At 37.9% G+C, this 288358-nt stretch overlaps 1 protein-coding gene across 1 annotated transcript; it reads left to right on the plus strand.

Moving 5' to 3' along the window:
- The first annotated feature begins 58569 nt into the window (after positions 1–58569).
- Positions 58570–170577, plus strand: ZBBX (zinc finger B-box domain containing). Its single transcript, XM_052647281.1, has 19 exons — positions 58570–58637; positions 63771–63884; positions 67258–67348; positions 74048–74096; positions 74980–75089; positions 81214–81309; positions 111711–111869; positions 117901–118075; positions 126724–126844; positions 133697–133806; positions 134170–134270; positions 135681–135763; positions 138047–138186; positions 145774–146081; positions 150084–150237; positions 150963–151079; positions 156856–157113; positions 168539–168677; positions 170451–170577. The coding sequence occupies exons 1-19, from the start codon at positions 58570–58572 to the stop codon at positions 170575–170577; spliced, it is 2520 nt and encodes an 839-aa protein (XP_052503241.1).
- Positions 170578–288358: the final 117781 nt, after the last annotated feature.

A 288358-nucleotide genomic window follows, 5' to 3' on the forward strand; every position in this document is an offset into this window, starting at 1 on the left:
AATAAAGTCTGATACTGTTTCCACTGTTTTCCCATCTATTTCCCATGAAGTGATGGGACCGGAGGCCATGATCTTCGTTTTCTGAATGTTGAGCTTTAAGCCAACTTTTTCACTTTTCACTCTTCACTTTCACTTTCATCAAGAGGCTTTTTAGTTCCTCTTCACTTTCTGCCATAAGGGTGGTGTCATCTGCATATCTGAGGTTATTGATATTTCTTCTGACAATCTTGATTCTAGCTTGTGCTTCTTCCAGTCCAGCATTTCTCATGATGTACTCTGCATAGAAGTTAAATAAGCAGGGTGACAATATACCGTCTTGATATACTGTTTTTCCTATTTGGAACCAGTCTGTTGTTCCATGTCCAGTTCTAACTGTTGCTTCCTGACCTTCATATACGTTTCTCAAGAGGCAGGTCAGGTGGTTAGAGTCACCAATTCAGGTATATATTTGCCTTATCAGACTGTATGAGGGCCCCCAAATTATAGATAATTGTATAAAGTAGAATTTTTTGACTATGAATAATATTGTTTCCAAAAAAGTAACTTAAAATGACAAAAATTTATTTCTGTATCAGATCAAAGCAGGCTGGAGGTTGTCAGTCCCCAGCTGATATAGAGCTCTCATGACTGTACGAGACTCAGCCTCTTTAGTAACTCCATCTCTGTGGTGGTGTATCTTAGCTCAGGCCGCATCAATGAAACGCCGTAGACTGGGTAGGTTAAACACAGACATTTAATTCTCACAGTTAGTGTGGTTGAGAAATCCACAATTAAAGAGTTCCCTTTACGTGATATGACCTTGTTTTCTACTTGCTTTTCAGCTATTTAATTACAATGGGCTGTGATATTATCTTCACTGGATTCCTTCTGCTTGGGGTTGTTGTCCTTATTGGATTCATGGATTAACATCAAATTTGGACTTTTTGACCACTATTTTTCCAAGCATTTTTTTTTCTCTCCCCACATCTTCTGGACTTCCACTGCCTGTAGGTTAACTGCATTACATCACTCCACAAGACACTGTGGCTTTATGTTTTTCTTTATAAATTAGCGTGCATAGATTCTATTTTAATGTCTTTAAAGTTCAATAAATTTTTGTTCGGCAGAATCTAATCTTCATTGAATTCCATCCAGTGAATTTTTTACTACAATTTTTAGCTCTAAAAGTTTCATTTAAAAAAATATTTTCCGGGCTTCCCTGGTGGCTCAGTGGTAAAGAGTCTGCTTGCCAATGCAGGTGACATGGGTTTGATTCCTGATCTGGGAGGATCCCACATGCCTCAGAGCAACTAAGCTTGTCCACTGCAACTACTGAGGCTGTGCTCTAGAGCCCCAGAGCTGCAGCTACTGAGTCTACACGCTGTAGACCCTGTACTCCAAAAGAGAAGCCATCACAATGAGAAGCTCACACACCACAACAGAGAAGACCCACTTACTGCAACTAGAGAAAAATCCACACAGCAACAAAGACCCAGCACAGCCATAAATAAATAAAATTATGCTTGAAAGTCTTCAATTTTTCTCCAGTTTTTATTTAGGATTCCCTTTAAATCTTTAAATATGTTTATAAAAGCTATTTTGAGTCCTTGTCAGTCCTATTCACTATTATTTTAGGGTCTACTTTTCCATTGGTTGATTTTCTTTTAATTGACAGAGGACATTTTCTGCTTCTTTGCACATGTAGTGATTCTGATTAGATGCTGGGCATTGTTAATATTGTTATTATATTTTGCTGCCTGCCTTTAAAGAGATTTGAGTTTCATTCTAGCAGCTCTAAAATTACTTGCAGATCAGCTTGATATTTTCAAAGCCAAAGACAGGAAATTCAGTTAAGATTCAGAAAATAATAACATGAAAGGGAAGAATGTGATTTACGTGTGAAAGGGTTAAGTCTTCAAAGAACTGGAAACTTCTTACACTGTTTTCCCTGCTGATAGTTAAAGTCAATATAAATAGTTATTTATTTAGTTTTATATCCATATTTTCTCATCTTGTCTCCACTTTGGAAAAAAAAGTCTAGAATTCAACAGAGAATATGTAGATACATATTTTTCCTCCATATCTCCTGCAATTTCACTGCAATCCAGATAGGCTACTTCTCAGGCTATTTCCTGACCTTTAACATCACCTTGAAGAGTGTGCATGCCCAGAGTGGAGAAACGAACAAGAAGGGAACTTTAGATACCTTTGTAAATATCAAATTTAGTGTGGAACTAATCACCTAAGAACAGACAGAATATGATTAAGTGAGTTTGACTCTGGTGCATTTTCAAGAGATTGTTAACAGATGAAATTGAGTTTGATCAGATTATCTAGAGATTATTGAAGAAAGATAATTTGGAAGTTGGGATATTTGAATTTTCTCAAATACACTAAATCACAGAATATATTCTCCTTTTAGAGATGTATCAGTTCAGTTCAGTTCAGTTCAGTCGCTCAGTCGTGTCCGACTCTTTGCGACCCCATGAATCGCAGCATGCCAGGGCTCCCTGTCCATCACCAACTCCCGGAGTTCACTCAGACTCATGTCCATCGAGTCAGTGATGCCATCCAGCCATCTCATCCTCTGTCATCTCCTTCTCCTCCTGCCCCCAATCCCTCCCAGCATCAGGGTCTTTTCCAATGAGTCAACTCTTCGCATGAGGTGGCCAAAGTACTGGAGTTTCAGCTTTAGCATCATTCCTTCCAAAGAAATCCCAGGGCTGATCTCCTTCAGAATGGACTGATTGAATCTCCTTGCAGTCCAAGGGACTCTCAAGAGTCTTATCCAACACCACAGTTCAAAAGCATCAATTCTTTGGCGCTCAGCCTTCTTCACAGTCCAACTCTTACATCCATACATAGAATTCTGCAATTCAATTTTGATTAGTATATTTATTTATGTACTTCTTGTACCAGGAGTGTGTGTATATATATAAATATATATATAAATAATATATACTTATATATGGTAAAAAAATCAGAGAAGGCAATGGCACCCCACTCCAGTACTCTTGCCTGGAAAATCCCATGGATGGAGGAGCCCAGTCTATGGGGTCACGAAGAGTCGGACACAACTGCGCGACTTCCGTTTCACTTTTCACTTTCCACTTTCCTGCATTGCAACCCACTCCACTGTTCTTGCCTGGAGAATCCCAGGGACGGGGGAGCCTGGTGGCTGCCATCTGTGGGGTCACACAGAGTCGGACATGACTGAAGTGACTTAGCAGTAGCATGGTAAAAAATATATCAAACTGAAAAATGCTAGAATAGTCCAGTTCTATATGGGAATATTCAAAAGAAAAAGTGATGCTAATCTTTGAAGAGATTTAATAAAGTAAGTTGCTAATTTATTCATTCTGTCTACCTGATAATGAAAAGTTAACAAACCAGCCCACTATATGAATAGATTATGTAAGCTTTCTCAGATTCAATTTAAATTTCACCAAAGTATATTATGCATTGGCAAATTTAAAGTAAGAAAGTAATTTCCCTTTCAGAAATTAGTAGTGTAAGATGCCACAAATATGTGAATTTGTTCAGATTAGTTAAAAGCCACAGCAAAATCTTGGTTTTGAAAAACTGTTTTATATTTTATGTTTTGACTCTTAATATTGTAATTTTTTAGTGTTTGGCTGTACTTTTCAAAGTATGGTCTGGGAATCCTTGGGAGCAACTGAGACTACATGAGTTCAAGCTATTTTCATAACAACATTATGAAGTTATTTGCCCATTTCACCCTCAGTCTCTCATGCATGTACAGTGAAAATTCCGTGGGATGTGGACAAATGATATAATACTGCAACAGACTGAACCAGACAGATGCAAAACTATAGCTGTCTTCTATTAGATGAGATATAAAAGAGGTATGAATAATGTAATGATATGCTTCTCTTTCCTGTAGTTTTAAAATTTGGAGAACAGTTTTTTAAAATAAAAATATACTATGTAACACATCGTAGATGTTTATTGTCATTTTACTTATTTTGTAAAAACATTTATTTATTTAGTTGGTTGACCTGGGTCTCAGTTTCTGCACATGGAGTGCTTGATCTTTGTTGCAGCATGTGGGATCTTTAGTTTCAGCATATGGGATTCAGCTCCCTATACCAGGGATGGAACTGAGGCCCCCAGCATCAGGAGCATGGAGTTCCAACCACTGGACTACCAGGAAATTCCCATATTATTGCCATTTTAAACTGAATTAATACAATTATTTTTAAAATTGTTCTTTTTTTCCTCTAGTATGAAAAAAACCTTTAAATATTTAAAATTATCTTAAAAGTGTGATTTTTTACATGTAGATAACTTAAAGCCAAAATGCTTACAGACCCCTAGCATACATGTACATAAGCCACATTGACATGAGATAGTTAAAGATTGTGCCATATGTTCAGTTATGTCTGACTCTTTGTGACCTCATGGACTGTAACCCACCAGGCTCCTCTGTCCTTGGAATTTTCTCAGGCAAGAATACTGGATTGGGTTGCCATTTCCTCCTCCAGAGGACCTTCCCAACCCAGGGATCGAAACCATGTCTCCTGTGTCACCTGTGCTGCAGGCAGATTCTTTCCCCGCTGAGCCATTAGTGAAGCCCCTAGTTAAAGATTACAAAAACAAAAACAAATAAATGAGATGAAAAACCAAGAGTATATGACACTGTGGAATAGGTACATCGCAGAGATATGTGTATAACGTGGATAACTATTTCAAGTACTGTCGCATCTCAGTCCCGTGTTTTGTTTTTTTTTTTTTGTCCTACCAGAAAAGGAAACAGAATAGCTATACAATCCTATATGTAATTACAGGATAGACTGACTGCAGAGCATGACTCCAGAGCAGATACTGATCTAGGAAGGGCAACAGAGAATTAATACAATTAAAAAATACATGAGAGTGAATAAGATGGCTGAGGAGTAGGTGTACGTGGAGTACATCTCTCTCCACGGATACATCAGGAATACACCTTCAGACACAGAAGTTCATGCAGAACACCAGCTGAGAGTGGACAGGAGTACCTGACCAGTGGAAAATAATATATAGAACCACACAAAACTCGGTAGGATGAAGGAACTCGGGAGAGAAACAGGAGTGTTACTAGAACTGGACCTGCCCTCAGTGGGTGAAGGAACTAAAGCAGGGATCTGATCCCCACATCAGGGCAGTTGTCTGAATCAGAGGAGAAACATTTAAGGCTGAGAGTGAAACAGCTGATCTGTGGCAGCCTAAATGGAATGAGAATCAGACAGTCCTTGCCGCAGCCATACATACCCTGGACTGGGATGCAGGTCCCCTAGAAGGCAAAGTGGCTGGGAACTGGAGCTTAGGGATGGGAAGAGATTGAGGTGGGAAATGCCTGTGGAGGAAAGCCAGGCAGTCATGGAAGCAAGGCAGTACTTGCTGAGTCATGCATAAGGGGTGGAGCCATCACCATAGCCTCTCTCTCCCCACACACCTTCAAGGGCAGCTGAACAATAGAGAGCCTGGCCCATCAAGAGCCTGAGGCATGGAACTACAGAGTAGGACTCCACCCATGGTGCCCCTTTAAGGGCCTGATGTGTTGATCTACAGAGTAAGACCTTAGCCTCGGGGAGCCCTCTATGTGCCTGACATGATGAACAAAAGGGACCCCAGGCAAGGGAGCCCTCTAAATGCCTGAATGGGTGGAGCTATGGAGAAAGAGTAGCAAAAGAGTCCTTCTGATTGCCAGCTACCAGAGGTTCAAAAAAGACTCTAATAGGGCCATAACTCCAGCAGCTGAGGCAGTCCGTGTTCCTGCACACTTAGTGACACTACAGTCCCCGTGACCCAAGCAGCTGTGCCAAATTCATGCTCAACCCTCACTGGGGCAGAGCTGCCACAGGGGGAAAAAAAAAAAAGTCTTGCATTGGTCTTGTCCAACACTCTGTGACCCTGTGGATTGTGGCCTGCCAGGCTTCTCTGTCAGGGGGGTTCTCCAGGAAAGAATACTGGAGTGTATTGGCCAATATTGGTTGCCATACCCTTCCAGGGCACTATATTTCCTGCTTCCCTAGCCACCAACACCCCTGAGTACCTGTACCTGGTGCTGCCAGAATCCCTGCAACCCAAGCAGCTGTACTACCTCCACACCTGGCCTTCACTGGGGCAGACCCAAGTCCTTCAGGGCAGCCTCAGGAGAAACCCCAGTGGACAACCCACATGCAGAGGTGGAAATAAAACCACAATTGAAACCCAGGGGCAGTGCGGCTAAGGAAGAAGATCCAAAACCTTCCCACCAGCTGTATAAGCTGCAGATTAAAGTCACATCATCAACTAGGCAGACTGTTTACAGAATATATAGAAGGACATTGAGAGTTCCCACAAAAGAAAGCACACTAGTTCTGACAGCTGTGGACAGGGCATTGGAGGCAAGAATACACAGGAGTAGGACCAGATTAGAATCTGAGCTGCCCCCACATCAGGTCCAGAGACTAGCACAGTGTTGGAGGGCATCCTAGGGAGGTGAGGTGGGCTGTGACTCCCAACAAGGGAAAGGATCCTGACAGCAGTGACTCAAGAAAAACATTTATTATTCTTATATTTTGACTTGTTCTATAGTTTCTTTCAGATTTTTCTTTTCTTTTTTCCTTTTCCACCCCGTGTTGTAGTTGTTGATTTTATTGGCACTATGAAATCTAATTAAGCTTTTGAGTTTGTTTGTTTTTCAATCACGCTTTTTATTGTTGTTATAAACTTCTGCCTCTACTTTGGTCTTTTGCAGTTCTGTGGAGTTTTCTTTTTTTTTCTTTCCTCTTCCTTTTTTCTTTTCTTTTTTAATTTTAAATTTTTAAACCTATTATTATTTTTTCTACATTTATTCTTTTGTTTGCTTTTCTTCCTGTTCTTCTCCCCTTCATTAATGCATATGAATCTTCTTTATCTACCTCTATTTAGCTTTACATATCTATTCTTTCTTTCTTTCTTTCCTTTCCTCTCAACATATTTGTTACTTTTGTTTTCATAGCTTTATCCCCCAGTTGGCACCTTGCTTTAGTTTTGTTTTCCAGTTTGTGTTTTCCAGTTAGTTTTGTTCTTAACTGGTAGATATAAGTTTTTGTTTCCTTTGTTCACTGGGTCAATCTATTGTACTTTATTTTTGTTGAACTGTTTTGATTTTGCTTATGGATGTATATGTATATATTTCATTATTTTAATTATTATGTGCATGCTTTTGTAACTGCCATTTGTCTGGAGTTCATCTTTGGTTTCTCATTTTTGGGTATGTGTTTTAATCTCATTTAATGCCATAATACACCACTTGTGGAATCATCGTTCCTGACCAGAAATCAAGCCCTGAGCCTATGAAGTGGGAGCACTGGCTCCAAGACCCTAGATTACCAGAGAACTAACCCTTGGAAGTATCAAATAATAAGAACTCCCACAAAGGAAACCACTTGTATACAAGACCTGGCATCACCAACCACCAGTAACAACCTGTGCAGGATGCCTCATCCAAACAACAAACAAAGCAAAAATACAAACACAATCATCAACCGACCAGATTACTATCTCACTCAGCCTTGCCCATCAGAGGAAGAACAAAACAACAACAACAACAAAAACTCAGCATAAGTCTCATCTGATCCGAAGCTTAAACAAACCACTGCACCAACCTTAGTGGGGTCAGAAACCAAAAGGAAGAAAGGATTCAACCTTGAAGACTGCAAAAAGGAGACCTCAAACACAATAAGTTTAAAAAAAAATAAAGACAGAGAAATACTGCACAAATGAAGGAACAAACTAGAAATATAGAAGTCCAAATAAACGAAGAGGAAATAGCAAACTACCTGAAAAAGAATTCAGAATAAGGATAGTAAAGATGATAAAAAACCTTGAAAACAAAATGGAGAAAATGTGAGAATCAATTAACAAAGACCTAGAAGAATTAAAGAATAAATACACAGAGACAACACAATTACTGAAACTAAAAATACTCTATAAGGAGTCAATACTGGAATATCTGAAGCAGAAGAACGAATCAGTGAGCTGGAAGATAGAATGGTGGAAATAACTTTTGAAGAGCAGAATAAAGTAAAAAGAATAAAAAGAACTAAGGATAGTCTCAGAGACCTCTGGGACAAAATCAAACAAACCCGCATTCGAATTATACCAGGAGAAGAAGAGAAAAACAAAGGGTATGAGAAAAATTTTGAAGGGATTATAGTTGAAAATTTCCCCAGTATGGAAAAGGAAATAGTCAATCAAGTCCAAGAGGTGCAAAGAGTCCAATATGGGATAAACCCAATGAGAAACACGCCAAGACACATACTAATCAAACTAACAAAGATTAAACACAAAGAAAGAAAATTAAAAGAAACAAGGGAAAAGCAACAAGCAACATACAAGGGAAACCCCATACGTTTAACAGCTGATCTTTCAGCAGAAACTCTGCAGGCCAGAAGGGAATGGCAGGATATATTTAAAGTACTGAAAGGGAAAAATCTACAACCAAGATTACTCTACCTGGTAAGGCTCTCATTCAGAATTGATGGAGAAATTAAAAACGTTTCAGACAAGCAGAAGTTAACAATTCAGTACCACCAAACCAGCTTTACAACAATTATTAAAGGGACTTGTATAGTCAAGAAATACAAGAGAAGAAAATGATCTACAAAATCAAACCCCAAACGATTAAGAAAATTGCAATAGGAACATATATATCTATAATTACTTTAAATGTAAATGGATTAAATGCTCCAACCAAAATACACAGATTGGCTGGATGGATAAAAAAACAAGACCCATATATATTCTGTCTAAAAGAAACCTACTTCAGACCTAAAGACACCTACAGACTGAAAGTGAGAGGATGAAAAAATATATTCCATGCAAATGGAAAGCAAAAGAAAGTTGGAGTAGCAATCCTCATATCAGACACAATAAACCTTAAAATAAAAAATATAACAAGAGATAAGGAAGGATACTACATAATGATCAAGGCATCAGTCCAAGAGAAAGTCATAACAAATGTAAATATCGTTGCAATCAACATAGGAGCACCCCAATACATAAGACAAACACTAACAGACATAAAAAGAGAAATTGACAGTAACACAATAATAGTAGGAGACTTTAAGACCCCACTCACACCAATGGAAAGATCATCAAAACAGAAAATTAATAGGGAAACACAAGCCTTAAATGATACATTAGATGAGATGGATCTCATTGATATCTTCAGGACATTCCTTCCAAATGCAGAAGAACACACAGTCTTCTTTAGTGCACATGGAACATTCTCCTGGATATACCACATCTTGAGTCACAAATCAAACCTCAGTAAATTTAAGACAATTGAAATCATATCAAGCTTCTTCTCCAACCACAATGCTTTGAGACTAGATATCAATTACAAGAAAAAAAAAAGCTATAAAAAATGCAAACACATAAAGATTAAACAATACATTTCTAAATAACTAGCAGGTTACTGAAGAAATCAAAAGGGAAATCAAAAAAATTTCTAGAAATAAGTGACAATGAAAACACAACAACTCAAAACCTATGACATGCAGCAAAAGCAGTTCTAAGAGGGAAATTTGTAGCAATACAATCCTACCTCAAGAAACAAGCAAAATAGACAACTTAACTTTACCCCTAAAACAACTGGAAAAAGAAGAACAACCCCCCCCCCCCCCCAAATTAGCAGTAGGAAATAAATCATAAAGATCAGAGCAGAAATAAATGAAAAAGAAATGAAAGAAACAATCGTACAGATGAACAAAACTAAAAGTTGGTTCTTTGAGAAGATAAACAAAATTGACAAAGCTTTAGCCAGACTCAAGAAAAAAAGAGAGAATAATCAAATCAAAATTTGAAATGAAAAAGGAGTGGTTACGACAGACGATGGAGAAATACAAAGGTGTACACTAATATGAACAACTGTATGGCAACAGAATGGGTAACTTGGAAGAAATGGACAGATTCTCAGAAAAGTTCAATCTTCCAAGACTGAACCAGGGAAAAATAGAAATTATGAACAACCCAATTACAAAGCACTGAAAATAAAGCTGTGATCAAATATCTTCCAAAAAATACAAGCCCAGGACCAGATGGCTTCACAGGAGAATTCTGTGAAACATTTAGAGAAGAGCTCAGTTCAGTTCAGTTCAGTTGCTCAGTCATGTCTGACTCTTTGCGACCCCATGAATTGCAGCATGCCAGGCTTCCTTGTCCATCAGCAACTCCCGGAGTTCACTCAGACTCACACCCATTGAGTCAGTGATGTCATCCAGCCATCTCATCCTCTTTCATCCCCTTCTCCTCCTGCCCTCAATCCCTACCAGCATCAGAGTCTTTTCCAATGAGTCAACTCTTTGCATCAGGTGGCCAAAGTACTGGAGTTTCAGCTTTAGCATCATTCCCTCCAAAGAACACCTAGGACTGACCTCCTTTAGAATGGACTGGTTGGATCTCCTTGCAGTCCAAGGGACTCTCAAGAGTCTTCTCCAACACCACAGTTCAAAAGCATCAATTCTTCGGCGCTCAGCTTTCTTCACAGTCCAACTCTCACATCCATACATGACCACTGGAAAAACCATAGCCTTGACTAGACGGACCTTAGTCGGCAAAGTAATGTCTCTGCTTTTGAATACGCTATCTAGGTTGGTCATAACTTTTCTTCCAAGGAGTAAGCGTCTTTTAATTTCATGGCTGCAATCACCATCTGCAGTGATTTTGGAGCCCCCCCAAAATAAAGTCTGACACTGTTTCCACTGTTTCCCCATCCATTTCCCATGAAGTGATGGGACCGGATGCCATGATCTTCGTTTTCTGAATGTTGAGCTTTAAGCCAACTTTTTCACTCTCCTTTTTCACTATCAAGAGGCTTTTTAGTTCCTCTTCACTTTCTGTCATAAGGGTGGTGTCATCTGCATATCTGAGGTTATTGATATTTCTCCTGGCAATTTTAATTCCAGCTTGTGCTTCTTCCAGCCCAGCGTTTCTCATGATGTACTCTGTATATAAGATAAATAAGCAGGGTGACAATATACAGCCTTGACGTACTCCTTTTCTTATTTGGAACCAGTCTGTTGTTCCATGTCCAGTTCTAACTCTTGCTTCCTGACCTGCATATAGGTTTCTCAAGAGGTAGGTTAGGTGGTCTGGTATCCCCATCTCTTTCAGAATTTTCCAGTTTATTGTGATCCACCCAGTCAAAGGCTTTGGCATAGTCAATAAAGCAGAAATAGATGTTTTTTTTTTTTTTTTTTCTGTAACTCTCTTGCTTTTTCAATGATCCAGCCGATGTTGACAATTTGATCTCTGGTTCCTCTGCCTTTTCTAAAATCAGCTTGAACATCAGGAAACTCATGGTTCACATATGGCTGAAGCCTGGCTTGGAGAATTTTGAGCATTACTTTATTAGTGTGGGAAGTGGTCAAACAGGAGATGGCAAGTTGAACGCCAACATTCTAGGAATCAGCAAACTGAAATGGACTGGAATGGGTGAATTTAACTCAGATGACCACTGTATCTACTACTGCAGGCAGGAATCCCTTAGAAGAAATGGAGTAGCCATCATGGTCAACAAAAGAGTCCAAAATGCAGTACTTGGACGCAATGTCAAAAACGACAGAATGATCTCTGTTCATTTCCAAGGCAAACCATTCAATATCACAGTAATCTAAGTCTATGCCCCAACCAGTAACGCTGAAGAAACTGGAGTTGAACAGTTCTATGAAGACATACAAGACCTTTTAGAACTAACACCCAAAAAAGATGTCCTTTTCATTATAGGGCACTGGAATGCAAAAGTAGGAAGTCAAGAAACACCTGGAGTAACAGGCAAATTTGGCCTTGGAATATGGAATGAAGCAGAGCAAAGACTAATAGAGTTTTGCCAAGAAAATGCACTGGTCATAGCAAACACCCTCTTCCAACAACACAAGAGAAGACTCTACACATGGACATCACCAGATGATGAACACCAAAATCAGACTGATTATATTCTTTGTAGCCAAAGATGGAGAAGCTCTATACAGTCAACAAAAACAAGACCAGGAGCTGACTGTGGCTCAGATCATGAATTCCTTATTGCCAAATTCAGACTTCAATTGAAGAAAGTAGGGAAAACCACTAGACCATTCAGGTATGACCTAAATTAAATCCCTTATGATTATACAGTGGAAGTGAGAAATAGATTGAAGGGACTAGATTTGATAGACAGAGTGCCTGATGAACTATGGGTGGAGGTTCATGACATTGTACAGGAGACAGGGATCAAGAGCATCCCCATGGAAAAGAAATGCAAAAAAGCAAAATGTCTGTCTGAGGAGGCCTTACAAATAGCTGTGAAAAGAAGAGAAGTGAAAAACAAAGGAGAAAAGGAAAGATATAAGCATCTGAATGCAGAGTTCCAAAGAATAGCAAGAAGAGATAAGAAAGCCTTCCTCAGCGATCAATGCAAAGAAATATAGGAAAACAACAGAATGGGAAAGACTAGAGATCTCTTCAAGAAAATTAGAGATACCAAGGGAACATTTCATGCAAAGATGGGCTTGATAAAGGACAGAAAATGGATGGACCTAACAGAAGAAGAAGATATTAAGAAGAGGTGGCAAAAATACACAGAAGAACTGTACAAAAAAGAGCTTCATGACCCACGTAATCAGGATGGTGTGATCACTTACCTAGAGCCAGATATCCTGGAATGTGAAGTCAAGTGGGCCTTAGAAAGCATCACTATGAACAAAGATAGTGGAGGTGATGGAGTTCCCGTGGAGATATTTCAAATCCTGAAAGATGCTGCTGTGAAAGTGCTGCATTCAATATGCCAGCTGCCGGGGTCCAGCCCTGGTGGATCCAGGGTGATTTGAAAGTGGGGACGTAGTCGACGTCCTTGGAATAATACATATTTAGAGATTAGAAACGGATACTGTAGTAGGAAATATTAGTGGAGAAAAAGGGAAAAATGGGGAGCAAGAAAGAAGCGACATGGGGGAATCAGTCTTTCTGGAAACTGATCCCATTTCTTTATTTTTGGGTTTGCTTATATACCTTTTGTTACACATAGGGATGAATACAGAGTCACGCGGGGGTCAGCAGTCCTGACCTTTATCAAAATCAGGTGCTTCACATAAAAAGGTCTTAGGGATTTTACATCATCTTCTGGCGATGAGGCCTGCTGACATTTTATGATCCTTTCTTTCTGATAACCAAAAAACTTATTTCTTCCAAGGGTGTTTTTTCTTAAACCAGGCACCACCCTCCAAATAAAGTTACATTCCTATAGGGTGAGGGTGAAGTGAGTTACAATCAAGAAAGGAATTTATTTAACCCAAGGTTAACATGATTAATCTTAAAGGTTAATACTTATTTCTCCTATATGCTTAAAGGTTAATACTTATTTCTCCTATATGCTAGTTATATTCATTATAAGGGCAGGGAATATGGAGATTTAACAGCAAACATCAGCCCAACAAATGAAAATCCTTTCACCAATGCTCCCCTTAAGATCTATTTAGTCTTAAGATAGTGATAAAGTTACATTTTTACATAGCAAGGACACAGTGATTTATAACAAAGTACAGTGATCTATTACAAAAGAGAAAATTCATTAACTCAAAAAGTCTAGTATTGCTCACCTTAAAACTACTATATTTCCTTTTCTGTATTCCAAATACATTGATTAATATATTCCCAGGTGCCTAAGGATATGGAGGCCTGGTGGCAATCACTGACTCAACAATGAGAAAAGCCCTATGCTAATTAAGACTCTCAAAATACTCCAAAACTCTCTGTGCTGTTTATGGTTGAGAGGTAGTAAACAATCATGTGTGTAGTGGCAGGAGTATGGATAATCCTGTCACACAAACTACTCTGTCAGCAGAGAGGTTTGACCTGAGACAACCTTGTCACACCCAGGGCAGGGAATTAGCAGCAATTATTGGCACAACAAATGAAAAAAACCTTCATCAATATAATTCCTAGCCAACCCACTATACTGACAATTTCCCAAAAGAATTTGCCTTTTAGTAAGTCTAAAACATCTCGTGTCTCTTAGGTTGGGAGGCTGTAAACAATCACTTGTGGCCGGAGGAACCTATACAGGTGGGCTAGATAACCTTCAGAGGAGTCCGTAAGCTGAAACACTCTTGTCATGCCCAGGAATTTTTATTGCCTTGGAGCTGCACGTTTACCCCTTCTCCAAGAGAAATGGTGATGGGAGAGAGTGCCCCGTAAAGTCAGAGGTGTAGGTGAGAGCATAAAACAGACTCTGGTTTGGGGGGTAGATGCTTGGGAACAGGGGGTTTCCTGAGGTTTGATCATGTCTTTGCGTATGCCAAGCCTCCTTCCTCATGACCTTTGCCATCAGCAGAGTTCCTCACGCTGGCCCCCGGCAGCCAGCAAATTTGGAAAACTCAGCAGCGGCCACAAGACTGGAAAAGGTCAGTTTTCATTCCAATCCCAAAGAAAGGCAATGTCAAAGAATGCTCAAACTATTGCTCATTATTAGAGAAATACAAATCAAAACTACAATGAGATATTACCTCACACCAGTCAGAATGGCCTTTATCAAAAAGTCCACAAACAAAAAATGCTGGAGAGGAAATGGAGAAAAGAGAAAGAGAATGTTCTTGTACTGGTGGTGGGGATGTAAATTGATACAGCCACTATGGACGACAGTATGGAGATTCCTTAACAAACTAGGAATAAAAGCACCATATGACTCACAATCCCACTCCTAGGCATATACCCTGAGGAAACCAAAATTGAAAAAGACACATGTATCCCATTATTCATTGCAGCACTGTTTACAATAGCTAGAACAGGGAAGCAACCTAGATGTCCCTTGACAGATGAATGGATAAAGAAGTTGTGGTACATATGCAATATTACTCAGCCATAAAAAGCAATGCATTTGAGTCAGTTCTAATGGATGAACCTAGCGCTTATGAAGTAATTCAGAAAGAGAAAGATAAATATTGCATCAGTCAGTCAGTTCAGTCACTCAGTCATGTCCGACTCTTTGCGACCCCATGAATCGCAGCACGCCAGGCCTCCCTGACCATCACCAACTCCCGGAGTTCACTCAGATTCACATCCATTGAGTAGTGGTGTCATCCAGCCATCTCATCCTCTGTCGTCCCCTTCTTCCCCTGCCCCCAATCCCTCCCAGCATCAAAGTCTTTTCCAATGAGTCAACTCTTTGCATCAGGTGGCCAAAATACTGGAGTTTCAGCTTTAGCATCATTCCTTCCAAAGAAATCCCAGGGCTGATCTCCTTCAGAATGGACTAGTTGGATCACCTTGTAGTCCAAGGGACTCTCAAGAGTCTTCTCCAACACCACAGTTCAAAAGCATCAATTCTTCGGTGCTCAGCCTTCTTCACAGTCCAACTCTCACATCCATACATGACTACTGGAAAAACCATAGCCTTGACTAGATGGACTTTGTTGGCAAAGTAATGTCTCTGCTTTTGAATATGTTATCTAGGTTGGTCATAACTTTCCTTCCAGGGAGTAAGTGTCTTTTAATTTCATGGCTGCAATCACCATCTGCAGTGATTTTGGAGCCCCCCAAAAATAAAGTCTGACACCGTTTCCACTGTTTCCCCATCTATTTCCCATGAAGTGATGGGACCAGATGCCATGATCTTTGTTTTCTGAATGTTGAGCTTTAAGCCAACTTTTTCACTCTTCTCTTTCACTTTCATCAAGAGGCTTTTTAGTTCCTCTTCACTTTCTGCCGTAAGGGTGGTGTCATCTGCATATCTGAGGTTCTTGATATTTCTCCCGGAAATCTTGATTTCAGCTTGTGCTTCTTCCAGCCCAGGGTTTCTCATGATGTACTCTGCATAGAAGTTAAATAAGGAGGGTGACAATATATATATAGCCTTGATGTACTCCTTTTCCTATTTGGAACCAGTCTATTGTTCCATGTTCAGTTCTAACTGTTGCTTCCTGACCTGCATACAGGTTTCTCAAGAGGCAGGTCAGGTGGTCTGGTATTCTCATCTCTCTCAGAAATTTCCACAGTTTATTGGGATCCACACAGTCAAAAGCTTTGGCATAGTCAATAACGCAGAAATAGATGTTTTTCTGGAACTCTCTTGCTTTTTCCATGATCCAGCAGATGTTGGCAATTTTATCACTGGTTCCTCTGCCTTTTCTAAAACCAGCCTGAATATCAGGAAGCTCACGGTTCACATATTGCTGAAGCCTGGCTTGGAGAATTTTAAGCATTATTTTACTAGCATGTGAGATGAGTGCAATTGTGTGGTAGTTTGAGCATTCTTTGGCATTGCCTTTCTTTGGGATTGGAATGAAAACTGAACTTTTCCAGTCCTGTGGCCACTGCTGAGTTTTCCAAATTTGCTGGCATATTGAATGCAGCACTTTCACAGCATCATCTTTCAGGATTTGAAATAGCTCCACGGGAATTCCATCACCTCCACTATCTTTGTTCGTAGTGATGCTTTCTAAGGCCCACTTGACTTCACATTCCAGGATGTCTGGCTCTACATGAGTGATCACACCATCGTGATTATCTTGGTCATGAAGATATTTTTTGTACAGTTGTTCTGTGTATTCTTGCCACCTCTTCCTAATATCTTCTGCTTCTATTAGGTCAATACCATTTCTTTCCTTTATCAAGCCCATCTTTGCATGAAATGTTATAGATAGATAGAGTACCTGATGCACTATGGAATGAGGTTCATGACATTGTAGAGGAGACAGGGATCAAGACCATTCCCATGGAAAAGAAATGCAAAAAAGCAGAATGGCTGTCTGGGGAGGCCTTACAAATAGCTATGAAAAGAAGAGAAGTTAAAAGCAAAGAAGAAAAGGAAAGATATAAGCATCTGAATGCAGAGTTCCAAAGAATAGCAAGAAGAGATAAGAAAGCCTTCTTCAGTGATCAGTGCAAAGAAACAGAGGAAAAGAACAGAATGGGAAAGACTAGAGATCTCTTCAAGAAAATTAGAGATACCAAGGGAACATTTCATACAAAATGGGCTCCATAAAGGACAGAAATATTGCATACTAACACATATATATGGAATCTGGAAAAGTGGTACTGAAGAATTTATCTGCAGGGCTTCACTTCATGAGAAATAGATGGGAAAACAGTGGAAACAGTGTCAGACTTTATTTTTTGGTGCTCCAAAATCACTGCAGATGGTGACTGCAGCCATGAAATTAAAAGATGTTTACTCCTTGGAAGGGAAGTTATGACCAACCTAGATAGCATATTCAAAAGCAGAGACATTACTTTGCCTACTAAGGTCCATCTAGTCAAGGCTATGGTTTTTCCAGTGGTCACGTATGGATGTGAGAGTTGGACTGTGAAGAAAGCTGAGCACTGAGGAATTGATGATTTGGAACTGTGGTTTTGAAGACTCTTGAGAGTCCGTTGGACTGCAAGGAGCTCCAACCGGGGAGATCAGCCCTGGGATTTCTTTGGAAGGACTGATGCTAAAGCTGAAACTCCAGTACTTTGGCCACCTCATGCGAAGAGTTGACTCATTGGAAAAGACTCTGATGCTGGGAAAGATTGAGGGCAGGAGGAGAAGGGGACGACAGACGATAAGATGGCTTGATGGCATCACTGACTCAATGGACGTGAGTTTGAGCGAACTCCAGGAGTTGGTGATGGACAGGGAGGCCTGGTGTGCTGCAATTCATGGGGTTGCCCAGAGTCAGACATGACTGAGCAACTGAACTAAACTGAACTGAATGGAGAAACAGCAATAATAGAGAATAGGCTTATGGACATGGGGAAAGGGGAGGAGAGGGTGAGGTGTATGGAGAGAGTAACATGGAAACTTATATTAGCATATGTAAAATAGCTTGTCAATGGGAATTTTCTGTATGTCTCAGAAGACCCAGACAGGGTCTCTGTATCAACCTAGAGTGGTGGGATGTGGAGGGAGATGGGAGGGAGGTTCAAAAAGGAGGGGGTATACGTATACCTATGGCTGATTCATGTTGAGGTCTGAGAGAAAACAACAAAATTCTGTAAAGCAATTATCCTTCAATTAAAACATAAAGTAATTAAAAAATAAAACATAACAAAATACATGGATGTGTATTTCTTCCCCTGAGGAAATATAAAATCATTAAAATGTTTTGTAGAGAACACATATTAAGAGAAAAGCAAGACTAATCTTTGTCTATTCAGTGTTTGCAGAGTTCTTTACAGGGTAAATTAGAAATTCAAGTAATATTTAGTCAAGGCTCCTTGGCTACAGAAACTCACCATATTGAAACAGGAAAAAGGATTTAGGAATAGTTTGATTACCAAGGGAGAAACTGTAACCAACTCTCAGGAAGGATGAGTACTCAGGCGTAACCAACATCTTGTTCAGAGTGTTATTAAATTATCATCCTTCTTTTTGAAACACTGTTTTCTCATCTTTGCTTTTCTTTGGGATCCTGATAAATTCATTTGTCTCTGTAAGTCAGCTTTTTTGCTGCTTCATGCATACAGTTAAGTATATAGTAAGTTCCCACATAAGTTTCCATATTCACAAGCCAACCTACCAGCAGAGGCTGGTTAACATCATTAAATTTCAGTTCCAGATTATTCCAGTTTGTAATAATCTGATTAGCCCTATTTGGGTTATATGTTCAGTCCCGATTAAGCTAGTTATTGTCTACAGATATTTAGGGGCTAATATTCCTAAAGGAACATAAATTAGGTCTCAGAGAAGAGACTTGAGAGCTGGACAAACACTGCCTTTCACTAAAAGTAAGAGAGATGTAATTATATTTTACAGATTTCTACTTATATCTAAGTAACTTAATTACCTTACTCAGAGTCTCAGCCAATCATGAAACCAACCCATAGACACTGCAGCTTCAGTAACTAGCATAATCACTTTTTTTTAAAACATATAATTGTAGGTAACTGTTTTGGTGTAAGGCCCCAGACAGTTCTCTTTATGAAGCTGGGGCTCCCTAAGCAATTGCTATATTATAATGAACTTTCCCTCTTTAGGCACCCGACTCTCACCTAAACTAATCAAAATCTATGTATAAATGGGGGCTGATGCAACCTGAGAAAATAACTGTGGATATCTGTAAGTCTGAAATGGACTCCTGGAGTTGACTTTAAGCATTGGGATCCATGTTTAAAGTATTCCGTTCAGAATGTTCTTTTCCAGAATGCCTCATCAGTGTTGGTGATGTTAGAACTACACCCAACTGCAGTCATAAAATGGAAGGTCTAAATGCCACTCCTTCCTTACAGCCTGACTCAATGGGACATGCCCCATTTGATCTGACAGACAACTGTGGATTCCTTCTAGAATAGCCAAAAAAGCTATAAAGAATGTGGTCCATTCCCTTTCAATCCTGCCTAGAGTATGCTGAAAAAATCCATCTCTCTTCCTTGACTATGCACTTTTATTCCTCTAGTTAAAGGGAGCAATTGGGAGTGGTATTCAAGGTTGCCTGTCTTATCAGTACTGTCTTATGTGTCTCTATGTAAGTACACACTGAATTAAAGGGGAAAAAAACACATTTCTATAGCTCTACACTTGGGACTAGAAAGTCAGATCTTAATTAGACTAATTTAGTAATGAGGGCAATATGACATATGCTGCAGTGATAGTTCTTTTTATAAACAATTCTTTTAAAATTCTCATTTCCAATGCATATCATAGGTAAGCCTGAAATTATTTCTTCCTAGTTTTTCACCAGTCTTGGGGATCTGATTTGATGTGATCAATCCCCATGCCAATGCATAATGTAGCTCACAATATACATGCTCAAGAGGGTCCTTTTCCATATGTTAAGATCAGGTGGTTGTATTAGGAAAGAGGACCAGAACCCAACTTACAAATCTCCTGGTTGCTTACTGCTGCCTTAGATTGGGTATCACAATTAGATCCAGACAAGAGAGTTAGTGTCCCATGATATAAACCTCCTCAGACCAAGGAGTTAAAAGTCTGCAAAACTAAGAGAATGAATCCATCCAGAGGTTGGAACCCTCTCATTTAGATCTTTTAGACCATGCTTTAGATACTCAAAGTCCTAGAATTCACTTCCCAAACAGTCCCAAGCCTTCTTTCCAGGCGAGCGTAGGGCACTGCTGAGAATCTATTTTCTCCAGGAACGGTTGCACAGCTAGAGAGACCATCTTGAGACACAGGAATGGGCCAAAAGACTGGTGTTCACAGGGTGGCAGATGGAGACTGGCTTTACAGGGTGGGATGGGTATGCAACCAGGCTCCCCGCAGAGTGAGGCAGAGGCAGAGTGGAAGAGAAGAGAGTGGGTTACCTCGTTGGGGATGAGGGTCTGGCTCTCTTTTTACCACCATGTTTTGCTAAAGGAACCCAATTAATTCAAGAATTCAAATCTCCTTCCAGGTTACTATGAAAGTTTATTTATTAAGGTAAGAGAATAGATGCTTTTGAACTGTGGTTGTTGGAGAAGACTCTTGAGAGTGCCTTGGACTGCAAGGAGATCCAACCAGTCCATTCTGAAGGAGATCAGCCCTGGGATTTCTTTGGAAGGAATGATGCTAAAGATGAAACTCCAATACTTTGGCCACCTCATGCGAAGAGTTGACTCATTGGAAAAGACTTTGATGCTGGGAGGGATTGGGGGCAGGAGGAGAAGGGGATGACAGAGGATGAGATGGCTGGATGGCATCACCGACTCGGTGGACATGAGTTTGGGTGAACTCCGGGAGTTGGTGATGGACAGGGAGGCCTGGTGTACTGTGATTCATGGGGTCACAAAGAGTCGGACATGACTGAGTGACTGAACTGAACTCAATGAAGAGAATAGATTTGCTTCCCTTAAAATTTTGGCTGGATTTACAACTTTTATTTAAAAGTTGTCAATATTAGACATATTTGTATGTAGGCCTCCATTTGACTCTTCACAGGCACCTGCAAATATTTGCAGTCAGCTTGCTCAGATTCTTGAGAGCTTCCAGACCAAGAAAATGCAAATACTTTATTAATATTTAAGCACTTCTATTTTGCCCTAACTGCATAGTATCCTTCTTACAGGCTGAGCTGGACAGAAAGAGACAAAAATGAAATCCTCTATGATAGGGCAGCTTCAACCAGACTCAGATCAGGCAGCTTGTTTACATCTCTACCCACCCCATAGCTATGTATCAGCCCTTTAAATTCAATCTTCAAAAGCAAGAGAAGGTGAACCTACACTCAGACGGTCAGAGCGTCTGCCTACAATGCGGGCGACCCGGGTTCAGTCTCTGGGTTGGGAAGATTCCCTAGAGAAGGAAATGGCAACCCACTCCAGTACTCTTGCCTTGAAAATCCCATGGACGGAGGAGCCGTGGATGGATGCTACAGTCCATGGGGTCGCAAAGAGTTGGACACGACTGAGCCACTTCACTTTCAGAGAAGGTTGAAAGAGAAAGGGATCAGTATAAGATTCAGAGAACAGCAGACTAAAACCATTCTGTATCTTGAAATATATTTTCTCTATCTACACCTCTCTCTGATTTCTTTGTGAAAAGGCACTGAAATTTGCCATCAAGGTATTATTTGTCTCTCTTGGGCATATATTAAGTCAAGAAACCGCAGGTTGAGTATATTCTTCTATGACTGATTTTGCTGTTATGATCAAGCCCAGAACAAAAATCACTTTCAAGAGTTGTTATAGATGGGTGCCTAGACTTGGCAGACCAAATATACAACTGAAGCTAAGATCATTGTGTGGAGCAAAGAAATACTCTCATGTGGTATCCTTTAGAGAATAATGCTGAAATGAGGTCCATATCTGCCCAGGTGTGCCCTAACTCATTCAAACACAGACTTCCATGAGGGACCAAGGAGAGCCAGGATTGCTTTAATACAGCATCCAAACAGCAGCCTGAATGCTAAAGATTCAAATTTCCTATTATTTTTTATCTGGTAAATTTCACAGTTTTTTTCCTCAATTTAATTTTACAGTATTTTTTATTAAGCCTATAGATATCTCACCATTCATGTGATTTTATGACACCCAATATTAAAGCACAGTTCAGAGGTCAATAAAGTTAGCAATGTCAATATTACTCACTGATGATCTCCTGATGAACTGCCACATTTTCTGGCAGATCAGAGTGTGGATATATTAGCCATATGGTTTGTTTTCCGGCTTGATAGTATATACATCAATGCAGCAATATTAGTGCTCATAAAGCCTAACCTTTGCAGGGCTCACTCTGTGTGTAAGCAGGTTAGGTGGCTGCAAACCTTTCCTACTCCTAATATTGTAAAACACCGACTCCCATACATGTCATTGCACTGAAACCAGTGCTAAATGCTAGAGCTAGATAGACATGGTTTTTCCCTTTGAATCATTAGCACTAGGAGAGTAACAGATGTGTCTGACTTGCTACTGTGTGGGGAATTCTTGTAACAGAGCTGCTCCTTGTCATTAAGTAACTAGGTCTCTGGACCACCTGTGTTAAAAATGCAAATGCAAATGAAACTCACTGGTCTATTAACATCTGTATTAGTTAGGTAAAGGCTTAATAGCTATAAAATATAGTAGGTACCAAATACAAGGACTTTAAAAGATCTGCCATTTCCTAGGAAAAGTCTTCATCTCCACAATACAGGCTGAATTGCAGACAAGTCCATATTCTGGCTGGGGGCAAGGGAAAAGAACAGATGTCTAGGGCAGGCAATTTTCCTTTAAACTAATGAGGTAGAAATTGCACTTATCACTTCCATAAATATTCCATTGATGCTAAGTAAGTCACATCCCAGCTGCAAAAGAGTCTGTTAAAGCAGTGGTCTAGCTAGGTAACCATACACTCAGTTTGAATCATGTTACTGTGGAACTGACTTTTTGCTGCCCCATAGACTGTAGCCCAACAGGCTCCTCTGTCCACCGGATTTTGCAGGCAAGAATACTAGAGTGGGTTGCCACGCCCTCCTCCAGGGTATCTTTCCAACACAGGGATTGAACCCACGTCTCTTGCGTCTCCTGTATTGGCAGGTGGACTCTTTACCAGAATAGGAGTGTAGATTTTGATAGAGCAGCAGCAGTATCCACCACAGAATCCTTCGGAACATTTTTGGTATAGTTAATTCAATAAAGCAGCTACTGCTTTAGTGAAATCTTGAAAGTATGGGACATACAGCCAGAATATTCGTAATGGGAAGACAGTGAGTAAGCCCTCCGCAGGCTAGTTGGGGCTGATTGTGAGTTGGGTATGAGGAGGCAATTGCAGTTGCCTGAAATAAGTTTAGGGGAGAATACAGTAGCAAAGATAAATTCGGAGGCACTAGGAGGGATCACCTTGGGGCACAATGGAGATGTTACACTGAGCTGGTAGGACCAGGTCCGGATCTTTCCAGAGCTGTCTGAAAGCATTTCAGTAGTTATAGCACATGGATAGGGGCTTCCCTGCTTGTCCAGTGGCTAAGACTCCCCGCTCCCAATGTAGGAGGCCCAGATTCAAGCACGGGTCAGGAAACTAGATCCGGCATGCCACAACTAAGGCCTGGTGCAGCTGAATAAATATTTTTAAAAAGCATGGATAAAAATAATAAAAAGCTTGTATATTATTTTCACAAATCTTGTTGAATCTGTATTTGCCTCAATGATTGGAAAATTTATATAGGTACAGACATCACCTTTGGGCATTTCTTCTATATGAAAATGTTTTAGCATTAATTTGAAGATCCTCTGGAGAAGGAATACTCCAATATGCTTGCCTGGAGAATTCCATGGACAAAGGAGCCTGGCAGGCTACAGTCCAAGGTTTGCAGAGAGTAGGACATGACTGAGAGACTATCACTTTCACTTGCCTTAGAAAAATTCATTTTAAAATAATGCATTACACTTGGAGAGATTTAATATTCTTTCTTTCTGCTATCATTATTTGCATTATGTTAGAGAAATTTAAAAAATAGAGGGTTGTGTATTTATACTTATACACTTTTGAAGTTTTTGAAATGCTGGATGCTGCTGGGATTCTGTGGTTATGTGATGATCTGGCGCCACCCAGCAGACCAGTTGAACATTGATTCAGTGGACACTTAGGGCACAGAGCGGAGTGAGCAGGCACAAGGCACTCCTAGTGGTGGACTGGCTGGCAGAACTTTGAGCTTCAAAAGCGACAGCCTGTCTGTCCTTCACGTTCTTGTTCCTGTCAGTGGGCAGAGAGGCCATTCAGGAATTCCTAGGAGAAAAGTGATCTCTTGAGTTAGATTATTATTTTTCAAATACTGTCTTACCCACAAAATTAAAACTTTTCCAACTTGCATAATTCTTTACCCTCTTTGCAGAAATAATGTTAGTATTTAGGTCTTGGTTGCCACTCCTCAAAGTCCTTTCTTCTCTCTTCTTCCTTTCCTGGAGATCAAAGTAGAAAAACTGAGAGAGCTCCTTGATTTGCAGTGAAATCTGAAATGTAAGACCTTTCCTAGATATATCCCTGGTGCTCATATCAAGGGTTATTTTAAGGAGAAACATATGAAAAGGTTTATAATTTAGATTTTTTCTAACGTTTACATCTTTTCTACATACCCTTTCAATCTCATGAGCTCCCTGGAAAGTGTTTCCATTGTATGAAGGTGTGTTAAACCTGTCCACTGTTGGGAAGAATGCAAGTTGGCTTTTGCCCAAATTGCCTTTGAGTGTTTATTGATATTCTTCCTATAAATGTAAGCTTTTCCTCAATGCTTCACACAGAGGAGCTGCTTATTAAAGCCTGTTATCAAGGGCTAATTATATCTGAAGATGTCACTTAGGTTGAAAATCAACATAACATAAAGGGAGATATGATAAGCTCTTTTCCAGTTGGGAAGACTCTATTGGTTGCTTAAGTGGGAGAAAGTGACTACGACATCTTTCTCACCATATACTTTTTAATTGTTGGTGACAATGATTCACTTCTTCAATTACTACTTTCAGGTCAGGAGTTCCCATTCTGTTTAAAAGTCAAGCTCCCAAAAAGAACAGATACTAACTCTTTCTTCACCTTATCTCTCATTCAGTCTGCAATTCAGTGCCATGAGGTTTCCGTCTCACCACTTCATGAAAGTATTCGATTACAGTTCAGGAGTGATCTCTATTCCCCAAATGATTGAATGTGCTTTAGTTTTCATTCTCTTGCAACATTTAGTTCCCTTGGACACTATCCTCATCTCAAATTAATCTCTCTTTTTTATGTGTGTGACAAACTTTATCATTTCATTCTTTCCTTGTTTTTTTGTTTGTTTTTTTTTGCTTTTTAAAAAATTCAACAGGAACATAGAATGCCAAAGAGATTGTGTCAAGTGGCTTCCTAATTAGTGTATTATTATTGTTGTTGTTATTTTGGTCACACCATGCAGCAAGTGGGGCATGGGAGCTTAGTTCCCTGACTAGGGACTGAGCCCAGGCCCCTTGCAATGGAAATGCAGAGTCTTAACTATTGGAACACCATGTAAGTCCTTCTTTGTTTCCTTCTTAGTCTCCATCTCAGGATGGTTATCTTCTGTCTACCTTTTTTAATGACAGAAATCAAGAGTTCTGCCACTTCTTTTTCTCATTGAGCTTTTTTGACAATTCCAATGAATTCAGTCGCTGCAATTGTATCTAACTGGACCTCTTCCCTGTTCTCCAAACACATAATTGGAACTCTGTAAATGACAATTACTGTCATTTATAGTATTAACAAAATATTTGTTAAGAAATATTCACAAGATACTTACTAAATGAGTGACTAAATGAATGAGTGAATGAATGAACAATAGCTGTCGCGCTTCAGTTAAGTTTTCAACAGCTTTAGCTTTTACTTGGATTATCTCTATAAATTACCTTTTCTTGTATCTGAGATTTGCTCATTCTCATCAGTTTAACAATGACTCTTAATACAAGGTTTTGAATGTAGCCACATTGACCTATGACAATACCCTGAATATTTAAGAACAATATATTTCTGGTGTCTCACTTCTTCTCAATTTTTTCTAAAAGGTTGTAAATATCAGATATCTAAATCTAAACTTTGATGTGCTATCATAACTATTTAGATTAAAAAGGGAAGGATTTACAGTAAATACTAACCAGCAGCGACTATAAGCATTCATTAAATTTTTATATAATTGATGTAAACATATTATATAATAAATTCACTAGATATAGAAAAATATTTCTTAGCTAATACAACATACATAGCACTATTTATGGCCTGTAATTTTCAAGTTTGTAAAAACCCAGACAATATTTTTCTGAAGAACTGGGGATTTTTATTTTCCACAGTAAAAGCGTGTTACTGACTATGTTATCGTGTCCTTCAGAGAATCTTATCCTTTTTATGTTTGTCTTAGACTGACTATAGTCTATCTGACATTTCGAGATAAAATCAGTTTGCATTTCACAGTTATAGTCAAGTTATCCCTTTTTGCTATGATAAAATATTGAAAAGAAAAAAAAAAAAAACCCAAAACCTCGTAAGGCATCCTGACACATCTACACATTTCTAAAAAATAAACAAAATGAGAATTTGAGAGCCTACAAATCAATTTTCTATTGTAGAGATTCATTATTTGTTATCTCGCTTGACTGAACAGCTCTATGGCTGAACAAGAATTAGATCTCATTCATTTTTTCATCTTCTTAGAGCACATTCATGCAACACGGTGCCAGGATGAAATGGGCCCACTCTCAACCATGTGGATTTTTCTCTTATACAACAGGACGCCACTGTTGCAGGAAGGGGGACCTCTTCCAGGGCCTGAAACTGGGCTCTTGTCTAACACTCAGAAATGAACTGTCCAAGGAGACACATGTGCTGACAAAGCAAGAGATTTTACTGGGAAAGGGCACCTGGGTGGAGAGCAGTAGGGTAAGGGAACCCAGAAGAACAGCTCTGCCTCGTGGCTCGCAGTCTCGGGTTTTATGGGATTAGTTTCTGGGTTGTCTTCGGCCAATCATCCTGACTCAGAGTCCTTCCTGGTGGCGCGTGCATCACTCAGCCAAGATGTTATTGAGAGGGATTCTGGGAGGTGGATGGACATATGGTATCTCCTTTTGACTTTTCCCAAATTCTTCTGGTTAGTGGTGGCTTATTAGTTTCGTATTCCTAATTAGGATCTCCTGTCATAAAACAACTCATGCGAATGGTTACTAGAGAGCCTGGCCAGGGTGGGCGGTTTCAGACAGTGTGCTTCCCCTAACACCACCAGTCCAAATGTGCTTTGTTTCTTTTCTCCCTAACCTCGTTTCTTGATTGTCCTCATCTGAAATTTGCAATTTGCTGAGTTTAAATTCATTCTCATTTTACATGCAAACACAACCTTCTTTTTTTGCCAGTGAGTTTCGGTTTAGTATTTAGAAAACCACATAAGATTTTTCCTCCCAAATGCTGCTGATTCAGCAGGGCATTTTTCCTTTTGAAAGGCAAAACCATTTCGAGTGAAAGTTCTCCTAAAGATGATTTGTTTTTTCTTAGCCTTATAAGTTTTGTCATGGTCTGCATTTCTCTTGGAATAAAAGGCTCCCTCCTGCCTTTCCCCTTTATTTATTGTCTGCTGTACTAACAATAGTTTTCTTGGAAGCAGAGAAATTTCTTACCTTCTGACTTCTTGCTGGTCAACACAACTCTTTACTTTGACATGTTACATTGGGGAATGAAATATTAATATATGAGACTAGGTACTGTTTCAAGGAAGACAAAGTTAGGAAATAACACATATCTAATAATTTTCTCTTGACCTGGGAAAGGAAAAGTGTGTGTGTGTGTGTGTGTGTGTGTGTATGATGTGTGTGTGTCTGTGTGCGTGTGCGTATGTTAGAATGGGAAAGGGAGTAGTTTAACATTTCCATGAGTCATCCATACAGTATACAAGAGGTGACTGGTGTATCTTTGCAGACCTAGGGCATAGCTCTTCCTCAGTCAAATGAAACTTGGCAATTTAATTGGTGGCTTGAAGGGAAAAAAATGAAAAATGCCAAGAAATTGAAATGAGGGAAGACCAGTGAGATGTAGAAGTTTGTGGAAAGGGGCCAGATTTCTACCAGCAAGAATCTCTGTGCTTAAAAAATATCTCATCAGTTTTGCAGGCAAGTAACTGAGTTTCTCATGTTTATAAATGAGATACTCAAGAATTTAATGAGTAAAAAAAAAAGGTAAGCAGAGTCATGCTTTCCATATGAGACTACAGCACATCGCCTTCCTCCCGGTCTTTCCTCTTCAGTAACAACAACCAAATCTGACACTGTGATATTTTATTTAAGTCTTGCAAAAAGCAGAGACAATTGGTGATAGTTGAAATTCTTTGAGGTCATTTTGCTATATTTCAGTCTTCTTTACGCTTTGCTCTTTGAAAAAAAAAAAAAAACGACAACAAAGATTGCTAATGTTATTTTTCCAATTAAAGCGTTCATTTGCAAAACCCTAATGACTTTAGTGTATCATCATCATTGTGTTCATTTTAAAAGGACTTTGCCATTGGCACACTCTCAATCATAAATCATAAATATTTATAACATGCCCAGGCATTCATGACTAGGTTCAACAAGATGTGCGTGTGTGCATGCTAAGTCGCTTCAATCCTGTCTGAATCTTTGTGACCCTCTGAACTGTAGCTCACCAGGCTCCTCTGTTGATGGAATTCTCCAGGCAAGAATACTGGAGTGGGTTGCTGTCCTCCAGGGGATCTTCCTGACTCAGGACAGAACCCACGTCTTTTATGTCTTTTGCATCAGCAAGCAGGTTCTTTATCACTAGAGCCACCTGAGAAGCCCCTTCAACAAGGCAAAGCAAAACAAAATAAGCTGCTAATTCTTAAAATAGGTCAAATCTGTGCATAAAATATAACAAGAATCTCTAGGTTTGTGAATCTCAATTTTGCCTACTTATTTGAAATTGTGTATGGGTCCATTTGGATATCACTTTGACATATAAATAAATAAACACACATACATATGAATGTGTATACACATATATAAAATATTTCTTTGTATACAAATAAAATACATTTCAAATGTGATCGAATTAAGATATTTATGGAACTTTTTTTTGTTAGTCGTGAAGCCTTGTCTGACTTTTTGTGACGCCACAGACTTTAGCCCACCAGGCTCCACTGTCCATGGGATTTCCCAGGCAAAAGTACTGGAGTGGGTAGCCGTTTTCCTTCTCCAGGGTATTATCCTGGCCCAGGGATAGAATCCTCATCTCTTGCGTTGGCAGGCGGATTCTTACAACTGAGCCACCAGGGAAGCCCATGGATAGCATATCTTTTCAAATGTTGATGAATGGTCCATCGGCCTCAGAATTATCTAAGGCTTCCACTAGATAATTGGCTTCTTAAGCTTTGTGCCATGGGATCTTTTTCCCCTTAATCCGTAGAGGACTGGCATTTTTGTTCTATGATCTGCACAATGAAACAAGTCCTCTAACCATGGAGATTAGGTGTTGCAGCAATGTCAAATGGTTCAGAAAATTTCTAGTCTCTTTCTCTCGTTACCTTCTTTCTCCCAGGACTGAACAAACATTTTTTCTAGTTCACACTGGTTCTTTGAGTCACACTGAATAAGCAGGCTTGTGAAGGTCCTAATTAGTCAGGACTTCATGGGATGAGCTTAAAGGATTGACATTGTTAACAAGTCCCCGGGTGATATAAATGCGCTCTAAAATTTAAGTATTATTGCCTTCAGATAAATCTAAATATTGTCATTTCTTTTAATCACAAACTCAGGGAACCTAATAGCAATTATAGTACTTCATAGAGCAAAAGAATTTGTATGTAGTAGGGAATTTGCTCCACAATCAAGCACATGTTCTCTCAACCACAGTCATATTAGCTCTCTGATAGTCAGTGTCCAAGCACTGCACTTATCTTGTACCATCTGAAGACCCCCATTCTTTTCATTAGACACATTTGGTCTTCTTTTTTTTTTTTTTTTAACTTCCTTGGATTTCAAAGTATTGCATCAGATGATTCATCTCTCCATCTGCATTTCTTTTACTTATTTTTCCATGCTAATTATGTGCATTATTCTGGCTCTAAGTTTCCCTGGTGGCTCAGTGGTAAAGAATTCACCTGTCAATGCAGGAGACATGAGTTCAGTTCTTATGTCAGGAAGATCCCCTAGAGAAGGAAATGCAACCTACTCCAGTATTCTTGCCTGGAGAATTCCATGAACTGAGGAGCCTGGTGGGCTACAGTTCATGGGGTGAAAAAAAGTCAGCCATGATTTTCAACCTTATCTCTGTTGTATATTTTGACACATACTTTATCCCTCAGTGATTTTATCCGTTGTGGTGACTTCCTTCTATCCCCTCTATATGAACAATCCCAGTTTCTCCAATTATAATTCTGTGTATATTCTTTCCATTACTCCACTATAAGATAAGCATTCTTCAAGCTCTTTTTTCTTTCTCATATGTCCACATTACTTTGAACAAAGGTGTCCAGCACATAGCATAAGTGTGTATCATTAAAACACTCACCGAATACAGTGCTTGCTACTATTTTATGTATACGACCTTGTCTTCCCGACTCTTTGTTGACTGAAAGACCAATAATAGAATATATTACACTTTGAAATGGTAAAGGATGTTGTCTTAGTGATACTTAACATTGTCTAGGAGTTTGGAAAAAAGTCACTTTGAAACAGTTTCCCAGGGTTCATTTTTTTCTGATCATAACAATTAACAATATCCTTGTATTTATTACAGAATATAGATCCTGTAGTCTATAGGTCTCCAGGAGATTCTGATTCAGTAGATCTGATGTGGGACCAGGAAACTTTAACAAACACCCCAAGAAACACACATGTAAGGTGTCTTTCATTCAAATAGTCTAGAATTCTATTGTAGACACCTGGACCATGAGGAATATATCTTTAATGGCTGTATCAGAGTTAACATTTTACTGAGAATAGAAAGGATATTCAATGTTGATTTAATTATTCATTGGTGAGCATTCTGAAAGATCCCCAGCCTTCAATTCATGTGCATAGTTTACATGCATAGTTTACACAGTTTATGCCAGTGTTCTTTTAGATGTATTGCCAAAAAAAATTATTGTGATTTTCCAAACATTTCACAGTTTACAAAGTATTTTTATTATTTGCTCTGTTGAGAACTTCATCCCAACCAGATGAAGTTGTTAAAGCACTATTACTGATATTTTACAAATGTGAAACTTAGGGATGTCAAGCGGAGAAGGCAATGGGACCCCACTCCAGGACTCTTGCCTGGAAAATCCCATGGACGGAGGAGCCTGGAAGGCTGCAGTCCATGGGGTCGCTGAGGGTTGGGCACGACTGAGTAACTTCACTTTCACTTTTCACTTTCCTGCATTGGAGAAGGAAATGGCAACCCACTCTAGTTTTCTTGCCTGGAGAATCCCAGGGACAAGGGAGCCTGGTGAGCTGCCGGCTATGGGGTTGCACAGAGTCAGACACGACTGAAGTGACTTAGCAGTAGCAGTAGCAGGGATGTCAAGAACCAGCCCTTTGTACACTCAGCTACTATATCCAGAATCCAAATTTGAATTCAGATCTTAGGATTCTTAACTCTATGATCTTTCTGTGGTGTCAGGCTGTTAACACTAGTAATCCTGTCTATACTTACTGTACACCAAGCAAAAGAAAATTCATAGCCTTATTCCTGCATAAAAAGATCAGTATTATGGGTGAAACCAGCTAGGACCAAAATCGATAACAATTACATACAAAATGTGAGAACAAAAGAGGAATAATATTCAAGAACTTTTTTTTTCCTAAGAAAAAATTTTAGCAATTCCTAATTAACCAAAGAAAATACCTATCCAGAATAATCTGCAAATTCCTGTATCTCATCATTTTTCCATTATAGTTTTTGCCTTCATTCTTCTAAATGGCAAGGGAAGGTTGGGGAAGTGAATACTAGGGAGTAAGTGAGAAAATCTTAGGTCTTCTTAAAGAGGGTGAATCAATCGGAATTGAAAGGATAATTGAATCAGAAGCTAGTTTTAATATGTCTTTATTTCCTCCTGTGGCTCAAGACTGAAATTAACTGATGGCTGGGTCCCCATCTTCTTTGACCTTCCCTCAGGGCGATGCTTTCTCATGTGGTCCCTGGACCATTGCAGGTACTTGTAAAATTCTTGAGGTCCACCTCTTATCCATTAAATCAGAATTTCCAGGACTGGGTCCTTGATATTTATGCACACTTGAGTCTGAAATTCTGCCAGAGAGAGATTAACCTGCTTTTGTATGCAGGTACAAACCTTCTTGAGAGCTAGTTCCCCATGGAGAAATCAAATTGTGGCAACTTTTTGTAGCATGTATTAGAATGGATGAGCATTAATGAAGACTTGTTTGTTTAATGCACGTAGCATTTTGTCTCAGAGGAGTTGAAGTATCAGACGTTTATCTGGCTTTTTTGATGGCAGAAAAAACGAGTTTGAGAGGTGAAAAGACAGAGCAGCATTTTTTTTTCACTAAGCCAACTGTTATTTTCTATTTAATCTCATTAATCTGCATATTTCTTGGAAGATAAGCAACTATATTCTTTGACAAGATTATTAAATTCTAAATTGTATGCTACTTGTATTAGATACAATCAGAAAAGAGAATAGCGCCTAAACAAATACTTTCCAAAAAATTTCCAGTGGGAATAAAATATTTTTGTCTTCAAATAGTAAATATTGCTTAGTCACAAGCTATATAAAACTGGAGAAAATGTAAAAAAGATAAAGTTGAGAAATGTTTTAAAATGTTAAGCTATGGTACAACTCCACCCAATGGATTTCTGTTGAATTTCACTTGGGCTGAGAAATTCAATATATATTACATGCCATTTGAATTTATATTTGATCACAAACATTTGATCATTAATTATGTGAAAATTAAATGATTAGTGATATGGATAGAGAAAGGGCTGGAAAAAATACATCCGGATATAAATAGGTTGTGATAAATGTGGAAAATTTGGAGTGAATATATTTTCTATTTAAAAATAATGTTTCTACATTTTTCACCTATCTGCCTATATCTATGTACCTATATGTAAACCTAATGGTAAAAACTGTTGATAACATTAAGTAGAAGAAAGAAACATTTTACAAAGTGCTAACGGGCAGGTTTTAGGACCCATCGTCTACATGATAAAAAGGTTATACTGTTTAGATCTTACACCATGTTTTTAATTGGTTGTGACTTGTAATCTAATAGTTCAATAAAAATAGAAGTGAGATAATTGCATTTTACTTCCACCTTTTCCATTAATTTGGTTGGCTCTTATAGGCCAATAATTTAATATCTCTACTTCGGTTTCCTCTTCAGTGAAATGAGGACAACCACATTAGATTTTCTTTTTCTTTTAACTTTAGCATGAAGAATTAATTGAGGCAATGGCTGGAGAGAATTGGAAGTATATGAAGAAAATATTCATTAATATTCTGCAAGGTAGTAACATTACTTTTTTTCTTGGACCATTATGGAAATACTCTCAATCTGATATTCTTGAAAACTAAGCCCAAATAAATAATGCTAAAAAACCCAAGATTGTGATAAAATCAATAAAAATGAATAAAATGAGTGGCAATGGAGATTTGTTTAACTGGGCATGAGAAATAATTGCATGAATTAACTTCATGAATCAGTTAAGACTTAAGCTGCTAAAAATAAATTCAAATGTAGTGGCTTAAATAAGAAATAAGTTAAATAATTTTTCCTTTTTATGTAAGAGTCTGTTTGGAGATGAGTATTCAGATTGGTGACTCACTTACATTCCATTGGTAAGAATTTAGTCAGACAGCCATACCTAGCTTTTGGAGAGGCTGGGAAATGTAATTTCTAAGTAGTTTACTGTATTTCCAGGGAAAAAAGGGTAAAAGAATTTTTTGTTTTGCTTTAGGTTAACATGCGTTATGCTAGTGATGATATATTTAGCATAGGCTCTGAAAGTAGTTTGTGAAATCGCTGTATCACCAGATAGAAACCACATCTTAAATTTACTCTCTAGGGTATCTCATCTCATCCCTTGCTTTAAATTCCATCCATATGTTGATGATTCCCAAAATTTATATTTCCAGCTTTGATTATTGCTGAAAATATACTAGAGAGTTACAGTGAATAGTTTGCTCATCCATCCACTTGAATGTCAAATCAGATAATGGCACCAATATCCATCCAAAATCTAGAAGCCAGATTAGATTTTTCCCCATTTACGTGAAAACAATCTCTGAGTTTCCACCCTCACTTTCTTCCATTTGTAACAAAACTCTGGGTTTTAGATGGACACCTGGTCTCCCAGCTACAGAGTATATTTCCAGCTTCCCTTTGCAGTCAGATGTGGTCACATGACCAAGTGCTGTTTAAAGGGATATAGACTGAAGCCAAGCAATTTCAAGGTCATGTCCACAAAACAAGTGGTGGTAAACTGAATTGTCATACTTGTACATAAATATTTATAGAAACTTTATTGTAAGAGATAAAAATCTAGATACAATCAAATGTTCTTTAAAAGGTGAGTGAATAAAAAATTGTGGTATATCTATCAAGCGAAATGATTCTCAGCAGCAAAAGGGAACAAACTGCTGATAAACACATCAACACACAAAAGTGTCAAAAACATGCTGAGTGAAAGAAGTTTTACACAGAAACATACAAACTTTATATTTACACTTTTAGTAAATTCAAGAATAGAAAAAATTATTCCACAGTGGAAGAGAACAGATCACTGACTGAAAGTATTAACTTCAGAGGCAAACAGGAGCTTTGGGGAAATGATATATATTTTCTGTACAATGATTTTAGTGATAGTTATGTGCATATATTTATCAAAACTCATTGGATGTAAACTTAAAATATGTGTATTTTATTGTACTGTGTGTGTGTGTGTGTGTGTGTGCGCGCGCGCTCGGTTGCTTAATCATGTCTGATTCTTTTTGACCCTATAGACTGTAGCCCACCAGGCTCTTCTGTCCATGGAATTTTTCAGACAAGAATACTGGAATGGGTTACCGTTTCCTATTCTAGGGGATCTTCCTGACCCAGAGATTGAACCCACTTTTCTGGTATCTCCTATATTAGCAGGCAGATCCTTTACCACTGGGAAGACCACTATATATATCAGTTCAGTTATATATATATATATATATATATATATATATATATATATATATGTATATATATAGTGGTAGCTCAACTGGTAAAGAATCCATCTGCAATGCAGGAAACCCTGGTTCATTTCTTGGGTTGGGAAGATCTCCTGGAGAACAGATAGACTACCCACTCTAGTATTCCTGGGCTTCCCTGATGGCTCAAATGGTAAAGAATCCACCTGCAATGTGGGAGACCTGGCTTTGATCCCTGGGTTGGGAAGATTCCCTGGGGGAGGGTATGGCAACTTGTTCCAGTATTCTTGCCTGCAGAATCCCCATGGACAGAGAAGTCTGGTGGGCTACAGTGCATGGGGTCACAAAGAATTGGACATGACTGGGAAACTAAGCCAGATATATGCATGCATGTATGTATGTATGTGTATATATATATATATATATATATATATATATATATATGGACACAGCACTATATGTGTATATACATGTATATATATTGATAAATTTGGGTGAAAGAAAAATGACCTTGTTTAGAGACCAAATGGTAAAAATTAAAAATCAATCATGTTGAAAAGAAGTACTTCACAGAACTAGAAATACAAATGGCCATTAGAAAATGTTTAAACTCACTATGAAGTAAACGAAAATTTAAGATTTGCAAATTTATGATTTTCTCATATCAACTGCTACAAAAACAAACAGAAGATTCTGATATCTGGTCTGATGAGCTTCTTCTGGCAAGAAGTTTGGAAGTCACCATTCAGTCCTAACAACAATTAAAAAGCTGAGAAAGTGAAAAATCAACAGTGTTTTTTAGATCCATAAGAGAAATGAGGTCACAGGGCAAGCCACTGCTCCCCAGATTACAGAGACCTATCAGCAAATACAGAGAATCACAACTTTCTGGACCAGAAACATCCTGGGGAACCAGTGCCAGGGTCAGGAAATCAGAACTGTGATTGAAGAATTGCAAGAGGTACAGTGTAGACAACTCAGAAAAGTAAAAAACTCCAGAGGGACCCAGTCATTGGAGGGACCCCACACTTTTGTGTGTTTTAACTTCTGAAATGTTACCAGGTTCTCATAGTGAATATTGGAGGAAAACCCCTCAAGCTTTTGGCAAGGGGAGGGGAAAAGTTATTTTAAAATATACCAGAGCTTTTAGTTCTTCAGAAGATCTACCCTTAGGGACAGTTATTTAGTCAGAGTCTAACCTGCTGGGATTTTTGCGGAGTCTAACTCACCTGGGGGAAGGGAAATAGCTCCAGATGACGGGTCATTCTGTCCTAGCTGAAGGGGAGGTAGGGCGACTGAGAAGCGTATGGGACGTTCACAGTCCAGAGTGTTAAAGTATGTGAGGCAAAACTGGAAAAACTGAAAGCAGAAATATATAAGTTGATTATTATGGTTGGAGACTTCAACACTTCTCTATCTGAAGTAGATAAGTTCAGGAGGCAAAAAATCAGTAAGGACAGACTGAACTCATCAACATTATCAGTCAGCTGGATATAAAGGACATCAATAGACTGCTTCATACAACAAGGGCAGAATGCACATTCTTCTAAAGCACACATGGATTTTCACCAAGATAGACCACATTCTAGGCCATAAAATACACATTAATACATTTAAAACAATAGAAATCATACAGTGTCTGCTCTCAAACCATAAAGAAGCTAAACTAGAAATCAATAATGGGATGATTGCTGGAAAATCTTCAAATACTTAAAGATTAAACAACACACTCTAAATAACACATAGGTCAAAGAAGGAATATAAGCAAAATGAAAACATATATTTTGAGCCAAATGAAAAATTAGACACAATTTATCAATAATTGTGGGATGCAGTGAATGCAGTGTTTAGGAGGGAAATTTCCAGCATTCAATGTATACATTGGGAGAATGTAATACTTATGGGATCTAAAATCAATTATCTAAGTTTCTACCTTAGGAATCTAAAGAAAAAAATAAGGCAAAATTAAATCCAAAGTAAAAAGAAGAAAAGAAATGATAAGAATTAAAGCAGAAATCAATAAAATTGAAAATGGAAATCAACAGAGAAAATAAGTGGAACAAATAGCTGGTTCTTTGAAATGATCAATAAAACCAAAGTCTCTATCTAAGCTACCTAAGGAAAAATGAGAGAACAACTCTATGTCCACAGATTTGATAACCTAGATGAAATGGACCAGTTTCTTGAAAGACAAAATTTGGCAACACACAGAGCAGACTATCTGATAGGCCTGCTGCTAAGTCATTTCAGTCGTGTCCGACTCTGTGCGACCCCATAGACAGCAGCCCACCAGGCTCCCCCGTCCCTGGGATTCTCCAGGCAAGAACACCGGAGTGGGTTGCCATTTCCTCCTCCAATGCATGAAAGTGAAAAGTGAAAGTGAAGTCACTCAGTTGTGTCTGACTCTTGGGGACCCCATGGACTGCAGCCTACCAGGCTCCTTCATCCATGGGATTTTCCAGGCAAGAGTACTGGAGTGGGGTGCCATTGCCTTCTCCTATTAAACAAATGAGTCAATAATTAATAAACTTTCAAAACTGAAAGCAACACATTTCACTGGTGAATTCCACTATACATTTAAGGAAGAAATTATACCACTCTTGTACAATTTCTTTCAGAAGGGCAGCACAGGCACTACTTTAATTCATTCTGTGAGGCTAGCATTACCCTAATAACAAAAACCAGAAAAGGACATTATAGGAAAAGAAAACTATCAACTAATATCTCGCATGATATAAATGTAAAAATTCCATCTTTGGATCCATAAATATTGGAGATCATCCCTTTTCCTCAACTTTTACTCTAATTCCAAGTCCACTAATGAATTTGTCATATAGATATTTGATCCTTATTTTCATTTTAATTCTGCTAGGCCAGTATTATCTGCCTGAACCAGGGTCTGCTGCATTGCAGGACTATTCTTTACCAACTGAGCTACCAGTGAAGCCTCACTATGGCTATTGCCCCTTAATTAGTCTCTCCTTTGCCAGAGTTGTATGACTGTCATTTCTTTTATCCCATTTCTACTTCTCCTAAGTTCCTTTCAAGTTTCACTAATGCTGGCATTTTCAGATTCTCGAAACTTACCACGGGCTTCCCCGATGGCTCAGTGGGTAAAGAATTCACTCTTCAAGGCAGGAGACTCAGGAGATGTGGGCTCAATCCCTGGGTCAGGAAGATCCCCTGGAGGAGGAAATGGCAACCCACTCCAGTATTCGTGCATGAAAAATCCCATGGATAGAGGAGCCTGGTGGGCTGCAGTCCAAAGAGTTGCAAAGAGTCAAACACAACTGAACAGCAGAACAGCAAACTTAGCATATTCTGACTCCTCACGGGGAAGTTTGCATGTTTTTTTTTTTCCCTACCCACAACATGCCCTAATTTTCTGCACTCCCCTGATCAAATCTGGAGTTCCTACTCAACATCTGAGTCAAATCAAAATCATTTAGGCTAAGAAATTTTTCTTGAACTTTCAACTGTTGTGTTAATTTCCTTCCTCTGTGCTTCTATAGTATTATGTTCTCACACAGTTTTAGTAATTAATATTCTGAGTTTCTTGTCTGTATCTCCTGTCTTTTCTGCAATAGCAGAATACAAATTTATCCTGCTCATCCTTGTAGCCATTATTTATCCAGGTAACTGGGACAAAATATGTTCTCAAGAAGTATTTGGTTGATGTCTACACCTTCATGAAAGCTAGCTACATTATATACATATGGTTTTTTGAATCATTGCAAAGATGGATAATACATAGGTCATGTTAACTCACAGTAAGCATAAGAATGGTAAGTCTAGTTTGTTCTACAGTGGAGAGAGTTGCGACAATTCCTTCAGGATGTTTTGGGAGCAACTTCTGTAAAAGGTAAGGCTGTTATAAAATGTTTCACAAAATCCAATGAAAAATCTGCCCTTGGGGATCAGAGCCATAGGATAAAGTTGATGAAAGAAAATTATTGTTAGACATCTCATGTCAAACAAACCTAATAACTCTTGTTTTGTTCCTCCCAGCTTGAGCGCATAAGAGAAAAAATGCAAATTTTCCAAATGAAGTAGAACTAACAGTGCATAAATCTCAAGAAGACAGTAGATACACTTATTAAAACTTGGCAAAGATCAAAATGAATGTCGTTTTCTCAGAAATGTCAGCTTTTTTTCTTTTTAAGATTAGCTTTTTCCTAAAGCTACATCAATTATAAATAATTGCTACAAAACTAGCACTGCTAATCTTAAAGAAAATAAACTAAGAAATTAAACTAATTAAAAAATAAACAAAAGGTTTTTATCCTTTTTTGATAGAATGGCTTCAAAATATGCCAAATGACCTTCCTACCTTTGTATATGTAGGAATATTAATTTAAAATTATGAGAGACATGGATTAATGTTCAACCATTGTTTAAAATAATTCCCTGGAAATCTAACTTTGGACTTATAAAAGAAGTAGGGGTTTCCCTGGTGGCTCAGGTGGTAAAGAATCTGCCTGCAATGTAGGAGACCGTGGTTCAATCCCTGGGTTGGAAAGATCCCTTGGAGAAGGGAAAGGCTACCCATTCCAGTATTCTTGCCTGGAGAATTCCATGGATAGTGGAGATTGGTGGGCTACAGTCCACAGGATCACAAAGAGTCAGACACGATTGAGTGCCTAGTTACTTTAGTACTACAATTCTAACAGTCATTGTAGTCAAGATTTTTTTTTTCTGTGCAACTGAAACTAAGCTATGCCAGTTTAAGTGATAAAGGGGAATTTAAGATTATTAGAGTATATCATGGAACCCAAAGGCTAGAATGTCGCTAGTTCTCAGGAAAGGGAACACTTCTATAAAATTCACTCCTTTCTGTCTTTTTAAAATTCCTTTTGTCTTTTCTTCCATTTTTTTTTCTTTCATTTTTTTCCTTTCATTTGTCCACATGGCAGAATATTGCTAACCCAAGAATCGCTTTCTCAGTCTGAAATCTACATTATCACAAGAAAGAATCTTGTTTGAATTTATTTATTTATGGACTCAGTCCATTAAATCATTACCAGCATGGCCCAGGATTGTGCAGGAAAACTCAAAAGCTCACAAATTGTTGGCTTCAAAAGCTCACAAATGGTTGCCAGGCAAAGGGAGGGAAATGAGGGGCAGATTATGGGTATCAGTCAGTCAGTCAGTCAGTTCATTCTCTCAGTTGTGTCCGACTCTTTGCGACCCCATGAACCGCAGCATGCCAGGCCTCCCTGTTCATCACCAACTCCCGGAGTTCACTCAGACTCACATCCATCGAGTCGGTGATGCCAACCAGCCATCTCATCCTCTGTCATCCCATTCTTCTCCTGCCCCCAATCCCTCCCAGTATCAGAGTCTTTTCCAGTGAGCCAACTCTTCACATGAGGTGGCCAAAGTACTGGAGTTTCAGCTTTAGCATCATTCCTTCCAAAGAAATCCCAGGGCTGATCTCCCTCAGAATGGACTGGTTGGATCTCCTTGCAGTCCAAGGGACTCTCAAGAGTCTTCTCCAACACCACAGTTCAAAAGCATCAATTCTTCAGTGCTCAGCTTTCTTCACAGTCCAAATCTCACATCCATACATGACCACTGGAAAAACCATAGCCTTGACTAGATGGACCTTTGTTGGCAAAGTAATGTCTCTGCTTTTGAATATGCTATGTAGGTTGGTCATAACTTTTCTTCCAAGGAGTAAGTGTCTTTAAATTTCATGGCTGCAATCACCATCTGCAGTGATTTTGGAGCCCCCCAAAATGAAGTCTGACACTGTTTTCACTGGCTCCTCATTTATTTCCCATGAAGTGATAGGACCAGATGCCATGATTTTAGTTTTCTAAGTGTTGAGCTTTAAGCCAACTTTTTCACTTTCCTCTTTCACTTTCATCAAGAGGTTCTTTAGTTCCTCTTCACTTTCTGTCATAAGGGTGGTGTCATCTGCATATCTGAGGTTATCGATATTTCTCCCGGCAATCTTGATTCCAGCTTGTGCTTCTTCCAGCCCAGCGTTTCTCATGATGTACTCTGCATAGAAGTTAAATAAGGAGGGTGACAATATACAGCCTTGGAGTACTCCTTTTCCTATTTGGAATCAGTCTATTGTTCCATGTCCAGTTTTAACTGTTGCCTCCTGACCTGCATATAGGTTTCTCAAGAGGCAGGTCAGGTGGTCTTGTTATTCGCATCTCTTTCAGAATTTTCCACAGTTTATTGGGATCCACACAGTCAAAGGCTTTGCATAGTCAATAAAGCAGAAATAGATGTTTTTCTGGAATTCTCTTGCTTTTTCCATGATCCTGCGGATATTGGCAATTTGATCTCTGGTTCCTCTGCCTTTTCTAAAACCAGCTTGAACATCTGGAAGTTCATGGTTCATGTATTGCTGAAGCCTGGCTTGGAGAATATTGAACATTACTTTACTAGCGTGGGAGACGAGTACAATTGTATGGTAGTTTGAGCATTCTTTGGCATTGCTTTTCTTTGGGATTGGAAAGAAAACCGACATTTTCCAGTCCTGTGGCCACTGCTGAGTCTTCCAAATTTGCTGGCATATTGAATGCAGCACTTTCACAGCATCATCTTTCAGGATTTGAAACAGCTCACCTGGAATTCCATCACCTCCACCAGCTTTGTTTGTAGTGATGCTTTCTAAGGCCCACTTGACTTCACATTCTAGGATGTCTGGCTCTAGGTGAGTGATCATACCATCATGATTATCTTGGTCGTGAAGATCTTTTTTTGTATAGTTCTTATGTGTATTCTTGCTACCTCTTCTTAATATCTTTTGCTGCTGTTAGGCCCATAGCATTTCTGTCCTTTATCGAGCCCATCTTTGCATGAAATGTTCCCTTGGTATCTCTAATTTTCTTGAAAAGATCTGTGGTCTTTCCCATTCTGTTGTTTTCCTCTGTTTCTTTGCCTTGATCGCTGAGAAAGGCTTTCTTATCTCTCCTTGCTATTCTTTGGAACTCTGCATTCAGATGCTTATACATTTCCTTTTCTCCTTTGCTTTTCGCTTCTTTTCTTATACTTTATTGTTATTGTTTTTCAGTAGCTAAGTAGTGTCTGACTCTTTGTGACCCCATGGACTGTGGCATGCCGGGCTTCCCTGTCCTTCCCTATTTCCTGGAGTATGATCAAACTCATGTTGATAAAGTGGTGATGCCAGCCAACCATCTCATGCTGTGTCTTCCCCTTCTCCTCTTGTCCTCAGTCTTTCCCAGTATCAGGGTCATTTCCAATGATTTGGCTCTTCACATCAGGTGGCCAAACTGTGGGAGCTTCAGCTTTCCTATCAGTCCTTCCAATGTATATTCAGGGTTGATTTCCTTTAGGATTAACTGGCTTTTCTCCTTGCAGGCAAGGGACTCTCAAGAGTCTTCTCTAACACGATAGTTCAAAAGCATCAATTCTTTGGCATTCAGCCTTCTTTATGATCTAACTCTTACATCCATACACTACTACTGGAAAAACCACAGCTTTGACTATTATCGACGTTTGCTGGCAGCAAAGAGATGTCTCTGTTTTTCAATATACTGTTTAGGTTTGTCATAGCTTTTCTTCCAAGGAGTGAGCATCAGTCTTTAGATGAAACCAAAAAATACTAACCTCATATTAAATTGGAAAGTGTAGAGAAAAACAAAATAAAATAATTTTTTGTTCAAATAGAGTTTTTTTTTCTAAAAACCTCATCACCTGAATTCTCTCTTTGCCTGCTCTGAACTTCTTCACCTAAGCTGAGTGTAGGTTTATTTATATTGGTAACATGTTTCAGAGACCAATGGCAATTCTTCTTTTTTTTTTTTTTTAACAATTACTTTAGTGCATGCTTCTCAATGGTAAAATATGAATGACACTGAGAATAACTGAGAATCACATTAATACATTCATGCATGGTGCCATGTTCATTTGTGAGGACCTTGCAATGAACACTGCAAGATAAAAAGGCCAAGTATTGGTTTCATATCCATCTATTTTAGGTATGGTGGATGAATAGCTCTATCAAATCCAGCTCCTCCATAGTTTTTTGAATGCTCCTGGGACATTTTTAACTCCTCCTTTAGCTGTGGTTACTCTCTATATGTTGATGGCATGACCAGACACTCTAATATACATGACCCATCACTTTCCCTGCAACTCGACCTAATTTTACTTTTGAGATAACAATTGGACACAATAAAAATATTTCTGATCGCTATCTCAAGATTATAAACTTGAAAAGTGAACTCATTTCTGTGCCATCTCTGTGGTCCTCATTCTGTGAACTGTTCCCTGTTTGACATTCACGTTTCTTCAGTCTTCAGATCCTGCTGGAGTTTATGAAATCCCCTTGAATCTCTTTCCTTTGACCTGTGCCCTCTGCATCGATTTATTCCAGACTCATCATTTCTATGTTAGACTAATATAACCATACTTTAAATATGTCTTTTTCTCTCCATTTTATCCTTTGGCTCTATTTGCATTTCAGCATGCTGAGATGACTACTTTGTTTTTAAAAAATTTTTTGTTGTTTCCACTGTGAACAGTGTAATGTCTGAGGTGCTTTTAAATTTGACTCTAGCACAGCTTTTTATCTTATCTCCCTGCCATGTATATTATGTCTGGACCAACCAGAACTTCTGGCTATGCCACACATGTCTCTCTCCCATACTTTGTGAATATAGTACTTGCTACATTACATATTAATTATTTGTGATGTCTTACTTTCCTCAATAGACAATGGGTTCCTCAAAGGCAGAGATACAGCCTTTGTTCCTGTTTGTATCCACTTTTAGGCAGTGTCAACAATAGAGCACGTGTTGAATAAATACTGGTTGAAAACGACATGCCCATTGAAAAAGCTTATATATTTATTTTTCAACTGGGAAAGGACTATACATTGAAGGAAGCAAGAATTTATCATATGCCCTGATGATTTTCCTCCACTTGTGAAACATCAGTAATCGTTGCCTTGTGTTATGGAAATTCATTTGCTGAAGAATTTTATGCCATGGGTGACTGCCAGAAGTTACAATGCTGAGAAAAATTACAAAAAGGACAATGTCACACCTTAACTATAAGTTTCTTCTTTTTCCTTTTTAGTCCTTAAGATATGTCTAAATACATTTATACCATACTAATTTATGTTTTTAAAAATCTTTTTGTAATTTTATGTTGTCTTTAAAGCTTGGCTATCCTTGACAATTTGAAAAATCCCATACATATGTAATAGGATGTTATAGCCTCTGTCTGCCTGGGCATGAGGAAAGTAGATGTTCCATTTCAAAGTAAGGCTAAATTTCAGGACTTGCAAAAAGGAGATGATAGAAAATCTGTTTTATAATCCTGATTTGATTATCAGCTTCTGCCTGTAATAAACTTTGGGGAACCAAGAGTGGAGTGGATATTGAAAGAGGACTTTTGATAAGTTTCTGCTCTGTCATGTGCCCCATCTCCCTTCAGAAGAGGAAAGCTTGGTACCCACTATCAAAATATAACTTCAGAAATTAAGACCATGATGTTCTATAAATATATTAATAGAATTTACATGTTTATTTAATTCATAAGGGAAGGAACCACCAGGATGGTTAAACTGGTTCAAAACCCTAAATGCAAATGATGTGAAAATTGTAGATGGAAAAAAACCTACCAGTTAATATATTACTTTACAGAATGAGCTTTATGACTAGTAAATAATACTCACACAAAGGAATATTTTCCTAAAGGATAAGATAACCTTTGAGTGGGCTTTTAGAGTGTATCTGAAATGACATGTAGTTATTCCTTTAAATGATTTCCAAGTTTCAGACAAGTTTAAATGATGTCCCTGACCATCATTTAAAGCCTGGCAAGATGTACATCAGTGGGTCCGTGCAGTTGGGGACACAGTGGGCTGGTTTTATATTCCATCTGAGGAGTCAGAAGTACAATTGCTAAGCTGGAAGTTTGCTGGTGTTTGAGGCAAAGAGAGATGACCATGCTGGCTGTCCTGCATTCCCACAGTGTGGCAGGGAAAGTATGAGAGAGCATTTTCTGTAGGTCTGACATGGAACATGCAAAAATGTAAGAGAAAGTAGGTCATTTAAAATTCTCTCCAGGAGAACCACTGAGATCCTGCAGAGAGAAACAGAATGATCAGTTGATGCCTAGGCGTTCAGTAAGCAAAGGTCTAAGAGTGCATGGCGTGCATCCATAGCAAGGCAGATAAGAGGTCCTCAGTGGATGTGGGGGGTGTGTGTGGATGTGGTCTCTGGGGAATGATATACTTTCAACACCTATGAGGCTCACACCAGGCAAGGCAGGACTTTTTTGTTTTAACCCTTACCCTTTCCTGTGATCCTAAGGTAGGCAATCAGTAACACTAAAACATGAATGGATGATGCAAAATGGAAATTCAAGCTCTTCTTAAGGGTTCTGTGACTCCAGGCTTTCCTGCATTCAGGAGGCCCAACCACTGTGGAAAAGAAAAGCCTTAGTGCTAAGTCACATGTGGAGTTTTGACAATTATGTGGGGCTGAACCTTGTTATTACTCATCGAAGAGCTTTCATTACCTGTGAGGGACTAGGAAGTCCTGAGAACCGCCACAGTTTCCCTCCAGATAGTGCCAACCAAGTGCAAAATAATGTTACTTGATGAGTTGGGCTTGCTTAACGGAAGTTATGTGTTTGTGGGGTGTGTGTGTGTGTGTGTGTGTGTGTGTGTGTGAGAGAGAGAGAGAGAGAGAGAGAGAAAATGAATGTATCTTTTCAAGCATGACCTTGCAGTTATTTTTTGAAATCAGTTAGGTCTGTGCTCTCAATTTCTTCACAGTTAATTTTTATCTTTTTAAATTGACTATCTCCAGTTCAGAAAACTTGCATTCAGATCTTGTCTTCAGATCAACACAATAAAGCATGGATTTGCCAAAATCCTCAGGAATCCCATTCCCTCCTTTGATATAGACGTGGCAAACTATTTGCAGAATAGTGTGTCAGTTTTGCTGGTATGTCAGTTAAATGTACTCTGCTTCAGCAGAAAGGATATTCTCTCTCTAGAGGTGTTACTCCTTTTACATGTTCAGTTTGTCACGAATCATGTTTTGAAAGACAAGCACATCCTGTTTTCCACTTTACGATGTAACTTGGCATGGGATTGTTTTCTGGCTCTGTTTTGCTTTGCATAAGCGTGCATGAACTAAGATATTTTCCTAAATATAAGTATGATAATGTCCATCTAAAGTTTTTGAAAAGTGCCAGAATAATTTATACTATATTTTTATGAGTTTAATTTTCTATTGCTCCATCAATATGTTGTAAAACTCATTTTTGAAGTAAAATCAGTGCTGTACAGAAGTGAGTAGGGTTTTTACACAACAGACTGCTCTAGATTGAGTTGGAATTGAAGTTTGTTTACTGCCCCCTCTGTCTGGAATGCTTCTTGCCTTGACTGCTGCATGTCTTCCTCTATTATTCAGAGACTTCTCTGATAATCTAACCTAATTTGAACTCTTAATTATTTCCTATTTCTTGATCCTGCTTATTCTTCAAAGCCCCTGACCACTAATTATATGTTTGTTTATTGTCAAATAAAATGTACATTTGACAACAGGAGGGACTATGTTTTCTTCACAGCAGTATTTTCAGAACCTGGAACAATGTTTTCAGGACCTGGAACTCAAGAAATATTTGTTGAATAAATAAATAAATGAATGGATGAATGAATGAAGAGAAGAATGCTAGAAATAACTTTCCAGGGAATTCAAAGAGCACAGCTGCCTGAAAAATACAGTCTTGCACAAGAAACTTCTAGTAGTATTACACATTCACTTGAAATTTGTCATTGCACTAGATTTAAAGGAAGGACTTGGTAAATTTATACCATGAGCACTAAGATAACCACCATAGCTGCAAAATTACCACTATTTTTCAACCATTTAGCATCTACTGTGGTTTAATGCTAAAAACTTAAATACATTGTTTCATTTAATCTTTCATGTTACAACATATGTGGGCTAAACCAATGGTTACCTTATGTAACCAGTTAAACTGGGCCTTACAACTGACTCAAGATCCCACAGCAGGTGAATTGTGGCAGGACCAGGATTCAAGCTTAACTCTCTCCTCATTTCTAAGCCCAGTCATAGCTGCATAGCTATCATTGTCTTTTCTCATCTATGCTGGTTATAATCTTATACTGTTGAATCTACCAAGTGAAAACATTTGATGTGTTCTTAAATAGATATTGACAGGCACATTAATGTGGAAAGCAGTGTTGCAAGAGTTAGTATTTCAGCTATTGCTGAGGAGTTGAGATTATTAGTCCAGTAATAAGATACAGTGTGGATAAACAGACATTTTTTAGACTGACTGCAGAACAAACCCCTGATGGCTCAGACGGTAAAGAGTTTGCCTGCAATGCAGGAGACCTGGGTTCAATCCCTGGTTTGGGAAGATCCCTGGAGGAGGGCATGTCAACTCACTCCAGTATTCTTGCCTGGAGAATCCCCATGGACAGAGGAGCCTGGGGAGCTATATTGTCCATGGGGTCACAAAGAGTTGGACATGAATGAGAGACTAAGCCCAGCTCAGCAGAACAAACCAGACATCCTACTTGCAGCGTAAGTAAAACCAGAGATTAGAAACTACAGCATATTTCCTGCTGCTGCTGCTGTAAAAACAGAGATTAAAAACTACAGCATATTTAGGAAGCCAAAAATAAGTTCACCACCGGTGACTCTCTGGAAGGAAAAGTTGAGAAGTGTGTTGATTCTCTCTCTCTCTCTCTCTCTCTCAACTATTACACCCCCGCCCCCATGTGTTGTATATTTGATGTAAGGAAAAGAGCGTTTTAGGCTTGTCCAAGACTTAGATTCTAGTCCTGACTTTGCCAATAAGCAACTGAACAGAATGTATGTGAGTGTTCTAAACTGCTTGGGTTAATTCTTCGTGAGTCTGCCATTTGCTAGCTCTGTAATTTTGTGCTGTTACTCAAACTTTCTAGAATATAGCAGGGGCTCAGTGTTAGCCAACTGTTACCCACTCGGGCACAAGGGCACAAAGCTTACAGTACCTGCCCTTTCCCTTTTCTCTTTCTCTTCCGCTCTCCCCTTCTTCCTCCTATTCTAAAGGGCTCTCTTGCTCCCTCTGCGGGCCGACGGCCACAGTACCAAGCCTTTTGGTTGCTATGGGTACCGAGGTAACGCGGTAACCAAGGAGACCAAGGCGGAAGCTTTGGGCTGCTGGCTGCGGCTTGCTAGGGTGACGCCGACGTCTGGGGGCTCCAGGTGGGTCGGCTGCTTGCGGTGGCGGCGGGCGGTGGGCTTCGCAGTCGGCTTAGCGGGCAGCGCGCTGGGTCTGGGTGGTGCAGGAGCGGGCGGGACCGCAGGAAAGGAGACTGGACTCCGGGGAAGCCGGGGGAGGGGGGATGGTGCAGGCCCAGCAGGTGTTAGTTGAGCACCTGCCGTGTGTCTTACACTGGGCCAAGCACGCGGGCTGCAGGAAGTGGCCTGACTTCCGCAGTTGAGCATCTTTTCTCCAAACAAAAGACTTTTCAGGCAGTGATGCTATTGGATTCATGAATGAGGGTGAACCCCAGATAGTGAAACTTGGGGCTTCTTCACATCACTTGTACCCTTTCTATAATGCAGACTGAAGAATGAAGTCTTTTGAATGAAGTCTTGAATCTTGAAAAATTTAGTTCCCTGACAAATCATTTTCACGCCCCTTTTGTAACCTTCCTTCTGCCTGGGCAGCCACATGCAGGCACTTCATTCTTAGAAGTCAACTCTTCCCAAGTAAAGATCTCGGTGAGCGGTGACAGATTCCTGAGAAATCTGAAGCTGTGGAAGTTTTTTCTTCCTCCAGTCAGCGTTAGAGGAGCTCAGATATATACGTTCACTTACATGTGTTTATATATGCAGAGGTTGCAAGACGTTGAAAAAGTATAAAGTTGGCTACCCAGGATTAGAACTATGCTAACTATGTTTATGGAAGACGAAACACATACACACCCAAACATACGCACACACACCCAAACATACACACACACACCCAAACATACACACAAACCTACCTCTGCTTCCCTCTAGCACCTTGTCTAGAGTGCTAGAGGTCTGTCCTGACCTCCCATAATATTGCCAGCTGTGTCACAAATCAATTATTTGAAAGAATCTCGGTCCTTTATTTTCTTCAAATCGCTTAATACTTCCCACATTTACTTGCTTTTAAATTTTTTCCTACCTCCATCAGAGTATAAGTTTAATGAGGGTTAGTACTATCCTTGCCTGGTTCACTTTGTTCCTCAGTGCTTTACCTGGTATATGACACATGGAAAAAAAACAAAATGATCTGTTGAAGTAGAAAAGAGGGTGTGTTTGTTTTAAATTTTTTTTCCATTGGGTAGATTATTCATTGAATTTAAAGCAGTGGGAAAGAATTAAATACTAAAAACTAGCACATTGTTGGAGAAGGCAATGGCACCCCACTCCAGTACTCTTGCCTGGAAAATCCATGGACGGAGGAGCCTGGTAGGCTGCAGTCCATGGTGTTGCTAAGAGTCGGACACGACTGAGCGACTTCACTTTCACTTTTCACTTTCTTGCATTGGAGAAGGAAATGGCAACCCACTCCAGTGTTCTTGCCTGGAGAATCCCAGGGACGGGTTTAGCCTGGTGGGCTGCCGTCTGTGGGGTCACACAGTCGGACACGACTGAAGTGACTTAGCAGCAGCAGCACATTATTACTGATAGTACACTGTGGGCACTCTACTAATTGCTGGGGATTCAAAGTTCAGTGGTAGGTCTGCCTTCAAATATTTGGGATACTTGGGGAAATAACCTTTATATAAGCAAAGCAGCAAAAAAATAAATAAATAACATAAGATAGCATATAGTAGCAAATGAGTGTAATACACATTATTACACATGTTCTTACAGGACAGAATCTCACTTCTAATGGAAGAAACCTTCATGATAGAGGTGGCCTTTGAACTGGGCACTGACAAATAAGGGTGATGGGCTGAAAAAGTGGAAAATAATGCATAAGGCTTAGGAAGGTTGGAATGTATAATGGAGGATCTTAACTACTAAGCAGAGTAGCTAGGTATTTTTTCCTTGTGTTTGGGGGGAACTATTTAGAGACTAAATACATGGGAGCAATTTGACATGCACTAGGGTTTCAGTGGTGTCTAAATAAATTGCTGTAGAATTTAGAAAATAGTTGTGGTTAAACAGTTCTTTTTATGACAGGTTAAGTTACAATAGTGGGAAAAATTTGAATGATATAGATTAGTGATTTTAAGTTGTAGATTTTAAGTCCAAAGAGGATCTAACAGGACTGAGAATAAAATCATAATTTCTGGTTTGTCACCAATCTTTGATGGGTGCCTTAATTTTTCTAGGCCTGAAAGATATTCACAAGAGAACACCTTGGATAACAGCGGCATGTATGAGAATGGATGGGAGAAAGAGACTATCAATATATAAAAGGACTTAAGTTTCTGAAAGGTATGGTTTATAAAGTTATAACATTATATGTAATCATATAAAGTTTTTGTTGCTATAGAGGTAATAATAATTACCTAGTACTTTATTATTGTGCCTTTCAAATGACTTTTTAAGCTCCAGAAGAGTTTAAGTCTGCCCCAGAGGCTCATTATGTTAAAAACAGACTTGAAATCAGAGCAGCTATGAATAAAGCCGAGCCTTGCTGCTCCCCTCACTCACTTCTCAAGGTAGTTTCTAAGACTACCCCTTTCCCTGAACCCTGAGCTCTCTGAAGCCCTTTAGGAGCTCACAGCTTTATAGCCACGAATCAGAGACTTTTGTTCTATATTCTGCAAATTAGGGAGGAGGAGGCCCACAGCATCTTACACTGGATAAACAAAGAGGCTCAGACCCCTCTTACACAAAGGTCTCTTGAGTGTAAACTCGGTATCTTTTAATATTATCATTTTTATTTTATATAAGAAATATATTAAAATGTAGTTCATTTACAGTGTTGTGTTGATTTTCAGGTGTACAGCAAAATAATTCACACATATATATATATATATATGCTCTTTTTTAGATCCTTTCCATTATAGGTTATTACAAGATATTGAGTATAGTTTTCTGCGCTATGCAGTAGGTCCTTGTTGGTAATCTATTTTGTATATAGTAGTCTGTATATTTTATCCTTTCTCTTACCCTTTCCCTTTTGGTAACCATAAGTTTGTTTTCTATGTCTGTGGGTCTCTTTCTGTTTTGTAAGCAAGTTCATTTGTATCATTTTTTTAGATTCCACATATAAGTGATATCATATGATGTTTGTCTTTTTTTCTCCCTGGAGACTCAGACAGTAAAATTTCTGCCTGCGAAGAGATGCAGGTTCGTTCCCTGGGTCAGGAAGATTACCCTGGAGAAGGGAATTGCTACCCACTCCAGTATTCTTGCCTGAAGAATTCTATGGACAAAGGAGCCTGGTGGGCTACAGTCCACGGGGTCGCAAAGAGCTACACACTGCTGAGCGACTAACACTTTCACTACTTCACTTACCATTATAACCTCTAGGTCCACTTCATTCCTTTTTTATGGCTAGTAACATCCCATTGTCATTTTCACAGAACTTCTTTTCAGTTTTAGAAATTATTTTAAAAGGATATCTTACCCCTTGATGTAAAGCCGAACTTTTTCACATAGAAGGTAAAAAAAGGGTGACTTGGGTACCATTTAGTGCTGTGAGGGAGTGCTTAATTATCTTAATTGGCTGAAATATTGAATGCAGCCATGGTATTAATCCCTGATTTGCTTTCAGAGCCCATGGTAGGAGAAAATGACATGTACTTATTTAGTAGGCCACTCAAGCACAAGATATTATGGTATGGATGTGCGTTTATAGTCCTTTCTTTAGCTTTTAAAAAAGATGTTAATTTTAAAATATTATATATAACATAATATTATATTTTAATATTAAAATATATTGCATATGTAATACATATGTATTTAAAATAAGGATCATATCAGACAGATAAAATATTACCATTTTTTATTAATTTAAGCAGTTTTAATTAAATTCATTTTCATTTAATATTTCTTGCTTAGGTCTGTAATTCTTAGTACTATGGTAAGCATTTTAATCTATTCAAAACAGCTTGCTTATTAGACCCCTTTAGTGTGTGCTAGAGTGAGGAAAAATCCTTATTTATTGACTTTTAAATCTTCAGGTCTAAGATTATCTGGATGGTTAGAAGAATCAACTAACCTTAGAAAAGATAAGTTTTCTATTACATGAAAACAGTGGTTTCCCAAATAGCCCATTCTGCCAATGGTGTGATGGTAAATTGTCTTTGCCAAGGGCAACTTTTGAATACTTTGAGTTTCCATTAGTAAATTTCTTGGTTCCATTTTGTGGTGGCAGGCCTAGACCTTTGGATTACTTTCCCAAAGTGGGAACTTATGAAAAAGGATCATTTAGAACATCATAGGCTGGAGGGTTCCCTTTTCTCCACTTCCTCTCCAGAATACATTGTTTGTAGATTATTTTGATGATGGCCATTCTGACTGGTGTAGGTGATACCTTTACTGTTGTAGCTTTGATTTGCAGTGCTGCACTCAATATGCCAGCAAATTTGGAAAACTCAGCAGTGGCCACAGGACTGGAAAAGGTCAGTTTTCTTTCCGATCCCAAAGAAAGGCAATGTTAAAGAATGCTCAAACTACCACACATTTGTACTCATCTCATACGCTAGTAAAGTAATGCTCTAAATTCTCCAAGCCAGGCTTCAGCAGTATGTGAACCGTGAACTTCCAGATGTTCAAGCTGGTTTTAGAAAAGGCAGAGGAACCAGAGATCAAATTGCCAACATCTACTGGATCATGGAAAAAGCAAGAGAGTTTCAGAAAAACATTTATTTCTGCTTTATTGACTATGCCAAACCCTTTGACTATGTGGATCACAATAACCTGTGGAAAATTCTGAAAGAGATGGGAGTATCAGACCACCTGACCTGCCTCTTGAGAAACCTGTATGCAGGTCAGGAAGCCACAGTTAGAACTGGACATGGAACAACAGACTGGTTCCAAATAGGAAAAGGAGTACGTCAAGGCTGTATATTGTCACCCTGCTTATTTAACTTCTATGCAGAGTACATAATGAGAAATGCTGGGCTGGAAGAAACACAAGCTGGAATGAAGATTGCCAGGAGAAATATCAATAACCTCAGATATGCAGATGACACCACCCTTATGGCAGAAAGTGAAGAGGAACTAAAGAACCTCTTGATGAAAGTGAAAGAGGAGAGTGAAAACATTGGCTTAAAGCTCAACATTCAGAAAACGAAGATCATGGCATCTGGTCCCATCACTTCATGGGAAATAGATGAGGAAACAGTGGAAACAGTGTCAGACTTTATTTTTGGGGGGGCTCCAAAATCACTGCAGATGGTGATTGCAGCCATGAAATTAAAAGACACTTACTCCTTGGAAGGAAAGCTATGACCAACCTAGATAGTATATTGAAAAGCAGAGATATTACTTTGCCAACAAAGGTCCATCTAGTCAAGGCTATGGATTTTCCAGTGGTTATGTATGGATGTGAGAGTTGGACTGTCAAGAAAGCTGAGCACCGAAAAATTGATGGTTTTAAACTGTGGTGTTGGAGAAGACTCTTGAGAGTCCCTTGGACTGCAAGGAGATCCAACCAGTCCATCCTAAAGGAGATCAGTCCTGGGTGTTCATTGGAAGGACTGATGCTGAAGCTGAAACTCCAGTACTTTGGCCACCTCATGTGAAGAGGTCTTGACTCATTGGAAAAGACTTTGATGCTGGGAGGGATTGGGGGCAGGAGGAGAAGGGGACAACAGCGGATGAGATTGCTGGATGGCATCACCAACTCGATGGACATGAGTTTGAGCGAACTCTGGGAGTTGGTAATGGACAGGGAAGCCTGGTGTGCTGTGATTCATGGGATCATAAAGAGTCGGATACAACTGAGCGACTGAACTGGACTGAACTGAACTGAACTGAATAATGAGCAATATTGATAATCTTTTCATGTATTTTTTGGCCATCTGTCTATTGGTGGGAATGCAAACTGATGTAGTCATTATGGAAAACTGTATGGAGATTCCATAAAAAACTAGGAATAAATCTACCATGACCCAGGAATTCCTCTACTGGGCATATACCCTGAGAAAACCACAATTGTAAAGGACACATGTACCCCAGTGTTCACTGGAGCAATATTTACAATAGTCAGCACATAGAAGCAACCTAGATGTCCATGAGAGATGAATGGATAAAGAAGTGATGATGCTTTTATACAATGGAAAGTTAGCTATAAAAAAGGAAAGCATTTGAGTCAATGTAGTGAGGTAGATGAACCTAGAGCCTCTTATACAGAGTGAAGTCAGAAAAACAAGTATCATACGATAACACATATATATGGAATCTAGAAAAATGGTACTGATGAACCTAGCAGAGAACAGACTTGTGGACACAACAGGGGAAGGTGAGGGTGGGATGAACTAAGAAAGTAGTATTGAGATGCATACACTATCATGTGTAAAATACTGGGAAGGTGCTGAATAACACAGGGAGCCCAGCCTGGTGATCTGTGATGACCTAGAGGCGCAGAATGGGGAGAGGGAAGGGAGGCTCAGGAGGGAAGGGACATATACATATAATTATGATTAATTTGCATTGTTGGATGACCAAAATCACCACAACACTGTAAATTGATTTTTTACCAATTAAAAAATAAATAAAAAGAGAAACAAAAACAAACAAAATACATGAGCCATTCTGGGTCATATTGTATATATGTATCTGGGGGAGAACAAAGTTGAGGACAGAAAAATGATGCAGTCTAATAAATCAGGTAACGAGAAAACTTTCCAAGCAACTACTGAAATTTTGCTATTAAGTTATAAGAAAAAAATATTGATCAAAGGACATATGGAATTATGAGGTTTGCATAATAGTTTATCTGTATTCCCTGGTTCCGTTAGGAGACTAAAGTTTTGTGCTTTGCTATTCTTCCTGCTCGCGTTGTTATATCCTTGTTGTCCCAGGAAAGGTAACTAATTCTCTGTTGGTTTTAGGAAAGGAAATAGGCAGAACAGCATGACTCACAATTATATTTTTCCTTTTTTCTTCATGTGAGAAAATTGACTCATGTGTGTGACTTGATAAAACCTTTAATTGAGAAGAAGCCTTACTAATTGCATTCAGTGAAGTGAAATGCCCACTGAATAAGCCTATTTATTGGTTAAGTAACATTATCAGCAGAGCTCTAAATCTGAATTATCTTACCCTAATGAAATTTACAGATTTTTCTTTCATTTATTTCTGTCTTCATGTATCCGTTCAGCTTTATGCCTAATGTGCATACACATATAAAATTGCATTGCATATATCAATGCATAAATGAAACTAAGGCAATTTAAGTTATTGTAATTAATCAGACATATTAATTTGGGGGATTCTTTTTTTTAATGGTAATGATAATGATTACATTATGGAACTTTTCATGGAAAACTTACTGACAGCAGATTGAGGATCTGGCAGTTGGATTTCTGATAAAAACCAAAAAAGGATATATAGAATATGTTACTCTATGTTCTAGAATTTTTTAAAAGATATCTTTTGTAGCCTCTGTTTGATAGAAATGAGACGAAAGTTTTACCTACACAGAAAGGATAGGAGCAAACCAAACTTGGTTTTTCATTCCTGTGATTTCTTTAGTTCTCTTTGACACTGATTTCAGCTTTGAAATACAGGATCGGGTGGTGGATAAATGAGTCTGAGTTTGATGTCTCTCCTAGTACTTTCTCCTTTCAGAATGTCCCACGGTATTGTCTTTATTTGTGTGATTTTTCCCTTTGATTGTGAGCTCTTTGAGGGAAGAAACCATGTCTTATTTACCATTGTGACTTCAGGACTCGCAATATGCCTCAGAAAGGAGCAGCTGAATTACTGTTGATTGAAGGCGCAAATAAACCTAGTCTTATGATAGAGGCATTACATTACTTACAATGTAAAATTATGTTGTATAATTCCATTTTGGAATTCTCTTCAAAGAATAAATTCCTTCAGAATTTTCCCAAAGTAGTAAAAATCTACCCTTCCAGGCTCGATTTGATTTCTGGAGGCAGAGTAATTTGAAACTAGATTTGAGTGAACAGAATAGTTGCTCCTGCTGGACAGTATCATTTTTAGTTTTGAAGGAGGAATAGCAAAGTAGATTTGTTTGTTTGTGAACTCAGCAGACAGTCTCAAAACAGACATTCCAAAAATGTTTTGATCAGTGGTTGCATCATTGAAATTATAAAATAATCCCCCAGAGATTTGATTCATTCGATTGTGTGGACTTTAACGTTACAATAGATTTACATTTGATTACTCCTATTTTATTACACTTGATACTCTATTTACTCAGGGTTGGGAAGATCCCCTCGAGAAGGGAAAGGCTACCCACTCCAGTATTCTGGCTTGGGAAATTCCATGGACTGTATAGTCCACGGGGTCACAAAGAGTCAGACATGACTGAGCGACTTTCACTTCACTCACTGCTACTCTGATGCCGTCTCTCCTGAGTCTTTGAGCAAAGCTTCCAGATTTATTTCCTGTTCTTCCTTATAAAATTTTCACACTGAATTAAGTAAGTCAGACAAAGAAGGAGAAATATCATATAACATCCTTTATACGTGGAATCTAAAAAGAAGTGATACAAATGAACTTACTTACAAAACAGAAAGAGACCTACAGACTTGAAGAACTAACTTATGGTTTCAGGGGTGGAGAACGGATGGGAGAAAGGGATAGTTGGGGAGTTTGAGGTGGATATATACACACTGCTGTGTTTAAAATGGATAACCAACAAGGACCTACTGTATAGCACATGGAGCTCTGTTCAATGCTGTGTGGTGGCCTGGATGGGATGGAGTTTGGGGGAGAATGGTTACACGTATATATGTGGCTCGGTCCCTTCGCTGTTCACCTGAGAGTGTCACAACATTGTTCGTTAATCCACTATACTTCAGTGCAAAATAGAAGGTTAAAAAAAAAAAAAGTTTTATCAGGGACTCTCATTAGCTACATTCTGTATTCTGCATTCCAAATGCTTTAACTAGGCACTTAAGTCACCCATATTGGGCCTCAGCCTATGTTTCCAAATTTACCACCTACTTTCCCCTCTGCATTCAAGAGCTGCTTTCCCCCCCGCAGTGAGCAAAGTTCATCCAATCCACATGTGCATATATTAGCCTCCTTTCACATTAAAGCCCCAGGTTAAATGCTAGCCAGCTTGATCTCTGCTTTGGCTCCCTTCTTATATCTGTACATTTCATAGCCTTTTGTAATTCCTACCTTGTTTTATGGTGTTTATATATAGATCTTTTGTGCCCTGTTTGACTCTACACTATGTGAGCCAGAAAGCAGATCTTCTCCTTGAGTCCTTCATATCTCTCAGTTTAGTGCTGTGCGTATAATAGAGCCTGAATAAATATTTGTAGGGGTTATGAGCACATATATAAAATGATGGTATCAGATAGTTTAAGCATTTATACTATGGACTCTATGATATTGCCTCTTATATTTAAGAGTGTCTGAACTTTGAAAGTTTTTATTCATGTAAAAATCTAATAATTGTGCATATTCTGTGCTTAGTTGCTCAGTTGTGTCCAACTCTTTTGTGACCCCATGGACTGCAGCCTGCCAGGTGCCTCTGTCCTTGGGGATTCTCCAGGCAAGAATAGTGGAGTGGATTGCCATGCCCTCTTCCAAGGGATCTTCCCAACCCGGGAATTGAACCCAGGTCTCCCACATTGTGGGCGGATTCTTTACCAACTGAGCCACCACGGAAGCTCAGTAGTTGTGCATGCGATTCAGTAATTCAGCGTTACAGAGTAAATGATTCTAGAACCCCGAATAACTAGGATACTCAGGAAATAGGGTGTTCTGAATAATTTAATTTTCTGGTTAACTTGGAGTTAGGCAAAAAATCTTTTTTTGTTTCATTTCTTGTTGAAAAATTCTTTCTAAATATGCTAATTTCTGATTGTAGGCAGAGTATTGTTACAGTTTTTTGATAAATGAGATTATTAGACTGCCTTAGGGTAATTACTGCATACCTTAATTCTTATTTTACATTATCTCATATATATATATATATATACACACACACAAAGTTTTTGATCTTGAATTGTGTTTCTAAGGTTCTTTTCACTATATTTAGCTCTGGATTTTATTTTTGGCTGGGAACAAATATCTGATATGTATATTTTTGTAATCTTAATCATAGAAAGAGTCAGAATATGTGCTCTTTTTTGTTTTAATGAATTTATTCTTCACTTTCAGTTGAATGTTTCCACAGTCTTGTGCTTTGTAATTTTTGGTAAAATTTTTGTTCCATCAGATATGTTATAGCTATAGCTATATTAGTATGTAAATATTTGTATAACTTATATTTAGCATATATAATAATTTCTTGTTGCTTAACCTTTGATTTGACCTCTTCTCTCAAAATTATTTCTGGTTTAAAAGTTTTCCTGAATTATATGTAGTTTCAAATTTGTAATGTAATCGTTTTACCTCTGAAGTAATTCTTTTGCCTTTATTACTTTTTCAGAAGTTTTCAAAAATCACAATAATCTTTAGGTAATACTAAGAAAATCATGAACACCAAAGATTTTGTGGTTCTTCCACGGGGAAAACCTGGAAATTCTGTAAAGCTAAAATATAAGTAAGTACATATATGTTTATTACTTAAGTAGAAGCAGTTGCTAAAGTTTCTATATATTATAATTTAAATACTTTTGATGTGAAACTGTTAGAGTTGAAGTTAAAATTTGTCAATTCTCATCTTCATTTTCTTCACATTGTTCTATTTTTATAAGAGAGTAGGTTTGAAATATTATAAATCTATCATGGTTTAAAATGAGGACTAAAAATATTTATGTCACAAGAATCTATGCGAATTGGGATCATCAACTATTGAAGCAATTTAACAGACAGTTACTAATTTTACTAACACTTATTCAAAATTATAAAAGAATCACCCTGAAGAACTGAAAGAAGTTGAATTTGAGAGAGACTGTCAAGGTGAGAAACCTTTAAACAGGGAAAAGAAATCACTAACTACACTGAGCCTTGACTAGACGGATCTTTGTTGGCAAAGTAATGTCTCTGCTTTTGAACATGCTATCTAGGGTGATCATAACTTTCCTTCTAAGGAGTAAGCATCTTTTAATTTCATGGCTGCAGTCACCATCTGCAGTGATTTCGGATCCCCCCAAAATAAAGTCTGATACTGTTTCCACTGTTTTCTCATCTATTTCCCATGAAGTGATGGGACCGGATGCCATGATCTTCATTTTCTGAATGTTGAGCTTTAAGCCAATGTTTTCACTCTCCTCTTTCACTTTGATCAAGAGGCTTTTTAGTTCCTCCTCACTTTCTGCCATAAGGGTGGTGTCATCTGCATATCTGAGGTTATTGATATTTCTCCCAGCAATCTTGATTCCAGCTTGTGCTTCTTCCAGCCCAGTGTTTCTCATGATGTACTCTGCATAGAAGTTAAATAAGCAGGGTGACAATATACAGCCTTGGAGTACTCCTTTTCCTATTTGGAACCAGTCTGTTGTTCCATGTCCAGTTCTAACTGTTGCTTGCTGATCTGCATACAGGTTTCTCAAGAGGCAGGTCAGGTAATGTAATGTATCTATTTCAGTGCTACTCTCTCAGTGTGTATACCAATGGCTGATTCATGCTGATATATGGCAGAAACCAACATAACATTGTAAAGCAATTATCCTCTCATTAAAAAGTTCTAATGAGGTGGATGAAACTGGAGCCTATTATACAGAGTGAAGTAAGCCAGAAAGAAAAACACCAATACAGTATACTAATGCATATATATGGGATTTAGAAAGATGGTAACAATAACCATGTATGCAAGACAGCAAAAGAGACACAGATGTATAGAACAGTCTTTTGGACTCTGTGGGAGAGGGAGAGGGTGGGATGACTTGGGAGAATGGCATTGAAACATGTACAATATCATATATGAAACGAATCGCCAGTCCAGGTTCAATGCGATACTGGATGCTGGGGGCTGGTGCACTGGGATGACCCAGAGGGATGGTACGGGGAGGGAGGAGGGAGGGGGGTTCAGGATGGGGAACACGTGTATATCTGTGGTGGATTCATGTTGATGTATGGCAAAACCAATACAATATTGTAAAGTAATTAACCTTCAATTAAAATAAATAAATTTATATTAAAAAAAGAAAGACATTTAAAAAAAATATAAAAAAGTATATCAATGACTACCTTTGCACTTTGCAATGTTAAAGGACATTATGTTGAATCAGTTCTCCTAGGAAGGGTACCTTCTGTCCTAAATTGACTGGAAGATGCATTCAGCCTGAACCAAGCAATTCTGGGTATTGTGGGAATTTCAGGACTTGTAGGGGTACCAAAGGGTTCAATGTACTCTTCCCCTTTGAGGTTATCTAGAGTCACTGGAAATTTCCAAGGCCTTCCTCTCAAATATTATTCAGGACCAGCCAGCATGGGCTATGGGCGGAGTATTGATTTTTTAATTTTAGTTTCTGAGTTCCTTGATCCAGATCAATAGTACTGTGGTTACTTCGTGTCTTTAGAGCTTTTCTAACTCTCACTTCACCTTTGAGATATTGTGTGTAAAAGCGTTGTGTCAACTGCAAGATGTTATATGGCATTATCGTTATTAGGTTTATTAGCTTTTGGTAGGGAATGGAGCTATCTAATTGCTAGTATTGCCAATTTTCCTTTTTTTAATGCAAAAGAAATGGGCCATGCATTTTGGCGATCTGTTTTAAGTCTGTGTGTATTTACCTTTAAACATTCATTCAGCATTTGTTAAGTACATATATTCTACACACTGTGCTAAGGAATGACAGATACGAAAGGAGGAAGTCACAGTCTTTGCCCTCAGGTAGCTTGTGGAGGAGGTGAATATATAAAATTGTATCTTCAAAGTCATGTGAAATGTGGTGTGATATTAAAACACAGGCAATTATGAGAACATAGCCCAAACTGCTAGGGCAGAGGTGAGGAGGTCTTCAAATTTTGCCTGAAAGATGCAGTTACTTGGGTGGTTACTGGGTGAAATGTGTGCAAAGGCACACAGACACGTAGTCTGGGGTCTTTCAGGCATAGCCAGTTCGCTAAGATGTATAGAACAAAATTGGAGAGAATTGCAAGTCGCCTAGTTAATAAATTAACTTGTATGCCACACTAAGGAGTTTTGGATTTGTCTTGGAGATGAGGGGGCGTCCCTGTTCCCTGGCCTGTATGTCTCCTAGGTTTACCCATGATTCACAACCTATAGAGACTAGGCTTGGATCCCCCATTCTAAGGTCATTGCTCTGGAGTTTCTTTTCTTGCCCTTTTCTTGTTCCAAGTTTTTTTTTGTTTGTTTGTTTGACATTGTCTTCAGAAGTGTCTTAATGTTGTCTGACATGTTAGAGTTCTCCAACTCCTCTCTCTGTTTCCCAGCCTCCACACAGTTTTAGTGGCTTGTTTCTGCCTCTCAGATTTGCTGCGTTGACATGGTCTCTGTAGGATCAACTTCAGCTGCCCTTCTGGGTCTGCTGTCTCCAGGAGGAATCTTCTATCTTGTTCCAGACCCACAGAATCCCACAGAATCAATATGACCACTTGGTCAGGAGGCCAGTTCCTTTTTTTAACCACAGTGAGAACTTCCAAAACATTAAAATTTTGTAAGCAAATAAGTGACACAGTCACATTTGTGCTTTTGAACTCTTCCTCTGGAGGCCATGTAGAAAGTGTTGTAAGCCACTGAGACGTTGGGCCAGTTAATTCTGAACTGTGCCCACAGCCCACCCCAGAGTGACCTCTATCAGGAAACAGCTCCTAGGATTAGCTCAGGTTCCTTCCTTTTCCCTTCCCTGATCAATCTTTAAGTCCAGTTAATTTTGTTTCCTTATAGTTCTCGAATGTTGCCATTTTTGTCCCCACTGTCTCCATCTAGTCAGAGCAGCACAATATTAGGTTTATGGAAATAGTCTCCTAACTGACTTCCTTACTCTCAGCTTTGCACCCTCTAATTAATGTTCCATTATACAGCCAGAGTGATGGTTCTTAAATGCAAGTCTGATCAATCCTCAATTCTCTTAAAACTTTTTAAAGATTCTTACTGCTCATGGAGTACAAATCCCAGTTTCTCATCACAGCCACAGCTCCTCATGATGCGGCCACTGTCCACCTTAGCAGTTCCATTTCTTGTCACTTTCCCCTTCATTTGCTTAATGTCTGGGGATGTGGAACTCCTAGTTCCTGGACCCATACCACTCTTTTCTATTTGTGCCTGCACTTTTCTTTCTTCCTGGAATACTGCTCTCACCACCTCCCTTTGACCGGCTAGGTCCTTTCATCCCTTAGGGCTCAGCTTAGTCTTCACTCCCTTCAGGAGCAGTTCCGATCCCCCCAGGGGCTAGGAATGTGCCCTTACATGCTCAGGTATCTCCCTGTACTTTTTCAATGAAAGCACCGTTACACTATACTTCAGTTACCGTCATGCTTGTCTGTGTTCCTTTCTATAATGGAAGCTCCATTGGGTCCCACATCCTGTCACTTACAAGTGCTTGTTTGTAGTTAGGGCTGAGTTACTCCTTGTGGAACAAATATAATGAAAATAATGCCTCTCTTTCTCAGTTTCTTCATCCACTTCTCTGAACCCTCTGTATAGCTTTTGCCTCCTCTTACTTTCCATTTATCTCCCTGGACTTGGGGTCATATCTTTGACTCACTTGCTCTTTGGTGACTGCTCGCTACCTCTGAATTATTTCCCTTTCTTATCTTCTTTATTTTTATTTTGGTTCCTTGCCATAGCACACATATCCAAGTAGCCCACATTGCTTAATTATAGTAAAGCACCAATGAAATAATGAAGAGATTTAAACTCATGATGGATAATGAAAGCTAGAGAACTAGGTTGGTTTACTTCTAAAAAACAGAGAGAGTGAGTGACTAATGCTGACAAGGGACCAGAGTTGTAAGACAAAGGAAATCAAGCTGTCAAAAGCCTGATGAGATTAAGACAGTATTACAGAATCTTTTGTACAGGAATCTGTTAGAAGGCTCTGCTCTATCCTCAGGAAGTTTTCTTTTTGTTGCTTTCCTTTGTGGAAACAGTCAGTGGTGCTTGCCTCAGTTTCCATTTATCCCTTTGATGGCTTATCAACCAAAACTCTTAACAGGTGCTTTTATTCTAATAGGCTCTTCTCTCTTTCTCTCAAGCAAGCTCTTCTCTCTTTCTTTCTTTTGTATTGTACATACATGGCATAAAGGTAGAAATTTATTGAAGTTTTCCAAGATGATTTATTTAGCAAAAATATGTATTCTGCTTATACAGAATAGTTATTTTAAACACTGTGATTCAAACTACTTGAATCCTTTGAAGGCAGTATGAAAATTAGAAAATGATTTTCAATTTATTTTCTATTTATGTGTCATGGGTATTTGTGCATATATAAAGACATAGCTCATGCATAAAGTGAATATGTGATGTGAAACTTCTAGCAATGTAATATGAAAAATAAAAGTCCAAAGTCTGAAGTTATACCTTGCTTGAGGAGAATATTAATTGATGGCAAATGCTAGCTTTAGAAACTGTATTTCAAAGACAAAAAAGGAAATAGTTAAAATATGCTATCATATATTTATTACTCCTAATTTTAATTAATTTTTTTAATTAAGGAAAAATAGGACTATAAAATTATTTTGCCTTTTTTCTTTTTTGGGAAGGGTTTGTTTGTTTACCTCAAATGGAATTTTACATTTAAATCATCTGCACTTAAATCTTGTTCAGAAATGCTCAAGAATTGAGAATGGAGAAAGTACAACTAGAGCTGGAGAACCAAGAGATGGAAAAGAAACTACAAGAGTTCCAATCAACAAAGAACAAAGAAAAGGAAGAACGAAGGTGGGTGACATTTTTAAAGAATTTTAGATAAATAAACTGATTTCCTTACTATAAGCTGAGGTCCTTCTGTCAAGAACTGTTTTATGTTTATGTCAGGAACTTCCAATTCTTCACTGGTGACTCAGACAGTAAAGAATCTACCTGTAATGCAGGAAAGCCGGTTTCGATCCCTGGGTCAGGAAGATCCCCTGGAGAGGGGAATGGCAACCAACTCCAGTATTCTTGCCTGGAGAATTCCATGGAGAGGAGCCTGGCAAGCTACAGTCCCTGGGGTAGCAAAGAGTCAAACATGACTGAGCGACTAACATGTTCACTTTTTTTTTCCTTCCAGTGATGATCTGTCCTGAATGAATCCTTTTTGGATTTTACTGATGAACAAGCAATATTAATTTGCCCCTCATTTTTCTAATTGTGTTCCCTTCCTCCAAACCTTATTTGGTCTTGGACACGTGTCTGCTAAGTCGCTTCAGTTGTGTCTGACTCTTTGCAACTCTATGGACTATAGCCCATCAGGCTCCTCTGTCCGTAGGATTCTCCAGGCAAGAATGCTGGAGTGGGTTTGCCATGCCTTCCTCCAGGGACCTTTCTGACCAAGGGATCAAACCCACCTCTTTCATGTCTCCTGCATTGACAGGAGTTTTCTTTACCACGAATGCCGCCTAGGAAGCCCACACTTTCTTATTTCTCTTTTTACAGTACTCTTCTTAACCAGTTATAGTTTGGAATGTTGGGGCTTCCCAGATGGCTCAAAGAATCTGTCTGCCAATGCAGGAGACATAAAAGACGTAGGTTTGACCCCTGGGTTGGGAAGATCCCCTGGAGTAGGAAATGGCAACCTGCTCCAGTATTCTTTCTTAGAAAATTCCATGGACAGAGTAGCCTGGTGGGCAGGCTACAGTCCATGGGGCCACAAAGAGTTGGGAACAACTGAATGACTGAGCACCCACATATTGAGAACAGCAGTGCAGAGTTTCTCTTTGCTCCCATAAAAGTGTCATCAACAGGTGACTGCCGGTTTATGAGCAGCATATTTTTATGTATTAAAAGACTTTGGGGATAGGGATTTACGTGCACACAGATAAGAGTTTTCAGACCCTCAAGTATGTTTGAAATATTGTTAGCAAATATGCTTTAGCTGAAATTTTATTAGTGAGAACTCTCTAATAATTATGCTTGCATACTTATACTAACTTTATGGAGAATTTTGCTGTGTTGTAAGAATAATAAATATAATTAAAATCAAGTATAACTGATAGTTATATAATGGAAATGATCTCTTCTCTCCAGGCTGACCCCCAGCCCATTTTGCAGTACCTCTTTTAACAATTAAAATGTTTGTCCCCACAAATATCTTTGTACAAGCCTGTATATATGTGTGTGTGTGTGTGTGTGTATGTGTATGTATGTGTGTAGGTTTGTATTTGACATGTCTGTTACACTTTTACAAGTGAGGTCATCTATAAAACTATGTGAATGGATTCACATGCTACTTTTCTCCTTGCTATTTTTGCCACTCTTGCCACATCAGCACACGGTGATCTCATTGTTTTAATTAGTGCATAATATTTCTTTGTGTGGATACAATAGCACTTATTTTTCAGATCTTTATTAAATTTTTAGTATTTTGTGATTATATATGCTGTCATGAATATGCTTCTGCATATATTTTTGCTTATACATGTAAAAGTATCTATGGGATAAATTCCTACACTTGTAATTTTAGATCAGAGTATATGGCAGCTTACCTTTTGGTGGATACTGGAGAACTTTTCTTTCCAATAGACTGTGAAAGTGTCTAACTTTTTTCCTGTGGAAAATGAGGGTGCATTCATATACTTTTGGTGTTGTTAAAAGTCTGGTAGCCAGACCCTGTGTATTCAATTTGCTTTGTTTAGTACTCAGGTGATGATCATCAAATATCTGTGAAGGACCTTCTGAACTATTAAAGAAAATTCAGAAGTTTATTATAGTTTCAGTAGTATTTATCTTTAGAGAATAAGTCTTTGCAAAAATGTTTATGACAGAGCTAAGTCGCTTGAGCTGTGTCTGACTTTTTGCAACTCTATGGACTGTAGCACCCACTAAGCTCCTCTGTCCATGGGGATTCTCCAGGCAAGAATACAGGAGTGGGTTGTCATACCCTCCTCCAGGGGATCTTTCCAACCCAGGTATCAAAGCAACGCCTCTTATGTCTCTTGCATTGGCAGGCAGGTTCTTTACCACTAGTGCCACCTGGAAGCCTTCATGATATACACACATCTAATAAGCAGAGCACTGGCTTTTTTTTTTTTTTTTTTTTAAGAAAAACTAATTTTATATTGGAGAGCATTGGTTTAATCAAAGATATTTCAATGAGGTACATCATCCCAGGTGACAAAGTTTATTGTGTGTCTTGGTGTTCTTATCCTAATGATCCAACGGCCAGTTCTCTCATTTTTATTGTTATTTTTGGGTTTTTGTTTTCTTTTTATTTTTTTGTAAACTTCATTGCTTTGGACATTGTTTGGGCTCCTCAGCGGACCGCGAATATATCTGTAAAATGGAGTTCCTGAAATTAGCTCCCAGGAGTAAGTTTCCATTAGTGGAGGAACCTTTTCTAGATGTTTTCAAAAGTGTTCTAAAGCTTGGCTGAGTTTTCAGAATACTAAAATGCTTTTCTAAGGTCACATAGATAGTAAATGTCATAGCCCAAATGAGAACCTGCCACTCACTGGTCAGGAAGATGGAAGTTTGGTTTTCCAGTCTTGGTTTTATTATTTATTATCTCTGTGACCTTGGGCAACTTTTTTTCTCATTATTGTTTAAAATGGGACTTGGGCTACCTGCTCTGTTGACTTCAGAGGATTTTGTGAGGCTCAAATGAAAGTGCTTTGAAACTATAAAATGAAACCTTTTGCCTTCTTAGCAATCTCTGTTACCTTTCACTGTGGGAACTAATTTGAAGTCTTAATAAGGCATTCATCACATAGTCGATCTGCTGAATTTGGGGGCATATTGCTTTGCTTCCTTTTTCTCTTTACATTTGTGAACACTTAGCTTTTAAAACTACATGGCAATCTTTAAAATTTCTTATAAATCAGTAAAACTATCTTTAGTCATTGTAAATGTCTTTAAAAATGAAATTCTTCATCTGTGTTTGGACATTTCACTTTTATTCATTTCTTTTCAAAACTTCCAAATATAGTAGAGTTATATTTTAGAATTACTGAGGCTATTGTGGCATTATTGATATTTCATTTTCATTTTATGGTGGTCTGTTACATGTTAACAACTGAATTTCCATTTCCTGAAACAGGGAAAATATATTTATTTTCATTAAAAGGAGAAATGTATTTAGTAATTACATTTTGTCTTCCATTGATATATATTGAAGGTCAAGTGGATATCATTGGAAATCTGGACAAGTGGGCAAATTGGGTAATCAATCATACACAATGTCACAAAATAAAGGAAATGTTATTAAGGTAAGAGAACACTATTTGATTCTCAAGCAGTTTGCTAAGAATATATAAATTATTTTTTCAGAATTTGCCTTCCCTTCCATACTTAAGAACCAACAATTCTTATTTTTAAAAGCTTTGCATATTATTGGATTTTGATTAAATTTTATGAGCTAATATGCAACTTTCACTGTTCAGATATGTTTTTGTTTTTCATCTGCATGTTGAATTTTAAAAATTCACCTTCAGTTGAATTTTTCTAAATTCAGTTTCTCCTTTCAGTTCAGTTCTGGTTTTCAAGTTTGGGAAGTAGAACTACATAGTTCTGTATTAAAGTGAAAGTGAGGTTATTTGATATAACAAGTGACAGACTTTTTCTGCCTTTTTATTGTATCACATTTATTCAATATGTTCATGTTCTGCTTGAATAATAATTATTCTTAAGTTGCTGATTCCCTGTGTGAAGATACCCGAGGGAAAACTGCTTTAAAATTTCCCAGCTATAGAATTTCTTTATCTTTACTGTGTATTTTAAAAATGACATTACGTTATATTTAAGGTTAAAAGCCAAGGAGTATCCTTATGTAATGAAAACTGTTTTGCTTCTGTATTCTTTAGTACAAGATCCGTGACTTTGTAAGTTTTAACTTATATAGCTTTTTCCTTTTTATATACCTATCATTAAACTTTCATTGGACCAGTTGGCATCTACAGATATCTTATTCGGCACTTCTAGCCTTTTTGGCTTTGGAAAGGCATTTTATTCTTTACTGTTTTTCTCTTACAGAGATATGTGACTTTAATTTTTGAGTTAAAAGTTTTATAATCCACTTTGCATTTTTCATTATCTTTCTGAGACATTGTTCCAGGCTTTAGATGTTGTTGTAAATACATTAAAAGTGCTGACTCTTTGTGATTATTGATTTATTTATTCAATAGCATTTATAAGTTCCTTCTTTGTCTCATAGTGAATTGTCCTTGTTCTCAAGGAGATCCTTATGTAATGTAGAAGACAAGGCACATATGAAAATATCTATAGGAAAAGTCACTATGTAATTTTTGCCATTTAGTGTATGAATCGTTTATGCTTGGGAAATGATAGTTTACCTCTAAAATATTTGAGAGTGTGCTAGATATATTTGTTAGGAAAATTGATGAATAAGTCATAATGCCAGTTCCCATAAACCTCATAATTGAGTAGGAGGGTGAAAGCATGGGGTAGGGTGGGGAGGCACAGAAGGTGGGAGATAAAGGAAGATTGGACAGGATGGGAGGAGGACTGAAAACCAGACTCCGAGTCTTGACTTTTTTCACTGGGTGAATGGAATTCCCTAAGAGTTTTGAAGCCAAGTTTAAGGTAATGATGTGTATTGGCTGATCTTCTCAACATCCAGTGCATTTGGACTTTGTAAGTAGAGTATAGAGCAAGTGATATTCACATTCTTTTGATCATGTACCATATCAATAAAGAATTCATTTTGAGAATGAACTTTCTATCCACAATTTTTTATTTGCTTGTAGATATCATTTATTTATATGCATACTAATTTACTAATATGTCATATGCATTGTAACACAAAATATGGAAATTAATCAAGGATGATGTAAATATGAAGAGATGTTTCTTTTTCTCTCTTTGGTCTTCTCCTGAGCTCCCTCAGGCATGCATGTATGCTACTTTTGAGGCCACTGGTACAGAAACAGAGGGACTACTTATAAGACTATCAAAAGGTCAGATGAGAAAAGTTTGAATTAGAATGTAGCAGAAGAAATATAAAGGAAACATGGAACCAAACACAATGAGAAAGGAAAGGAGGAAGTAAAATATATAAGTGATATTCCAGAATGAATTGCCTAGGAGATGGAGCTGGAGAAAATTGCCTAAATAATGGAGCTGGAGAAAATTTTCTGGTGTTTAAGATTTAGGCTTCTTCCCTCTCTTTCTTTACCCAGACCTATTGAAGTATGGTTGGCTAATAAAATTATATTTAAAGAGTACAACATGATGGTTTGATATACATATACATTGTGAATGGATTTCCCCCATTGAGTTAACTACCATATCCACATTTGCTTTATTTTTTATAAGAATATTTAAGTTCTACTCGTGACAAATATCAAAGACTTGGAGTTTTGTTTGCACTCTAATGTGCTGGCTGAAGCTGAGAGAGTAACTGTGGCCCCTAAGAATTTATAAAAAAGGAGAAGAAAGGTGTGAAGGATAGAGGGCAGGTATGAAGCATAAAGCTCAGAAAATATGGAGGCAAAGAAAACTTTAATATTTGCTCATTACCTGTTTTTTTTACGAACCAACTGTGCTTTTCTTGTTTTATCTCTTTGAGTCCTTGTATCACTCTTAAGAGACAGTTGCTCTTTTTCACAGTTCCACAGATGAAGTCATTTAACACTAAAAAAGTTGAATAACTTGCTTATGTCGAAGGTCAGGGCCAAGGTTTGGAATGCAGGTTTTCAGGCTAGTTCTAAGATAATTTGCCAGCCCTCTAGTGAAAGGAGCCTGAGAAGAGAAAGAATGGGAGAAATAGAGTCAAAATAATGTAATTTCAAACGAGATAAAAGTCAAAGAGAACATCTTTAGAAAAAAATAGAGAAGTCAACCTTGACGGATGTATTTGTAATGAAAAAAGTTGAGTATAGTTTTATTTGGATGTTTTTCAGCTGGGGGCAGTTTTGTCCCCCAGGAGACACTTGGCAATGTCGGGGCATATATTTTGCTATCACCACCGAGAGGGATATTTTTGACTAATGGTGTGTAATGGCTACAAGTCAGGAGTACTGCTGAACATTAAACAATGAGTTGGGCAGCCCTCATAACAGAGAATTATTTGGCCTAAAATAGTGGTACCAAGGTCACAGAATCCTGTGCTAGACAATATAGATTAAAGTCCTGACTCATCTAATTAATTTTGTGATTTTAGACAAAAATGTAACCTTTTTAGACAAAAATCTAACCTGTAACCTTTCTTGGTCTTATGTTACCATGTTTGTAAACATGCATAACAGTACTTGCTGACTACTGCACAGAGTTTCGAGCAGTGCATGAGATAATATGTATGAGACCAATTGTAACATGAACTGAAAATCATGTTAAAATGGTTATTTACAGAGAATGAGAATTTTTAAAAATGATACATTTGATTTGATGGTTGGGTTGTCATCAGATGTAAGAATTTATTTCAAGTTGTTGAAAAAGAAAGACAGGTGGCAACGAGTAAAGGCTAAAGTTTCAGTGAACATGAGAGCAAAGGGCGACCTGTCAAGGATTTAAGAGGCTCAAGGAAATACTTTATTATGTGGGAGACGATGTGAGCCATTTTGTAGCTGAGGGATAGGTTGACTAGTGGAGGAAACACTGAAGATGAAATAAGAGAGGTGCCAGTTGCTTGGGGTTTTGAAGAGGTGGCTCCTTGAGGAGGGCTTGACCAAGGGAAAGAAGGCACGTTTCCTTGAGACAGGAAAGATGGAAAACAGGTTACAGTAATGGTACATTTTTAGAGGTTACTTTTGACAGGCAGTGAGGCAGAAAGCTGCAGAAAAATCTTTTATAGGAAAACCTCAACCTTCTTAGTAAATTTGAAGGCAAGATCAACTGTTCATATTAAGGAAGGGAAATGGGGGTGAATTTGAGTTATTGGGAATGGAGAAGATCTGGAGTTGCCACTGTGGGAATTACATTTGAAGTTTAGTAGCAAATGAGCAAATAGGTTGCTGAAGAGCCATAGGAGCCCAGTAGGCTTGTTTAGCCTGGATTTGTAGAGGACCCAGTAACTAATGGGGCTTCCCTGGTGGCTAACATAGTTAAGAATCTGCCACTTGTGTGGGAGATCCAGGTTCAATCCCTGGGTCAGGAAGATCCCCTGGAGAAGTGAATGGCAACCTACTCCAGTATTCTTGCCTAGAGAATTTCATGGACAGAGGAACCTGACAGGCTACACAGTCTAAGGTGTCACAAAGAGTTGTATACAACTGAGCAACTAACACTTTCAGTTGCTATTATTTCATCTCAGTGATAGGTAGTTATGGGATGTCTAAAAGGAAGGAGGTAAGGAGATTGTGGTTAGCACTCAGAGAAACTCTGAGTTTGGGATTTTGAAGGTGTGGCCATTCAGCTTGCTGCTTAGGTCCAAGGTCTGGTCATAATGGTCAGGGGGCTGAAGAGGCACTTTAGATATGCACAGCAGTCAGTGTGTAGGAGGGTTTTCAGCATCAGGATGTCAGGTGAACACAGGCATTGAGTCTCCAAGACCATCACCTGAGAGAAGTGATGGAGAGAAATACTGAGCAGACTGCTGAGGTTCAGGTGGAAGAGGATTCAGGGTACTGGTGAAGGCAGTGAGTGGATGGTGGGAACTTCAGTAGAGGCAACTTGGCTGAATGATGAGAGCAGAACAGTGTTCTGGAAGCAGCACTGAGGAGCAAACAGAGAGAACATTTTCCTTCTCTCTGGGTGAGAGCAAGGGAATAGAAATGTAGCTAGTCCCTCTGGAGAGTCCTGTGGAGAAGGTTGTGTGTGAGAAAGGTGTGTCCAGTTACTGTGAACTTTTGGAAGAGATATGTTAAGGAAAGGTTTAATGCAGTTAAGTGACTATTTAATAAGGGTTTCATGGAAGCGTGGGGCAGCCTGGATGGAAGGAAAAGTAGTGGAGAATGGCAAAGGTTAAGTAGCTAATTGGACTAAGAATGAGACTGTTGGAAAAAGTGGCTTGTGGAAGGAGCGTGGACCCAGCATGGCAGTTTAGGACATTAGTGGCAGTTTGCAGGCATTTGTGAATGCTAGGGAGGCCGATGAAGACAGCAGAGTCTGACCCCAATGGCCCAGAGGATATGTCTGAACCTCTAAGCTGTCCTGGACCCTGATGGGACCCCTTTAGCATCTCCTGGTGGAGGCATCAGTTGGCTAATGAGGTATATAGCTTCAGTATATTGAATTCCTGATGTTTTATGTATACACACATAGGCATATCCATATATATATATATGGATGTATGTATATGCATGTGTATGTGTTCTCAGCCATGTGAGCATTGAGTCCTGTGAGCATATTGTCCATGGGGATCACTGTTTGTGATCCCACTAGGCTCCTTTCTCCATGGAATTTTCCAGGCAAGAATACTGAAATGGGTTGCCATTTGCTACTCCAGAGGATCTTCCTGACCTGGGGACTGAACCCATGTCTCTTGTACCTCCTGCATTGGCAGGCAGATTTCCACTTTGCTACCTGGTAAGCTTTTGGAGTAGGATTGGACCAGGGATACACACATATGCACGAACACCTGTGTTTGGGTGTGTGTGTGTGTGTGTGTGTGTGTGTGTGTGTGTATCCCTGGTCCAACCCTACTTCACACTCATCTTTTTTCCCAATAGATAAAAATCAGACTTGGGAGGCAATTCTATTTACCTAAAAATAACAAGCTAGTAGTTTGTTCACTGAAATATTGTATGCAGTTTGATTCATTTGAAGTAAATATGGCTGTACTCACAGAGCTGAAAAATATTCACCAGAACAAGAACAAGCTACAATACGTCCCTAATAATGGGTTCATTCTGCTTTAGTATGTCCATTCTGCCCAGGTAGCCTATAACCACATGTTTCAATGTATCCTTAAGGTAATAATATTGGAGAATTTGGTTATGAAAACTGGGATTAAATTATCTGTAACTTGCATAACACTGCCAGTTTACAAATAAAAGTGTTATTCACGTTAAAAATGATTATTTCAATTCTATTTTCTAGTCTGCTGTGTTTGGTACATAGCATCTGAGCAGCTCTTTAAAGAATGTGAGAAAACAAATGCTCTTTTGAAGCAAAACCACTGGATTTACTGAGAATAATTAGGCCTAAATTTTCAAAGATGACTGCAGTGGTACAAGCTGTAGACATAGAGGCGACCATTGTTCTCATACTCTCATGTGCGAATTGGGCAATTGAGCATGGAAATTGAAAATTGAAAATAAGGCGTGAATTGACAGTGTGTGTGTAAGTGTGCACCATGCTCTGTGAATGTCTTTGTACTTCAGATCTTGGATTTAATAAGACCGAAGCAGGTACTTGCAATCAGCAAGTCTGTTTCATTTCTTAAAATTTGAAGATCCGAGGATTTTAGGCAATTATTTATTTGAAATACCTAGCCATAATTCTGTGTACTCAATTTTTTTGGCTACACCTTGGGAAAGTCCGGGACAACAAATAATATATTTGAAAAAGGCTATGTCTATGATGCTTAAATGCGTAGTTTTCTAAATTGGGCAAATACAGATAATAATGTTAGCTTTTTACAGTTTTGTGAGCAGAATAGCTCAGTCAGAATTCAGTTTAGATTCAGTCTACACAAATATTAGACTTTGTGTGTTTCAGAAAGATCAGAGATGGAAAAGGCATACTGAGCCTTTATAATATTTAAAAGCTAGTGCTTTCCTAAAATCATTTCATAGAGATGTGTAACTTTTGTTTAAAGATAACTTATGACATTTTCTTCTGAAAATTGGCCAATATATGTTTCGAAAATATATTTTCTTTTTGTGAATTTTCTCTTGATTTAATTGAAAGCTCTATATTTGCAGTAAAGATGATCTCCTATTATATTATTCTTTGAAAATGTTTGTTTTGTTCAAGATGCAGGAAAATGTTATGGTTTTATAGTACTTTTGTTAGTCACTTAAACTTTGAATTATACCTGAAAAATAGTATCTATTTTGTTAACACAGTTTTCTGCTGGAAAAGTGAAATTAAAATTACTGAAGGAGCAACTTCAAGGTAAACAGTTTACACTGTATTATTAGGTATTATAGATATAATTATTTTTTTAACCTTTGAATTACATAGAAAGTTGAAGTTATAAGACTATTCATGTAGCATAATGACTCTAAACCCCAAAATGTTGACTCTTTATCTGTGATATTCAAAATATATTTTATCTGTGTTTTGGGGGAGGGCACTTATTTTATATCAAAAATCAATTTAGGATATGACTATAATAATAGCATTTTTGAAAGATGAGGACTTACATAACATTGTTCCTTAAACTTTATTAATATAATATCTTAAACAGGATGAAAATTCTAGCAGTATAAAATTATAAATTGAAATTTTACTCTAGGAAATTGAAAGAACATTGAAAATTGCTTTTTAAAAAGAATTTAAAAATGGCAAAAACAAATTTTGAATTTATGGTAATTCTAAAAGAAATGAGATTTTTTAATATAGGATAAACATTTAATTTGAGTAATTAAGATGATTTGATAGAATATGTTCTAGAAATACATATAACATTTATTGTAGAAGTTGTTCTGTATTGGCTTCAGTTTCATCCAGAAATGGGACAGAACGCTATAGGAATTCTATCCAAAGCACAGTCTTTAAAATTTTGTAATTTTATGTGTCTGGTTCGATTGAGCTTACAGCAGAATGTATATGGGTGGATGTTTGTGGCCCCGTGGTCACAGGGGGTGGGAGGGAGATTGTGGGCTCCCCAGTCTATTGGGGAGATTAGACTTGGCTACATGCCATTCTTATTGGGCACCTGATATGTATACACTATTTGAGAATATAGAAATGTGCATAATTTCCTTACTTTATCAATCAGAAAACTGAACATTGTATTTTAATGTGATTGGTCTTTGTTTATTTTTCCTTTCAGGACCGGTGAAACAACCACTAAATTATAAAATGGCAAATTCCTCTGAAAGTGACAAACCCAAGATAAAAGGGAAGGTTTGCGGGCAGTGTGAGAACAAAGCTGCTCTGCTAGTACGTACACTGGGATAAAATCTTGGAGCAGAACTCTCACATGGGCTCATACACTTGTCCCGACTTAAGCTGCTTTGGTAGCCACGCACTTTTCCTTCATGACCCTTGCTAAGAGTGAATTGTGCAGGCTGCTGGGAAAGGCCAGTGCTAAACGATGCACTGAATCTCAGCTTCTCATTCCTGTTTAAGAACATGACCTAACTCTTGTCCTCTCTCCCTTGAATCATGCCTATCAGCACGCAAATATGCTGCATTATTTCCCAAACCAAAGAAGAAATTCTTCTTTGATCCCCAGATCTCCTCTTGCATCCCTTTCAGTAACACTTCTGAAGAGTTGTCTGCACTTAATATCATTGTATTCTCTCCTCCCATTCTTTTTTTAAAAATTGAGTTATAATTTACCTACTGTGAAATGGGCAGATCTTAAATGTATATGTCCCCATCATAATACCCCAGAAGTTTCCTCTGTACCTTTTCCAATTAATTCCCTTTACAAAGCCAACTACAATTTTGATTTTTAGCAGCATACCTTATTCGTGCTAAACTTATTCTTGGAATTTATATAAATGGAATGATATGGTATATTTTTTCTGTGTAAGGCTTTCTTGTTTTTTTTTTTTTTTGTATTCTTGCCCCTGAGTTTTGGATTTCCACAGGGCTTAGTCCTCAACCTCTTCTGTAGTCTATGTGGTTCTTTAGTCATTAAGTCATGTCTGACTCTTTAGTGACCTAGTCCATGGGACTTTCCAAGCTAGAATATTACAGTGGGTTGCCATTTCCTTCTCCAGGGGATCTTCCTGACCCAGAGATCAAACTTGTGTCTCCTGCATTGACAGCCAGATTCTTTACTACTGAGCCAGCAGGGAAGCCAGTCTATCTGTACTTACTGTTTGAATAGTTTCATCTACTCTCTTGGCTTTAGAGACCATCGCTATTTTGATGGTTCCCAAACTTATTACCACATCTCTAATTAATATTTCCCCCCTGAACTTTCAACTCAGATACTTGGATGGCTAACAAAAATCACTAATTTAACATGTTAAAAGCTCAACTCTTCAGATCTCCCCAACAAATTTTTTCCTTACCAAGTTCTCATATCAATAAAGGTCGATTCGAACTACAGCCTTTTATAAAACAGAAACAGCTGAGTTGTACTGTCTAGTTCTGTGAAGCTGCCTCATTCATCAGTGCAACATTTATCGCTCTTTAGTGTTTTTATTTTCTGTTTACCTACGATGTAAACTTCATGAGCGTATGGACTTTAGTTTTCTTCATTGCTCTGTGCCCACCACCTAGAATTATGCCTGCAATTTACTAGGTACTCAGCCCCCACTTGTTGAATGTGTCTATTTCTTTAGGGTTTCCCCAGTGGCTCAAAGGGTAAAGAATCCGCTTTAATTCGGAAGACATAGGAGGTGTGGGCTCAGTCCCTGGTTTGGAAAGATCCCCTGGAGGAGGAAATGGCAATACATTCCAGTATTTTTGCTTGAAAAATTCCATGGACAGAGGAGCCTGGAAGGCTATAGTCCATGGGCCCACAAAGAGTTGGACACGACTGAGTGACTAAGCACAAGACACGAGCACACACATTTCTTTAGAGCGTTTCTGTTATTGAAAACGTTATCATTGAAGCTAACTGAAAGAAAGATATCCAATATCTTTTGCAATTAAAATATCACACACACTTTGGAAGCAGTTTTTTCTCCAAAGAATGCAATGGTTATAACTAATATTTGTGGGTTACTATAACTAATATTTATTATAATTTCAGAGAATTTAGCTGTAATCACTTCTGATTTAAGATTGTATTACTGGCCTTATTTCATGGGAATTTTAACTGAACTCAGAGATTTAGAATTCTTTCTAGTAAAGAGTTAATAATACTAAATGTAAAACCCTGGCTCTTGGTATAATGCTGTTACTATTATACAATACTTCTTTTCGTCTTACTGATGTAATGGTGGACAATAATTTGAGGAAGTTTAGAAAGTTATACCTACCCAGAAATGTTTCGAAAATATAAGCCAGTGCTAATATTCCTGAAGCTTGAAATATGAAAGCTAAAAGGGACTTAAGGGCAGAACTGAATTGTTTGAATCCACTGTTCATGATCTGAAAATCATTTGGCTTAGGAGCTATGAGTCAATATTTCTTATGACTTCTTTTCTATGTTGAACACTGTATAAAGACCATGGAATCTGAAAAAAATGGCACATGTAGATAAGACTTGACTTGGAAATAAAAAATCTGTTTTTCCAGGGAGAAGGAAAAGCAAGCAAAGGACATTCCGGACAGTATACATGGCACCTGCTTTGGCTGGGAAGCAGATGAGGGTGACAGTGTACAGTGATTACAAAACTGATCTGCCTGAAAACTGCTGTAAATAGAAGCCAGGATTTAGGCTCTAACTTAAGAAAGGATATTGTTTGATTTTAAATGAAAATAACATCCCATCATACTTTTTAAAGCACAATATTATTATTATTATTTTAATTTCAAGCTTGGCAAATGTAATGAACTCTGTAGTGTTGAATTCTAAGGTTACCTTATGTTCTTAGCTTCCATCATTCTAGATGGTCATGCTGATTGGATAATCAGAGTCAATCTCTCTCTATCTTATGGCATGACCTTCATCAGGGAAGATCATATAGGGATGGGAGGTAGGGATTAAGAGCTTGCCTTTTGGAGGTTGGCATTCAACTTTACCTGTTGTTAGCTCTGTGACCTTTAGCAAATGACTTAATTCTTTTATATTTCTGTTTTCTCATTTGTAAAATGGGATAAAATGGATAACAGTAGTCTAGACCTCAGAGTTATTGAAGATAATGGTTAATGCATGTGAAGTATTTAGCATTGTGCCTAGCACATTAAGAGAAGGTAGTAAATTGTATGCCTTTTTTGTTGGCACATTATATATATATTGTCTTCATATATATTAGTGGTAAAAATAAACCCCTCAATTTGCAGATTCCTTATTTTGAAAAGAAATTCCAGAGGCTTTTGGCTGTTTTTTTATGGCAAAAGGGAAATGGATAGTTGAAAATTACTTATTAATTTGACAAATGTGGATAATTTAATTAAACTCAGATGGACTCTGAAGTCATAGCATAACTGACCCAGCCTTGATCAAATTAAAAAGTGATATGCTAGAACTGCACTTGGGTATTCCATCACTGATGAATCATCTGTGGTGGAATGAAGTCCTTATCTGTGTTTTTGCCAGCTATACCAACTGCCTAAAAAGATTTTCCAGTTGTTGGTCATTTTCCCCCATTTTTAAATCCATTATGGATTTAAATCCATTATTTTAAATCCATTAAACCCATTTTTTAAAATCCAAATATGCTTTTATAACAAAATATATAAGCTTGCTCTGTGACTCCAGCTTTGATCTTCCACTACAATATCCCTTTGGTTACTTTCATGAAAAATCTATTGTTAGCAAATATTTGGCCTAGAATTATATGCTCAAGGCTTCCCTTGTGGCTCAGATGGTAAAGAGTCTGCTTGCAATGCAGGAGACCCAGGTTTGATCCCTGAGTTGGGAAGATCCCCGGAGAAGGAAATGGCAACTCAGTCAAGTACTCTTGCCTGGAAAATCCCATGGGTGGAGGAGCCTGGCAGGCTACAGTCCATGGGGTCGCAAAGAGCTGGACATGATGGAGCAACTTCACTTTCACTGTATGCTCAGACTGACACTCAGTCGTCTATATTACATTGCAAAAATGGTGCCCAATATTTATGAGACAGTCATTAAAATATCAGCTGGTATGTTGTAGAATACATTTTGAAACCATTAATACAATACTACTTCCATATGTGTATGTGAAATTATAGCTTTTAATTTTGTACTTAAAAATTATGTATTTAGTTGTTTGTATCTTCATTTATTTGAGACTATAGCTATTGAAACAAGAGTTGACAAGCTATAACCATTTCCTATACCGGGGATAGTACTTATTTTTCTTCCACTAAAATTATAAATCCAATTTTGTGTAGCTATAATCACACTTTTGACAAATGCACTTGAATTTTGATAAATACTAGACCATGCCATCATTTTACATATTGGATTTATTTTATTGCATTTTATCAAGGTTTTCCCATAAATGATTAGTACTGCAATCAATGGTCAATGATGAATCATTAGTAATGTGGATATGGGTAAGAGTTTAAGTTTTAAGTCAGACCCTGGGGTTGAAATCCTGGCCCCATTAGCTGTATGATCGGACAAATTCTCAATCATTATATTCCTTTGTTGCCTCATCTTCACAATGGAGGTACAATGGTCATGCCAACCTTATGGGGTTCTTGTTAGAATTAAATGAGATGGAACACATGAAGCCCTTAGAACAATGAGTAAGTGCTCCCCGAATGCTGTGAATATTGTTATTTGATTGGACTCTTCCTTTTTAGTTTCATTTTAGTTACATAAAATTAGTCACACTTTTAACACTTTTTGGGTAGTTTCCCTAACCAGTTCATGTTTAATAAACATGGCTACATTATTGTAGGTAACTGCATCATCATATGGGAATTTGCAATACAATTTTAAAAAATTAATGGACTCCTTTTGAGTTTTATTTTATTTATTTTTCATTGAGGTATAGTTGATTTACAATGTTGTGTTAGTTTCAGGTATACAGCAAAATGATTTAGTTATATACATATATATATATTTAGTTATATATGTGTATATATATATTTTTCAGATTTTTTCCCTTTATAGGTTATTAAAAATACTGAGTATAATTCTCTGTCTATACAGTAGGTCTTTGTTGGTTATCTATTTTATACCTGGCAGTGTGTATCTGTTAGTACCAAGCTCCTAATTTAACCTCTCACCTTCCCCTAAGTTTAGTCTACTTTTTTTCATCCATACACTCTAACCCCTTTTTACTCACTGTGTGGTCTGCATCCAACAGCTGGTGGACATCACCTGGGAGCTTGTTAGAATGCAGGATCTCAATCCCGTTCAGACTTCCCAAACCAGAGTGTGCACTGTAGCTAATTCCCAGGAGATTCATACACATGGTTTGAGAAGCGTCACCGCTGAACTGCACGTCAGGCTCCCACTGAGCCGAACGAGGCAGAAGACGCTGACGTGTCGCTCCCCAGGCTGCTCCAGCTGCTTTATGCTTATTGTACCCTGATACAATGAGAGAAGAATGAGGGGAGCAGATTGGTGGGCATCCTAAAGGCGGAGGCAATGAGAGAAAGCTGAAGGGAGTGTGAGCTTCTTGACACAGGCTTCCTGACTGTCTCCAACTCTCGCGCTTTCTTATTTGTGCTGTCAGTTATTCTCAACCTAGGCCAAACTCAAGGAAACAAGGGCTATTAGCCATTTGCACTATTTTTATCACACTGTAAGAGGTGTTGGGGTGCCTGTACATCTACACAGTAGTAATTACTCTTGCAGTAAAAATTTCATTTCCTTTCTTCACTTTCACTCTTGCTCAGCACCATCATAGGTAGAAGTATATCACATTTTCCAACTTGTCCACAAATAAAAAAATTACATTTTAACAGCATATAGCATTTGCTAGACAAATACACATTTGTGCATAATCATTCCGTCAGGCATAAGCATTGCTGACATGTTTTTTCTTGTACTTTTTTTTTCCTTTGAGGAATCTTCTAAGTATGTTTTTAAAAATCACATTTTGAGAATCACCAGTGAAGCAGTGCCATTCAAAGAAGTCTTTGGGGATTTTTGGAGACAAATAATATATGCATCCTTTGAAACAAATTATGTCATGTAAATCCGTAAAGAAAGATAAAAGAACTCATAATGAAGTAGTTTTGACACAGAGATAACACTTAATTTTTACCAGGTTAAGAAATTTGATCTGAGGTTGCTGGGTTTTAAAAATTGTACATACGTACATGCAACTAGCACTGAAGCCTACTTGCAGCTGTTATATTTATTTTGTCATGAGAATAGTTAAAGTTTTCAAGTTAATTTTTCTCAGTTACATCTTAACTGGCACAAATGTTGTCCTATTTTCTTGGGCTTCTCAATTTCTTGGTGTGTAACTGGATAAATAAGCAATGAGTTCTTTATGCATATGTTTTCTCAAAGTCACATTTTATGAGACTGTATGATTTTTCAATATCTTTTAAGGTATGCCTTGAATGTGGAGAAGATTATTGTTCAGGATGCTTTGCTAAAATCCACCAGAAGGGGGCACTAAAACTCCATAGAACAACTCTTTTGCAGGTATGCCATCTTAAAACGCTCTACTTGTAGTGTGTTTATAAAATGTTTCAACAGGAAGACATTTAAGACCTGTTTAATTATCTAGAATTTAGGATGATTTGCATTAATTTCTAAAATTCTATTATGTACAATCTTTACATGTAACTTAAAATTACTTGACAATGGTAATCTGGATTTTATTTTGCTGTTTAAACTGTTCTTTAATATAGCTCCTGAAACACTTAGCTTGATTAGAATTTTTACATTAGGCATTCTAACTGTGAACTTGACATTTAAAACTTAGACAATATTTTTTTCTATTGTGGTTTCCAATGAACACATGATTTGTTTTAAGTATTATTTCTATCTAGTTTATAAATAGAAATCTCTTGCTTTCTTCTCATGTTTATTTAAAAAAATAGTCTTTTATTTGTCTTCCTTCATTGTTGTTTAAATAAGCTTATTTCTCATGTTTTTACTTTTCCTCCTACATATCACCAGCATTTATTATCCTCTTGTAATCATTTTTTTTTAAATGCTTAAACTCAAACCCTGTCAGATGGCTTTAAGTTTCTAATACTTAAACAATAAATATGGCTAAATATAGACTTAACATTTTATGCCAGATACATTTGATGATGCACTGGTTTGTCATAAATTTCACTTATTGTACAGAGTCAGTGCTAAGCAGTGACCCTACACAGATGAATACTACTAGGATCCTGCTCCTAATGACCTGGAGATAAAAGTGAGAACCCAGCACCTTGGGGTGAAGGGATTTAATATTATCTTGTATATTTTATGACTGTGTCTATATTTGGAAAGGTCACTGGTAGACTTCAATCATTACATGTTGTTCAACATATATCAATATCAGTAGCTCTCACAGATGCTGAAGACCCGAGTCATAACGGGCACAAAGCATAACACTGACCTTCCTTTTATCAGTATTTACCAAAGTCAGTTACTCATTTACTTTTGAGTTTAGAGCCTTCTGGTGGAAGTGATAGAGGGAAAACAAAAATCCACTGTCTATTCCCCTGCCTCAGGAAGTATCGTACACCTGGACAGTTACAGGAAATTAAAATGAATGTACATAAAAGTGAGTGTAATAGTTAATCATACATAATTTAACTAAAGGCACTCCACTGTGAGGGTAAGGAGTATAATCACCCCACTGTGAATTCACATTAGAATTTTCCATTCAGCGATTTATTCAGCATATTTCCCTAATTGTCGGTCAGTAAATTTAGGCGCTGTGCTATCTGTACTGAGTATCAGTTCACTTCAGTTCAGTCCTCAGTCATGTCCAACTCTTTGTGACCCTATGGACTAAAAGCCGCCAGGCTCCTCTGTCCATGGGATTTTTCAGGCAAGAATACTGGGCTGCGTTGCATTTCTCTCCTCCAGGGAATCTTCCTGACCCAGGAATCAACCCCCCATCTTGTCTCTTGTGTCTCCTGCGTCGGCAGGCAGATTCTTTACCACTAGCGCCACCCGGGAAGCCCTTCTTGCCTTTAATCAATCGTTCCATTGACTATCTGTCATTTTCTTACTATTTCTGTACATTGTTTAGTCCTTCGATTTTTTTTTCTGTCATCTTGCTTTATTTTCTCCTTGTTTCCATCATTCTTCCCTGTGCGTTAAGGTAATGTTCTTGATGCTGTTATATGTTGACCTGATGGTCAGTGTTAAGCAGTGTGTATATATCTCTTTCTGCTTGGTGGTTTAGTCATATTGATCGCCATAGTATTTTTAGTTCTTCACCATTTTTGGTAAAAGTCATGAGACTCTTTTTGGTCAGCTGTAATTCACATACTATTGCACATCAACTGTATCTTAATAAAAAAATATACATATTGTGGACACAAAGAAAAAGAAGTAATGATATTTTTTTCATTAATGTTGAATTCATACCTAATCTGAGAATATATCTGAATATTAAGCAATACTATATAAAAAGCGAGCATTCTAGGCTAATGGCCCCTGTACTTTATATTATTTAACCTATGCTGGCATTTAAGAATGACCTGTTTTGAGTGTTGTAAACCATTTCAACCCCATCCTACAGATCAGTGAGTCTTTACAAAGTTCACAGTCAGTAGGGTCCATTTTGTTCTGGCATATCTTGTTTCATTTAAGAGATAAATCCCTAAAAAATATCGAAGGCAAACTACTACCATTTCCATGTTGAATAAAATAATTTCAAAGGGTCTGTCTTTTGATTTACGATTGATTTATCCTTAGAAGTGATTTCAGCACAAGTTTATTTATTTTTTACCTTCTCCAAACCTCTGTGAAATAGTTAATTATCTGCAAAATAATGTGTAAATGCATAGAGTTACTGAGGATGAAAATTCTACTTCTATATTTAGAATAAATTTTCAACAATAAAGGTTGAAATGAAAGATTTTTTTTCTACTGGGAAAGCCTCACATGGTGAAAAGTAAGGTCTTAATATATCAGGAATTTGTATTTCCTTTTAACAACAAAAGATCAAGCAGAAGAGAACAAGGTTAATTAGAAATAAAGGAAAATAGGGGGCAAAACAGATGAAAGGCATTCCGTTTTGAAGTATGACATGCACAAAGGGAGGCTGGATTGAGTAAATCATTACTATACTCTGGTATGTATATTTAAAAAATTGGAATGGAGATTTTCTTAACCGGAGGAGAAACCTTGGGAAGAGACTTGGTTAGTAATGAGACAAGAGATAATTAAAGTAGAATTTCCATGTTTTCTAGTATGAAGCATTTATGTTCATCCTTTTTATCTGCAAGATAAGGTATGCCTATATAAATATGGATTATAAGTGGGAATATTTGTTCATTTGAACATACTTACAGGAGAATAATTACCAGGCAGAACCTCACTTATCATCAGAATGCTATATGTTTTCTGACTTAGTGGTAGAGTGTTTTCTTTCGTTTGACAGTGACCAGTATCAGCTTTTAGATTCACCCTATCATTATTTGTTAACGTTTAGAATAATACAGTATTTTTCGACCATAGCTAGTCATTTAGATAATAACATGGTTACTTGCTTGATGATCTTAAGGTACCGATTTTTAAATGCTATGTGCAGACATACTGTAGATGCTATGTTGTGACACCCAGATCCTCCTCTTTAGAACCGAGAAACTCACTTCCCTAACCTCCTGGAATGCTGTCTACAGGTAGATCATAGCAGAGTTTCTTCCCAGGAATTGCCTATGCCCAAAGAGAACTGCTGAGCTTCTCTTGTGGTTCAGCTTGTAAAGAATCCACCTTCAGTGAGGGAGACCTGGGTTTGATCCTTGGGTTGGGAAGATCCTCTGGAGAAGGGAAAGGCTACCCACGCCAGTATTCTGGCCTGGAGAATTCCATAGACTGTATAGTCCTTGGGGTCTCCAAGAGTTGGACACGACTGAGCGACTTTCACACAAAGAAAACTGCCACCTCCAAGTTTACGCTCCATTTCTGGAGGCAGCCCATCCTCTGGTCAAATATCTGATTTTGGTTAGGGCACAAATTCTCAGAAACCCATTGCCTCAATTGAGGACAACTCAGATGGACTATTATAGCTCCTCTTTGGGAGTTGACAGTTGCATCAAATTCAGCTTTCCTCTTTGCCCAGTTCTGTTATCTCTACTCTCCCACAGCCCACAGACATCATTCTCAGAGCACACCCCATTAGAAATCAGGCAGGTAAATCTCAGAATTTGTTTCTTGGTGAACCTGATCTGTGACACTATGTAATGTAGAGTCAGATTACAGATGCTTGTTGGCCAATTTTAGAATGTATTGAAATTTTTGAAGAGCAATATATCACATCTCTTTCTTCACTTTCCAGATTTTAAACCAGTTGAGAAATAGGTGCTAGAGTCAGAAGGTATAAATCAAAATATCAGTTCTGTTATTGATACAACCAGAATTAGTGGTTGTAGCATAGGTGTTTGGATAAATTCAGCTTACTGATGCTTCCTGAATTTCACTTTTTGTCCCTTCTCCCAGCCCTCATATGGTAGACATTTCCCTTGGGCAGGGCAGGCTCAGTCTCTAAGTCCTACTCTTTGTGACCCCATGGACTGTAGCCCACCTGGCTCTTGTGTCCATGGGATTCTTCAGGCAACGTTACTGGAGTGTGTTGCCATTTCCTCCTCCAGGGGATCGTCTCCACCCCGGGATCGAACCTAGGTCTCTATTGGCAGGCGGATTCTCTACCACTGTGCCACCAGGGAAGGTGGCACAGCAGGATTCACCCAGTAAAAACCTGTAGTGAAAATCTAGATTGGAAAACATCTTTCTCAGGGCAGGCAGCCCTTGGAGAAATCAGGATAGGCAAAGGTGAGCATGCTCTCTTTTTCTTCCCAAAGTCTCACAGACAAGAATAGAAATAGAAGGATGGGGAGTACATGTTCCCTCAAATTAAAGTTCAGGTTATGTCAATATCTTGACATTATATAGCAATATATAAATTTGCTATTTATAACTAGTGTGAGCACTATACAAAAGAAAAAAATAAAATATTTAGAATATATATATATATAAACAACTGAGTATTAGCTCAGTTTTTCTTTTCCTTCTTAAATATGAATAATTCCATATAATTTTGAACTTCTGTCAAAGGATTTTTAAAACTTTTCTTATTGACCATTTTCTCCTCTATATCTTCTGATGAATTTCAGATCTTCTAAGGAGAGGAACTATTTCTGTCTTGTTCCTCACTGTATTCTTAGTGCTTAACATCATAGCTGGCATGTAAAAATCACATTTTTGAATGAATGAAATAAAACATGAATAAATCCTGATGGATACAATCAAGCTCATGAAATAATTTAAGACTACATTTTAAGACAGTCTGTTTTTCTCTGAATTTTGAAAACCAAAAATTGCATAATTAATTACATGGTACATTAGTAAGTTATATTGGTGAAGGGTTAAGCAAAGCCTTTCCTCTTGTGTTTGAGATTTGACCTTTAGTTACCTTTCTAGCCCTCCCCCTGCCCCCCGCCCTGGGAAACAGATAAAAGTCTTAATATCAACAATGTTTCTAGACCATATATTCATAAAATGACTCTGGGTTGGCAGAGTGCCCCTAACAGGAGGGCCGTAGTTATTAATACCTGAGGTAAGCCACAGCTGTCCCAGTGCAGTGTGGGGAGCTATGTAACAGAAGGCTTCAGAACCGTCAGGATGGGAGGTCTGTCCCTCACCTCTCTGAGTGGTACTTCTGCGTGAGCTGTTGCAAGACTCCCACCAAAAAATAACAGCTGATGCCATCTCATGGGCAAACTGTTGTTCCTGTCCTTCACCTTCTGAGCAGACTGTTGCCAAGAGTGGTTTGATGACAACCTGGTGAGTCTGAAAGTTTAATTTACTGAGGTAGACTCCAGGAAGGGTGGTCAATTAAGTATTTGATTAACTGAAATTTCAGAAAACGGAATGCTGTTATACCCAAAAGATAAATAAAGGACACATATATAGAAATCACTGACAAGAATTTTTTAAAAAAGTTTTTATTAAGAAGTACTTGCATACTCTACAACTCCATGTGAAGTTTGCAATTCAATGGATTTTAGTATATTCATGGATGTGTGGTCTTTGATGACTAGCTGCTTTTCAGGTTCTATGTATGTTGTGGCATGTATTAGTGCTTCACTTATTTATGGCCAAATAACATTCCATTGTATGGATATACCACATTTTGTTTATCCATTCATCATTTGGTGGACATGTAGCTATTTCCACCGGCCATTATGAATAGTGCTGCTGTGAATATTTATGTACAGGTTTTTGTGGGGATATGTTTTAATTTCTCATTGCTATATCTCTGGTATGGAATTTCGGGGTTGTAAGATAACTCTAACCTTTAATTGAGGAATGGCCAGAGAGTGACTGCTCCATTTTATACTCCTGTCAACAGAGTATGGAAGTTCTGATTTCTCTATGCCCTAGCCAACACTTACATCTGACTTTTTGATTCTAGTAGCCTAGTGGGCCTGAAGTAGTAACTCACTGTGGTTTTCATTTGCATTTCCCCCAATTACTAATTATATTGAACATCTTTTCATGTGCGATGGCACCCCACTCCAGTACTCTTGCCTGCAAAACCCTATGGACGGAGGAGCCTGATGGGCTGCAGTCCATGGGGTCGCGAAGAGTTGGACACGACTAAGCGACTTCACTTTCACTTTTCACTTTCATGCTTTGGAGAAGGAAATGGCAACCCACTCCAGTGTTCTTGCCTGGAGAATCCCAGGGACGGGGGAGCCTGGTGGGCTGCCATCTATGGGGTCGCACAGAGTCGGACATGACTGAAGCAACAGCAGCAGCAACAGCAGCATGGCCATTTTATATCTTCCTTGGAGAAATGTTGATAAAGATTTTTGTGAAGACAGTTTCAGAATACAGGGCATGTTTTAAATATGGGCACATTTTAATACCCTCTACCTCAGTGAAGTTGTATCTGTGATGATGATAGTTTTAGATGCCATACTAAGAAAAGCTAGGGAAAGGGAAGAGACTAAATTTGAAAGGGGTGTGAAAAGTGAGAGTAGGACTTCTGCTATCACTAGCGAAGAACTGGAAGAACATGAGTGGTTTAGAGAGTATATTACAGAATAAAGTGACAGAGTAACAGATGCAGTGGAGGAGAAAGAAGCAGTGTGAGGGTTTAGTGCAGTGATGGCCCAAAGCCATCTCGGGAAAGGAGAGCGTTTCTGTAATATTTAGGCTAAAAGAATCTGTAAGATAAAACTCATATATGCAAGCTCAGGAACTTACAAAAATATTGGGAGGATCAGATTAATGACAACAAATATGAAAGTATCCTGTTCATAGGAGGTGCTCCACACATTCGGTTTTATTAGTCAGGATATAGTATTTAAAGAAATTCAATGTTAATTGTTAGACCATCCAAATTTAGAATCTAGGAAACAAGGCATATTAATGCTAATGAGTCAAAAGAGGGATAGTTTGAGGGGCATTTTCAAAAGTATTAGAGTAATATATATCTTGGAAGACTTTTGTGGAAATACAGTGAGGTAAAATTTTAGAGAAACACAGACTTCCTCCATATCCAAACAGAGAATAATTAATCTCAATACTTAGAGGGGGCAGTAAAGATCATTGATCTGAGAACCCATGATTTACCAATAGAATATGACAAAGGTGCAGGGATTTTGCAAACATAATTATGGTTTCAGATAAGTTTATTTTGAGTTACGAAAAGAGAGCTGATTTTAGATGGACCTGACTTGGTCGGATGAAAGCTCTTAAAAGGGAAACTAAGGCCCTTCCTAAGTCAGAGAGATCCTCTTGTTGTCCTTGAAGAGTAAGTTGCCCTGGAGTGAGAGGGTCTGGGAGAGGCCTCTCCCAGTGACAAAGTGTGGGCAGCCTCTAGGAGCCGACAGTAGCCAGCCAGAAAATGGAACCTCAGTCCTGTAGCCTCAGGAACTGAATTCTGCCAACATTGTAAGCTCAGAAGAGAACCCTAGACTCAGGAATGAATGTGTCCTGGCCCACACCTTGACTGCTGTCTTTTGAGACCCTGAGCAGAGCATCCAGTTAAGCTGGACTTAGACTCTGACCCATGGAACCCATGAGATAATAAATGTGTGTTGTTTTAAAAAAAATCATTAGTCTAATCATATGTCTGAACCTTTAGTCAATCACAGTGATGCTGATTATTTGAAAAGTCTTTATAATTTGCAAGTACTACTTATATTGTCTTAGTTTTTTCATGAAGTCTGATAAATTTTATAGTAATTTTTAAATTTTTACTCTATTTTATGTTCATTTGTATTTATGAGATGAAAATAATCAGTTGTGAGGTAACAGTATTACTATGTATAATAAAACAAGTGGACAATTATTGATTGTTATTTATTGGTGAGTTTATTCTGATATGCCTAAGTGTGTTAGTCACTCAGTCATGTCTGACTCCTTGCGACCCCATGGACTGTAGTATGCCTAAAAACCTGTTTTTCAAAGTATTGCATATTAAATCACTTTTTCTTCATGTATCTCAAATATGCATAATTGCTGAAAGCAGCTAACTCATCTGGATGCATTGTACACATAATATTAGTTGAAAACAATAGTACTTGCTAAGATAATTAATATAGTGCATAATTATATGGCATTGAAACTGCAAATAGAAAGCAGATTGCAGGTGTGAATTTCCTACGTTGTTTTCTTGTTGCTATTCTGGCTCTTTTAAGATTGCTCTCTAAATAGAATTTTTAATGTTGCAATAAAATTTGAAAGGCTGAGATCACATTTTGTTATTTTTTTTTAAGTGTCAAGTGATTTTAAATTTTTGAAAATATATTATCTTTTGTGCTATTAATTACATTTAGATGCTATATTGTCTTATTTTAAATAGTTTAACTGCATTTAGTATTTTATTTCATGTTACTTTATTACAGTACTAAATATTGAGTCCAGATTACTTTTATTTGACATTTACTGTCTATTGAATAGTAAATTGCATTTATAATCAGAGGCATGTATCCAGGTGCTTGCTTATTTTTTATTATGTCTTTATGTGTCAAGGAGGAATAATAATACATAAATCTTTGATTAATAAAACCGATGGTTTCCATTAGACCTTTAGAGGAAAGGAAAATCTAAGGGTTCTTTAAGTTCTACTTAAAGTTATACTGAAAGAGTGCTAGAATAAGCAATAAACTTCAGTCACATGAATGTCACACTTTCAGGATTTGATTCCTATCTAGCTTGCACTAAGTAGTTCTTTATACCACTGACATTTTTGTACTGCTCATGCAAATTCCATATCTGTTTTTAGAAATATGATGAGCAGTGGATTTGAAACATGATTCTGTTGTGAGTCCCTCTGCTGCAGTTTTCTTTCATCCTGCAAATAATTTAGTTTTCTCCTATTTCTACATACATTTATATGGGGACTTTTATTCAAACTCTGTTCTTCTTTCTGGTGTCTGCTAAATGGAAATTCCTTTCCTTGTTTCTTTACCTTTTAGCTGGCCTGAAGTTGACCTTTTTCTCTCTTTCTTTTGATCCTAACAGTAGATGAAAACTTTGCTCAAGCCATTTATTTGAGGTATCTTTTATTTCAAGTTTCATAGAAAATTCGGAATTGACCCTATGGCAAAGCCTATTTTTAGGGAATAAATTTGTACTAAGACTACCTGTAAAGACGGATTCATTAAAAGTAAAATAACAGTTTTCCTTAAGAAAAGAGTATATATTTTAATAATGTGAAAAAACTGGGAGATAAATTTCATCTTGATCTTGGAAAAAGAGCAACAGGGTCTTTGTTCCCTGCCCAGGAATTGAATCTGGGTAACCTGAATGAAAACTCGGAATCTTGGCTACTAGACCACGATGGGCTAGAGGCTAGAAGCAAAGTTCCCCTGGCTCTTCTTGCCCTGTTTGAAAAACAAATTTCTCAAGGAGGCAAAAAGTGTAAAAACAGGCACAAAGTTTATTACTAGAGACACAGCACAACATGGGGGGAGCTCACAGAGAAAGACTGTTTATTTAGGACAGAAGCAAGGCAGAAATACACCTCAGGAGAGAAAGGGTGTGGGCGTCTTTCCTAATGAGGAGTGTAGTGAAGAGGAAGTTAAATCATTGATACAGGGCAGGTCTTCCGGCTCTTTGTTTACCTTTGGCCAGTTATCTGGATTCTCTTCTCACATCTGACCTGCTCTAGGACATGCCCCAACATGAAAAAGTGAAAGTGAAAATGTTAGTCACTCAGTTGTGTCTAACTCTTCATGATCCCATGGACTGTAACCTACCAGGCTCCTCTGTCCCACAGGATTCTCCAGGCAAGAATACTGGAATGGGTTGCCATACCCTTCTTCAGGGATCTTCCCAACTCAGGGATCAAACCCAGGTCTCCCGCATTGCAGAAAGATTCTTAGGACACTCCCCAACATGAGTGCGTGTCTTTTTGCCAACATGGATTCCAGCATAGAGGGTAGTGGGAGGTTTGACTACCTATTATGGGTTGATGCCTCCTCACTTTTGACCCTCAAGGAACCCTTCTGCACAGACGCAGTCCAGGAGGTCTCTTTGACCTCAGGAGTTGTCGTCTTTTCTCTTTACTTCAGCAGCGCTCAGCTCCTGTCAGTAACTTGGTCCTTTAAGTGTCTAGCAAAATCAAAGCTCCAATTTTACTCTGCTTGACAAGCAGCAGCTCTCCTGCCCAGGGGCCCATTTACCATCTACCTCAAACTTTTTCATTTCTGTTTAATGGTGAGGATGTTCATAATTATGCATTTTTTATAAATAACTTTTACTTTGCAAAGATATTTTTACTAGGTGGAAATTTAATGGGCTTGTTGCATCTTATTATTGATACATGATAATTTGAGAAAGTTTATCTGCTTGATGTGGTTAGTAGTCCTTTTTTATGTAGCTCCGGACTCAGAGAGGTTTAGTCTGGTTTGATAGTGTTGATTTTAGATAACAGGATCCTTATACTATCATCAGGCACTGTATTTAATGCAATATATAAATAGAAATATGCTAGCCACATTAATCTGTGGAGGAGATTTCTTTGGGTAAATAGACCTTGAGCAAATATTTTGATGATTTTTAACAAAAAGTATATTTTACTCTAAAGCATAATTCTTCGGTGTACATGTATTACTGCCATAACACAATATATGATTTCTAAAAACTTGCCATTCTGGATAATCCCCTACCTACCTAACAGGGCTCCACATATAATTAGAGTTAGGGAAAGGCCATTCAAATCCTATGAGACTTTGTAATCAAAGCCCTAACGAAAACAGTAAACTCTCCGTATAAAACCACTGATGCATGGACCTTGAGGACTTTTGCTTCTTTTTCTGTGATACAGGTCCTGGTAACAATTCACATCTAATGTCATCATTTTGCTTAAATGAAAACTCTGAATCAAACTGCTGTCTCCTGTATTAATCCATTATTTAAAACCAGAGAGAGTATCTTTATAACATCTTAACCTGATTAATTGTGTCTGACTCTTTGCTACCCCATGGACTGTAGCCTGCATGGAATTCTCCAGGCAAGAATACTAGAGTGGGTTGCCATTCCCTTCTCCAGGGGATCTTCCCGACCCAGGGATCAAACCTGCATTGATCAAACCTGGTCTTCCTGCATTGTGGGCAGATTTTTTACTGTCTGAAAGTGAGAGTGAAATGAAAGTCGCTCAGTCTTGTCCAACTCTTTGTGACCCCATGGTCCATACAGTCCATGGAATTCTCCAGGCCAGAATACTAGAGTGGGGAGCCTTTCCCTTCTCCAGAGGATCTTCCCAACCCAACGATCAAACCCAGGTCTCCCGATTGCAGGTGGATTCTTTGCCAGTTGAGCCACAAGGGAAGCTCATTTCAGAAGATACTGTCTGAAAGTATCTTTATAAATTCTTCATCTGCACTCACATTCTTTCTAGATAGCTTCACTTAGCGGAATGCATGGTCATTAAAGTCATTAAAATAGTCTGTATTCCCACTGTGGGGAGGTATTTTTATAGATTTTCAGCTTTTTTCCTAAGGTCTTTATATATTGCTAAGATTTTGGCTTTAATTGTGAGACAGTTTGCCCCTAATTACTTCAAAACAGTAATGTTGCTGGAAAGGAAAACTTAAGAATCAATACAACTCCACAGTTATATTGACATCATTCCCCTAGTTACCAATTGCATATGAGGTAATTCACATCAAAGAAAGCAGAACAAACTGTAGTTTCAAAAAATATTCTCGATGTGGGAGAAATGTGTTTTCTCAAAAAGTAAGGCCAATAAAACCTGTATGCATACACATATCCCCTTTAAAAATTCCATTAGTGCGTAATTGGATCTTCCTGAAGTGATTTTTATAATTAAAAGCTATCTGAATTCCAACTGTGTTCAACAATCCTTGTAACCAGTGAATCCATGATGTTTTCTTGGGTTCTGTGCATTTGGAACACATTTTTTCCCCCTGTGTTTCTGCATATGTGTATACCTCTATCTCTCCCTCTATTATTTGCCTCTATTGCACTGTACTCAGTTGCTCATTCGTGTCTTGACTCTTCTGACCCCCTGGACTGTAGCCTGCCAGACTCTTCTGTCCATGGGATTTTCCAGGCAAGAATACTGGAGTGGGTTGCCACGCCCTCCTCCAGGGGATCTTTCTGATGCAGGGATCGAACCCGCCTCTCTTGCATCTCCTGCATTGGCAGGCAGATTCTTTACCTCTGCACCACCTAGAATACAAATGACATAACATCTGTTCTGCCAGTATTAGAATTTTCATTTTTTAATACAGGGCTGTGGTTGCAGTAAATCTCTTCTAAAATTTTGGAACTGGAAAATCAATGAAAGTTAGCACCATGAAAAGAGAAATTTGAACATTTTTTTTCAAACTTAGAAAGTAACATAGGTCTAAACCATGTGTGAAATTCATTGACCTGGAACTTCTGGATCATATAAAGAGGCCTGGCTATGTCAACAGGATCATTAATATTTATTGCTGGAGAGCCAGTGTTTGGGATGATGCTGGTAGTTAGAGTTCTGAAGCACTGACACTGCATAACGTATATCATTTTTCTAACTAAACTAAAACTTTTACTCTTGTACCTTAACTTCTATAAGGTGCCATCCATTCTAAAATGCTATAAAATATCAGCCCTCTTTACTTTGATTAATGATACATTGTCAGAGTGATGAATTCTTCTAGAGTGTAATTTGAAAGATAATATCATTCTCAGGAGAAAAAAAAGTTCAAGTAAGAATTTAGAACAGTTACCAGATGAAATCCTTACCATCATGGAGTGTAGCAAAGGATGTGGGGGAATCTGGAAATGCTGGCAGTAAATCACATTCTTTGGCTTTAGTTTAAGCTTCTGTCTTACGGTGAGATATATGATTTGCTATGTGTCCTGAAGGCTGTTTTAGTTTGATTTTTTAAACATTTTTAGTATGTGGAGAAGTTGCACAGGTAAATTTATTCGATTTCAGTCTCCTCTGCCTCCTGTTGCTACCTATTAGTACTACTATAGGTAAATTTTCATATTTAAAAGATGGAAATGAAATTATCTTTGAATTTTAAAATTTGAAAAGATCTTAATAGATATCTGATAGCATTATGACACGATATTATAGTTATCTATTTTAAATATTTTACAACAGTAACCTTTGCATTCTTGTTCATTGGTTACTTATTATGTAAAATGATAGTTGTCATCTTGTTAATGGAAGATAATGTGTTTTGTGTTGCAAATCTAGATATGTCCTTGTGAGCAGAGACAAAAGGCTGCAGGATATACTTGTGTTCTCAGTTGCTCAGTTGTGTCCGACTCTTTGAGGCCCTATGGGTTGTAGCTCGCCAGGTTCCTCTGACCATAGGTTTCTCCAGCCAAAAATACTGGAGTGGGTTGTCATTTCTTTCTCTAGCAGATCTTCTCAACACAGGGATCAAACCCAGGTCTCCTACGTTGCAGGTGGATTCTTTACCACTGAGGCACTCAGTGATGTTCTCAATGATGCAAAAACCCAGAACACCTCCCATATTTTCAAGTCTCCTTGCCTCAGTTGGGAAGCACTGGTCCTTGAATTAATTAGGTCTCTTTACACTAGCTTGGGCAGAAAAGAATTTTTTCTTGTTGTTAATGACCTCACAGATGTCTTATATGAGAGTAGGGGTGATGTAGCTCAGTCATGATAAGAACCGGAGCTGGATATTTTAAATTGCTGAACGCTCAGGCAAACTCCTTCTTTCACCTTTATTATTTTTTCTTGTGTGTCTTCTCTAACTTTTTCTTGTAATTAACAAATTACGAAGATACATAATTGAGGATCAGTGACGGAGAACAATGTGGCTTTCTTTATTTTTAAATCTAAATCTTTGGGTAGATATATTCCTAAGTATTTTATTCTTTTCGTTGCAATGGTGAATGGAATTGTTTCCTTAATTTCTTTTTCTACTTTCTCATTATTAGTGTATAGGAATGCAAGGGATTTCTGTGTGTTGATTTTATATCCTGCAACTTTATTATATTCATTGATGAGCTCTAGTAATTTTCTGGTGGAGTCTTTAGGGTTTTCCATGTAGAGGATCATGTCATCTGCAAACAGTGAGAGTTTTACTTCTTCTTTTCCAATTTGGATTCCTTTTATTTCTTTTTCTGCTCTGATTGCTGTGGCCAAAACTTCCAGAACTATGTTGAATAGTAGCGGTGAAAGTGGACACCCTTGTCTTGTTCCTGACTTTAGGGGAAATGCTTTCAATTTTTCACCATTGAGGATAATGTTTGCTGTGGGTTTGTCATATATAGCTTTTATTATGTTGAGGTATGTTCCTTCTATTCCTGCTTTCTGGAGAGTTTTTATCATAAATGGATGTTGAATTTTGTCAAAGGCCTTCTCTGCATCTATTGAGATAATCATGGTTTTTATTTTTCAATGTGTTAATGTGGTGAATTACATTGATTGATTTGCGGATATTGAAGAATCCTTGCGTCCCTGGGATAAAGCCCACTTGGTCATGGTGTATGATCTTTTTAATGTGTTGTTGGATTCTGATTGCTAGAATTTTGTTGAGGATTTTTGCATCTATGTTCATCAGTGATACTGGCCTGTAGTTTTCTTTTTTTGTGACATCTTTTTCAGGTTTTGGTATTAGGGTGATGGTGGCCTCATAGAATGAGTTTGGAAGTTTACCTTCCTCTGCAATTTTCTGGAAGAGTTTGAGTAGGATAGGTGTTAGCTCTTCTCGAAATTTTTGGTAGAATTCAGCTGTGAAGCCGTCTGGACCTGGGCTTTTGTTTGCTGGAAGATTTCTGATTACAGTTTCAATTTCCGTGCTTGTGATGGGTCTGTTAAGATTTTCTATTTCTTCCTGGTTCAGTTTTGGAAAATTGTACTTTTCTAAGAATATGTCCATTTCTTCCACGTTGTCCATTTTATTGGCATACAACTGCTGATAGTAGTCTCTTATGATCCTTTGTATTTCTGTGTTGTCTGTTGTGATCTCTCCATTTTCATTTCTAATTTTATTGATTTGATTTTTCTCTCTTTGCTTCTTGATGAGTCTGGCTAGTGGTTTGTCAATTTTATTTATCCTTTCAAAGAACCAGCTTTTGGCCTTGTTGATTTTTGCTATGGTCTCTTTTGTTTCTTTAGCATTTATTTCTGCCCTAATTTTTAAGATTTCTTTCCTTCTACTAACTCTGGGGTTCTCCAATTCTTCCTTTTCTAGTTGCTTTAGTTGTAGAGTTAGGTTATTTATTTGACTTTTTTCTTGTTTCTTGAGGTATGCCTGTATTGCTATGAACTTACCTCTTAGCACTGCTTTTATAGTGTCCCACAGGTTTTGGGTTGTTGTGTTTTCATTTTCATTAGTTTCTATGCATATTTTGATTTCTTTTTTGATTTCTTCTGTGATTTGTTGGTTATTCAGAAGTGTGTTGTTCAACCTCCATATGTTGGAATTTTTAGCAGTTTTTCTCCTGTATATATCTACCCAAAGAAACTAAAGACCTATATATAGAAAACTATAAAACACTGATGAAAGAAATCAAAGAGGACACTAATAGATGGAGAAATATACCATGTTCATGGATCGGAAGAATCAATATAGTGAAAATGAGTATACTACCCAAAGCAATTTACAAATTCAATGCAATCCCTATCAAGCTACCAGCCATATTTTTCACAGAACTAGAACAAATAATTTCAAGATTTGTATGGAAATACAAAAAACCTCGAATTGCCAAAGCAATCTTGAGAAAGAAGAATGGAACTGGAGGAATCAACTTGCCTGACTTCAGGCTCTACTACAAAGCCACAGTCATCAAAACAGTATGGTACTGGCACAAAGACAGAAATATAGATCAATGGAACAAAATAGAAAGCCCAGAGATAAATCCACACACCTATGGACACCTTATCTTTGACAAAGGAGGCAAGAATATACAATGGAGTAAAGACAATCTCTTTAACAAGTGGTGCTGGGAAAACTGGTCAACCACTTGTAAAAGAATGACACTAGATCACTTTCTAACACTGCACACAAAAATAAACTCAAAATGGATTAAAGATCTAAATGTAAGACCAGAAACTATAAAACTCCTAGAGGAGAACATAGGCAAAACACTCTCAGACATAAATCACAGCAGGATCCTCTATGATCCACCTCCCAGAATTCTGGAAATAAAAGCAAAAATAAACAAATGGGATCTAATTAAAATTAAAAGCTTCTGCACAACAAAGGAAAATATCAGCAAGGTGAAAAGACAGCCTTCTGAATGGGAGAAAATAATAGCAAATGAAGCAACTGACAAACAACTAATCTCAAAAATGTACAAGCAACTTATGCAGCTCAATTCCAGAAAAATAAACGACCCAATCAAAAAATGGGCCAAAGAACTAAATAGACATTTCTCCAAAGAAGACATACGGATGGCTAACAAACACATGAAAAGATGCTCAACATCACTCATTATTAGAGAAATGCAAATCAAAACCACAATGAGGTACCACTTCACACCAGTCAGAATGGCTGCGATCCAAAAATCTGCAAGCAATAAATGCTGGAGAGGGTGTGGCGAAAAGGGAACCCTCCTACACTGTTGGTGGGAATGCAAACTAGTACAGCCACTATGGAGAACAGTGTGGAGATTCCTTAAAAAATTGCAAATAGAGCTACCTTATGACCCAGCAATCCCACTGCTGGGCATACACACCGAGGAAACCAGAATTGAAAGAGACACATGTACCCCAATGTTCATCGCAGCACTGTTTATAATAGCCAGGACATGGAAGCAACCTAGATGTCCATCAGCAGATGAATGGATAAGGAAGCTGTGGTACATATACACAATGGATTATTACTCAGCCGTTAAAAAGAATTCATTTGATTCAGTTCTGATGAGATGGATGAAACTGGAGCCGATTATACAGAGTGAAGTAAGCCAGAAAGAAAACCACCAATACAGTATACTAACACATATATATGGAATTTAGAAAGATGGCAATGACGACCCTGTATGCAAGACAGGAAAAAAGACACAGCTGTGTATAACGGACTTTTGGACTCAGAGGGAGAGGGAGAGGGTGGGATGATTTGGGAGAATGGCATTCTATCATGTATACTATCATGTAAGAATTGAATCGCCAGTCTATGTCTGACGCAGGATACAGCATGCTTGGGGCTGGTGCATGGGGATGACCCACAGAGATGTTATGGGGAGGGAGGTGGGAGGGGGGGTTCATGTTTGGGAACACATGTAAGAATTAAAGATTTTAAAATTAAAAAAAATAAAATACAATAAAATTTAAAAAAAAAAAGAAAAAAAATAAATCTAAATCTTTTATGATATTATACAAGTTTCAATGCCATTCTCCCAAATCATCCCACCTTCTCCCTCTTCCACAGAGTCCAAAAGACTGTTCTATACATCTATGTCTCTTTTGCTGTCTTGCATACAGGGTTATGATGCTTGGGGCTGGTGCACTGGGATGACCCAGAGGGATGGTATGGGGAGGGAGGTGGGAGGGGGGTTCAGGATTGGGAACACGTGTACACCCATGGCAGATTCATGTTGATGCATGGCAAAACCAATACAATATTGTGAAGTAATTAGCCTCCAATTAAAATAAATAAATTTAAATTAAAAAAAAATCTAAATCTTGATGAGCTCAACCTGGTGCTCATTTCTTGTCCAATGAACTGTGGCCCAGAGGGCAGAAATGTGTTGAGTAATTGTAACCTCCTTGCTGTGACAGGTGATGATGAGCACTGCTATTGGTCAGGAAGAAATTCTGATAGAAGGGGACATGACAAGAGATTGAGCATTCACCCTAATGCTAATCTCTGCTATAGTCAGCCTAGTGAAGAAAGAAGCTTCCTGTCTGTTGATTTATTTTTTAGTTCAAATTCCTTTTATTGAAATTTAATTTATATGCTATGAAATTCACATTGTAATGTACAGTTTAATGATTTTTAAAGTAAATTTACAGGTCTGTGTAATAATCACCACAATTGAGTTTTAGAAAATTTCCATCACACCAAAAATTTCCTGGTCTTTTTATTGCAACCAACTCTTGCTACCACTTCTTGTCCCTGGAAACCACTGGTCTGTTTTTTGTTGCTTTAGATTTGTCTTTTCTAGAAATTTCATATAAATGGAATCATTCCTATGCAGTCTTTTGTGTCTGATTTCTTTCACTTAGCATAAGATTTCTGAGGTTCTTTTGCAGGGTAACATGTTCATTGTAGTGGTTATTGCATTCTGACTCTGAATAATATTCCATTGTATTGATGTATCATATTTTCTTACTCCAGTCATCAATTGATGGGCACAGATATTTTAAAGACTTTTGGCTGTTAGAGTAATGATGCTAGGGATATTTGTGTACAGGTCTTTGCAGAGACTTATATTTTTATTGCTCTTGTATAGATACCTAGGAGTGGAATAGTTGAGTTCTAAGGTTAGTATTTGTTAACTTTTCAAGAAACCACCAAAAGAACAGAATACAGGTATTTCCTTCTCTGTTTTCTAAAAGTGTTTTTATTGGATTGGTTTAATTTCTTCCTTAACTGTTGGATAGAATTTGCAGGTGAAGCAACCTGAGTCTGGGCTTTTTTTAATGGGAAAATTTAAATTGCTAATTCAATTTCTTTACCATATTATTCTATTCTATTTTTTTTTCTCGAGTCGGTTTTGGTAATTTATTTCTTTCATTGAATTTGTCCATTCAATCTAAGTTGTCCATTTGTTGGCATAAATATTTCAAATTCTACTATAATCTGGAAATTAGGGTAAGTCTATAGGGATGTTTCTTATATCATTATAGATTTGTTAATTGGTATTTCACTCTGTCCTCACCCCACCCCTTGGTCAGTTTAATAAAGGTTTACAAATTTTTATAAATTTATATCCAACATTGGTGTTGGAGAAGATAAATTTATCTCCAACTGTGATGTTGGAGAAGACCCTTGAGAGTCCCTTGGACTGCAAGGAGATCCAACTAGTCAATCCTAAAAGAAATCAGTCCTGAATATTCATGGGAAGGACTGATGCTGAAGCTGAAGCTTCAGTACTTTGGCCACCTGATGTGAAGAACTGACTCATTGGAAAAAAACCCTGATGCTAGGAAAGACTGAAGGCAGGAAGAGAAGGGTATGACAGAGGATGAAATGGTTGGATGGTATCACCGACTTGATGGACATGAGTTTGAGCAAACTCCGAGAGTTGGCGATGGACAGGAAAGCCTGGCATGCTGCAGTCTATGGGATTGCAAAGAGTTGGACACGACTGAGTGACTGAATTTAACTGATAAAATTTTAAGTCTTTCCAATTTTAGTTGCATTGATTTTTTGCAATTGTTCTTATTTCTTCGATTCTGCTCTGATCCTTATTTTCTGAATTCTACCTCCTTTTGGACTTTTTTCTTTTCTTTTTCAACCTTCTTGAAGTGAAGCTTAGATTGTTGATTTTAGATCTTTCTTGTTTTCCCAAAATAGCACTGAAAGCTGTAACTTTCACTCTAAGCACTGCTTTTCCATACATTCTGATATGTTGTGCTTTTATTTCCAGTCAGTTTTCTAATTTTCCTTGTGATTTGCTTTTCATCCAAAGGTTATTTAGAAACAGGTTGTTCAACTTCTAAATATTTTATGGTTTTCCCATTATTTATTCATGATTTATATTTTTTTGTTAAGATCAGTGAACATACTTTCTATTTCAATTCTTAATGAATTTCTTAATACTTATTTTATGTGGAGCATATGTCTGTCTTGGAAAATATGTCACATGATCTTGAAAAGAATTTGTGATCTGATGTTTCTTTAAAAGTCACTTAGGTCAGGTTACTTGAGATTATTAAAGTTTTCTAAGTAATGATTTTCTGCCTAGCTGTTTCATAAATTTCTGAAAAGGAGGTATTGAAATTTCTAATGAAACAGGTCGGCAGAAAATCAGTAAGTCCATAGTGTTAATTACAGTGTTAATAATGTTGCTATATATGATTTTATGCTTTCAAAAGAAAGACAATAAAAGACAAACAAATAAATTTAAATTTAAAAAATTAATACATCTTTTCCATTTACTCATATATTTATGCTTCTGGGTTGCGGTCTTTCTTCTGGTAGATTTAATACCTTTCAGTCTTAAAACCTTTCTTTAGTATTTCTTGTAAGGCTGATATGCTAGAGATGAATGATTCTCTTACTTTATCTATTGAGGAATGTCTTTATTTTTGCCTTCATTTTTAAAGGACAGTTTTCTGAATGTAAAATTATCTTTGGCAGTTTTTCCTTTCAGGACTTCACATCATTTTACTACCTTCTGTGTCTCCATTTTTTTCAGATGTGAAATCAGCTTGTTATTCATATTGATGCACCCTTGTATGTAATGAGTCCTTTTTCTCTTGTTCCTTTCAAGTTTTTCTGTTTGTCCTTGGCTTTCATAATTTGATCATGGTATGTCTTGGTGTAGATCTCTTTATGTTTGCCTTTCTTGAAGCTTGTTGAGCTTTGTAGATTTTTTGCAGTAATAGTTTTTCATCAAATAAGAGAAGTTTGGGGCCCTCATTTCTTCTTATTTTTTAATGTTCATTTCTTTCCCTCTGATGTTTCCACTAAATGTAATGTTGGATGCTTGATGCTGTCCCATAAGTCTCAAAAACTGTGTTCATTTTCTTTTCAATTTAGCTGATTGATCTTGGTTGGTCTTCAATTTAATTGAATTTTTCATTTCAAATCTATTGTTAGTTTATATAGGTCATACTCAAGAATCTTCTTTTTGTGTGTGATTTCCATTTTTAAATCAGCCCTTGTATAGCTCTCATTTCCAGATTTATCCCATTTAATGTTTACCTGGTCCACTTCTCATCCCAACTGGGACCAAAACCTCAGGTTGTTTAAGCCATAGGTTTTCCTCATTCATTTATAACCAAATTTTCTAGTTCACTGATAATGCCAATGTAACTTTAAGACTCTCTCCTCCACTGGTATCAGGCACACTCCCTATTCGCAAGGCCAGTCTTGAGTTAGGAATTGACAAACCTGGGAAGGGTCATTTAAGATAGGAGCAACCCCTTGCAAGTAAGCCTTACACTTCAGAAAATTCAGAGTAGTTTTTTTTTTTTTTTAATAAATATTTATCAGTTTGTTCACTTTTGGTTGATTTCAAGAGTTCTGAAATAGTTTTTTTTTAAACAAATTTATCCAGTTTAGTATTTGTTTTATGGTTGTAGAATTATGTACTGACCTATTCTTTATTCCATAGCCAGAGATCTATTGAATTTGGCAGGAATTCTATTTTCTGGATATTTAAACTATAGTTCTTATTTACAGAAAAATAATTTGCTATTGTGATCTATAAAAAGACAGCAGTCATTTGAAAGTCCTGTTTTATGCCATCACTCTGCTAAGTGTTTTTCATATAAAAGATAAGTATTCACAACAGCTATCCTAGGTAGACTGTCTTCATTTTACAGGTGCAAACATTTAGGCTTAGAGAGGTAAATGATTTGTCCTTTTCTGTTGTTATTAAAAGTGTCATTGATTTTACCTGTATTGACTTTGACTTAGGTAGCTTGGGTATAGAAATGAATGTTCAAGTGGAATTTTTAGTCATTTTTATCTCAGTAAGTCAGTTAAATTAGACTCAACCACCATTTCTCAAGTACTTGTCAGCATCAAATGATGTTCTAGTTGCAAAGCATGAAGGACAGGGCAGCAGAGATATTACATGGTCCCCTCTCTCAAGGAATCAAGGGATTCATCATCACAAAAGAGAAGATAGATATTTTCAAACAACTGTAACACAGTTGACTGATAAGTGTTCTGACACAGTGATTCTCAAACCTAATGTATGTTCAAATTATAGATTAAACTGTAGATTTTGATTCAGTGAGTCTGAGTAGGGCCTGAGATTTCATATTTTTAGCAGGTTTTCAGATGATAATGATACTACTGATACATAGATCACACAGTAAAAAGCAAAACTCTAGCATAGATGTAAGCTGGGAATGATTAGAGCACACAGAATTCATGGTTGCTGTTTTTTTGTTTGTTTGTTTGTTTTTTAATTTGCTGTGGTTAGTTGAGGAAGAAAACTTCATCTCTGAATGATAAATAGTCTGCTCTTGGAGTGATGTCAGCATCATGGTAGCATATGATGCTCTGTTTGTCTCTCTCATTCAAAGTACTACTAATAAAACATCCATAACACAACAAAGCTTCCTCTGTCCAACATGCCAGGATGCCAGAGAGTTCCACACATCTGTCCATCTAAGGGTGAGTGGATTGGAACAACAGAGGAAGCAGAACTGATGAAACAGCAGAGGTCGTACTCATGATGCCAGCCCTCTGGCCATGGCAAATGATCCTGCAGCCCCAGAGAGCCCACCTGCAGCAGGAGAGGCAAAATGCATGACTTCAGAATTCCAACTGCTGTGGCACCCCCAGGGAACCAGGCAATGGTGGAGGCAAGGGTCCTTCCAGTCATGGTGGTGCCTGCGATTCTGGCCTTCCCCCATGTGTGGCAGTGGCACACTTGAGCCTGACAACCCCAGATGCAGTGGGGCTGCTCATGACCCATGCTTTTCCCCCTGGCCATGGTGGTAGTGCCCACAATCCAGGTGACCTTGAATACAGTGGAGGCCCTGTATACTGGTGGCCCTGGTGGTGATGCTAGTAACAGCAGTGACAGTGACAGCCGCAAGGCAACAGCAGGCCCTGAGGCAGAGGCTGGGAAGGTTGAGAAGTGCCCACCCTCAAATGTAGCCAGAGGCCGCTCAGGTAAGAGAAACTAAAAACCTGTGCTATACTGGACTCTGTATCAGACCAATCACTAGTAAGGGGATTGAAACAGTAATCAAACATCTCAAAAACAGAAGTCCAGGCCTAGACAGCTTCGCAAGTGAAATTCTACCAAACATTTAAAGAAGATGTGATAACTCTCCTTCTCAAACTCATCCAAAAATTTTATGAGAAGGGAATGCTTATTTTACAAGGCCAACATTACCTTGATGCCAAAGACTAAGCAAGAACAACACACAAAAAATAAAATTACAGGCCAATATCTCTGATGAGAGAGATGAACATAGATGAAAAAATCTACAACAAAGTATTCAGTTCAGTTCAGTTCAGTTCAGTTGCTCAGTAGTGTCCGACTCTGCAACCCTATGAATTGCAGCATGCCAGACATCCCTGTCCATCACCAACTCCCGGAGTTCACTCAGACTCACATCCATCGAGTCCGTGATGCCATCCAGCCATCTCATCCTCTGTCCCCTTCTCCTCCTACCCCCAATCCCTCCCAGCATCAGAGTCTTTTCAAATGAGTCAACTCTTCTCATGAGGTGGCCAAAGTACTGGAGTTTCAGCTTTAGCATCATTCCTTCCAAAGAACACCCAGGACTGATCTCCTTTAGAATGGACTGATTGGATCTCCTTGCAGTCCAAGGGACTCTCAAGAGTCTTCTCCAACACCACAATTCAAAAGCATCAATTCTTCGGCACTCAGCTTTCTTCACAGTCCAACTCTCACATCCATACATGACCACTGGGAAAACCATAGCCTTGGCTAGATGGACCTTTGTTGGCAAAGTAATGTCTCTGCTTTTGAATATGCTATCTAGGTTGGTCATAACTTTTCTTCCAAGGAGTAAGTGTCTTTTAATTTCATGGCAGCAATCACCATCTGCAGTGATTTTGGAGCCCCAAAAATAAAGTCTGACACTTTCCACTGTTTCCCCATCTATTTGCCATGAAGTGATGAGACCAGATGCCATGATCTTCATTTTCTGAATGTTGAGCTTCAAGCCTACTTTTTCACTCTCCTCTCTCACTTTCATCAAGAGGCTTTTGAGTTCCTCTTCACTTTCTGCCATAAAGGAGGAGTCATCTGCATATCTGAGGTTATTGATATTTCTCCCAGCAATCTTGATTCTAGCTTGTGCTTCTTCCAGCCCAGCTTTTCTCATGAGGTACTCTGCATATAAGTTAAATAAGCAGGGTGACAATATACAGCCTTGACGTACTCCTTTTCCTATTTGGAACCAGTCTGTTGTTCCATGTCCAGTTCTAGCTGTTGCTTCCTGACCTGCATATAGGTTTCTCAAGAGGCAGGTCAGGTGGCTGGGTATTCCCATCTCTTTTGGAATTTTCCACAGTTTATTGGGATCCACACAGTCAAAGGCTTTGGCATAGTCAATAAAGCAGAAATAGATGTTTTTCTGGAACTCTCTTCCTTTTTTGATGATCCAGCAGATGTTGGCAATTTGATCTCTGGTTCCTCTGCCTTTTCTAAAACCAGCTTGAACATCTGGAAGTTCACGGTTCACGTATTGCTGAAGCCTTGCTCGGAGACTTTTGAGCATTACTTTACTAGCATGTGAGATGAGTGCAATTGTGCGATAGTTTGAGCACTCTTTGGCATTGCCTTTCTTTGGGATTGGAATGAAAATTGACCTCTTCCAGTCCTGTGGCCACTGCTGAGTTTTCCAAATTTGCTGGCATATTGAGTGCAGCACTTTAACAGCATCATCTTTCAGGATTTATTAGCAAACCAAATATAATGCATTAAAAAGATCATGTAAAATGATGAATGGGGTTTATTCCAGGCTTGCAAAAATGATTCAACATTTTCAAATCAATCAACATGATACAACACAGTAACAAAATGAAGGATAAAAATCAAATAATCATCTCAGCAGATGCAGGAAAAGCACCCAACAATATTTAATGTCCGTCTATGTTAAAAAATATTTAATAAAATCGTGAAGTGGGAAATGGCTATCCACTCCATTATTCTTGCCTGGGAAAATTCCATGGACAGAGGAAACTGGCGGGCTATAGTCCACGGAGTCTCAAAGAGTCGGACGTGTTTTAGTGACTAAACAACAACAGCAAGTAGTATACTTCAGCATAATAAAGGCCATATAGGACACATCCACAGCCAACACATACTCAATGTTGTTGTTGTTTGATCACTCACTTGTGTCCAACTCTTTGCGACCCCATGGACTGTGGCATGCCAGGCTTCCCTGTCCTTCACCATCTGAAGCTACCTCGAACTCATGTGCATTGAGTCAGTGATGCCATCCAGCCATTTCATCCTCTGTTGTCCCCTTCTCCTTTTGCCTTCAGTCTTTTCCAGCATCAGGGTCTTTTGCAGTGAGTCGGCTCTTAACATCAGGGGTGTGTGTGTGTGTGTGTGTGTGTGTGTGTGTGTGAAATTGCTTCAGTCATGCCAGACTGTTTGTGACTCTATGGACTATAAGTCCCCCTGTGGGGCTCCTCAGTCCATGAGATTCTTCAGGGAAGAATACTGAAATGGGTTGCCTTCCTCTCCTCCGGGGGATCTCCCTGACCCAAGGATTGAACTCGGGTCTCTGAACATCTCCTAAATTGGCAGGCGGGTTCTTTACCACTACTGCCACCTGTAAAGCCCCTTTCACATCAGGTAGCCAAAGTATTGGAGCTTCAGCTTCAGCAGCAATCCTTCCAAAGATATTTAGTGTTGATTTCCTTTAGGATTGACTGGTTTGATTTCCTTGCCACCAAGGGACTCTCAAGAGTCTTCTCCAACACCACATTTTGAAAGCATCAATTCTTTGGTGCTCAGCCAAAGAATTTCATACTCAATGATGAAAACCTGAAAGCTACTCCTCTAAAATCAGAAACAAGACAAGGATGGCCACTCTTACTACTCTTATTTAATATAGTATTGAAAGTCCTAGTCAGAGCAATTAGATAAGAAGAAGAAATAAAAGACATCTAAATTGTAAAGAGAGACATTAAGCTGTTACTATTTGAGGATGACATAATTTTATTCAGAGAAAATCTAAAGACCTCACTGAAAAGCTATTAGAATAGTAAACAGAAAACATAAATTTGCAGTAAATTTGCTATCAGTATAAAAAAGTTGTGTTTCTATACACTAACAACAAAAGTGAAGAGAGAAATTAAGGAAACAATTCATTTACCATTGCAAAAACAGCAAGAAATACTTGTTGCTGTGAAGTTGCTCAGTCGTGTCCGACTCCTTGTGACCCCATGGACTGTAGCCTGCCAAATTCCTCCTTCCATGGCATTTTCCAGGCAAGAATACTGGGGTGGGTTGCCATTTCCTTCTCCAATTTAACCAAGGAAATGAAAAACCTGTGCATGAAAATTATGAAGATCTTGAAAAAAATTGAAGAAGATGCACAAAAAAATGGAAAGGTATTCTGCACTCATTGGAAGAATTAACATTGTTAAAAATAACATAACGTATGATATATTTTTCACATATCTAGGAACTTTGAAGTATTATGGTGAATTTTTAATCTTAAGGATTCTGTTAAATTTTTCACCTCTTAGGAGATAGATAGTTTAAGTTTGTTCTATAATTCTGCTTTTATAGAATATTTTTAACTTTGTTGCTAAAAATCTTGTGCTTTTTTCCGAAGTCCACATTACCTTTCAACTGTCCTCTCCTCTGCAATATGTAGGTGAAATGAGTGAAAGGAGTATGTCTGTTCCTCTCTTCATTATGCTTGTGCTTGGTCAAACATGGAAATAAATAAGTGAAAACAAAAACTCAATCTCTCACCTCCCACTCCATCCCACCCCTCTAGTTTGTCACAGAGCACCAGTTTGAGCTCTCTGAGTCAATTATCCAAAAAAAAAAAACAAAAACCGAACTACGCACATTGAGTTCTAACCACTGAGATGCTAGGGGATTCATCAGTTTTTGTAAATAAAGATTTATTGTAACATAGCCACAAGATTAAAAAAAAAAAGCCCAAACTCAACCTAATCTCCACACAAGTGATTGTATATATGTATATTATATATGAAAGTTGTTAAGAGAGTAAATCCTAAGAGTTTTTATCATAAAGAAAATTTTTTTCCTATTTCTTTAATTTTATATCTGCATGACATGATGGATGTCATGTTTGCTCACCAAACTTATTGTGGTAATCGTTTGATGATGTGTGTAGTTTTGTTTAATGGAAGGAACAATGTTCATATCTATTATTAGAGATACAATTTAATAATTTAAGTTTCAGGAAACCAAAAATAAAGCACATTTTCTGTGTAAGGTGGTCTCCCCGATAGCTCAGCTGATAAAAGAATCCTCCTGCAATGCAGGAGACCCTGGTTCGATTCCTGGGTCGAGAAGATCTGCTGGAGAAGGGATAGGCTACCCACTCCAGTATTCCTGGGCTTCTCTGGTGGCTCAGCTGGTAAAGAATCTGTCTGCGATGTGGGCAGACCTGGGTTCAATCCCTGGGTTGGGAGGATCCCTGGATTGGGAAGATCCCCTGGAGAAAGGAAGGGCCCCATGTATAGTCCATGGGGTTGGAAAGAGTAGGACACTGACTAAGCAACTTTCACTTTCACTATTTTTTTTCCTTTGTAAGGTAAGACATTGTGGGAAAGAAAATTCACATTGGCATTTTATTTATATTGAATTAACAGAATTTTAAGATGTTTAGATATAAGGTTCCAATGTTTCAGCTATTCATGACATTTACTTTATCTTTTAGCAGTAAATTAAACTGAAAAATAAAATTATTTTTTGGCCATTTTGATATCTCTTAATATGTTACCTAAAATGTTATAAGGATTGTTGAATTATTGTTAGCAAGATTCATTTTAAGACAGGAATAATCTTTGTTCTGTGTTACTTAAATATATATACCTGAATGATAATTTTATATAAAATTAATACTATTGCTTTCTGATATTTTTCAAAATATAAGGTATAAACTATAAATTTGAACCACTTTTGAAATAAATAATATTTTGTTGTAGGGAATTTAAAATTAGGTTAAATTGGATTACTTTACTTAAAAAGATATTTGTTAAAGTACAGGTATTTCTGGAAAAATGAAACATCACCATTGGCTTAATTTCCTTTTTCTTTTTCTTGATAAATCAATTTTATTCAGGTTTAATTTATGAAACACAAAATGCACCCATTACTTCTGTGTTCACATTGTTTAAAAATTTTAACATACAAACAATATAAAATGTTACCATCTTAACCATTTTTAAGTGTACAGTTCAACAGTGATAAGTATGTTCATATCATTATGTAAAATGCACTCCTTTGAAGTATGGAGTTTAATTAGTTCTGAAAATATGTTTGTCAATACACTTGTGTAACCTCCAGTATAAATTAATACACAGTATTTCTATCACTCCCCCCAAATTTTCCTTTGTGCCTGTTTATGATCTTCACTAACTGCAAATCAAGTAATAACACAAGAAGGCAACAGATCCTGGCAAGGATTTGGTGTAAATGGAACCTTCGTACACTGTGGGAAAGTAAATTGGTTCAACCACTATGGAAAATAATATGAAGTTTTCTCAAAATATTAAAAATAGATCTACCATTCAATTAGACAGTTCTACCCCTGCATATATACCCAAAGAAAATTAAAGAGGGTTTTGAAGAAGTAGGTACAATCCTATGTGGCATCACTCACAATATGGAAACAACCTAAATGCCAGTCAATGGGTGAATGGATAAAAATGTTGTGGTTTTTATACACAATGAAGTATCATGCAGCCATGAGAAAGGGGGATATCCTTTGGCCATTGTGACAATATGGATGGACCATGAACACTTTACTTGAGATATGTCAGACAGAGACAGAAAAATACTGTGTGATATCCTCTATATGTAGAATCACAAAAGTCAAACTCATAAAAAAAGTGAGTAAGGTGGTGTTTACCAGGGTATAGCGGAGTGGGAGGATAAGAGTGTTGTTGTTTAAGGATACAAGCTCATAACAAGTGGTGAATAAGCCATGGAGATCTAATGCACAGTATAGTGAATATAGACAACAATTGTGTATTATAAATATTAATTTCTTTTTAAAAATGAGGACTGCTTAAGTCTATAAAGGCTTTTTGATGATCCTTGGGAAAATTTGGAGCTGATGCCATAGGTCTATGTATGGACAGTAATATGTGTGCATAGGTCATATTAGTCATTTTTCATACATAAATTTATTAATTCAGTGTAAAATAACACTGGCTAATTTGATGTTCACTGATTTATTCCAAAGCCAGATTGCAATGAATCTTAATAGATTTACAAAAGGTCATAACTGGAAAGTGTCAATGTAGTCTTAGCTATTTAAATAGGTAACTAGATGAAAATTTTAAAATAGGGATATTTCCATGGGAGAGTATAAAATAACCATTTCTGATCCCTGCTGAAGTTTGCTTCTGTCTTGAGAACATTCGTTTAAGAAGCAAGACCTATTCCTTGTGTACCTAATACCAGGTTTTCTGCAAGTCTCTGAAGGGTTTGCATCTTCCCTCGAGGATTTATCTGGTTCAAGCTCAGATGGGATCCATACTCCTGCAGTTTTAGGCAAATCAAGGTTATTGCAGCTAAGAAGCCCTTCAGAAAATAGGACCTTCCTGGGACTTGCCTGTTTTGTTCTTCCAGCCACGTGAAGGCATTTGACAAGGTCTTTGAATTCTTTTTTTTCCCTTATTATTTATTTTAATTCTGTAGCTCTCTCTGTCCCCCGAAACATCTTATTTTTGTGTTATTTTTCTATATTACTATTTGCCAGGCACTGTAGTAACTGGACAGAGACTTAAGAAGACATGATGTTTTTTCTTCTGTGAACTTTATGGTATAGATAGACATCAAAAAATGATTCAAAATCAATATTTGTGTGGGCTTGTAAAGATCTCAGAATAAGAGGATGCAAAGAATGGACACCTCATGCAGCTAGGGGAGGAAGGCAAAGAGGGGTTCCTGAACCTGCGGGAGTAACTTGGGGTGAATCTAGAAGGGGAGAAAGGGGTCTGCCAGGCAAAGGAGGTAACAGAGGAGGGAGGGCCTTCCTGGTATCTCATGAGCAAAGTCATGACCAAAAGAACTCGGAGTTTGATAGGGCGCTTCCTGATGTGCACTTTGAGTACTGAATACTTTCTAAAGATGTTTTATCACCAAGGAAATACTCATTACTGCTTTTTCAGGCTCCCTCGGCATCAACTATATTTAGTTCTTTAGCCATGATGTGGACAAAATAGCTCATCTATCTACTTGGGGTCGATATAGTGGAAAGGCTATGAGTTATTAGAATTATACACACCTGGGGTCACTTCCCAGCTCTGCCACCCACTCACCATGTAACCACGATCAAGTTATTTAAACCCTCAAAACTTTATCACTAAAACAATGATAAAAATAGTTAACACTTTAGAGTTGACTTGAGGATTACATGATATGTTTTTAAGATGCTTAGATAATGGGAGCTCAAACTAGTCATTCAGTAGATGGCAACTGTCACTATTATATGGCTGATATAAAATGGCAATTTATATTTTAAAATATTGAACAAAATGCATTGAATTTTGCTAGTCATAGAATAATGAAAACATGATTTAATATATATAAATTACTTAGGCTGACGTTGAGCTTTTTATTCCTATCTTCTTTTTTTTTTATAGACAAAATCACAGTTATTATCCAATGTGTTGGATGCTGCCCATCGGTTTATAAAGGAAGTTAATCCAGATGAACCCAAAGGAGAGAATTGTTCTACAAAAGAGACTGGTAAAAGCCAGCAGAAAATTGAGTCTCCTGTTCTGCAGGGGAGCAGCTCTCAGGTAAATGGAGAAAAATACAGTAGACATTTTCTGTCATACATGATCATGGAGACTGTCATTCACATACTAGAGGTTTAGAGTTTTAAAGATTTGATCACATTCTTGTTTAATATGAATTTGTTTTCTTATTAATCAAAAACATTTTTACTGTAAAAATACTTTTGAGGAGATTGCTTTCATTTCACTGGCTGCTGGTTTTTTGAGGAATGATCTTTTGACTATATTGCTTTCCAGGCATTTTCACCACATCAGGAAATGAATATTTGAGAGAAACATAAGAAAATAACACAATGCAATATAGCAATTTTATTTTAATCAGAATCTCAGGGATACTAAAAGTACAAAACCTTTCCAAGTGTTTTAAGTGACAGGCAATTTCACAGTTATTTAAAATCAGATTTATAACAAATTTTGTGGTTATTCAAATTGATTACTGATCCTAGATAAGCTTACATCTACTCATGTCGGTATTTTAATAATAGACTTGTATTGATTCTTTAGCAGGAAACAAATTTCCTCCAATTTTGATCCTTGTAATAATCCTCATCCTTTGAGATGTCACTCACCTTTTCACATGGGCTTTCCTGATATCTCAGATGGTAAGGAGTCTGCCTGCCGTGCGGGAGACCCAGGGTTCAATCCCTGGGTCAGGAAGATGCCCAGGGGAAGGTAATGGCAACCCACTCCAGTATTCTTGCCTGGAAAATTCCATGGACAGAGAAGCCTGGTGGCCCAGAGTCCATGGGAATACAGAGTCAGACATGACTGAGCGAATACACTTTCACTTTCACCTTTTCAGTGTAGTTCAGAAATAGTGACTTGGCAAAAGTCGCACACACACAGCTTGTTACTTTATGACAGAGTCTGAACTTTAGTCTGTTGAGTTTCAAACCCTCGCTGAACTTTAGTCTGTTGAGTTTCAAACCCTCGCTCGGAGAACATAAAAGAAAATGTTCTGTGTTAGTAAGGTCTCTTTACAGCAGAGAAACTATACTTGAGTTGTCTAGAAAGAGTAGCATTCTGGTGGGGATTTCACTAGTAGACCTGCCAAGGGTGCTTGTGAAGAATCATTGAGTGAGTTACAGCTTTATGATTAGGATAATAATATGTTAAGGACCAACCATGTGCCAAACACTGTTCTATGTATTTTATGTGTATTATCTCTTTTTTATCCTTTTTTAATTTTTTATGTTTACAAATGAGAAAATTATGTCAAAATATAGTTTTTTAATTGCCCAAGATATCATTGATTGTGGAACTTCAGTTTCAACTCAGGCCTTATAATTCCAAATTACCTGTTTTTAATCACTACCCAGAGGCTGAGATTTTAAGGATTTCACATTCATGCCTGTCATTTTATCTAACTTATCCTACCAATAAAAATAATAATAAATCAATAGCCTCACATTTATTAAATATCATATGCTAGGCATTGAGCTTAATCCTTTAGTTGCTTTATCTTACCCTATAAGTTTTGCATTATTATTATCTCATTTAACAGATGAGAAAATCAGAGAGGATTTAAGTTACTAGCTGTACTAAAAAGCTATAGGGCTTACTCCTTTGCCTGAACTTTTAATCCCTAAATTAAATGCTGCCTCTTGTCCCCATCAGTAACTGTGTCTGCTCTATAGACCCTCCACCTCTGGTCTTAACCTAGAAACTATTAATTCAGTGGTTTTATCCAGGAGTGCACAGTAGAATCAACCGGGAAACATTAGGGAAGCACATGTGACTGAGTTCAGCATCTCTGTGGGTGGTCCAGTCACGAGCTTTTAACACCTGCTCATTCTGTTGAGTACTCCTGGTTGGGCATTATTACTGCTGTCAACCTGGATACAGTGCACACATTAAAGAAGTACCCCTGTCTTATGCTTGGTACGCCTCTGTGCTGAAGAGCAGAGTTTTTCCAACTGCAATAAACGTCAGAAGTACTGCATGAGCTTTTTGAAAATGTGTATTCTTGGCTTGCCACTCAAATTTGGATTTTTTTACATTTAGGTTAGGGCCCAGGAATCTGATTTTTATTTATTTACTTTTTAGGACTAAATGTTTTATTTATTTTGTTTTAAACTTTAAACTTTTAATTTTGTATTGAGATATAGCCTGTTAATAATGTTGTGGTAGTTTCTGGTGAACAGTGAAGGGACTCAGCCATCCATATACACGTATCCATTCTCCCCCAAACTCCCCTGACATCCAGGCCAGCACATAAAATTGAGCAGTTCCATGTGCTATAAATAAAGGTCCTTGTTGGTTAACCATCTTGAATATAAGTGTATACATGACCTTCCCAAAGTCCCTAAGTATCCCATCCCCCTGCCCTGGGCAACCATAAGTTCATTTCCTAAGTCTGTGAGTCTCTTTCTGTTTTGTAAGCAAGTTCATTTGTATCACTTCTTTTTAGATTCCACATATGATGGATGTCATATGATATTTTTCCTCTCTGTCTGACTTATTTCACTCAGTATGACACTCTCTAGGTCCATCCATGTTGTTGCAAATGGCATTATTTCACTCTTTGTCATGGCTAATAAGGAATTTGATTTTTAATTGGCTTACCCAGCAACTTGAATGCCTGGAAGAATCAAAATGGTGGATTCAGGCCAGTGGATATCTTTGGAAGGGAGTGCAGTTCCTGAAAACTTTCATTTTAGAGACCGAAACCTGAGCTTGAAATACTGCCTCTGGTTTTCTTGCAGCTTATAGTTTTGTAACATTGGGCGATTTACTTAGCTTTCCTTTCCTTTCCTTTTCTGGAAAGTGGGGATATTAAAACATATTTTGCAGGGGTATTGGCCTAGAGGGGTCACATATGACAGCTGAAACATTCAAGAGTGAATATACCATCCTCTGGCTTTTTCCTGTCCTGTCACTGCTGTGTGGAAACCAAGTATTCCATAGGCATAGCTGTAAAATGCAAATGTCTTGTATCTCTTATTCACTGCTCGAAAGGGAGCTGCCCTGGAGAGCTTCTGTGATCTTGGAACACTCAACTCATTTTGTATAAAGCACTGAGTTTTTAGTGCTTCTTCATGAGTGTAGTGCACGTGTGTGTGCGCGTGCGTGCACACACACACACACACACACACACACACCCTGCTTACTACTGAATACCTGTAAATACCGTCTCACATACTCAAGACTCAGTATTTCCAAGCTAAATTCATCACCTCTTCTCCCAACCTATAGGTATTACTGTTGGTGACAGCTCTCTTCAAGCTTTTCAAACTAGCAAAAGCAGTTATTTTCTATAATCATTTATCTTCTTCCTTTGTACTTCCAGTCAGTTACCATATCTTAAAACCATCTGAAAACCCTTGAGTTTTTGGTCACTTCTATTCTTACTGCTCTTCCAGATACTAAAATTAACGATTTCTTAGAGAGCAAAAGGTTATAAAGTGAAAAGGGCATTTAATTCTCTCCCCTTCTGGAAGTTAATAATTATTTCAATTTTGTAGGTATGCATTAACACAAATACTAATATGTTGTATGCTGCTATGCAAACAGACTTTTTACTTTTAACAATATACTATTGTTATTCATATAAGTATATCCCACAGCCTTCGCATTCTATATGAAAGTGAAAGTTGCTCAGTCCTGTCCGACTCTTTGTGAGACTCTTTACAAAGCCCTGGATTGTGGTCCTCCAGGCTCCTCTGTTCATGGAATTCTCCAGGCAAGAATATTGGAGTAGGTAGCCATTCCCTTCTCCAGGGAATCTTCCCAACCCAGGGATTGAACCCAGGTCTCCTGCATTGCAGGCAGATTCTTTACTGTCTGAGCCACCACGGAAGCCCAGAAATACTGGAGTGAGTAGCCTATCCCTTCTCGAGGGGATCTTCCCGACCCAGGTGTAGAACTGGGGTCTCCTGCATTGCAGGTGGATTGTTTACCAGCTGAAATACTTCATTTATTAGATATGAAATAACTTTTTAAGCTATGTTTTCTGTTGCTCAGTATTTATACTGTTTCAATCTTTTGCAAGTATGAACTATAGTACAAAGAATAATTTTGAAAAATATTGTTTTGTATATGTATGTGTGTGTGTGATAAAATCCTAAAATTCCTAGGTGAAGAGGGTTTTATATGTTTGTAATATTGATATTGACAAATGGATGTGGATTTTAATTAGTTTCCTTGCATTTGAACTCACTATTCTCCAATTTCTTTCTCTCCCACACTATTGTGTGGGATTCTACAGTAGCTTTGCATTTCCAATATACTTAAGTGTAATTTTCTCTGGATGGTGGGGGGGATCCTTCACAATCTGCCTCTGTTCATCTTTCTACCCTTAATATTTTCTTGTATCCCACTTTTTGCTCTGTGAATTTCCCTGGTGGCCCAGATGGTAAAGAATCTGCCTGCAATGCAGGAGACCCAAGTTCAATCTCTGGGTTGGGAAGATCCCCTGGAGAAGAGAATGGCCACACACTCTAACAGTCTACCCACTCTATCATTCTTTTGCTCTGGAATACTGCCTTTGCCACTTTTTGCCCATGGGACTCTTGTTTCTCTGAGTTAAATTTTTGTTCTTTGCTTCTGTTTCTGTTGTGGACTTAGTAACCTGTGTTTCATGGCAATGACTGGCATAGTGTTTGTAGGTTCCAGATGCTTTTTGTTTGTGTTGAATTTTATATATGCACATATTTAACAATCTTCCCCCAATTGTTCTCTAACAATGTGCATATTTATTTTGCAATTAAGGGCTGAACATAGTGGATTCTACTGTTGTATCTAGAAGGTACACAATGGAGCCTTAGCAATTTGATCAGTGTAGGTAATCCACACTGTATAATTCAGAACTGTTGTGGAACTTGTTTTGCTTTAGTTGCCCAATTTTGCTGTTTTCTCTGATTCACTGGATAACTGCCAAGTCGTACCTTCATTTTCTTTTATGTATTCACAGTAAATCTATATTTTGTACTGAATTCTCCTTTCTCTCCAGCATTACACTGAAAAGCAGGCAATGTTTTCTATACATGAATTGATATGTCCATTCATTCAACTGACTTTTAATGAGCATCTGCTTTGTGGCAGTTACTGCTCTTGGCCCTGAGGAAGCAGTCAACATTCTTGATCCCATTACATTCTAATGGGGAGAGATCAGCAGTAAACACATGTAGAGTAAATTCACATGGATGTAAGTTACTGGGGGAAAAATAAAATAGATAAGGGATCTGAAAGTGGGGGAAATGACTTTGTTTTTATGTCATCAGTAAGATCATTGCTTATTCTCTGATCAGGTGACATTTGAGCCACCTGATGCGAAGAGCCAACTCATTAGAAAAGACCCTGATGCTGGGAAAGATTGAAGGCAGGAGGAGAAGGGGATGACAGAGGGACAAGATGGTTAGATAAGTAGGGTTAGATGCAAGGCCACCTGATGCAAAGATGAAATGAGTGGAATGACTGTATGAAAATATGGAGAAGGATCATTTCAGGCATTAACTACAGCTAGTATGAGGCCCTCAAGTGGAATATGCTTGATGGGCTCCTAGAATTATAAGAAGAGAAGTTTGGCTGGAACAGGGTGAATGAAGGGGAGTACTGGAGAAAGTGGAGTGAAAGGCAGGGGAAAACAGGCTTGTGTACAACCTTGTAAGTCCTGGTAGGAACTGAGGTTTTCACAGTCTTGGAGGGTTTGGAGCAGAGGAACCACCTCAGATTTACATGGTAATGAAACTGCTCTTTCTGCTGTGGGGAGGTTGCAGGGAGCAGGAGATTGGAGAAGTAGGGTTAGATGCAAGGCTGTCACTGCTTTCCAGAGAAAACCCTCATGAATAACATAGTGACAGATCTTCAGTCCTGTAGGCTTTGGCTTTAATATCTTCTAAAGATACCATCTATAACTGTCTATAGAGTTTTAAAGAAATCAGAAAGGCACATAAATAAGTACAAATAAAAAACATTTGAAGTAAAAAAAAAAAAAAGGTGTGATTTCACAGTGCTCAGTAATCAATACTACCTGTACTTTAAGATACAGAACATTTGGTAAAGCACACTTAAGACACACTGTTAATTGGTTTAGGTAGAAGATCCAACAACAAAAAGAGAAGAATGTGCAAATCCAAGAGACAAGCCCTTGTGTGAAGTGCCTTTCAGTGAAGAAGCTTCTGCCCAGTCCTTTCAGAAAGTTTTCAGTCAGTGGAGAACTGGACATCATGATGACAATGAGACACAGAACTTTTATGCAGCAAAATCAGGTATCGTTTTTTTTTTTTTTAATAAAGTGAATGCTTTAAAATAAAGCTGATTTTATCTCCATTCTCTGTGACTATAAATGCAGTGTTCAGAAGCTATTAACATCGATATAGTAGTTTGATACAACTCTTCAAATGTGTAGTCACTGTGTGACCATGGGTTTAGTGGTTTATTATTTATAGAACCCTGAATGGGCCTCTTTGCCTTTTCATAAGTCTTTTTGCCTTATGGCAGAAAGCAAAGAATAACAAAAGAGCCTCTTGATGAAAGTGAAGGAGGAGAGTGAAAAAGTTGGCTTAAAACTCAACATTCAGAAAACTAAGATCATGGCATCTGGTCCCATCACTTCATGGAAAATAGATAGGGAAACAATGGAAACAGTGGCAGACTTTATTTTTCTGGGCTCCAAAATCACTGCAGATGGTGAATGCAGCCATGAAATTAAAAGACGCTTACTCCTTGGAAAAAAAGCTATGACCAACCTAGACAGCAAATTAAAAAGCAGAGACATTACTTTGCCTACAAAGTTCCATCTAGTCAAAGCTTTGGTCTTTCCAGTAGTCATGTATGGATGTGAGAGCTGGACTATAAAGAAAGCTGAGTGCCAAAGAATTGATGTTTTTGAACTGTGGTGTTGGAGTAGACTCTTGAGAGTCCCTTGGACTGCAGGGAGATCCAATCAGTCAATCCCAAAGGAAATTAGTCCTGAATATTCATTGGAAAGACTGATGCTGAAGCTGAAACTTCAATACTTTGGCCACCTGATGCGAAGAACTGACTCACTGGAAAAGACCCTGATGCTGGGAAAGATTGAAGGCAGGAGCAGAAGGGGAGGACAGAGGATGAAATGGTTGGATGGCATCACCAACTCGATGGACATGAGTCTGAGTAAGCTCTGGTAGTTGGTGATAGGCAGGGAAGCCTGGCGTACTGCATGGGGTCTCCAGAAGTCAGACACGACTGAGTGACTGAACTGAACTGAACTGAATAGGCCTTGGGGATATATTTGCCTTTGTTTCCTGTATAAATTCAGACTGTCAAATGAATAGAGTTGGATTCTTTCAGTTCCTCCTCTTCTAGCAGAAAGTTTTTGTTAGAACAACTGTTCCTTTATTGAACTGTGATTACAACATATAAAACAGGAGGATCTATGAGACAGCAAAGTAAATAATTTTTTTTTACGTGTGTCCTGAGAAATATATTTCAAGGACTGCTGTGAAGTTCAGGGGGATAATTAATTTGTCTTTTGTTTTTCTTTCTTTTTGAAGAAATATTTCTTGTTTTTAGTTTTCCTTGGTGATTTTTATAACCATATGCTAGACATTGAAGATCTGGATGACTGAAGTGTACAGAGTCTTTGCTTTGTTTCCCAGGATCTTTTGAGGGAAATTATACTTTTAGAAGTATTCAATTTATTAATTTTATTACTCAAAGTCTTTTTTGAGGTTTCTGATTGCTTTTCATTAAAGATAAAATGCTAGATAATAAATTTAAATCCTGTAGCTTAGTTGAAAGTGTTCAATTTTGTGGTTTCTATTTTCACTCTTTTTTCCAATGAGGGAACTCTCCTGTTTACTGCTCTTTTGAAACATAGTTTAATTCTTAACGTCAAATATCATACACCTTCTTCACAATTAGAATTGAATTTTCTTCTTAATGATGTTCTTTCTTTCAAATATATTCCTTACATTTGTTCATGATACATCAATTTTGTTAATATTTCCAAGATTTTGTTTGTATACCCTGTTTTAGTATGTACCCCAGTATTATTCTCAATGACTCTTATTTTATATGCTCTTTCTCTGTGTTTTCACATTTTTATTTACTTTTTTACTTTTCTACTTTGAAAGGGACTGTCTTCTATAGAAATACTTTTATGATTGGTGCACTTTGAAGACATAGAACTTAAAAATGATAGAAGAACTGATGTGTTGTAGCTTTCCTCTATAGGCTAAAGATTGTGGATGGAGATGCTTAGATGGAATTGACTGCCTAATTTCAAAGGAATCATAGCAACCTGAAATGGTAGAGGCCAGAAGTTGGTATTTAATTATCGAAATTTTAGTGAAAAAATTACCAAAATAAGGGATAAGAAAGACTAGTAATTGATTGTTTCCATTCACAGTGATCTGTGATACTAATTGGAGCACGTAAGAATGAAAAAAATTGTACATTCTCCTGTTTTTTTCTGAGTAGAAAATTTCTATCTGATGCAGAGACCCATCTTAAGTTACTGTATTGGGAATTCAGAGTTTTTATAAAGTTCCCAGCCCTAAGCCAGGCCACAGATCTGAGGCCCCTTGAGATAGATGCTGGGTCCTTTTGCAAGGTTGTTTGTAGTGTGGCCACAGGGTATACTATGCATCTTCCTCTATAACTTCACTACAGAATTTACAGCTATTTACCAGGAAAGTAAAAGTGTGAAAGTGAAAGTGTTAGTTGCTCAGTTATGTTCAACTCTTTGGACTATAGCCCGCCAGGCTCCTCTATCCATGGGATTTCGCAGACAAGAACACTGGAATGAGTGCCATTTCCTTCTTCATGGGATCTTCCCAACACAGGGATTGAACCTCAGTCTCCTGCATTGCAGGTTGATTCTTTACAACTGAGCCAAAACCAGCTACAAAATGAAGAGTGATGGCAGCTATGTTTTATGTTGAGTAATTATTTTTTCTCCTGTTTTTCCTCCATACTAATATGACACATACTGCTGGTATCTAACATTTAAATTTGGAATTTAAACATTTAAAGTTGGGATTATCACTATATTGAAATCTGGTGGCTCAGCTGGTAAAGAATCCACCTGCATTGTGGTAGACCTGGGTTTGATCCCTGCATTGGGAAGATCCCCTGGACAAGGGAACAGCTACCCACTTCAGTATTCTGCCGTGGAGAAGTCCATGAACCGTATAGTCCATGGGGTCACAAGGAGTCAGACACGACTAAGTGGCTTTCACTATGATACCCAGTGAAAACTTTGTATTTTCTATGTGCTTCATACTCTGGAACTTTGTGTTTTCTGTGTGCTTCAGACAGGAGTCAGGTTTTTTGTTGTTTTGTTTACTTTTTTTTTTTTGCTGGTGGTAAAGAGTCCGCCTACTAATGTTGGAGACACAAAAGACATGAGTTCTATCCCTGGAGTAAGAGGTGGAACCCACTCCAGTATTCTTGACTGAAAAATCCCATGGACAGAGGAGGCTGGTGGGCTACAGTCCATGGGGTCTCAAAGAGTGGGACATGACTGAGCACACTACTACTGCTGCTGCTTTTTGCAGAGAAATAGACAGACATATAAATGGAGGTTTAGATGCAAACTAAGTAGACTGTCTCTCTGGATTCATTTTCTCCTATTTTTACCCGATTCTATGCCTCTTTCACCTTTCACTTTCATGCACTGGAGAAAGAAATGGCAACCTACTCCAGTGTTCTTGCCTGGGGAATCCCAGGGATGGCAGAGCCTGGTGGGCTGCTGTCTATCGGGTCGCACAGAGTCGGACACGACTGAAGCGACTTAGTAGCAGCAGCAGCAGCAGCAGCAGCAGCAGAGGCTGACTCTAGAGGCTGCATCACATAGCTCCCTTGTTCTCTGGCTTCTAGTTGGGTTTGGCTAACTGGAGACACTAGCAAAACACTGAAGGGTGAGAAGAAAAGGGAGAGTATCACTCTTCCCTCTATTTGTTGATGTGCTCGGATTTTGCAGTCACTGCATTGTCTGCCTATGTTATTAGCAACACTCAGATTACCTTTTGTTCACAGTTATTGCTTTCCATACCTACTTACAACACTTGGTCCTCTCGAGCCTAAGGTTGGTAGCAGCTTTCCACTATTTTTAGTCTGTTAGTGCTTCAACTTCACGTGTTCCCTCAGCTTTACTACCTGATTACAAGTTAGTCCCTTCATTTGACCTTCTTTGAATTACCCCTTTGAGTTTTCTCTTTCCTGTTAGGACCTTGACTTATACTAATGATCAAAAAAAAGGATTTCTAAGAAGCCAAGGTTCAAGCTGAGGTCTAGAAAATGAGTTGAAACGTCGAGATAGATCAACATGTGCAAAGCGCTCCATGATGGAGAGTTCCATATTGTGTTAATGGAACTGAAGGGAGATGTGTGTGGCTGGATCTTAGAGAACAAGGGAGACTGTTGCAGCACAATAGGCTAGAGAGGATTCACAGTGTGGTGGTTGTGGAGAAATCATCAAGATGAGGACTTCTGTTGATAAAAAATGTGATTATTTTGCCGCAAAGTATTATAAATATTACTGTTTTTGTGTATGTATATTGTATGTCTATGTTTATAAATATTTTCCTTTTTCTAAGATAGTAGATAAAAAGAACATTTATAAAGTTTATATCCTTTATGGAGAAAAACAATGCAGTAAGAACCTCTTCTTACCCTCTTTCCTCCCTCTAAGAGATTATCACTAGCTTGGATTTTGTGTTTTCTCAGTCCCTTAATTTCCTGTGGTTTATTGCATGTATGCTTCTCCAAACAATATATTGTTAAACTAGCATGTATTTAAACATAGTGGCACAAAGTGAAGAGGAACTAAAAAGCCCTTTGATGAAAGTGAAAGAGGAGAGTGAAAAAGTCAGCTTAAAGCTCAACATTCAGAAAACGAAGATCATGGCATCTGGTCCCATCACTTCATGGCAAATAGATGGGGAAACAGTGGAAACAGTGTCAGACTTTATTTTTGGGGGTTCCAAAATCACTGAAGATGGTGACTGCTGCCATGAAATTAAAAGATGCTTACTCCTTGGAAGGAAAGTTATGACGAACCTAGATAGCATATCGAAAAGCAGAGACATTACTTTGCCAACAAAGGTCCATCTAGTCAAGGCTATGGTTTTTCCAGTGGTCATGTATGGATGTGAGAGTTGGACTGTGAAGAAGGCTGAGCACTGAAGAATTGATGCTTTTAAACCGCGATGTTGAAGAAGACTCTTGAGAATCCCTTGGACTGCAAGGAGATCCAACCAGTCCATTCTGAAGGAGATCAGTCCTGGGTGTTCATTGGAAGGACTGATGCTGAAGCTGAAACTCCAGTACTTTGGCCACCTCATGCAAAGAGTTGACTCATTGGAAAAGACTCTGATGCTGGGAGGGATTGGGGGCAGGAGAAGAAGGGGATGACAGAGGTGAGATGGCTGGGTGGCATCACTGACTTGCACAGGAGTTTGGGTGAACTCCGGGAGTTGGTGATGGACAGGGAGGCCTGGCGTGCTGCGATTCATGGGGTCGCACAGAGTCTGACACGACTGAGCGACTGAACGGAACTGAACTGATGGGCTTCCCTAGTGACTCAGCGGGAAAGAATCTGCTTGCGATGCAGGAGACAGAGGAGATACGGGTTCAGTTCCTGGGTCTGGAAGATACTGATGAGGAGGAAATGGCAACCCACTCCAGTATTCCTGCCTGAAAAATTCCATGGACAGAGGAGCCTGGTGGGCTACAGTACAAAAGGATGCAAAGAGCCGGACACGGCCGAGTGACTGAGCACACACACAAACACTGCGTAAATGGAAACCTAGTATATTATTCTTTTACAACTGGTTTAGTATTTTCAAGATTATTTACTGAGATTTACCCATAAAGATGTGCATAGCTGTATTTCATTCATGTCACTGCTTAACAGTTCTCTGCTTAAACCACTGTTTACCCGTTTAAACATTGACGATTGTCTGGGTTGATCCCCATTTGGGGGAGGAAAGAGGTTGAAGTATTTACTCTCCCTCTTGTTCATGTGCTGAGATTTCTGCAGGACTGCATTCTCCACTTAATGTTACAAAGCAGCACTCAGATGACCTTTCATCCACAGCCATTGCTTTCAGTGATTCTTACAAAGTTTTCCTACATTGTCCTCTCAAGTCTAGGGTTGGTAACAGCTTTTCATAATTTTTACTTTCTGAGTGTTTCAACGTCACTTGTTCCCTTAACCCTACCCAGCAAACACTGCTGTTAAGAATATTCTTGCCCAGGTCTCCTTGCACTCATATGTACACTTTTCTGGGTTCTATTCCTATAAGTAAAATAGCTGGGTTATGGGGGTATCCATGTCTTCAACTCTACTAGGTAAACTTGAATTATTTACCAATGTATTAGTTTATACTCCCTCTTGCAGTGTATAAATAGTCTGGCTGCTTCCCAATATCACCAACACAAATTGGCAGCTTAAAAAAAAAGACTGCTGGCCTGATACAGATGAAATTGTATATATAAAATTGTGTACCTCATTATCATGGCATTATGTTTTCCTATGTATCTTGGCCATTAGCTTTGAATTTTTTTAGTTTGCTAGTTATTTGTGTTATTGATTATGTTTTAGCGAACTTCAAAATCTCATTTCCTTCAGTGTGAAAGGCAACTATTTACAATGACCTAGAAGGTTCACTAATATTACAGTTTCCCTGATGATTCAGTGGTTACAGAGTCTGTCTGCAGTGCAGACAGGGTTTGATCCTTGAGTCGGGAAGATCCCCTGGAGAAGGGAATAGCTACCCACTCAAGTATTCTTGCCCAAAGAAGTCCATGAACAGAGATGTCTAGCAGGCTACAGTCCAAAGGGTTTCAAAGAGTCGGACACAACCGAACAAATAAACACACTCACAACTGGCCTCTTGGTTGTTCCTTAAACACTTTGGGCAAATTTGTATCTTGAGGCTTTTAAAAGTATTGTCTATTAAGGAAAATACCTATCATTCCTTCAGTATAAACAATGGAATATCTTACACTAAAGGTAGCCAGGGAACCATTAAACAAGGGAGCAAACCCAAACCTAAGTTATAGAGCTTGCATGGCATTGTTCAGGGAGGCTTGCCTCACAAATCCATGTGTTCTAGATTTGTTTTCTACAAGCAACTTCAAACAAAGATGATCTTGCTTAATGCATTGCATAGCTAAAGACTCCTAGAAAATATCATTAATCCATTTGCCAGAAGGTCTAGTTAGTAGCATATTCACAATCAAGTTAACCCTGCCATTTTATTTCCTGGGAATGTGCCATTGGTGATGGGAGGAGAGTGAGGCACAAGCCAGCTGCTTCATCTGCTTCCTTCTCATCACCCTCCTAAACTTGGGGATTATCACTCAGGTCAATGGCTTGACTTAGCCAGAAAAAAATTAAAAAAGTCCTCATTGTTTTACTTTCAGCTTCCCTGTTGGGATTTTTCTTTTTTTCCTCATGAAAAGGGGGACTCACAGTGGAGGGCTTTTCTTTCTCCTATGATTTGTTCTCCTTGACTCCTGCTCTTTTAGTTCATGCATCCTGGTGGTGGTTCTCAGTTGTTGTTCAGTTGTGTCCGACTGGTTTTGACTCCATGGACTGCAGTATGCCAGGCTCCCCTGTCTTTCACTGTCTCCTGGAGTTTGCTCACATTCATGTCTGTTGAATCAGTGATGCCATCCAATCATCTTATCCTCTGTCATCCCCTTCTCCTCCTGCCTTCAATGTTTCCCAGCATCTGAGTCTTTTCCAATGAGTTGTCTCTTTGTATGAGGTAGTCTAAGTACTGGAGCTTTAGCTTCAGCATCAATCCTTCCAATGAATATTCAGGACTCCAATGAATATTTCCTTTAGCATTGGCTGGTTTGATCTTGCAGTCCAAGGGACTCTTGCATCTTCAACACCACAGTTCAAAAGCATCAATTCTTTGGCGCTCAGCCTTCTTTATCAGACAGGACTGAGTGACTTTCACTTTCACTTTTCAGTGACTTTCACTTTCATTCTTTCAGCCTTTATGGTCCAACTCTCACATCTGTACATAACTACTGCAAAATCCATAGCATTGACTATACAGAGCTTTGCTGGCAAAGTACACCTTCTAATTGCTTTATTCAGCACTCTTCTATACTGTGTGAAGAACGGGAGCGAATGACACATTCTTCTGGTTTATTTTCATTGTTGGCATTTGGCCACTTCTAAAAGCTATTTATTAAAACCTGCAGTATGCACTTGAGATTATTCTCTAGTTTCAGTCTATAAAAAGTAATTGTTTCTCTCTTTACTGCTTCCCTATTTTCTCCAAGATTTTTCCTGCTATTATGGTCAGTTTGGAGAAAGGTCTAATATTTAGGAAGGTGGAGAGACGAGAAAATCTGGATTTACACTGCTCTTGTTTTTTTTTTTTTTTCCCTAGAAATCTCCATCAGTTTTAAATATGTCTGAATGGTGGTTTTAATTTAGTAGTGCTTCAGAAACATCTTAAGCATCTGGAAGTAAATTGCCATGTAGATATAAATTCAAGAGGACAGTTGTCTCCTCCAGGTGCCATTCTGAGTTATTTATTTTCTATTTCCCATAATGTGTAAATATTATTGTCAGTGGCTGTAATACATGCCTTTCTGTGTATATGCCTTTATAGAATATATAATGAATCTATGTTTTTTATCTTTATTGTGTAAAATAATTAGCTGCTTTAAAAACATTCTGAATCATAATATTTCTTTCCTAAGAAATGGTTGAAGAAAACTATAAAAATATAATACATCACCAATATTTGGCATTTTTGCAGCATTTAAACCTAGATCTGTTGATTGTATAGACAAATATCAAGGCACCTTTGCCTCAAAAATGGTGAGCTCTGTATCTTGAGAGATATGGTAACTTGTATCCTAGATTATATTAATTATACATATTATGTTTTTTTTTTAGATTCATTGGAAGAATGTGAAGTACAAACTAATCTGAAAATTTGGACAGAACCACTTACTATTGAATTTAAAGAAGATAGTCTATCCTACTTGGAAAAATTATGGCTTAAAAAACATAGAAGGTATTTTCTGATTTTTTTTGCATTATCAATTAGAAATGTAAAAGCTATTTCTGTTTCTTTCTTGTGTGACATGCTTTTTTTCATAGCAGTGTTATTTATGTACTTCACATCTGTGTGAATAATTTTAAAGCAATATTAAGTCCCTGTGAAGCTTCTACCATACTGATAAGAATTTTAATTCAATTTATGTATGTAATGCATGATTGATTTAGGGTCTGTCTAAATGAAAATATGTATGTGGGGAAAAAAAAGGCACAACTATGGTATATAATTTTTTAAAATTAGCAAAAATAATGCAATAAATGAAAGCTTACTTTGAAAGGTGATTTTTGAGGCTATACTCTTCAAAAACTTTGAAACTACTTTTAAGTTAACCAGACTTTTAATTTTATAGTTTTATTAATAGTATTCAAATGTATTTTATTCAAAAACTGTATCATTAACTTCACCATTTCATAAATTGTTCAAAAGTTAAACTATTAAATATCAAACCAAAATTATTGGGTACATGTTGGAGTTGTTCATAATTTTACCATGATATAAGAACCATAGGGGGAGGTACCTTTAAAGGCCAGGAGCTTGGTTTGCCCTGTAACAGTGAGACTCACACTTGCCTGTGAGTCAGCTAGAGACTATGGCAAAATACAGATTCTTCTTCAGTAGGTATGGGCCAAGCCTGAGATCTTGCATTTCTGAATTTCTACAGCTCCAATGTGATATTGTTATGGATAATGCTAGTCTCTGAACCACATTTTGGCATGTAAAGTGTTAGAAAACATGTCTAGAATATATCAGAAGAGTGGTTTTCAAACTCTTGTTTCACTTCCAGTAATGCAAAACCATCTCCTGAGATGGCTCACTCTATCTTTGGAACATTCTGCCTGCTATAATATCTCCTAGTGAACTGTCATTTTTTTCTGATTAGTTGCTAAGCTTGGTCCCGATTCTACCAGTTAAACCAGTTCAGTTCAGTTCAATTCAGTTGCTCAGTTGTGTCCGACTCTTTGCGACCCCATGAATTGGAGCACGCCAGGCCTTCCTGTTCATCACCAACTCCCGGAGTTCACTCAAACTCACGTCCATCGAGTCGGTGATGCCATCCAGCCATCTCATCCTCTGTCGTCCCCTTCTTCTCCTGCCCCCAATCCCTCCCAGCATCAGAGTCTTTTCCAATGAGTCAACTCTTCGCATGAGGTGGCCAAAGTACTGGAGTTTCAGCTTTAACATCAGTCCTCCCAAAGAACACCCAGGACTGATCTCCTTTAGGATGGACTGGTTGGATCTCCTTTCAGTCCAAGGGACTCTCAAGAGTCTTCTCCAACACCACAGCTCAAAAGCATCAGTTCTTTGGCACTCAGCTTTGTTCACAGTCCAATTCTCACATCCACACATGACCACTGGAAAAACCATAGCCTTGATTAGACGGACCTTTGTTGGCAAAGTAATGTCTCTGCTTTTGAATATGCTGTATAGGTTGGTCATAACTTTCCTTCCAGGGAGTAAGTGTCTTTTAATTTCATGGCTGCAGTCACCATCTTCAGTGATTTTGGAGCCCCCAAAAATAAAGTCTGACACTGTTTCCACTGTTTCCCCATCTATTTGCCATGAAGTAATGGGACCAGATGCCATGATCTTTGTTTTCTGAATGTTGAGCTTTAAGGCAACTTTTTCACTCTCCTCTTTCACTTTCATCAAAGGGCTTTTGAGTTCCTCTTCACTTTCTGCCATAACGGTTGTGTCATCTGCATACCTGAGGTTATTGAGATTTCCCCTGGCAATCTTGATTCCAGCTTGTGCTTCTTCCAGCCCAGCATTTCTCTTGATGTACTCTGCATATAAATTAAATAAGCAGGGTGACAATATACAGTACAGACCAAACTGACTTTCTCCTCTTCATGATAGCCTTTCCTATTTTAAAATCATATTTAAAATTCAAATCATATTTCAAATCATATTTAAATTCATATTTTAAAAATCAGTCTTCATGACTTTCTTGAAGCTTTTATTTGACAAATTATCATATACCTTCAACTGTTTTTCATGGATGTATTCCTTTTTTTTCAATTTTCTTATTTTGAAATAAGGCATGCAATTAAGAGTTACAAAGCAGTATGAAGAATTTCTACATATCATTTATTCAGCATTCCCTAATGGCAACATCTTATATAATCACAGCATATATCAACACCAAAAAATTAACACTGGTACAATATGAATCACTAAACTACACACTTTATTTGAATTTCAACTGTTTTTCACTAACATCTTTATTCTGTTTCAGGAGTCAATTTAGGGTCTCACAGTGCAGTTTTGTCCTGTCTCCTTCTCCATTGCAACTCCTTGCTCTTTCCTTGTCTTGCGTGACATGGACATGAGTACTTGCCAGGTGTTTCATAGAATATACTCAGTGTGGGTCTAGCTCTTGTTTTTTTTGTAATAAGACTGAGGTTATATATTTTGAGGAAGAATGCCACAGAGAGGAGGTGCCTTTCTTAGTGCATGATATCACATGATTGTACTGTCAGTAGATCTCATCACCAGGTTGTTAACCTTGAACACATAGTTGATGTGGTGCTCACCAAGATTCTCTGCTATAAAATCACTCTTGCCTTAATAATGAATGTCATGGTCTGTTTGTGCTATTAGAATACCATAGACTGGGTGGCTTATGAAGATGTTTGTTTTTCACAGTTCTTAAGGCTGGGAAGTCCAAGATCAAGTGCCAGCAGACTTGGTGACTGGGTTATCTTCTCATTGTGTCCTCAAAGAGCAGAAGGGGCGAGAGGTCTCTTTTGGTTTCTTTTATAAGGGCAGTAGTCCCATTCATGAGGTGTCTACTGTCATGAACAAATCACCTCCCAAATGCTCGCCACCTAATACCATCACCTTGGAGGTTAGAGTTTCAATATACAAATTTTGTGGGGACACAGATATTCAGAACAGAGCTTTCTGCTCCTGGTCTTCCACAGTTATCCCACCTTTGTATCGCACAGAACATATTTGATTCCACAGATTCACAGTTAGAGAGAAATCTGTCTCAGAATGAATCATGCATTGAATCTCACCCACATCTGATTTAGATGATATTTAGATAAGATTTTAGAATTAAGACTAGAATTTTGAGGTGACAGTGGTACGACTTAAGACGTTGGGGTCTATTGGGACAGAATGAACATATTCTTTACATGCTGTTAAGTCGCTCCAGTCGTGGCTGACTCTGTGCGACCCCACTGATGAAAACCCGCCAGGCTCCCCTGTCCCTGGGATTCTCCAGGCAAGAACAGTGGAGCGACTGAAGCGACTTAACAGTATGTAAAGAATATGTTCATTCTGTCCCAATAGACCCCAACGTCTTAAGTCGTACCACTGTCACCTCAAAATTCTAGTCTTAATTCTAAAATCTTATCTAAATATCATCTAAATCAGATGTGGGTGAGATTCAATGCATGATTCATTCTGAGACAGATTTCTCTCTAACTGTGAATCTGTGGAATCAAATATGTTTTGTGCTTCCAAGATACAAAGGTGGGACAAGCATAGAATAGATATTCCTATTCCAAAAGGGAGAAATTGGAAAAAAAAAGGAACAAGTCCTGAGCAAGTCTGAAGCCTAACAGGACAACGCTGTTAGACCTTAACTCTTGAGAATTTTCCTTTGTTAACGCTCTGCTGTCCAGGCCCACTGGGGTGGAAAGTCCTCTTCTGGACACACTGAGGCAGTAGTGCTGCCCTGAGCCCTGCCTGGCAAGGGCTGGGCCCCCAAGGCTCTGGGTAGCTCTTCCTGTTTCGCCATCCCCATGACTTTGGTGGCCCCATTCCTCTGATGACTCTGAGATGGGTCACATGGTTGGGATTCTCCTGACCTGAAATTGTGACTGTTCTAGTCTAGGATCATAAGGGCAGTCTTACCCTCAGGGTTTTACTGGACATTACTGTATTGGTGATTCTCTGTTATGGGAAGGATTTTTTATTATTTAGTTACTAAGTTGTGTCTAATTCTGTTGTGACCCCATGGACTGTAGCCCACCAGGCTCCTCTGTTCATGGGATTTCCCAGGCAAGAACACTGGAGTGAGTTGCCATTCCTTCTCCAGGGGATTTTCCTGACCCAAGGATTGGATTGAGCCCACATCTCCTGCATTGGTAGTTGGATTATCTACTGCTGAGCCACCTGGGAAACCCAATGGGAGGGATAGCCTTGATAATTTCTGAAATAACTTCAGGACCACTCTTCCATTTTCTTGGGTAGTAGCTCAAGTCTTCTGTTTAGATGAATGAGTGATCTCCCTGTTAGATGATCCTTTGGACATATACTGGTACTTCTTGTTATACCTTTTCAAATTAATATTTTTATTTTCTCCAAATAAATACCCAGAAGTGGAATAAGTAAATCATATGGTAGTTCTATTCTGTTTTCCATAGCAGGTGCACCATTTTTCATTCCCACCAACAGGGTATAAGGTTCTTATTTCTCCATACCTTCTCCAGCATTTGTTGTTTTTTATTCTTAATGACAATAGCCATTCTAGCAGGTTTCAGGTGATATCTCATTGTGGTTTCAATTTGTGTTTCCCTGATCATCAGTGATGCTGAGCAACTTTTCATATACCTGTTGGCCATCAGTGTGTCTTGTTTGGAAAAAATGTCTATTCAGATTCTCTGCCTATTTTTATTTGGGTTGTTTGTTTTTTTTGTTGTTGTTAAGTTGTATGAGTCATTTGTGTACTTTCAATGTCAATTCCTTATTAAATATATGACTTACACATATCTTTTTTCATTTCATCTTTTCATTTTCATTTTGTCAATGTTTCCTTTGCTGTGCAGAAACTTTTTAGTTTGATGAAGTTCCAGTTGGTGTAGTTTTCCTTTTTCTTTAGTGGATCTTTTAAATGCTAGGAAAGTTTCACGAAAGGGATCACACAATTTGTATTTGCAGTATTTTAAAGATGGATATTATCAATTAGTTGGTATTTCTACTCCAATCCCCCTATTGTAATTATATCTGCTTCTCAGTTCTAGCTGATCATCAGAAGTATGGGGGCAAGTGAAAATGCTGATTTCTCTACCCAACCTCAGACAAATCAGTGTTTTTAAGGATCATCTGAGGCAAGCCTAAAAATTAATGTTTTTAAGGATTGTCTGAGGCTTTGCATTTAAAAAAAGATTTTCTCTGGTGATTCTGAGGCTAACAGGCCTGTACTGATTCACAAAATAAATTTAGACCACTCATTTCAAGAATGATTTGGTCAGTTTAGTTCCCCAAGTGAACTGGTCAATGCTGGGTATATATTTGTTTACATTTAAAAAAAAAAGGAAAATCTGGTGAGGTAATCCTATTCTAAAGCATATGTCATCTTTTATTTATGTGGCATGATCTTTTAACAAAGCAATGGTGCTGATGCAGACTTGGTTTGTTCACTAGCTAGTTGTTTGTTCATGGGCAAATCACTTTAATTCTCTTGGTCCATATTTTCTCACCTGCAAAACATGAAATTTGAAATAGATCTAAGGGGCCCCTTCAGCTCCAACACTCTATTATCTGGACTCTACAAGGCTTTGGTTCAGAGTTTTGCCCCTAAAATTAGATGTTTTCACTTCATGAAGGAGTATATAGATATTAGAACATGTATGTGTATCAATAATTGAATTTTTATAAAGTATTTTCACGTCAAACTGGAAAGAGGTTCCACTGGCCAGATGCCAGTTTGTCTTTGATCTTTACTCTCTAATATTTTCCATCACTTAATTAAATTGTGGATGTAACATGACATGCTCTTCCAAGCTGGATAATATATAAATATTTTGGAGTGTACTGACATATACATTGCATATACTGGGAAAATTCACAGTCACAATTTGCCAGGAGATCATTAAATTTTTGGTGTCTTTGCAAATTGTGAGAGAGGCAATATAGCAAAATGATTAAGAACATGGGCTTGGGGAGGCAGACTTCTTGGATTCAAATTCTCTTTGCTGTATTTACTCACTGAATGACTTTGAACAAATTGGTTAACTTCTTTGTGCTTCAGTTTTCTCACCAAATTAAGATAATACTAATGTCTATTTAGTATTCCTATTAGGATTCAGTACCCCAAATGGTTTAGAACATAGCTTGGAACATTTTTTTTTAAAGATATTGATGTTACCTGTATATATGATTAAGAAAGCCCTGACTTTTACATGTGGAACTCCACAAGCATATATAATCTAGAAGGGATGTGCAGCTACTTACTTTCTTAGTTAAAACATGACTCCCTTCCCCATTGCTTTGGAATATCCTTTGGGATCAAATGCGCAAGATCTCTGAAGATTCCCATGCTTCATTGCCTTGTATGTGAGACAGGCCACATCAGACCTCATTGTTAATTAGGTGAAAGATGCTTCAGCCACAGCACCTCATGTTAATATAGTAGAAACCTGTTTTATCACCCTGTTGGCTTGGTGGAAGTTTAGAAAAATATCTTCAGTTCCCTTAGAACTTTTCAACATATTTCCAAGGCTGAGAGATGCAACATAGTTTTGTAAATTAGCTTTTTAAACAGCGTGATGTTTCATGGACTCCATGTGTTTTTTGCAAGAACGCTGAATTCTATCATAACTTTGATTTTCATCCTAAACAGAAAAACAGTAGGATATGCAATTAAAAATCTTGTGTGTTGTTAATTTGATTTACAAAATTGTTTTAGTAGATTAAGATTATGTTTTGCAGTTGTACATTTCTTCTGTAAATTAGAGGTATAGCTATGATTTTCCTTATTAATTTTGTAGACTCATTTGTGAAATGAATTAAAATCTCATCCAAAGAAATTTTAGATAATGTACTTTAGTCTTTTAATTGCTTCTTGTTTTGTAGAACTCCACTGGAGCAACTTCAAAACATGCTACCGGACACCTTCATACCTCAGTGTGAAACCACTAGTGAGGCACAATGTTCTCAGAACGAAAATGATGAAGATAGTGATGGTTAGTTCAGTCCTGATTAGATATTTTTGAATTTACTATTTCAACTGATATATACTGAGCATTAATCAGCATCTGCTTTCGGTTTCCTTTACTGTATCATTCTCACTACGCTGTACACTATTTCTAGATCAGAATGACGCACACTCTCCTTCCTATTCTCTAGATGTAGCTTGTTTTATTTTAAATAGCTTCATTAAAAAATTGAATGTTAAATAATTTACTTGAGCTGGGAAAATTGAGAGTATTTATACCTTTGAGAGGCTGCACAGAAGAACATTCTTCCATTGTTGCCTATGTTATCTGAAGATGAATTATCAGGTAAGGTATACTCTGGATGATATTATTTTTAATCTTATTTTCTAGTGGAGGATATCAAGATACAACCCCCAGCTCTTTTTCTGCCAACAGAAGAATTAAACATAGAGAGACCTGAACCATCTCTAAAAATAGTTGAACTGGATGATGTAAGTGCATAATGACCACTCATATTACTTAACAGAGAGGAAATTCATAACACGTAAATAATATGTACTTAACAACTACATGCTGTTTTCAGCAAGAGAATTCTATCATAATTAAGCATAGTTTAATAGTATAAATTTACAAGTGTTTTAATTTAAATATGCTGGTAGGAATACAACAGACTGCTATTTTAATGTAGACAGTAAATTTGTGAGCTACATTGATACTGTGTCATAGTATGGGAGATGAGAAGATATTTCAATCTTTTAACTTGTAGAGATGGTGTTTAGTGTTTATTTTATTGAGTGGCCAAAAGGTTCGTTCCCAGATGAACTTTTTGACCAACCCAGTATTTAGTTTTCTATGTTATCATGCTTTTAAACAAAGATTATTCTCATTATATGATATTTATTTAATAAAATTTTTATGCATTTAGTTTGTTGAATGTCATTTAATACTTCTTATTTAAAGGAAAAATAGTTTTAAGATTTAATGGATTTAGTATAATAATAACTTGAATATAAGCCTCTGGAAAACACCAAGTGTAATCAGCTGGAGCTAGAGTAAGTCAGAGCTACAGCTCCAGGATGAATGCATTTCTGACTTTCTCATCCTCTAGTAACTGAATATACCCACTGTCCTCAGTATTGCTCTTTCTATGGTTGTCATAGTGAAGGAATACAATAGAGGAAGTACTTTTTGACATCCTACATTCTTTTTTAGGTTAATAGCTTCTGCAGTGTGTGTGTGTATGTGTGTGTGTGTATTTCTGCTTTGGATAAATTGAAGATTCTGAAAAAATTAGCACATACATGCATGTATATTTGTGGCTGCTCTTCATTAAATTGTTGCAGCTCTTCATTAAATTGTTGCAGCATAGAGTAAGCTTATGACATGCTGATCAGAAAACTAAAAACATCTACTTGGCACTGAGGGCTTCCCTGGTGGCTCAGTGGTAAAGAATCTGCCTGCAGTGCAGGAGACCTGTGTTTGATCCCTGGTTGGAAAGATCCCCTGGAGAAGGAGATGGCAACTCACTCCAGTATTCTTGCCTGGGAAATCCCATGGACAGAGGAGCCTTAACTCCATGAGGTTGCAAAGAGTCGGACACAACTGAGTGACTAACACTTGCACTTCACTTGGCACTTTGTAGTTACAAAATAAAATCTAAGTTGTTATGTTTGGCTCTGGGTGTGATAGTGGTGATAAGATGAACTATACAGCAAAAGCCCTCAACAATTATCTGTTGAATTTGTTTAGTTCTCTTGGAATTCATGTTCTATGGCATATAGTCAGTGAGTTTATGACATTTTTTGTGAGAAGAAAAATTCTCTAAATGCTGTGAATAAGTTAGCTGGTTAATGTGTCATAAATTAGCTGAACATACTAATATTATACAACATTCGTTTAAGAAGACGTATGAAGTAGAATTTGAAGAATCAGGAAATGCTGTGCCTTATAAAGTTGAGTTAGCAGATGCAGACAGTCAACAAAGGTAAGATCTTTCTAATTCACTTTTGATGCTTGTTAAACAGTCACAAAAAATTTCCTATCTTTTGAGAAGTCCACAACATAAAAAGCGTATGAATTTAATGTTAAAACATACTTTACTTAAGCCATCTTTAAATTTGGGTACAGTATTACTGGGCTTTCCTGGTGGCTCAGTGATAAAGAATCTGCCTGCAGTGCAGGAGATGCAGGAGACACAGGTTCAAGCCCTGGGCCGGGAAGATCTCCTGTAGAAGGAAATGGCAACCCACTTCACTATTGTTGCTTGGGAAATTCCATGGACAGAAGAGCCTGGAGGGCTGTAGTTCATGGGGTTGCAGAGAGTCAGACGTGACTGAGCATAGCACACAATATTATTAATATTTATCAGCATTCAATAATTAGAAAATTATCTATATTATATGTTTATGCTTTACCTAACATCTGGATTATTTAATAGATGCCTCATTTAGGAATTGTCATTATTTGAAGTGACTGACCAAGTCTTATATATTTCATATAAACTTTCTTATTTTCTGCAAAGATACTCTTTGGATTTTGCTTACTTCAGTTTGTTATGAATCCTAAATAAAAATGTATACTAATGATTAGATTGAGAGACCAAAAAAAAAAAAAAAAGCCTCCAAACTATAGATTACTTCTTAGGTAGATTTTACTGTGTGATAAATAGATGAATTATAATGATTCAGGTTGTAACTTTTAAAAAAATTTTGTCATTTCTGAATGAAAAATAACATCTTGCTGTATCTACTAGTAATATATAAATTATTCCAAGTCCTCTCTGATGTTGAAACCTTGGCTAGGATTTCAGGTGTTTTGACTGCAAAATATTAAGTTGGGTAAACAGCAGAATGAAGCTTCTATTAGGTAGCCTCTACACCGATTCTTTGTTTATATGTTCAGATCACCTTAGGCCCCTGTCAGTATTTTGGAACAGCAGTGGGCCTAAGTGATGCCCTTGGACCTGAAATTATTCTGGCCTGGAGAATTTCATGGACAGAGGAGCCTGGGAGGCTACAGTCCATGGGGTCACAAAGAGTTGAACAGGACTGAGCAACTTTCACTTTCACTTTGGACACATAGACCCAGATATCTAGCAGCAAATGTGCTTTTGGCAGGAGACAACCAGATTCTGGTCAGTAGGTAAGAGGTTTATACTTATACGCACTACTACAAACCTAAGGAAGTATAGCATTTCTACTCTCTAATTTGATTCTTTTATATATTTTATCACAAGCCTTTCCCTTGACCTCCATATTAGACAGGCAGAGAGAGTTATTGATTATGGTTTGGCAATAGTTTTGCATATTGGGTTTGGAGGTGCCCATGGAGCTTCTTTTCTAGAAAAGTCATAAAGGATCATATGTGACACAAAAGAACCTTTCTGGTCAAGAATAATCCATGAGTTTTTATGGTGGTACTATGTAGAGCTTGCAGCTTCCCTGGTGGGCTCAGCAGTAATGAATCAGGCTGCAATGCAGGAGATCACCTGCAAAATAGGAAATGCAGGTTCCCTCTCTGGGTAGGGTAGATCCCCTCATGAAGGAAATGGCAACCCACTCCAGTATTCTCACCTGGAAAATCCAGTGGACAGAGGAGCCTGGCAGTTACATTCCACGGGGTCACAAAGAGTCAGACACGAATTAGTGACTAACTCACCCACTACCATGTAGAGCTTACATAATATCAAGTATTATTAAATTCAACTCATAGAGAGTGTTATTCAGTTTTAACTATGCTTGTATATGGTAATCATCATTAAAATTGAGATATAAATACCACATAAGGCTTTTGAACCTGAATAGTCATGATGAACAAACAAAAAGTTTATTTAAGCAATAAAATCTTGTTTTCATCAGCTTGATGAGATTGAGAGATATCTATTCATTTTTAGAAGAAAGACATAAGAAATTAAACTTACTTTAGACTATTTTTTAAAAAAGAAACTTTCAATGAAAAATTTGCAGTTAAATCAGGTTTGTTCCAGTTGCCTATTTCTTTTAAATTCATAATACTATTAAGGTACTTGCAATTTTATAATATGTCTACAGTATGTTGATACAAGTATTAAATTAATGTGAAAAAGCCTATTTCCTTAAGGTTTTACTGTATTTAGTTTAATAAGCTGAGTTTTAAAATTTATTTTTATTTATTTATAATTTAATTTATTAATTTATAATAATAAGTAAATTACTATAATTATTTCAATAATCTGAGTGTTTTAACATTTTTATGTATAATTTCTTTTGTTTGTCCCTAAACATGAAAGTCACACGTTTCGTGATTATCAGAATGCTTTTCTGTATGCAAATGATATCCATCAACATCATGCATTTACCAAGAGAAAATCTGACCTCTTCCACCTTCATCTGAGTAACAACTCTTTTCTTTGTAAAGATAACTCAGAAGGTAACTTTTTTCATTTTTGCTTATATTATTAACAGTGAATATTAGTAATTTAATAAAATCAATAGGTATTGCAGGTTATATAAACCTAGACTATTTTGCTGTTCATTTTAAACCCAGCAAATTTGATACTTAGAACATTGGTTGAAAATATGTAATTTTCTATCAAATATTCTTTTTAGTTAATGGATAATGGTATTTGTTTTCAGAGGAAATAACAGCCAATATAAAACTACTCTGAAAGTTATACCCGAGCTATCATTTAAAAGTTTACATGGTTGGGCTCTTAGGGACAGAAGTCTGATTGGCATGCTTTACTTTGTTCTCCCTTGCACTATTTCTTTTCCTAAAATATTTGAGTTGTAAAGTTTTACAGAAGTGATAAAACCAAACCAATACAAATCATCTCTTTATATAGCTACATTGTTATTACTAGTTGTACCCTGGGGATCTATGGATTAGACTACTGTGTACTAATGTCTGGTTTTAATTTCCAGATGCTGAGATCATTTTAAAGACAATCATAGCAAAGTATCCTGGCCTGGGGGTCAGATTTTGTTTTCATTTCTGCCTTAAATCACTGTGTGACCTTGAACATATCACTTCCTTTCTTGGTCTCATTTACTAAAACTAAAATATGGGAATTAGATGATTTCTAATCTGCTTTTATCTATTTAGGATTTTATTTTATCTACTTAGATTTTTAGAAAAACCAATAAATATTACTTATGTGAAGAGTTTGAGAGAGATCAGAGATCATTACTTAAAATAACTCATAGTAAAAACTGATGATTACCTTTTCACTGGGTAGCAGATGGTAGAGAACAGTGATTTAAGGTAATCCTACTGATTTTAACATATTCGGCTACTAAGCTTCTAAATCATATGACCATGAACTATATCCATATGGGAATTTAGGCCTTTGCAGGGCTCCGAGTCTAGGCCATAAGCTATTTTTAACCTTCCTGGGGCATGGTGTTACAACTGTGTTTGGGAAAATGCTAAATACAAATGCCCATTAAGTGTTACTTTAAAGATTCTTGATTTATTTAAATAGACTTGATTTTTTAAAGCTGTTTCAGGTTCATAGAAAAATTTAGCAGGAAGTAAAGAGTCCCCATATACTCTCAGACCTCCACAAATTCATAGCTTCTTCCACTATCAGCATCCCAAACCAGAGTAGTACATTTGTTATGTATCATTTTTACTGAGAGTCCCCAGGTTACATTAAGTTTCTCTCTTGGTGGTGTACATTCTCAGGGTTTGGACAAATGTATGATGACTTGAATAATTCAAAGTATTTTCACTGCCATAAAAATCCTCTGTGCTCTGCCTTTTCACACCACACTCCTTCCTAACCCTTGGCAACCACAGATCTCTTTGCTCTCCAGTTTTGCCTTTTCCAGATGGTTATAGCTGAAATCATACAAGTCTTTTCAGACTGACTTCTTTTACTTAATAAAATGCATTTAAAGGTGTCACCATGTGTTTTTGTGGCTTGGCGGCTCACTTATTTTTATTGCTGAGTAGGATTCCATTGTCTGGATGTACAACAACTTATTTATATGTTAACTTATTAAAGGACATCTTGGTTGTGTTCAAGTTTTGGTGATTGTGAATAAAGCTGCTACAAAAATCCATATGTGAGTTTTTGTTTACACATAAGTTTTTAACTTATTCAGGTAAATAACAAGGAGCGCAGTTGTTGGATCATATGGTAAGAAATATATTTAATTTTGTAGGAAACCACCAAACTGTCCTTCAAATTGACTTTACCACTTATCATTATCACCAACAATTAATGAGTCTTACTGTTCTTCACATTCTTGCCAGTATTTGGAATGCTCAGAGTTTTGGATTTTTGTGATCCTAATAATTATATTGTTCTTTTCAGTCTGTCTGCCCTCTGATGCAGAAGGATAAGAGGCGAAAGCCTCCTGATGGGAGAGACTGACTGAGGGGGAAACGGTCTTGTTCTAATGGGCAGGGCTATGCTCAGTTCAGTTGCTCAGTCATGTCCGACTCTTTGCGGCCCCATGGACTGAAGCACGCCAGGCCTCCGTGTCTGTCAACAACTCCTGGAGTTTACTCAAACTCATGTCCATTGAGTCGGTGATGCCATCCAACATCTCAGCTTCTGTGGTCCTCTTCTCCTCCTGCCTTCAAATCTTTCCCAGCATCAGGGTCTCTTCAAATGAGTCAGTTGTTCACATCAGGTGGCAAAAGTATTGAAGTTTCAGCATCAGCATCAGTACTTCCAATGAATATTCAGGACTGATCTCCTTTAGAATGGACTGGTTGGATCTCCCTGCAGTCCAAGGGACTCTCAAGAGTCTTCCCCAACACCACAGTTCAAATGCATCAATTCTTCAGCACTCAGCTTTCTTTATACTCCAACTATCATATCAACACATGACTACTGGGAAAACCATGGCTTTGACTAGATAGATCTTTGTTGGCAAAGTAATGTCTCTGCTTTTTAATATGCTGTCTAGGTTGGTCATAACTTTTCTTCCAAGGAGTAGGTGTCTTTTAATGTTTTGGGAGCCCCCCAAAATAAAGTCTGACACTGTTTCCACTGTTTCCTAATCTATTTGCCATGAAGTGATGGGACCAGATGCCATGATCTTAGTTTTCTGAATGTTGAGCTTTAAGCCAACTTTGTCACTCTCCTCTTTCACTTTCATCAGGAGGCTCTTTAGTTCTTCTTCACTGTCTGCCATAAGGGTGGTGTCATCTGCATATCTGAGGTTATTGGTATTTTTCCTGGCAATCTTGATTCCAGCTTGTGCTTCATCTAGCCCAGGGTTTCTCATGATGTACTCTGCATAGAAGTTAAATAAGCAGGGTTACAATATACAGCCTTGATGTACTCCTTTCCCTATTTGGAACCAGTCTGTTGTTCCATGTCCAGTTCTAACTGTTGCTTCCTGACCTGTATACAGACTTCTCAAGAGGCAAGTCAGGTGGTCTGGTATTCCCATCTCTTTCATAATTTTCCACAGTTTGTTGTGATCCACACATTCAAAGGCTTTGGCATAGTCAATAAAGCAGAAATAGATGTTTTTCTGGAACTCTTTTGCTTTTTTGATGATCCAACAGATGTTGGCAATTTGATCTCTTGTTCCTCTGCCTTTTCTAAATCTAGCTTGAACATCTGGAAATTCATGGTTTGTGTATTATTGAAGCCTGCCTGGAGAATTTTGAGCATTACTTTAGTGGTGTGAGAGATGAGTGCAATTGTGCGGTAGTTTGAGCATTCTTTGGCATTACATTTCGTTGGGATTGGAATGAAAACTGACCCTGTGGCCACTGCTGAGTTTTCCAAATTTGCTAGCATATTGAGTGTAACACTTTCACAGCATCATCTTTTAGGATTTGAAATAGCTCAACTGGAATTCCATCATCTCCACTAGCTTTGTTCATAGTGGTGATACCTAAGGCCCACTTGACTTCACATTACAGGGTGTCTGGCTCTAGGTGAGTGAGATGATACCACTCTTACGTCAGAAAGTGAAGAAGAACTAAAGTGCCTCTTGATGAAAGTGAAAGAGGAAAGTGAAAAAGTTGCCTTAAAACTCAACATTCAGAAAACTAAGATCATGGCATCTGGTTCCATCACTTCATGGCAAATAGATGAGGAAACAGTGAAAACAGTAACAGACTTTATTTTGGGGGGCTCTAAAATTGCTGCAGATGGTGATTGCTGCCATGAAATTAAAAGACTTCTTGGAAGAAAAGTCATGACCAAACTAGACAACATATTAAAAAGCAGAGACATTACTTTGCCAATAATGGTCCATCTAGTCAATGCTATATTTTTCCAGTAGTCATGTATGGATGTGAGAGTTGGACTATAAAGAAAGCTGAGCACTGATGAATTGTTGCTTTTGAACTGTGGTGTTAGAGAAGACTCGTGAGAGTCCCTTGGACTCCAAGGAGGTCCAACCAGTTTATCCTAAAGGAAATCAGTTCTGAATATTCATTGGAAGTACTGATGCTGATGCTGAAACTTCAATACTTTTGCCACCTGATGCAAAGAACTGACTCATTTGAAAAGACCCTGTTGCTGGGAAAGATTGAAGGCAGAAGAAGGGGATGACCAAGGCTGAGATGTTGAATGGCATCACCGACCTATTGGACATGAATTTGAGTAAACTCCGGGAGTTGTTGATGGACAGGGAGGCCTGGCATGCCGCAGTCCATGGGGTCACAAAGAGTCGGACACGACTGAGCCACTGAACAGAACTGAATTGAATAACTGTGTAGTGGTATCTCATTTTAATTTGAAATTCTCTAGTGACATATATTGTTGAACATCTTTTCATATGCTTATTTGCCAAATATGTCATCTTTGTTGAGTTATCTTTTAAGGTTTTTGGCCCGTTTTGTAATTGGATTGTCTATTCTGTTACTTTGAAATTTTAGAGTTCTTTTGCATATTTTAGATTGCAGTATTTTATGTATGTGTTTTGCAAAAATTTTCTCCAAATATGTGGATTATCTCCTCACTCTCATAGCAGTCTCTTTCATAGAATAGAAAATTTTCATTTTAATGAAATTGAGCTTATCAATTATTTCTTTCATGCATCCCGTCTTTTGTGTTGTATCTTAAAATGTCATTAGAATAACCAAGATCATCTGAATTTCCCCATATCACCTTGGAGTTTTATAGTTTTGCATTCTACATTTAGTTTTATTATTTCTTTGTGTTAACTTTTATGAAGGGTATGGTCTGTGTCCGGATTTATTTTGGGGCATGTGCATATTCACATGTTCCAACCCCACTTGTTGGAAAGACTATCTTTTCTCCATTATATTGCCTTTACTCTTTTGTTAAAGATCAGTTGATTATATTTATGTGGATCTATTTATGGATTCTCCTTTCTGTTCCACTAATCTGTTTCTATACTTTTGCTCATATCACTTTGTCTTGATTACTGTGTTATTTATTTGCTAAGTCCTGTCTGACTCTTTTGTAACCCCGTGGACTGTAGCCTGCCAGGCTCCTCTGTCCACGAGATTTCCCAGGCAAGAATACTTTAGTAGGCTGCCACTTCCTTTCCAGAGTATCATCCTGATCCAGATATCAAACTAGCATCTCCTGCATTGGCAGGCAGATTCTTTACCACTGAGTCACTGGTGAAGCCCCTTGCTTACTATAACCCTATGATAATTTTCTAAGTTGTATAGTGTCAGACCTTTGACTTTGTTCTTTTCCTATATTTTGTTGCCTGTTCTGGGTCTTTTGCCTCTGCATGTAAACTTTAAAACCAATTTATCAATATATACAAAATAGCTTGTTGAGACTTTGATTGGGATTATATTGAATCTGTAGATGAAATTGGGAAGAAGTGACATCTTGACAAATTGAGTTTTCTTATCTATGAATGTGAACTAGTGTGAAAAAAAACACTTATTTAGTTTTTTTTTTTTAAATTTCTTTCATCCAGTCTATTTTTTTCATCCAGTTTTCCTTATAGAGGTTTTGTTTGTATTTTTTTTTAGATTTATACCTGAGTATTTCAATTTCATGTGCTAATATAAATGGTGCTATGTTATTAATTTTTAATTTCACTTGTTCATGTTAGTGTGTAGGAAAGCAAATGACTTTTGTAAGCTCAACTTGTATCCTCAACCTTTAAATAAACACTTATTAATTCCAGGAATTTTTGTTGTTGTTGTTGTTAGTTCTTTTGGAGTTAGTACCTAGACATTCTTGTAATCTGTGAACAAGATCAGGTTTATTTCTTCCTTTTCAGTCTGAATACCTTTTATTTCCTTTTCTTGTCCTATTGAATTAGCTATGACTTCCAGTACAGTGTTGAAAAGGAGTGGTAAGAATGGACATCTTTGTTTTGTTTCTGATATTTGAGATAAAGTGTTTAGTTTCTTATTATTAAGTATTTTGTTAACTAGTTTTTTTTGTAGGTAGGCTTTATTAAGTTGAGAAAGTTTCCCTTTATTTCTAGTTCGCTGAGGATTTTTTATCATGAATGAGTGTTGGATTTTGTTGAATGCTTTTTCTGCATCTGTTGATATGATCCTGTGATTTTTCTTCTTTAGCCTCTTGATATGACAGGTTAGAATAATTGATTTTTGAATGTTGAACCCAGACAACTATTTTTTATGACTTAACAGGGCTTTTAGTGAATAGAATAAATTAAATCATATCTGTACTTTCTGCATCACATAGTATGCATTATTAAAATGTTGTGCTCTCACTTTTTCAGCAGCAATAAATCCCTATAATGGAATTTTACAATCTAGCAAAAATACTGTAGAGGTTAGTTGTAGACATTTACACTTAGGAAATGACATCTCCTTCCACAAAAACAAACAAACAAATAAACAACCTAGATTCAGATAATTTATTTCAAGCTTATTAGGAAAGTACAGCATTTTCATAACAGTTTTATTACATTGAATAGCTTTCATAAAGGTTTTCTATAAAATTTTTTTTTTGACGTACAACTTATTACATTTCTCACAGTACTTATGCAATTTAGAGGTGATAACTGAAAATGGAAGTTCTAAATAGTATGTGCAATTGCTCAGTTACATAAACATTTGATTGCAGCAATGGGCTGTAAGACAGAATTTATTTCATGGAAGACTATTTTAGTTTATAGCTTCTACTATTTTACAGAGTCTATTTATACAGATAAGATATGCATATTGGAAAGAGAATATGGGCTAATCAGATGAAGCTATATTTAGTTTGGATAAATATGTATATGTGGTAATGAAAGCAATATGGTGTAAATTTTTTTTAAGAATTTTATTCTTAAGAAAATTTAGACCAAAGTTTCATAATCCTAGTTTCACATTATAATCACCTGGAGAGCTTGGTGGGGGAGAGGGGGAAAGAAACAAACAAACAAAATGCTTGATTCCCACAGTCAGTGTTTGATTTAATTGGTTTGGGGTCAGGCCCATACACTGACAGTTTTAAAGAATAACTTCAGACAATTCTATTGTGCATCCAGGTTGAAAACCAGTGATCTACCCCAAGTGATTTATTTAAAGCAGACATAATGAGGTGGGTGATTAATATAATCTAGTTCATTTTGTAGCTTTCCAGAAGCAGGTGTCTTAGCTCAAACATTTTCTGTGCCCCTAACTCCTGCAGTTCTTTCATCTGGCAGACTTCTCATGGCCCTCTCCTCATCACTAGTTATGCTAAGCAAAAGAGGTAAAATGTGGAAAGTAAGGTTTTTTCTTGCATTATTTCTCATAAATTACTGATATAAAACTTGAGTGGGAGAGAGGGTAGAAAAGTAGAAATTGAACCTCAGGCTGAAATAGAAACGTGTCAATTTCAAGACTGCATCGTAAAATAAAACCTTGTCTCCCTCCGTTAGTCTAAATCATTTAAGTCTGAATATATAGGTAAATTAGGATTGTCATTTATGAACATAAGCTGTATAAAAGTTTTTAAAACTGAGGACTCAGTAAAGAAAATTGATTTTAAAAATAGTGTTTAATGATAAATATTTATACCACAGAAGTTTTGGTGAATGAACAGTTTAATCCATTTATTTATTTATAATTATTTACTTAACTTTTGTAAATATGTGTTTTCAACAGCAGAAACTTCACATGCAGGTTTTGATACCTTTGTGCATCCTGATGCATACTCTCCTGCTATTGAAAAATTAGAGGAAAACAATTTTTTTGAGAGAAATTCGAAAGAGGAAAGCATAGATATAGAAAGTAATAAAAAGCATGAAGATTCCCATATACCTCTTGAGAACAAGGATTCTTTGCCAGGTAAAGATTTAGAAAAACCCTGCATTAAGGAGAAATTATCTCAAGAGGACAAGAAATCCTTGGAATTCAGCAACCTGCATGAGAGGCCAAACTTTGAAGATTCTAGAACTACAGAGTCACCACTGGTAAATATCTATTATCTTTATTGTATTAAAATTTTATAATTATCATCATAAAAAATTTATATTGACACAGAATATTCTTAAATGTTACTTCCTATTGAATTTAAAATGTACAGCCTTATAGTCGAAGAGTAACTCTTATGGGAAAGAATGTAAATGATTTACAGAAGAAATTCTAATATGGTAAATGCCATTATAACAAATGACTTTCTATGACAAATAATTTAAGGCCCACCTCATGCACCATAGTAAGAGTGCTGTTACTTTCCTAAATGAAATTCATTATTATGAATAATTTAGTATAATAAATTCCCTCTAGCTTTCTACTCTATAGTCAGTGGTTAAAATGGAAAAAAAAAATTGCAGTTTTGTAGATAAAACCAGTTTTGTGGCTTAATGTAAACATAACATTTAAAAGGTAATTCTTCAGGAATATAGCTAATAAAGAAATAGGGTATAGTTTTGTTTCTTCTTAGAGGAAAAAGATAAAGTAGCTCATTATTGCATTACTGCCAAATTTAAAAACTATATTTGAATCTCTGTTCTATGTACTAAAATCTTAAGGGATTATAATTATTAATAATAAGTTATTTAGAATGTGGACGAATTAAATGTTAAGTTCTTTGGAAACTGGGCAAGTCAAATATTTTAACAAGATTTTAAAGTCATTTGCAATGAATTGCCATGGTACTTAAACTGAAGATAGGATCAAACAGTTACAGAATGAGTATTGAGCTGCTACTTTTGCTCAGGGAATTGAATTTCTATACCTACTTAGTGATAGGCCTTGTTCCTTTTCAAAGTGAGAAATTAGAACTGAGACCTCTGCAGAAACCTTAGATCCCTAAAAGTATGCTCTGTCTCTGAAGGAATACACAAGGAGACACACAGGTGCAGGATGAAAGGAGACTACTTTCTGCAGGGGATCAGGCCTAAGTCAATAAATATATTATCTGAAAAATGGAAATCTTGGGCTTTCATCTAGTTTTGGTTTAGAGTTTGATTATACATTTCTTGGAATCTGCAAGTTCCAAGTAAGAAATATTGGAATCAGCAACACTAATGTTGACCTGTGTCTACTGATGCCCTGATATATCTGACAAAAGTAAACCTCAGCCCCTCGTAGAAAGACTTTCCCACAGTTTAGCCAATAATAAAGAAAAAAAAGAGAGTGAAGTCGCTCAGTCGTGCCCGACTCTTTGCGACCCCATGGATAGTAGCCTGCACCAAGCTCCTCTGTCCATGGGATTTTCAAGGCAAGAGTACTGGAGTGGGTTGCCATTTCCTTCTCCAGGGAATCTTCCAAACCCGGATCTCTCACGTTGTAGACAGTCGCTTTACCGTCTGAGCCACCAGGAAAGTCATAGATGCCCCCAAATCAACCTCCACTTCAGCTGAACTTCTCCCCTTTCCAACAAAGAAAACAATCGATCATGGAATGAATTTCAGCAAATAGAACAAACAAGAACTCTGATTTTCCAGTTTCCAAAGGGCATCGTGCCTAGAGCTAAGTGACACACACACCGTGTGCTGTTTTATCCAGAGGAATTCTGGATACACTCAGACGTAATTATAGTAAATAACTTACATTGTAATAGTGTATGTCAACTTCAACACAATAATACAATTAATTCATTGAAGGCAAAAGGAGAAGGGTGGTGGCAGAGGATAAGATGGTTAGATAACATCCCTGACTCAATGGACATGAATTTGAGCAGATGCCAGGAGATGGTGAAGGACAGGGAAGACTGGCATGCTGTAGTCCATGGGGTCACAAAGAGCCAAACACTACTTAGTGACTGAACAACAACAGCAATTAATGTTACATATAAAGTCTAACATATATATTGTAGTATAGATACCTGAAGCAAGTCTTTTAAATTACTATCGTGTGATAAAGTTATATTATATGTTGTACACATCTATATAAAACATTTCATTATTAAAATTGAAATGTTAAAAAACTACTAATAATTTTGATCCCTTATACTACTATTGTAAAAAGAGAAGTGGTAAATGATTGCATCATAGAGCACAGTGCTTTATGCTTAGTTGTAGAACCTACTTTCCTTTCATCCCAAATGACTACACATGAACTTTTGATTTTCCTCCTGCCCTAGTAGAAACAATTCCTTGAGCAGGAACTATTTAGAAATCTGCTGTGATCCTGTAGAAAATTCACTGGTGAGCAGTAGGGGCAGATTTTAGTAGTGGCATTCCTTCGGAGTTTGAGACAGTACATTTTGCACTTCCGCCTCCAGAAATTGAGTTCTTCATAAAGGTATGGAATTGTAGTTAGTTGTAGAGCAGCAGCAGTGAGGTGGAGGCACGTGCAAGGAAGAGTATGAGCTAGTCAGGACCTCTTGGTTTTAAAAGTGGAACTATCAGTTGTTAACTAGATGAGATTGGGCAAACAAACAAGTTCACTCTCGTTGTTCTCTGTTAACCTAAGCTTTAAGAAAAATTTCCATATCTTCAAATGTCTGATCCAGATATGAGCTCCACCAGAACGGCTTCTGTGGATTGGCGATCAGTGTCTGGGAGAGCCGGTGAAGATGTCATGAGTAGGGACTTGGACTTACCTTTGAAGGAAGTGCTTTATTGTTCTCTAGCTTCAATTTGTAATGGTTTATCATTTATATGACTTATCCATTTGAATGGAGTTATAATAATTTTAATTGTGTGATTAGCACCTTGAAACAGACTGCGTTTGGGCATTAATTAGATACATTAAGGAACTGTTAATACTGATGGCCACTCTAATGGTATTTTAAGCCCATCTAGAGCTCTCACTCGGAGAAGGCAATGGCACCCCACTCCAGTACTCTTGCCTGGAAAATCACATGGACGGAGGAGCCTGGTTGGCTGCAGTCCATGGGGTCGCTGAGTCGGACACAGCTGAGCGACTTCACTTTCATTTTTCCCTGTCATGCATTGGAGAAGGAAATGGCAACCCACTCCAGTGTTCTTGCCTGGAGAATCCCAGGGATGGGGGAGCCTGGTGGGCTGCTGTCTATGGGGTCACACAGAGTCAGACACGACTGAAGCGACTTAGCAGCCTCAGCAGCAGCAGAGCTCTCATTGGGCTTCCCAAGTTGCTTAGTGGTGGAGTCTACCTGCAATACAGGAGATGCAGGAACACAGGTTCAATTCCTGGGTCTGGAAGATCCTCTGGAGGAGGCCGTGGCAACCCACTCCAATATTCTTGCTGGGAAAATCCTACAGTCTGTGGGATTGCAAAGCATAGGACACAACTTACTAACTGAGTACAGCACAGCAGCACAGCCTTCTCACTGGCACATCTCTAATGTTTTCTATCAGACTCATGTACTTTATAAATCTCATTTATATTCTTCCCTAGGATGAAAGCATATCAAAGTAAGAGTTCACACAGTAGTAGGGGAAGCCTAGGCCTCAAATCAGCAAGATCTATATACAGAATCTAGGTCTGCTAGTTTTTTAGCTGTATGTATAAACTTCACAAATTACTTAGCTTACTCTTGGCTCAGTTTCCCCTTGTATATTTTCTTCATAGTGATTGTTTTGTTAACTTGGATTTTCTCTGTGACCAAGATCAGATCAGATTTGTTTCCATCTGGTATTTTGCTTTCATCTTTGAATTTATATTACATATAGTCAAAGACACTAGTCAAAAGCATAGGATATGAGAACGACTCTATTTTTCAGAGTAATTTATGTGCAAAGACACTGAGGGAAGAAAATAAGAAAAGAAAAGATAAAACTTAATTTTTCTTTTAAATGAACTTCAATCCTCCTTAGGTTTAATGGCAACTTTCAGATCATTACCATAATTGTAGTTTATGCATTTTTCCAAACTTACTCTGTATAAATGTTGTGTAACAATTTATGTCTCCACAACTAGAACCTGAACTTGACGTGGGCAAAATCCATGCTAAAAACATAGTGGGTGCTCAATGAATGAATTGCTACTTTGTGTGGATAAGATAAAATAAACTTAATTTTGTTGAATATTTTGTTTCCTAGTTGTTACAAGAAATAGCCCTCAGGAGGAAGCCCATAACTGAACAATATCAAGGACTTGAAAGATTCTTTGTTTTTGATAAAAATGAAAAACTCAACTTACTTCCTTCTCATAGTTTAGAATGCAGCTCCTCCAATACTAGGATTACAATTGCAGGTAAATTCAGACATAAAATCAGATGGCCTGTGGACCAAGCTAACAACTTTCTGACACGTTTTAAAAACAGTCAACATCTTAGGCAGTACTGAGTAATTCCATTTACCAAAAGAAATTGTTTTCTTCTTTTCTAGCTGGAATTATTGACCCTATGAGAGTTACTAAATATTAATATTTATATTTAAGGCAACTGTCAGAAAACATGGCTATAATGAGACTGAGATTATTTTTAAATATTAAAAGTGTGACCCTTAATCAACTAATAGTACATCTTCAAATCTCTTGATTAACTGTTAAGTGTTACGATTCTTAGATGCGATCTTAAAAGCAAATCTTAAAATCTTAGGATTGTGGAAATTCACAGACATAACCATCATTTCCTTTAAAACTCAGGTCTTGGTATCACCTGCAGTCTTAGATTTCTTATGTATTCAAATATATTTTTCACATGCATACTATTATATTTTATGTTATATTGAATGTATATTTTAAAAAATATTTATTTCTGTTCACACTTGTACGTGTGTATTTGTGCAACCTCCTTGCAGTTTATAGTTCATTCCTTTTATTGTATAATTATGAGATTTTTATCTTTCATAATATATACCTCACTGTCATAAATGTTTTCTCTTTAGCTAAATATTATCCAGTAAGACAATACATATAATGAATCAACAACATGAATGTCTCCTCTTTTTCAACTTTATGTAATTTTATCATTTTAGGAGACAGAGAATGGATCCCAGACCATAGTGTAAGTGCATATGCTGATAACACAGTTGCCTTAGGTGTTCTGAAGTTTGCCCAGAAACCATCAGCAAGGAGAACACAGCAAAAGACTGGTAAGATTGACTGTAAGGCTGCCATGCCATATTGTAGCTCAGTGTGTTTATTAGTTTATCTTTTAGTACTTTACTAGGCACCTGAAAACTCATTTTATCAGTTATTTAATTTAAACTTATTCATTTAAACTGTCCTGGACTTTTCTTCCAAAGCCAAAAACCAAGAATAGTCATCACTCCTCTCAAAAACATAAATTTTATAGTCTTAGCTATTTTCTGCCACAGTGTACTAGAGAATGATATTTTTAAAATGTAGCTCAGGATAAGGCATATCTATTTTGAACAATCCTTATAAAATATACACTGTTTTATTACACTTTCAAGAAGCAGTATATTTATATTAGATTTTGTTTCCTCCTCTACTTGATTCATATTATGAGCACACAAAGCCATGAGATTGCTGTTTGCTGCTGTGATTAAGACGCTGCTGGTTTAAATCTGATGCTTAATGTGTTGGCCCTGAAATCTTGATTTCAGTTTATTAATTCTATTTTCTAGCCAAAATAATTTTGAGATTTTCTATACAATAACTTTTGACATATTCAATGCTCATTGCAGTATTTTTCTAGTAAGTGCATGCAGAGAATTTTGACATCATTAAAATCAGTAGTGTTACTGGTTATTATTGTTATCTGAAACCTGATAAAGTAGGTTTGCTTTGTACTCAATTTCATATGAAGTTGCAGTTGACGAGTAATGAATTAAGACGATTCAGCACACATGGTGAGTATGACGACACTGTGCTGGGTCCTAGGGAAAAGAGTTGCCTGAGTCATGTTACTTGATCTTGGGAGCTCATGATTCAGGAGAAACATTTGACAGAGGGGACTGTTAGACTTCATCTGAAGGCCAACTTCAAGCCAGAAATTTAATTACATATGATTTGTCCATATATGTAAGATTTATATTTCTCTCTTGCCTTAAATCCTATGATTAAAACAACTTGGCCAGCTTAGATTCTTTCCATATGCATTTATGTTGAGAAACTTTCAGATTTTAATAGTTTTTTTTTTTTTTAGTGGAAAATCCATTCATGTATGATAAATTTTTTTTGGCTCTATTATTACATATCTCATATCAAAGGCTGGGGCAGCTTTGAAAATTCTGGCTGCTTCCTCTTGAGGCAGTCAAAGGAACTTTTTAAAGTCACCATAGATTGATAAAAACAAATTCTCATGTATGCCATGAGAATTTGTTACTAGGGCAAATCTTTATAAGTAAGTAGCCAAATGCCTTGAAGTATCCATTTGCCGTGATCTGTCGAAATCAATAATTTGCTATAAGAAACATTCGAAGGAGCACCTACTTGAGGCATAGTGATATAAAATAAGCCACCTTCCCAGAAGCCTGAGAGCTTAGAGTCCAGTCAGAGGCTCTCAAGTGTCGGTGTCGCCTGGGAAACTGTTGTGCCATTCCTAGATCTCACCGTTAGAAATTTTGGGTCGTTAAGCTGAGATAAGGTTCAGGGATTTGCATTTATTTTATCGATGATTCCACTTCATGTCAACATATATAGTCCAAAAGTCATACTTTGAGAAAACTGCTGTATAGATATGTTGACTATGTTGACTGACATAGTCAGTCACTATGTCGCGTCTGACTCTTTGCCACCCCATGATCTGTAGCACGCCAGGCTCCCCTGTCCTTCACTATCTCCCAGAGTTTGCTCAAACTCATGTCCAACTATCTCATCCTCTGTTTCCCTCTTCTCCCCTTGCCTTCAATCCTTCCCAGCATCAGAATCTTTTCCAGTGAGTCTGCTCTTTGCATTGGGTAGCCAAAGCAGTGGAGCTTCAGCTTCAGCATCAGTCCTTCCAATGAATATTCAGAACTGATTTCCTTTTAGGATTGACTGGTTGGATCTCCTTGCAGTCCAAGGGACTCTCTAGTCTTCTCCAGCACCAGAATTCAAAAGCATCAATTCTTTGACACTCAGCCTTCTTTTTGGTCCAACTCTCACATCTATACACGACGACTGGAAAAACCATAGTCTTGTAAATACAATTATACCATATGTAATAAAAGGTCTATAAAAAACATGAATAACATGCTTCTGGAAACTGATAGGTAGCTTATAATAGTGCATATGATCAGTTATAATAGAGGTAGATGCATGTGCAGTTTTTTAGGAATGGAAGTGATAAAATAATTGCTTTGCCATTGAAACTTATCTGTATGCAAGATTTTAGATGGTAGGTGAGATTTCAGCCAAATCTTAAAGAATTGTTAAGACTTCCCAGTTAGAGGCAGAAGGAGATAACTACAGAGATAGTGACCTGAAATAAAAATGAAAATTTCATGACTATGCCACAAGTTACAGAAATCTTATATTCTGAGTTGGTGCCAGTATATAAATGAATTACTCTTTCTGTAAGACAGGCTCCCCGTCCTTCACTATCTCCCAGAGTTTGCTCAAACTCATGTCCAACCATCTCATCCTCTGTTGCCCTCTTCTCCTCTTGCCTTCAATCCTTCCCAGCATCAGAGTCTTTTCCAATGAGTCTGCTCTTTGCATTGAGTGGCCAAAGCATTGGAGCTTCAGCTTCAGCATCAGTCCTTCCAACGAATATTCAGAACTGATTTCCTTTAGGATTGACTGGTTGGATCTCCTTGCAGTCCAAGGGACTCTCTAGTCCTAAATTTGTGAATGTAAAAACATGATAGCTATGAAATACATGTGTGTTTTGCAGCAAGTCCATTGATTCTGCCCACCCACTGCCAAAACCTACTGTTCCCCCACCCCAGCTTCCTCTCTCTGTAATCTGAGGAAATTATAGATTAACCCTGATCACAGTTATACTATAAATATAACAAAAGAAATTGTTCTTGGCATTAGTTCAAGAATAATATGCTATGATTACTAATAAGACCAGCAAAATATTGGGATGATAATGTAAAATAGTGGTTTGGGTTATATTAATGGGTATAAGAATCTCAATAAAGATATAAAAAATATTAATCACTCACTGAATAGACTTTAATACAATAGTAATTATTACTGTTCTAAATAAAACATTAGAATTAGATGAAATATAAGCAGAGTAACCTGCTTTTTGCAGAGTGTTTCAATAATAAATAACATTCTGACCAAAGGATTCAATATATTTTCCCCTGGATAAAGGTCACAAAACATATTTGTCTTTTAATATTCTTGCTCCGCTGTGTAAGTTACTGAGAATTCATACATTAGAAAATGTATTTTCTAAGTGCTCCTGAAACATTTATGGAAATATTATTTACATTGCCAGTGATGGCGTAAGTTATTTCCAAAAGGTTACTTCCAAAAGATTATGTTTATAATCTACAAAATGGGTTTATAAAAAAGAAAAAAAATACAGGATGATCCCTTTAGTCCTGGCATTTTTCATTTGTGCCTGTCTTAACCGTGTCTCTAATCTTAACCCTAACAATAACATTAATAATCTTATACAGGAAACATTAAAGGGAATGACATATTCGTCTAAATGAACAAAATAAATAAAACCAAGGACCAAACTGAAGCCTCTGTCTTTCTATGGCTTATGTGCATTAAATTACGCTTTGAGTATACTTCCAGTAAGAAAAATAGTCTCTTTCTTTGCTGTATGGTAAGCATGTCTGACTCACACCTGTGAACATTTTTTTTTCTCAGTTGGGATCAATTAACCTCTAATACCGTGGCAGCCAGATGTTGTTATAAGAGTTCAGCAAATGTTCGTAATCTCCTGAATTTTCTGAAGGGCATATATATTATGTTAAAATTTTTCATCTGATGTTTCTCTGTGTTGACAGAAGTCCAATTCTTCTTAATAACATCTTTAATTTGTTTTATTTTAACAAGTTCTAAATTCTTTTAAATTGTGATTGAGATGTAGCACAGTAAGATAGAAGGTGTGGTTTTCTCCATAGATCTAGAAGTTTCTATTTTTATAGCTGAATTACTGTATTACTGTTTATAGCTGAATTATATACTCTCTGACCAGTACATCTACCATTACTGTTTCTACTGCTGGTTCACTTATAAAAATGGCAGATTTGTTATTCTTGATGGCTTTAAATAAAATATTGATTCCTTACAGGTAAAATAATTCCAAATTCTAGTTATTAAAATAAATCTTAGGGATATTTACTTTAAAAAAAAAAAACATAGGCACATTTTTATTAGTTTTTTTTTTTTTTAGAATTATCTCTGAGTGCAAATAGATACAAAAAGGTTAGACTCTTAATTTATTTACAGTTTCATTCCAACAAAAATTGTTTTCAAACTTGATTTCTGAGCCGTGTATTAAAATTGGTACCCTTTGGGACTTACCTTAGTCAGTTTTAATTGCTTAAATAATTACATACTGCATTAAGATTCTTCTTAGGGTACTAGCTACCTTCAGAGTATATCTTAGAAAAAAAAGACAAACTCAGTAATCATTGACTGTTTATTATAGAACAATTGCCTGTAGCCACTTTTCTGAATTTTACATTTTTCTTTGAGTCAATAGAGTGGGCATAACGTTGTATGACATATATTCAGTCAAATAATAATTCTAATGATAATGGCCATAGGACTTCTTTAAAGAATCCAACATTTTATACAAAGGCAATTTGTATTAAGGTAATACAAGATTATCTTATAAATTATTTATACTTAATATACATGTATTTATCTAAATCAAAACAATGATTCACTATATTAAAAATATACCTGTGTTATGAATATCTAAATTTGTGCCTTGAATATTCCCTTGGCCTTTATTTAAGAATCTTGTGAGCAATACCAAATGATATATATAGTTATGTTTTGTTAGTATGAATTTTGAAGGGATTTTTTTTCTTACTATGAAAGAACCACACATATTGAAGAAACCAACTAAGTCAACCTTTGAAATAGATCAAGACAAAATGGTGACTGCCCAGGTGGTACAAAGTACTAACCTGTCTCAGATCTCTGCTTCTCAAATTTTTCCACTGAAGTGCCCTATAAAGCAGCTGAGAGTGAACTCATATTTAGGAAAATTAGAAATGTACTCTCAATTTTCTTTAAATCCTTTGTTTTTCCAAAAGATTTTGCATACTGGTCTATTCTGTTTCCATATCTGCTTTAATAGATGAATGTATACACCATCAAATAAATGGGATCATTAGGAAGTGGTACCATGTTTATCCTATGGGTTTCTTTCTCTTACAAGGCACAGTGCAATATTGTCCTAGAATTTAAGAAACAAATCCCATGGACAGAGGAGCCTGGTAGGCGGCAGTCCATGGGGTCACTAAGAGTCGGACATGACTGAGCAACTTCACTTTCACTTTTCACTTTCATGCATTGGAGAAGGAAATGGCAACCCTCTCCAGTGTTCTTGCCTGGAGAATCCCAGGGACGGCGGAGCCTGGTAGGCTGCCATCTATGGGGTCGCACTTAGTTGGACACGACTGAAGCGACTTAGCAGCAGCAGCAGCAGCAGCACAATGGTTGGCCATGGAATACATGATAAGATTGTATGTTGAATTGTTCTGGAATTGACTGGGCTTACAGATTTTTGTTTTCCTTAATATTGAAATTAGCTTGCCTTTCTCTGATTGTAGACAAAATTCGGGAAGAATAACCCAAAGTGTTCTTTATAACACAAAGAAGGTAATTTAGGATTCACAAATGGAAGCAAAGCAAAATACATGATAATCTAAAGTTCATTTTCTCATAAATTCTGTTGCATGAATTTAACTGAGTTCAGGAGGTTAGTATTCTGTATCTTTTAAAGCATTCGTTCAGAATTTTAAAAATGGTTGGTTAATTTCTTTTTTATTTTAGGCCAGATATCACAGAGACCTTCAACAGCAAATTTACCACTTTCCAACTCTGTGAAAAGAAGTTCCAGCTGCCTTTCTTCTTCTCATCCCCGGTCAAGAAGTGCAGTTGCTCAATCACTCTCTAAAGCTGCTTCTGAAATTTCAGAAATTGAATATGTTGATGATACTGACCATGATGAGCCTTTCTTAGATGATGCTGATGATCAGCAGACCTTAGACAGTTTGGAAAAAGAATTAAATGAGCTGAGAAATCTTGCAGGTAATGCTATTTTTTTTTTCACTATAAACAATATTAACTCTGCCTTCTGCCTGATTCTCCATGTCATGCTCCAAGCAAACAAGCTTTTCCCTTTTTCTTTTTAAACCATCAACCTTTGTGTTTGTTTTCTTGACTATCCTCTGATGTCACCCTGAAAATGTTGTAGAACTTGTGTGTGCCCAGCCATATCAGAGATTATCCTCTTAGCTCATATAATTCACAGTTAAGTGGTCTTAAGGTCCTTCATGTGGACAGAAAAAAAAAATTTTTTTCTCCTTCCTACAAGCTCACTGAGTGACTAATCTCTTATAAGAGCCACTGCCCAATATTGTTGGAGACAAGAGCTATTCCATCTGATCTTTTGAAGCAGTATTTCTCAAGTTTCAATGTATACATAAATCCCCCAGGGGTGTTGTTATAATGCAGGTGTATGTCTGGGGTGGGATGCAAGATTTTGCATTTTTATTAAACTTCTCAATTTTGAGCCTTTTATTTTCATTCATTTCTAGAAGTTTTGATTGTGGCATTCTTGTCTGTTTTATCTTTAGAGTCCATTGGCAAGTTAGATTAATTTAGCGATTTTTTTTCCTCTGCGCTTAGTAGGTATTTCTCCACTGTCTTCTGTCCCTGGATAATGTGCTAGTTAGTAATTCTCCATTTAACTTTTGTTTGGTTGAATTTAATTGTCAATTTTTTTCCTACTGGTAGAGCTTGTGGTAGCCCTATTACCTGAATCCTGTCATGTTGGAGAATGCCTGCTACCTTTGCATTTGAATGGCAAATTGACTGTGGGTATTCTCCTTGTGTCTGGGCTTCCCAGGTGGCTCAGTGGTAAAGAATCTACCTACCAATCAAGAAACATGGGTTTGATCCTTGGCTGAGGAAGAGCCTTTGGAGAAGGAAATGGCAACCCATTCCAGTTTCTTGCCTGGGAAATCCCAAGGACAGAGGAGCCTGACAGGCTACAGTCCATGGGGTCACAAAAGAGTTGGACATGATTTAGCGATTAAACAACAACAAAATCTCCTTGGGTCATTTTTCTCTTAAACCTTGTATGCGCTGATTCATCCTTTCCTGGATCTGAATTCTGCTGTGAAGTAGTTTGAGGTTTCTCATTTTTACTTCACTCTCTTTTGCATGTGACATGCTTCTTTCTTGATTGGATGTTTGGAGAACTTTTTTTCTTAATATTTGAAATTCAGTTATTGGACCAGGATTGTATTTCAGTATCAGTAATTCAGCATTTCTTAAAGCACAGAAGTTCCTCTTTGTTTTCAGAGAAATTTTCTTTTGTCATATATTTGAATTGCTATTCTGTTCCATTTGGCTTTTTGCTGCTAAGAAACCTGTTTTATGTTGGATCTCTTTACATTGTTTACTTATGTTTCTTCAACTGTTTTAAGCTGTTTTTATTTTGCTTTTTATTTACTGTGATTATCTCAAATTTGTCTCTTATACAGCATTTCAATTTACAGCTGGTTATAGTCCATTCTTTATGGATTGACCCAATAAATTAGCTCTTTACAGGCATTCTTTTTTTTGGTAATTTTTACTTTGATGTAATTTAAACTTAGAGAATTGCGAGAATGCAAGAATAATACAAGGAACTTCCATATACACTTCACCCATTTCATGATCTGTTTGTCTTACCTCATTTGCACATGTGTACACACACACACACACACACACAAATACGACTCTTTTTCTGAACCATTTGAGAGAATGTTACAAGAATCATGACCCTTTTCCAAAAATATATTTTAGTGTATTTCCTACAATCAACAGCTTTTTCTTGTGTAACCATAGTACAGTGATCAAAATCAAGAAATTAAACATTAATACATTGTAATTCTCTAACCTTCAGTACATATCTAATTTTTTAAAATTGTCTCAGTGATGTTCATTATAGCATGTTTTTTTCTGGTGCAAGGTCCAATCCAGGAACAAGTTTGCTTTTCCTTTTTGATGTCTGACATGTTGCTGTTTGATCTTTTAAATTAGTTTTATTCTTTTTAAAAATGTCATTCTTATTACTTATTCTGTAACCAAAGGACTTATGAGGGAATTTTCTTAGGGTCTTGATCTGTTATCTACCAGATTGCTCTATCACTTAATAATTTTTGTGTGCAGCGAATTCTTGGATTCCAGTTTGTTTGCTGTCCTTTCCTTGCGTCTTGTTCACATGTGTTGTGAGTGGCTTTGCTCGCATCTTCGTCTTTTCTGATATAGTGAGACTGCATTCTCCCTAAAGTCTCCTCTCTCCTCGCTACTTGAGCTAGATGTGTCAGTCTTCTCTATGGAGCTTCTGTTTGTGAGTTGGCTCTTTTCTGTATCCCGCTGGCTCAAAGGCACAGGGAGAATACGTGAAAGACTGAGGAGTTCAGCTTGCTTTATTGGAGGATCTGGGCTCTCTTGTCTTTTTCTGGATTTTATTGAACGCCAGTCTTCATTGGACCTGATTTCAAGTGGGTTTTGTCTCTGTTAGGACACCTGTGGGTATGTGATTTTCTTTCCTCCACTAAGATATTATGGCGGATGTTCAGGGCTTAAAAATATTTTCAACCTTTTCTCCTTGCTTTCCCCTTCCCCACTGTTTTTCCCAATTTCTTATGGTACTGGTAAGACTTGTGAGCACTTTAGATGAACTCTCCTTTTCCTGTCACTAGTTTGTGTGCACACTGAGTGGGAGGGAGAAAGGACGTAGACAGCGTAGGCCCCCAGCTGAACCTTAATGAATCTACTGTTTATTCCTTTCATTGTCCCTTGTCAAGGTTTATTATGTGAATTTGTATCTCTTCCTTTGGTTCCACTTATGATTTTATTTTATTTTTTATTTTTCTCCCTTTCCTATTCATTTCATTAGGGATTGGGGAAGAAGAAATTGTGATTCATCTTTACTTATCATTCACTTCCCTAACTCAGCTTTACTAAAAATCAAACATAAATATGCTTAGAGGTAATTCTCATGTTAAAAGTCATTTCTAGGGACTTCCCTGGAGGTTCCGTAGTTCAGACTTTGCCTTCCAGTGCAGAGGGTAGAGAGTCAATCCTGGTTGGGGAGCTAAGATCCCACATGCCTAGTGGCCAAAAAACAAAACAAAACCAGAAACGATATTGTAACGAATTTAATGCTGCTGCAACTGCTGCTAAGTCACTTCAGTCGTGTCTGACTCTGTGTGACCCCATGGACGGCAGCCCACCAGGTTCCCCCGTCCCTGGGATTCTCCAGGCAACAAAACTGGAGTGGGTTGCCATTTCCTTCTCCAGTGCATGAAAGTGAAAAGTGAAAGTGAATTTGCTCAGTCGTGTCCGACTCTTTGCAACCCCATGGACTGCAGCCCACCAGGCTGCTCCTTCCATGGGATTTTCCAGGCAACAGTACTAGAGTGGGGTGCCATTGCCTTCTCTGAATGAATTTAATAAAGGCTTTATAAAAAGGGTCACATAAAAATACCTTTAAAAAATTTATTCTAAAATGAAGCATATCAGATCTGAACTAGATCAAAAGGATAGTAATACAATTTTTAATCAGAAGATGAAGGTTGTCTTTTTGGTAAATTGATCAATTTCATTATTTACAAAGAAATACTTTACAAACAGTAGTTTTGGGTTATTTGTCTCTAACCTCAGCTTTTTTATTTCGTTTATCAGGTTTGTTCTTATGTGCTTCACCTTTCCCCTGTCACTCATTTCTCATACACCCAAACCAATATTTTCACCAGAATACATAATTTTTCATACATTAAAAGCAAGTACACACTACATAGCCTGTGAACTACCAGAGCTTTTTGATGGGTCAAGAGCAGAATGTAATCACTTACACATAGTCCACCGAGGAATGGCTCTCTTTCTATTTGGGAAGATTGGCCTTGGATGAATGCACAGCTTTGCAGACATTCACCTGGAGCTGAGGAAAGAAGAGGACTGCACATCAGCTAAATTTTACCAACAGTCAGGGAGGTGACAGCTGCGGTGGTGCAATCAGGCTTTATTCTAGAAAATTCATTGATTCTGCACAAACTTTTATATTCTGTTCAGCATCAATGAGTAGAAAAATTCCACCCACATGTCACTACTCATGGTGAGTTCTGAAACAACTTTCAATGAAGTCTGGTCTCATACAGATACAGCTACACAACTGTACTCATACAAATGTAAATGGGTGTACATTCCCATGAAAGCTGCCTTTTTTGTAAGCAACAAACCTTATGATTTATTTTATGTCAGCTCTAGGATACCTCCACTTCCTCCAAGTTCTAGGAAAAGAGCCCTGCCAAAGAGTCTGGAGAAGAGAAGATAGGAAATAATTACATTTAGTAGTGTTTCTCCTTTGACTCCAATTGCCGAAGCTGACAATAGAGTCATTTCAGAAAGAGATGGGGCCAGTGGGAGCTGAAGATGTGTGTGTGTGTGTGTGTGTGTATGTGTGTGTGTGTGTGTGTGTGTGTGCGCAGGCTGAATCAGGAAACAAGGAGCAGCAAAGCAGGGTGGGTGAGAGCCAGGCTCTAGGGCCAGGGGTTTGGTTTTGAAACGTGGAGCTATGAATTCCCAGGTTTGTGACAACAGACAAATTATTATACTTTCTTAAAACTCAGCAGTGGCCACAGGACTGGAAAAGTTCAGTTTTCATTCCAATTCCAAAGAAAGGCAATGCAAAAGAATGCTCAAACTACTGCACAATTGCACTCATCTCACATGCTAGTAAAGTAATGCTCAAAATTCTCCAAGCCAGACTTCAGCAATACATGAACCATGAACTCCCTGATGTTCAAGCTGGTGTTAGAAAAGGCAGAAGAACCAGAGATCAAATTGCCAACATCCACTGGATCATGGAAAAAACAAGAGAGTTCCAGAAAAATATCTATTTCTGCTTTATTGACTATGCCAAAGCCTTTGACTGTGCGGATCACAATAAACTGTGGAAAATTCTGAAAGAGATGGGAATACAAGACCACCTGACGTGCCTCTTGAGAAATCTGTATGCAGGTCAGGAAGCAAGTGTTAGAACTGGACATGGAACAACAGACTGGTTCCAAATAGGAGAAGGAGTACATCAAGGCTGTCTATTGTCACCCTGCTTATTTAACTTATATGCAGAGTACATCATGAGAAATGCTGGACTGGAAGAAACACAAGCTGGAATGAAGATTTCTGGGAGAAATATCAATAACCTCAGATATGCAGATGACACCAGCCTTATGGCAGAAAGTGAAGAGGAGCTAAAAAGCCTCTTGATGAAAGTGAAAGAGGAGAGTGACAAAGTTGGCTTAAAGCTCAACATTCAGAAAATGAAGATCATGGCATCTGGTCCCATCACTTCATGGGAAATAGATGGGGTATCAGTAGAAACAGTGTCAGACTTTATTTTTTTGGGCTCCAAAATCATTGCAGATGGTGACTGCAGCCATGAAATTAAAAGACGCTTACTCCTTGGAAGGAAAATTATGACTAACCTGGATAGTATATTCAAAAGCAGAGACATTACTTTGCTGACTGTCCGCCTAGCTGAGGCTATGGTTTTTCCAGTGGTCATGTATGGATGTGAGAGTTGGACTGTGAAGAAGGCTGAGCACTGAAGAATTGATGCTTTTGAACTGCGGTGTTGGAGAAGACTCTTGAGAGTCCCTTGGACTGCAAGGAGATCCAACAAGTCCATTCTGAAGGAGATCAACCCTGGGATTTCTTTGGAAGGAATGATGCTAAAGCTGAAGCTCCAGTACTTTGGCCACCTCATGAGAAGAGTTGACTCATTGGAAAAAACTCTGATGCTGGGAGGGATTGGGGGCAGGAGGAGAAGGGGACAACCCAGGATGAGATGGCTGGATGGCATCATGGACTCGATGGACGTGAGTCTGAGTGAACTCTGGGAGTTGGTGATGGACAGGGAGGCCTGGCGTGCTGCGATTCATGGGGTCACAAAGAGTCGGACACAACTGAGCGAATGAACTGAACTGAACTGAATCTCTCTCTGTATCAGTTTCCATGTATGAAAGATGAGTATGAGAATAGGCCTTATCATAAATTGTTCAGTGATTGGAGTATATATTAAATACTATATTTATAAAAATTTTGCACTTACACACACACATGCACTTTAACATTGAAGTGCTTAGCACATAGTCTGTCCTGAAAACACTGTTAAATTATATAAGAACCAATGGGTAGTGCTTTGGATATACAGTAAGCTAAGGTGCTCTTGGCAAGTCCAACTTTTAGTCAAAAACATATAAAATCTGTTTCTATTCTAGAACCATGTTTTTTTCTGGGCCACTTTGAGAATTATAGTTATCTCTAGTTCATACTATAATTATTCCTCCACAAGTACCTTTGTAAATAACACTAAATTCTACTTATGCTTTAGTATTTCAGTTATGTTCGACCCTTTGTGACCCTTTGGACTGTGTGTGCCAGGCTCCTCTGTCCATGGTATTCTCCAGGCAAGAATACTGGAGTGGTTGCCATTTCCTCTTCCAGGGGACCTTCCAGACCCAGGTATCAAACCCGTGTCTCCTGTGTCTTCTGCATTGCAAGTGGATTCTTTACCACTGAGCCATTAGCAAGGCATTTTTTTTTTTTTTTATCAGTTTTTGGATATTGCTATAGCCTGAATGGAGAAGGCAATGGCAACCCACTCCAGTATTCTTGCCTGGAGAATCCCAGGGATGGAGGAGCCTGGTGGGCTGCCGTCTGTGGGGTCGCACAGTGTCGGACACCACTGAAGCGACTTAGCAGCAGCAACAGCAGCAGAAGCATAGCCTGAATAACTTGGAAATATCAGAAGATTTGCATTATGAGAAAATATCAGTAATCAAATACAGTAAAGCATTCACTTCTTCAGTGCTTATAAATTATTGTTTGGGGCTTTCTCTGGTGGTTCAGTGGCTAAGACTATGTTCCCAGTGCAGGGGGCACAGCTTCAGTCCTTGCTCAGGGAACTGAAATCCCACATGCCACACGATGTGGCCAAAAAGAAAAGGCTCATTTGTTTTAAACTCATTCTGACTTGTTTGAGTATTTGTGGTCCTTAAATTCCTTTGGCAGTCCTATGCTTGTACAAGTCTGCAGGTACTCAGCTGAGTAATTAAAGACAGAGAACTTTTCTTAAATAAGAAAGAATAAAAATCTACCTGATACTAGTACAAACTACAGTATGAAGTAAAATAGTGAGGCAGTGGTTTCCCGAGTAATTAGAAGGTTGACCATCAAGTAAGATATTAAACTGTAAAATGGCTAGTCAGAATTATAGTCAGCTAATTAACTAGATAACCCTTGTAAAGACAGTCAGGTGAAACTGAATTAGAATGGCAGTTTTTTTGCTTTAGAGTATCTTGGAATTTTAGGGAAAAAAAATTGAGTGACACGTAAAAGTGAAAGTCAGCATATTAAAAACATTCTGATGTAGGAATATGAAGGCATTCAATGAGTCGTAATAATCACTGTTTGTTCTTATATGAACTGTTGCTCCATTTAATCTTCATAGCTATCCTGTTGGTAGATGGGTGAGGAAGTGGTACTTTTGGTCTCCCCTGTGTGGCTACAGTAACTGAGAATCTGGATGGTGCCGTGACTGCCTCCCCTGGGTGCCCAGAGGCACCCACGCACAAACCCAGGCAGGTCTGCCCCACGTTCCTTTGTCTGACCACCAGACCTGTGTGCCACTTAAATAATTTGAGATCCTTCCTTCAGATCACTATTGTGATCGCTTGAGAGGCAGAAGGTGTTGGCCAGAGTGAAGGCAAAGGAAAGAAGGGTTGAAGGATAAATGAGGCAAGACAGTGGAGGAGGGGAAACAGGCTGGTGGGTTGGGCGTGGGCTCGCAGGTTACAGGGGGAGGGTCCTGATGGTCTTGTCTCCTGAATATTGGGATGTCTTATGTATGCATATCTAGTCCTTTAGAAGTGGTGCTTGTTTTTGTTGTTGGTGGTGAATTATTTACTGGGAAATTGCCTGTATGCTTTGTTTCTGTTCCTTGAAAGGGGTTAACCTGTCATTTGGTCCTTCCTTTCCTCTTTACTCCGTTTCTTTATTCATGTGTGTTTATTTCCCTGTAGAACAAAGTTTTATGTATGTGTTTTAAGCAACCCGAGTTTTAGAAATACACTGTGGAACTTTGTATATAGTCAATTTTCTCTCTTTGCCATTCTTTATTATTGCATTTAAGAGATTCTTCAGTGATCAGAGAACATACACATATCCCATTTATTCCAGGGATAGGAAAGATTGAACTTCAATCCACTCTTAACAATCAGCTGATTTGACAGTTATAAAGTAAAATCTCCAATGGAAATATCAATACAATCTTCCCTGGTCCCAAAATCAGAACACTTTTGTTTTTGTATGGTTGACCTTTTAGGTTTTAACACTAACCTGCAGTAGGGTTTTTGTTAAAGTTTTATTTTTTTCTGCCTTGAAAGTCAAGTGATGTCACCTCTGCTCCTGTTAACCGAAATTAAATAACTGCTCCTATTAATTCTGAAATAAAATTTTGAGACTGAATAATTATACAAAAATAGTCCCATTCTGTTTGTATAATTTGAATTAGCTTTGTATTCATTCAGTTAGGACTTGAAACACTAACAGAGACTTGAAAGACTAACCTCTCCTGGTGGGATTCCTTAGATCTAAGCATCACCATTGGGTTAGCCCTGTGGTTCTACCAGTTACAAATCCTGAGCTGACTACTTTCCCACGGGTAACATTCTCTTTCATGGGGTATGTAAAGGGACCTTGTATACCTGTTTTGATTCACCTTGTGGGGGGGGGGGCACCTCCTTGTGGAGAAGATAATAGCCTAATGCTAAATAATTAGATTCTGGAACATAGTGATTTATGAATGTGGTGAGCTGAAAGAGCTTAGGTTGAGTTCCAGTTCTGCTACTTGTAGTTGTGTGAACATTTATCGGTCCCTAGTGGGCCGTCAATTTCCTAATTTCCAATAAGTGGGATGGGACAAAAATTTTCCCTAAGGAATCTTTTGTTTTTCTCAGAAGTAATCTTATAGAGAATTTCCAAACATAAACAAGACCAGTGAAAGCTGTCTTGCTTTCTTTGGGGTGGTGGGAGCAGAAGCCTCAACCCTCAGCCTGCTGGATTTCTCCACGTATTGTCATTGTGAATGCTCTGGATTTCTAAGGACACTTACAGTTATGAATGTATTGATGTCTACCTTCAGTTCAGTCGCTCAGTCATGTCCGACTCTTTGTGACCCCATGGACTGCAGCATGCCAGGCCTCCTTGTCCATCACCAACTCCCAGAGTTTACTCAAACTCATGTCCATTGGGTTGGTGACGCCATCCAACCATCTCATCCTATGTGGTATCCTTCTCCTCCTGCCTTCAATCTTTCCCAGCATCAGGGTCTTTTCAAATGAGTTAGCTCTTCACATCAGGTCGCCAAAGTATTGAAGTTTCAGCTTCATCATCAGTCCTTCCAGTGAATATTCAGGGCTGATTTCCTTTAGAGTTGACTGGTTGGATCTCCTTGGAGTCCAAGGGACTCTCAAGAGTCTTCTCTAACACCACAGTTCAAAAGCAACAATTCTTCGGTGCTCAGCTTTCTTTATAGTCCAACTCTTACATCCATACATGACTACTGAAAAACCATAGCTTTGACTAGATGGACCATTGTTAGCAAAGTAATGTCTTTGCTTTTTAATATGCTGTCTAGGTTGGTCATAACTTTTCTTCCAAGGAGTAAGCATCTTTTTATTTCATGGCTGCAGTCACATGATTTTGGAGCCCAAGAAAATAAAGTCTGTCGCTGTTCCTACTGTTTCCCTATCTATTTGCCATGAGGTGATGGGACCAGATGCCATGATCTTAGTTATCTTGCAGGAGGGATAGAATATTTTTTTAAATTTAAATTTTATTTTTTTACTTTGAAATACTGTATTAGTTTTGCCATACAAGGAGGGATATTCTAAGTTCCTTTTTGTAGGGGAATCTCTGCTTGCTCGCAAACTTCAAGTTAATACTAACCACCCCCAATTATCTTCAGTCAGGGGTTTAACACATGCAGGCTGGTGTTTGGTCCTTCCGATCCTGTCACTTTCATTAAAGTGAAGGGAGGAATGCATGCTAAGTCACTTCAATCGTGTCTGACTCTTTGAGACCCTGTGGACTGTAGCTGGCTAGGCTCTTCTGTCCGAAGCTTTCTCCAGACAAGAGTACTGGAGTGGGTTGTCATGCCCTCCTCTAGGAGATCTTCCCCACCCTGGGACTGAACTCCCCTCTCTTACATCTCCTGCATTGGCAGGCGGGTTCTTTCCCACTCCCACCACCTGAGTAACCCCAGGAATAACAGCCAGTACTTTTAACAGTTTTAAAAGTCATCATAGCATAACCTCTTGTAGAAGCTAGATGGCTCTGACAACATTATGTCTAATGTAATAATCATATTTACTTCTATACTTGATATTTTGGTAGTTCATGTAAGGAAGGTATTGCTTACACATTTGCTTATTGAACTTGCACTATTTGTCCTTACTCAAGCTGAATTGGGAGAAGGCAATGGCAACCCACTCCAGTACTCTTGCCTGAAAAAAACCCATGGTTGGAGGAGCCTGGTAGGCTGCGGTCCATGGGGTTGCTAAGAGTTGGACACGACTGAGCATCTTCACTTTCACTTTTCACTTTCATGCATTGGAGAAGGAAATGGCAACCCACTCCAGTTTTCTTGCCTGGAGAATCCTAGGGACGGAGGAGCCTGGTGGGCTGCCGACTATGGGGTCATATAAATTTGGACACTACTGAAGCGACTTAGCAGCAGCAGCAGAAGGCTAAATCACAGGCCAACTTCAGAAAAAAGAAGATTTAAGGCTGTTCCCCTTTCACATACACATGGTTATTATCTACCCAAATAAAGCAAGGCAGTCTAAAAGAAAGAGTAGCTTTTCCAAAACTAACCTTTGCCTCAGACTGTGCGGGGGCAAACCTTTTATTTCTTAGAAGACAAAAAGATATAATAAAGTGTTTAACATTCAGGCAAGTTGAGAAGTTGCACAATATCGTAAGTTTAAAAAAGATTGCTTGTATTTCCTTGGAACTTTGTAAATTTTCAGAGCATTTGTCACTTTAGTGTATGTTAAAAATCAATGTGGCTAGGCAAAATAAGTCAGACTGCTGCTTAGTTGCTAAGTCGTGTCCAACTCCTTTGAGACCACATGTACTGTAGCCCACCAGGCTCCTCTGTCCACGGAATTTTCCAGGCAAGAATACTAGAGTGTGTTGTCATTTCCTACTCCAGGGATTGAACCCCAGTCTCTTGCGTCTCCTGCACTGCAGGCAGATTCTTTATCACTGAGCCACCTGGGAAGCCCCTATCCTTGTACTGCTTGAAGTTTACTGAGTAAACTTTCAGCACCATAGGCTCTGTATTTGTTTCTTGAATTTATGTGTTGATAATGCATGAAATAAAATATTTCAGATCCTTCAGAAAAACTTTACAGCCTAACCTCAGAAGAGTTACCAGCCTTCAACGACCATTTGCTGAATATAAGTCAGACTACCCTAGATTTCCTTAAGACCTCATGTGCGAGGGGTCTCTGTGGATTTCAGGAACAGAGGTAAGTTAAATATGCTGCTTATATGTACAAAGAGTGCATTGTAAAATTTTTGACAACCCCCAACTAGTTATCTTTACTACACGGATATTGTCCTCATGTGTGGCTTATATGGCTATTCTTTATAAAATGTTTAAGTGCTTTGCTAACCAAATATCAGGATTTAGTGAAAGGCTTATGAAGTTGTTGCTTTAATGTGAAGAGATAATTCTCTGCTGCACAATGTGTGTCAGGAAAATGAAAAGACATTTGGAATTTAATAATCCTTCAGTATTTCTTCTTATATTGAAAAACACTTGCCTTACTTGTCTTCATTAACTTACTGAATTTCAATACTTTGCATTCATAGACTCTTACTCAATGTGAATAAAGTTTTTAGAATAGAATATTGAGAAGTCTCCTTTTTGAAATCAAGTCTAGATTGTTAATGATGTCATTTTAATCTGTATGACTTCATTCTTCCCTTACACAGGATAAGAGCATTTAGAAATGGTGATCAGTTTATAAGGAACATTGATAAAACTAATAAATCTTCAGAAAAGTAGTCTATCATGTCAAGGTGTTATGGTCTCCTAGAATTCCCTGCAAAAGGAAGAGTGATTCTTCTAAACAGACTGAGAAAAAAGTAAAATAAAATCCCCTTGAATTGTAAATTCCTTTGATTTGTTGAAGTCTAATATTGTAGTAAAAAGGAATCAAGAGTTCATATTCTGTCTTTCTGAAGGAGAAAATCATTTATCTGTGGTCCAAGGATTTTTCCATTTCTAATACCACTTACATTTTTTTTTAAAGGGATCAGTATAAAGTTGCTGTTTTTTTTTTCCCTAAAAATAAACCAAAGTTACTAAACCAACTTCATAAAAAAGACATTTAGGACTAAATATAAAGGGATTATATTAATAGAATAAAGCATAATTCTTTAAAATTAAAAATTTCATGAAAAAGTTATTACCTTGTCCTTCTTTTCTCTATTTAGACCAGTGAAAGGTTTTTTTTTTGTTGTTGTTTTGTTTTGTTTTTAATCACATTTAAGATCTGAACTGGACCACTGACAAGACTTTACGAAATGCTGGTTTAGCCTGTTTGGGGCATAAAATCCAAAGAAGAGTTCTATCCATCACAGGGTGAAATATTTTATATTATTTAGTAGTGTACATGGGCTGAAATTTTTAATAACTTGGACGAAAATATCTGAACTATGAGGACTCCTCTCTGTGCCCCCATACTACTTCTTACCCCAAGCCCCACACAGCAACACACTAGGGTTTCCATGAGTTCCTTTTCACCATAAGATGCAACAAAGTAAAAGAACTACATAGTTGCTGTCATTAATTTTGGCTTTGGCATATCTAGACTGGCTATCCACATGGTCCTAATTTACTGTATACAAAGGAAGTGATTAATCTGGCAGCTTATTCACTGGGATTCTGTTAAACAACCAAGGTAAAGATGAATGTTCTTAACAAGAACCTGGAGGCTCTGCAAGTTTCTGAAGTACCTTCTGAGATATCATCAATGAAAGATGCAACCAGAGACCATGAAATCTTCTCTCCTTGGTTCCACTGTGGCTTTATCTCTTGAGAGAGGGAGAATGATGAGAATCACAGAGGCTTGGTTTATTGGGCACATTGGGAATTATGGTCTCAGTCTGAAACAGCCCCCTTCATGTCTGCCTGCCTCCAATTACTTCAGTGTGTGTAATATTGATCAGAAGATGAATGAAGAGTTGAAACCTGGTTCTATATATTGTGTATTGACCTTTTAATGTATTTCCAGCTCTTCTGAAAAGGATACTGGAATCCAGTCTTTGCTGACAGTTTCTGAAAGCAGTACGGACGAGGAGGAGGAAGATTTTTTTGACAAGCAACATGTCATTACACTCCCATGGTCAAAGAGTACCTAGTGATCATTCATTACTTTTTCCATTTTGTACCCAGAGTAAAGCAAACCTGAAAAAAGTTATCAAGTGATTACCTGTCCGGGTGATAGGGATTTTTGATTATTGTCTCTGATATTTCAAGGTTTACAGACTAATAAAAATTAGTGAAAATATAAGTATAGGGACTTTTTCTTCCAGATTGCAGATTATGTTAGTAACATTCAATGAAATTTAAAAAATAAGTTGTAACTGTGTCTCCAAGAACTTATCAGAAGGTAGTACTGTTGCAGGAAGGTAGTACTGTTGCAGGAAGGGGGACCCCTTCCAGGGCCTGAAACTGGGCTCTTGTCTAACACTTGGAAATGAATTGTCTGAGGAGACACATGTGCTGACAAAGCAAGAGATTTTTTTGGGAAAGGGCACCCAGGTGGAGAACAGTAGGGTAAGGGAACCCAGGAGAACTGCCCTGCCATGTGGCTTGCAGTCTTGGGTTTTATGGTGATAAGATTAGTTTTCAGGAGGTCTTTGGTCAATCATTTCTAATTCAGAGTCTTTCCTGGTGGTGCACGCATCGCTCAGCCAAGATGAATACTAGTGAGAGGGATTCTGGGAAGTGGACGGACACGTGATGTCTCCTTTTGACCTTTCCCAAACTCTTGTGGTTGTTGGTGGCTTATTAGTTCTGTATTCCTTATCAGGATCTCCTGTCATAAAACAACTCATGCAAATACTTACTATGGTGCCCAGCCAGGGTGGGCAGTTTCAATCAGTGTGCTTCCCCTAACAGTACATGATTATCTTTTTAAAATTAATTTATTTTTATTGAAGTGTAGTTGATAAACAATATTATATAAGTTAGTACATGCTTATCTTTAAAGTAATATTTAATAGTTAAATTATATTTTAAATAATTATATCACCAATGTACATTTGATGGCCTAGTTATGCTCGGCAGTGTCACTGAGACTGGAATCCATTTTTTACTTTGATTAGTTTTTTTCTTCTTGTTGGTGTTTTTGACATTTACAGGTGTTTTGGTAGCATCAAAAGTTGCTGCTAGAAGAGAAAAAGAGGACCTGAAATAAAATGAACGTGATACTTGCCATTCTCTGTTATGGTAAAACAGTCGAATGATCCCTTAATTATCTAATTTTGGGAGGGCCAGTGTGATGGTTCATTTTATGTAGCAACTTGGCCAGGCTAAAGTACTCAGATATTGGTCACACTTTATTTTAGATCTTTCTATAAATGTATTTTTCAGGTGAGATTAACATTTAAATCAACAGACTTTGAGTAAAGCAGATTACTGTCCATAGTAGACTGAGGTCCTCTAAGGAAGAGAGAATTCTGTCTTCAGACTGCCTTCAGGTGAAGCAACCCTTCCCTGGTCGCAAGCCTAGCTGTCTGCCCTGTAGATTTTGAATTTGGTAGCCATCACAACTGGTTCTGTTCCTATGGAGAAGTACAAACTGTGTTTCCCTGACTAGTACAAACACAGTCAGTATGGAGGATTGTTGTGATAGGTTAAAAAAAAAACAAAACCCAAACTACATTTCAAAGTGTTTTGCTAGTCCTGAGTGCTAGTGGACCCTGGGGTTGGTTTGTATTCAAGGTTTCACATAATTTTATAATGAAAGAGCTTCAAAAGGGACAGAAGATGAAAGGAGGATAGTTTTATGGATGTCACTTTGCAAAGTCTTTGGACAGTTTCTCCTTAAGGCATTTGTTGACTTACCAGAGAAACATCCCTACAGGTTGGCATAACCATTATGTCATCACCACAGCATAGTCATATCTCAGGATTCAAACTCTTTTTAATCTGGATAGTATTATAAGATTCTAAATTCTGAGATTCTGGGTAGAGCAGAATCTGATGGTTGCCTAGTATAAATGTATCTTTGATACTTTTTTCATGGCATAATAAATTGTACTGGCATTTGTACACACCATCTACTTACAGGGTAGAAAAGGACGGTACAGAGACCTGTCAGCATTTCCATGTCTTTTAGCATACAAATGCCATTTATATAAAGTGATTTACATAAGTGAACATGAAGTAATCAGGAAAGCCAATTATACTACCAGAATATAATTTTTCAAAAGAAATAACTTTAAGAATGTGAGTCCTCAGTATTGTTATTGTTCTGTTAGCACTTCTTCCACCACAATCCCAAAGAGACACAACAGAGTCACCCTTGAATCTTTATCATTTGTGTCAAAAGCCTTGTGGTGTCTTACCCTGAGGCTGAATTTTAGTATCTGTAGTTAAAACGGGGATTTCCTCTTCACCGGTTCAGATAGGAAGAGCTGCTATTTTTCTTTTCAGTGTGTCTGCTCAGGTTTAAAGTTTCTCGGCTTTTCTTCTTCTCCTCCTTTGCTCTAAGACATCTTCCTTTCCCTTTTGATGAAAAAGAAAATTGTTTCTCTGGGTGCAATTTGTAAAACTCTACTTTTTTTTTTTTCTCAGATGAAATGGTAAGAGATGTTATCCTATTCTCATTAGGAAAGTAGGCCCACTACTCTTCCTTCTGTGTATTCAATCATGGCTTGAATCTTTTATTAACAAGCTCAGAAGGAGATTTTATAATATTCTATTACTTTTTATAATGTAGGAATTTTGAAGTAAAAATTAAGATGATAATTAGTTGTCATTGGTGTGTTTCTGGCCAGAATTTGAAATAAGGAATGAACCATTGACTTTGTCATTTGACTTCTAATATTACATTGAAATTAAACATGAGGGTCCTCTGGGGCAGAGCAGACCCCCTTCTGCCTTTATTTGCTTCCCATAACCACACATTTAGAAAAGTTCCTAATTCATTCATCATTAGTCTAATGAGGAAATAAAAAACTACACAAGATTAGAACCTTTGCCTGAAGCAACTTCAGTGTGTTCTCTCATCTTGGAGATTAAGCTTAAAATCATTGTTAACGGCATGAGCCTAGTTCTCACTGTGGAACTGAGTTACAGACGTTCTAGAAGAATCACAACCATATTCCCAATTCTAGAGTTAGTACAGTGTGCCTCTAGAAACTCCTGGACAAGTGATAACATGATTTTACATGCATATTGGGATTTAGCAATTTATATTCAGACTTGCCTTTGGTGTACAGCCAGGGTAAATCTTGTAATTTTACAATTCTGGCCATACACATGATGGAAACAAAATTAAATTATAGTTGACAATTCAATATGTCTTTTGATACTCATTGAAGTCATCCATATTTGTTGCATTCTGAATGTATCACACAATGCAGGCCAGTCCATGCTTAAGACCACTTCATTCTGTGTTTTATACAGGAGGGGCAAGAAAATTTTTTCTTGAACAGATGACATACACAATGGCTCCATCTCTATAACAAGGCACTGAAATATTTTAAATAATGCCTTGATTCAGAAAAACCAGTTCTCTTTGTCCCTATGATTCAGTTGTTGGAAAGATCTTGAGCAATGCTTATCTCATCTTGACCTTGGGCACATGCCATTTTCTCATCTCCAACGTCTGAAAATGTACCTTCTCAAGAGACTCTTAACTTCCATCTAAATTAATTCCCATTGTTCATTTTATTCCTTCTCGTAGTGTCCTACTTTTTCCTCTGTAACAGTGATAATTTTTAATTTATCTGTGTGTTTTTTTAATGTATATCTCTCAACTAGATGATACAGTTCAACAGAGCATGGAGTTTACCTGTTTTGTTCACCACTCTAAGTTTAGCCCCTATCTTATGCCTGGCTGAGACTGAGTGGTCATTAGTAATGAATGGAGGAATGAAAGAAAAAATGTGCAGGATCCAGTTGATAAGCTGCTTCAATCCCTAACTTTTCCCAAGGAAAGACAGCATAGTATATATAGTGGGAGAAACACAGCTTATCAGGTTACACTGTTTACTAGATGGCAGATCACTTAGTTGAATGTTCCTTTCTGAATTGGAGGAAAAGATACTGACTGGCTTGACTTAGCTCAAAAGATGGTGTGAGTATAAAATGTATTGAGTGCAGAAACCCTTTGGGAACTAGAAAGTGCTGTGCCATGCTAATTGTCATGATTTCTCATGTGTTTACCCTATGTCCATTCAATATACAGACAAATTAACGGGTGGGTTAATTAGTGAATTTAGGGCCAAGTTGACATAAATGACCTATGAAAATCACTCAGCATCAAAAATGAAAACTGCATGAGTGAGTCGGACAATTAGGTTGAATATTGTATAAAGCTGGCATTAATGTTGAAATCTAAATATCTAAATTAATTTAATTACAAATATTTCTGAAACATTATTCTCTGTGTTTATAGGTTTCTTCTATCATGTGTAAATTCAGAGTTTTTAAATATTAAAATTGCACTGGTACTTTATAAACACTGTGCATCATACTTCTGGAAAGGAGAAAATTTGAAAAATACTATTTATACCTCCCCAAATCTGTTTTTATAGAGCATTCTGTTTCATCATAATTTTCATCACTGGTTATTTATTACTAGCCACATTTGCATGAAAACAACCTTTATTTCCTCACAGTTCATCTGTGCCTGTAGTTTATCCCCCACCTAAGTCATAATTCTTTGTTAGTGACACCCTGATTGTTTGCTGGGTAAATGATTATGATGTTGCAAACAGGATTATGGCTTTAGCTGGGAAATAACCAGCAGGCATAGACGAACTTTAAGGAAATAAAGATCCTCCTCTTTTAATGCAAATGTCTTTCATAGTTAAGGAAAAGGAGAGATGGTCTTAATGTTCTTCATGAGGTGACAGTTATGTTTAAAATGAAAAGATTTAATTGATTGATGGGATTATCTTCTGTTTCTTTTTTTCTTTTCAGATACATATACAGTACAATAACATTTATGAAAATGTAGGTGTGAAAGGGCTCTTTTTACACCCTTATTTCTGCCAAAAGGAAGCAATAGCTGAATTGTTTTCTATTCAGAAACAAATACACATTATTCTACATACAAATGCTTAGCAAACTTTCTAGGAGGGAAATGTATTTCATCCCTATTTATAATTACCATGAAATTAAAAGACGCTTACTCCTTGGAAGTAAAGTTATGACCAACCTAGATAGCATATTCAAAAGCAGAGACATTACTTTTCCGACTAAGGTCCGTCTAGTCAAGGTTATGGTTTTTCCTGTGGTTATGTATGGATGTGAGAGTTGGACTGTGAAGAAGGCTGAGCACCGAAGAATTGATGGTTTTGAACTGTGGTATTGGAGAAGACTCTTGAGGGTAGCTTGGACTGCAAGGAGATCCAACCAGTCCATTCTGAAGGAGATCAACCCTGGGATTTCTTTGGAAGGAATGATGCTAAAGCTGAAACTCCAGTACTTTGGCCACCTCATACGAAGAGTTGACTCACTGGAAAAGACTCTGATGCTGGGAGGGATTGGGGGCAGGAGGAGAAGGGGACGACAAAGGATAAGATGGCTGGATGGCATCATGGACTCGACAGACGTGAGTTTGAGTGAACTCCGAAGAGATTGGTGATGGACAGGGAGGCCTGGCATGCTGCGATTCATGGGGTCACAAAGAGTCGGACACGACTGAGCGACTGAACTGAACTGAACTGAACCGAACCGAACCTTATATATTCTAAATAACTCTGAAAGAGATGTTTTAAAGTAAGTTTTGATATAATTTCACATTATTTAGGTAATTGTCATACTTTTATTGGATAGGTTTTGTCTTTATTTATTCAAAAGACCAGAGTTCTTTGACAGTTTCTATGCTTCTATACTAAATCAAATCCCTTATGATTATACAGTGGAAGTGAGAAATAGATTTAAGGGACTAGATCTGATAGATAGAGTGCCTGATGAACTATGGATGGAGGTTCGTGACATTGTACAGGAGACAGGGATCAAGACCATCCCCATGGAAAAGAAATGCAAAAAAGCAAAATGGCTGTCTGGGGAGGCTTTACAAATAGTTGTGAAAAGAAGAGAAGCGAAAAGCAAAGGAGAAAAGGAAAGATATAAGCACCTGAATGCAGAATTCCAAAGAATAACAAGAAGAGATAAGAAAGCCTTCCTCAGTGATCAATGCAAAGAAATAGAGGAAAACAACAGAATGGGAAAGACTAGAGATTTCTTCAAGAAAATAGGAGGTACCACGGGAAAATTTCACGCAAAGATGGGCTTGATAAAGGACAGAAATGGTATGGACCTAACAGAAGCAGAAGATATTAAGAAGAGGTGGCAAGAATACACAGAAGAACTGTACAAAAAAGATCTTCATGACCAAGATAATCACAATGGTGTTATCATTCACCTAAAGCCAGAGATCCTGGAATGTGAAGTCAAGTGGGCCTTAGAAAGCATCACTATGAACAAAGCTAGTGGAGGTGATGGCATTCCAGTGGAGTTATTTCAAATCCTGAAAGATGATGCTGTGAAAGTGCTGCACTCAATATGCCAGCAAATTTGGAAAACTCAGCAGTGGCCACAGGACTGGAAAAGGTCAGTTTTCATTCCAATCCCAAAGAAAGGCAATGCCAAAGAATGCTCAAACTATCGCAGAATTGCACTCATCTCACACGTTAGTAAAGTAATGTTCAAAATTCTCCAAGCCAGGCTTCAGCAATATGTGAACCGTGAACTTCCAGATATTCAAGCTGGTTTTAGAAAAGGCAGAGGAACCAGAGATCAAATTGCTAACATCCACTGGATCATGGAAAAAGCAAGAGAGTTCTAGAAAAACATCTATTTCTGCTTTATTGACTATGCCAAAGCCTTTGACTGTGTGGATCCCAATAAATTGTGGAGAATTCTGAAAAAGATGGGAATACCAAACCACCTGACCTGTCTCTTGAGAAACCTATATGCAATTCAGGAAGCAAGAGTTAGAACTGGACATGGACAACAGACTGGTTCCAAATAGGAAAAGGAGTACATCAAGGCTGTATATTGTCATCCTGCTTATTTAACTTCTATGCAGAGTACATCATGAGAAATGCTGGGCTAGAAGAAGGACAAGCTTGAATCTAGACTGCTGGGAGAAATATCAATAACCTCAGATATGCAGATGACACCACCCTTATGGCAGAAAGTGAAGAGGAACTCAAAAGCCTCTTGATGAAAGTGAAAGAGGAGAGTGACAAAGTTGGCTTAAAGCTCAACATTCAGAAAACGAAGATCCTGGCATCTGGTCCCATCACTTCATGGGAAACAGATGGGGAAACAGTGGAAACAGTGTCAGACCTTTTATTTTTTTGGGCTCCAAAATCACTGCAGATGGTGACTGCAGCCATGAAATTAAAAGACACTTACTCCTTGGAAGAAAAGTTATGACCAACCTAGATATCATACTGAAAAGCAGAAACATTACTTTGCCAGCAAAGGTCGGTCTAGTCAAGGCTATATTTTTCCAGTGGTCATGTATGGATGTGAGAGTTGGACTGTGAAGAAAGCTGAGCGCCAAAGAATTGGTGCTTTTGAACTGTGGTGTTGGAGAAGACTCTTGAGAGTCCCTTGGACTGCACGGAGATGTAACCAATCCATTCTGAAGGAGATCAACCTTGGGATTTCTTTGGAAGGAATGATGCTAAAGCTGAAACTCCAGTACTTTTGCCATCTCATGCAAAGAGTTGACTCATTGGAAGAGATTCTGATGCTGGGAGGGATTGGGGGCAGGAGGAGAAGGGGACGACAGAGGATGAGATGGCTGGATGGCGTCATTGACTCGACGGACATGAGTCTGAGTGAACTCTCGGAGTTGGTGATGGACAGGGAGGCCTGGCGTGCTGTGATTCATGGGGTCACAAAGAGTTGGACATGACTGAGTGACTGAACTGAACTGATACTTAACAAATGAAAGTTGCAAGTGGAAGCATGAGACAAACAGATGCACATTTTAGTTTTCAAAAGTAATCTTCACATCTACCTTCTCCTCTAACCTCTATGCCATAGCTCTGGAAGAATATCTTGCAAGTTAGACTACTGAATCTGTTAGGATTTTAACTTTATATTACAGGAAGTATCAAAGAACAGCGGAATAACATGGTATTTACTTGTATGTAAAGTCTGGGATTAGACAGTCAAGAGTTCATCAGGGAGATGCATCTCGGTGGGTTTTTTCTATCCTCAAAGTCCCCTCATCCTAGGAGATGGCAATTTTTAGCCATCACCAGCTGAGTTTGAGGCAACTAGAAGTAGGACAGTGGGGAGAGCTAGATAGGCACTTCCTCAATGAGGCAGCTTCCTTGAAACTAGTCTCTCTGGAAATCTCACACAAAACTTCTGCTTATATCTTATTGGCCACGTCTTGATGCAAGGGAGCTTAGAAATGTAGCTGCTTAAGTGGTTGTGTTGCTGCTCAGAATAAAACTGGGGTCGTGTCACTGGGGAAGATGGGGATAGCAGATACTGAGGCAACTGGCCTTTCTGTCACAGAATGCTATTCTCATTCTTGATCCACAGCTTCATGCTCTCAGAATATATGGATTTTACATTAATGTGATTTGAAAATACATGATAGAAACCAACCTTTTGAGAATTAAATCACTCAAATTTAAGACACACAGACTTAAATCACTCAATTTCTTATAGAAACCATACTTTTTTTAGTCTGAAAGACATACTGGAGTTACACAAACAGAGACGTCATCATTATTCAGCTTCAAGTTTTCACCTTAGGACTTCTTGAAACACATTTTACATCTCTTTAAAGTTCAGTCTTTGGGCTGGTGCCCAAATCCAATCTGCTTTGGCAAAGACTCAGTGCACTCTGTTAAAAATACTGTGATAGGAAATATTTGTCTCAAATGAATGTTCCAATAGTAGGCTATTTTGAAACCTATGATGGAAATTTTCCTAAGAATACACTGAGAACAAATATAAAATGATTTCTTCTTATAGGACTGTTGAATATTTGTACAATGGAGCCAGAGATTACAGATGCTCTCAGAGATAAAGCCTCAAGATTATGTTCCCATAGGGCACTGCTGAAATCCTTTAGAATACATATAAAATGAGAGATTAATTGCTTTTAAACTGAGTTCTGGGAACTCTTAGTGTTTCTTGATCTGGTTGGGGAGTATAAGTGGGATTGAGTTGCCCAACAAAAGCATCTGTAGTTGGATATTTTTTATATGAATGGGTTCTTTGTAAGATTAAAGAAAGGATTCTAAGAGAAAATTTAGAAATCATTGGTCTAGTGTCTGGGAAGATCTCTGAACGCCATTTCAGGCTGGTATTCTGGGATTTATGTTGTCACGGAATATTAGATGTTAAGATACATGACTGGATTTATATGTCTTTGGTTTAAGACTAGACTCTAGAGAACTATGGAGGGAAGACAGTTTCTCCTGCTCAATTTATTGGAAAGTATTCAAACATTGGAGAAGGAAATGCCAACCCACTCCAATATTCTTGCCTGGAGAATTCCATGGACAAGAGGACCCTGTCAGACTCCAGTCTGTGGGGTCGCCAGAGTCGGACACAACTTAGTGACTAAACAACAATCCAAACATTATCCAACCTTAGTCAGCTGCCTGTATTGCTAGCTGACTTCTAGTTAAAATTTTTTTTCTTCATACACAAAGTGAAAGAAAGTGAAAGTGAAGTCGCTCAGTCGTGTCCGACGACTGACCCATGGTCTGTAGCCCACCAAGCTCCTCCGTCCATGGGATTCTCCAGGCAAGAATACTGGAGTGGGTTGCCATTTCCCTCTCCAGGGGATCTCCCCGACCCAGGGATCAAACCCAGGTCTACCACATTGCAGGCAGACACTTTAACCTCTGCGCCACCAGGGAAGCCCATACACAAAAGCCCACTCAAAATACTGAAAGCAAAATGGGCTTATTTTAATGAGAAGTGGAATTGTGTGGAAATCCAAGAACAGGAACTGTAGAAGAGTTGACCTCACAGGGACTTAGACCTGGACTTGAGACAGTTCTCTTTCCACATAGTTGCGGAAGCTCATGGGTCCCTGATTTGAGGCGGGGGGGAGGAGGGGGTGGCAGGGAGGGGGGGCACATTAGTTTTGTTTCTCCCTCCTGATTGGCTTCTTACTTTCATTTGTGCTTTCTGCTTATGCCCAAGGATTTACTTTATTAATGTTCGTTCAGACCTCTCACTCTTCTCACAGCCTCCCTCAGCCCTATTCAGACAGCTAACAGTTTCAGTCTTTTGTGTTGGTTTTTCAAGTCTAAATCTAGAGAGAGAAGCTAGATTGGTCCAGTTTATATTTTCAACCCAGGTAATGTGATTGCTTAGGGAAGGCCCTGGACTGGGTCAGGCTCAAACAATTGTTTCCAGACCAGGGAGCGCAGTGGAGAAAGGGAAGGACAACTTGTTATAAAACAGGGCCTCTGCACTCAACAGGCCCAGGGCAATGATTTAAGGCTGTTTTGAAAAGAGAAGTGAGTCTGGTATGCCACAGACCTCCCTGAAAGGCCCTCGGGGAAGGAATGCAAAGTCGAAGAGAGGAGGTTTGTAGGACAGTTGTAAAATTGTTGGAGTGGGTGTGAGGAGAGGGACAGTAAAGGGGAGGAAATGGCGGGCTGGTGGCAGGTCAGGACCCTGATGTATGGGAACGGTGCAGGCGGGTACCTTGTCTCAGACAGCAGCAACCTGCCATTCAGGGGCTCTTGTTACCTCCAGGACATGTTCCCAAACATGACCAGAGTATAAATATTACTCTATTCTCAAAGAGCCATTGCTGAAATTGAGTAACCTGGACCTTCGGTCTAAGTTTTTTTCCCTGATGTCCTCATCACAATACTTTTTCATTTCCAGGACTGATCTACTTGACAACTATGAAGTGAAATTTCACACCAAATTCTCCTTGGGGCACAGTATTCTCTGGAGGCCCCAGTGGACTCTCAACAGCAATGTTACAAATGTGGCAGGTGCCCCCCCTTGGCTTGCCTGCCATCCAGAGCCAGATGAGTCTGACAGCCTGTCTCACAGAGTCCCCTTTATTGGTTTTTGAAATAGTCCCATTTTGTTCTTTATAGAGGAGGAACGAAACCTCAACCAGATGCTTGTGATTGAAATAAGGGATAATGATGATAGAACTTTTACCAAGGATATGTCTCCTCCTGCTATCAGATAAATACCAAGGTGAAAATGAGCTGTTTAGCCACAAACAAACATTGCACTAGGGGAAATGGTTTATTTTCCAAGTTTGAAACAATCATACTTTGACAGCATCACTCTCAAGATTTTAGGTTTATTATAACATCATTAAAAACACATTTATTTGGTATTAGTGGAACATAGTTCATTGCACTGTTACATAAAAGACAGATTTGACATTAAACTAGTTAAAAGGTCTCAATTTAATTTTTCATATTTCTAAAAATATTTCCTACCTTTTCATGAATTAAAGTATCTGACTCACAGAGACTTCTTTAAATGAATAAAATTTTATTTTTCTATAAATAAGAATGATAGATTATAATTGTACCAAATGGTCAATTTTTTTTTTTTTTATTGTATGGTGTCTTTTGTTCTAGAAATAGAAACGCTTCAGTTTCTCAACTAGATATAGAGAAATTATTCTGCTTGATTCTACACCACCAGTGAATGTAAATGGTACTTCAGAAGAAGTGTTTTTGCATTTTCTTAATGGAATCCCAACTGTACAAAATTTAAATTGAGCTTAAGCTATTTTTTTTTTCCCTGGAATGAATACCCATTTCAATACTCACCACAGATTTAGTAGGAGATTTGTTAATAAAGGGGCTTCCCTGATATCTCAGTTGGTAAAGAAACCGCCTGCAATGCAGAAGACCCTGGTTCAATTCCTGTGTCAGGAAGTACTGCTGGAGAAGGGGTAGGCTACCCACTCCAGTATTCTTGGGCTTCCCTTGTGGCTCAGCTGGTAAGAAATCTGCCTGCAATGCGAGAGACCTGGGTTGATCCCTGGGTTGGGAAGATACCCTGGAGAAGGGAAACGCTACCCACTCCAGTATTCTGGCCTGTGAGACTGCAAAGAGTCGGACGACTCCATGACTTTCACTTTGTTAATAATGGAGACAGGATTCCTATCTCTTGTTCAACTCAAAAAGTTCCTTTTAGAGAGGGGACAGCATATTGTTATGACTTCCATTGAAAAAGAGACTTCTTTGAACCGATATCCTCATGAGCCATACCTCTCATAATCACTTTTGCTCTCTCTATAGTAAAATTTCTCAAAAGTGGTATCAGTGCCTCATCTCCTGTGTCCTCTTTGACCCATGAAATCAGGCTTTTGTTCTCACCACCTAATCATAGTGTTCTTGTCAATAACAACCTTCATTTCTCTCAGAGCTCACCTTAGCCTCTCAGCATCATTTGATGTGGTTGACTCCTTCATCCTCTTTGAAACTCTTCTTCACATTATCACTGGGGACACCACAGTCTCATGAGTTTTTTTTTTTTTTAAATCTTAGTGACTGTGCCTTTATAGTGTTGTCTGAAATTCCTTTTACTTTTCTCAGCATATGAATATCATGGATATTTCCTGACATATAGGGGAAGAATCTTGTGGCCTCCTGCATCTATATTTTTAAAAAGTCATCCTTTCCATTCTGAAACACATAATTTCACCTTAAAAATCATCCCTTAACTCCGAATTAGGATATTGGCAGGTCCAAAAGAGAAATGTTGATTTTTCTTTGCAAACTGGCTCCTCCTTCACTCTTATTTTTCAGTGACAGCACTGTTCACCTAATTGCTCAGGCTAAAGATACTAGGAGTCACCTTTGAATCTTCCTTTTCTTTTCAGGCATTAACCCATTCTACAGTAACTTCTGTTAATTCTGTCTTGAAATATGCCTTGAAAATTCCCCATCCAACTACTTCCTCCATCATTTCCACCCAATCCACTCCTCTCACACTGGACCCAATAGCTTGACTTCATAAAACAGCCATCATTATCTTTCAAAAATGAAGATTAGATCACATTGTCTCCCCAGCTCAAGCCCCTCTTTGCATTACAGTTAGAACTAAAGTCAAAGTTTCCCAATGTCCACCAACGCTTCGTAAAATCAGGCGCATGCCTCACTCTACAGCCTCATGGCCTACGCTTCCTTGAGCTCCCTGTGCTCTGAGCTGTTATTTGAACTCAAAAAGGTTCTAGCTTTAGGACCACTATACTTACTCTTCCATCTGTGACACCCGCCGCACCCCCCCCCCCCCACCTGCCCCTGCCCCTGCAACCAGATCCTTGCAATGTTTCCCCTTTCAGTTCAGATCTCATCTCAATTATCAGTCAGAGAAGTTAGTTTCTGCTGCTGCTGCTTGGTCCCTCAGTCTTGTCTGACTCTATGGCCCCATGGACTGTAGCCCGCTAGGCTTGTCCACCAGTGGAATTTTCCAGGCAAGAATACTGGAGTGGGTTGTCATTTCCTGCTCTAGAGGATCTTCCTAACCCAGAAACTGAACCTGTGTTTCATATCTCCTGCACTGGCAGGTGGTTTCTTTACCACTAGTGCCTCGTAGGAAGCCCAGAGAAGTTTCACTGGTCTCTTTATATAAAGGGGCCACATATGTCTTCACTCTACCCTCTTATATACTAAATGTTTTTCCTATTATACAGAATGTAAGTTCCCTGAAAGCTGTCTCATTCATAACTGTGTCACTAGTGTGTGTCTGGCACAGAGAACATTAATTGGTTAATATCATCATTAATGAATACTGATTGAATTAAAGATTTTTTTTCTTGGCAAAGATCTGTAGATAGGGGTTGAGAAGAAATTTTCTATTGCAACTTTCTAACATACATTGAGCATTATAATGTGAACATTTTAATTGCCTTACAACAAAGATACCTGGTAAGTACTACCAATATTCCTTATTTCACATATGAAAAAATAGACTCTCAGGATGATTAAATAATGTGCCTAGGCTACTGAGCTAGTAAGTGAGGGTGTTGGATTGCAAATATAGGCCTTCCCATTCTGGAAGTCTATACTTGCCAACGTGTACAATACTTCCTTTCTACTTTTTTCCACTTTAGTGAACTTTTAAAAGAGAGTTTACTATTGATTTATGGAACAGATCTTAATTTCAGGTGCTGGGATTGGATTTTTCATAGTAAAATATTTGAATGTAGCTTTATTATAGTTTAATTCTTTAAAATGTGTGTTCTTGAAAAACAACAACAACAAAATCTCAATTGCCTTCAATAGATCTTGGCTGAATAAAATATCAATAGCAAAATGTAGATGTGTGGAAATATTTATACTCTTGGCATCACAGTGGTCATTTTTCTCCTAAAGGTTGTGTGTGTAATCTTGTCAGTGGTAAAATGTGGTTGGCAGGGGAGCTAAAGCTAGTGTCTGGCTTTTTTTGTCCTTTTTAGGCTCAGGTACTACTTGCATCATCAGATTTCCTAGTATTCCTGACCACAAAACAATTCTGTGAGGTACCTCATTTATATCAGTAGTCAGTATTAGTCACTTAATAAACATTTTTGACAATCCATTATGTGCTAGGCCCTGAAGTAGGCTCTGGGGCTAAATGAATAAACTATGAATCATGCCTCAAGGAATTTGTGGTCTGATCCAGAGGATAGACACATGAATAATTGCACTAATGAATGTAGATTGACCTCACCTCTCTGAGATGTGTGTTAAGGACGTCTTCACAGATGAAGTGATCTTCAATTTGGGTCTTGAGAATGATTTAGATGTTGTCATCTCAGCCAAGACAGTTGAGTGGAGGTTGAAAACATTCTTGGTAAAATTTATGTTACAGAAATGTCCCTCCTAGAGTAGGCATCAATTGACTTTTGGGGTTTCTCATTAATGAGTTCAATAATTATCATTTAGTTATGTATTCAGATAATTTATAGCTTGAAGATGGAAGATTCTGCATTTCCATGTACTAAGGTTATCTTAAGGTTTGATATCAGGTATCAGTATATTCTCTAAGCCCTAGGGATTTGATATTCTGCCCTAAAGGAACAGGAAACAATAGAATCTATTTTCCAATTTATACATTAAGTACTGATGACAGTATGGAAAGAAAGCAAGGGGGACCTCCACTTATTCATGGGGACAAGATGAAGGCAGTCATATATGGCAGCATAGCAGAACAGCAAGGCACTGAATTGTCTTCTCAAATTACTGCAAAAACAGACATCACCAGGGAACCTTAGCTGTCTTCCGTTTTTTTTTTTTTTTTAAACTTTATGGAAGATGGGAAGCAGTATCTATACTATTTGTCGAGATATTTATTCCCTGCACTGTCATATGCAACTTAGATTCAACACAGATGAAAATATTTTATGTAAATATGTTTGAAACTGCTCCATGAAACACTGGTAGTCCTAAGACCGCTCAGGGTGGATTACACATGGGCAGGGTTGCAACCCCTACCTGAGTCTCAGTGCAAATACTCGACTTCTGTCTTTTCTCTATCACTAAAAAAGTATAAGATTTTTCTCCACTGAAGATTTCTCATCTAAAATATTTAAACAACACTGTTCTAAGTGCTCTCTGATGAGAAAGAAGCCCTTCTTATGACTGCTCTTCTAACTGGGTGGAATAGTACCTTGTACATGCTTCGAGCAGCATAATGCACAAATCCCTAAGATGGACTGCTGAGCACCTTGTTTCGGAAAAACTCAGCTTCGCTCAGAAGCTGAGTCATTGTTCTAATGATGTACTTTTATCAGTTGAAGAAGCACTTTAACTCTGTAGCCTTTGGTTCTACTGAAAGGAGTCTAAGCAATAATCTCTTAATGTGTAAAGTGACTCTACAGCCTGTTTTTATTCACTTCTAGTTGTAAGAAGCTGAAGAAATAAGAGAGATTTTTAAAAGTCTTTTCATTTAAGTGATATCCAATATCAGAGGGTTTGTTTTTCTTTTTTCTTTCTTTTTTTCTTTTCTACTTTTAGAGTCTTTGAAAGCGTTTTGGAAATACACCTGAAGATATTGGAAGAGTCCAGGACCTAGATCGGAATCATATTTCCTCTGTGGGACAGGCACTGGAGCTCAGGGAAGGTATCTTATCCATCTATAGGCAAAGAGAATGAGCCAGTCTTACGCAGACACACGGGAAATAAAAGGAGACAAATAGCTGATCTCCTGCCGACCCCTGGTATTTAGGACGGTAAATGGAGTAAGATGAAGGCAGAACGACAGCAAGAGAAGATCCAGGATGTTGAACAGATCATCAGAACACAGGGCTCAGCAGCAATGGGATACAAGTGGGCTTGATCAGAGAATTAGATGGAGTGCATTTCTTACCTTGAGGTCTCTGGAATATGGTAGAAGAGGTCCCTGAAGAAGCTCCAGGGAGTTTGTGAATCCTATGAAATTGTAAACTTGCATAAGTTTGTACTCTGGAAAGAGTCCATGGTGTTCTTCAGAGTTTTAAAATAATCTATATATGAAAATGTTTCACGATTTCTGGATGGTCCCCAAGGGTAGATTAGATTAAAGTAAAGGTAGACTTGACGATGAGGTGTCTGAATAACAGTCTGCTTCTCAAAGAAGGATAGAGAAGGACTTATAATGTGTGTAGAAGTCAGCCTACCAAAAAGGTTAGCTGGCCCCTGTTTTGAGAGAGATAGAGGGAATTAGGCGAAGTATAACTGTCTTTCCTGAAGGTTCTCCCTCTAGCCAGAATTAAGGAAATTAACAGAGTGCCACTCGCAGCTCATCAGGGGAGATCTGAATGGTTCCTCCTTTCCAGTATGCAGCATCTACAGAAACACAGGTCTTAAGTTCTCTCCTGTGGTCATCAAATGCTTATTTAGTGCCTACAATATATTTGATCCTGTGTGGGCATATAATGGATTTTAGCTCTTGTGAAACTTATATTCTAGTAGAATAGATAAGATAGTAAGTAATTATATATAGATTGTTGTTAGAGATATTAAGAAATAAGCAGAGTGCTGAGACTGTTAGTTTGGACAGACTAAGTTATGCAGCAATAGCAAACAAACATCCAAAAATGAGTGGCTAGTTCACTGAGGCTTTACACTGTCATTTGAAGAGCAGGCTGATGATATTGCTTCCGTCTGGGGCATTATCAGTTACTATAGCATAGAGAAGGAGAATGAGGTAACCAGACCCTCCTTCTTTAAACTTTTAATCAGAAGTGACACGTCACCTACATACAGATTTCTTTGGTTGAAGAAAGATAAAGAGTGAATCATCATTCATCATCATCTGGTCACCCAGTCATATCTGACTCTTTGCAGTCCTCCAGGCTTTTCTGTCCATGGGATTTCCCAGGCAAGAATAGTAGAGTGGGTTGCCATTTCCTTCTTCAGGGGATCTTCCTGACCCAGGAATTGAACCTGAGTCTTCCATAATGCAGGCAGATTCTTTACCATCTGAGCCACTAGGGAAGCCCCCTATGATTATATATTTGTATATTTGATCTATTATATGTTTAATCTATACCATAAATTTTCTCAAATATATATTTTTGGTTGGGGTTAAAACTACCTAGCTACCTACAATGATTTTTAACTTTTATAAACTATGAAATTAGACTGATTTGAAATTCACACCATTTTGTGGTTTGATATCATTCTGTGATTTGATATCACTCAGAAGTGATACCCATCATATCTGCAGAACAGTAAGGCCTTTAAGTATGCCAGTTGATCCAAAATATATTGAATTAAACAAACATAAATCAATTTGCTTATGAGAAATCTGAAAATAATATAGTGAATGTCTTCAATTGATTTGCATTGGAATGTGATAGTTGGTTAATTCAGAGGCTTACTGGGTGACCAATCTAGCCCTGAGGTGGAGATAATGGACTGCTAATTGCATGCATTTGACTCTGTTAATTTCCTGTTTCCCACCTGCTTTGTCCCATGTCTGCCAAAGCAGATCAACCTGAGTTGCTGGATAAAGGTAAAGAGCTTAAGGCATTAAAATCTCCAGCCATTTCCCTCTCATAAACTGCTAAATATTTTTTTATTTTAGTTCTTCATAAAAGAAACATTGGAACAATTAGCTATCATAGCGAAATCTTTCTCTTTTAATGCCACATAGTTTACATGGAGCCCTTAGTAATAAGGACATACAAGTTGGATCATGGGAATAACTAAGAACGCATTTAGCAAAAAAAAAACAGAAGTTATGAAGTCTCAAGGGCTGTAAATACTTGAACTTGGACCAAGAAAAACATAAAATAATGATTTAAAGGCAGACATCTTGCCTGAATTTTCAAGTTGACCAATAGGTTATAAGGGGCATTTGGTCATTAATCATACTTCTGACAGAGGAGAAAGAGTGTTAATAGAAAGTTAAGAGCAAGGATTGACCTGAAAGATCAACTTAACCCAAACCAATGATTTTATAATGGAAACTTGAAGACCAGAAAGGTTAAGTAACTTGCCCAAAGTCATAGAGCAAGTTAGAATCAGAGCTGGAACTAAATTTTAACTCTGGATTCTTATACAAAATCTCTTCCAGAATTTATGACTTATGATTTCCTAGTATATTTCTCCCAGGAAAAAATCCATTTGGTTTTTACTCCTTTACTGAAAAAAACTATTTATTGGGGACCTACTGTGTTTGGAATTGTGAATCAATATGCTCTTGACTTCAAGAGGTTTACATACGAGGAAGGTTGGGAGGATAGTATAGAGTAGTGGTGAACTCAAGCAGAATGCCAGGTATGGGTGTGGAGTGAGAAGTCTAAGGGGAAGGCTGTGTTAGGGGTGGAGAGTTAGTCTAAGTAGATGATTGTTAGGTTAAGTAAAAAGGAAGTGGGACCTACTCTGGATGACAAGCACCTTCCTGTAAGATTTCAAAAGGTGTCCTCTTTGAGAAGTTACAGACCAGTGGGCACATAGCTTGAATAATGGATAGAGGACTGGGTTTCAGCCCCAATTACTCCCTGTGCCTAACTTCTTATGTCAGGCACAGTCACCACAGCATAAGAAGGATGTTCCATGCCGCGAGATCATACGAGGAAAAACTATATGACCTTTCATCTGTGAGGGCATTATTAATTTAAAAGAAATGGGACAAATCCTACACCCTTCTCCTAGTCTTTCTCTTCCTAACTCTTAACTCTCTGATCTGTCTAAATGCCAGAGAATGATACTTTGTATTGCTTATAATATACCTTAATTTACATAAAATAATATTCTGGGCTGTAAAAGTGTATTTATTACAAGTTTTGAATCTTGGCTCTACCAATTACTTGTTAGCTATGTGAAACAGGGCAAGTTCAGTTCAGTTCAGTCTCTCAGTCGTGTTTGACATTTTGTGAACCTATAGACTGCAGCACGCCATGCTTCCCTGTCCATCGCCACTTCTAGAGCTTGCTCAAACTCATGTTGGTGATACCATCCCCATGTCATCCTCTGTCATCCCCTTCTCCTCCCGCCTTCAATCTTTCCCAGGATCAGGGTCTTTTCCAATGAGTCAGTTCTTCCAATCAGGTGGCCAAACTATTAAGCAAGTTACTTTTGTCCCATAAAATGCAGACAAAGCATTCAGTAAGATTCTTCTGCAATTTTTGTGAGTGCTTAAAGAGTAATAATATCTAGTGTGTGCATTCTCAGTTGTGTCCAACTCTTTGTGATCCCATCAGACTGTAGCCCACCAGGCTTTTCTGTCCATGGAATTTTCTAGGCAAGAATACTGGAGTGGGTTGCCATTTTCTCTTCCAGGGGCTCTTCTGACGCAGGTTTGGAACCCACATCTCCTACATCTCCTGCATTGGCAAGTGGATTTTTTACTACTGAGTCACCTGGGAATCCCAATAATATCCAGAGTGCTCCTCAAAGTGCTTGGCATCGAGGACGTGTGCTAAGTCACTTCAGTTATGTCTGACTTTTTGTGACTCTATGGCCTGTAACCCACCAGGATCCTCTGTCCATGGAATTTTCTAGGGAGGAATAGTGGAATCAGTTACCATGCCTCCTCCACAGGATCTTCCTGACCCAGGGATCAAACCCACATTTCTTAGGTCACTTGCATTTGGACAGGTGGATTCTTTATCACTAGCTCCACCTGGCATAGTAAATTGTGCATAATGTTAAGTACTAACATCACATTTGATTGAGGTAATGATTCTGTAAAGTCAGCCAAAGTAAATGGATATTCCATTTAACACACGATCCACATATCATTCAAGCGCTCACTCCCAGTTAATATCTCTATGAGATTGATCACGGGTTGTGGAAGCTCAGCACCCTTCTAACAAGGTGTTTGTGGTCTTCAAGGCTTGCACTGCATGGTTGCCTTCGCTCCTCACTCTACTCTTGAAGAGGACTCTCTCTCACTGAGTCACCCCTTCTCCCTCTGCATCCCCTACTATTTACCATCAACTATCAGTATAATGTAACTATATTACTTTTTAGTGTAATAGAACTTCCTCTGAAATTTGAAAAATTTGGGGAGTGATCAAATTGGACCTTATACTACTGCCCGATTGTACTCATCTCACATGCTAGCAAAGTAATGCTCAAAATTCTCCAGGCCAGGCTTCAGCAATACGTGAACCATGAACTTCCAGATGTTCAAGCTGGATTTAGAAAAGGCAGAGGAACAAGAGATCAAATTGCCAACATCCGCTGGATCATCAAAAAGCAAGAGAGTTCCAGAAAAACATCTATTTCTGTTTTATTGACTATGCCAAAGCCTTTGACTATGTGGATCCCAATAAACTGTGGAAAATTCTGAAAGAGATGGGCATACCAGACCACCTGACCTGCTTCTTGAGAAATCTGTATGCAGGTCAGGAAGCAACAGTTAGAAGTGGACATGGAACTACAGACTGGTTCAAATAGGGAAAGGAGTACATCAAGGCTGTATATTTTCACAATGCTTATTCAAATTATATGCACAGAACATCATGAGAAACGCTGGGCTGGATGAAGTACAAGCTGGAATCAAGATTGCTGGGAGAAATATCAATAACTTCAGATATGCAGATGACACCACCCTTCTGGCAGAAAGTGAAGAAGAACTAAAAAGCCTCTTGAGAAAAGTGAAAGTGGAGAGTGAAAAAGTTGGCTTAAAACTCAACATTCAGAAAACTAAGATCATGGCATCTGATCCCATCACTTCATGGGAAATAGATGGGGAAACAGTGGAAACAGTGTGAGACTTTATTTTTTTGGGCTCCAGAATCACTGCAGACGGTGACTGCAGCCATGAAATTAAAAGAAGTTTACTCCTTGGAAGGAAAGTTATGACCAACCTAGATATCATATTGAAAAGCAGAGACATTACTTTGCCAACAAAGGTCCATCTAATCAAAGCTATGGTTTTTCCAGTGGTCATGTATGGATGTGAGTTGGAGTGTAAAGAAAGCTGAGCACCGAAGAATTGATGGTTTTGAACTGTGGTGTTGGAGACGACTCTTGAGAGTCTCTTGGACTGCAAGGAGATCCAACCAGTCCATCCTAAGGAAGATCAGTCTTGGGTGTTCACTGTAAGGAACTATCAGTATAGTATAACTTTATTAATGTATTACTCTTTAGTGTAATAGAACTTCCTTTGAAATTTGAAAAATTTGATGAGTGATCAACTTGGACCTTATACAGCTAACAGCTTAAAATTTATATTAACCCCTTCTCCTGCCTCGCTGCAGCAATTTCCAGTGCGGTGACATCATATATTATATCCCAGACTCTTACTCTTCCATCTTGCTGTCATATCTCTTTCTTTCCTTCTAGTTCCTCCTTGATTTTTATTCCTCTTTGCACTCTCCCTTCAAAATTAAGGATGAAATTTTCATTTTCTCATGTGAAGAAACAACAGAGACTTATTTTATTTTTATTTATTTTTTGGTCTTGGCTCCTATTCTCAGGACCTTATCTCTATCCCAAGTGTCTTATCATAGACCTTTTCTAAATAAAGACAATTCTCTTCCTGGACCTAGATCAGCTGTTAAGAAAATTGATTGTTTCTTTTGGACTACCACCACACGAGGAAACTGAAGCACAAAAAATTATGTGGATTGATGAAAGTTACCTGTATGCTATTTAGCAGAACAAGGACTTGAGCTGAATTGCTTTGACTTAAATCCAGTACATTTTCTGTTGTCTTCTTATTTAAGAAATATCCGTGAGATACTTCAGTGTCTTGTCTTTTGACATATTTATTGAGTATGTGTTCAGTTGAAGGCACTATGCTAGGTATTAAAAGTTTTAAAGATGAATAAGATTTAGTCTGTGCTCTCAAAGTACTTAAAAATTTACTGTGGGCAACAGAATTCTTTACAGGTTACAAAGAAAATGTCCTTGCATTAACTAGAGTAGTTTTGCTCTTTCCAATATTACTTCTTGGGTGACTAAGACTATTGCTGAAGCAATAGTTTATAGTTTTAAAAAAAGAAAAGGAAAAGAAATAAAAGAACAAAAAAGATAATCATGTATATAGACAGATTAGTGTAGAAGTTCTTTTGCTCACCATTATAATACTTTCTTAAGCAGATGCCCTGGTATTTCATGACTAATAATTTGATTCCTTTCTCTTTAAATTACCATGTATTGTCTTAAAGTTTAGAAGAATCTAAGGTGAAAATAAAATTAACCTCATTTATCCTACTCATTTATTTCTATTAATTTTTGTCATATTTCCATTTAGTTTTGGTCATAATATATACCTATACATATAGCCAGAGGAGAATCTTTCTGCATATAATTGGTGTAATGGACTAAATTGTGTCCCTTCAAAATTCACATGATGAAGTCACAAACCCCAGTATCTCAGTATGTGAACTTATTTGGAGACAGTCTTTAGAGAGGTGATTAAGGTAAAATGAGGCTGTTAGGATGGGGCCCCATGACTGTGTCCTTAAGAGCAGAGGAAGACACAGGAGCCAGCATATGCAGAAGAAAGCCCAGGTTGGGAGGTAGCCATCTGCGAGCCCAGGAGAGTGGCCTCCAAGTGCCAATATCTTTAAATGGACTTCTAGTCTCTAAAACAGTGGGAAAATTAATTTCTGTCACGGCAGCCCTCACAGATGAATTCAATTGGTATCATGCTTTTTCCACAACTAATATTAGATCATGGGTGTTTTGCCATGTCAATAAAAATTCATGATGAGCTAATATGTCACTTAAGGAAAACATCATAATATAGTTAACTGTTCCCTATTGTTGGATAGTCAGCTTTTGTTCCTGTTTGCTAAGGAACTCTCAAAGTTCAGAATTAATGAAACTATGGGTCCCTTAAGGTGATCCAAATGGGACATTATTTGGTTGATTTTCTGTCACTTTATTTAAACTAAGAATGGTAAAATAGGCATTCCACTTTCTACTACAAACAATGTTGTTTGATTATAGAACCACCTCATTATTGCTGAAACAGTTCAACGCCTGTCATGTGAACCTCCATACTCAGGGTTTAATGACTATTAAGACTTGATAGGAAATGAAATTTTGCAGAATTAGTTTTCATATTTTCTTTTTAAACCCTTCATTTCTCACTTTTATTGTGATTTTAATTTCTTCAAAATGATAAAGAGGATTACCAACAGCTTACATTTTCAGATTTTATCTTTGGATTTTTTAATCTAGCAGCTTTGCTTTCAAATAGAATTTCATAGACTGTTACTTGATCATATTGATCAGCTTACTAAGTTGTTTTAAAACCAAACCACAGAGATATTACCTCCTAATACAGGTTGTATATCTCCAATAGCTGCTTCTCAGTTATTTAACCCGCTTCCTGATAATACTTCTCACAAATCAGAATTGAAGAGAACAATTGCCCATTCTCTGCCCTGTTGCAGTATTTCATGCGGACAAGCTTTTCCTGAAAATTTGAAACGTCATAGCATGATAGGAAGACCACTAGACTGTTAGCCACAGTTGTGCATTAAGTTCAACCCTGCTTCTCTCACTAAGAAGCTGTGTGGCCTTGTATATCTCTAGGGACATCCGTAAACCGCATACTGATTACCTGGATGGTAAAGATACTGCTCACAGTGGACTCGGTCTCTCCCCACCCATCACACCTGTTAGCGACCAAATGCGACCGAGGAAGCACAGGTGCTTCACAAATCACAAATGTTATTCATCATTATTTCCTGGTATGTCGATGACCTACACTGACCTTTACAAAGAGAGAATACAGTTTTCTTGTGTGCGTACTAAGTCCTTTCTTACAAAGAGAGAATACAGTGTGCGTGCACGCTTACTAAGTCATGTCCACTCTATGCGACCCTAGCGACTGTAGCCCACCATGCTCCTCTGTCCATGGGGACTCTCCAGGCAAGAATACTGGAGTGGGTTGCCATGCCCTTCTCCAGGGGATCATCCCAACGGAGAAATCAAACCTGCTTCTCTTGTGACTCCTCCACTGGCAGGGAATTCTTTACCATTAGCGCCACCTAGGAAGCCCAACACAATGCGCTTGATACTTAAAATTGGAGGCCTTCCTAAAATAAAGAGAACAAAACCTTTCCTTGTTAAAGACTCTAAGCATTTTTCATGCCATCAGGGAACAACTCTCTGGAAGTTCATGTTCCTATCTGGAAAGTGAAAGCGAAGTCGCTCAGTCGTGTCCGGCTCTTTGCAGCCCCACGGACTGTAGCCTGTCAGGCTCCTCCGTCCATGGGATTTTCCAGGCAAGAGTGCTGGAGTGGATTGCCATTTCCTTCTCCAGGGGACCTTTTCGACCCAGAAATAGAACCCGAGTCTCCCGCATTGCAGGCAGACGCTTTACCATGGGAGCCATCAGGGAGAGTTGCATATTTTTCCTGTTTTGATGAGTTTTTTTTTTTTAATTATAAACTATTTGAAATGCAGAGACACAACAAGCTACAGACTGCATTTCTTAGAGTTTGACTCACACTGTTATTTTTAGTTATTTAAACTGTTATTTTTAGACAATTTTTTGGTGGTTAGTATGAAAACAGCTATACCCTTTATTCTGGTGCAATTTTTACCTCAGAAGCTCCTGACTCATTTATATTGGTAGTCTAAAATAAATTATCAATCAATATAGGTTTGTTCCTGTTTAGAACTGAGGTTGTCCAGTCTTCATTTAATGTCACTAATTGGAAACCATTCGTAATGGAGCACTTAGAAATTATTTCAGAATGGAAAATATTCTTTGATTTTCAACTGTTTAATGAGAAATAAGTAACATTTTTTACTCATGAGAAGATTTTTTTTCTTTTTAGTACTTGTGAAAGGAAGGAAAAGGGACTTGTATTCATGAAAAATTTTCCTGGCAATAAAATTCTCTATTCAGACCACTGAGTAGATCTAAAAATAACTTCTGTTTGGAAACACACAATAGTGTTCCTATTTGAATCGACTTTTACCAAACCCAACCCTATTTTACCATAGTGACCTTGGACTGATATGAGGCCAAATACAAATTTAGGTTGTGTTTGAGTTATTGCACGGTAGGGTCTAAATTGTACACTGTGATTCTTGTGGAGGTTTTTTAAAAATTAAACAATTCTGGGCCTGCTAAATCAGCACCCTTTGGGATGAACTATAGACAATTCCAATTGAGCTATTTCAAATCCTGAAAGATGATGCTGTGAAAGTGCTGCACTCAATATGCCAACAAATTTGGAGAACTCAGCAGTGGCCACAGGACTGGAAAAGGTCAGTTTTCATTCCAATCCCAAAGAAAGGCAATGCCAAAGAATGCTCAAACTACTGCACAACTGCACTCATCTCACACCCTAGTAAAGTAATGCTCAAAATTCTCCAAGCCAGGCTTCAGCAATATGTGAACCGTGAACTTCCAGATGTTCAAGCTGGTTTTAGAAAAGGCAGAGGAACCAGAGATCAAATTGCCAACATCCGCTGGATCATCAAAAAAGCAAAAGAGTTCCAGAAAAACATCTATTTCTGCTTTATTGACTATGCCAAAGCCTTTGACTGTGTGGATCACAATAAATTGTGGAAAATTCTGAAAGAGATGGAAATACTAGACCACCTGACCTGCCTCTTGAGAAACCTATATGCAGGTCAGGAAGCAACAGTTAGAAATGGACATGGAACAACAGACTGGTTCCAAATAGGAAAAGGAGTATGTCAAGGCTGTCTATTGTACCCTGCTTATTTAACTTATATGCAGAATACATCATGAGAAATGCTGGGCTGGAAGAAGCACAAGCTGGAATCAAGATTGCTGGCAGAAATATCGATAACCTCAGATATGCAGATGATACCACCCTTATGGCAGAAAGTGAAGAGGAACTCAAAAGCCTCTTGATGAAAGTGAAAGAGGACAGTGAAAACGTTGGCCTAAAGCTCAACATTCAGAAAACGAAGATCATGGGATCTGGTCCCATCACTTCATGGCAAATAGATGGGGAAACAGTGGAAACAGTGTCAGACTTTATTTTTTTAGGCTCCAAAATCATTGCAGATGGTGATTGCCGCCATGAAATTAAAAGATGCTTACTCCTTGGAAGGAAAGTTATGACCAACCTAGATAGCATATTGAAAAGCAGAGACATTACTTTGCCAACAAAGGTCCATCTAGTCAAGGCTATGGTTTTTCCACTGGTCATGTATGGATGTGAGAGTTGGACTGTGAAGAAAGCTGAGCAGCGAAGAATTGATGCTTTTGAACTGTGGTGTTAGAGAAGACTCTTGAGAGTCCTTTGGACTACAAGGAGATCCAACCAGTCCATTCTAAAGGAGATCAGTCTTGGGTGTTCTTTGGAGGGAATGATGCTAAAGCTGAAACTCTAGTACTTTAGCCACCTCATGCGAAGAGTTGACTCATTGGAAAAGACTCTCATGCTGGGAAGGATTAGGGGCAGGAGGAAAAGGGGGTGACAGAGGATGAGATGGCTGGATGGTATCACTGATTTGATGGACATGAGTCTGAGTGATATGCGGGAGTTGGTGATGGACAGGGAGGCCTGGCATGCTGCAATTCATGGGGTCCCAAAGAGTCGGACACGACTGAGCGACTGAACTGAACTAAACTGATAGACATTCAGAACATGGGACTTCTGATAGACAGTAAAGTTAGAAACCACTGAATTAGGTGACTCATGCTTTAATGGGCAAATGATGCCTTCCTTTGGTCAAGTTCTTCTTTCTACCTAGAACATATTAACCTTTCCATTTTCTTCTTCTTTTTTTTCGTTTCCATCTTCTGAGGTTCAATTCAAAAGCCCCCTTTCCACGAAACCAGGCCTAAGCCTTCCAGAATGGGAGGATACTAATGAATTCATGTTCCTTCCAATTTGTTCATACATCTTTGGTGGTACATATTCTGTCTTGCAGCAGTTACAGGAGAGGTGTCTTTCTCATCACTCTAACTGACATAGGTTCTCTGGGGGCAGGGAGCACATCTTACTTCTCTTCTTCTAGCATCTGCCTGAAGGTCCATACTCATTTTTCATTTTATCCTTATATATTGTGAATAATTCAATAAATATTCATTAAGACAAATTCATCAATACTTCAGACTCAGGAGAAATTGGGGCAAAAGAGGAAGAAGGTTACTTATGCAATTATTTAGATGAAGTGGATTACAATTAAAGTAAAACTGAGTTTTTTTCAAAAGGACTGTGAAAATGAGGTGATAATGAAAATCCTGAGTAGCCTCTAGGAAAAATTTTTCCAGATAAAAATTAGAGTATCCAATTAAATTTTAGTTTCAAGTAGGCAGGTGATTTTTAGTATGAGTATTCTCCTTGTAATATTTTGGAACAGTACTCATTGTTCATCTGAAAGTCAAATTTAACTGGGCCTTCCCAAGTGGTGCTAGTGGTAAAGAACCCACCTGCCAATGCAGGAGATGTAACATGTTTGTGTTTGATCCCTGAATTGGGAAGATTCCTCAACTGGGATGATCCCTTGGAGGAGGACATGGCAGCCCACACCAGTATTCATGTCTGGAGAATCCCATGGACAGAGGAGCCTGGCAGGCTACAGTCTATTGGGTTGCAGAGTTGGACATGACTGAAGTGACTTAGCACACATGCACTGAGTTAAATTGTGAGTCCCCAAAATGTGTGCCACCTGGAACCTGTGAGTGTGATCTTATTTGGAAATAGGGCCTTTGCTTTGTAATCAAGTTAAGATGAAGTTCTACTGGATGATGGTGGACCTTAAATTCAATCACAAATGTTTTTATAAGGAAACACAGACACACAGACACAGAGGGAAGAAGGCCAAGTGTAGATGGAGACAGAGATGGGAATGATGATACTTCTACAAGCTAAGTAACACTAAAGAGTACTGGCAACCGCTAGAAGCTGAAGAATCAAGAAAGGATCCTTCCCCTGCAGAGCCTGCAGAGAGAGCCTGGCCCTGCTGATATGGTGATTATAAACTTCTAGTCTCCTAACTGGGAAACAATAAATTTTTGTTTGAAGGTGCCCAGTTTGCAGTACTTTGTTATGACTCTTGAGAAAATAAATACACTGCATGTCCAGCATTCTTATTTGCCAAATCTGGTAACCCTGTGGAGGATCTCTTCAGCCTCCTAAGAATATTCATTTGATCATATTACCAGGCACGTCACAATAGCAGGGTGTTTTGTGACTATAGCTCTATATTCACAAAACATCTCTAATAGGTCATAGTTTCAGTGGAAATTTGATTATTGGAAAAGATGAATTTTTGACAAATTCTAACACTAACCAAAAACCCACTGGTTTTGTCCATAATTATGTGCATATAACAAAATCTTTTAGAAATTTTACTGTTAGCACTCCTCAATTCACTGTATGATGAATACAATATGAGAGGCATGATGAAAGAATATGTTCCTACGTGTGATTCCCTAGGTCAAAGGGCATAGCAGAGGGCGTTAGTGGCCCACCTCTCAATCTCTTTGCCTACCCAGAAAGTCATCTGCAAACAATTCCCATATAGCCTGATGGTTTCCTGAGTTCTTCCACCTCAAAGTATTCTCTGAATGCTATAGTTAGCCTACTTGGCAACATAAGGCCAGATGAACAAAGAAGTTCATGCCCATGAAGTGACCTTCTATCAATAAAAGGTGACAGTTGGTGGGTAAATCTTCCAGCTTCATCAGTTCTCAGTGGTACAATCATGAAACCTGTCTTACAGTGTCTCACATGGTCCCCAGTGTATTTGGGGCCAAGTTGCCCACGGAGGTAAACTGCTTATCAGCTCACACTTCATTGGCTTCCCCTGTTTCCCTGTCCTGCTTCTCTCGAAGTCACATACCAATTTGTGTCTAAAACTTTACTTCTGGCTTGTTTTGTTTTCTTTTGGTTGTTTTTTGTTTTCTGTCTCTTTCTGCTTTTAGTGTTACTGTTAGTCGCTCAGTCATGCCTGACTCTTTGCGACCCCATGGATTGCAGCCCACCAGGCTCCTCTGTCCATGAGATTTTCCAGGCAAGGATACTGGAGTGGGTTGCCATTTCCATCTCCAGGGGATCTTCCCAACCCAGGGATCAGACCCGGGTCTCCTGCACTGCAGGCAGATTCATTACCGACTGAGCTACAAGGGAAGCCCCAAAGTATTCTGCTTTTAGAAAACTTCAAATAAAAAGCAAGTGAATGCTCATTTTAAAAGTTTTATGTTTAAAAATAGATACTGTTAAATTGCATTCCAGCAAGATTAAATCTGCATGCACTCCTACTCTATGGCCTTTACTTTCATTTAAACAAAACAAAACAAATTAAAGGCTTGCCCAAACTTCTCAATCCTGTGTGACAAAGATAACCTTTGGCTGCCTGACAAGTGTGGGGTGCTTTTGAAGGTACATTATGCCATTAATGAGTCCAGAAGCTGAAATTTTAATGAATTGCTCAAAAAGCCTAAGTCAAAAACTGGTTAGCTTTTGCCCAGTGGTTCTTAAAGGTTTGTGTCTCCATTCTGTTCTGATAAGTATCTCCTCTATCATTTGGCTGGAAACCTGACACAATTTTAAATGGAACCTTTTAGAGAAGACCCTTTCCATTTAATCTTTCAACTCTTAAAACATAACCTCACTATTTTATGGCTTCCATTTTTAAGCTTTTCTCTTTAGAAATAGTCACAGGATCTATGCTAACAAATTTTTAATTGACCTTTAAAAGAGCTATGCCACCTTCAAATATAAATAGGTAAAAGTACTGTTAATTTTCTTGTCATAACCATACTAATACGTTTCAAGGGTATTATAAATAAATAACTTTTACATTTTAATTTTAGATATTCATGTGCTGTGATGATAAAATAGGAAAGGAAAAGGAGAGATCTTTAGGTTAATAGTGCCCTTATGTGAACTCTACCCACATTCATTGCCATATGTAAAAAATACAGCAAACAAAAAGAGGACAGTATAAGAATGATTCTAAGAAATTATTTCAGAAAGGGGAGATAGACAACCTGGACATTCCTATTCAAATAACTAAGATGTCTAGAAAAGGGTTATTACGTTTTCTTTCTCTCTTGGGTCTTGGATAATTCTGAAATAAAATGATAGAAAAATAAATGTCACTCTTCTAGAAGAGATCCTTCAAATGACTTTTTTTTTTTTAATCAAACAATGAATCCTGGGAATAATTCCTTCAAGGTTGATTAACGAGATTTTTCTAAAATAGCCCATATGTACCTATACACACTGAGCTGCAAGACTTGTGTATGAACACAGACATTTACCTTGGTCCAGCTCCAGTAGTTCTGGAGAATGAGAAAAGATTAAGTTTTAGTCTCTCAGTTATACCCGACTCTTTGCGACCCCATGGACCATAGCCCACCAGGCTCCTCTGTCCATGAGATTTTCCAGGCAAGAATACTGGAGTGAGTTGCCATTTCCTTCTCCAGGAGAATGAGAAAAGATTAACTCTCATAAGACAATGACAAGGAGTAAAGAGATAAACCTCTAGATTGTATTTGTGTTTGTGTCTGATATGCACAACTGCCCTTATTTATATATATATATGCTATAAAGCCAGCTCAGTCTAGGTAAAGATGATTGAGAGAAACATTGAGATATCATTTGACTAGTTATTCAGTTGGACTAATTAGGGTAACTGAACAAAGAATGATATGTTGCGAGATGGAGAGATGATCATTTTTATTGCTTATTTCATCCAACAGTGTACCTTGCCTTTGTAGACTGCTTTAGATAAATGAGCCTTGACAGTGATAGCTTAGGTAAGATTTCTTATGTTAAAAATGTCTTTATTTTAATTGTGGTAAAAAGCAGTTCTATTAGAAATAATGTGTAGAAAACCATAGCATGTTTATAAGAATCAAGAATTATTTTTGTTTGTTTTAAGAGATCAGATTTGTGGTTACCAGAAGTGGGGATGGGGGGTGGGGGAATTGGATGAAGGTGGTCAAAGATGGGAACTTCCAATTATAAAATTAGTACATACCAGAGATACAATGTAAAACATGATGACTCCAGTTAACATTAAGTTCAGTTCAGTCACTCAGTCGTATCCGACTCTTTGCAAACCCATGAACCGCAGCACGTCATGTCTCCCTGTCCATCACCAACTCCCGGAGTCCACCCAAACCCATGTCCATTGAGTTGATGATGCCGTCCAACCATCTCATCCTCTGTCGTCCCCTTCTCCTCCTGCCTTCAATTTTTACCAGCATCAGGGTCTTTTCCAATGAGTCCACCCTTTGCTTCAGGTGGCTAAAGTATTGGAGTTTCAGCTTCAACATCAGTCCTTCCAATGAACAACCAAGACTGATCTCCCTTAGGATGGACTGATTGGATCTCCTTGCAGTCCAAGGGACACTCAAGAGTCTTCTGCAACACCACAGTTCAAAAGCACCAATTCTTCGGCGCTCAGCTTTCTTCACAGTCCAAATTTCACATCCATACATGACCACTGGAAAAACCATAGCCTTGAACAGATGGACCTTTGTTGGCAAAGTAATATCTCTGCTTTTGAATATGCTATCTAGGTTGGTCATAACTTTCCTTCCAAGGAGTAAGTGTCTTTTAATTTCATGGCTGCAATCACCATCTGCAGTGATTTTGGAGCCCAGAAAAATAAAGTCTCACACTGTTTCCACTGTTTCCCCATCTATTTGCCATGAAGTGATGGGACTGGATGCCATGATCTTCGTTTTCTGAATGTTGAGCTTTTAAGCCAACTTTTTCACTCTTCTTTTTCACTTTCTTTTTTTTTTTTTTAATCCGAATTTTTACTTTATTTTACTTTGCAATACTGTATTGGTTTTGCCATACATTGACATGAATCCACCACGGGTGTACATGCGATCCCAAACATGAACCCCCCTCCCACCTCCCTCCCCACAACATCCCTCTGGGTCATCCCCAAGCATGCTGAATCCTGCATCGGACATAGACTGGTGATTCGATTCTTACATGATAGTATACATGTTTCAATGCCATTCTCCCAAATCATCCCACCCTCTCCCTCTGAGTCCAAAAGTCCGCTATACACATCTGTGTCTTTTTTGCTGTCTTACATACAGGGTCATCATTGCCATTTTTCTAAATTCCATATATATGTGTTAGTATACTGTATTGATGTTTTTCTTTCTGGCTTACTTCACTCTGTATAATCGGCTCCAGTTTCATCCATCTCAACAGAACTAATTCAATTGTATTCTTTTTAATGGCTGAGTAATACTCCATTGTGTATATGTACCACAGCTTTCTTATCCATTCATCTGCTGATGGACATCTAGGTTGTTTCCATGTCCTGGCTATTATAAACAGTGCTGTGATGAACATTGAGGTACATGTGTCTCTTTCAATTCTGGTTTCCTCGGTGTGTATGCCCAGCAGTGGGACTGCTGGGTCATATGGCAGTTCTATTTGCAATTTTTTAAGGAATCTCCACACTGTTTTCCATAGTGGTTGTACTATTTTGCATTCCCACCAACAGTGTAGGAGGGTTCCCTTTTCTCCACACCCTCTCCAGCATTTATTGCTTGCAGATTTTTGGATCGCAGACATTCTAACTGGTGTGAAGTGGTACCTCATTGTGGTTTTGATTTGCATTTCTCTAATAATGAGTGATGTTGAGCATCTTTTCATGTGTTTGTTAGCCATCCGTATGTCTTCTTTGGAGAAATGTCTATTTAGTTCTTTGGCCCATTTTTTGATTGGGTCGTTTATTTTTCTGGAATTGAGTTGCATAAGTTGCTTGTATATTTTTGAGATTAGTTGTTTGTCAGTTGTTTCATTTGCTATTATTTTCTCCCATTCAGAAGGCTGTCTTTTCATAAATGTAAGACCAGAAACTATAAAACTCCTAGAGGAGAACATAGGCAAAACACTCTCCGACATAAATCACAGCAGGATCCTCTATGATCCACCTCCCAGAATTCTGGAAATAAAAGCAAAAATAAACAAATGGGATCTAATTAAAATTAAAAGCTTCTTTTTCACTTTCATCAAGAGGCTCTTTAGTTCTTCTTCACTTTCTGCCATAAGGGTGGTGTCATCTGCATATCTGAGGTTATTGATATTTCTTCTGGCAATCTTGATTCTAGCTTGTACTTCCTCCAGCCCAGTGTGTCTCATGATGTTCTCTGCATATAAGTTAAATAAACAGGGTGACAATATACAGCCTTGACATACTCCTTTTCCTGGAACCAGTCTGTTGTTCCATGTCCAGTTCTAACTGTTGCTTCCTGACCTGCATGCAGGTTTCTCAAGAGGCAGGTCAGGTGGTCTGGTATTCCCATCTCTTTCAGAGTTTTCCACAGTTTATTGTGATCCACACAGTCAAAGGCTTTGACATAGTCAATAAAGCAGAAATAGATGTTTTTCTGGAACACTCTTCTTTTTCCATGATCCAGCGGATGTTGGCAATTTGATCTCTGGTTCCTCTGCCTTTGCTAAAACCAGCTTGAACATCTGGAAGTTCACGGTTCACATATTGCTGAAGCCTGGCTTGGAGAATTTTGAGCATTACTAGTGTGTGAGATGAGTGCAGTTGTGCGGTAGTTTGAGCATTCTTTGGCGTTGCCTTTCTTTGGAATTGGAATGAAAACTGCCCTTTTCCAGTCCTTTGGCCACTGCTGAGTTTCCCAAATTTGTTGGCATATTGAGAGCAGCACTTTCACAGCATCATCTTTCAGGATTTGAAATAGCTCAACTGGAATTCCATCACCTCCACTAGCTTTGTTCATAGTGATACTTCTTAAGCCCCACTTAACTGCACATTCCAGGATGTCTGGCTCTAGGTGAGTGATCACACCATTGTGAGTATCTGGATCATGAAGATCTTTTTTGTACAGTTCTTCTGTGTATCTTGCCACTTCTTCTTAATATCTTCTGCTTCTGTTAGGTCCATACCATTTCTGTCCTTTATTGAGCCCATCTTTGCATGAAATGTTCCCTTTTAACATTAACTGTTAATGTAGTTAACATTACTGTATAATATATTTGAAAGTTGCTAAGTGAGTAGATCCTAAAATTCCTCATCAAAAGGAAAAACTTTCTTTTTTTTAATCTACATAAGATGATGGATGTTAACTAAACTTATTGTGTTAATCATTTTATGGTATATATGTCAGCCATTATGCTGTCCTTAAATGAGCTTGCAAAGAGTTGGACATGACTGAGCAACTAACGGGGTCAGGGTAAATGTAGAGTGCTATATGTCAATTATTAATAAATCTCAATAAAAGCCAAAAGAAAAAATTCAAGTAAAAATAAGGTGAAAACTAAATTTAGAGAAACGTGGAAAACAGATTTAAGCTAGCTAGAATGTTTCTAAAATGTAATTAATCATAATTAAATATATTAATATTTCCCTATACATATATTTAAAAATTAACCATTTCATAGATATGGCTGAGATAAACTAGAAAATAGCAACTCATATAAAAACAGCAAAAACCCTAGTGATATTACTTGACTCCTCTGTTTAATATGTGACTGTCAAAGAAAACAGTGCCATAAAAAAGGAGATTTGGGAGAGGTCTAAGGTGGCAGCCAAAGAAGATCCTGTACTCATTTCCTTCCACAGGCACACTGAATCTACACCTACACACAGAGTAGTTTTTCCTGAAGGAGACCGGGGGACTGATTGAACTGCTTCTGAACACAGAGGGACTACAAAGAAATGTGCAGGAAAGATGGAGATGTATCCACAGGAAGCCAACCCCTGACATAGTGTCCTGCAGTAAGTAGAAAGAGAATCACAGAGGAATCTGCTCTGGGACACAGTGAAAAAACATCAGTTGTTAGGGTCCCTAGATTAAATGGAAAGGAAATTCAATTAACCTTAAAATATCTGTCAAAATGCTTGGGCAACTGCTGGGACTCTCTCCAAGGCTGGAGGCACCAGGCAAGCACCGTTGTTTGTGTACCCTTAGGATGGACCTCATCCTGTGCCCAACCCAGGTCCTGCCAGCCTGCCAAACTGACCTAGGAGTGGCAATCCTTGGACTTCCTCTGGTCACACACACTATAGCTCCAGTCATGTGGTACATACAGTCTACACAAAGGATGCTTACAAGTAAGGGCACACCTTTAAGCCTCGGAGAGGTAGCTATTTCACCCAATTCATAGAAACTATTCAGAAAGTGTAACAAAATGAAAAAATAAAATGCGTCCCAAACAAAAGAACAAAATAAAACTCCAAGAAAAAAAATCCAAATGAAATAGAGATAAGTAATTTACTTAACAAGGAGCTCATAGCAATGGTCAGAAAGAGGCTCAGCAAACTTGGCAGAAGAACGAACGAACTCCATTTCTTCAGCAGAATTAGAAACTGTAAGAAGGAACCAATCAGAGCTGAGGAGTACAATAATGACATGATGGAGGCCATTGAGAAGAATGTATAGCAGCCATAGTAACTTTAACAACAAGTGGGTGAGAAATGATTGAAAAGTGGCTTTTGTGGTTTCAGACATATCACAGGCTTTGTAGTGTGCATGTATCCTTTTTTATTGATTGCATACACTGTGGAAATCCAAACGAGTTAGAGAGAGTGAAACTCCTGAACTTCAATGTTAAGTGAAGTCTTGGGTTTATGTGATGCCAGATGGTGTAAACTCCTGTGACAGCTCTTGATTAGTTTATATTGGAAACCGCTGCTTTAAATTCTTTGGAATGTAGAGATAGCTTGAGGCTTTCTGTAGGCCATTATAAACACCAGAATTGATGCATTTTAAGGATGCCATTGCAGCTTCAATTTTTACAGCATATATGATTATTTTTTCTCTAAGAAATCCCCAAAATATTATTGTCACGGCAGATGGTGTGACTCTACAATGTAAGAATTACTACGTATACCAGGACGAAAATTAGTTTTATTAAATTTCAGTCTGATTAATACTGATGCTGATTAAATGTATACTTTCAACAGGGCCAGGCAACTTGAATTTCTATGTAAAACATTGCTTGGCAAAAGATTAGTTTGGCCTGTGTTTTGTTTTCACACTATTAAGAACATTCATGATTATTTTGAGGATTCTTCAAATTATTTTATGCTAGATAAGAAGGAAGACTCTCAGTTTATAATTACTCAAAGCAGATTGACTAACACCAATCTCTTGTTGCCAAGTTCCGTATCAATTTGAATCATTAACCTAAGAGTTAATAATGAATTTGCATTCAGTGACATGGATCAACTGTATTCCTAATAGAATTCTTTTTTCATTGGGAAAATTGTGCTATATTAGGAGAAATAAATGCTAGGGGGAAAAGAGTTGTCAAATTGCTCTGAAGCTTAGGAAAATATACTCTAGTTCCTCCCAAGATTACACAATTTCAGGCAGAATCAAAGACAAAAGAGGAAAGCCATCTAAGAATCATTGACCTCACATGACAATCACTATCTGGGACTTTAATGGTAAATTTTGGGAATCTGGTACTGCATATCCTTGTGAGATAGATTAAAAATAGCTGCAAACTGTTTGTCACAAAAACTTTCCATTGAGTGAGTGACTACATTTCCCCTTAGAATATGGCAGAGATGGTGCTGTGCTAGTTCTAGGTCAAGACTTTTTGAAGACCGGACATTTCTGTTTTCTTAATCTTAGAATTTCACTCCTTAGACACTCCTTAGGCTCTGAACCCCACCCTGAGAACTCAGCTTATGGAAAGAAGCTCTGGTTAATAGGCCAGGCAAGCTGTGAGTTGATGAGCATGGGATGAGCCATCTCAATGGTCCCGTCTAAGCAAGCTTTCCTAGGACAAGAAACCAGCTCGCGCTGCCTGGCATAGAAGAATCACTCAGTTAAGCAGAGTTAACCCACAGAAATGTGAAAGATAAAATGGTTATTGTTCTGAGCCATGAAAAAAGAAAAAAAAGGAAGCTATACAATTTAAAAAGCTGAGAGAATCATGACTGTCACCGATCCAGTAAAAGAACATATTTAGTGACTACTTGGTAATCTCCAAAATTTATTTTTTTACACTGTTTGGCATATACTATGATTGCCTCTGCATCCAACAGTGCTTTTTTAAAAAATAAGGTTTTCAATATTGAGAAGTAAATTTACTATAGATTAGTTAATCAAAATGTGTTTATTATCACTTTCACATCTCATTATTGGTAGTCCTACATTTGTAACTTCTATAAATTGCTAGCACTGGGGTTTCTTGTCCAGGAAAAACCCTCAGGGAACTTCAGGCCTTCACTTTTCCTTAGAATAACCTCTGATTCTACAATTGGCCCAGCTCAACTAGATCCCTGTAGCTGATAACTCTCTGAACACCATCACCTCCCCATCTTGGGTCATCCTTTCGGGGGAACATTGTCATGGGACAAACAGCATCTAATTTCACATTCTATTCCTTGGGGCCAAAGTTCGAATATAGTTACTTAAAGAAGTCCCAGGGGCAGGTTGTTTCTGGGGACTGTTACCTTTCAGGATTTGTCACTTTGGAGCCACCATATTATCTTGGCAGCCTCTGTTTTCAGGACAATTCTGGGAGCTGTCTAATAGTTAAAGTCTCTTACTTTGCTTTCAAGCTGAGCCAAGCCTTCACACACAGTCATGAAGGCCTGTAGCTAATCCAGGAAGTCCCAGTAGACTCTTTGCATTGGGATGTTCTGAAGTTCACTTCAAAGGCTGACCAGCTCGCTGGAATTCTCCTTTCAGTGTTCTTCTGCACACCCACCCCCAGATCTTTATAGCATGAATTTCAGTGAATATTTCTGTTTCAGAGAAGTGATAACAACTGACAAGTTGATAATCTCACAGCTGCACAAAACATGTAGCAATAAAACCATGTACACTATTTGCAGTTTTAAAAACAAACTATATGATTTACCTCATTCTATCTTCAGAATCCTGTGAGAAGGTTATTACTACTGCCAATTTATTGATAATGAAACTGTGGTTTCAGTTGGTCAGAACTGCTTAAATTTCAAATGATATTACTGTAATTAAAAGAAAAATGTTTATGGTTCCAAGGATAATGAAAAATTTCCCTGTACTATCTAGATGTTATGCATACTACCCCAGAAATTTTTACATGAAATGGCAAGGTAAATGAGTAAGAATATTCATTGTGTACCTTTTATGGTAAAAAACAGTAGACTAGAAAACTAAACATCTATCAATAAGGTTTTTTAATTAAATTCAAGCACATGCTCATGAGATTCTACAATATTATCAAAAAGTAAGGTGGGTCTCTATGGACCTAAACAGATATTTAGTTAAAAAGGAAATTACAGATTTCTGTGCAAAATAAGGAAATATCTGTTAAAGGTTTACATCTGCTATAATGGACACATGCCATCCATTATACATTTGTAAATTCTTAGCGTATACTAGAATGAACTCTAATGTAAATCATGGACTCTGGGGTACAAGGGAACTCTCTGTACCTTCTACAATTTTTCTGTGAACCCAAAACTGCTCTAAAGTATAAAGTCTTTGCTTAAAAGTGCTTTTAAATATCTATATATATCTTCATATATTTATATCTTTATATATATGTATAAAATGGACAATATTCTGGAAAGATTTGTACCTAATTTATTGGTATTTCTCTGGGATATAGAGGGGGATTTGGTATGGCATATGCTTATTCAGTTCAGTTCAGTTGCTCAGTTGTGTCCAACTCTTTGTGACCCCATGAATTGCAGCACGCCAGGCCTCCCTGTCCATCACCAACTCCCAGAGTTCACTCAAACTCATGTCGTCCATTAGTATATATCAAAACTGTGGTCAAATAATGGTTAATTTTTATGTTTTTAATGTTTTATTGTTTTGAAACTTTTGAAGAATATGGCCCATTCCTCCTGGGCTTGTTGACATCTTTCAATTTGGAAAGTTGAACTAGGGTGAGCATGAAGAAGAGTCTCTAGGTGTCAACATGGAGAGAATTTTTTTTTAAGTGGCTGCATTGTGTTCAGATCATAAGAATCTGTTTTCTTTTCTAAAACCTGAAGCCTTTCTCTGACTTCCAGTCTTCTGGACCAATGTAATCAGAAACTGTAGGGGACAGGAATTTTGCCATGGCACAAATTGACATCTTAATTGGATTCACAAGATGACATTGGCCTATCAGATTTGAGAAGTGAAAGTGTTAGTCGCTCAGTCGAGTCCGACTCTTTGTGATACTGTGGACTGTAGCCTGCCAGGCTTCTCTGTTCATGGAGTTCTCCAGGCAAGAATACAGGAGTGGGTTGCCATGTCCTTCTCCAGGGGATCTCCCATAACAAGAGACTGAACCCAGGTCTCCCATATTGCAGGCAGATTCTTTATTGTATGAATCACCAGAGTATTCTAGATCAAACTTAATTCTAAGAAACACATTGAAAATATCTTATAATCTCCCCAATTGTAATTTTCCAAGTTTGCTCCCATTCTTCAACACATCTCTCAATCCAAAAATGTAACAAACACCATCATAAGATTGAGAGAATCACATTTGTCCAGCAGATCCTTAATTTGTCCTTCAAATTTCAAGGGGTTCCTCAACAACTTTTTGGGGGTCTTTTGTCAAAAATCAGCTGCCCTTACCTTATATGCCAGATAGCAAGAAGCACACGCATGTCACCGTTTCCACTACTGTCCTGTTTAACTTGGAGACACTAACATGGGCCATGGCAGTGAAAGCACCAAGTCCTAACCACTGGACTGCCAGAGAATTCCTAAGAATCACTCTTGTTTATAAGGGTATTCTAACTCAAAAAGCCAGACGGTAAATGAGTAAAGGAAAGCCATCCTGTGGATGAAAGGTTAAAGCCATCAGATCTTGAGTCAGCTGAAGGATGAGGAAGTATTTTGTATTCTTGATATCTCATTGTAAATATTAGATGTATGTCTGACTCTCAGTGTCAAAATAATGAACATTTAAAATTACACTATGGATCTTTTTTTCTTGTGCTGATCACATTTATAACATTCAGCCTTTAAGATTTTGATGTACTCACACTACCATGTGTAAAACGGATAGCTAGTGGGGACCTACTGCACAGCACAGGGCGCTCACCCTGGTGCTCTGTGGTGACCTAGACGCGTGGGATGAGGAGGGGAGGGAGGTCCCAGGGGGAGAGGATACAGGTGTCCATAGAGCTGATTCACTTCATTGAGCAGCAGAGACTAACACAACATTGTAAAGCAACTATACCTCAATTAAAAAAAAACAAAAGGGTTTAGTTCAGGCACCACAGTTAACCAGAGGTTAGTGGTGCTCTTAATAAGAATTTCCTTGTACAAAATTCCCTTTCAGGACTTTCACACTGTTTTACTCCTTCTCTCTCTCCATGCTGTCTTCTCTAATGACTTATGAAATCTTTTAAAAATGTGTATTTTATTTTCTAGCTCTCAGATGGATCAGAAGCACACTCAATAAGTGTTTTGATAAATGAACAAACTAAATCTTCCTCAATACCACCCTACTTTCTTGTGTCAAAAAGGGTTTGCTCTCTTCCACATGTTTTTCCTCCAAATAACTGATTTTAAGGTAGGTAGTTCCGCTTATCCCAAAGAGTTTAACCATACTGTCTTTAACCTCATGCATATTTTTTTTTTCTTTACTATAATCTCAAATTGTCTTCTTTATATTTGAGGTAATATATGGAACATATGTCATTCTGGAGATCCCTGGGATTCTCTCACGCTAGTTTTCTATTTTGAGACAACCTACCAGTTATTATAATATTGAAATATGTTATCAATATTAGCTGTTTTTTATAAGTTCCTGTTTTGTGATTCGATGCAAGAAATGGAAATCATAAATCATTGCAAATTATCACAAATCATTTGCAAATTTTCATAAATACTGGTAAATGAAACACTAGGCAGTTTTATGCAGAATTCCAATATTCATTTGTATCCTTTGCCACCTCAGATGGTAATATCCTTTAGTATATATTTTTCAATATTAGTCTGCTGCAGACTTGGTATTTGTTGGGCTCATTTCAATTTATTATTCAAATGCAAATTGGAACTGCCGAATTTTACATGACTTATAGCTAATATTCCAAATAATGATTGGTTTCATTTTACTAAGCAGCAGCACAAAGGGATTTAGTGTGACAATGGCACGTAAAGCTCCATCATTCACAGTCAAAGAGAGATGTTGTTTGATTATGGCCTCTCTGAAAACCTTCAATGCCAGTCACCAATTATCATTTTCCAACTTGCCAGGATTATTCCAGCTTTGCTCTGATGTATACACCGCCCTCCTGCATTTAGCAGAACTGGCTCTGAGCACTCCAGATGGGCCACCAATATCCAGGAACTATTCATTCTTCTAGGGTTTGGGTGGGAGAAGATGTTTTCATGTAGTATAATCCTCACATGGAACCAGCAATCTGAGTGAGATTTTGCTGCTGCTGCTGCTGCTGCTAATTCGCTTCAGTCGTGTCCGACTCTGTGCAACCCCACAGACAGCAGCCCACCAGGCTCTGCTGTCCCTGAGATTCTCCAGGCAAGAACACTGGGGTGGGTTGCCATTTCCTTCTCCAATGCATGAAAGTGAAAAGTGAAAGTGGAGTCGCTCAGTTGAGACCCCATGGACTGCAGCCCACCAGGCTCCTCTGTCCATGGGATTTTCCAGGCAAGAGTACTGGAGTGGGGTGCCCTACTCCTTTTCAAAGATAGCTTTCTCACTCTTGCCATGATTCTGCCAGAAATGTACTTTTTTACATTTGCCATCTCACTTGGCAAACAAAAGTGCCTTTCTGAAAAAGATTGGTATCGTATATAGTATTGTGACAAGAGAGGGGAAGTTAAAAAACAAAACAAAACTGTGCATTTTGTGTCTAGTAGAAAACCTCCCCTACTTTAGCTCCTTTTAGCTTCTACAAAATAAACAATCAAAACCCTAAAAGACCGATACCTTGAGAGAGGTCACTTTTTGCCGAACAGGAATGTTGTATTCCGGTTAGAAGATAATACTTCATCCTTATGCTACAATAAAAAATACAATTTAAATTTAACTAGGTAAATATTTCGAAGGTGGTGGGGGTGGGTGGGATGTGGCATCCCAATTCCTATAATGAAAAGAAAACTCAAATCAGCAACATATGATAAGCTAGAGGAAGTTTTGTGACTATGACAACTTTGTGAGTGGGACTTTACTCCTCTATCTGTATCAGTGATATATTTGAAGGTAGGTGTCCTTTTTGATTCTTCAATTCCAAATTGTCTGCTTCATTTTATTGATATTGTTGGCTGAGAAAGCCTTTTGTATGTATTTCACTGTTACAATGAAAATTTACCGGGATCAGTAATTTAGATTACGTTTGTTCTTCTGTTTGTAATTGTTCCTCTGCAGCAGAGGAAAGTAGCAATATAGTTGTAGCTATGTAATAGAATCATGGCATTCAAGCCAAGGGGACTCAAGAGAGAACAAGGACCACATAACTTTCCCAGGTGCCTCAGCTGTAAAGAATCCACCCACTAAAGCAGGAGAGGCAAGAGAAGAAGTTTCGATCCCTGGATTGGGAAGATTCCTTGGAGTAGGAAATGGCAACCCACTGCAGTATTCTTGCCTGGAAAATTCCATGGACAGAGGAGTTTGGCAGGCTACAGTGCATGGGGTCGCAAAAGTCAGACACGACTGAGCTCACATATGTACAACTTTAAGTGTTAGGGATAATCTCAGAAAGACTTCTCCCAGGCCTGCCTGCAAGATGATTGGTTCTTGTTTATAACTTTCTTTCCTTTCTTTCAACAAATATTTTTTGAGCATCTAGTATATGACAGCGTTATGCAGGTAACTGATGAACAGCGTATGACCCCTATCTTCATTTTACTTAGTAGAATTTCCCAGTGTAATATGGCAAGAATCCAGAAGAGAACATTTAGGGAAGACTACTGATTCATGGCAAAACTGCTATGCTTATACATTAAAAATGTATATGAGCAAAGGACATGGATAGACTATACCTCAAGTAGATAAAAATTTGAAACAACTTTTGATATAATGTAATCAGTAATACATAAGAAAAATGAAAATTAAAACAAAATACTCCATTTCATATATATTAAGTTAAAAATGCTATATATAAATAGATGCTATATAAAAATGTTTTATGTAATGTCATCTATACATAGAAAACATTTATATATACCAATGAGTATGAGCAATTCTAAAATTGTTCCAGTTTCCATTGTGAATGAGAAAATAAGTAAAAATCTTTTATGAGAAATCGGCAACATTCATGAAGAAAAATTAAGGGCACATTGATATAATTCCATGCACTGAAATTTACCCTGTGTGGAAAAATCAAAAGAAAAGTTGGTTATGTGCATCAAGATGTTCAATGGATTTTTGCTTATAATATTAAAAAAAATTTAATGCAGCCCAAAAGTCTATTACTAAAGGAAGGTTAAGTTAATTATATTTTAACTAGATAGAACAATGTACAGATGGAAAATGATGATTGCAAATATGTTTGACTTAAAAAATGCTTATTTCTATGTATGAAAAGCAGAATAAATATTGAATTCAGTTAAAGAATTCTAGTATACATAGATGTTACATGGAAAGATAAAAGAATGTGACACCCTGGGATGGCAATATTTTGGATGATCTTAAAGAATGTTCTGATTGTAGTTTTAATGTTTTTACAGACTTCATAATGGGATCACATTTTATGATCACAACCAATATTGAATATCAGGGAAAATTAGTGTCGCTTCTTTTGTTTACTCCATTTTCTTTACTGAATATAAAGTTTACATACAACAAAATCTACCCTTACAGAAAACGGCTCAGAAAGTTAAAAAAAGTGTGTAACCACAATCACAATGAAGATAGGAAATAAAGCACAGAAAAAATTCTATCCCCCCAAATTCTATCCTGCCTCTAGAATCAACCCCTGCTCCCATGCTGAGCTTTAGTTTTTCATTTCCCATAATTTTGCTTCTGAAAGGATGATATGTAGGTAGAATTATATAATATGTAGTTTTTTTGAGTCTGGCTTATTTTACTCAGCATAACACATCTGTGACTTTAAAATGCTATTGTATGTATTGGTAGCTTTTCCTTCTTGCTGCTTATTGCTTTCTCATTGTATAAATGTACCACCATAATTTTTTGTATTCCTTAGGGGAGGGACATTTGGGTTGGATGTAGTTTAAGGGCAATCACACATAAAGTTGCTATATAAACATGTATTTATAGGTTTTCTTTCTGTATTCTAATTATTTTGAGATATTAAATTCACATGCATTTAGAAGAAATAATACAGATAAATCTCGAGTTGCTAATAGTAATATTTGCAAAACTATAATATAACAGCACGACCAGTATATTAACAATGACTTGGGGTCTTATTTAAATCTTCTGTTTTAATAAGTAATTAACCTGTTGTGTTTAGCATATAAGTCCTGGCCTATTGCGGGCTGTGTTTCCAAAGCATCATTAAAAGTGCTTATTTCACATCTTTATATCTTTATTGGTGAAATTTCTATTTGAATCTTTTACCCATTTTGTTTTTTATTATTGACTTTTAAGAGTTCTTAATCTATTTTGGATATAAGTCCTTCATCAGTTTTTATCAATGGTTTACAAATATTTTCTCTGGTTTATGCTTGTCTTTTTATTTGTTTAACTTTGTTTTGAAGAGCAAAGGTTTTAAAGTTGGAGGAAGTTAAATTTATCAATCTATTCTTTAATGAGTCATTCTATAACTAATTTTAATTTAGTTTTCATATAAGGTAAGTTGCTTTTGAATTGTGGTGCTAGAAAAGACTTTTAACACTTTCTTGGACTGCAAGGAGATCAAACTAGTTAATCCTAAAGGAAATCAACCCTGAATATTCATTGGAAGTACTGATGCTGAAGCTCCAATGCTTGGACACCCTGAGACAAACAACAGACTCATTGTAAAAGACTCTGATGCTGGGAAAGATTAAGGGCAGGAGAAGATGGTGACAGAGGATGAGATGGTTAGACAGCTTCACTGACTCAATGGACATGAATTTAAGTGAGCTCCAGGGATAATGGAGGACAGGGAAGCCTGGTGTGCTGCAGTAATGGGGTCACAAAGAGTTGGAGACAACTTAGCAACTTAATTACAACAACAAAGTTGCTTAAAATGAAGACTCTTCATTGTTTCACTTATGGATATGCAATTTTTCCAGCACCATTTATTGAAAAAAAGATTCTTTCTCCATTGAATTTTCTTGCATGTTTACTGATAACTGAACATATATGTGTAAATCTATTTCTATTTCTGCAATCTCCAGTTCCATTGGTCTATAGGCTTATCTTTATTTTTAAGCTTTTTATTTTATATTGGGGTACAGCCAATTAACAAACAATGTTGTAATAATTTCAGGTGAACAGTGAAAGGATTCAGCCACACATACACATGTATCTATTCTCCCCTGAACTCTCCTCCCATCCAGGCTGCCACACAACACAGAGCAGTTTCATGCCCTATACAGTCCTTCTTGGTTATCCATTTTAAGTATAGAGTGTGTACATACCCAAACTCCCTAATTATCCCTTCCCCCATTCTTGTCCCCAGCAACTATCAGGTCATTCTTAAAGTCTGTGAGTCTGTTTTTATTTTGTAAGTAAGTTCATTTGTATCATTTCTTTTTTAGATTCCGCATGGAAGAGATGTCATACGATATTTCTCTGTCTGAAAAAGCCTATTGAGATATGAGATATCTAATGGTATTATCCAAGGACACATAGAGCCCTAGTGTTAGGAGATTATTTTTTTGTTCCCTTTCCCAGCTGTAGTGGTTCTTTAACAGTATTTTAAAGGCAACATGCTTTACTGTCCTAAACCCAGGTGTCTAAGTCTTTTCCATAGGAGAGATAGATGAGTCTGGAGAAGGATTTTGTGCTTTTTCTACAACGCTCCCTAACACCTTCACCTGGAAGGAGGTTTGCTCAGGTCTTTATCATTCCTACATGGTCTTTATCATTCCTACATATTCTTTCTTATGAGCAAATTTTGTCTTTGAAGCATCTTCATGAGCCTTGTATCTGTGGCCTCAGGGATTCTGTATTCCCATTTCTGTCCACAATTGGCCTTTAGCTATTTTACCTGAATTCTTTTTACCATCTCATTGGCAACAGACAGATTGTCCCCTGGGTAAACAAGTGCTCTATCCGCCCCCCCCCCCCCCCCAAATTCTACCCTGCCCCTGAGAATCAACCACTGCTCCCATGCTCAGCTTTTGATTTTATTATTTTTGGAGGCAACTTTTCTCCTTAGATTTCAGGTCAGTGTTTTGTTCTGAGACCTCAGCTCTCTGATGGGTTCAAGAAAGTTGTAGATTTGTTGATTATCTGATATTTTTGTTTATTTTTGTTATAATAGAGGAAGCAATACTCTTTAGCTTTCTGTATTTTAAGCACAAGTTGTAAATCTCTCCGATTTGTTCTAGGATATGGCAAAATATTTGAGTAGAATTTCAACTTTCACTTGAACATGATTTTTGGATTAACCTGTCTAGCCTAACTGATTTGAATCATGGACAAAATCACGTTGTTGTCATTTAGTCTCTAAGTCCTGTCTGACTCTTTTGTGACCTCATAGACCGCATGCCAAGTTCCTCTGTCCATTGGATTTCCCAGGCAAGAATATTGGAGTGGATTGCCATTTTCTTCTCCAGGGGATCTTCTTGATGCAGGGATTGAACTCATATTTCCTGAACTGGCAGGTGGATTCTTTACTGCTGAGCCACCAGGGAAGTCTGGACAAAGTCATAGCCACACACAGTTTATCCATAGCTTTATAATACTCGTGGCAAGAATGAGTCATATCTTTAGTTGCTTTGGTTGGTTGTACATAAACATATGGTCAAAGTGAAACTACCTATAGATAGGGTTAGAGGATACTACAACAGACAATTACCGGTCGAGAAACTACTATTTACTTTATCTCCTGTATTACTTTATCTCCTATATATCTGCTAACATTTTGCATACTTTAGGTCTACCTGTCCACAACACCACTTTCAGGTAAAGGTTATGGTCCACTGTCTAAAGGTGAGCAAATTCAATCTAAAGAAGTTTAAATTTTTATTATTACTGTTATTTTTTGACAACACTGTGAAGCATGAAAGATCTTAGTTCCCTGACCAGGGATTGAACCATGCCCTCTTCAGTGGAAGCTCAGAAAGTTTTGACCACTGGGCAACCAGGGAAGTCCCTAAGAAAGATTAAATTATATCCTCAGGTACCAGAGGCAGTAAGAAGGAGGGTCCTAATTTGACTGTAAGTTTAGCTCCAAAACAAGTCTTTATCTTTTTCTTTCTCTTTAACATTCATGTAACCTCAGATTTCACTATATGATCATACATTTTTGACACTTGGAAGGGCCATTGGATTTTAATATCTTTGGTGGAATTTAAAACAAAACAAATGACAACAAATAAACAAAGTTGCCATTTGGTCTTCCCTAATCTAAGGATTCCAAAAGTGGGCAGTGATGGTTAGAGTGCTGTAACAGTCAGATTTTATCTTAATGAGTATTTTTTGTTCATAATAAAGTTTTATTTTTCAGCATAATATTTACCTCAGGCAGCTCTTGACCTATTTTGCAGATTGAAATGGATTTTAATCCTTAATTTTCAATCTGTTGAAATGTGATGGAAGATTTAATGTAGATTTGGTGATTTTATCAGTTTAAAGTACATAGGTATGCTTTTAGTGAATCAGAGTGAGTTTGCCATGAACTTAATAAATATTAAGTTGGTTAATATTTGTTCCAACTGTATAGCTTTTTACTAGTTCATTCCTTGGCTTAATTTGTTGTTGTAAATTGTATTTTTTAGAGCCCCACTTCACCCTAATTATATATTTTAGGCTCTATAAAACTGATTTCTTCTTCCTTGGGCACAATTTTTAATCTCTCAAACTTTTAAGTATTTGCTACAGTTTGGCTGAGAAAGGTTTGAGATATAGTTTTATTTTGCTTCAGCTAATTATAAAGTCTCACAGGAATCAGATTCCTCTTTAATTAAAAGGAGATAGTATTCCAACAGCCTATCATTTGCAACAACAAAGCCCTTCTGAAAAATGACTTTTGGCAAGTAAATATAAATATATCTTTTGGGTAATTACCTATCTTATTCCATATTGAAAGCTTTGTGTTGCAAAAATCAAGTAAAACATCAAGAAATGTTCAGGTATATTGCTTCAGAGATAATATAGGAAATGAGGTCAGGAAAATCATCTGAATATAGAGAAATAAAAAACATAAATGAGCATCTTTTTAAGATTCTGAGTAAATGCGAATGCAATAAACTCTTTTCTAGGTTTCATCTTTGCTAAAGGCTTTTCTTTATGACTGATACTTTTTGGAAAATATGCTGTACAATTGATCAAACCTAATGTAAAGGTAATTGTTGCACATTGCTTTGGTAATTCTCAAGAAGTGCATTTCTGACTATTTAAAAGACAGTTATGATGTACAAGACTTCAATATACAACCTTGTTTGCAAGTACAATTCATTTTTAATACAAATTAAAATTATCCTAATTGTTTTAGATAAAAATCACCAACTTCAATTTTATAGCTGAATGAAATGTGTCTTTTTGAAAGTCAAATAACTTTACTCACTGTGCATTTTGAATGAGTTTTCTCCACCTGAAAGATCTTTGGTTCTATAATTTTAAAGATGTTGACCATATTTAGATGATTTTTGTGAAATTTATTGGGCATACCATTCTGGCTATTTATACTGATAAGTCATCATACTATTCATTACATTCTTGGGCTTCAGGAAGAAAAAAACAATAAAAAGTAAAGAGTCCATAAAGCAAAAACATTCTGAATTTAAAGGTATATTGATATTATTATTATTTACCACCAATAGGTCTATTTGTAGTAGATAATGAGAGTAATCACCCTCAAAGGAGAAGTTGGAGGATTATTCTAGTTTGGGATTTTATCCAAAATATATGACTTTATTCAGAATTGATTTTATTTCTCTTGTGGTCCAGTGGTTAAGACTCTGCTTTCCAATGCAGGGGACACAAGTTTAATCCTTGTCAGGGAACTAAGATCCTACATTCCATGGGGCAACTACGCCCATGTGCCACAACTAGAGAGAAGTCCAAAACCTGATGCAGTCAAAAACAAATAAAAAAATATTTAAAAAATAAAAATTGAATAAATAATATTATCATGCATTTTAAGTGACATTGTAAATGATAATAACTAGTGGGTTCTTGATGATGACTATAAGATGGCAGTTTAAAAAACCACATTAAAGCATTTCCACTTGCTTGATAAAGGTGTAAGAATGTGTGGGTGCTTGTGTGTGTGTATGTGTCTGTGTGAGTCATGTGTTTCAGTCACTCTGATAAGAGTCTGTCTGCTGACACTTTCAAGAGCTGGGTTTCATTTTTTAAGAAAAAAGCATGCAGATTTGTGCATGACTTCCCTTAATTAAGTGACTGCATTTTAATAGGGAAGTTAAACATACCTGATTTCACACAGTCTTTTTATAGGTGGTTTAACATAGAAGTTATATAAACCTCCACAAGATTTGGTTGATTTCAAAATATGGCTATTCTAATGAAAAAACAAGTAGACTTTTTGATGACTTTGTGTCCTCTATCTCTGAAATTTTAGACAGTAACCCTCTTGTTAGCTCACCCAGCTCAAAAATATCTGGCTAAATAAGTCCATTTCCAGTATTTCCAGTATCTGGATCTCAGCTTTATTGAAAGCTCTCTCCAAAATGTAAGATGTACTTTTAGTGAACATCACTCTGCATGCAGAATCCCATGATGACTTTAAAAAAATGGCAATATATATCCATTTTTTATGAAGTTATGTGTTTTCTATTTGGAGATTTCATTTTTCCTAGTTATGTTGATAGTAATTCTTTTTAAATTAGATTTTTACTATGTCACGTCTTATATTTAGGTTTTAAACTAATTTGAACTTAGTTTTGCATATTATGTGAGAAAGTGTTCTAATTTATTGATTTACAGTTAGCTGACCAGCTTTCCTTGGACCACTGGCTCAAAAGACTGCCTTTTTGTGTATTCTTGCCTCCTTTATCACAGATTAATTGACCATAGGTGTGTGGGTATATTTCTGGACCCTCTATTCTGTTCCAGTGATCTATGTGTCTGTTTCTGTGCCAATATCATGCTGCTTTGATACTGCAGCTTTATAGTATTGTCTGAAGTCTGGAAGGATTATGGTTTCAGTTTTGCTCTTTTTCCTCAGAATTGCTTTGGCAATTCTGGGTCTTCTGTAATTTCATGTAATTAAGATTCATTTTTTCTAGTTCTGTGAAAAATGTCATGGATATTTTGATAGGGATCATACTAAATCCGTAGATTGGCTTAAGAAGATGTGGTATATCTATGCAAAGAAATATAACTCAGTCATAAAAAGAATAAAATATCACCATTTGCAACAACATGGATAATCCTACATGGATTACTTACTTAAGTGAAGTAAGTCCGAGAAATACGACTATATCACTTGTATATAGAATATAAAAAATGTTACAAATTAATCTATATAAAAGACAGAAATAGACTCAGAGACACAGAAAACAAACTTATGTTTATTAAAGGAGAAAGGGAGGTGAAGAGTGATAAATTAGGAGTATGGGATTAACAGAAGAAAACTACTGAACCTAAAATAGACAAGCAACAAAGATTTATCATATAGCATAGGGGACTCTATTCAATATCTTGTAACAAACTATAATGGAAAATAATCTGAAAATATATGGATATAAACATATATATATATGAAAAAAAACTACTAATGTAATTAAAGGGTATTAATCCTTAAAACCTGGGATTTTGGGACTCCAAAATCACTGCAGATGGTGACTGCAGCCATGAAATTAAAAGATGCTTGCTTCTTGGAAGAAAAGCTATGACCACCTAGATAGCATATTAAAAACCAGAGGCATTACTTTGCCAACAAATGTCCATCTAGTCAAAGCTATGGTTTTTTCGGCGGTCATGTATGGATGTGAGAGGTGGACTATAAAGAAAACTGAGAGCCGAAGAATTGATGCTTTTGAACTGTGGTGTTGGAGAAGACTCTTGAGAATCCCTTGGACTGCAAGGAGATCCATCCAGTCCATCCTTAAGGAAATCAGTCCAGAATATTCACTGGAAGGACTGATGCTGAAGCTGAAACTCTAATACTTTGGACACCTAATGCAAAGAGCTGACTAATGAGAAAGGACGCTGATGCTGGGAAAGATTGAAGGTGGGAGGTGAAGGGGATTACAGAGGATGAGATGTTTGGATGGCATCACTGACTCGATGGACATTAGTTTGAGTAAACTCCAGGAGCTGGTGATGGACAGGGAAGCCTGGTATGCTATAATCCATGGGTTCACAAAGAGTCGGACATGACTAAGTGACTGAACTGAACTGAACTGAATCCTTAAAAAACTCAAGCCCATTGTCATTGGCTAGCTGTTGATTACTGTTAATGTCTGAGAGACAGATATATTCTCTTTTAGCAGAAAGCTGGTCAAATGACATAAAGTACATATAAGAAATCAAATGACAATTTACAGCTGATAGATAAGGCATATAACAATATTATCTAATCTAAGAGAAGATAGAAAGCTATAAACATAATATTTTAGGTTAGATGATAGTGCAACATAAACCTAGTTCTTAGGTTTAAAATTAATAAACAAATAATGAAGAAACTATTGAATAGTCTTAGGAGTTTGGTAAAGTGAAAGAAAGTGAGTCAACATAATGGCCTCTCCTTACTGCTTAGTAAATAAGCTAGATGTTGAAGTTTTAGAAATAAGTCTCTCCATCTGCCTTTCTATTGTCACTAAGACTGGAACCCTATGAAGCATCTCTGCAGGTTTAGTTATAGTGGATAATGTAAAACTCAGTGGGCTGGTCATTAGTACATGTAAAATGGACCAATTTTAAAAAGACCTTTATAAATTACTATGGTATAATCACTATCTAGCTCCTAAATCCATCTTCCCAGGGATGTGAATTGGAAATAATGAGTTTCACATAGTGAGGAGCGTTAGTAGATAATACTGACAGGAAAGAATTGGCTGAGCATGTGGAGAAATAACAGAATCTGAGAATATGGTACTGAATTTTAAAGATGAGACTCTAAAATAATAATTAAAAATCTTCCTGTGAGGATATGCTTAACATCTCAGGGCATAATAATAGTACATTTTGATTGGTTTATTTAGAAATTTACATAGAAAGACTTTATAAATTTCTTATTTCCAAATGACATTTATAACTGTGCAAAGTGATTATTTTTTTCTCTACCCTGAATGCGACATTACTACTATTCTGGGTGGCTTAGTAAACAAGGTATAAAATTTTGTTCCATGACTGCATATAAGTGAAAGTCATTCAGTCGTGTCTGACTCTTTGCAACCCCAAGGACTATACAGTCCATAGAATTCTCCAGGACAGAATAGTGGAGTGGGTAGCCGGTCTCTTTGCCATATAACATGCTGCCTTTTTATTTTATTTTTTTTTAATGCTAGATAGCCTGTTTTCAAGTTTTAGGTTTTGGTTCTTTAAAAATAAGATCATCAGAAATATACCCGCATAGAAAACAACCTTATGATTACCAAGGGGGAAAGGAAGGAAGGATAATTTAGAAGTTTGGAATTATCAGATACATCCGGTGCATGCGTGCGTGCTAAGTCACTTCAGGCGTTTCTGATTCTTTGCGACTCTATGGACTGTAGCCCATCCTCTGTCCATGGGATTCTCCAGGCAAGAATATTGGAATGGGTTGCCCTGCCCTCCTCCAGGGGATCTTTCTGACCCAGGGATCGAACCCACATCCCCTGTGTTTCCTGCATTGCGGGAGTATTCTTTACTGCTGAGCCACCAGGGAAGCCCCAGATATATACTACTATATGTAAAATATATAACCAACAAGAACCTACAGTGTAGCACAGGGAACTATACTTAATGTTTTTTAATAATCGATGAGGGAAAAGAATCTGAAAAATAATTTATTTATATACACTATATATATCCATATACAAATGCATATATGTGTATGTATTGGGATCAGTTTATTGTATGCTGAAACTAACACAATGCTATAAATCAAGTATACTTCAATTTTAAAAATTAAAAAAAAAGAAAAACAAAATTGCACTCTTTTAATAGTGCTAAATGACTGCTTCTCCTATGTGGATTAGTGGATTCATGGAGATACTTGGACAGTCTAGAATGGCATAAATTCTAGAGGCTGTCAGTTCACATGGTGTCATCACATGGCTATTTTATCTTGTGTGACTGACACGTGAAGAGGTGGAGGTTCTGCTTGATGTTACTAACCGAGTTAATGTGGAAAAATGACCTCTCCCTCTCTTCTGCTTGGCTTTCAGTACTTCCATGAAAACATATGATTCTTAGGGTCATTTTGCAGCTATGAGTGGAAAATTTAAAATAATCATAGAAATCTGGCAAATTTCCTCATCCTGAAAGTGCCTACCATGGGTTATCTTGTTATACTGGAATTTGTTGTTGCAAGTAGTCTGTGGCTTTCTAGCTAAACACATCTTAAATGATAGAATCTTTTTTTGTTCAGTATAAATATTCTCTGTGCTTAAAGCTTTTAATATCCCATGGATCCTATATCCTGTATTAGGGTTCTCTACAGATAAAGCCCAAATATATAAGTAGAGATACATGGAAAGATATTTATTCTGAGGAACGGGTTTCCCAGATGGTGCTAGTGGTAAAGAACCCGCCTGCCAGTGCAGGAGAGTCTCGGGTTTGACCCCTGGGTAGGGAAGATTCCCTGGAGGAGAGCATGGCAACCAACTCCAGTATTCTTGTCTGGAGAATCCCATGGACAGAGGAGCCTGGTGGGCTACAGTCCATAAGGTAGCAAAAAGCTGGACATGACTGTTGTGACTTAGCATGCACACAATTATGGAGGCTGAGAAGTCTCACCATCTGCTGTCTTCAGGCTCCAGGGAAGCTGGCATTGTAGCTCTAGTCCAGACCTGAGGGCCTGAGAACCAAGCAGCACAGTGGTGTACATTCCATCTGAGTCCAATGGTCTGAAATTCAAGAACATTGATATCTGACAGCAGAAAAAAAATGGATGGTCTAGCTCAAGCAGAGTGCGAAATTGCCCTTTCTCTGCTTGTTCTTTCTCAGACCCTAGAATGGATGGGATGAAGCCCAATTGCACTGGTGAATAAGATCTTTTCTACTTAGTCTAGTAATTCAAATGCTGAGTTCTTTCGAAAACACCCTCACAGATACACCCAGAAACATCAATCGTATTTTACCGCCTCTCTGGGCAATCCTTAGCCCAGTCAAATTGACATGCAAAATTAACTTTCACATTGATTATTCTCCTTCAAAGTCACACTGGTTATTAATTTTGCTAGTGAAATACGGAACCCAAAATTGAAGATTATATCCTAGACAGGATGACCAGTGCTGCTTGAGAGAATCTTTCTGATTTTGCCAGTGCTCTAAAAAATTAAATTAGCATTCTACGTAATTCCAATAAGCTGTTTCCCTTGATGTGATTATTAGTAACAAATAAACAAACATAAAAATGACATTCCGTAAAAACAAAATAACACAGCACATTTTGGATCCACTGTGAGGCCAGACATTTGACTTCTTATATATTGTTTAAAATAAAAGCACAACACTTGAATAATTCTCTCTGAAATAATTCAAACAAATAATTCAAATAAAGGTAAACTGAATACAAAAGAAAGGCTCTTTTTATTTCCATTGCCCAAACATGCATCCCACTCAAGAAATAACTATGGCAAATTCTTTTGGAATTTTTTCAAAGCCTTTATTTTTATTAAGTATTACTTACATAGTATGTATTTTTTGCAACTTTTTATTTTTTACTTTCAATATATATTGATAAATTTTTCCTATTGGTGATTGCCAGCTACATATCTAGACATATTTTTAACTGTTGCTAGCATTCTATGACACAAGAATGTTTCAAAATACATTTAACTACTTCATTATTAATAGCTATGTCAACATTTTCTAATATTTGTTATTACAGTGAAATAATGAACAATGCTATCCATTTTCTTTACGTACCTGGATGGGTATTTTTTGTAATAGATAAATTTAAAAATAATTGAGTCAAAGAATTTGTGCTTTTAAATGTTGAATATTGTATCAGTCATAGTTCAGTAAGGAAAACACAAACACCACAAGCATTATGAAAATAAAGGGTTCATTATAGTGATTATAGCTTATATAAATGTAGGCTGGAATTTTTGTTATTCAGGAAAATGAATTTTGTTAGCAGTGTGTATGGTTAATGTGATGGATGACATATATAGGAATAATTAAATGACCTTGAAAAATGGAACTAGGACTTTGATATTTTAAATTTGGAAAATTTATGAAGAATATATATTTATCTATATATCACAATGGCTAACTATGGCTCAAAGATTGATTTTGAACAAAAAAATATATAAAAATATATTAGATGGATTAATCATGAACAAAGGCATGGAACCTGGAATGCAATGGCTACAATGAGGAATTAAAAATTATTCCACTTTGGATGAAGCATTGATCATTTGGATGAAAACAGTAGAATATAAAGCCGAAGGTGAGCTCATATCATGAAAGACAAGGTAGAAGGCTAGTTCTGTTTTCAGGCATAAGAAACAGAGGTGGAGAAATGTAGCAGTAATGGAAATGAAAAGACTAGAGCCAGTATGAGATTGTAGAGGTCAAAGCACCACAGTTTAGCATGTGAAAGGAGTCAGAATGTGAAAGAAGAATCAGATTTTTCTGTACATCTGTTGATGCAAATCTGCCCTAGCCAACAGTGGTTAGCCCATAAGTGAGCATCTTAAAACATTACAACCCATTGCCTTCTGTTTATAAGTCTGCAGGCGCTATTGAAATAGTTGAGCAGAAACCAAATGAGAAATAAGGGTTAAGAACTTTATCTGTTGTCCAGACATCTGTACCCTCAGCAAGCTGTCAGAGGAAATGCTGCTTTGGAAGCCAAAGTCACCCAGAGGGCTAATCAGCTTAAACACATGACAAAAGTCACAGACAATTCCAAAGTGCTAACGACGTTAACTAATAGCGCTGCCTGCCAAGGAATTGCACATCACTGCCAAAAGAAAAGGAATGGTTCCCTCTGCTGAGCTCTTGGAATCCTTTTTTTTTTTTTTAATTCTCCCCCTCCCACCTTTTCAATTATAGTTGGAGAAGATGGTAGTAGAGAGGAACTTATGAACACTCCATCTGTTGAGAAAACCAAGATCACAAAGTTTGGCTGGCTTGGGTGCTAAAGAAAGGTGGTTTAAATGCAAGTCAATGAGTGTTTGGGGATAGAATGCTGCTTCACGAAGGTTTTTGCAGCCCCAGCTCGCTTCTTAGGTTTGCCTTCTTTTCCATGGCTGGCAGTGTGAGGAATTAACGATCGCTCAGAATTATTTAAGGAGCACTCTGCTCTCTGACTTTCAATCTCTCTTATCATATGACAAACCAATAAAGGTCTTGTGTGGCTGGATTTCCCTCTTACTTTTCTCTATCAGGTTTCAGTGTGAAACTGCTAAAGAGCAAGCATGAATTGAAGTGTGTGTGAGTAATTACTGTGGAACTATTATTCCCTTGTCTTCTTGTCAGTCTGTTTGCCAGAGTCTCTGGTTAAATTTTACTTTATTTCTTACACTTCTCAATTGACAGGAACAATGAAGTAATGGCACCATAATCTTAATTTTTCTGAACATGACATTTTGTGTTGGTAACTTTATTAGTTACTCTGAGACACTTTCTATTCGGGGTATCTGCATAGTTCATCTTATATCTTTGTTCTTTTGTGAACTCTCAGGGTGGCCATTTGAAAACTTTAAAATATGGTCTTGAGAGATGTTTCTATCCTCTTTAATTTAAACTCATCTTAAGGTTAGTCTTTATTTTACGTAGATTTATAGATCATATTTCTGGTTTAGTTCAAATATCCATTTTTTTATTTGCTAATAGAACATAGTTAAGAATGGTATTATAATGTGCATTGTGGTCTTGTACACACCACTCATTTATTCTCTTTTGTTTATTTAACAAGTATTCATTGAATAACATGTGTCGTGCACTGTTCCAAGCACTTGAGATTCAACGTCAAAACAAAGCAGACCCCAAATGGGCCTATTTTTCAGGGATCCTAGTTCTTATGGAGAGAGAGAGAGAGATATGGTAAGTGAAATATAATACTGGTTGTAAGTTATGTGAAAAGGGTGCAGTGAATGCCAAGAGAAGTTAGAGAGGGACTGTGATTTTAAACAGGTGGTCAGAGAAGGTCTCACTTAGAAAATTGTATTTGAGCAAAAACCTTAAGGAGTTGAAAGATCAAACCATGTGATCACCATCTAAGAACATTTCAATCTGAAGAAACAGAAAATTTGAGGGTCCTGAGGAGGGAGAGTGTGTTTAGAGGACCACAGAAAGGCGACTGTGGCTCTGTGAAAGGAAGGAGGGAAGGAGAAGATGAAATTGGGGGTGGGGAGTAGAAGGTGTAGAGAAGACAGGAGAGAGCTTCAGAGAACATGGTAAGGACTTCAGTTTTTATTCTGAATGAGAAGACTTTGGAGATATTTGTTCCAGAGAAGTGATATGATCAGAGTTATGTTTCAAAGGGTCATTTTGGCTGCTCAGATTTGCAACGGTGAAGCAGGAAGAGCAATTAGAATGATCTCTGTGCTCTCATTCTAACACGAGACCTCTGAATTTACAACTTGAGTCTGGCTCTAATATTTTTGGAAGTGTCATAGAATTTGCCTGTATATTTTACTCAAAAGAGAGTAGAGAAGAGCAATTGCGAACTTGAAATCAGAAAGCCAGTTTTGATCACACCACCCTGGGTAAGTATCTAACTTCTCTGAGTGCCTTCCTCTGGTAGCATTTCCTTTCTACATTGTGGAGATGAATGGCACTAGTGGTAAAGAACATGCCTGCCAATGCAGGAGACTTTAGAGATGTGTTGGGAAGATCCTCCAGAGGAGGGCATGGCAACCCACTCCAGTATTCTTGCCTGGAGAAGTCCACGGACTGAGAAGCCTTGCAGGTGACAGTCCATAGTGTCACAAATAGACATGACTGAAGAGACTTAGCACAACTGTGACAACACATGTAAAGTTATTTGTATGGTGCATACAAATAACAGTCATTCATTAAATGTTGTCTATTATTGGTACTGGTTATTTTATTATTACATTTTCATATCATTTAGGAAAGAATGCATAATATTACATCCTTGATAGTTATTGAAGAGGTAATCATGAGCCCCCATTTCAACCAATTATGTAAATAGAGCATTGTTCCCTTCAGGACACAGAGGAATCTCCTTGGAAATTTCAGGAGTAGGAAAGATACTTATCTGTCAGCTGGTGGTCATACATCATTCTTAAAGCTCTGATTCTGCTTGAAAACAGACTGACACCCCAGATTAGCCTTACAAAGCCATTTTACCTTCTCACTGAGTGTGGATAATAAGCTGAGTAAAGTGCCTCAGAACATCAGTTTCACTCATCCTGCTCTCTACGCTTGGGGATGCATGCAGAAAAGCATGTGATTAGGGAGAAAAATGGTCATAGCACTGGTCATAACAAACACCCTATTCCAACAACACAAGAGAAGACTCTACACATGGATATCACCAGATGGTCAAGATCGAAATCAGATTGATTATATTCTTTGCAGCCAAAGATGGAGAAGCTCTATACAGTCTGCAAAAACAAGACCAGGAGCTGACTCCTTATTGCTAAATTCAGACTTAAATTGAAGAAAGTGGGGAAAACCACTAGACCATTCAGGTATGACCTAAATCAAAATTCCTTATGATTATACAGTGGAAGTGAGAAATAGATTTAAGGGATGAGATCTGATAGACAGAGTGCCTGATGAACTATGGATGGAGGTTTGTGACACTGTACAGGAGACAGAAATCAAGACGATCCCCAAGAAAAAGAAATGCAAAAAACTAAAATGGCTGTCTGAGGAGGCCTTACAAATAGCTCTGAAAAGAAGGGAAGTGAAAAGCAAAGGAGAAAAGGAAAGATATACCCATTTGAATGCATAGTTCCAAAGAATAGCAAGGAGAGATAAGAAAGCCTTCTTCAATGATCAATAGAAGAAATAGAGGAAAACAATAGATTAGGAAAGACTAGAGATCTCCTCAAGAAAATTAGAGATACCAAGGGAACATTTCATGAAAAGATGGGCTCAATAAGGGACAGAAATAGTATGGAACTAACAGAAGCTGAAGATATTAAGAAGAGGTGGCAAGAATACACAGAAGAACTGTACAAAAAGGCTCTTCACGACCCAGATAATCACGATGGTGTGATCACTCACTGAGAGCCAGACATCCTGGAATGTGAAGTCAAGTGGGCTTTAGGAAGTATCACTAGGAACAAAGTGGAGGTGATGGAATTCCAGCTGAGCTATTTCAAATCTTAAAGGGTAATGCTGTGAAAGTGCTACACTCAATATGTCAGCAAATTTGGAAAACTCAGCAGTGGCCACAAGACTGGAAAAGGTCAGTTTTCATTCCGATTCCAAAGAAAGGCAATGTCAAAGAATGCTCAAACTACCACACAATTGCCCTCATCTCACACGCTAGAAAAGTAATGCTCAAAATTCTTCAAGCCAGGCTTCAGCAATAAATAAACTGCGAACTTCCCGATGTTCAAGCTGGTTTTAGAAAAGGCAGAGGAACCAGAGATCAAACTGCCAACATCTGATGGATCATTGAAAAAGCAAGAGAGTTCCAGAAAAATATCTATTTCTGCTTTATTGACTATGCCAAAGCCTTTGACTGTGTGGATCACAACAAACTGTGGAAAATTCTGAAAGAGATGGGAATACCAGACCACTTGACCTGCCTCTTGAGAAATCTGTATGCAGGTCAGGAAGCAACAGTTAGAACTGGACATGGAGCAACAGACTGGTTCCAAATAGGAAAAGGAGTACATGAAGGCTGTATATTGTCACCCTGCTTATTTAACTTATATGCAGAGAACATCATGACAAATGCTGGGCCAGAGGAAGCATAAGACGGAATCAAGATTGCCAGGAGAAATATCAATAACCTCAGATATGCAGATGACACCACCCTTATGGCAAAAAGTGAAGAAGAACCAAAGAGCCTCTTGATGAAAGTGAAAGAGGAGAGTGAAAAATTTGGCTTAAAGCTCAACATTCAGAAAACTAAGATTATGGCATCTGGTCCCATCACTTCATGGCAGATGGATGGGGAAAGACTGGAAACAGTGTCAGACTTTATTTTTGTGGGCTCCAAAATCACTGCAGATGGTGATTGCAGTCATGAAATTCAAGGAGGCTTACTCCTTGGAAGAAAAGCTATGAGCAACCTAGACAGCATATTAAAAAGCAGAGACATTAATTTTCCAACAAAGGTCCATCTAGTCAAGGCTATGGTTTTTCCAGTGGCCATGTATGGATGTGAGAGTTGGACTATAAAGAAAGCTAAGCACCGAAGAACTGAAGCTTTGAACTGTGGTGTTGGAGAAGACTCTTAAGAGTCCCTTGGACTATAAGGATATCCAACCAGTCCATCCTAAAGGAAATCAATCCTGGGTGTTCATTGGAAAGACTGATGTTGAAGTTGAAAATCCAACACTTTGGCCACCTGATGGGAAGAGCTGACTCATTTGAAAAGACCCTGATGTTGGGAAGGGTTGAGGGCAGGAGGAGAAGGGGACGACAGAGGATGAGATGGTTAGATGGCATCACCGACTCAACGGACATAAGTTTGAGTAAACTCCGGGAGTTGATGATGGACAGGGAGGCCTGGCAAGCTGCAGTTCATGGGTTCGCAAAGAGTCGGACACGACTGAGTGACTGAACTGAACTCAACTGAACTGAGGGAGAAAACTTTTTTGTATGTATTGACATGCCTTAAGTGCTTGACTATTTAAGATCCATTCCAGCCTGAGAACATTTGGGAGAAACGACGCTTAAATTCAAATGATCCATTTTTAAAGCAAGATGAAGGATAGAAATGAATCTATCAGAATAATAAATACACAATTTTAAAGGCCTGGAACTATTAGGAAAATTAGGCGATATGATTCTGCCATTCCAATGTGTGGATTTAGAGGAGGTAGACAGACGATAGAGTCCTTGGAAAAGGAAGAAGCTCATAGTGTTCAGATCTAGCACATGCTTCAAGGCAGTGCTAGTGGTGAAGAATCTGCCTGCCAGTGCAGGAGATGTAAGAGACTCAGGTTCGATCCCTGGGCAGTGAAGATCCCCTGGAGGAAGGCATGGCAAACTTCAGTATTCTTGCCTAGTGAATCCCCATAGACAGAGGAGCCTAGCAGGCTGCAGTCTATAGGGTCTCAAAGAGTTGGACATGACTGAAGCGACTTAGCATGCACTTATGCACTAGCTCGATATACTTATATTAAAGGGCTTCCCTGATGGCTCAGTCAGTAATGAAACTGTCTGCAATGCAGGAGACCCAGGTTTGATCCCTGAGTTCGAAAGATCCTCTGGAGAAGGAAATGGCAACCACTGCAGTATTGCCTAGGGAATCCTATGGACAGAGAAACCTGGTGGGCTACAGTCCATGGAGTTACAAAACAGTTGGACATGACTCAGCAAACCAAACAGCTACTAGAAACATCCAGGGCTTTTACAATTTTGGGGAGAATTATTCTCATGAGGTCTTTAGAGCTCATTTGGTTGAGAGCAGTAATTTGTGGGATGCCCGGTTGGAGAACTAGGACTGCATTCTCTTTCAGAGTTGGGGTTGACACCAGAAACTTAAAGTCCTAGAAGAAAAGCAGGGGACCATTTTTCTTTTTACAAGGCTTGCTTAGGTCAGAGGCTCTGTGGGAGAAAGATTTGAGCATACAAACTTCTGTCTTTAATTATTCTGAGCCTTTTCAGAAGCTTTTTTATTTTTTATTTATTTATGGATGCTCTGTGCTGGCCCATGGGATCTTACTTCCTAGAAAAGGGTTGGAACCTGCACCCCCTGCAGTAGAATGCACAGTCTTTAACCAGGGAAATCCTGAAACTATTTAGATTTTATTCTCTCATAACATTACTTTAAGTTGCATAATAATACTTTCACCCATTTGATAGAAGTTGAACAGGTCTCAAGGTGCTAAAGATTCTGCTGAGATCTGAGTGAGGTAGTAATAAAACTGGGTATTAAACTTGGACCCTCTTCCAACAAGATCCTGTAGTTTCTCCTTTTTTGAAGGATATATTTGCTGGTCATTTTTTAGTAATAGATTATATATTGCAGTCTTTCAAACAGGATGAATGCTTACCAAAAAAAGCCATGTTGCTGAATATTAAAACTGCTAACTTGGATATGTGGTGTGGCAGATGCTTTAAAATGATGGTTATCATAACTGAAATCCTTAGTCAAAAGTGAAACTTTATGAGAGGCAGGGCTGCAGTCATCCATATTAAAAAATAGAATTAGTAAAACAATATCTATATAGAAAGAAGTCTCATGGTCCACTGCTTGTAAGGAGAATTCTTCGACTTTATTGCTGGACCAGACTCTATCTTGATATAAGACCTTTGACTTCACACTTGATTGACTTGTACCTCTGTCAATCCAGATGGAAAAATGGGGAAAAAGCCAGAACTCACTGAAAACCAGATGCTGCATCTGAGCTGTGATTTCCTAAGTAAATGAATTACAAAACATTGCAGAAAAAAGTATGCTTTTGAAATATCTTGGTGAGACTCAGTCTTGTCCCATATTTTAAAAATTAAATTTAAATTAAAACACACACACACATATATATAATTTAAACACAATGGCATTGCAACTCAGAAATGAAGTGATTTTTTCATTGTTCATGAGCTCCTTAGTGAGACAAGTGTTTAACGTTTGCTTTTGGGGAGAAGGGTGAATCTGTAATGCTAGAAATTGCCTCTGTGGAGGTATTTAGCACATGCTAACAAGGCAATGGCAACCCACTCCAGTACTCTTGCATGGAAAATCCCATGGGTGGAGGAGCCTGGTAGGCTGCAGTCCATGGGGTCGCTAAGAGTCAAACACGACTGAGTGACTTCACTTTCACTTTTCACTTTCATGCATTGGAGAAGGAAATGGCAACCCACTCCAGTATTCTTGCCTGGAGAATCCCAGGGACGGGGGAGCCTGGTGGGCTGCCGTCGCACAGAGTCTGGTGGGGTCGCACAGAGTCAGACACGACCGAAGCGACGTAACAGCAGCAGTAGCAGCAACATATATAGAGGGCTTCCCTCGTGGCTCAGAAGGTAAAGAATCCTCCTGCAATGAGGGAGACTTGGGTTTGATCCCTGGGTTGGGAAGATCCCCTGAAGGAGGGCATGGCAACCCACTCCAGTATTCTTGCCTGGAGAATCCCCATGGATAGAGAAGCCTGGTGGGCTACAGTCCATGAGGTTGCAAAGAGTTGGACACGACTGAGCAACTGTGTACAAGTACAAATGTATATAGAAAATAATAATTAAGGTAATAATAAAACAATAATTAAGGTACTTTAACATGAACTAATCATTAGGAAATGTATTTCCTAACAAGAAAAAAATGAGCCAATCAAGTTCAGAGGAAAAAGGAAACCTATTATTTCCAACAATAGAACTTTAAGAGAATTTTGCACTTCCAGGGCACGCAGAGGATAAGGACAAATACAACTCCAGTGTAGAAAAGTCTGTCATCAACGTGTGACCTTAAAATCCAGCTGTTCTTATCATTCTCATAACTACAATGTGAACACTGGAATATCTAGTAAATGAATTAGAAGAAAAGTGTTGGATGCAAAGGAAATTCAATCCACTTGAGTTCTAGGCCTCGAGGCGTGCTGACCGTGAAAGGCCAGATTGGACGAAAATAGTAATACCACCTACAGTTTGAATTACATGATACCAACCAGAGATTCTGTGAGGAAAAAAGTAGGAGGAAATTTTGTCCTCAGGGCAGCCACATTTGGCTGAGTTCCAGTGGGAACTGATGTGGAAATGGGAAGCTGATAAGGGCTCAGGAATATTTTCAGAGTTCCTGAGAGATCATAATATACTAGTGTATAGTAACATGCTATAGAAATTCTAAAATCAAAAAACACCATTCTTTTTGACTTGTATTCTCTTTTTGTGTGAACTAATCTTCGAGACACAGTTCTCCCTGCATCTACCCTGTCCGATATCTAAGTTATACTCTTCATATTAAATTTTGAAAATGAAAATCTGGTATGTCATTCCCCTGCTTGCCATAGGGTAAAATTGAACTCCATTACCATGGCTTTTGAAGCCCGTCTGGTGTTGTCTTACCTTCTCCGTTCTCATCTATGACTAGACCGTCCCAGATGCTTCCTCTTACCCTTTCAACCACTCTGACTTCCCCATCCATCTTCCTCAATTTCCCTCACCTCTTTCCTTCACTGGCAGCACTTTATTCTCTGCTCTTGCACAGCACAAGGTGAAGGCTTCTTCTGGCCTCTTGGAAAGGGTCAATCTCTTTTCACAAAATCTCTTACAACACTTGGAAGTACTTGTCATAGATGTAAACTGAAATTCATTTGCCTGATTTAAGTAATAAACCAGATTTAGATTTAAGCCTCCTCTAGATTCTGTTTCTTTGAGAATTCTGTCTTTGCTACCTACTCAATGTTAGTCAAAAAATGAATGAATGAATATAACCATATGTAATATAATATGCTTGAATAAAATGCAAATGGGTAATAGAACTATAATTATACAGGTAAGTCAATAAACATGAGTTGGGGAGAATCTCTTTATGAATAATTATATTTTCCAGTTGATATATGGTTAATTACCTAGCACAAAGGAGGAAGCTAAATTGTTTGCTTATCAGTCAAAATCTATAGGCAATATTAGAGCACTGCTTTAGGAAATCCCTTTCTCCCTTCAAGTGCTTTATGTATGTGTAGTGATAAGATTGCAGCCCATTTTCATCCTCTTTCCAGACTGTCATATAATAGAAAATGCCATATAATAGAAACTAGAAAATGCTTCATGCTTGCGGCTATGTCTTGTGGGAATTGTATTACATCTAAAACATACATGACAGTTCAGACACCAACTGTGCAAGACATATAATATACGTTCTCTCAATGAAGATGTTGTTTGTTGCTTGAATGTATATATATCCCATCCCTCCATTCTTAGCAGTGTAGTCCCTCAGCCGTGTCTGACTCTTTGAGATCCTGCAGATTGTAGCCCACCAGGCTGCCTTACTTTCAAAGCAAAATCGTCACCAGTGGTAACCAGAGTCCTGACCTCCTTGGAAAGAGAGAAGGTATTTGGAAGGCTCTTTTACCTCAGCTTGTGTGATTCTAAACCGTTGTAGCCAACCTAGTCTGAAGAATGAATGGATGCTAAACTTACCAAATAATTATTTTTCTCCTGCCTTTTAAAAAGGAGTGTAACTGTTGAGAAAACTCTTGGGATCCTGACAGCCATAATGAAATTCATTTTCAAAGGATGCACTGCCCTTCTTACCCAAGAACTTCTCTCTTCACTGGTCTTTATCAAAGAACCCATCAGCCAGATGTCCTGTTCTGAGAAGTCTTCCTCATCAATAAGCCTGTCCCTTGCTTTATGTATGATCTTTACATAAGTGGGCCCTTGACAAATCCCTAGGTCTTGCACGTGCTCCTGCTCTATTAAATTCTAAGTGTGTACTTCACAATGGTGATTAATGGTGGAGAGAGGAGCATGGTGTGGTAGTAAGACCACTGAGCTGACCATCAGAAATCCTGGGTTCCAGTTCTGGCTGTGGGAAATTCACCATATAAAGGACTTATTTTGGTTCCTGACACAGAATAAGAGATGAATTATCATCAGCTAACATAAATATCACATTATTGGTCTATAAAATTGCCAACTTTGTTTCAATGACTAAAATGCTGTATTGTTCAGTTGCTAAGTCCTGCCAGACTCTTTTGCATCCCCATGGACTGCAGCACACCCTGTGGAGAGTAAGTGAATTGTGCCAGCTACTGACAGCTAGAGAATTTGTAGATTACTATCACATGGAAAACAGAAGAGAGCATCCTTCAGTCAGTTAAAGGTGACTTTGAAAATGAATGAAATGAATAAGAGAAAATTATTATGCCCATGATGCTGCTGTTAAGTCGCGTCAGTCGTGTCCGACTCTGTGCGACCCCATAGACGGCAGCCCACCAGACTCCTCTGTCCCTGGGATTCTCTAGGCAAGAATACTGGAGTGGGTTGCCATTTCCTTCTCCAATACATGCAGGCATGATGAGTTGCTTCAGTCGTGTCCGGCTCTGTGCGACCCCATGGACAGCAGCCCACCAGGCTCCTCTGTCCATGTGATCTTCCAGACAAGAATACTAGCGTTGCCATGCCCTCTCCAGGAGATCTTCCCAACCCAGGGTCTGAACCTGCATCTCCTGTAGCTCCTGCATTGCAGGCGGTTCTTTACCCCTGAGCCACAGAGGAAGCCCCCCATGAAATCAGTCACTGGTGCCAATAGCTTCCATATGAGACAGCCTAATCCCCTTGCATGTTCTAGGCACTCTAGTCATATTTAAATTACTCAAAGGTATAGAGCCTTTTATACCTTTCCACAAGCAAATCTCCCTGCCAGGAAAGTCTCTCTCCTACTCATAATCATTCTCCCTACCTAATTAAACCCTACTTACCTTTCAAATCGCAGCAAAAAATGTCACTTTCCCTAGAAAGCCTTCTCAAATGACCTCAGACAAAATCAGATCCTCTCCCTCTGGGTTTATGGCTCCTTTTAATTTTCCTTCATAACAATTACTTTAAAATGGACACCTGATGATCATTTTATCACAGTCTATTTTCCATTCCTCTGGGCAAGACAGAGAGTTCCATTAAGGCAGGGCCCCTGTTTGTCACACTCATCTGGTCATCCAAGGATGCCTAGCACACAGGGCTGGTGGATAAATGGCACTGCATATGTATGTGCTGGGTGAATGAGTTTCAGAATTCAAGCTAATAATATTTGAGTAACTTAATATACGGTCCCATCACTTCATGGCAAATAGATGGGGAAACAATGGAAACAGTGGCAGACTTTATTTTTGGGGCCTCGAAAATCACTGCAGATGGTGACTGTAGCCATGAAATGAAAAGACACTTGCTCCTTGGAAGAAAACCTATGATCAACCTAGACAACATATTAAAAAGCAGAGATATTACTTTGCCAACAAAGGTCTGTCTAATCAAAGCTATGATTTTTTCAGTAGTCATGTGTGGATGTGAGAGTTGGACTGTAAAGAAAGCTAAGTGGTGAAGAATTGATGCTTTTTAACTGTGGGGTTGGAGAAAACTCTTGAGAGTCCCTTGGACTGCAAGGAGATCCAACCAGTCCATCCTAAAGGAGATCAGCCTTGGGATTTCTTTGGAAGGACTGATGTTGAAGCTGAAACTCCAATACTTTGGCCACCTGATGCGAAGAGCTGACTCTTTAGAAAAGCTCCTGATGCTGGGAAAGATTGAAGGCAGGAAGAGAAGGGGGCGACAGAGGATAAGATGGTTGGATAGCATCACCGACTCAGTGGACATGAGTTTGAGTAAGCTCTGGGATTTGGTGATAGACAGGGAGGCCTGGCGTGCTACAGTCCACGGGACTGCAAAGAGTCAGACACGTCTAGTGATTAAACTGAACTGAACTGAACTTAATACACTAGTGTTTTTGTATAACTGCACACTGTCACATAGTACTTCATATTTTAATTCTCAAATTGAAGAACAACTAAGCGAAGTCAGAGGCCACAACCATTCCATAATCCAAATAGGGATGCTCTAGAAGTTCAACAGGGCTTCCCAGGTGGTGCTAGCAGTAAAGAACTCAACCTGCCAATACAGGTAGACCTAAGAGACATGGGTTTGATCCCTGGGTGGGGAAGATCCCCTGGAGGGAGCATGGCAATCCACTCCAGTATTTTTGCCTAGAGAATCCCATGGGCAGAGGAGACTGGTGGTCTACAGTCCATGGGGTCTCACAGAGTCTGGCATGACTAAAATGGCTTTGCATGCACTCATGCACAGGAATTCAGCAATGGCTTTCCATACAATGTGTATTAGTGCTAACTTGCATTGGCTTTTATGTCATTCAAAACTCTTGTGTTTTGAGTATCTACGAAATGTCAAAAAAAAAATGGATTTTAGGATCATAACTGAAGAGCTCACAGAGGGATTTGCCGACTTTGTCTGATGAAACAACAATGTATAGGGAAGAAGTGAGACGGCATTCCGATCCCCCCAAGTCATTTCATATTGCCGACTTAAGCAGCCCCCAGCAGAGAGCAGCCTGCTTGTCAGAGCCCAACTGCTGTGACCCAAGCCAGGATTGGGGTAGAGCTCACAAAACAGGCCTTTAACTGGAGAAATGCAGGGGGAGGCAGTGCAGAGAAGAGAGCCCCCAAGACTTCCTGAGGAAGTAAAATCTAAGTAAGAGCCAGGAGGCAGGATCAGTCACAAACTAGAAAGAGGACATTCAAGTATGTTGAACCAGGGTGCCAGAGGAGATAGAAATGAGAAAATAAGGGGTCTAAATAGACAGTGGGGAAAAGGCAGGCACAAGTAGGTTTTGGAGTTTGTAAATTTAAATGTTGATTTCATTTGTTTCCTTGGGTCATATCTGTTGGATTTGCCTAGCTCCTGACCTGTCACACACTTGTGTCAAGCATGGGCTCCGAGGATCCCAGTCTTGTCGTGTCCTAGAGCCCATTTTCTGAGTTATATGTGATGGCCACTGGAAAAAGAGAAGTTGAATCACACAGGTAATTCCTAATTTCTGCATGATTTACCAGATCCTATCTCACAGGTATAAATCTTGCTTAGAATCTCAGATTGGATTTATTAGCTAGTGCTCTTTGAAAAAGAAGTTATATAAAGTCACTCCAAACAGGTTTTAAATTTTATAGTGAATAGAGAAGTAGATCAATTGTCATAGAATCAGAATCTTAGTAACTGATGTGAAGTTAATGTTCCTTTAATAAACATTAGGTAGTGAAATACATACTGTTACAAAACAGGTCCAATATAACAGTCTCCTCTTGAATCTATCTCCAACATCAACATTTATCATAAATGATAAATTTGTGCTTCATTCTCATTAACAATTTCTTTGGGACTGCACTGGGATCTTTGCTATGACCAGTGCTAAATGTGAGAGGAGCAGCCCAGTAAAAGATTATTTCTTCTATATCGTGCAGAATGCTCCGGGAGAGTTTATGGGAATGAGTACAGTGCCTCTTAGATGAAGGCAGGATTAAGGGATTTCTTAAAAGAAGGAGCCTCCTGTACTTTTGAAATGTGTGATGCCAGGGTCAGAAAAGGAAGGGTGTTTCTTTTGATGAAGCAATATCCTCTCTAATAAACATCAATTCTGTGCATGTAAAATAATAAAACAGTAGGAATCATACCTGTTTCTAAGAATTAAAGTGGTTCCTGCAAAGCTAAACACAAAATACAAAACTAATGCCTATTGTGGAGGAAAAAGGTTTCTTCTGCCTACTTATCAACTATATATCATCTATCCAATCAATCATTCTCTCTCTCTCTCTAGTCATTTATGTATAGCTATCTTTCAGACATGCTTTCCAGGTGGTGCAGTGGTAAATAATCCACCTGCCAAGCAGAAGACTTGGGTTTGATCCCTGGATCAGGAGGATCCCCTGGAAAAGGGGATGGCAACCCACTCCAGTATTCTTGCCTGGGAAATCCCATGGACAAAGAAGCCTGGAGAGCTACAGTCCATGCGATTGCAAGAGTCAGACATGACTTAGATACTAAACAAAAATATCTTTCAGACAAATCTCTACTGAACATCCCAGGATTAATTTCCATGTTTGTGAATATCTCATTTCTACTTTCCTTTGCACCTTTTCCTGTGAACATGGAGCATGATGTATAGCAGGTGTTTGGTAAGTGCTGTTTGTGATAATTTAATTTGTTTTCTTGAACTGAAATTATTTTCTTTCTCAAATGACCCCTAAACACTAGCCAGACTCCTTACTATTTCATCAATCACTACCATACCAGGCACTTACATTCTCTCCCAAACAAAACACCGTAATGATGATGATGGTTCTGATAACGATGATGACAATGACAATGTCACAATACCCTTTCCTCTTGATCTGATTTGCAAGGGAAGTACTGTTAGTGAGAAAGTATTCATGACACAGGATCTCCGAAAGATTCTTTCCCACTAATACAAAGCTTCTGCTGTATTGCTTTGCATAACTTTACCACCTCTTAGAAGTTACACTGAGATCTGTCACTGTGGGCCATGTTGAGGCTCTGTAGGAAAGAAAACTGTTTCAATAGGCTCCACTCAAAGTGACATTTTTCTCTTGAACATTGCTGTTGTGGTAGTGACCCTGGCAAAAAAGGAGAATTATTTTCTTTTGTGTTCTTTTTAATGAGGTGTAGGTGGAATAACTTATGGAGACTAGGACACAGGAATTAAGATCTTTTTCCTCTCGATCGGTCTTTGTAGTCAGAGAAGGTAGATATTTGGTGAATGAGAAACTTAAAAAGTTCTCACTAATAATTTATTTGATATGATATTAGTACTTATATTGTTCCTGCTCTCCCCCTACATCTAAGCACAAAAACTTACTTGTTCAAATTATTTTTAACTGGACAGGAAATTAAAAAAAAATTCTGTAGTAATGGATTGCAAAATGTATGATGAAGCATTTTGAAAGAAGCTCTGAAGACAAGTGATTATTTATGCGTGTGTGTGTGTGTGTATGTGTGTGTGTGTGTGTTGCTCAGTCGTGTTGGACTCTTTGTGACCCCCATGGACTGTAGACTGCCAGAATCCTCTGTCCCTGGAATTTTCCCAGCATGATACTGGAGTAGGTTGCCATTTTCTCCTCCAAGGGATCTTCCCCACCTAGATATTGAACCAGTGTCTCCTGCATTACCAGGCAGATTCTTTACCACTGAGTCACCCGGGAAACTGTGATTATTTGCACTTGACTATAAATGCTGATCTTCTAAAAATTCAAGTATCCGCTGATCCTCAAGAAGGAAATAATTACTTCTATTTGGAATTAACATGACTAACTTTGCTTGGAAAATTCTATTCCCTAGATTTTTCAGGAAGCACAAGTTGTAAGCTTCTATAAATTAGGCCTTCTGAGATGTTTAGGGTCCTTATAAAAAATATTTTTGTGTTGAAACCATTAAATGTATTTCTTAAAGCTGGGAGTTTTAATGTACTTTATGTTAGAGTATTTTAAAGAAAGAAAGAAAGAAAGCTCTCTCCTTTCAATTTTTCATTATTCCTTTCTGTAGATGTCACTGTAGTATAGGAAAAAGAAACAGCACTTTTCTTCTGAAAATATGTGACTTCTATATGCAAATAAAAGAAAGTAGTGATTTGATTTATTATGCTGGCGTTGTCATATCAACAATAAGGTTTCCAAGCAACCAGCAGAATAAATTATTTTATAGATTTGTTTGCTTTGCCTCATAAAATGGACCAAATGGAAGATACTTTTTTTTTCCACCTGTGATTATGTGGTAATTAAAAAATGTCATTATAAAGAAATTATGCATTAAATTCACATTATTAAGGAGAGTTCAAAATGAATCATGTGAATGCAATCAATGCCAAAAGACTTAATGAAGATTTGCTACTTACAAGGAAGCATTGTTGGCTTATGTTTATGTATTTTCAATAATTGGTTTCTAGCGTCTATAACCACGATTTGTATAAAGTTGTTCTGAGTTTACTCTTCAAAGGGTCTAACACATGCAGCCTTGGCTCATTCAGTGCACCCTTTAACTACTCCTTAGAATGACCTCCTCACAGAACCCTGAGCTCCTTCTACTAGACAGAGTGCCTTAGAATCCTCTACTTATGCAAACAGCCTGTGTCAGTTCTTTGAAAGACTTCCAAAAAGTTACTTGAACATACTAGAAAATGAGCCATCACTCTGGGGAATGTTAGAAACTTGTTAGACATTCACAATCTGTATTTCCTAAACATCCTTGTGTCGTTAAAGCATTTTCATTGATATTTTTGAGTTTGCTTAGGGATCTACTTGAGAAAAGCTTGACCTCTATGTGATAGATCAGGTCTTCCTCCAGCATCTTAACTTTTATCAAAATTTTATCCAAAATTTTTAGTTTGTTCAAATTGCTTATGTTGTTGGGCTTCCCAGGCAGCACTAGTGGTAAAAAAAAATCTGCATGCCAATGCAAGCGATGCCAGAGATGCAAGTTTGATCCCTGGGTCAGGAATATCCCCTGGAGAAGGAAATGTCAACCCATTCCAGTATTCTTGCCTGGAGAATCCCAAGGACAAAGGAGCCTGGTGGGCTACAGTCTATGGAGTCTCAAAAGAATCAGACATGACTGAGCATGCCCACACATACACCACCTATGGGGGGGAACAATAAAGACACACCAAACTTCTCAGCTTAGGCAAGTGAGGCAAAAATCTACCATGCTATTAGTCCCAGGATATGGTATTTTGTATTTGTATCCATCTACTGCAGATGCTTACTCCTTGGAAGGAAAGTTATGACCAACCTAGAGAGCATATTCAAAAGCAGAGACATCACTTTGCCAACAGAGGTCCATCTAGTCAAGGCTATGGTTTTTCCAGTGGTCATGTATGGATATGAGAGTTGGACTGTGAAGAAACCTGAGCACCAAACAATTGATGTTTTTCAACTGTGGTGTTGGAGAAGACTCTTGAGAATCCCTTGGACTGCAAGGAGATCCAACTAGTTCACCCGTGGTGGATTCATGTCAATGTATGGGAAAACCAATACAGTATTGTAAAGTAAAATAAAGTAAAAAAAAAAAAAAAAAAAGGAGATCAGTCCTGGGATTTCTTTGGAAGGAATGATGCTAAAGCTGAAACTCCAATACTTTGGCCACCTCATGTGAAGAGTTGACTCATTGGAAAAGACTCTGATGCTGGGAGGGATTGGGGGCGGGAGGAGAGGGGGACGACAGAGGGATGAGATGACTAGATGGCATCACCAACTCTATGGACATGAATCTGAGTGAACTCCAGGAGTTGGTGATGGACAGGGAGGCCCGGCGTGCTGTGATTCATGGGGTTGCAAAGAGTCGGACATGACTGAGCGACTGAACTGAACTGCAGATGCATCTGTTGATAGAGAAAATTATTAGTGTTCATAGAAAGTACCCCATTTATTTTATTTACCAAGAATGGGTTTCCTTTCACTTCGGATTCCTCAGGCAATATTATTCTTTTAAAAACTCATAGGCTATATATAGCTAAAGAATTGGGAGGGAAAAGAAAAAACTTATACTGAAAAATTACTAAGTAAACCACAGCATTCAACTAGATTTTTAAATCTGAAACATTTGAGGAAAATACAGCTCTAATTCAGATGCATCTGCTCCATTATTACCCACATCTTTCATACCCTTATAGACATTTCAGAGACTCAGCAAGTGGAAGGAAAATATTTCTCCCTTCAAATGACATTGTCCTAATATTATTAAGCTTGCAACACGGTTGCCAAGTAGTGCTGCTTCAGTCCAACTTTAGACTTCGGGTGTTTTCTTCCTTTTTATTTTGTTGTACTCAAGACACCATTGCTTCAGAAGAAAGGAAAATCAATTTTGAGATTCAAGACAGTGTTACATATACCCAGGCATTACAATAAACAGCCTTCTGTATTGTGCTTGTTTTCTTGTTACCTGTCAATGCTCTTCTTTACTGCATCTGTATCTTATTTTCAATAGCACGCTCTTAGGCAAATTTTCCCTATTATCTTTCTGGAGAAGTCAATCTATGTTCTCCTGTCACAAAAAACAAACAGACAAATTTTCAAAGAAACTTACTCAGTCTAGTCCTTTTTTTCCCTTTACTTTTTCTATAAAATTTTTGTTTGTAAAACCATGCCTTTGTTTTCTTAATTGAACTCACAAGTGGCTGCATGTGCTTTCCCAGGAACAGACAACCTGGGGCTATAATTATTTCTGTAAAATAGGTGAGAGATTGTAAAGTGCAGAGGGAAAGTTTCACTCTTTTTCTCTTTTTTTCCCCCGTACGATTTCCTTTGAGTCTTGGGGAAAAGCCATCATGATCAATGCTTGTCAAACTTGACTGTAAGGAGCGATCACCTGGGGACCTTATTACAAGGTAAGCTCTGGTTCTGCGAGTCTCTGGAGGGTGGGAGCCTGAGTGTCTCTGCTTCTAAACAGCTTCCGGATAATGCCCATGGTGCCGATTTACAGACTGCATATCGCGTAGCTGCATCCTGGAACATTCCTGTCCTTCAGGTGAAGAAGCTGAAGCCTAACAGCTGAACAGATGTACCAAATGTCATTTCTTGGTTTGTTACTTGATCTGCTTAGAATTTCAGTGTCCCCAAACAAGAAAAGATGTATTTTCCTGTGCAGGTTACATGAGGAAATGGATGCCAATTTCCCTGTGCTGGGAACCCTTTCTTTTTCCCTTCTCTGTATCTGTGGTTTAGGATTCTTTCCTCAGCATGAATGTTTCCATGTTTAGTCATCAGTAAAACTGACATAGAAGAAAATCAAATTATAATATATTTGGAACTCAGTGTTATCATTTCTTTTAATCTGAGAGACAGAGGTTTGGGAAAAATAAGCAAATTTATCTTCAAGTAATCAAGAACCACTTGATAGCAAAGGTAGAAATATTTTAACACTAAGACTTCATCGTTATGTTTTAGTATAAGCTTTTTTATTTTTGATATGAGCTTTCCAACAGTAAAATAAGTGCAATAAAATAGTTGAAATAAAACACTGATGATGAAGCAATTAATTTTCTTTGATGATTCATTTTGTTATCAAGGAAAAAACAGTAATTTAAAGGCATGGATATTGCTCCGGATGTCAATTAAAAGAAACCTTGCCTTTTTGAAAAAATAAACTGAACTGAAAAGAATCTGCTCTTGGCCCCTCCTTCCATCTCTAATGTTTTCTGCTCTGATTACTTAGACAAAGCTTTCTTATTCTCATTTTATTCAATGAGTATCCCCTTTAGAATGTTATGGTTGGTCAATAGGGACAGTTTTTTCAAATGAAGTAAAAATTCCCATTTTGGCTCTGTTTCATTGGTTACGTTGGAACTTTGCACCCAGGGAAATTTGGTAGTGTGCATATGTCCATTCATCCATTATTAACATACAATTGCAGTTCTAAAAATGGAAAATAATAAGATATCACCATTGCCAAGGTGAATAATTTGTCATAGTGAATAAAAGTTCATGCACCTAGATCCTGTGGGACCATGAGCAAAGATGGAAGAAAAAGAGGATTTTGGTTAGTGGAAACCAAGACCTAAAGATAAAGACTATGAATGGAGTGCGATTCAAAGTTGAGTTGACAGCCTAGCAACAGTGCTAAAGCAGAGAAGTAGGGAACAGGATAACAGAGAAAACTCAAAAATGGGGCCTGTTTGAGCCTCCAACGGATTGTGTTGAAACCTGCTTATTTAGCATTACAAATAAATGGCTTCCTAAGGTGGAGCTCAGGTCTTGACTTGAATATCAACTAGATCAGAAAGTGTCCTGTAACTGTATAAAAATTGTGTGTATATGTGTGGTTTGCCTTGGAGAAATCTATAATTTTCAATAGATCTTTAAAAGGACTCATGACTACCAGAAATGAAGTTCCAATGCTTCAGAGTAAAATACATTAACTCACAGCATGTGGTGAAGAAACTCTCCTTGGCCTCAAATTCTTTTAAACTCCGTGTTTTATATTATTCATCTGTGCAAAGAATGCAGACAGACATATCTTCTTTTACAAAGGTAAGTTTTACTTTGTGTCTGAGGCCTTGGGCCTTTTCTATTTAACTTAAGATAAGCCAGGTCAACTTTTAAGAAACTCTATTTAAAAATGTTTTCTGCAGAAACTGTGGGAGTGTGAATTTTAGAAATGTAGAGAGAAATAATTACTACTATGACCAAGTTCTGTGAATATGAGACATTTTACTAGTTGTCCTTGTAAGTTTACCGCAGTCAAGAAGGAAAGCTTTTTTTAAATTCATATACAATATTAACATAGAAAAATTAAAGCAGAGTAAAATATGATTTTGACTAGTCTTTTCTAATTATAATTAATTATCTTGATTTAGTTGAAAAATTTAATTGCAAAAAAAAAAAAAATAGAGCTCTTTCTCAATCGTAACAGTTTTTTTTTTGGACTATCTGCTCCATGATTTCTGTTTCTTTTTGCCTGGTTCAACCCAGTACAGTCCATTTATAGACAATAGACAAAGAAAAAGAATAATAGACAAAGAAAAAGTGACCATCTGGCCTAAGAAATCCTTTTGTACACTGGTGAATAAATGTCAACATGAAATATATTTACTCTTTCAATGCACGTTATGTTAATTATCTTTACGTTTGATTGGATGTTTTTTGTAGACTCAGGTTATGGTTGCCGTTTGGAGTGTTTGCCTGCTGATACAACATGATTTTTGGTGCATATTGTTTCATTGCAGTGGATTTTATAGTAGTTATTGACAAATTACATCATGTCTGACAGGACAGATGATCTTCAAGACACTCAAGAGGACACTACTATGTCTTTTTGTAATATCAAAAGTTTTCTACTTGGGGAAGTTGGACAGAAAGAAACAGAAGATTATGGAAAGTCACATATTGAAATCTTTGCACAGAATAATGGAAAGATACAATGACTGCTAGATTACCCAGATTTTATGGATAACAATATTTCTAAGGGATTAAGGAATATGTAACATTTATATTTAAAACATAACTTTGCATTATGTACTCAATTTATGCTAGATTTTTTTGGTTGAGCCATAGAGATTCAAGGAACTTGATTTTCCTATTTCCTGAAAGCAGCAGAAAAATGAATAGTTATACATACTTACTTTATCTCTGTTCATTCCACCAAGGCATTTAATACTAGTCAGCTTAGAGTCAGTAATCAGAAATATAAGTTTATTCTTGGAAAAATCTAACTAGCTATCATTTCTAGGATCATGTTTAGTGTTTGTGTTAAATGCTTTTTCTAAAGAGATAAAATAAAATGTAGTAGTTAATAACAGCTTTTCTGGAAACACATGAAGTAGTACTAGATACAAAGGTAGAGTATTAGTTTGAAAGATTATCTGCCTGTATGGGGTCAATACAGTGATACCCCTCTGTATGTTTTCATACAGAGACATGCTACTCACAACAACAAAAGTGAAGACACCTTTAGAACATTCCTGCTATGTTTCATCAGATGTAACACCAAATTTTATCATTTAAAAGCGAATCCCTATTGAATGGACAAATATGGCCACAGGATCAAGTCTATTTTGATCATTTCACTAAGACAATTCTTTATTTTAGGGGCAGTAAAAATTGAACATCTTTATTTGAACATTTCATTGGGACAATAAAGGGTTTTTGTTTCTCTAGGAATTCTCTGTAGATTAAAATACCACACCAAATTCTGCTTATATAATAGAGTGCTTTTAATCTGTTGTTGAACACCTCTGAGATCCAAGGTTTTTTTTTTTTTTTTTAATTTTAAAATAAGAAGATTAAATTCCTTTACTGCCCCAAAGTGCTACAAAACTATAAATATCAACTGAAAGTAATGGTAATTTTTATCAATATTACCAAGGAAAAAATTTAAATCAATACTTTTAAAATGCCTATATTCCCTTATAAACTCATTGAAAGATGCATAAAATAAAACATTAGAGAAATTGTTGCTTTTCCAAAAAATTTTTTTTTTCTAGGTGGAAAGAATTTTCTATGAATTCTTAGGTAATTGTGATGTTTATTGTAAGTTATTCTAAAATTCTTTGTATGATCTTGGCTTATTTAAAAGTCTGATTTAAAATTTTGGTAGGATATGTCCTGTCATGGTTGATTGAACTGGAAGTGTTCCTCACACATATTCTGTTGTGGCAATAGTTCTAAGAGGAATTCATGTCCTGATATTGATAGTAGGTTATCAAAGCTTGGGGAGGTTAAGGGACTGCCCATGGTCATTTAAGGGGCTTTCCCGGTGGCTCTGATGGTAAAGATTCTACCTGCAATCCAGGAGACCTGAGTTCAGTCCCTGGGTCGGGAAGATCCCCTGGAGAAGGGAATGGCTACCCACTCCAGTACTCTTGTCTGGAGAATCTCATGGAGAGAGATTCTGGTAGGCTACAGTCCATGGAGTTGCAAAGAGTCAGACATGACTTAGTAACTAAACAACAACAACATGGTCACTTTAAATGAAGATGAGGAAAGAGAGAATTTTGGCTGCCTGATTTGATGTTCCACCTGTCAGCCAGACTGTCTCTCATAATGAATAATTTATTTGCATTAAGAAGAGCAGATAGTTTGTATAAATGCTGAGAAAAGGAACTGAAGAACCCAATAATAACATTCTTAATTCAAATACTTAAGTTACATATATTTGATAAGAACATAACTTGATTGAGCAGCAGCCCTGTTTGGAGAGGAAGGCTACCATTAACTGACTGAAGAGGAGTGCAGCTATAAGTGCTGTTACTTTCTGCAACTGAATATGTAGTCCTGGTTTGGTAGTAAACAGTCAGTCCTTGAGAAGATGTATGCAAATATTACAGAGACATAACAGTCAGGTACAAAGACTTTAAAATGATGATAGAACTGATATACGCCAAATGGTACACATTTGAATTATGGAATTTAACATGTTTTGAATTATGTATACCTCATAAAACCATCACGACAATAAGGATAGTAAACACACTGATCATCACCAAAAGTTTCCCATGCTCCTTTGTAATCCTTGCCTCCTCCTGCTCTGTCAGCTAGGCAGCTGCTGGTCTGCTCTCCATCATGAAAAAGTAGCTTGCACTTTCTAGAATATCAAATAAATGGAATAATAGAGTGTGTGTTCTTTTTTTCCCTTTAAAAATTTTAGCATAGTTATATGAGATTCATTTACATTGGAGGTATGGATAGTTCATCACTTTTTATTTTTGAGTAGTATTCCATTGTATAGATACACTACAATTTTTTAATTCATTCATCTATTAATATTAATGGGCATTTAGGTCATTTCCAGTTTGGGATGTTTTACTAATAAAGTTTCTGTAAGCATTTGTGTGTAAGTCTATGTATGAACATATGATTGCCTTTCTCTTAGGTAAATAAATACCCTAGAAGAAAGCCAGCTGGGTCATGAAGTTTAATTTTTTTTAAGAAAGTGCCATGCAGCTGTGTCAATATACATTCTCAGGAGCAATAGTGCATGAGTATTTCATTTGCTTCACATACTAACCAGTGTTGTATATATATTTAACTTTATTTATTTATTTTCGGCTGTGTGGGTCTAAGCTGTGCAGGCTTTTCTCTAGTTGCAATGAGTAGGGGCTACTCTCTAGTTGTGATGTGTGGTCTTCTCATTGCAGAGGCTCATCTTGCTGTGAAGCACAGGCTCTAGGAGTGGGGGCCCAGTAGTTACAGCTCCCAGGCTCTAGAACACAGCCTCAATAGTTGGGGTGCATGGGCTTAGTTGCTCTGAGGTGTGTGGGATCTTGTCAGATCAGGGATAGATCCTGATCCTGTCTCCTGCATAGGCAGGCAGATTCTTGACCACTGAGCCAACAAGGAAGCCCATCAGAGTTTTTAATGTAAATATGTAGTTCAGTTCAGTTCAGTTGCTTAGTCGTGTCCGACTCCTTGTGACCCCATGAATCGTAGCACGCCAGGCCTCCCTGTCCATCACCATCTCCCGGAGTTCACTCAGACTCATGTCCATCAAGTCCGTGATGCCATCCAGCCATCTCATCCTGGGTCATCCCCTTCTCCTCCTACCCCCATTCTCTCCCAGCATCAGGGTCTTTTCCAATGAGTCAATTCTTCGCATGACGTGTCCAAAGTACTGGAGCTTCAGCTTTAGCATCATTAGTTCCAAAGAAATTCCAGGGTTGATCTCCTTCAGAAGACTCCTCAGGAGTCTTCTCCAACACCACAGTTCAAACGCATCAATTCTACGGCGCTCAGCCTTCTTCACAGTCCAACTCTCACATCCATACATGACCATAGGAAAAACCATAGTCTTGACTAGACGGACCTTAGTTGGCAAAATAATGTCTCTGCTTTTGAGAAATCCATAATAGGTGTACAGTGATATTTCAATATGGTTTTAATTTGCCTTTCCCTAATAACTAATGACTTTGAACATTTTTATATACATATTTGTTGTCAGTATATGATGACTCAGATGGTGAAGAATCTGCCTGAAGTGCTGGAGACCCAGGGCCAATCCCTCGGTTGGGAAGATCCTTTGGAGAAGGGAATGGCAACCTAGTCCAGTATTCTTGCTTGGAGAATCCCATGGACAGAGGAACATTCAAGGGGTCGCAAAGAGTTGGACATGACTAAGTGACACACACACACACACACACACACACACACACACACCTTCTTTGGTGAGTTGTTTAACTCTTTTGGGGGTCATTTTTTTGTTGTTGCTATTAAATTAGTTTTTCTGTTGTTAGTATTGAGTTCTAAAACTTCTTTATATACTCTAGAAACAAACCAAATTTTAGATATACAGGTTTTGAAAATATTGTTTCCCTTTCTGTGAGAATCAAGAGTCTCTTACTAGTGTCTTTCGAAGAGCAAAAATTTTTAAATTTTTTTGTAGTACTGTTTAACAATTATTTTCTTTTAGGGATTGTGTTTTTTGTATCTAACCCAAACTCACAAGAGTTTTATCATATATTTTATTTGGAAGTTATGCAGTTTTGTTTTTTATTTTGGATTATGGTCAGTTTTAAGTTAAATTTTTTTAATGTGAGATGAGAAATGACCCAAAGTAATTTTTTAGCATGTGTAGATACAATTATTCCAGCATCATTTGTTAAAAAGGAAAAAAAGAGACCTATCCTTCACTGAATTGTCTTTGTTTATTGGTCAGAAATTGGTTGATTGCACATGCTCAAGTCTACTTTTAAACACTATTTTTTTCCTTTGATATATTGGATGACAAACATCTATCTTTATGCCAGTACAGTACTTCTTGATTTTTTATTGGGATTATAATAATATAGTTGACTTGGGAAAAATTGACTCTAATATTGATTGCTACTGCTGCTGCTAAGTTGCTTCAGTCGTGTTTTGACTCTGTGCGACCCCACAGATGGCAGCCCACCAGGCTCCCCCATCCCTGGGATTCTCCAGGCAAAAACACTGGAGTGGGTTGCCATTTCCTTCTCCAAGGCAAGAAAGTGAAAAGTGAAAGTGAAGTTGCTCAGTTGTGTCCAACTCTTAGCGACCCCATGGACTGCAGCCCACCAGGCTCCTCTATCCATGGGATTTTCCAGGCAAGAGTACTGGAGTAGGGTGCCATTGCCTTCTCCCTAATATTGATTATATTAATGTAGTTAATCTTGACATTGACATTGAGATATACCCTCAGAACAGGTATATCTCTCCATTTACTTAGGTTTTTAATTTCTCTCAGCAATATTTTGTAGTTTTTACTATACAGACCTTTATCCCTAAGTATTTCATATTTTTGGTGCTATTTTTAATGCAACTACTTTTGCTTTTAATTTCAATTTCTAATTGCTCATTTTTAGTATATAGAAATGCCGGTCAATTTTGTATATTGATCTTGCATCTGGAAGCAAGAAGCCCAGTGACACTTGCTAAATAATTATTACTGAACTCACTTACTAGTTTGAGTAGCATTTTGGGATATGCCTGTGTGTGTGAGTACTCAGTGACTTCAGTCATTTATGACTGTTTGTGACCCCATGGACTGTAGCCTGCCAGTCTCCTCTGTCCATGGGATTCTCCATGCAAGAATATTGGAGAGGGTTGCCATGCTCTCCTCCAGAGGATCTTCCTGACCCAGGGAGTGAACCTTCCTCTCCTGTGTCTCCTGCATTGCAGGAAGATTATTTACCACTGAGTCGCTGGGGAAGCTCTGCATTTTGTGGTAGTTTTTATCAAGTTTTCCATACACATAATCATGTCATCTATGAATAAAGACATTTTGAATTCTGTCTTTATTACATAATAGGGTCTTATATTTTTATTTCTTCCCCTATTGTACTGACTAGACCCCCTAGTACAATGTTGACTAGAAGTGTGATAGCAAGAATATTTACCATGTTCCTAATCTTAGGGGGAAAGTTTTTAGTCTCTCATCAAGTGTAATGTTAGCATTAGGTTGATCACAGATGCCTTTTAAATATCAGACTGAGAAAGTTTTCTTCTATTCCTAGCTTTCTGACTGTTTTTAACAGAAATGGATGTTAGGTATTGTCAAGCACGCTTTCTAGTGGTAGGTTCAGGATTTATGGAATACGTCTTTAACCTATCACAAACTACCTTGGAGTGATATACCATTACGCATGTAATGTAAAAACTGTATTTTATTTCCCAGGGCTTTTGTAACAGTGCCATTAACTGTGTGACTTTAAACGAGATAAATTTCTTCTTTCACAGTTCTAGGGGTTATAAGTTCAAAATCAAGGTGTCAGCAGGGCCATGCTCCTTCTGACTCAGTACAATTTTTCCTTGCCTGTCCTTAGCTTCTGGTGGTGGTTGCCAATTTTTCATGTTCCTTGCTTATAGCTGTCTCACTCCAGTTTCTGTCTCTCTTGTCACATGTATCTTTTCTGTTTGCTTGTCTGTGAGGCCCTTCTCCTCTTCTTGTGAAGGCAAAAGTCGTATTAGATTAAGATCCCACTTACCTTACTTATTTCGGTATGATCTCATCCTAATTAATTAAATATGTAACCACCTTATTTCCAAACATATTCATATTCAGATCCAGGAAGAACATGAAAATTTGAAGGACACTATCCAATCCAATACAAGAAACTATCAAGAGGGTACTTCCATTTCTTTCCTCTAGAACTATATAGGGCTATTGTTTATATACTGGTAGCTCTCAGTACATAAAGATAGTAGCTGTCTTACTCTTGGTACCTCCCCTGCTGACTAGTCTCTGCCTTGCCCACACCCTACTCACCCTACTGATATTTCCTTTTAATCACAGAACCTAATAGGTAAAAGCTTACATACTTGCCCCAAGCTCCAGCTAGTGATTGTTCTAATCTTTATATCAGAACTATTTCTACTGTGATAGTATATCAAAGGGGTGTGCCTATCTGCTGGTTTTCCTGATATTGGTGAGCAAACCTGATGTTAACTCCCTCTGTAACTAGTAATCTTCCCTCCCCATCATACTGCCACATCCTGCCAGTCATCTGCATTGTGGGGTGTATTAGAGAAGATCCTGATGCTGGAAAAGATTGAGGACAGGAAAAGAAGGGAGCGACAGAGGATAAGATGATTGGATGGCATCATCAACTCAAATGGACATGAGTTTCAGCAAACTCCTGGAGATAGTGAAGGACAGGGAAGCCTGGCATACTGAAGTATATGGGATCACAAAGAGTTGGACATGACTTAGCAACTAAAAAACAACAACAATATACATACACATATGTGCTACATATAGACTCTTTGTTACTTATATGTATTGCAAATGTTTTCTGCACTCTGTGGTTTAACATTTTCTCTTTCTTAAAAATAATGCTTTTAGGTGAAGATGTTCTGACAAGGTAATTTAATTATCAGTTTTTCCTATTATAGTTAGTGATAATGAAAAAAGATATTCTTACCTATTTTGAGTTTATGAAAATATTCTCTGCTACTTTCTGGAAGACTTAATGTTTGTTAGAGTAAAAATCCACCTGGAATTAATTTTTGAGCATGTATGACAGTAGGAATCAATTTCTTTCCTTTTATATATGGATGTATAACCTTTTAAAAAGAGATCATATTTTTTGTCATTTCCTTTTCAATCAAGCATTTTCTTTGTCATCTATCAACCATCTATATATGGGAAAGGAGAAAGTGAAAGATATACCTAACTAAATGCAGAGTTCCAGAGAATAGCAAAGAAAGCTAAGAAGGCCTTCTTAAATGAACAGTGCAAGGAAATAGAGGAAAACAATGGAATGGGAAAGATGAGCGATCTCTTCAAGTAAATTGGAGATATCAAGGAAATATTTCATGCAAGGATGGGCACAATAAAGGAAAGAAAATGTAACAACCTAACAGAAATAGAAGAAGGCAATGGCACCTCACTCCAGTACTCTTGCCTGGAAAGTCCCACGGATGGATGAGCCTGGTAGGCTGTAGTCCATGGGGTTACTAAGAGTCAGACACGACTGAGCAGCTTCACTTTCACTTTTCACTTTAATGCATTGGAGAAGGAAATGGCAACCTACTCCAGTGTTCTTGCCTGGAGAATCCCAGGGACAGGGGAGCCTGGTGGGCTGCCGTCTATAGAGTCGCTCAGAGTCAGACACGACTGAAGCGACTTAGCAGCAGCCGCAGCAGCAACAGAAACAGAAAATATTAAGAAGAGGTGACAAGAATACACAGAAGAACTATACAGAATAATGGTCTTAATTACCTGGATAACCACAACCATGTGATCACACACTTAGAGACAGACATCCTGGAGTGTGAAGTTGAGTGGGCCTTAGGAAGCATTATGACAAACAGAGCTAGTGAAAGTGAGGGAATTCCAGCTGAGCTATTTCAAATATTAAAAGATAATGCTGTTAAAGTGCTGCACTCAATATGCAAGCAAATTTGGAAAATACAGCAGTGGCCACAAGACTAGAATAGTTCAGTTTTCATTCCAATCCCTAAGAAGGGCAATGCCAAAGAATGATCAAACTACCATACCATTGTGCTCATTTCACATCCTAGAAAGATTATGATCAAAATTCTTCAACAAGTTTTTCAGTACATGAAATGAGAACGTCCAGATTTACAAGCTGAGTTTAGAAAAGGCAGAGGAAACAGAGATCAAGTTGTCAACATTCATTGAGTCATGGAGAAAGCAAAGGAATTCCAGAAAAACTTCTACCTCTGCTTCATTGTCTGTGCTAAAGCTTTTGCTAAAAGCTAAAGCTTTTCACAACAAATTGTAGAAAATTCTTAAAGAAATAGGTGTACTAGACCACCTTACCTGCCTTCTGAGAAACCTGTATGCTAGTCAGGACATGGAACAATGGGCTGGTTCAAAATTGGGAAAAGAGTACATCAAGGCTGTACATTGTTACCCTGCTTATTGAACTTGTATGCAGAGTATATCATGTGAAACGCTGGGCTGGATGAATCTCAAGCTGAAATCAAGATTGCCAGAAGAAATATCAGCAACCTCAGATATGTAGATGACATCGGACTGTTATGGCAGAAAATGAAGAGGAACTGCGGAGTCTCTTGATGAGGGGAAAGAGGAGATTGAAAAAGCTGGCTTGAAACTCAACATTCAGTAAACTAAGATCATGGCATCTGGTCCCATCACTTCATGGCAAATAGAAGGGGAAAAAGTGGAAACAGTGAAGATTTTTTTGGGGGGAGGTCTCCAAAATCCCTGCAGACAATGACAGCAGCCTTGAAATTAAAAGATGCTTGTTCCTTGTAAAGAAAGCTATGAAAAAACTAAACAGCACTTTAAAAAACAGAGACATCACATTTTCTGCAAAGGTCCATATAGTCAAAGCCATGGTTTTTCCAGTAGTCATGTATGGATGTGAGAATTGGACCATAAAGAAATCTTAGCACAAAAGAACTGATGCTTTTGAACTGTGGTGTTAGAGAAGACTCTTGAGAGTCCCTTGAACAGCAAGGAGATCAAACAAGTCAATCCTAAAGAATATCAACCCTGAATATTCATTGGAAGGACTGATGCTGAAACTGAAGCTCCACTACTTTGGCCATCTGATCCCAAGAGCCGAGTTATTGGAAAAGATCCTGATGCTCGGAAAGATTGAGGAAGGGAGAAGTGGTTGGCAGAGCATGAGATTGGTGGATGGCATCACAGGCTAAATCAATGTGAGTCTGAGCAAATGCCAGGAGATAGTGAAGGATGGGGAAGCCTGGTGTGCTGCAGTCCTCTGGGTTGCAAACAGTTGGACACAACTTGGCAACTGAACAACAACAAATATATGTATGTCAGTTGTTGAACCTACTTTTTGTTTCACAGGCTTATTTATCTATTTTGCAACAATGCCACACATATTGCTTTAGATTTATAATCAATCTTGATATCTGGTAAAGTCCTCTGTTTCTTCTTAATGCTAATGGCTTACAGCCAAATCATTACTTTTTGCAGAAGCATCACATTGATTGTATACCACTTTTTGAAACTAAGCAATAGCATTTAAACTCATATTGAAAATGTTTTTTCTTCTTAAAATATTTTTCTAAACTTCTGAAGGTTAATCTTTGTTTCTTTTCTCACCAAGAATGTATCAATAAAATTCTTGAACATTGAAGATTGAAAAATTATCTATTTTTGTCCCATGTTGCTCATGGCATATTATAAGTAATTAATCTTCTCAACAATTTTTACTTTAGCAATTGCTATTAGCATAATTTCTTATTAGAATATTCATAAGAAATATCTATTTATTCAAGTACCTTTTGTGGATTTAAAAATCCATTATTTCAAAAGTAAATGGGCTCTAAATTCTTAATCTTTGGCAGTAAGTTATGTATTAGGAAGATAATTAAATCTTTTAGATGACTTTGCCAATTAGCATAGGAGTAATAGCAATAGCGATCTGTGCACCCTCATGCAAACAAGGCCATACACAGGTTTATAAGTTCACAGTAATATGTGGAAATTGCTTAGAGACAAGCATTGGTGACTGTTTTCTCAGTCTCTGACATATTCCAGTGGATTCATAGTAAATCCTAGTTCTGAGGAAAAGGAGAGCCACATGTCTGAGAAAAATGAATGGAGGTGATGCCAAGTCATCATACATCCTCAAACTCTGCCTCATAGTCTCTGCTCACTGTCTTGTGGGTGAATTCACATATAGAAACACAGGAAAAATTGAATAAGGACATATCTGGGAAGTTCCAAAACAGAACTGTCTAGAAGATAAGAGTCTGGAATGTATGTGGTTTAGTCGCCAAGTCGTGCCTGACTCTTTTCTCCTGCATTTCAGGAGAATTCTGTACCACAGAGCCACCAGGGAAGTCCTCTGGAATGTGTGTATGCAGGTGTGCATACAAGCATGTGTGCTAAGTTGCTTCAGTTGTGTCCAACTTTTTGCGACCCATGGACTGTAGCCTGCCAGGCTTCCCTGTCCGTGGGATTCTCCAGGCAAGAATACTGGAGTGGGTTGCCATTTCCTACTCTAGGAGAATCCTCTTGACCCAGGGATAGAACCTGGGTCTCATGTTTCCTGCATTGGCAAGCGGATTCTTTACCACTAGTGCCAATACTAAATAGTAAATCAAGACTATTGTCCATGAATGTAAAGATTTTAAGTATGTCTCATTACAAAAATGGAGCTGCCTATTAAGACATTCCCAAGCTATAAACTGCCCTATGGTGGCTTTCTTATTCCTTCAAGATTTTGCGTGTATGTGTGTGTGTTTGTCTGCTGGAATCCGTGTCTGTCTACGTGTGTTTGGCTAGAACCTCACGCTGTGATCTATGTTCCCAGGTGACCCTTGCTCCATCACTTACCTAGAGAGAGCCTTGCCAGATTCCTACATATAATGCAGATTGTTGCTAACTATTTTTCCAAATCTTCCAATCAGTTATTTATGCCATACTCAAAATTCCGTGAATAAAAAGGAACTATATAGGAATTCAAATATGTAATACGAAAATTTGTAAATGTGTAAAAATCATTTTGGGCTACAAAGAGTTATTGTTTTTATTAAAGAGTAAAAGAGGATGTTATCCCAGAAACATATTTAGGATCACTGAATGTCTTCTTATACATGGAAAATACAGTTATTATAATCTTGCATATACCAGGGCTTTCAATTGCACTTTGTGACAAAGATCATCTGTCCTTTGTTTTACTTTGTAAATAATTTCCTCAATAAATCCATATATAGCATGTTTCAAATGAAGCACTTTATTTACATAGTATAGAATAAAGCTAATTAATTACAGAATAAGAGCAGCATTAAATTTTAACCATGTAATCTAAAATAGCCAAGCAGTTGTTCATGCTTTTGTTTCTTTATGAATAAACAAATTTTATATTTACCATTTTTGAAGGTGCGAATGATCATATTTACCATATGAAATCACATCAATGGTTGCAAGGCTATTTTAGGTTAGGAAAATAACTGATAGGATGAGTACACAAAGTCTTATTTAGGAATAGTCTATATATTTCCAGATTTTTTTAAATATTACAGAGTAGTATGACTTTAATTAAAAATTGATTTATATAACGAGAAGACTCTTGAGAGTCCCTTGGAATGCAAGGAAAGCCAACCAGTCCATTCTAAAGGAGATCAGTCCTGGGTGTTCATTGGAAGGACTGATGCTGAGGTTGAAACTCCAATACTTTGTCCACCTCATGCAAAGAGTTGACTCATTGGAAAAGACCCTGATGCTGGGAGGGATGGGGGGCAGGAGGAGAAGGGGACAACAGATGATGAGATGGCTGGATGGCATCACAGACTCGATGCGCATGAGTTTGGGTGAACTCTGGGAGTTGGGTGATGGACAGGGAGGCCTGGCGTGCTGCAATTCATGGGGTCACAAAGAGTCGGACACGGCTGAGCGACTGAACTGAACTGAAACACACTTAAAGAATTTGCCCAGGAAAATAAAGGGAACATATAGGCATTGAAAGGGAAAAATAGAATGCCATTTGTTCTCACTATAATTTCATAAGAAAAATGATATTTTAATAGCAAAAACACAGGACAGAGATAACTTCAAATTATAATTATTGAACCCAATTTTTATAAATCTTACACAAATATGAAATTATCAATTATTCTTCTTCTGCCACATATTAATAAAATCTTAGTTGTAGACCAGCTTTCATCTATATAACAACATCTGGGAACTGATGCCTTAGGGAAGAATCTTTGCATTTGGTGTCAGCCTTTGTACAAAACTCTTCTCCCTTTTGATAAAGTTAGACTGTCTGCTAAGTCAGTGATATGTTCAAAATGCTTGAGTATTCTCAAATAAACTATAACATATTTATTCAATGTTAGTTCTATGCTACCTTATAGAAATAAAGAACAAGATATGGATTCTGCTTACAAGGAATGCCACCATTTAGTTGGGAGTTTGGAGCAGAGTCCCACACATATGTTCTTGGCACCACCATTCTGTTCTTTGCGGGCTCAACTTCCGATGGAAGCTACTGAAACCTGCTTGATTTGCAAGGCTAGCAGAAAAGGCCAAGTAATAAAAGTCTTCAACCTATCACTCCTTACCAAGGGCATTTGTGTTTAGTTGCTCAGTCCTGTCCGACTCTTTGTGACCCCATGGATGCTAGCCCACCAGGCTCCTCTGTCCTTGGAATTCTCCAGGCAAGAATACTGGACTGGATTGCCATGCCCTTCTCTAGGGGATCTTCCCAATCCAGGGATTGAACCTGGGTCTCCCACATTGCAGGCAGACTCTTTACAGTCTGAGCCACCAGGAAAGACCACCAGGGGCATTTAGTAATTAAATATTTGGACTTCTTTGCTCACTGCTGAAGTACTCTAAGGTTTGTATTCTACACCATTTCCTGGGTCCCCCAAGGACCCATTCCAGTTTTCTGTGGTGGCAACTTTCTGATGTACACATCTTTTACTTTTCTGGGTTCTTTCCCCTGTCTCAGCACTGCTGCTGAGGACTACTGTTTTCTATTTCCTCTCTAAGAAACTACTTCTACTTGAAACCTTGTTTCAGCATCTGGTTTTGGGAGAATTTGAATAAGACAAAATTGTTACGAATTATGCTGTGAATTAGAAACAAAACAATGGAAACAATAAAATCTGGTTAGATTAATATTAAAATTGCAAAAAAATAATTGACAACAAGAGACTTTAGCATTATCATCTAATAGCTGTGTGACTGGGCAAGTCAATGATATATATTTTTTTCCTAATCTTTTTTTCCCATGTCTTCGTTTTCCTTTTTAATTATTGTTATTATATTTTGCTTGTTAAGAATACAACATGAGATTTACCCCCTTAACAAATTTATACATAATGATACAGTATTGTTAACTATAGGCACAATGTTGTGCAGCAGATTTCTAGAATTTATTCATCTGCATGACTGAAACTATATTTTTTGAATAGCAACTGTCCTTTCCCCCTCCTTACAGCTCTCACTAACTGCCATTCTATTCTCTATTCCTGTTTTACTATTTTAAATTTCTCACACAAGTAGGATCCTGCATTATTTGTTCTTCTGTATCCGACCTATTTCACTTAGCATGTTGTCCTATGGATTCATCCATGTTGTATATAGCAAGGTTTTTTTTTAAGCTGAATAATATTCCATTGTGATTATGCACCACATTTTCTTTATCCATTCATTGCACGGTGAACACTTAAATTTCCATGCCTTGGCTACTGTGAGTAATGCTGCTGTGAACTAGAGAGTGCATATATATCTCTTTGAGATACTTATCTTAGTTCATTTGAATGTATGCCCAGGAATGAGATTGCTGGATCACACAGTTGCATCATTTTATATTCCCATCAACAGTCTACAAGCATTCCAGTTTTGCCATATCTTCACCAACAATTGCTATTTTTTCCCTCACTTGTACGTAAGAATAACAACTTTTTCTTGACATTGTGATTTATAATGTTATATAGCTTATTATCATGCAAAGCACCATTGCATTAGAAAAGACCCTGATGCTGGGAAAGACTGAAGGCAATTTGTAGATTCTAAAAACAGAAAACCCCAATACCTTGTTTGCAATTTATGATTACATAAATATAACACTATAGTAGAACAGTCAGAACAATGCCTAAGAAAATAAATTCTTGTGTTACTAATTCTTTTTCTTCAAAATAATACTCTACGCATTTTTCTTTTTTTATGATTTCACTTTATGTATTTGTTTATTTTTGGCTGTGCTGGGTCTTGTTCCATGGCTTTCCTCTAGTTGTGGTGAACAGGGGCTGCTCTTCATGGCAGTGTGAGGGCTTCTCATTGATGTGGCTTCTCACATTGCACAGCATGGCTCTAGGGCTCACAAGCTTCAGTAGCTGTAGTTCCTGGGCTCTAGAGTACAAGCTCAATAGTTGTGGCACACAGGCTGAGTTGTTCCGAGTCATGTGAAATCTTCCCAAACTAAGGATCAAGCCTGTGTCTCCTGCATTGGCAGGCGGATTCTTTACCACTGAGCCACCAAGGAAGCCCTCTAAACATTTTTCTAATAGAATCTGTTGATCAGGAAAAACATTTCAAAGAAATGAAACTTTCTGCAGTTCTTCAGTGTCATACTGCCACTGATTTTTATGCCTTATATTGTACCTATTTCTAGATTCCTTATTCTTATCCTGGAACATCTCTTCAAATAATTTATTGCTACAGGGGATTTTAGGATTATTTTACATGCCTGTAAACACCTTTGTATGTATCTGATAATTTCCCTGGTATAGATTTCTAGTGATGTAAGATGATTTATGTATCATTTTGAATGTTATTTTGGGGATATACAATAAAGTTAGTTAATTATTTAAAAAAAAATATTTTTTGTACTTTGAATTGTGAAATTTTACCCGAAAATTTCCTGTTATGATTTTGTTTTTACTGTTGTTTTCCTCATTTAGTCTGCCTGGTACTAGGCAAGCTAAGCAGGAGAAGGAAATGGCAACCCACTCCAGTATTCTTGCCTGGAGAATCCCTTGTACCAAAGAACCTGGTGGGTTGTTGTCCATGGGGTTGCACAGAGTTGGACACGACTGAAGCGACTAAGCATGCATGCATACATTGGAGAAGGAAATGGCAACCCACTCCAGTATTCTTGCCTGAAAAATCCCAGGGACAGAGGAGCCTGGTGGGCTGCCATCTATGGGGTCACACAGAGTCGGACACGACTAAAGCAACTTAGCAGCAGTAGCAGCAGGTAAGCTAATAAATCTGAATATTTGAGCCATTTTTTTTGGCTTTGGACATTTAAAAAAATTATTTGATTAACATTATTAAATATTTACTTATTTCTCATTATAGATTAAACTTTTGCTGCATGCTGGGGTTAGAGATAGAAGCTGAGGTAAAATGATACCAGGAAAAACATCCCTGGACTTTGATACCAAGTAAGGATTTAAGATACATACACCAAATTTTCAAATAGGTAAAAAAGTAATAGTTTGGGGAGTGGGGAGATGGAAGAAAGTAATTATCTTCTTTAATACGTTTTTTATTTTATATATAATGTCCTTTTGAAAACATTATGCTTTTGTCAATAGAATATTATCTCTAATATCTTTAAGTCCATTAAACTAAGATTCATGAGAATCTTCTTCTGCTCCCTAAATTAGCATTGCTTCCTTCAGTATCATGAATTGTATTGTTTATTCATCTTGATTTTTGACTAACCTGATACAGATTTTTTTTAATGTCCAGTGATCTCTTTTGGGTCTGTCATGATGAATTAGTTTGAGATTTTCCTGTGGACCATGATGATGTGTTTCTCTGCTGGGTCTTTCCACCAAATGTGAGGGGAATTGTAGCCTTGGTGTGAGTGAATGGGTAGATTTTTCTGAAGGATACATGGAAGAAGAGCGGACTGGTAGCAGTTGTTTATTCTCAGGTGGTAAAATAGCTAGACTTTTTAGGTCTTGTTTACTCCTAGAAACATCATCTGTTTCTGCTGCATCAATTTTTTCACTGCTTGTATTTTGGATACAGAAAGAGCTTCAGTGAAATTTCCTTATTTTACAGGTCAGGAAACAGTGCTGGAAGTTGAATGACTTGCATTAAACTCAGAGAATAAATGGTGGCAAAGTTGAGTTAAATTAAAGAATTTAGAATTCCTGATTATAAATCCTAATATTTCCCATAATCTCAAGACTTCAACTCCATTTGGGAAGTATATGTTTTCATTCATATATAATCTTCTAGGGAAGCTTGACAATAGCAGAATTATTGCTCCAATGTCAGTTAGGTATTCAAAGCTATTTAAGAAGTGAAACCATCTGTATAGGATAGGGAGATGTTAAAATGTATTTGACCTAAGAGGCTGAATGTCTATCTTGTTCTTGAACAATTTTTTATCAGTCTGAGAAGTCCCAGAGAGAAACATATAGACAGAGTTTAAGTCTATCTTGAACAGTTATTCAAAAATAAAACATTTGGTAAGGATAGTAACCTTCCGAAAGGCATTGTATATCAGCATCCTTAAAATCTGAAGAAAATTGGGAAGAGAGAGCTCAGAAAAGCAATAATATCTGATATGAACACTGAATAGATATATAAACTGAATAGATAGAAGAGGGAATTTCTACTATGTGTTAAATGCATTTTATACCTTATGCCAAGTTATACCATCTTCAGGCAGCCTTATGTAATATTCACCTCAAAGAACTTCAAAGAGAACATTCTAATGACCTTTCCACTGCTCATCCCGTCTTCTTACCTGCAGGTGATACTAATTTACTATTTGGCATGCTGAAGTTTTAAAAAGAGTTTGGGGAATAAGGAAATTTCTGTTTGTCTTTGAAAATAAAACTAATTCAGGGTAGTCCTGCAAATTGTAAAATGATGTTCTTTGTAAACATTGTGAAAAATGCCTCTAATACCATGAGAGAATAAAATCTACTAGTTTTCAAGAAATTTAATTAACTTCTCAAGTTAATTCTTTATCTATATTTAACTTAAAAGTAAGGAAGTTAGTTAAATTAAAATTAACTTTTAGCATGCTAAAAGTAGTTCCGGCTCATGAGATGTATAGAGAGAGTCAGAGACTTTTGCTGAGCCAATTGGGTCCGAAAAGTGTCTCCCAAAGTAAAAGGATCAAAAAACAAACAAACAAAAAACTATTTTGTTTAAGTATTCTAAAGGGACTGATTTATAAACTAGAATGTGAAGTTATTATTGTAATGAGAGATACAGCTTAGAAGGTTACCAACATTTGGCATTTGCAAAGGAAATCTACCTTCTGTTGGGGCAGTATACTCAGTACTCCTTGAGTCCGTGAGTTCAGATGGACAAATTTCAAGCTAGGATTTTTTGAAAGGAATATTTCTCTCAAACTACAGTAGCTGAAAAATTATTCTTTATGCTAGCAGTATTATAATTAATAACAAATGTTATTATTATTTTTTTTTTGGAATCAGCTCCCTTTTTCACATGGAGAAAGTAACATGTAGGAACTTCTTAAATGTTTAATAATTACACTAAGTGAAGGAAAGAAATTTAAAAAGCTCAAATCTTTTGTTTCCTTATTATTATTATTTTTTGGCCTCTAAATTCTTTGGCTGTGATTACCCAATTGTTTCACAATGTTATGATACGCTTGAGCAGAATAGAACTTTATTTCCTTTAGTTACTTTCCAGTTACCTTTTCGTTGTGTTGTTTTTGTTTCTGGTTTGAGACTACAGAGACAGTCTGATCCCAGAAGCAGTGTGTTGAGCTTGGATTCAGAGCGCTTGGATTCAAATCCCCTTCGTATTTCTTGCTAATTGCCTATGTCTCATTTTTTTCTCATCTGCAAACCAGAGATAAGGCAAAGGAGCCTGTGGTGGAATGGGATAACATATGTAAAAACAAGTGGCATTACTCCTGGCACATAATGGGCATTCAGTAAAGTGCTGATTGAATCCGAGTTCATGCTGATCACCTTTACAGGATGTGGAAACATCCTTTTTCATTTTGAGTGTATTTAAGAAAACTTCATCAATTCTCTATCTCAAATGGAACACACATTTATAACTTCTCAGTTCGCTACACAGTGTTACCTGTGTAGATGTCTATGTTCAAGTCTATGTTGAATATTTTTTACTTCAATTTTATAGCGCAATATTTTCTGCCTCTGCCTCTCTAAATCATAGGTATGTCTTCTTTTAGAGCTTATTGTGTGTTCTAGACACGTTGTATACTGGTTGAGAGTCATTCTGCTCACGTCTTCCTATAATCACCATTCAGTAACTTCATGTTAACAGCTTGAAATCAGCCGTGCCGACAATATTCACAACATGGAAATTCAGTTCCGTTCAGTTGCTCTGTTGTGTCCGACTTTTTCCGACCCCATGAATCGCTGCACACCAGGCCCCCCGACCATCACCATCTCCCGGAGTTCACTCAGATTCATGTCCATCGAGTCAATGATGCCATCCAGCCATCTCATCCTCTGTCGTCCCCTTCTCCTCCTGCCCCCAATCCCTCCCAGCATCAGAGTCTTTTCCAGTGAGTCAACTCTTCGCATGAGGTGGCCAAAGTACTGGAGTTTCAGCTTTAGCATCATTCCTTCCAAAGAAATCCTAGGGCTGATCTCCTTCAGAATGGACTGGTTGGATCTCCTTGCAGTCTAAGGGACTCTCAAGAGTCTTCTCCAACACCACAGTTCAAAAGCATTAATTCTTCGGCACTTAGCCCTCTTCACAGTCCAACTGTCACATCCGTACATAACTACTGGAAAAACTATAGCCTTGAGTAGACGGACCTTAGTCGGCAAAGTAATGTCTCTGCTTTCGAATAGGCTATCTAGGTTGATCATAACTTCCCTTCCAAGGAGTAAGCATCTTTTAATATCATGGCTGCAGTCACCATCTGCAGTGATTTCGGAGCCCTCAAAAATAAAGTCTGACACTGTTTTCACTGTTTCCCCATCTATTTGCCATGAAGTGATGGGACCAGATACCACGATCTTCGTTTTCTGAATGTTGAGCTTTAGGCCAACCTTTTCACTATCCTCTTTCACTTTCATCAAGAGGCTTTTTGGTTCGTCTTCACTTTCTGCCATAAGGGTGGTGTCATCTGCATATCTGTGGTTATTGATATTTCTCCTGGCAGTCTTGATTCCAGCTTGTATTTCTTCCAGTCCAGGATTTCTCATGATGTACTCTGCATATAAGTTAAATAAGCAGGATGACAATATACAGCCTTGATGTACTCCTTTTCCTATTTGGAACCAGTCTGTTGTTCCATGTCCAGTTCTAATGGTTGCTTCCTGACCTGCATACAGATTTCTCAAGAGGCAGGTTAGGTGGTCTGGTATTCCCATCTCTTTCAGAATTATCCACAATTTATTGGGATCCACACAGTCAAAGGCTTTGGCATAGTCAATAAAGCAGAAATAGATGTTTTTTCTGGAACTCTCTTGCTTTTTTGATGATCCAGTGGATGTTGGCAATTTGATCTCTGGTTCCTCTGCCTTTTCTAAAACCAGCTTGAACATCTGGAAGTTCACGGTTCACATATTGCTGAAGCCTGGCTTGGAGAATTTTGAGCATTTCTTTACTAGGGTGTGAGATGAGTGCAGTTGTGCAGTAGTTTGAGCATTCTTTGGCATTGCCTTTCTTTGGGATTGGATGAAAACTGCCCTTTTCCAGTCCTGTGGCCACTGCTGAGTTTTCCAATTTTGCTGGCATATTGAGTGCAATACTTTCACAGCATCATCTTTCAGGATTTGAAATAGCTCAACTGGAATTCCATCACCTCCACTAGCTTTGTTCATAGCAAACACAAGTCAAGATTTCAGGCTGATCAAAGTTCTGTCATCTTGTATCTGCTTCATGCTACCTTAATCATGGCAGAGAAAGAACAACTGGGAGGTTGTGTGTTCCTTTTCTATGCCTTGACTTCCATCATAGCCATTGTCCAGAATTAAGAAAATGGTTGAGCTTAAATGAAAGCGAGCAAGGGGATAATGAGGATTACATGATAAGTTTTGTCAGCACCAATACAGAATATTAATGCATATGTATGGAATTTAGAAAGATGGTAACGATGACCCTTATATGCAAGACAGCAAGAAGCACAGATGTAAAGAACAGACTTTTGGACTATGTGGGAGAAGGCAAGGGTGTGACCTTATGAGAGAATAGCATTGAAACATGTATATTACCATATGTAAAATAGATGACCAGTGCAAGTTCGATTCACGAAGCAGGGCACTCAAAGCTGATGCTCTGGGACAACCCAGAGGAATGGGGTGGGGAGGGAGGGTGGAGGGGGTTTCAGGATTGGGGGACAATATACACCCATGGCTGATTTATGTCAATGTATGGCAAATACCACCACAATATTGTAATGTAATTAGCCTCCAATTAAAATAAATAAATTGTTTTTAAAAAAGCAGATAAAGCACACATTGTTAATACAAACTGCAATGATAAAATGAGGACAAAGTTGCTAAGATGTAAAGCCTAGAAATTTGATAATGTCAAATGAAACACTTAGTAGAACAACAATGCCTATATATGATTTAGAAATGTAGATGATTGATCGTCTCTTCTCCTTTATAAAATTGCTAAGTCTTCTTCTGTGACATTTGATTAAAATAAATTATTTTTTTCTGCACACACACACACACACACACACACACACACAGAATCTGCCTACCAATGCAAGAGATGCAGGAGATATGGGTTCAGTCCCTGGGTTGGGAAGATCTCCTGGAGTAGGAAATGACAATCTATTTCAGTATTCTCGTCTGGAAAATCTCATGGACAGAGAGGCCTGGTGGGCTACAGTCCATGGGGTTGCAGAGAGCTGTACATGACTGAGCAGACAGACAGAGAGATATTGTTATGAGCTCTCAAGTGTTTCACCAACAATGAAATTTGAGTGGGAAACTCTAGAAGATCTGTAGTACCAACCTTATAGAAATAAATGAGTTAATATATATGTAAAAGGCTTATATAAATGCCTGGCACATAGTAAATGGTACATAAGTGTTAGTTGCTATATTATTACTGTTTTATTTCCTGTACCATAATCATCTTATTCCTATGTATTTTAAAATTAAACAGCATTCTGTTTAGAAGTAAAATAAAAACAGAATGAATAAGGTTTTGGAGTTTAGGGCACCATGGATGTTCATGAATGATTACTAGTAATAAGGAAATTAGTACAGAGAAGTAATGCTAAGGTCATTTTTTCTTCCTGCAAGTGTAAAGTAGAAAATAAGGATATACATTTTACATTTCAGTTCTTTAAGTCTAACTTTACACCTTATCTATATGAGAGTTAGATTCCTATAAAATTTCAAGCTGTAATTAATGTATACATTGGAGAAGAATTTAGAAAATACAGACATTACCCTTCCCCATAATGATGAGATGGAAGACAGTACAAGGCACATGCCATTAGATACTGAGCATGGAACGATGCAGGGGAGCTTATGTTAGTCATCTTGAATAAATAATGCTATTAAATGTAGTGCATATTTTCTCCACAGATGTTACTAGAACAAGGAAATTTTGAAAGCAGTTGCCTTTAAGTAAATCATTTCTGCTTTTTTGGAACATTCTGATATTAAGTCATTGATGGTGCAGCATGATGCAATTGCATTTTCATACACTTTGCAATGTATGAGAGGTGGTGTGACCATAAAAACAAAAGAAAATATCATCTAGGTCTTTGTGTGTGTGTGTGTGGTAATAAGCATGTCCCATCATGTCTGAAGGATAAAACTGGCTTTTGACTATCATGCTTACCCACTGAAGAATGCCATGATTTATAAATTTGAAAGCAATTTTGGAAAGCGAGCATATTGAAAATGGAAAATTAAAAGCAGAAATTTAAACTCAGAAGAGATAAAAAAGTAGGAAAAACTTGAAAATGTAATAAGAATACAAAGGTAAGTGGTAAAATAACAGAAAATCAAGTAATATCATCCTGCCATTGAATGTTAATTTGCCAGATTTATTTACATTATACAAGTTCAAAGTAAAGATGAAATGGGTAATGAAGAGGGGTTGTTCCCTTTTCTTGCCTTTCCCATAATGTCCCTGGGGATGATATGAACATTCTCATATATATTCTCATATATTAAGTTTTGTACTTAAAGTACAAAACTAATGAGGAACAACTTTTCTTTCACATTTCAATTTGATATGAAATAAAATCATGCATTAGTATGCATAGACTTTCATGGAGTATATTTACAGCAGTTTTTTTTTTTTTTTTACGGTGTTATTCAATTGTATATCCACATTCCTAACTCTAGAAGAGTTTATCTAGTTGGAATTATTTACTTGGAGAGGATTAAGAAGCTGAGAAATCTTGCATGTATGATCTAACATTTTTTGTTTTTTTTTAAATGACCTAGTCCTTCGTTTTGTTTTTTTTTGTATTGATACACACAGAGATGACTCTTATAGCTGGCTGCTTATAACAGAGACTGTGGAGGGAGTCTTTCACTGTCTGCTGAGTTCAGCTATTTTGGGTAATTGGAGGGAGCTGTGGCTGTCTCATCCTGACCCTTTAGAATCACCGAACCAGCATAAATGCCAATATGTCACTTCCAGTGGGAAAGGAAGGAATAACTCTGAAATCTTCTGTTATACATACAGGGAGAAGATAGGCACACAGGAGACTGAGGTGGCTGACTTCTGGTTAATTTTCTCTCATTGGCCTAGAAAGGGAGCACTCAGGTGTTTCTCCTGAGAAATGCTGGCCCAAATCAGACTGGTGCCAACTCAATTAAGGAAACAGGGGTGTTTTCTCCTGAGGAAGAGATGTAGGGGAAAATGAGAAGCAGGTCTCTTAAATTTATTTGGTGGTTATAGTGTTTTGATTTCAAATGCCTTGGCTTGCTAATTTGCATACCCTCTCTTCAGGAGTTCACTACTCCTTTCTTCCCTCTTTGCCTTCCTTTCTCCCTCTAACCATGCAAAAAATTTAACTGGATCTATGGTAGAAAACGGCAAACCAACTACATAAACATAGAAGAGCAAAGGGGGTGACTGGCTCCAGAAGTTCGGTCTTTCCAAAAGGATAATTGTTGCTTAGAAATATGCCGGTTAAACTCCTTCAGGGGGTTGTGTAGGTTGAGAATTACAGGTGAGGGGGGGCAGCCTGTGCAAAGGCACAGAGACCATACCTCACTGTTGTATCACATGTATTGAGCATCAGTTCAGTTCAGTTCAGTCGCTCAGTCGTGTCCGACTATTTGCGACCCCATGAAATGCAGCACACCAGGCCTCCCTGTCCATCATCAACTCCTGGAGTTCACTCAGACACATGTCCATCGAGTCTGTGTTGCCATCCAGCCATCTCATCCTTCGTTATCCCCTTCTCCTCCTGCTCCCAATCCCTCCCAGCATCAGAGTCTTTTCCAGTGAGCCAAATCTTTGGATGAGGTGGCCAAAGTACTGGAGTTTCAGCTTTAGCATCATTCCTTCCAGAGAACACCCAGGACTGATCTCCTTTAGAATGGACTGGTTCAATCTCCTTGCCATCGAAGGGACTCTCAAGAGTGTTCTCCAACACCACAGTTCAAAAGCATCAATTCCTTGGCTCTCAGCTTTCTTGAAAGTCCAACTCTCACATCCAAACATGACCACTGGAAAAACCATAGCCTTGACTAGATGCACCTTTGTTGGCAAAGTAATGTCTCTGCTTTTGAATATGCTATCTAGGTTGGTCATAACTTTCCTTCCAAGGAGTAAGCATCTTTTAATTTCCTGGCTGCAATCACCATCTGCAGTGATTTCAGAGCCCACAAAAATAAAGTCTGACACTGTTTCTACTGTTTCCCCATCTATTTGCCATGAAGTGATGGGACCAGATGCCATGATCTTCATTTTCTGAATATTGAGCTTTAAGCCAACTTTTTCACTCTCCTCTCTCACTTTCATCAAGAGGCTTTTTAGTTCCTCTTCACTTTCTTCCATAAAGGAGGTGTCATCTGCATGTCTGTGGTTATTGATATTTCTCCTGGCAATCTTGATTCCAGCTTGTGTTTCTTCCAGCCCAGCATTTGTCATGATGTACTCTGCATAGATGTTAAATAAGCAGGGTGACAATAGACAGCCTTGACATACTCCTTTTCCTATTTGGAACCAGTCTGTTGTTCCATGTCCAGTTCTACTGTTGCTTCCTGGCCTGCATACAGATTTCTCAAGAGGCAGTTCTGGTGGTCTGGTATTCCCATCTCTTTCAGAATTATCCACAGTTTATTGGGATCCACACAGTCAAAGGCTTTGGCATAGTCAATAAAGCAGAAATAGATATTTTTCTGGAACTCTCTTGCTTTTTCGATGATCCATTGGATGTTGGCAATTTGATCTCTGGTTCCTCTGCCTTTTCTAAAACCAGCTTGAACATCTGGAAGTTCATAGCTTATGTATTGCTGAAGCCTGGCTTGGAGAATTTTGAGCATTTCTTTACTAGGGTGTGAGATGAGTGCAGTTGTGCAGTAGTTTGAGCATTCTTTGGCATTGCCTTTCTTTGGGATTGGAATGAAAACTGACTTTTTCCAGTCCTGTGGCCACTGCTGAGTTTTCCATATTTGCTGGCATATTGAGTGCAATACTTTCACAGCATCATCTTTCAGGATTTGAAATAGCTTAATTGGAATTTCATCACCTCCACTAGCTTTGTTCGTAGTGATGCTTTCTAAGGCCCACTTGACTTCACATTCCAGAGTGTCTGGCTCTAGATGAGTGATCACACCATCATGATTATCTGGGTCATGAAGATCTTTTTTGTATCGTTCTTCTGTGTGTTCTTGCCACCTCTTCTTAATATCTTCTGCTTCTGTTAGGTCCATACCATTTCTGTCCTTTATCGAGCCCATCTTTGCATGAAATGTTCCCTTGGTATCTCTAATTTTCTTAAAGAGATCTCTAGTCTTTCCCATTCTGTTCTTTTCCTCTATTTCTTTGCATTGATCGCTGAGGAATGCTTTCTTATCTCTCCTTGCTATTCTTTGGAACTCTGCATTCAGATGCTTGTATCTTTCCTTTTCTCTTTGCTTTTCGCTTCTCTTCTTTTCACAGCTATTTGTAAGGCCTCTCCAGACAGCCATTCTGCTTTTTTGCATTTCTTTTGCATGGGGATGGTCTTGATCCCTGTCTCCTGTACAAGGTCATGAACCTCCATCCATAGTTCATGAGGGACTCTATCTCTCAGATCTAGTCCCTTAAATCTATTTCTCACTTCCACTGTATAATCATAAGGAATTTGATTTAGGTCATACCTGAATGGTCTAGTGGTTTTCCCTACTTTCTTCAACTTAAGTCTGAATTTGGCAATAAAGAGTTCATGATCTGAGCCACAGTCAGCTCCTGGTCTTGTTTTTGCTGACTGTATAGAGCTTCTCCATCTTTGGCTGCAAAGAATAGAATTGATCTGATTTCAGTGTTGACCATCTGGTGATGTCCATGTATAGAGTCTTCTCTTGTGTTGTTGGAAGAAGGCGTTTGCTATGACCAGTGTGTTCTCTTGGCAAAACTCTGTTAGCATTTGTCCTGCTTCATTTCGTATCCAAGGCCAAATTTGCCTGTTACCCCAGGTGTTTCTTGACTTCCTACTTTTGCTTCCTAAAAGTTGAGATTTTATCTGATCTCATGTCCCTACAAGAAGGAGTAAGTTTTACTTCTAAAGTGGAACATTGAGAAATATATCGATTCCAAGGGTGAGTTCAAATTCTAGATGGCCCAATATATTAAAAATAACAATAATAAAATCTCATGCTAAATCTGGATGTGCATGGGGCCAGAAGTGAGGAAGTCCAACCAGGAGTCCTAGACCTGGATATCATGTAGGCAGAGACTGTGAGAAGAAGAGAAGAGATAAAGGGAGAACATCAGGGATTTCCGAACCTCTCCCTGTCAGTTGCCATCTTCTGTCCTTCTCAGACTGTCTACTGTGTCTATTGCCCAGAATGTTCTTTCCCCTATTCTCCGTTAACTCTTTAACTCTTATTTGCCTTTTTCTGTTTTTTAATTTTATTATTGGGGTATAATAGCTTTACAATGCTCTGTTGTTTTCTGCTATACAACAACATGAATCAGCTACATTGTTGTTCAGTTGCTCAGTCCTGTCCAACTCTTTGCAACCCCATGGACTTCAGCACACCAGGATTCCCTGTCCTTTACTATCACCCAGAGCTTGTTCAAACTCATGACCATTGAATCAGAAATGTCATCCAACCATCTCATCTTCTGTCGTCCCCTTCTCCTGCCTTCAATCTTTCCCAGCATCAGGGTCTTTTCTAATGAGTTGATTTTTTGCATCAGATGATCAAAGTATTGGAGCCTCAGCTTCAGCATCAGTCCTTCCAGTGAATATTCAGGACTGATTTCCTTTAGGATTGACTGGTTTGATCCCCTTGCATTCCAAGTGTCTCTCAAGAGGCTTCTCCAACACCACAGTTCAAAAGCATCTATTCTTCAGTGCTCAACTTTTCTTATGGTCCAAATCTCACATCCATACATGACTACTGGAAAAACCATAGCTTTGACTAGATGGACCTTTATTGGCAAAGTAAAGTCTCTGCTTTTAACATGCTGTCTAGGTTTGTCATAGCTTTTCTTCCAAGGAACAAACATCTTTTATTTTCGTGGCTGCAGTCACCATCTGTAGTGATTTGGGAGCCCAAGAATATAAAGTCTGTCACTGTTTTCATTGTCATCCCATTTATTTGTGATGAAGTGATGGGACTGGATGCCATAATCTTAGTTTTTTGAATGTTGAGTTTCAAGCCAGCTTTTTCACTCTCCTGTTTCACTTTCATCAAGAAGCTATTCAGTTCCTCTTCACTTTCTGCCATAAGGATGGTGTCACCTGCATATCTGAGGTTATTGATATATCTCCCAGAAATCTTGATTCCAGCTCATGCTTCATCCAGCCCAATATTTCACATGATGTACTCTGCATATAAGTTTAATAAGCAGGGTGACAATATATGGCCTTGACGTTCTTCTTTCCCAATTTGTAATCAGTCCATTGTTTCATGTCCAGTTCTAGCTGTTGCTTCTTGACCTGCACACAGGTTTCTCAGGAGGCAGGTAAGGTGGTCTGGTATTCCCATCTCTTTATGAATTTTTCACAGTTTGCTGTGATCCACATGGTCAAAAGCTTTAGCATAGTCAATAAAGCAGAAGTAGATATTTTTCTGAAATTCCCTTGCTATTTCTACGATCCAGTGTGTGTTGGCAATTTGATCTCTGGTTCCTCTATCTTTTCTAAATCCAGCTTGAATGTGTGGGATTTCTTGGTTCACATACTGTTACAGTCTGGCTTAGTGAATTTTGAGCATTTCTTTCCCAGCATGTGAAATGAGTGCAATTGTGCAGCAGTTTAAATATTTTTTAGTATTGCCTTTCTTTGGGACAGGAATGAAAACATCTTTTTGAGTCCCATGGCCACTGGTGAGTTTTCTATATTTGCTGGCATACTGAGTATAGCACTTACACAGCATCATCTTTTAGGATTGTAAATTGCTCAGCTGGAATTCTGTCACCTCCATTAGCTTTGTTCATAGTGATGTTTCCTAAGGGCCACTTGACTTAGTACTCTAGGATGTCTGGCTCTAGGTAAGTGATCACACCATCATGGTTATATGGGTCATAAAGATCTTTTTTGTATAGTTCTTCTGTGTATTCTTGCCATCTCTTCTTAATATCTTCTGCTTCTGTTAGGTCCATACCATTTCTATCCTTTATTGTGCCCTTCTTTGCATGAAATGTTCCCTTGGTATCTCTAACTTTCTTGAAAAGATCTCTAGTCTTTCCCATTCCATTGTTTTCCTCTATTTCTTTGCATTGTTCACTTAGAAAGGCTTTCTTATCTCTCTTTTGTTCTTCTTTGGAACTCTGCATTCAGATGGGTATATCTTTCCTTTTCTCAATTGCCTTTAGCTTCTCTTTTTTTTTCTCAGCTAATTGTAAGTTCTCCTCAGACAGCCATTTTGCTTTTTTGTATTTCTTTTTCTTGGGGATCGTCTTGATCACTGCCTCTTGTACAATGTCATGAACCTCCCTCCATAGTTCTTCAGGCACTCTGTCTATCCGGTCTAATCACTTGAATCTATATGTAAACATATATCCCTTCCCTCTTGAGCCTCCCTCCCATTTCCCCACCCTCCAATCCCACCCCTCTGTGTCATCACAGAGTGCTGAGCTGAGCACCCTGTGTTATACAGCAACGTCTCATTAGCTATCTACTTCACACATAGTAAGGCATATATGTCAGTCCTACTCTCCCAACATTTTTCACCTTCCCCTTTCCCCACTGTGTCTACATATCTATTCTCTATGTCTGCATCTCTATTCATGTCTTGCAAATACGTTCTTGTGTACCAGTTTTCCTGATTGTGTATGGACATGGAACAACAGACTGGTTCCAACTAGGAAAAGGAGTACGTCAAGGCTGTCTATTGTCACCCTGCTTATTTAACTTCTATGCAGAGTACATCATGAGAAGTGCTGGGTTGGAAGAAGCAGAAGCTGGAATCAAGATTGTTGGGAGAAATATCAATAACCTGAGATATGCAGATGACACCACCCTTATGGCAGGAAGTGAAGAGGAACTAAAAAGCTTCTTGATGACAATGAAAGAGGACAGTGAAAAAGTAGGCTTAAAGCTCAACATTCAGAAAATGAAGATCATGGCATCTGGTCCCATCATTTTGTGGGAAAGAGATGGGGAAGCAGTGGAAACAGTGTCAGACTTTATTTTTTTGGACTCTGAAATCACTGCAGATGGTGACTGCAGCCATGAAATTAAAAGATGCTTACTCCTTGGAAGAAAAGTTATGACCAACCTAGATAGCATATTCAAAAGCAGAGACATTACTTTGCCAACAAAGGTCTGTCTAGTCAAGGTTATGGTTTTTCCAGTGGTCATGTATGGATGTGAGAGTTGGACTGTGAAGAAAGCTGAGTGCCGAAGAATTGATGCTTTTGAACTGTGGTGTTGGAGAAGACTCTTGAGAGTCCCTTGGACTGCAAGGAGATCCAACCAGTCCATTCTGAAGGAGATCAGTCCTGGGTGTTCTTTGGAAGGAATGATGCTAAAGCTGAAACTCCAATTCTTTGGCCACCTCATGTGAAGAGTTGACTCATTGGAAAAGTCTCTGATGCTGGGAGGGATTGGGGGCAGGAGGAGAGGGGATGACAGAGGATGAGATGGCTGGATGGCATCACTGACTCGATGGACATGAGTCTGAGTGAATTCCTGGAGTTGGTGATGGACAGGGAGGCCTGGCATGCTGCAATTCATGGAATCGCAAAGAGTCAGACATGACTGAGCGACTGAACTGAATGTATGGTATTTGTTTATCTCTTTCTGACTTTCTTCACTCTGTATTACACTCTCTGTTCACATCTCTGTTCAAATCCTCACAGTGAGGCCCCTGAGTTAGGATGCTGAAGGCCTGAACCATGAAATTTGCATAAAGAACTGGTACGTTTTTAGGTTAGCTTAGGAAGTAGAATGGACAAAGTCATGGCTACTTTCACTTGATGAATGAAAGGCAAGGCTGGCTAAGTAATTTGTGGGGCCCAGTGCTAAACAGAATGACAGGCTTTCTTGTTTACAAATGATGAATTTCTAAAGATGAGACTGAAGCATTTGACCAGATGTGAGGCCCTTAATGAACAAGGACCAGTGTACCTGCACAGGTCACATACTCCTGAAGCTAGCCCTGAGAAAGGAAGGGAGAACGTGGAGAGGAGGGTTATTTTTTGAACAAGGGGTGAGTTGTGATAGTTGTTTATGACACTTTGATCAGATGGTGTCCAGTGGGCATATCTTCCTGTAAAATAATCTGTTTTTATTTTCTTCATTACCTATCTGCTCCCTCTTAGGTCCATCAATCCACATTCCCTAGAAACTTTTTTATATTTTAGGATGGAACAAAAGTTTAAACCAAAAGAATAATTGAATCTGCTTAAAAGTAAAAAAAGAGAAAGCTATGTCTCCACCTGGATTATAAAGTATATTGTGCTAAACATTGGGAAGGAAAGAATCCAGTTGACTATTTAAATGCACTGAAAACAGTGACTGATTTCCCAAGCTGAATCCTGGAGACTTGAAAGCGATAATAATCTTTCAAAGGTACCTTATTTATTAACCTTCCCACCTCAGAGATTTTTATTTATTTTTTACTTTATATTCCTTGTGGTTGACTTCCTTTTAGTAAGCTATTTATTTCCCTGACAGTCTTAATGGTGTTTGTTTCTGGAATTACATGAAAGTCAATTATGAGGGCTACAATTTAAAACCATCCTACGCAACCCAGCTTCCTAGTTTTTGACATGGGTCTTTGTGGAAAAAAAGGTGACTGGTGTTTAGCTATTGTGCTCAGTCTGTTGGAAGATGACACGACGATGGTGCTGCTGACTGCTCTCCCGTGAGTCATAGATGGAGTTGCCTAGTAACTAACCCAAAATAACATTGCTGATGCGCATCGAACCTGAGAAGCATGGGCTGCTGTGAATCCGGACAAAGGTGTCCCAGTCAGCAGCTAACTTTGCTTCTCATTCATGGTTTTAATTTGGAAATTCTGTGGCCTTTGGTCAGTGATCCATAGAGTGAATAAGAACTTCTGGATATATAACATCAAATCTAGTGGCTTTCTCTTTCTTTCTTTACTGACGGTGGTATATAGGCTTCTTTGAAGGTTTGTTCCAATCATGAAAGATATGGGGGTCAGTTCAAACTAAAGAGAGTAATAAACCAGCTCAGCCTTCAAAGTAGATCACATTTTTCTGGGATTTGTAATCTGTTTGAGTTGCTTTCTATTTTTATTTTTTAAATATCAGAATTAAGATATACTCCTGCTTCACAATTTAAATTTAAAAGCCCCCTTGTTATATGTTATTCCAAAAACATATGTATATATTTTAGTGCAATTAATTTTAATTGTTAAATTCAGTCATTTTTACCTTGCATAACTAAAGGCTTAAATGTCAACTGTAAAAAGAATGATAACAAAAATTCCAAACTACTTGTATGTTTTTATATATGCAGATATGTGTGTATATGTATATTTACATATACATTCACATTGTGGAATTCAGTAAAGGGTAAAATGAGATGAAGATGGAGAAAGCGTCATTGGATTTGCAACTTAGGTCAGCATTGGTGATGTCTGTCTAAACAGTTTCAGTGAGCTTTGTCTGTACAGGCTCTGATGGGGACTGAGAGATAGAAGCTATGTATTGTTAAGGAAATATAGGTGTTATTGTGGATGCTATTTTTAGAATAGGTTGAAAAATAAAAGAAGTATCTCTTGTCCTGACTAAAAAATTTGAGAATATCATGTCAACTCTTATCTCAGTGCTTTTCAAAATCTGCATACTCATTATGCTTCTCTAAACTTGCTTGCTGCTGTTTATTGCACTTCTTATCATTCAGTTCAGTTCAGTCGCTCAGTCGTGTCTGACTCTTTGCGACCTCATGAATCACAGCAGGCCAGGCCTCCCTGTCCATCACCAACTCCCGGAGTTCACTCAGACTCACGTCCATTGAGTCAGTGATGCCATCCAGCCATCTCATCCTCTGTCGTCCCTTTCACCTCCTGCCCCCAGTCTCTCCCAGCATCAGAGTCTTTTCCAGTGAGGCAACTCTTCACATGAGGTGGCCAAAGTACTGGAGTTTTCTTCCAAGGAGTAAGCGTCTTTTAATTTCATGGCTGCTATCACCATCTGCAGTGATTTTGGCTGCATTTTTTTCAATGCTGTAAAAATAAATAATCATCAAAATATCACATTTATTTATACATTTTCAGATACCATTTCAGCATGGAAAATAAATTAAGAAGAAACTAAATTTTAATCTACTTCTGTAATTTAAATGTAATATCAACTATCGTAGAGAATTTCTATAGACAGCGATAATGAGATATGTGATATTAATGAGATTAACCAAAAGGGACAAGAACAGTTGACTTTCTCAAGCACTCTTTGAAAATTCGAGTTCCCATTCTACATTACAGAAATCCTGAGAAATGAAGAAATCTGAAAATATATGTTGTTAACAATCTACCTCCTGAAGTCAGCACAACTGATTATGAACAAACTGTTTCTTCAATTTTCACTTTAATTTTCTTAATGTTTGTGTTGAAATTGTGATCAAGCTGTTCAGGACTTCAGAATGATCATCTTTAGCATTTATCCCCATTTTCAATTAATGTCATGCTAGGAACACTTTTAAATCACAATAACTATTAAAGTAAGGATGTTCTACCTCTTATGAGGCAGTAGCCACTGGAATGCTCTACCCAGAAGATACTTGGGTACCTAGGTGCCCATTCTTTCAGCTGCTGCCAGTATTGACAGCCGATGACTCAAAGCTAAGTGCTTTACTAGGAACTGCGTTACTAGAAGGAAGCCGCTTCACCCATGTCATGTGTCTCTCGAGGGGCAGTCAATATTCAATGACTTGACCATGTGGAGGCACAAAAATGTGACCCCTTACTTCCATTATGGAAAACTTGGAAGGCAATTTCAGCTTCAAAACTTACTGTAGGTTTGGCCACAGTTCTGAGGCAACAGCTTCACAGTTTGACCTCTTTCTCTGGCTAATTCATCCTTCACAGTATTATTCCCCCATTCCTGGTAACTTCAGCATGAAAATCTTAGTTCACAATATATTGTCGACTCTTTTCACACTATTCATTTGAAGAATCTGCCTGCGATTCAGGAGACCGGGGTTTGAATCCTGGGTCGGGAAGATACCCCAGAGAAGGAAATGGCAACTCACTCCAGTATTCTTGCCCAGGAAATCCCATGGACACAGAAGTCTGGCAGGCTACAGTCCATGGGGTTGCAAGAGTTAAACACAATTCAGCTAAACCACCACCACCACCACCACAAGCCAATTAAGAGTGACATTTCCCCCAAGCAAGGGGCCCAGGTGAGTTCTCTGACACTTCTGAAATATTTTAAAGAGGAAGTAACAGAATACGATTTTAGAAAAATTATTTTGGCCACTAAAGGAATGAGAGATAAGGGAAATACAGAGGTATCAGTTCAGAGGCTGCTTTTGCTCCTGTGAGAAATGTTGGCAGTAGAAAGACAGTTGATGTAGTAGTGCCTAGCCACTTTCCTGAGCCATATGGGAGAGAGAACCACTGGACTTAGTTGGTGGTTGGTTGTGACATGTAAAGGAGAGAGAAGAATCAGAGAGTAATGAGAGATTTCCAAATGTGTTGGCTGGCTGAGTGAATGGCTATGTTTTTCACCAGATTGGGATAACTAGAGGGGAAGGGAAGTAGGCTATAGGGGAAAGATAAACCAAGGTTTAGACCAACTGAATTTCAACAAAAGGTACTTAGAACAGAGTGATGTCAGAAGAGGAAGGGGAGGCTACTTTGACTTGGATATTAGAAACAGCAAAGTGTTTTGTATATTTTCTTTTGGCAAAAAATAAGTAGCATTAGTCAGACTTGATATAGTCAGATACCTTTTCTATCCTTCTTTCTTTGTCCCCACTGTCTATGGTTCCCAAACTTGTTCTCTTCACACCAGACAACTCAGATGGGAGCTTTATTTGAGCATGTGCATCAATTTACCATAGCAAAAAAGATTCCGGTCTGAGATGGATCCCCCAAAAAGCATTGGGAAGATTGGTTATCTGGTTGCTGACAGTCACTTTCAATAGCATAACAAATTTCAGTTTCAAATAGAAAATGAAGCAGCAAGAAAATTAGGGTATATTGACTGTCCTGCCTCAAAAAAAATATTATTCAGTCATGCCTTAAATGTTCTTTATTTTACTAAAGCAAACACTGAACAAGATTCTTTTTCTCTCATTTAAATTATAAATCTCTATATAATACTTTTACAGTATATTATATTACATGTATATTATAAATTTATATATATATGTGTGTATTTTACAACTTCACTTCTGAGAAGCCCCAGTAGATCAAGAGATAAAGAATTCACTTGCAATTCAGGAGATGCAGGAGACACAGTTTTGATTCCTGAGTCACGAAGATCCCCTGGAGAAGGAAATGGCAACCCACTCCAGTATTCTTGCCTGGAAAATCCCATGGACAGAAAAGCCTGGTGGACTACAGTCCATAGGGTTGCAAAGTCAGACACAATTGAGCTTGCACAGGCACACCAGTAACAACTTCATATCTATCCACTTGACAGATATGGACAATGTAATCATTCCTTCACTTTGTAACCTGGCATATAAGTACAGAATAAATTACAAGAAAAAAGTTTTTTTTGGGTGGGGCAGATATGATACTTTAAAGGCATATACAAAGGGAAATTTTATAGAATATGGATTATACAAGCAGAGACTTGTGTATCTGCCTATTTGTGCTCTACTCAACTTCTGAAACTCAGAAGGACTTCCTTCCTTATTTCATAAAAACAAGTCCTACATGCCCTGATAATGAAATGAGTCAGTTACTTTGGTATTTATAAATGAACTATCAGCATGTGAGTGCATCCCTGCATTGGGATGGACTCAGGAATTCCTCTCTTGACAACTTTTCACGCTAGAAAGATCATACCAATAATTAAAACAGTTTACTTTGGTTGAGACAACCTGTACATCACTATTAGTGTATGCAAAGATAATAATAATGCAGTCAAAATAATCAGTTTTACCATATTAGATACATTTCTTTAAAAGAGCTTAGACCAGATCATCCAGACATTATGTAATTTGATCATTTCTGCTTTGTATCATCTGTCATTTGTGTGTGTTGACTTGTGATTTTTCTTTTCTCTTTTTAAAAATACAAATAGACTCTGTAAGTTCTGGAAACTATTAAAAATCAAGGAGTAACAGGAAAATAGTCTTTGTTTCTCTATGAGTCATATACTTTAAGTGTAATGATGAAAATGTGGCCTGAATAAGCTTGCTATAGATTGATGCCATCTGCTCACCTGTGGCTGTCTGTTTCATGGCACAATGCCTACTTGCAGATGCAAGCTGGAGCTGTAGAACATGACATACACCTACCTGCACCTACTCCTCCACTGCCCTTCTGTTCCCAGAAATATTTATTTATGCAGAATTAGGAGTAACTGGGAATAACATCAAAAGAAAAAAAAAAAAACTCTGTTACTTGTAATTATTCATCGTCTCAGCCTCTCTAGAATTCATTTTTCTGCAGAAGCGTTATAAATCCCACTGGATCATATGTCAGAAAAGAAGAAAAATTTCTACCTATGGAGCACTGAAATATCACTTTAGTTTTAGATGAAGAAACATGAAGTAATTTCACTCCAACCTTTTCAAAAGTCTCATATATGACTTCTTTCAATTTTGGCCTACTACTAGGGTAAAACCCATATCCATTTCATTAAAAGTCATGAGGTTTATTTACTTAAAGTTTTCGATGAAAAGTAAAATAAATGTCAAAGTGTAATTAAAAGTGACTTTTTCAAGAGTGGGTGCTGAGTGCCATCAAAGGAACTTCTGTTAGATGGAGAATGGTTTCATCTTCCTGAGTCCTGGACTCTACTGCTGGACATCTCAGCCAGCAGTCCCCAGCTGTTTTGGCACTGAGGACTGATTTTGTTGAAGGTAATTTTTTCCACAGACTGGATCAGGAGATGGTTTGGGGATGATCCAAGTGCATTCCGTTGATTAGGTCACTGCTGATCGGATAGGAGGCGGAGCTCAGGTGGTAATGCAAGTGATAGAGTGGCTGTACATGCAGATGAAGTTCCGCTCACTAGCTTGCCACTCAGTTTCTGCTGCGCTGCCAGTATGGGTCTGAGGCCAGTTGGGGACCCTTGATCTAAGCAAAGGCAATGAAGTTAATTGTTGAACATATGATGCTTAACACTGTAAAACCTAGAAAATATTGTTTTCTAATACATTTGGGATTTCATCTGAGTTTCTAAAGTAGAGAACTGGCTCTTAAATTCAACCCATGAAAAGGGTAATTAGAGATTTAATCTCCTCCTAGAGGGCTTCCCAGTTGGCTCAGTGGTAAAGAATCTGCCTGCAGTGCAGGATATGCAGGAGACAGGAGTTCAATCCCCGGGTCAGGAAGATCCCCTGGAGAAGGAAAGGGTAACCCATTCCAGTATTCTTGCCTAGAAAATCCCATGGAGAGAGGAACCTGGCAGGCTACAGTCCATAGGGTCACAAAGACTCAGACATGACTTCGTGACTATGCAACAACAACAAGGAGACAGCAGTAAGTAGAGAAGAGTTGGATCCAGTCGGAACTCTGGGTTCCTGACTTAGTAGCTGGGAATGAGTGCATGTTAAAAAAAATTTCTTTGTGTCTTGTTAATTTGATAAAAAAGTTGGGAGTGATTTTACTTACCTCATGTGGTATGTAGTATAGGGAAATAAAATGGGGAAAGCTCCTGGCACATGGGAAGTCAATGTTTACCTTGCCTTGCGTTTTATAGTTCAGTTGCTCAGTTGTGTCAATCTCTTTGCGACCCCATGAATTGCAGCACGCCAGGACTCCCTGTCCACCACCAACTCCGGGAGTTCACTCAGACTCACGTCCATCGAGTCAATGATGCCATCCAGCCATCTCATCCTCTGTCGTCCCCTTCTCCTCCTGCCCTCAATCCCTCCCAGCATCAGGGTCTTTTCCAATGAGTCAACTCTTTGCATGAGGTGGCTGAAGTATTGGGGTTTCAGCCTCAGCATTAGTCCTTCCAATGAACACCCAGGACTGGTCTCCTTTAGGATGGACTGGTTGTATCTCCTAGCAGTCCAAGGGACTTGCAAGAGTCTTCTCTAGCACCACAGTTCAAAAGCATAAATTCTTCAGTGCTCAGCTTTCTTCATTGTCCAACTCTCATATCCATACATGACCACTGGAAAAACCATAGCCTTGACTAGACGGACCTTTGTTGGCAAAGTAATATTAAATCACACCTATTATTTGGAGAAATGTATTGCTAAGTGATCAGTTGCTAAGTCCTGTCCAACTCTTTATGACCCTATGGACTGTAGCCTGCCAGGCTCCTCTGTCTATGGGATTTTACAGGCAAGAATGCTGGAGTGGGTTGCCATTTTCTTCTCCAGGGGATCTTCCTGACCGAGGGGTTGAACCCTCATCTCTTGCATCTCCTGCATTGGCAGATGGATGCTTTACCAGCTACACCACTTGTTAAGCACATATTTTTTTCTGTTAGCCTTTTTAACTCTCTTTTTGAGCTAACATAAAGGATTGAATTTTCAAATCTAACTCACGTGAACCAAAAGTATTGCCTGTTATTAATCTTAAAGGCATTTGGGAGGCTCAGACAAAGTAGGGAGAAGTCTGGGATGTGAAGGGCAACTTCTGGGTCCTTTTTTTCCTCCATAAGACGTGCATTCTGGCCAGAGTAGATGCGGTTTTTCAGTGAGATTATCTCCTCAAACAGGAGGAGGATTTTAGTTCTCGCCATTGTATACTGTGGTTTATGTAATAATGTCCAAGTTTCATAAATCTACAGATTCTGGGTTTATTAACTGTAAGCAATCCTAAGCCATAGGAATGAATGAAATGACAACCCACTGAGTATTCTTGCCTGGGAAATCTCATGGACAGGGGAGCCTGGTGGATTACAGCCTGTGGGGTCGCAAAGAGTCAGACATAATTTAACAACTAAAGAACAACAACAACAATCCTAAACGATGGGCACCCTTTAGAGAATATCCCATGAAAAGGGATCCTCCTTTTACTAAATATTATTATTCTATTTGCCTAGAGGTCTAGAAAATTGTTGGCAAGGATATTAGACTAGATGTCCTGACTTCTATTATTTCCCACAGCAGTATCCCACTGGTTAAGAGAGTCAATGGGTCACAGGTACTTTGCTACCTTCCCTAGATTTCCTCTCTGTTTAACAAAAGGTTAACACAGCAGCTGGCACAGGGACATGTCAGCTTCCTCTGTTCTTCTCACTGCTCCTTCATGTAAACTTCTGATAAACTGATCCTTGTGAAATAATGGAAAAAAGTACTGGACAAGCATTCATGAACAGGAGCCCATGTGCTTGTCCTGATCTTGTGCATGTTACTAAAAGCCTTGAAGGGTTTTTTGAAGATTACACTAAGAAAGACTGTGTAACCTAAATATTCTGAGTCATTTCTTTATCTTTTACATTGAGATTATACTTGTCCTGGATATTCAGAAGGATTTGGGGAGTTATATAGTACAGATACGGAGAAGGCAATGGCACCCCACTCCAGTACTCTTGCCTGGAAAATCCCATGGATGGAGGAGCCTGGTAGGCTGCAGTCCATGGGATCGCTAAGAGTCAGACATGACTGAGCAACTTCACTTTCACTTTTCAGAAGGAAATGGCAACACACTCCAATGTTCTTGCCTGGAGAATCCCAGGGACGGGGGAGCCTGGTGGGCTGCCGTCCATGGGGTCGCACCAAGCGACTTAGCAGCAGCAGCAGCAGCAGCATAATACAGATAAATGAAAAATAATAGAAGGTGTAGGAGTGTAATATATCGTGCACTTATCTCCTTTACTGTTCAACTTTCAGAGAGGTGTATACTTGATAAAAATCTACCTTTTCCACAATGAAAAAATTTGGGATGTATATGAAACATGCCTGTTGTAAAGTAGTTAAACAATTATAAGAATATATAAAATATATATATGAAAAGAATATATAAAAATGTTTCTTAATTCTATTCCCAGAGATAGTCAGTTGAAATCTATAGCATATCATTTTAGACAGCATATATAATATATATGCATGCATGCAACATATGTTACTCTTTCTCTATATGATTATCCATATGTATATAAATATTATTATATTATCATAAAAATTTGCAATGTGTTTTTCTCCTCCAATATTTTTTCATGTCAATATAAATTGATCTACATCATAATTCTTCATTCTTAGGTAGTCTACATTTATATTCATATATAAACTTGTTAAAGTGTTAGTCACTCAGTTGTCCAGCTCTTTGTGATCCCATGAACTGTGCCCTGCCAGTCTCCTCTGTCCATGGAATTCTTCAGGCAAGAATACTGGAGTAGGTCACTATTTCCTCCTTTCTAGGGGAGAAGTATTAATTAGTTAATACTTAACTATTAGTGAAGGGTCTGCACTAAATTTTTGGAGTTTATAGTTATGTGAACTTTATGCATCATGATAGTTTGTAATATAAACTGCATTTTTACTATAGCAGTGATGCTCATTCTCAGTTGCTCAGTCATGTCAGACTCTTTGTGACCCCATGGACTGTCGCCTGCCAGGCTCCACTGTCCATGGCATTTTCCAGGCAAGAATGTTGGAGTGGGTTGCCATATCCTGCTCCAGGGGATATTCCTGACCCAGGGATCAAACACGCATCTGCTCTGTCTCCTGCTTTGGCAGGTGGATTCTTTATCACTGTGCCACCTGGGAAGCCCATAGCAGTGGTAGGGGGACTATGTTTACTATCATTATCGATGGCAAAATGATTATGATGGTATATTCATAACACATTTCATATACATGATAACAACTGATGGCGATTGAGAACAAAAAAGTGCTTTGTATTAAAGTACATTATCGCATTTAACCTTCACAATATTCCTATAGAATAGGTACTATTAGTGTTTCTAGGTCACAATGAGGAAAAGTAATATTTATAAGGGTTTAAGATTTAGATCAAACAGCTAGTTAATGATCTGACTGAGTCCAAAGCACAAGCTTAAATACTATGTTAGACAATAAGAACATCTAGGTTCCTCCATATATTGTGATGGGAAGTTAAGTTTTCATTTTTCCCTTTGCCAAAGTTCCTAAGCATACGTGAATGGGTGCTTAGAGTCTCTGATTCCTCTTAGGTAAAGAGACTTCAATAATTATCTTCTTAAAATAATTGAACTTGGGTTAGAGGGTGAGAGAGGGAGAGAGTGGCCATAACCAGTAAGCAAGCCATATTTTCATTTTATTTTCCAGCAGTGCTGTTCTTCACAGCCCAACCAAACAAACTGCCAATATTTTCAGTTTACTCATAGCTCTATCTGGGCAGCAAGGTCATTATTACTTTAGGGACCCTTTGACTCAGCAGCCAAAGGCACATTGCTTTCTGGCTGGGGCTTTGGGCTTTGTCTTCACCTTTGGCTGTTGGGTTTGATTGGCACAGTGGTTATTTACTTTTTAAAGCAGTCCAGTCCACCATAAAATTTGAGACATTTTCATTTCATCATCATGAGAACATGTCTTCAGTTATTGCCTAGTCTTTACATAAGGGGAACCTAAGATTTTCAGAGTGGTGAGATTGACTGCAAAATTTTATTGGGCTTCTTTTAGTCAGTTTTTCATTCTCTAGTGGGTCACCTTCATCTGCAGTTAAACTCAATCCAGAGCAGTAAGAACTTGAATAGTATTCAGTGCCTCATCTATTGTTTACCACAGGGGGTCTTTCTCAGGGAAATCTGAGGTTCAAAGGTTTCTTAACACTGCCAATACCTACTGCAAAAGTGTTGGAGAAGTTTTGCTAACTTCTTCAAGTGAATTGAAGGTTAAGATGATAGACTGCAAGAGGGACTGAATCCCAAAGTACCCTGGCTGTTGCCTTCTTTGTATTACACATTTCACACCTTCATTTTCCAAGCAAACCAACCAAAGTTCTAATGATTCACCTGGCTTCAGCCAGTCATGGTCATTGATTTTCCTTCTTGCACTCTTGGTTTAGGTGTGTTTCTCTGTAACTGTTTTCTGAAAGGCATCAGAATTTTCTACCCCCTCATCTCTAGGACAATCTTAGCACTAATTTTTACAATGTCTTGAGACTGACCATCATATTGATTGGGAAGTCTGCTGTCTGAAGGAGAGTTACAACAACAAGGTCAGCTGTCTTTGAACCCATTTACTTATATTGATTTTTAATCACCTCCTTTATTCTTATTAACAAACAACGAGTTGGAAAAATAGTTATTGTCTGGTGACAGTATGATTTGGCCAATGTATTTTTTACCAATTCCCATGAGTTTGCCTCTAATCCCATTTATTAAGTTGAAAGACCCTCATT

This window comes from Budorcas taxicolor, chromosome 1 (assembly GCF_023091745.1).
Source record: "Budorcas taxicolor isolate Tak-1 chromosome 1, Takin1.1, whole genome shotgun sequence".
Taxonomy (NCBI): Eukaryota; Metazoa; Chordata; class Mammalia; order Artiodactyla; family Bovidae; genus Budorcas; species Budorcas taxicolor.

Excerpts from the sequence above, each read along its gene's own strand:
- ZBBX (XM_052647281.1), top strand. The coding sequence starts at position 58,570 with ATGAACACCAAAGATTTTGTGGTTCTTCCACGGGGAAAACCTGGAAAT. Across the intron at positions 133,807-134,169 it reads AAATGATGAAGATAGTGATG|TGGAGGATATCAAGATACAA; the intron begins GTTAGTTCAGTC and ends CTTATTTTCTAG. Across the intron at positions 151,080-156,855 it reads GAGAACACAGCAAAAGACTG|GCCAGATATCACAGAGACCT; the intron begins GTAAGATTGACT and ends TTTTTATTTTAG.